We start from the raw sequence: 288358 nt of genomic DNA, 5'->3' as shown, positions 1-288358 counted from the left end.
TGCGGTCCAGAATGAATAGTGTGATGCGGTCCAGAATGAATGGAGTGAAGAGGCCCAGAATGAATAGAGTGATGCGGTTCAGAATGATTAGAGTGATGTGGCCCAGAATTAATATTGTGATGCGGCCCAGAATGAATTGGGCAATGCGGTCCTTCATGAATGGAGTGATGAGGACCAAAATGAGTAGAGTGATGACGTCCAAAATTAATAGAGTGATGAGATGCAGAATGAATAGAGTGATGCGGTCCAGAATGAATAGATTCATGCTGTCCACAATGAATAGAGTGTTGAGGCCCAAAATGAATAGAGTGATGAGGTCCAGAAAGAATAGAAAGATTCGGCCCAGAATGAATAGAGTGATGCTGTCCTTCATGAATGGAGTGATGAGGCCCAAAATGAAGAGTGATGAGGCCCAAAATAAAAAGAGTGATGAGGTCCAGAATGAATAGAGTGATGAGATGCAGAATTAATAGATTGATGAGGTCCAGAATGAATAGAGTGATGAGGTCCAGAATGAATAGATTAATGCAGTCCACAATGAATAGAGTGATGAGGCCCAAAATGAATAGAGTGATGAGGTCCAGAATGAATAGAATGATTGGGACCAGAATTAATTGAGTGATGAGGTCCAGAATGAATAGAGTGATGCGGTCCAGAATGATCAGAGTGATGAAGTCCAGAATGAATAGAGTGATGAGGTTCAGAATGAATAGCGTGATGCAGTCCAGAATGAATAGAGTGATGCAGTCTACAATGAACAGCGTGATGCGGTCCTTGAAGAATAGAGTGATGAGGCTCAAAATGAATAGTGGGATGAGGTCCAGAATAAATGGAGTGATGAGGTCAAAAATGAATAGAGTGATGAGGCCCAAAATGAAAAGAGTGATGAGGTCCAAAATGAATAGAGTGATGAGGTCCAACATGAATAGAGTGATGAGGCCCAAAATGAAAAGAGTGAAGAGATCCAGAATAATAGAATGATGCGGATCAGAATGAATAGAGTAATGCGGTTCTTGATTAATAGAGTGATGCGGTCCAGAATGAATAGAGTGATGCGGTCCAGAATGAATACAGTGATGCGGTCCTTGATGAATTGACTAATGCGGTACAGAATGAATAGCGTGATGCAGTCCTTTATGAATAGAGTGATGCAATCTAGAATGAATAGCGTGATGCGGTCCTTGAAGAATAGAGTGATGAGGTCCAAAATGAATAGAGTGATGAGGTCCAACATGAATAGAGTGATGAGGCCCAAAATGACTAGAGTGAAGAGTTCCAGAATAATAGAATGATGCGGTCCAGAATGAATAGATTGATGCGGTCCTTAATGAATAGAGTGATGCTGTCCAGAATGAATAATGTGATGCGGTCCAGAACGAATAGATTGATGCGGTCCTGGATGAATTTTGTGATGCGGTCCAGAATGAATAGTGTGATGCGGTCCTTGAAGAACGGAGTGATGTGGCCCAGAATGAATATAGTGTTGCGGTCCAGAATGAATAGTGTGATGCGGTCCAGAATGAATGGAGTGATGCGGCCCAGAATCAATAGAGTGATGAGGCCCAGAATGAATAGAGTTATGCGTTTCAGAAAGATTAGAGTAATGCGGCCCAGAATTAATATTGTGATGCGACCCAGAATGAATAGAGTGATGAGGTCCTTAAAGAACGGAGTGATGTGGTCCAGAAGGAATAGAGTGATGCGGCCCAGAATGAAAGTGTGATGCGGCCCAGAATGAAAAGAGTGCTGCAGCCCAGAATTGATGGAGTGATAACGTCACTGATGAATGGAGTGATGCAGTCCTTGATGAATGGAGTGATACGGTACAGAATGAATAGCGTGATGCGGTTGAGAATGAATAGAGTGATGAAGTCCTTGATGAATAGAGTGATGAGGTCTAAAATGAAAAGAGTGAGGAGTTCGAGAATGAATAGAGAGATGAGGTCCAGAATTAATAAAGTGATGAGGTCCAAAATGAATAGAGTAATGAGGCCCAGAATGAATAGAGTGACGCGATCCTTCATGAATAGAGTGATGAGGTCCTGAATTAATTTTGTGATGCGGTCCAGGATGAAAAGAGTTATGAGGTCCAGAATGAAAAGAGTGATGAAGTCCAGAATGAATATTGTGATGAGGTCCAGAATGAATGGAGTGATGAGGTCCAGAATGAATAGAGTGATGTGGTCCAGAATGAATAGAGTGATGCGGTCCAGATTGAATAGAGTGATGAGGTCCAGAAGGAATAGAGTGATGCGGTCCAGAATGAATAGAGTGATGCGGTCCAGATGGAAGAGAGTGATGAGATCCAGAATGAATAGTGTGATGCGGTCCAGAAGGAATAGAGTGATGAGGTCCTTGAAGAATGGAGTGATGCTGTCCAGAATGAATAGAGTGATGAAGTCCAGAATGAATAGAGTGATGAGGTCCAGAATGAATAGAGTGATGCGGTCCAGAATGAATAGAGTGACGCGGTTGTTGATGAATGGAGTGATGAGGTCCAGAATGAATAGTGTGATGCGGTCCAGAATTAATAGATTGATACGGTCCTGAATGAAAAGAGTTATGCTGTCCAGAATGAATAATGTGATGTGGTCCAGAATGAATAGAATGATGCGGTCCTTGATGATCAGAGTGATGCGGTCCAGAATGAATAGTGTGATGCGATCCAGAAAGAGTAGAGTGATGAGGTCCTTGAAGAACGGAGTGATGAGGACCAAGGTGAATAGAGTGATGAGGTCCAGAATGAATAGATTGATGAGGTCCAGAATGAATAGAGTGATGAGGTCCAGAATGAATAGAGTGATGCGGTCTTTCATGAATGGAGTGATAAGGCCCAAAATGAATAAAGTGATGAGGCCCAAAATGAATAGAGTGATGAGGTCCAGAATAAATAGAGTGATGAGGTCCTTGATGAATGGAGTAATGTGGTCCAGAATGAAAAGAGTGATTAGCTCCGGAATGAATAGAGTGATGCGGTCCAGAATTAATAGAGTGATGCGGTCCAGAAGGAATAGTGTGATGCAGTCCAGAAGGAATAGAGTGATGAGGTCCTTGAAGAATGGAGTGATGCTGTCCAGAATGAATAGAGTGATGAAGTCCAGAATGAATAGAGTGATGAGTTCCAGAATGAATGGAGTGATGAGGTCCAGAATGAATAGAGTGATGCGGTCCAGAATGAATAGAGTAAGCGGTTGTTGATGAATGCAGTGATGCGGTCCAGAATGAATAGTGTGATGCGGTCCAGAATGAATAGTGTGATGCGATCCAGAAGGGTAGAGTGATGAGGTCCTTGAAGAACGGAGTGATGAGGACCAAGGTGAATAGAGTGATGGGTCCAGAATGAATAGAGTGATGAGGTCCAGAATGAATAGAGTGATGCGGTCTTTCATGAATGGAGTGATAAGGCCCAAAATGAATAAAGTGATGAGGCCCAAAATGAATAGAGTGATGAGGTCCAGAATAAATAGAGTGATGAGGTCCTTGATGAATGGAGTGATGCGGTCCAGAATGAGTAGTGTAATGCGATCCTTCATGAATGGAGTAATGTGGTCCAGAATGAAAAGAGTGATGAGCTCCGGAATGAATAGAGTGATGCGGTCCAGAATGAATAGAGTGATGCGGTCCAGAAGGAATAGTGTGATGCGGTCCAGAAGGAATAGAGTGATGAGGTCCTTGAAGAATGGAGTGATGAGGCCCAGAATGAATAGAGTGATGAAGTCCAGAATGAATAGAGTGATGAGTTCCAGAATGAATAGAGTGATGCGGTCCAGATTGAATAGAGTGATGCGGTCCAGAAGGAATAGTGTGATGCGGTCCAGAAGGAATAGAGTGATTAGGTCCTTGAAGAATGGAGTGATGCTGTCCAGAATGAATAGAGTGATGAAGTCCAGAATGAATAGAGTGATGAGTTCCAGAATGAATAGAGTGATGCGGTCCAGATTGAATAGAGTGATGAGGTCCAGAATGAATAGTGTGGTGCGGTCCAGAATGAATGGAGTAAGCGGTTGTTGATGAATGCAGTGATGCGGTCCAGATTGAATAGAGAGATGCGGTCCAGAATTAATAGATTGATAGGGTCCTGAATGAAAAGAGTTATGCTGTCCAGAATGAATAGAATGATGCGGTCCTGAATTAATTTTGTGATGCGGTCCAGGATGAAAAGAGTTATGAGGTCCAGAATGAAAAGAGTGATGAAGTCCAGAATGAATATTGTGATGCGGTCCAGAATGAATAGAATGATGCGGTCCTTGATGATCAGAGTGATGCGGTCCAGAATGAATAGTGTGATGCGATCCAGAAAGAGTAGAGTGATGAGGTCCTTGTAGAACGGAGTGATGAGGACCAAGGTGAATAGAGTGATGAGGTCCAGAAGGAATAGATTGATGAGGTCCAGAATGAATAGAGTGATGAGGTCCAGAATGAATAGAGTGATGAGGTCCAGGATGAATAAATTGTTGCGGTCCTCAATGAATAGAGTGATGAGGCCCAAAATGAATAGAGTGATGAGGTCCAGAAGGAATAGATTGATGAGGTCCAGAATGAATAGAGTGATGAGGTCCAGAATGAATAGTGTGGTGCGGTCCAGAATGAATGGAGTAAGCGGTTGTTGATGAATGCAGTGATGCGGTCCAGATTGAATAGAGTGATGTGGTCCAGAATTAATAGATTGATAGGGTCCTGAATGAAAAGAGTTATGCTGTCCAGAATGAATAGTGTGATGCGGTCCAGAATGAATAGAATGATGCGGTCCTGAATTAATTTTGTGATGCGGTCCAGGATGAAAAGAGTTATGAGGTCCAGAATGAATATTGTGATGAGGTCCAGAATGAATGGAGTGATGAGGTCCAGAATGAATAGAGTGATGCGGTCCAGAATAAATAGAGTGATGCGGTCCAGATTGAATAGAGTGATGAGGTCCAGAAGGAATAGAGTGATGAGGTCCTTGAAGAATGGAGTGATGCTGTCCAGAATGAATAGAGTGATGAAGTCCAGAATGAATAGAGTGTTGAGGTCTAGAATGAATAGAGTGATGCGGTCCAGAATGAATAGAGTGACGCGGTTGTTGATGAATGGAGTGATGCGGTCCAGAATTAATAGATTGATACGGTCCTGAATGAAAAGAGTTATGCTGTCCAGAATGAATAATGTGATGCGGTCCAGAATGAATAGAGTGATGCGGTCTTTCATGAATGGATTGATAAGGCCCAAAATGAATAAAGTGATGAGGCCCAAAATGAATAGAGTGATGAGGTCCAGAATAAATAGAGTGATGAGGTCCTTGATGAATGGAGTGATGCGGTCCAAAATGAATAGAGTGAAGAGGTCCAGAATGAATTGAATAATGCGGCCCAGAATGAATAGAGTGACGCGGTCCTTCATGCATGGAGTGATGAGGTCCAAAATGAATAGAGTGATGAGGCCCAAAATGAAAAGAGTGATTTGGTCCAGAATGAATAGAGTGATGAGTTCCAGAATGAAAAGAGTGATGAGTTCCAGAATGAATAGAGTGATGCGGTCCAGAATGAACCGTGTGATGCGGTCCAGAATGAATGGAGTGATGCGGTCCAGAATTAATAGAGTGATGCGGTCCAGAATGAATAGAGTGATGAGGTCCAGAATGAATAGAGTGATGCGGTCCAGAATGAATGGAGTGATGAGGTCCAGAATGAATAGAGTGATTCAGTCCTTGATGAATGGAGCGATGCGGTCCTTGATGAATGGAGTTATGCGGTCCTTGATGAATGGAGTGATTCAGTCCAGAATTAATATAGTGATCCGGTCCTTGATGAATGGAGTGATTCAGTCCAGAATTAATATAGTGATGCGGTCCTTGATGAATGGAGTGATTCAGTCCAGAATTAATATAGTGATGCGGACCTTGATGAATGGAGTGATGCGGTCCTTGATGAATGGAGTGATGCGGTCCTTGATGAATGGAGTTATGCGGTCCTTGAGGAAGGGAGTGATGCGGTCCTTGATGAATGGAGTAATGCGGTCCAGAATTAATCGAGTGATGCGGTTCTTGATGAATGGATTGCTGAGGTCCTTGATGAATGGAATGATGATGTCCAGAATGAATATAGTGTACAGTCCAGAATAAATAGAGGGATATGGTCCTTGATGAATGAAGAGTGTGTACGGTCCAGAATGAAGAGTGTATACGGTCCAGAATGAGGAGTGTATACGGTCCAGAATGAGGAGTGTATACGGTCCAGAATGAGGAGTGTATACAGTCCAGAATGGAGAGTGTATACGGTCCAGAATGAAGAGTGTATACGGTCCAGAATGAAGAGTGTATACCAAGCGGTGTCAGAGGAAGGGCCTAAAAATTGTCTAAGAATCCAGCCACCCTAGTAATAATAGACTGTTCTCTCTGCTACCGCACAGCAAGCGGTTACCGGAGCGCCATGTCTAGGTCCAAGAGGCTTCTAAACAGCTTCTACCCCCAAGTCATAAGACTCCTGAACATCTAATCAAATGGCTTCCCATTTCACTGTAAGGTCAACACCTGTTGTATTCGGCGCCTTTGACAAATAAAATACAATTTTATCTGAACCATTGAAGTCAGTGGTTACGTATATGTCATTACTCTGAATCTCAATGATGGCTATTTTCTATAGAGTTGGCTATTTTCTATAGAGATGGTTATTTTCTATAGAGTTGGCTATATTCTATAGAGATGGTTATTTTCTATAGAGTTGGCTATATTCTATAGAGATGGCTTTTTTTATAAAGATGGTTATTTTCTATAGAGATGGTTATTTTCTATAGAGATGGCTATTTTCTATAGAGATGGTTATTTTCTATAGAGATGGTTGTTTTCTGTAGAGATGGTTATTTTCTATAGAGATGGTTGTTTTCTATAGAGATGGTTGTTTTCTGTAGAGATGGTTGTTTTCTGTAGAGATGGTTATTTTCTATAGAGATGGTTATTTTCTATAGAGATGGTTATTTTCTATAGAGATGGTTGTTTTCTGTAGAGATGGTTATTTTCTATAGAGATGGTTGTTTTCTATAGAGATGGCTATTTTCTATAGAGATGGTTATTTTTGTCTATTACAGTTGCAAAAATACAAAGATAGAAGCTTTGTGACACAGAGTCAGAGACCACATGAATAGGCCGAAGCAAATCAACCGGCCTGCTGTACATTCCATCTATAATGGTCCCATTCAAATGGAGGTAATGAAGACATGAAACATCATTGAAAGCGGATAATAAAAACTGGTGTTGGTCCTTGATGGGAGATGAAGAAGTATTCATTATTCTCTTCCCTTTCTCTTAGTCTCCTTTTATCCACATTATCGACCCAACCATATAAAAGGACATCTTTATATGTGTATTTATTAGGGTCCCCATTAGCTGCTGCCAAGGCTGGTCAGCATTAAGTTAAACACACTTAAATTGAAATATGTGCGTTTTCTTCTAATTGGAAACAGTTTTTCTCTCATCTCTGAGAGATATGGACCCAACCTCATGAAAGGAAATATTTATATTAGTCTGATGTTGATATCTTAAACATCCTTTTTTATTTCATTTTTTTACCTCCTTTTTCTCACCAATTTCATGATCTTGTCTCATTGCTGCAACTCCCCAGCAAACGCCTCTGAAACATGACCCGCCAAACCGCGCTTCTTAATATCCGGAAGCCAGTCGCACCAATGTTTCGGAGGAAACACCGTTCAACTGATGACCGCAGTCAGCCTGCAGGCGCCCAGCCCTCCACAAGGAGTCGCTTGAACGCAATGAGCCAAATAAAGCCCCCCCGGTCAAACCCTCCACTAACCTGGATGATTGTACTCCGCCCTATGGGACTCCTGGTCACAGCCAGTTGTGACACAGCCTGTGATTGAACCCCAGGCTGTAGTGACACTGCAACACTGCAGTGCAGTTCCTTAGACCGCTGCGCCACTTGAGAGGCCCAAGTTAAACATGCTTTATTGAAAAAACATTTATTTCTCATTGGAAACACTTTTCCTTTCTATTTTTCTACCCATTGTCTAATGAATGTCTACCTCTCTGTCCTTGCATTAAAACCAATCTGAGTTAACTAGTTTTAAAAAATGTCTCTATTTTAGTCCCAGCTCTCATTTATTCCACTACTGCCTTCTGTAGACTTCCTGGAGCAGACTGAGCCATGCAGGGGGGATCTGTACCACCACATTGGAATTCTGGGATGCCCGCTCTGCTCTGCTCAGTTGGCATCACACGGCACAGCTGCCTAATGCCGGGGAAGCCAAATGCTCCTCTAGCCAGAGGAGACCACAGAGACTGTGGCAGGCTCAGTACCCACAGGAGAAAGAGGGAGAGGGCGGTGATGAAGGAAGGAAGAGAGAAAAGAGAGTGAGTCAGCGAAGAGGAAGAAGAGATGTAACAGGGCCCCAGAGGAGGTGGAAGTAGTGTTGATAACTACTGTATATAGACCAGAAGAACAGCACTATGAGGATATGCATGCATGTTCTACAACAAGTTAAGTATGGTACACTGTAGTAGCACACCTGACCTATGAAAGGAAATGAGGGAAATGCATGGTGATTTGTATTTTTTCCAGAACCAATATTGGCAATACAAGTTAGAGTGGCATACATACAATATGCATTCCAGTATTTAACACAGCACCACATAACATAAAATATTCTGATTTGTTTAGGGAACAGCAACGTACAAACACATGTACAAACGGACCCGCCTGTTGGTTTACAGTACTTGACTTCATCTATAACGTGATGGCACAGCAGGAGCCATCCCACTAGGCATAGACGTCAATTCAACGTCTATTCCATGTTGGTTCAACATAATTTGAATGAAATGACGTGGAAACAACGTTGGCGGTGTTCGCTTTAGTAATCTCACTAGTATAAAGACCTCCATTCCTGCCATTATTGAAAGAGATTGTGATACTTCACATCTCAAAATTGGGTTACTTAATGTCAGATCCCTCACTTCCAAGGCAGTTATAGTCAATGAACTAATCACTGATCATAATCTTGATGTGATTGGCCTGACTGAAACATGGCTTAAGCCTGATGAATTTACTGTGTTAAATGAGGCCTCACCCCCTGGTTACACTAGTGACCATACCCCCCGTGCATCCGGCAAAGGCGGAGGTGTTGCTAACATTTACGAAAGCAAATTTCAATTTACAAAAAAAAAAACAATGACGTTTTCATCTTTTGAGCTTCTAGTCATGAAATCTATGCAGCCTACTCACTCACTTTTTATAGCTACTGTTTACAGGCCTCCTGGGTCATATGCAGTGTTCCTCACTGAGTTCCCTGAATTCCTATCGGTTCTTGTAGTCATAGCAGATAATATTCTAATTTTTGGTGACTTTAACATTCACATGGAAAAGTCCACAGACCCACTCCAAAAGGCTTTTGGAGCCATCATCGACTCAGTGGGTTTTGTCCAACATGTCTCTGGACCTACTCACTGCCACAGTCATACTCTGGACCTAGTTTTGTCTCATGGAATAAATGTTGTGGATCTTAATGTTTTTCCTCATAATCCTGGATTATCGGACCACCATTTTATTTAGTTTGCAATTGCAACAAATAATCTGCTCAGACCCCAACCAAGGAGCATTAAAAGTCGTGCTATAAATTTTCAGACAACCCAAAGATTCCTTGATGCCCTTCCAGACTCCCTCTGCCTACCCAAGGACGTCAGAGGACAAAAATCAGTTAACCACCTAACCGAGGAACTAAATTTAACCTTGCGCAATACCCTAGATGCAGTTGCACCCCTAAAAATTTAAAACATCTGTCATAAGAAACTAGCTCCCTGGTATACAGAAAATACACGAGCTCTGAAGCAAGCTTCCAGAAAATTGGAACGGAAATGGCGCCACACTAAACTGGAAGTCTTCCGACTAGCTTGGAAAGACAGTACCGTGCAGTATCGAAGAGCCCTCACTGCTGCTCGATCATCCTATTTTTCCAACTTAATTGAGGAAAATAAGAACAATCCGAAATTTATTTTTGATACTGTCGCAAAGCTAACTAAAAAGCAGCATTCGCAAATGGAGGATGGCTTTCACTTCAGCAGTAATAAATTCATGAACTTCTTTGAGGAAAAGATCATGATCATTAGAAAGCAAATTACGGACTCCTCTTTAAATCTGGGTATTCCTCCAAAGCTCCATTGTCCTGAGTCTGCACAACTCTGCCAGGACCTAGGATCAAGGGAGATAATAAAGTGTTTTAGTACTATATCTCTTGACACAATGATGAAAATAATCATGGCCTCCAAACCCTCAAGCTGCATACTGGACCCTATTCCAACTAAACTACTGAAAGAGCTGCTTCCTGTGCTTGGCCCTCCTATGTTGAACATAATAAACTGCTCTCTATCCACCGGATGTGTACCAAGCTCACTAAAAGTGGCAGTAATAAAGCCTCTCTTGAAAAAGCCGAATCTTGACCCAGAAATTATAAAAAACTATCGGCCTATATCGAATCTTCCATTCCTCTCAAAACATTTTGAAAAAGCTGTTGCACAGCAACTCACTGCCTTCCTGAAGACAAACAATGTATACGAAACGCTTCAGTCTGGTTTTAGACCCCATCATAGCACTGAGACTGCACTTGTGAAGGTGGTAAATTACCTTTTAATGACGTCAGACCGAGGCTCTGCATATGTCCTCGTGCTCCTAGATCTTAGTGCCGCTTTTGATACCATCGATCACCACATTCTTTTGGAGAGATTGGAAACGCAAATTGGTCGACATGGACAAGTTCTGGCCTGGTTTAGATCTTATCTGTCGGAAAGATATCAGTTTGTCTCTGTGAATGGTTTGTCCTCTGACAAATCAATTGTAAATTTCGGTGTTCGTCAAGGTTCCGTTTTAGGACCACTATTGTTTTCACTATATATTTTACCTCTTGGGGATGTCATTCGAAAACATAATGTTAAATTTCACTGCTATGCGGACGACACACAGCTGTACATTTCAATGAAACATGGTGAAGCCCCAAAATTGCCCTCGCTAGAAGCCTGTATTTCAGACATAAGGAAGTGGATGGCTGCAAACTTTCTACTTTTAAACTCGGACAAAAGAGAGATGCTTGTTCTAGGTCCCAAGAAACAAAGAGATCTTCTGTTGAATCTGACAATTAATCTGGATGGTTGTACAGTCGTCTCAAATAAAACTGTGAAGGACCTCGGCGTTACTCTGGACCCTGATCTCTCTTTTGAAGAACATATCAAGACTGTTTCAAGGACAGCTTTTTTCCATCTACGTAACATTGCAAAAATCTGAAACTTTCTGTCCAAAAATGACGCAGAAAAATGAATCCATGCTTTGTTACTTCTAGGCTGGACTACTGCAATGCTCTACTTTCTGGCTACCCGGATAAAGCACTAAACAAACTTCAGTTAGTGCTAAATACGGCTGCTAGAATCCTGACTAGAACCAAAAAATGTGATCATATTACTCCAGTGCTAGCCTCCCTACACTGGCTTCCTGTTAAGGCAAGGGCTGATTTCAAGGTTTTAATGCTAACCTACAAAGCATTACATGGGCTTGCTCCTACCTATCTTTCCGATTTGGTCCTGCCGTACATACCTACACGTACGCTACGGTCACAAGACACAGGCCTCCTAATTGTCCCTAGAATTTCTAAGCAAACGGCTGGAGGTAGGGCTTTCTCCTATAGAGCTCCATTTTTATGGAATGGTCTGCCTACCCATGTTAGAGACACAGACTCAGTCTCAACCTTTAAGTCTTTACTGAAGACTTATCTCTTCAGTAGGTCCTATGATTAAGTATAGTCTGGCCCAGGAGTGTGAAGGTGAACGGAAAGGCTGGAGCAACGAACCGCCCTTGCTGTCTCTGCCTTGCCGGTTCCCCTCTTTCCACTGGGATTATCTTCCTCTAACCCTATTACAGGGGCTGAGTCACTGGCTTACTGGTGTTCTTCCATGCCGTCCATGGGAGGGGTGCGTCACTTGAGTGGGTTGAGTCACTGACGTGGTCTTCCTGTCTGGGTTGGCGCCCCCCCTTGGGTTGTGCTATGGTGGAGATCTTTGTGGGCTATACTCGGCCTTGTCTTAGGACGGTAAGTTGGTGGTTGTAGACATCCCTCTAGTGGTGTGGGGGCTGTGCTTTGGCAAAGTGGGTGGGGTTACATCCTGCCTGTTTGGCCCTGTCCGGGGGTATCATCGGATGGGGCCACAGTGTCTTCTGATCCCTCCTGTCTCAGCCTCCAGTATTTATGCTGCAGTAGTTTATGTGTCGGGGGGCTAGGGTCAGTCTGTTACATCTGGAGTATTTCTCTTGTCTTATCCGGTGTCCTGTGTGAATTTATATATGCTCTCTCTAATTCTCTCTTTCTCTCTTTCTTTCTTTCTTTCTCTCGGAGGACCTGAGCCCTAGGACCATGCCTCAGGACTACCTGGCATGATGACTCCTTGCTGTCCCCAGTCCACCTGGCCATGCTGCTGCTCCAGTTTCAACTGTTCTGCCTGCGGCTATGGAACCCTGACCTGTTCATCGGACGTGCTTGTTGCACCCTTGACAACTACTATGATTATTATTATTTGACCATGCTGGTCATTTATGAACATTTAAACATCTTGACCATGTTCTGTTATAATATCCACCCAGCACAGCCAGAAGAGGACTGGCCACCCCTCATAGCCTGGTTCCTCTCTAGGTTTCTTCCTAGGTTTTTTGCCTTTCTAGGGAGTTTTTCCTAGGGAGTTTTTCCTAGCCACCGTGCTTCTTTCACATGCATTGCTTGCTGTTTGGGGTTTTAGGCTGGGTTTCTGTACAGCACTTTGAGATTTCAGCTGATGTACGAAGGGCTATATAAATAAATTTGATTTGATTTGATTTTGATTTGATTCAACCAGTGTGTGCCCAGTCGGATGGCAAACCCACTAGTTCCAGGTCCTCTACAAGACCCTGCTAGGTAAAGTTCGCCATTATCTCAGCTCGCTGGTCACCATAGCAGCACCCACCTGTAGCACGCGCTCCAGCAGGTATATCTCTCTGGTCACCCCCAAAGCCAATTCCTCCTTTGGCCGTCTCTCCTTCCAGTTCTCTGCTGCCAATGACTGGAACGAACTACAAAAATCTCTAAAACTTATCTCTCTCACTAGCTTTAAGCACCAGCTGTCAGAGCAGCTCACAGATCACTGCACCTGTACATAGCCCATCTATAATTTAGCCCAAACAACTACCGCTTCCCCTATTGTATTTATTTATTTATTTATTTAGTTCCTTTGCACCCCATTATTTCTATTTCTACTTTGCACTTTCTTCCACTGCAAATCTATCATTCCAGTGTTTTACTTGCTATATTGTATTTACTTCGCCACCATGGCCTTTTTTGCCTTTACCTCCCTTATCTCACCTCATTTGCTCACTTTCTATATAGACTTATGTTTCTACTATATTATTGACTGTATGTTTGTTTTACTCCACGTGTAACTCTGTGTTGTTGTATGCGTCAAACTGCTTGCTTTATTTTGGCCAGGTCGCAATTGTAAATGAGAACTTGTTCTCGACTTGCCTACCTGGTTAAATAAAGGTGAAATATATATATTTTTTAAACAGTGTTAAGCCAAGTTAAAGCTGCAGCTCCAGTGCTAGTTAGCCCAAACCCATTGTTCTGATATGTTCCCTGTCTAGTCACGCTGAACCCTCCACCAGTGCTGTTTAGAATAGATATCTACTTCTATTCTATTCTATAGTACATGTCGTTGTGTTGCTTTGAGCACCATGAAAAAGGCTTTGGTAGCACCACAGTCATCCTGGTGATAAAAAAAACACTGGAGTTGGCCAATCTGTCACAGTACTAACACATACATACACACACACACACACACACACACACACACACACACACACACACACACACACACACACACACACACACACACACACACACACACACACACACACACACACACACACGTACATGCACACACACACACACCTCTACATCTTGTCCAAACAGATTTTCTATCACCTTCTCATCCACTGCCTTAGCCCATTTCAAGGTGTGTGATTGTGTGACAATGTGTGGAACCAGACACCATTGGTCCAGTAGGTATATTGTGCATATTGGTGTGATAGGGTCCACAGAAGGCTCATAGCACCCCATGTAATCTCATGTTATGAAACCTGGCTCGGGCAAAGAGAAGGTGTCAATGACACCCACGCTAGCCTGGTCCCAGATCAGTTTGTGCTGTCTCGCCAACAGATTGACCAATACAGATGCAGGATCTCAATTTGACAAGTTTATCACAGCAGGAAAATAATCCTATAGCAACAGGACATGTGAATTATTGTGTAGATTATAATTAATGGAATTTCTTTTAGGTGGTGATACATTTTTTGTTAGGGCAAATAAAGTCTGAAATTTGTGGAAATTGCACAATTTAGAAAACTTTTAAAATCTTGAATAGACTACAAGTTTGCATTTCCTGATGTGCAGGACATTTCCTGCAACAACAGGATGATCAAATTAAGATCCTGCATCTGAAGGAGTTGGCAAGACAGCACGAACAAATCTGAGACCAGGCTACACCAAAGTCAAACAGTCAAATCCTAGTGAGATACGACAACACGGCTTGGCTACTGAGGGGACTGGAACCCGTTCTCCATGATGACGTGTCAGTTGGAGCCTGTTGTGAGTCTGGAGCTGGGCTACAGCCATTACATAACAGATTATCTAACTAGGCTTTATAAGGTTTCTTAAAGACTATTCAGTTAGTATGTCATGTTTGAGTTTCTGCTAGTGTCTCCTCCCTTTTTCTTTGAACCAGGTACAGTAATCAATAGGCTGGTGTACTAGTAGGGGCTGACTCATAGAGTGCTGCACCCCAGAACTACTCAGTGATGCTCAATGACGCTGTTCAGAAAACAGAATATATGTTTTTCAGAAAATATGGTGAGCCAGTATAAACAATTTATTATTAGCCTATCACGAATTGGGCAGGAAGTGTTTGAGTGTCTAACAAATCCATGCCTCAGGGTACTCACTCATAAAAAGAACAGAACAGTATGCATTGGTTTGGTATTTCAGGACTCTCTACTCAGCATAAAGGTTGAATACATTATTCTTCAGCCACATGGATAAAACTAGTTACGAATACCCCTGGACAGTTACACTTTTAAATTCATTAACTACCACAGCTGATTAAACAAATAACCTAATCAGAAATAACCTAATCAGGTGTGCTTGTTAAGGAATGATCCAAAAAGTGGAAATGGCCGGGGGTTCTCGAGCAGAGGTTTAGGATCCAGTGATCCAGTGACGATGACTGTAGTGACCATGCTCTTGGCTGAAGGAGTCTTAAAGGTCTGTGTCCAGTCTCCAGACATCCACAGCAGGGACCAGGCTCTCTATCAGTCACTCCTATCTGGGGCGCTTCTGGCCCAGCTGGCCGCTGTTGCAGCTGGGACTCTTGGCTCCGTCTCTGGGTCACTCTGGTCCTCTGTCTAGATTTCTATGGATTGTGGCCTGATTCTAATCAGAAGACCCAGAGTTGGCTCTCCTGAAAGAAGAGCATGTTATTATAAGACAGCAGGGTTGATGGAGTCTTGATGCCAGAAAGTGATTCGTGTTGTTTCTCAACACTCTGTTGAGGACTATTATTGCCTGTCTTTGTCTGAATGTGGATTGTGTTGGATGTGACCATGGGGAGTTAATTTCTTTATTTTTATTTAACCTTTATTTAACTAGGCAAGTCAGTTAAGAACAAATTCTTATTTACAATTACGGCGTACCGGGCAACAGTGGGTTAACTGCCTTTTTCAGGGGCAGAACGACAGATTTTTACATTGTCAGCTCGGGGATTCGATCCAGCAACCTTTCGGTTACTGGCCCAACGCTCTAACCACCTGCTGCCCCCACTAGGCTACCTGCCGTACTGCAGTAAAGATTCTGACAATGGACCACAGTCTTATTTCTCAATGCAGCTTTCTAAAAGCTTCCCTTAGGAGAGTCTATAGATACAGAAAGGTTGGATATAGCGTGGAGTGTACCCACATAATTGCAACAGTTCAACTCAGAGACTGAGAGGTACCCCACACTTTTCAGCTCCATCTGCATGTAACACGTGTTGTTCTCAGAGTTGCCACCCACATGCAACCTTTCTAAATTACCTTACCAGAAGCTCTCACTTCATTTGGGCATTTATCTTCTCCTGAATCAATTCTCGGCTATGAATAATTCTGACGCTACAAATCCAGCATCATCCCTCACTTATGGTAGGTTGCTTTTTGTTCTATGTTGCTCTGTCTGTATGCGACATCTTGCATGTCCTATGTTGCTCTGTTTGTATGCTATGTCTTGCTTGTCCTATGTTGCTCTGCGTGTGCTCACTACTCAATGATTGTCTATATTGTAATTGTTTTTAATAACCTGCCCAGGGACTGCGGTTGAAAATTAGCCGGCTGGCTAAAACTGGCACTTTTACTGAAACGTTGATTAATGTGCACTGTCCCTGAAAAAATAAAATAAACTCAAAACTCAAACTCAAATGCAATAAGATGCAGATTGAAATCTTTAAATGATGAAAAAACGGTAGGGAAACATATCAGGAAATAGACCTAACCAGCAGGGTGCTATGTGATTCTCCCACAAACAGGCCCTAATATTTTAATCAAGTGTGTTGACTGGGTTTAGTTTTGTAATGTCAAGGTTTTAAAGATATATTTGTATGCAAGTTCACATCTCAGGCGAGACTGAAACAGTCTCAAGGCTGTGTAGTTACCTGAAACAGTCTCAAGGCTGTGTAGTTACCTGAAACAGTCGCAAGGCTGTGTAGTTACCTGAAACAGTCTCAAGGCTGTGTAGTTACCTGAAACAGTCTCAAGGCTGTGTAGCTACCTGAAACAGTCTCAAGGCTGTGTAGTTACCTGAAACAGTCTCAAGGCTGTGTAGTTACCTGAAACAGTCTCAAGGTTGGGTAGTTACCTTTTTTTTTTACCCTTATTTTACCAGGTAAGTTGACTGAGAACACATCCTCATTTACAGCAACAACCTGGGGAATAGTTTCAGGGGAGAGGAGGGGGATGAATGATCCAATTGTAAGCTGGGGATGATTAGGTGGCCATGATGGTATGAGGGCCAGATTGGGAATTTAGCCAGGACACCAGGGTTAACACCCCTACTCTTACGATAAGTGCAATGGGATCTTTAATGACCTCAGAGAGTCAGGACACCCGTTTAACGTCCCATCCGAAAGACAGAAACAGGCTCAAGGCTGTGTAGCTACCTGAAACAGGCTCAATGCTGTGTATTTAACTGAAACAGGCTCAAGGCTGTGTACAGAAGTTACAGTGAAACAGGCTCAAGGCTGTGTAGTCACAGTGAGTCCAAGGTAACACCAAACAAACATATATGGAATGGAAAGTAGCTTTAACTTGAATGTTAAACTTACATAAGAATGCAACATTTCTCTACAATCAACCAGAGCTGTCAATGTTCAAGGCTCTGAAAATAATTAACCTCTCTACAAATGACAAACAGGCATCAATGGATAACCTCAACATTGTGCTTCCTGTACAATATTATTAATAGTATTATTGGGCCAGGGTCATGTTAAGTGTATCTGAGAACAAGGCCAAAGGAGATCTACAATTGTCACACATTTAACCACCCACCTACACACACACGTACATGGCAAGTTTGTTCACTCAGTGGCCAGTTTATAAGGTACAGCACTTTTACAGAAATAGTTTGCTCCTACAGACAGTAAGTCCCGTGGCCGTGTCTTGATATATAAAGCAGGCAGATAGGCATCGAGAAATGCAGTTACTGTTCGATGAATGTTAGAATGTCAAAACAAGTGACCTAAGTGACTTTGAGCGTGGAATGATCGTTGGTGCCAGGCGCGCCAGTTCCAGTATCTCAGAAACGGCTGGCCCTCTGGGCTTTTCACGCACAACAGTGTCTAGAGTTTACTGAGAATGGTGTGAGAAACAAAAAACATCCAGTCAGCAGCAGTCCTGTGGGCGAAAACAGCTCGTTGATGAGAGGGGTCAAAGGAAAATGCTAACAGGCGGGCCACAAACAGATAAAAAATATATATATTTTTATTTTATTTCACCTTTATTTAACCAGGCAGGCCAGTTGAGAACAAATTCTCATTTACAACTGCGACCTGGCCAAGATAAAGCAAAGCAGTGTGACACAAACAACAACACATGGAATAAACAAATGTGCAGTTAATAACACAATAGGAAAAAAATCTATATACAGTGTGTGCAAATGAGGTAAGATTAGGGAGGTAATGCAATAAATAGGCCGTAGTGGCGAAGTAATTACAATTTAGCAATTAAACACTGGAGTGATAGATGTGCAGAAGATGTGCAAGTAGAGATACTGGCGTGCAAAGGAGCAAAAAATAATAATAAATAACAATATGGGGATGAGGTAGTTGGATGGGCTATTTACAGATGGGTTATGTACAGGTGCAGTGATCTGTGAGCTGCTCTGACAGCTGATAGTAAAGTTAGTGAGGGAGATATGAGTCTCCAGCTTCAGTGTTTTTTGCAATTTGTTTCAGTCATTGGCAGCAGTGAACTGGAAGGAAAGGCGGCCAAATGAGGAATAGGCTTTGGGGGTGACCAGTGAAATATACCTGCTGGAGCGCGTGCTACGGGCGGGTGCTGCTATGGTAACCAGTGAGCTGAGATAAGGTGGGGCTTTACCTAGCAAAAACGTATAGATGACCTGGAGCCAGTGGGAATGGCGACGAATATGAAGCGAGGGCCAGCCAACGAGAGAATACAGGTCGCAGGGGTGAGTAGTATATGGGGCTTTGGTGACAAAACGGATGGCACTGTGATAGACTGCATCCAATTTGCTGAGTAGAGTGTTGGAGGCTATTTTATAAATGACATCGCCAAAGTCAAGGATCGGTAGGATAGTCAGTTTTACGAGGGTATGTTTGGCAGCATGAGTGAAGGATGTTTTGTTGCGAAATAGGAAGCCAATTCTAGATTTAATTTTGGTTTGGAGATGCTTAATGTGAGTCTGGAAGGAGAGTTTACAGTCTAACCAGACCAGAATTGTACACATATTCTAAGTCAGAACCGGGCGGGCGGGCGGGCAGAGCATGCATTTAGTTTTACTTGCATTTAAGAGCAGTTGGAGGCCACGGAAGGAGAGTTGTATGGCATTGAAGCTTGTCTGGAGGTTAGTTAACACAATGTCCAAAGAAGGGCCAGAAGTATACAGAATGATGTCGTCTGCGTAGAGGTGCATCAGAGAATCACAAGCAGCAAGAGCGACATCATTGATGTGTATACAGAGAAAAGAGTCAGCCCGAGAATTGAACCCTGTGGCACCCCCATAGAGACTGCCAGAGGTCCGGACAACAGGTGGGATTCGAAATGGTCGGTGATCTGTTTGTTAACTTGGCTTTCGATGACCTTAGAAAGGCAGGGTACGATAGATATAGGTCTATAACAGTTTGGGTCTAGAGTGTCTCCCCTTTGAAGAGGGGGATGACCGCGGCAGCTTTCCAATCTTTGGGGATCTCAGACGATACGAAAGAGAGGTTGAACAGGCTAGTAATAGCGGTTGCAACAATTGCGGCAGATCATTTTAGAAAGAGGGGGTCCAGATTGTCTAGCCCAGCTGATTTGTAGGGGTCCAGATTAATGGCACAGGATATAACGGCACAGTACATCAGTTGTGTGCAGAGCGGCATCTTGGAATGCACAACTCGTTGGTCCTTGTCACGGATGGGCTATTGCAGCAGACGACCATGCCGGGTTCCAATCCTATCAGCTAAAAACATGAAGAAGCGGCCCCAGTGGGCACTCAATCACCAACACTGCACAACAGAGGAGTGGAAAAACATTGCCTAGTCTGACAAATCCCGGTTCCTGTTGCGTCCTGCTGATGGCAGAGTCAGGATTTGGCGTAAGCAGCAGGAGTCGATGGCCTCATGCTGCCTGGTATAAACGGTACAGTATCCAAATCCATCAGACGTGGTGATCATAATATAGTAGCCATATCTAGGAAAACCAAAGTTCCAAAGGCTGGGTATGGTGGCAAAATTGCAAGATTAATACTTTTATTGCATCAAATGGTTGTTTCCAAGTATAGAGTATTCTTAACTATTGTGTGTGTGTTCTACTGAGGATGGGCCTCTGGGAGATAACACTGACAGAGGAGATTTACGATGTCTTTTGGGTGATAAAACCTAAAGAGCATTCCAGAGCATGAGTTAATGTTTCTGTTCTATACCGTACCAGGGAGAGATGGCCAGACACTGGTCTATACAATAAAAACTGTTGACACAGCAGATACTGTTTGTTATGTATTATACATTTACATTACATTTAAGTCATTTGGCAGACGCTCTTATCCAGAGCGACTTACAAATTGTATAGGTATCTTTCATACAAAGCTTAACCTTGTGACCGATTCTATATATCTGTTGTTCGTCATGTAGGTTGAAAGGGGTGTATGTTGGCTATTAAAGATCTTTGTACTTTAGTCTCGGCACTCTCAACGGATCATCAGAGACAGTGATTTGTCAACCAGCCATCGCTATTGCAAAGCTCTCACTATTAAAGATTAAGTTTAAGTATAACTCTGACTTGTGTGATAAGTTTGTCTCTCCTCATTTAATAATAAAGAAATGAACCACCACATTTGGCGACGAGGATGTGATGTGAATCTTCACTTGGTGACCGCTCCTGATGACCTGGGTATATCGTGCACAAGGGATCTCTCAAACTTGGGATCTCAGGGAGACCACAGTTTGGGAACGGAGCAGGTGGACCCACCTTTGATCTGAGAGGCAGTGAGCCGAGTGGGTACCACATCTCAAACTTAGTTTTTTTAAATAAAGAGGTGAGCGAAACACGCAAAGTCAAGTTTTTTAGAAAAGCCTCTGTTACGTAGGCTCTGAGTGTGTATTCCTGTGAGGGGGGCACCTTGGAGGCGTAAACAGGGCCGAGTCAGTGGAGGATGATCTGAGAGTTAGTCGACTCAAAGACACCTATCATTGGTCGGTTGCGGGCAACCTAGAGCCGTCCTGACACTGAATTGATCACAGTGGGGATTGGTGCGGTTTGTAGGGGTGAGGGACCAGGGTGACTGTGGGTTCTGTGTGAAGCACGGTACCTGGTGAAACCTTATTCGATGAAGGACCTCATTCTGAAAAGTGTCTGTGAGACCTTCTAAGTGATCCTCAGAAGTGGTGAATTCCAATTAATTTAAATGTGCCAGGTATGCCCTGGGTTTGGTAGTTTAGCGTTAAATATCTAGAAACTGTGTGAACTAGTTTTGGCCATTTAATATTAAAACATCTGTAATCTGTATGAGCTAGTTAAGACCATTTGTGATATAGTATAAGATAGTAAGGTGAACCTGTACTTGTTTTAAACCTGTAATTGTTTTAAACCTGTATCCCATTTTAGAAGTATTGAAAGATGCAAATGTATGAGTTGCATTATCCTAGGAACTAATCATATTCCTGCAGATTAAAATATTGTTGAAAAACAACTAATTGATTAGGTATGTTTGAGAATAGCATTGTGTGACTGTGATATGAGAGTTGTGTGAATATGGAAATTAGTCTTAATCTAAAGTTTGGATAGTAACATATAGAAATATGCTTAATCAGATGATTGAATTTGGACAATAAGCTTTGATATAACGTTATCTTGGGGTTCTGTTCCTTCACTGCCCATCATAGAAGATCACGGGGTGGTATTGAGAGCGGGATGATATTTTAGAAAGCAGCGGAATGTCTATAGTTCCTGAGAGGCTTGATTTTGCCGTGGTCTCTGGGAGATTAGAGAACCATTGAGGATCCCATGGTCATTGATACAAAAGTTTATTTTGTTTCTTCAGCTGGGAGTATGTTTGGAGAGCTGTTTCGTAGCTGTGGAGAGTCCTTGAAAAAGCAAATGGAATGGTTGTCATGAGTACTAAGAATTTCTTATGTTTTATATGGATTCTATGAATATATGAAAAAATGATAAATTGTATGTGTGTATAATCGACTACTAAAGATTTGATAAAGTAATACTGGGAATATAATTAGATACAATTTAAACTACCCATTCATAGACGTGCGTAGGTTTTGAGTTGGTATCTTTAATGGATAATTTGATAAAGATGAGGTTTAAGCATTATTAAACTGTCTACAAAGTCTGGGCAATTGTTTTAGAAGCTGAATGGAGTGTGTCCACTTTTGGTTAACTTACCCTAACGATGTAACTATAAAACGCTTATTGGATTTTATCCGTGTGGGTACTACATCTCAAATAAAACTGTCCTTAAGGCCTGAATTAATTTTTTCCCTGTGTGAGGGGAGTTGCTGGATTTATTGAATAAACATTTTTCCATAAAGTTAGAGCGAATGTAATTTATAACGTCGTACTAAATCTAGGGTATTCATCAAACTAATTATCATTGTGTGATTAATGTGATGTAGTAAAGTAATTGAAATACGTTGCATGAGAAAACATAATCTAGTTTTATTAAAAAGCGCAAAATCTGTTTCCTAGTCAATGAATGTCAATTTAACTCTTTGACTGCTAATCTATTCATCTGGCATGTGAGAATAATCGCAGGTGTCATGACGTTGGCCTGAGTGGGGGAGGTTTATGACCCCCATAAATACCTGTCCCCTTTTTCCTCTCTCTACTCTACCAATGTGACTATTGAAAATCCCTTGGTTAACATTGAGAGAGAGTCTGGTGACATCAAAAGATGGGAACGGAACCATATTTCGGTAATCCAACCAGCTGAAAATATGCGTTGGTACTAAATGAATATGATGCCAGATCAGTTGTTGTCTGAGACATTATTACTGATGATAGGACGACATAAACTGTATCTTGGAAAGTCTACGCATTCTAGTTATCAGATTCACATGGAATTGTTGTGCAATTTAAATGTTTAAATATGAAACTATTTGTGAAAAGATTAAATGTAATTTTAGCTTCCAAATGAGAGAATTGGGTTTTCATGAGTGAACTATGCTCAACTCAGTGGCCCTGCCCATGTGAACAGACATTGGTTATAAACTATGAAACACGCCCTTCTTTCCCCTCCTATATAAAGCCCTTGACGAAAATGTAACTTTCTGTTCCGAGGACGTTAGGGCGACATTCCTACGTTAAAAGGGCTCAGATAATGAGCTGTTCCAAGGATGTGTGGACTTGAGGTCCCACGTTGAAAGGAGAAAGACCACCTACAGAACTAAGCCAACCTCAGCAAAAATCTAACAAAATTAGCAAAGAATTTCAATGTGAAGGTGACGACCTACACGCCAGAAGGATGAATTTCAACTACACCAGCCAGAATATAGCATGAGCTTAAAGTATGGCAACTTGGTATGAACTTTGAACTCTTATTCACTAAAGAAGTGATACCTCCTAGCCGTCGCGTTAGCGCAGCAACTGTAGACGTAGGCTAGGAGAGGACGGACAGAGTATTTGTTCTACCACAAAACGACGGTACTACCAAGTATCTAGTCTACCACCAGAGATCCATGCTGGACAAACCGGTCTTCCATCGACGACCAATCTACTGAAGTGCAGCTCAGAGTAAATATTTATTGCATTCTCCTTTTTCAAATGGGCGGTAATTTAGAATGCATAAGATACTGTATTTACGATAGCATAGCTTCTCCCTTTGTTAGTCAGTCTTCCCGCTCTTTCACTCAAGCCCCCCTTTTCTTTGTGTAACCAGCCGCTATATCGGCTCCGTTCACCAGGTCCATCAATGTATGATTCATTCTGTGTATATGTAATTCTGTGTGATTAGTTAGGTATTTACTAAATAAATAATTAAACCAAATTTTGTATTGCTGATTCAACTTGTTAGCCAGGGTTCGTGAAGATAACCAAGAATTTACCACTTTCAGATGAGACTAAACAAGATGACGATTAAATATTGACTGCTATTGATGTAAAAGATTAGCAGGTCTTTAAGAGATTATTCGGAAGATAACAGCTCTATAAACATTCTTTCGTGGTGCCCCGACTTTCTAGTTAATTATTTACCTGATTAGCTTAATCAGGTAATATTAATTACAGAGAAATGATTTTATAGAAAAACATGTCATATCACTTAATCCGGCATAGCCAAAGACACGACACCGGAGAAACGCTTGCACCTTTAATTAAGGCTATTTTCTGGGAATTGTGTTTAGAAGTCATACAATAAATTTAGTAGTGATTACTATATTGATGACATAAAGAATATTATCTGGTCTGTGGTGTGTAATGAGGAGCAACCACCCACATTTGTGAAATTGCTTATTTCAGTTACTAATAAGCATGCACACATTAAGGAAATGACTGTAAAACCTGTTAAATCCCCTTTGATTGATGAGGAATTTAAAAATTGTATGTTTGAGAGGGATGAGGCAAAAGGAATGGCAAATAAGTCTGGATGCACAAACATTTGGTAAACACACTACAAATTTGAGAAATCATGTTAGGGGAGGGGAGGCTGTCATTGTAAAATAAGAATTTGTTCTTAATCAATTTGCCTAGTTAAATAAAGGTTAAATAAAAAATACAAAAATACGACTAATAAAACCTTGAACATGCACACGCACACACACACACACACCCCTCTGAGGCCATGCCAGGGCCTGATGGCTGGCCGGGTGGTGTGTGGGCTGCCATTATCCATACCACTCAGGAGCAGCATGGTATTATGTAATCACAAGCTGTGAAATATATTGTTTGTTTGCAATTACCAACTCATCAAGAGCTTCATATTGCAACAAATAAAATACAACTTTATTATCCATTGGTTGGAACGGAAATGTGTGTTCTGCCTTTCCCAACACACACACAAACACTGAAATGCACAGGGTCAGCAGCAGAGCAGTTCCCGGTCCGCCTCTCTAACCTCTATGCTATTGTTGCCCCATATTGGAAAATAAAGTGGACCCTGGATACTCAGTGTGCTGCATCTTGATAGAGAAAAGTAGGACATGGTTCAGCTGGGTGACTAGCTTACAGACAATACAATGTCTTCTTATCTTGCAATATGCAGAAAATACATTCTCTTCTTATCTTGCAATATGCCGAAAATACATTCTCTTCTCATCTTGCAATATGCAGAAAATACATTCTCTTCTTATCTTGCAATATGCCGAAAATACATTCTCTTCTTATCTTGCAATATGCAGAAAATACATTCTCTTCTCATCTTGCAATATGGCATTATGGCAATATGGCATCCACCATGGCATTTTTTTTGCCTTTACCTCCCTTATCTCACATCATTTGCTCACATTGTATATAATCTTATTTCTTTTTCTACTGTATTTTTGACTGTATGTTGTTTACTCCATGTGTAACTCTGTGTTGTTGTATGTTGTCGAACTGCTTTGCTTTATCTTGGCCAGGTCGCAATTGTAAATGAGAACTTGTTCTCAACTTGCCTACCTGGTTAAATAAAGGTGAAATTAAATGAAAAAATATGCAGAAAATACATTATCTTCTTATCTTGCAATATGCAGAAAATACATTCTCTTCTTATCTTGCAATATGCAGAAAATACATTCTCTTCTCATCTTGCAATATGCAGAAAATACATTCTCTTCTTATCTTGCAATATGCAGAAAATACATTCTCTTCTCATCTTGCAATATGCAGAAAACACATTCTCTTCTCATCTTGCAATATGCAGAAAACACATTATCTTCTTATCTTGCAATATGCAGAAAATACATGATCTTCTTATCTTGAAATATGCAGAAAATACAATGTGTTCTTGTCTTGCAATATGCAGAAAATACAATGTGTTCTTATCTTGCAATATGCAGAAAATACATTCTCTTCTTATCTTGCAATATGCAGAAAAAACATTCTCTTCTTATCTTGGAATATGCAGAAAATACAATGTGTTCTTATCTTGCAATATGCAGAAAATACATTCTCTTCTTATCTTGCAATATGCAGAAAAAACATTATCTTCTTATCTTGCAATGTACAGAAAATACAATATCTTCTTATCAAATCAAATCAAATGTATCTATAAAGCCCTTCTTACATCAGCTGATATCTCAAAGTGCTGTACAGAAACGCAGCCTAAGCACGGTGGCTAGGAAAAACTCCCTAGAAAGGCCAAAACCTAGGAAGAAACCTAGAGATGAACCAGGCTGTGAGGGGTGGCCAGTCCTCTTCTGGCTGTGCCGGGTGGAGATTATAACAGAACATGGCCAAGATGTTCAAATGTTCATAGATGACCAGCAGGGTCAAATAATAATAATCACAGTGAATGTCGAAGGTGCAACAGGTTAGCACCTTAGGAGTAAATGTCAGTTGGCTTTTCGTAGCCGATCACATTCAGAGTATCTCTACCGCTCCTGGTGTCTCTAGAGAGTTGAAAACAGCAGGTTTGGGACATGTAGCACGTCCGGTGAACAGGTCAGGGTTCCATAGCCGCAGGCAGAACAGTTGAAACTGGAGCAGCAGCATGGCAAGGTGGACTGGGGACAGCAAGGAGTCATCATGCCAGGTAGTCCTGAGGCTCACGTCCTCTGAGAGAGAGAAAGAAAGAAAGAAAGACAGAAAGAAAGAAAGAAAGAAAGAAAGAAAGAAAGAAAGAAAGAAAGAAAGAAAGAAAGAAAGAAAGAAAGAGAAAGAGAATTAGAGAAAGCCTACTTAAATTCACACAGGACACCGGATAAGACTGACCCTAGCCCCCCGATACATAAACTACTGCAGCACAAATACTGGAGGCTGAGACAGGAGGGGTCGGGAGACACTGTGGGTGGCCAGGCAGAGACAGCAAGGGCGGTTCATTGCTCCAGTGCCTTTCCGTTCACCTTCACACGCCTGGGCCAGACTACGCTCAATCATAGGACCTACTGAAGAGATGAGTCTTCAATAAAGACTTAAAGGTTGAGACCGAGTCCGCGTCTCTCACATGGGTAGGCAAACCATTCCATAAAAATGGAGCTCTATTGGAGAAAGCCCTGCCTCCAGCTGTTTGCTTAGAAATTCTAGGGACAGTTAGGAGGCCTGCGTCTTGTGACCGTAGCGTACGTGTAGGTATGTACGGCAGGACCAAATCGGAAAGATAGGTAGGAGCAAGCCCATGTAATGCTTTGTAGGTTAGCAGTAAAACCTTGAAATCAGCCCTTGCCTTCACAGGAAGCCAGTGTAGAGAGGCTAGCACTGGAGTAATATGATCACATTTTTTGGTTCATGTCAAGATTCTAGCAGCCGCTTTTAGCACTAACGTAAGTTTATTTAGTGCTTTATCCGGGTAGCCGGAAAGTGGAGCATTGCAGTAGTCTAACCAAGAAATGACAAAAGCATGGATACATTTTTCTGCATCATTTTTGGACAGAAAGTTTCTGATTTTTGCAATGTTACGTAGATGGAAAAAAGCTGTCCTTGAAACAGTCTTGATAGGTTCGTCAAAAGAGAGATCAGGGTCCAGAGTAACGCCGAGGTCCTTCACAGTTTTATTCTTAACAATGTCTGCCTACTCCTGACAGTTCATTTTTCAAATCATATGAGCAAAATATATTTTGCTTTATCTGGGATGCTAAACCAGACAAAATAAAACGTGCCTATCTATATATTGAATATGAATTGGGTGGGTTGAGATTATTAAATATAAAAGCACTAAACCTCTTTCTAAAAGCTTCACTTATTCAAAAGTTTTATTTGAACCCTAAATGGTTCTCAAGTTATTAAATTACTAAGAAAAGCTCATCCATTGTTTAAAAATGGCCTTTTTGCCTTTGTGCAGATTGCCATATCTAATTTTCAATTAATTGAAAATGATACTTTATTCAAATATCTCTCTTTTTCAAACAAGCATTGCAAAGCTGGCTACAATTTCAATTTCATCCCCCTGAAAAGATAGAACAAATATTACAGCAACTATTATGGCTGAGCTCAAATGTGCTGGTTGATAAAATACCTGTATTTATGGAAAAGATGTTTGAAAAGGGTATTTTGTAGTTAAATGATATTGTAAATTGGAACGGTAGAGTTATGTCTTTAATGGAGTTATCAGAATTGTATGGGAAGGTCTGCTCAATCAAAGAGTACAACCAATTGATTACAGCATTACCCCAAAAATGGAGGAGGCAGGTGGCAGCGGGAGGAGTCTGCCCAATATAAAGTCTGCCCAATACTGGTCTGTCTGCCCAATATAAAGGATCAAATCTGGCGGAGGAACAAAAATAGCATAAATAGGAAAGTATACCAGTTTCATTTGAGGACCAGGATGTTGACAACTGTGCCATACAGATTGCAAAATAGTTGGGAAGAGATTTTTGATGTACCGATTCCATGGTACAGGGTGTATGAGTTGATATATTTGAGGCGGCAGGTAGCCTAGTGGTTAGAGTGTTGGACTAGTAACCGAAAGGTTGCAAGATTGAATCCCCGAGCTGACAAGGTAAAAATCTGTTGTTCTACCCCTGAACAAGGCACTGTTCCTAGGCTGTCAATGAAAATAAGAATTTGTTCTTAACTGACTTGCCTAGTTAAATAAATGTCAAATTAAAAAAATATATATAAAACATTGCAAAATGTTGTGCTTTTCAACAAAAAGTGTTTTATTGAATTCTTGCAACCAACAAAATGTTGAATATTTGGGGCATAAAATCATCGAAGCTCTGCAGATTTTGTTGTGAGGATACAGAATCAATAGACTGTTTATTTTGGTATTGCCCAGGTAGCCTGTTTCTGTTTCAGATTCAGGAATGGCTGAAAATGCATAACATTGATGTAAAATTGACCCTAGAAATAGTACTGTTAGGAGATCTGGAGAGTAATTTGGTAATATACTAATACTCTTAGTAAAAGTATTTACCTTCAACTCGCAATCTGTGGATTCTATTCGATTAGGTAGATTGAAATTGTACATTAAACATCACAGCATAGTTGAAAGATATATGTTGCATAGAAATCCAAAGAGGGTGGCCAGCAGAGATAGGTGGGATGGGCTGAGGGAAGCTGAGGGTTGGGATGTGAAATTGGAGACAAGTGGGAGTGGAGTTGCTGGGCGGGAGATAGAATGAAGGTCAAAGATAAAAGTATAAAAAATAAAGTTGAAATAAAACAAAAAGTAAGTTGGAATGGCACTGAGGGGCAGTGTTTTTACAGTTAATGCTGGTTTGTCTGAGGCAGGTGTTTGTACACATGCATATACACACGCTCTCATTGAAATGCACACATACACGGACACACACACATGTAAATAGTGCCAGATATGCCCTCAAACATATACAGTTGGCCTTGCTGTTCTGATGTTCGTTGTACTTGATGTCCTTTGCTTTTTTGAATTGTTGTTGTCTGTTTTTCTTTGTCTTTTCTTTCTTCTTTAGTCAATTTTCTTGGTTGTTGGTGCATTGGGGGGGTTCTTGGGGGTGGGGAATGGAAGAATTATATGTATTTTTTTTTCTTGGGGGGGGACTGTGGGAGGGGTTTCGGATGGTTGAGGGGCCGCTATTGGGGAACTGTGGGGGGATCTTGGAGGGTTCGGGTCTCTGTCTTTGGCCTTGTGGGAGATCTGTCGACGTACCCTTGAGCAGGGCGTTGACCTTGGATGCTTCTGTGTGTCGCTCTGAATGGGAGTCTGTTGGATGACTGGTATGGTATAGTTGTTGAACGGCTTCACTGCAAGTATATTGTATGTTTTGGATATTCAATAAAAAAAAAACATTTTTTTAAATTAATAAAAAGGAGCCAGTTCAGATGGGAAAGCCGAGTGTGGTGGTGTCAGCTGATCTCATCAGCAGATATTGCACCAATTGGATTCCCATTTACGTGCTACTTACAGTACATGGGGTGTATTAAAGTTGCCCAGATTACACATGCTTCCTCCATGCCGGATGTCAAGCACACGCATGCGCTGGTGTCTCTTGCTGCCATTGCCATTGCTGCAATAACTAGCTGTTTGCTGTTTTCTGATATCCCACCACCACCCCAGCCCCCACCTGTCACGTCCTGACCAGTAAAATGGGTTATTTGTTATTGTAGTTTGGTCAGGGCATGGCAGGGGGTGTTTGGTTTGTGTGTTTCAGGGTTTTTGGGTTATGTTCTAGTTTTTCTATTTCTATGTTTCTATCTAGCTTTTCTATGTCTATGTTGGTTTTGGTAGGACCTCCAATTAGAGACAGCTGGTTGTCGTTGCCTCTAATTGGAGGCCATATTAAGTTGGGTTAGTTTTCTCTTGTGTTTTGTGGGTGGTTGTTTCCTTGTATAGACGGTGCACCTTACGGGACTGGTTTTCGTCGTTTGTTTTGTGTAAGTGTTTTTTTTCCTTCTAATAAAAAGAAGATGAGCTATATACCCGCTGCATATTGGTCCGATGATTTCTCCTCTTCAGACGACGAAGATTATGACACCACCTGTCTAGGTTCTGGGTTTCTTCCTTCAGGGGATTTGGTATAGCATGTCGTGCTCACTGCCATGACTGATGCACACGTGCTCAAGTAATTCCCAAACCCAGCGTGTTTGTGTCATCTGGTCCCCTCTGTAGTTTATGTAAAAGAGCAACTTGTGCTTTAATCTGTATTCGGTTAGTTTCCCACTTCTGGGCGGTGTGTAAGGAAGGTGTGTGTTCTGTCGTCTTGTTTCCACATTAATCCTGTTGTTTCTGAGAAAGTGAAAGCTTGACATCGAAGATAGATTATTCAATCACGTTGTTAGGTTCTAATTCTCAGAGTAAAAACTCAACAGACATTATGAAAGCTTAACAAGAGGATCAATACAGCTGTATTAGACAAAAACATTTTCACACAAGCACTGATATTTAACCGTTCATCATTGGCTGAGTCTCCTCCTACCCATCTGTACAAACATTGTTCTTTACTGCTAGGCAGGACACCAGTGATACGGGCCATAAACTTTTATTTCTCCCTTAAGGTGACCTGACCTGACCACAACCCTATCTGTTGGTCATTTGAGACACAAAAAAAGTGAAGTACAGTTTATCAGAATAGTTTTGAAACAAACTTACTTGAGGCATTTACATAGGCAAAATATGCATTACTGAATTATCAAAGTTCATGTGAAATCCATAGGGCTTTACAAAACAAATGAAAAATTAACTATTTATATCAAAGAGAGAAAAAACATCCAAATTGGGATTACATAATGAATGAATATGAAGCTTTCTGGGAAAGAGGTTTTACCGCCACCACTTAATATCAAGGAGCTACTTTAATCAGAGAGACCAAGTTGACATTGTCATCCCGTCTCTGTCTCGGTGGTCCATTCAGAATGTCCTCCAAGAGTTGCTGAACTTCCTCTCCACTTCACTTCACTTCACTTCCAGAAAGACAGAGAGTGAAAGAAAGATAGAGAGGGAGGGGGGGGGGGGCAGGTACAGAGAAAGAGAGACAGAGAGACAGACAGAGAGAGCAGGTAGAGGGAGAGAGAGAAAAAGACTGCAGAGAGAAGGTAGAGGGAGAGAGGGAAAGATAAAGAGGAAGAGAGAGAGCAGACAGTGTTCTTTACCTCATCTGGATAAGGTTGTCACAGAGTCACAGTGGCAGCCAGTCCCCTGCTGATCCTGTCGGTGTTGCCTATCCATCGTCTTACGTCAGATGACATCACTCCTACCCGAAGCTCATCCCTCAACTGATTGGTGGAAGCATTCAGCATTTTGTGTGCAGCACTAGGTAGTGTGATTGGCTCCGTGTGACTGGATCAGCTAGCAAGCTAATGTTGGACAAATTTAAGCTACCTTTCGTGCATATTGTCAAACTTCAGAAATACAGTGCCTTGATACACAAAACCCCTTAGCTAGATGTAAAACGGTGCGACTAAGACTTCCTCACCAAAAACACATCAACATTATTAACAGAAGAACTGCTCTAGTTTAGATGAACTCAGCCTGTTTTGAGGATGAGATGGGGTTCATTAAGGGATGTCACCTAGGTAATATTGTTGAGTATTAGAAAGCACATTGTAGCACAACTACTTTTGATCAATTCCATGAGTCTTGGCGAGATACGAGACAGATCCATGCAGGTGGAATTGTTGCGCTATCTGGCGTAAGACAATGTAGCCTGTCAGAGTTCTCCCTTTCACTCTTCTCTGCTCGTGAGCTCGCCAATCATGTTCAGCCTTGGAATGTCTAGAACTCTATTGGAGGGATGAGACACCATTCTTCTACGTGAAATTCCGTAATTTGATGTTTTGTTGATGGTGGTGGAAAATGCTGTCTCAGGCACTGCTCCAGAAACAGTTCAATTGGGTTGAGATCTGGTGACTGAGACAGGATGATGGGATGTTACTTGTTTAATTAACTCAGGAACCACACCTGTGTGGAAGAACCTGTTTTCAATCTACTTTGTATCCTTCATTTACTCCAAGTGTTTCCATTATTTTGGTAGTTACCTGCAGGATAGAGGTTGACTACAACCGAAACAGAGGTCACAGATTTTACTGACTCAAACTATAAGTTTGACTTTTCTTTTACTCAAATGTACACTCAAACTATACAGGATAAGTACAGCCTCTAGTTAAATTGCTCACAGACTGGCACGCATAGCTGCAGGAAGTAGTTTGGGGGTTTATTCATGTTTTCTTGTAAATGTGCTGTAGCCCCATCAGCACCCCTACTTCCAGGGACTATGCTGGTACCTGGCAGCTCTAACTACATGCTCCAGCAGAAAAATAGTGACATTTGACACGTTAGGTCTACATATAGCTAGCCCTCCTAGACTTATCATTACAACCTATAGCCTACTCACTGTCTGACCATGCCATTCAAGTGGGGGAAAGGAGTCTCCATGAGTACTGAACCTCAATTCTATTAAACATTCATATTCACTGCATTAGTACATCGTTATAAACAACATGTGTGCTGTAAGAGGCTATGGACTGACAAGAAACCTAATTTAATTTCCAAACCGAACTCACTGTTGACTACTTTAGGCTAGATAAAGGCTCTCACATTGCACTCACGATATTAGAGACCTCATCCAAAGACACTTTGGCATGCACGGGATGGTGTTCATTTCTGAAACGCGCATTCTTTTCACAAACAGATCGAACAGAACTCACAAGGCAAAGCATGACTCGTCTGTGCTGGGATCCGATGATGACGTGGTCCGAATCTCAGCGAGCCTGAACAGATGATGAGCGGGAGCGCCCGGCCCGCGCGCGCGCCCCATATTAATCTGTTGAAGCTAGGTCGCTGTCTTTTCAGCACCATGGACTGTGTGGAGAGAAACCTTTCCGAGCAGCAACAACCTGCAACAACTTCGTGACTAGAATCAATTCTACACCTTTTACCGGGATAGTAACTTTCTTTCGGTAAAATTAGAATTGCCTTGCTATTAATTTATTTAGGATTGGAGAGGGAACACGGATTGCTCTATGCCATTTGCGACTAGGGCATTTATCATTATGTTGTTGGATGGCTTATGACAGTATTTGATTGCAGCTCTCAGACAATGCATCTAAATGGTTTTGAAGTTCTGTCGACTTTAGTAAATGATCTCGTGTCAGTTCCGAAGTCCAGAACTATGTCTACCATCTGATTTATGTTATTGTGCGTTTTGGTGTTGAATACAAGAGTTTAGACTAGGCTATTTAACCTATCGATGTGATTCAACGAAGAACATTAATTTCGTGAGGAGGAGTTTTCCAAACAGACAAGGAATCTGTGCTCGTATCCGGCATGCTGGCTTTCTTAGTTGGACTTTTATACCTAGTGAGTGGACGCACGGTGCGCGCTCAGGATGAGACAGGTAGCCGCTTCTTCTGCTCCGCCATCCCGGCGGGCGCCGACCCTAGCTGCTCGTTCGAGCCCAATGGTAACCGCGTGCAGAGCACCAGCCCCATGGAGGACGAGCTACGGAACACCATCCTCCAACTCCGAGAGACCATCCTCCAGCAGAAGGAGACTATCGTGAGTCAGCAGGGCACAATCAAGGAGCTGAACTCCAAACTGGCCCGCTGCGAGGCGGCCGCGGAGGACTCTGCGGGCAGGTCCAGGGGCCAGAGCTCCAGGCGGAAGGACTACAGTAAGAACACAATGGGAGACCTTCCCAGGGACCCCACGGAAACTATAGACCAGCTGGGAAAGACCATGCAGGGGCTCAAGGGTCGGTTGGAGAATCTGGAGGTGAGATAAGGAGGCTGTAGTGGCTACAGTAAATTATATCATTCATGTCAAATGTCTTTTTTATTATTATACACTGTAGCATTTTTGTATGGAGGTTAATATATGAATATACCCCTATATGAATATGGATGTTTGTGGTTATAGCTACAGTAAATTAGAATGATCATGCTTTTCATATCGCTCTTACATTGTGTATGGAGGTTACTCAGCCCTTTTACCTTTTCACCACAAATGTGTAGCACCCACCACATCAGACATGTCTGTTACTGAATGTAGCCTACACGAAAAGACACTACCCACTTACTCTTTCTTAACACCAAAGGGTAATGTAGTGTAGTATGGCAGAAGCATGTTGCTTATCCTTGATGAATCAAAGCAGCTGATATGAATAGACAATCAGCACACATAAATTGGTGTCAAAAGTGTCAGGCACCATCCGTGGAGAAGTCGAGCAGAGATGTGTATTTTCAATAATTCATATTCATTTTTCCATGCGGCACCACACGCAGTCTTGTCATTTTTCCAACTGCTTGTGCAATTTATGTCACAAATCATACAAACATTTCCCCTGGCTTTGTATCCACTGTATCACGGAGGAGGTCCTATCTATGCAGCAAACAGACGAAGAAAAAAAGGCCTATTGTGGGTATGCCCACCATAGAAACAAATTCTAATTCTATGATGCCCACAGCTTGGTTAGTTAAGGTGATTAATCTCATGAATCTATTATATTGTCGTCACAATCAAAGTCATGTGGGAGTGGCAGCCCCTGGCATAATCACAATCACACAGATAGCAGTTTTTTCTGGTGCCAGTGAATGAGTGTGCTGGTCTCACGTGGCTTCATGATGATCATATCTCTGGCTGCATCCCAAATGGCACCCTGCTACCTTTATAGTGCACTACAAGGGAAAGGATGCTATTTGAGACGCAGGCCGTATCTCTCTGATAATATTGAGGTCATGTATGTTATTGTAACTGTGCAATCCGTTTGCGGCTGATGTAGCCTTTATCTATAAGCACCAATCCTTTATGTCGTTAGTAGATATAATACATGATTGCAGAGTATGGAATAAAACTGATAAAACAATTATATTAAAGTGCAATATATATACATATATATATATATATATATATATATATATATATAGATAGAGAGAGATTTTAATGCATTTTAATGTAATTGTTTTAACTACACAATTGAAGTCGGAAGTTTACATACACCTTAGCCAAGTACATTTAAACTCAGTTTTTCACAATTCATTGTGACATTTAATCCTAGTAAAAATGCCCTGTCTTAGGTCAGTTAGGATCACCACTTTATTTTAAGAATGCGAAATGTCAGAATAATAGTAGAGAATGATTTATTTCAGCTTTTATTTCTTTCATCACATTCCCAGTGGGTCAGAAGTTACACTCAATTAGTTTTTGGTAGCATTGCCTTTAAATTGTCTAACATGGGTCAAATGTTTTGGGTAGCCTTCCACAAGCTTCCCACAATAAGTTGGGTGAATTTTGGCCCATTCCTCCTGACAGAGCTGGTGTAACTGAATCAGGTTTGTAGGCCTTCTTGCTTGCACACACGTTTTCAGTTCTGCCCACAAATAATCTATAGTATTGAGGTCAGGGCTTTGTGATGGCCACTCCAATACCTTGACTTTGTTGTCCTTAAGCCATTTTGCCACAACTTTGGAAGTATGCTTGGGGTCATTGGCCATTTGGAAGACCCATTTGCAACCAAGCTTTAACTTCCTGACTCATGTCTTGAGATGTTGCTTCAATATATCCACATAATTTTCTTTCCTCATGATGCCATCTATTTTGTGAAGTGCACCAGTCCCTCCTGCAGCAAAGCACCCCCACAACAGGATGCTGCCCCCCCCGTGCTTCACGGTTGGGATGGTGTTCTTCGGCTTGCAAGCCTCCCCCTTTTTCCTCCAAATATAACAATGGTCATTATGGCCAAACAGTTCTATTTTTGTTTCATCAGACCAGACAACATTTCTCCAAAAAGTACAATCTTTGTCCCCATGTGCAGTTGCAAACCGTAGTCTGGATTTTTTTATGTTGGTTTTGGAGCAGTGGCTTCCTTGCTGAGCGGCCTTTCAGGTTATGTCGATATAGGCCTTGTTTTACTGTGTATATAGATACTTTTGTACCTGTTTCCTCCAGCATCTTCACAAGGTCCTTTGCTGTTGTTCTGGGATTGATTTGCACTTTTCGCACCAAAGTACATTCATCTCTAGGAGACAGAACGCGTCTCCTTCCTGAGCGGTATGAAGGCTGCGTGGTCCCATGGTGTTTATACTTGCGTACTATTGTTTGTACAGATGAACGTGGTACCTTCGGGCATTTGGAAATTGCTCCCAAGGATGAACCAGACTTGTAGAGGTCTACAATTTGTTTTCTGAGGTCTTGGCTGATTTCTTTTGATTTTCCCATGATGTCAAGCAAAGAGGCACTGAGTTTGAAGGTAGGCCTTGAAATACATCCACAGGTACACCTCCAATTGACTCAAATTATGTCAGTTAACCTATCAGAAGCTTCTAAAGCCATGACATAATTTTCTGTAATTTTCCAAGCTGTTTAAAGGCACAGTCAACGTAGTGTATGTTCAACTCTGACCCACTGGAATTGTGATACAGTGAATTATAACTGAAATAATCTGTCTGTAAACAATTGTTGGAAAAATGACTTGTGTCATGCACAAAGTAGATGTCCTAACCGACTTGCCAAAACTATAGTTTGTGAACAAGAAATTTGTGGAGTGGTTGAAAAACGAGTTTTAATGACTCCAACCTAAGTGGATGTAAACTTCCGACTTCAACTGTGTATATATATTTCTCTCTCTTTCCTTCTCGCTCTCTTCCTCTCTCTCTCCACATATATGCTTAATACATGACAAAAAAATCAGGTTATTCCATCAATTTTTTTATAACTCAAAATCTTATGCACCCATCTTAAGGCAAATTTCATCCTCTGGGGTTAGACCCCTCATAAATAAGCAGGACAAATTCAAATGAATGATTTTCAAAAGTGTGCTTGTGTTTGTTTGTTTTTGTGTTTGGGGTGATGCACTTAATTATTACTCCAACGGGTCCCTGAAAGGACCTCCCCAACATATATATTGTCCCTGTTCCTTGACCCTACCTCCACTCTGAACACAGCAGAACACAACCTGTGACTGAACGACAGAACGTCCGGATCGGGGATTAACTCTCTCTCTCCTCCCTCCACCACAGCAGCAGCAGTTGCGTGCCAACACGTCAGCAGCAGCAGGTGCGGGTGGGAATGCAGTGGGGCCCCTACCGGCGGAGCTGCGGGAGCTGCTGAAGCACCGTTTGGGGGCCCTAGAGGGCCAGCTTCTGAGGAAGGTGGCCGAGCTGGAGGAAGAGAAGAGCCAGCTGTACAACGAGACGGCTGCCCACCGTCAGCGTACCGAGAGCACCCTCACCTCACTGATGGAGAGGATCACAGAGCTGGAGAGAAGTAAGGGATATGTTCTCACTGACCCTCCCTCAATCTTACTATTTCTCATCCACACTCTTTCTCAGTCGCCATCTTTATTTACCCAGGCCAGAGGATCACAGAGCTGGAGAGATGTAAAGAGAGCTGTAGTTCTCGTTCTCACCCTCTTTTTTTCCTCATTTTATCTTGCTCTTTTACTCTTTCTCAGTCTCCATCTTTATTTACCCAGGCTAGAGGGGATCACAGAGCTGGAGAGTAGAGGGTTTATTCCCCCTCACTCCCCTCGTTCCCACCCTCACTCCCCTCGTTCCCACCCTCACTCCCCTCATTCTCACCCTCACTCCCCTCGTTCCCACCCTCACTCCCTTTCTCCCTCTATTTTAGCAGGTCCCCTAAACTCACCTCCCCCTGCATCCTCTCTCTGTGGCCTTCTCTTGCTGTTTCTCTTTCTTTGATTCTCATACCCATTCTCTCTCTCTCTCTCTCTCTCTCTCTCTCTCTCTCTCTCTCTCTCTCTCTCTCTCTCTCTCTCTCTCTCTCTCTCTCTCTCTGCCTCTCCTTGCTTATTTTCTCTCTCTGTTGGAGATCAGAAAATAGCTGGAGAGAAATTCAGGGACCTCATCATCCCTCTCGATCCTCCTTTGACTACAGACCCAACCACTCACATGCTGACTGTGACTGCCTCTTCCTCCTTATTTTGGATACTACAACACACATACATTATTTTGTTTATTCAGGATCCCCAATAGCTGTTACTATTGCAGCAGAGACTTATGCTGAGATTTGGGTGGGGAGGCAGAGACCGTCTGACCATCCGATGCCTGTCATTGATCAGGCTCTCTCCATGCACCCGAGTCTTCTCATTTTGATTCTGCCCCTCTCTCCCTCTAATTCATTATTTTCTTGCATTCTTCTCTGTGTTTCTCTCTCTTTTGCTCTCACTCTCATCTCACTGCTTCCAGAAAGACAGACTGTCTCTGATTCTCTCTCACTCTCACTGTAACAGATGTGTAAACAATATGCTGTCTTACTGACACCTCATCAATGTTTCAATTAAGACTGGAAACAATACAAGCTGTTATACTTCCACCAACCAGTGCCCATCCACATTTGTATTAATGCTCTATCATCATCATAATGTATGCCATTTAGCAGCAGCATTTGTCCAAAGCGACTTACGTCATGCGTGTATACATTTTATGTATGTGTGACACATTTTTTTTACCTAGGCTAATTCATTTCTTAAAAAATGAAGGAGGAGCGAGAGAGACAGAGAGAGAGAGAGAGAAAGAGAGAGCTATATTTCATCATTTTTTTATACTTGCAAATGCAGCTAGCTAGTTTAGCCTACTCAAACACCCGACTCAGAGGGATGCTACAGTATGTTAGCTAGCTGGGTATGACTATCCAACACTGGAACTCTTCCAAGTCAAGGTAAACTTTTGGTTTTACTAATTTATTGCCACCGGGGCCCACCAGTGTAACTGCTAACCTGCTTCCTAACTGTCCACTGTACTGCATGATTGTAGCAGGTTTACTAACGCGTTATTTACATTAGCTATATTGACTCTGACGTTACATTAGCTAATATGGTGACAACGAAGTAGGCTGTGTGTAGTGGTTATGATATGAATGTTTGGCTTGGAAAGATTTTTGGCCTGATCACAGACAGATGATGTGTTGTGCATTGAAGTCCACAAGCGAAGGGAAAAGGTGAGAGGAGGAGAGAGCATAGCTGTGAGAAGGAATACAACGAGATGTTTGTATATGGCTATGAAAGTTAACATTCCGCCAAATAAAGCAAACAGAACAAAACGGGGGTAAACATACCTGAATTTGTGCAATAGAAACTCTCGTTTGCAACTGTTAGACTAATGATTACACCCTAGATCAGCTAGATACAGGCAAGATTGTGCAAGGCTGTATTGAATGTGTCACTGTCTGTCCATGTGTCACTGTCTGTCACCTCAAATATTTCCTTCGACCTGTGTGCACCTACTGTATGTTGTAAACTTTAATTCATAGGCTAGGTTGTAGCAACCTCATGACGGGTACAGGGAACATTTGAGCATAATTTAGTAGCTTAAACCTATGGATGTTACATTGAACTGGGTGAATGGAATATGAATGACAGTCATCTAATATGCTTTAACATAAATAAGGCCAATTAAAAAAAAGAATTGTCCTCCCTCATCTTAAACGGTACCGACCGCCACTGTCATCATCACCATCACCATGACCATCACTAACATCGAACCCTTACAGCCAATTTACGACAGTCCAACATCGAACCCTTACAGCCAATTTACGACAGTCCAACATCGTCAAAGTCAGCGGCCCACTACCCATTCTTGTTCATTAGCTTTATAGAGGGCAGTGGTAGTAGACGGTGGTAGTAGACAGTTGTAGTAGACGGTGGTAGTAGACAGTGGTAGTAGGTGGTGGTAGTAGACAGTGGTAGTAGGTGGTGGTAGTAGACAGTTGTAGTAGACAGTGGTAGTAGACGATGGTAGTAGGCGGTGGTAGTAGACAGTGGTAGTAGACAGTGGTAGTAGACAGTAGTAGTAGGCAGTGGTAGTAGGTGGTTGTAGTAGACGGTGGTAGTAGACAGTGGTAGTAGGCAGTGGTAGTAGACAGTTGTAGTAGACAGTGGTAGTAGACAGTGGTAGTAGGCAGTGGTAGTAGGCAGTGGTAGTAGACGGTGGTAGTAGGCGGTGGTAGTAGGCAGTGGTAGTAGACGGTGGTAGTAGACGGTGGTAGTAGGCGGTGGTAGTTGGCAGTGGTAGTAGACGATGGTAGTAGACAGTGGTAGTAGACAGTGGTAGTAGACAGTGGTAGTAGACGGTGGTAGTAGACGGTGGTAGTAGACAGTGGTAGTAGACAGTGGTAGTAGGTGGTGGTAGTAGACAGTTGTAGTAGACAGTGGTAGTAGACGATGGTAGTAGGCGGTGGTAGTAGACAGTGGTAGTAGACAGTGGTAGTAGACAGTAGTAGTAGGCAGTGGTAGTAGGTGGTTGTAGTAGACGGTGGTAGTAGACAGTGGTAGTAGGCAGTGGTAGTAGACAGTTGTAGTAGACAGTGGTAGTAGGCAGTGGTAGTAGGCAGTGGTAGTAGACGGTGGTAGTAGGCGGTGGTAGTAGGCAGTGGTAGTAGACGGTGGTAGTAGACGGTGGTAGTAGGCGGTGGTAGTTGGCAGTGGTAGTAGACGATGGTAGTAGACAGTGGTAGTAGACAGTGGTAGTAGACGGTGGTAGTAGACGGTGGTAGTAGACGGTGGTAGTAGACGATGGTAGTAGACGGTGGTAGTAGACGGTGGTAGTAGACGGTGGTAGTAGGCAGTGGTAGTAGGCGGTGGTAGTAGACAGTAGTAGTAGGCAGTGGTAGTAGGCGGTTGTAGTAGACGGTGGTAGTAGACAGTGGTAGTAGGCAGTGGTAGTAGACAGTTGTAGTAGACAGTGGTAGTAGGCAGTGGTAGTAGGCAGTGGTAGTAGACGGTGGTAGTAGGCGGTGGTAGTAGGCAGTGGTAGTAGACGGTGGTAGTAGACGGTGGTAGTAGGCGGTGGTAGTTGGCAGTGGTAGTAGACGATGGTAGTAGACAGTGGTAGTAGACAGTGGTAGTAGACAGTTGTAGTAGACGGTGGTAGTAGACAGTGGTAGTAGACAGTGGTAGTAGGCAGTGGTAGTAGACAGTTGTAGTAGACAGTGGTAGTAGGCAGTGGTAGTAGGCAGTGGTAGTAGACGGTGGTAGTAGGCGGTGGTAGTAGGCAGTGGTAGTAGACAGTGGTAGTAGACAGTAGTAGTAGGCAGTGGTAGTAGGTGGTTGTAGTAGACGGTGGTAGTAGACAGTGGTAGTAGGCAGTGGTAGTAGACAGTTGTAGTAGACAGTGGTAGTAGGCAGTGGTAGTAGGCAGTGGTAGTAGACGGTGGTAGTAGGCGGTGGTAGTAGGCAGTGGTAGTAGACGGTGGTAGTAGACGGTGGTAGTAGGCGGTGGTAGTTGGCAGTGGTAGTAGACGATGGTAGTAGACAGTGGTAGTAGACAGTGGTAGTAGACAGTGGTAGTAGACGGTGGTAGTAGACGGTGGTAGTAGACAGTGGTAGTAGGTGGTGGTAGTAGACAGTTGTAGTAGACAGTGGTAGTAGACGATGGTAGTAGGCGGTGGTAGTAGACAGTGGTAGTAGACAGTGGTAGTAGACAGTAGTAGTAGGCAGTGGTAGTAGGTGGTTGTAGTAGACGGTGGTAGTAGACAGTGGTAGTAGGCAGTGGTAGTAGACAGTTGTAGTAGACAGTGGTAGTAGGCAGTGGTAGTAGGCAGTGGTAGTAGACGGTGGTAGTAGGCGGTGGTAGTAGGCAGTGGTAGTAGACGGTGGTAGTAGACGGTGGTAGTAGGCGGTGGTAGTTGGCAGTGGTAGTAGACGATGGTAGTAGACAGTGGTAGTAGACAGTGGTAGTAGACAGTGGTAGTAGACGGTGGTAGTAGACGGTGGTAGTAGACGGTGGTAGTAGACGATGGTAGTAGACGGTGGTAGTAGACGGTGGTAGTAGACGGTGGTAGTAGGCAGTGGTAGTAGGCGGTTGTAGTAGACGGTGGTAGTAGACGGTGGTAGTAGACGGTGGTAGTAGGCGGTGGTAGTAGGCAGTGGTAGTAGACGGTGGTAGTAGGCGGTGGTAGTAGGCAGTGGTAGTAGACGATGGTAGTAGACAGTGGTAGTAGACAGTGGTAGTAGACAGTGGTAGTAGGCAGTGGTAGTAGACAGTGGTAGTAGACAGTGATAGTAGACAGTGGTAGTAGACAGTCGTAGTAGACTGTACTAACAGTGGAAGGCTGTTTGTCTACTTTGGACGATGTACTGTTGGGTTACTACTATCATCGGCTTGCTTTCCATAGTAACCAATGGTTCAATAAGATTCCCCCTGTGTGGGCAGACTCAGACACGGTGGTGTTTGTGAACAGTGCAGGTCATGACCGATGAAAGTGATGGATACTACCTCTATTTAATCATTATCTAATCATTTTCACACCTCTGTTTGTCTTCAGGTAACAACGCATTTAAGTCACCCGAGGATTTCAAGGTGTCTCTCCCCCTGCGCACCAACTACCTGTACGGACGCATCAAGAAGAGTCTCCCTGAGATGTATGCCTTCACAGTGTGTATGTGGCTGAAGTCCAGCGCCAGCCCTGGTATAGGAACCCCCTTCTCCTACGGGGTGCCAGGACAGGCCAATGAAATCGTGCTCATCGAGTGGGGCAACAACCCCATAGAGCTGTTGGTCAACGACAAAGTAAGTCCTAGTCTTTTATTGATTGTCCATTACAAAAACAACTCCTGGGCTATGGCGACGGAAGACTAATTTACTCTAAAGAACTTGGTTACAGTTGAGCATGTATCATTGTGCATGTTCTATTACAAAAACAAACTGTGACGATTGAATAGACACAGAACGATCAAGCCAGCACAGAAAAGGAACTGAAATGGAGTCATGTTGTAGTCCTTCCAGTCTGTTTTCAGGGGTAGATCCAACAGTTTCTTGAACCTGGGTCCAGCGACTATCACCGCAACACCATGGCCGCTACACCAAGAGGCCGACACCTCTTGTCGAGGGTCCTAGGTTGGGTTAAGGTCGCTTCAATATTTACATTTAATACTGAAAATCAGACACTTTCCCCGCTTGTTAATTAATGCTTTTTGAAGGAAGACAATTTCCAATGTGCTCAAAAAGATGCTACAATTAATATTTAATCGGTTTCTGTCTTCAAAGGAATACAACCATGGCAATCGTGGTGTTTGAATAGACAACACTAATAGTTATTTGTTCTGTGCGTTACTGCTGGATAACTGAACCTAGGGGCTCCGAGGGAATTGAGTTTGGCTGAAGTGAAGTAGGGTGGGCTTTTTTCAGTTGTGGGGTTGGATTTGGGTTTGTGTTGGGCATCTGGTTTATTGACAGAGCCAGTTTTCCCCACAGTTCTGGTTTCACCATGCATTATACATGTGTGTATGTCAGACAAACACTAGAAATTAAGAGAGAGAGAGAAGGGAGGGGGGAACAGGAGCAGAGTGTACAGGAAGATAGAAGAGGGAACCAATACAGCACCAGAGAATAGAGGAACCAATACAGCACCAGAGAACAGAGGAACCAATACAGCACCAGAGATTAGAGGAACCAATACAGAACCAGAGATTAGAGGAACCAATACAGCACCAGAGAACAGAGGAACCAATACAGCACCAGAGAACAGAGCAACCAATACAGCACCAGAGAACAGAGGAACCAATACGGCACCAGAGAACAGAGGAACCAATACAGCACCAGAGAACAGAGGAACCAATACAGCACCAGAGAACAGAGGAACCAATACAGCACCAGAGATTAGAGGAACCAATACAGCACCAGAGAACAGAGCAACCAATACAGAACCACAGAATAGAGGAACCAATACAGCACCAGAGAACAGAGGAACCAATACAGCACCAGAGAACAGAGGAACCAATACAGCACCAGAGATTAGAGGAACCAATACAGAACCAGAGAACAGAGGAACCAATGAAAGTCTTAGTGAGTGTGAGAGAGGAGGAAAGAGAGGGTCAGAGACTGTATGTGTGAGAGAAGATAAAATCATGAATATAACACTAATTTTCGTATCAAAATGTTTTAAAACCTAACTAACACGACCCAGGTCTGCATGGTGATTCCTGGTAATATAGTCAACAGTTTAAGGTTAGAATGTTACACCATGTTCTTTTGTCAATGGTACACCATTCATCTAGTGCTCCAAAATGAGATTCCTTAAAGATAGAGAGAAAATCTGCCCTGGATCAAATCCATTCCACATTCCCGTTGTATCTCATTATTTTGGCTTCTGTAAAGAGTTAAAGGATTCGTTCACTATTATAGAACCGTATCTCTAGTTTGGATGTAAATGGCATGTTTTAGAAGGGCCCAGATACTGTAGCAATTTCACTTGGTTTTGAGAAACATACTTCTCTGTGTAGCACAGCTGGTAACGGAAACCGCTCGAGTTGCATAAAATGGAATAATTTTGTGGATAAAGTTTGAAAATGCGTAATTGAATGTGTACAACATCTAAAGACCTACATCACTATATTGAAAGGTTTGCCGTTTCTAAAAGGACTTACTTGGGTGTTTTTGGAGCCGTTGTTTTTCCGGAGCCCCCATACTGCAGAACGAGCAATGATAAAGTCTATTCCGGGTGCGCTATGTTTCTTAAAAACAAGTAAAATCACTAAGTAAAATCACCAAGTAAAATCACTAAGTAAAATCACCAAGTAAAATCACCAAGTAAAATCAGTAAATAAAATCAGTAAATAAAATCACCAAGTAAAATCACAGAGTAAAATCACTAGGTAAAATCACTAAGTAAAATCACTAGGTAAAATCACTAGGTAAAATCACTAAGTAAAATCACTAAGTAAAATCACCAAGTAAAATCACAGAGTAAAATCACAAAAAAAAGTGTCTGGACCCTTCTGTAAGATGACATTTACATCCAAAATACAGATTAGGTAAAATAATATTGAACCAGTCCTTTAAAGCTTTCCTAATGCCACAATATATCCACAGGGAACTTCTTTTATCAACACTTTCGCAGCAGTTGGCTGCCTATTGGACAAGAGTGTAGTTAAAACATCTTTTGATGTAGTGGTTGGTTTGGGTTTAGTCAATGCCCGGATGGGGTGGTTTTATTGAATTTCTTTCTGCACCTGACGGTGTCGGATCTAAAACGTGAAATGCCCTCACACCTTTAAGGATTGCATGCAGGTGCATTCTAGGAAATGTTGAATAATCGTTCATAGAAAATAAACTCCCTCAGGTGGTGAGGGTAGGTAACAACATCTGCACCCCACTGATCCTCATCACTGGGTCCCCACAAGGGTGCGTTCTTAGCCCTCTCCTGTACTCCCTGTTCACCCATGACTGCGTGGCCATGCACGCCTCCAACTCAATCATCAAGTTTGCAGACGACACTACAGTGGTAGGCTTGATTACCAACATCGACGAGACGGTCTACAGGGAGGAGGTGAGGGCCCTCGGAGTGTGGTGTAAGGAAAATAAACTCACACTCAATGTCAACAAAACAAAGGAGATGATCGTGGACTTCATGAAACAGCAGAGGGAGCACCCCCCTATCTACATTGACGGGACAGTAGTGGAGAGGGTGGAGAGTTTTAAGTTCCTCGGCATACACATCATGGACAAACTGAAATGGTCCACCCACACAGACAGCGTGGTGAAGAAGGCGCAGCAACGCCTCTTCAACCTCAGGAGGCTGAAGAAATTCGGCTTGTCAGCAAAAACACTCACAAACTTTTACAGATGCACAATCGAGAGCATCCTGTCAGGCTGTAACACAGCCTGGTACGGCAGCTGCTCCGCCCACAACTGTAAGGCTCTCCAGAGGGGGGTGAGGTCTGCACAACGCATCACCGGGTACAAACTACCTGCCCTCCAGGACACCCACACCACCCGATGTCACAGGAAGGCCAAAAAGATCATCAAGGACAACAACCACCCGAGCCACTGCCTGTTCACCCCACTATCATCCAGAAGGCGAGGTCAGTACAAGTGCATCAAAGCTGGAACGGAGAGACTGAAAAACAGCTTCTATCTCAAGGCCATCAGACTGTTAAACAGCCATCACTAACATTGAGTGGCTGCTGCCAACATACTGACTCAACTCCAGCCACTTTAATAATGGAAAAATTGATGTCATCAATTTATCACTAGCCACTTTATATAATGTTTTCATACCCTACATTACTCATCTCATATGTATATACTGTACTCTATACCATCTACTGCATCTTGCTATGCCGTTCGGCCATCACTCATTTATATATTTTTAAGTACATATTCGTATTCATTCCTTTACACTTGTGTGTATAAGGTAGTTGTTGTGGAATTGTTAGGTTATATTACTTGTTAGATATTACTGCATGGTCAGAACTAGAAGCACAAGCATTTCGCGACACTTGCATTAACATCTGCTAACCATGTGTATGTGACAAATACATTTGATTAGATTTTTTGCAAATGTTTGGGCCTCGCAGCCTTTGTCAGAGCTTTGATTAGAGAATGTTTATTGAAATATTGGTGTGGACTAAAAGACATTCTGCAACTGTTTAATCTGCCGGGCCGGGTCCTATGTAAACAACAGTTCCTGTGTTTGTTTCCAGGCCACACGGTCAGGGAGAACCTCCTGGCTCCGGGTATGATATCAGACCTAACATCCTCAGGTTGACTAAGGCTCAGGGATATTACTAGAGGGCAGTAATTAGGTCCACAGTATCAATGCTCTGGCTGATTGGCTTTAGTGTAAATGTGATATGCTGGAACACCTTTGGAGGTCAAGCGTCTAGTTTCTCATGGGAGGGATTAAGAGCAGACAGGAAATTGTTGGCAGTAGCCTCTGCATTTCATGGTCTCTATGGTCTCTATGGCTCATATAGAACCTCTGTATAAAGCTAATGACTTCCACTTCCATTCTCCCCTATGCTGAATCCTCTGTGGACCATGATGTCATTGTAAAGTCTGGGTAAAGCGCTGATGTTGTAACCTTTCGTAACCTGTGCTATTTCTTTCTGGTCTTGTTTTCGAAGTGCAATCCCATATGACTGCAATTTCTACAGTATATTGTCCCTATGTCACTTTACTCTTTATAAACTATTTGTAAAGTGCTGGTGTTGTCTTGCTCCATTTGGCCCTGTGTTGTGTGACTCAGTCAAAGCTTCATTGTGCCATCTGCCCCAGTGATATATAGCACTTGTGCTCTCTTGCTTCTTACGGCAGATTGTACGGTTCAACTTGAGCTCTATTGCCCTATCTGCCCTGGGATATTCTCCCTGATAGTAAAGTCTACAATAAGCTCTTAAGGGGAATCCTATCCTTCACCTGAGTGAATGTTTTTCTAAGTTTCCCATAGACATCCATGCATGACTAAGTGAAAATTGGACATAAGTGGAAATTAAGATTCACCACACAAAGACTAAAGGCTCAACAGAATAAACACAGGTATTCTCTTGCCCCTTTTGCACCAGTTAGTATAGCCCCTCTATCATGAATTACCCTCCTTGCCCCTCTTACCCTCTTTGCCCCTATAAGTATTCTACATTTACATTTGAGTCACTTAGCAGACACTCTTATCCAGAGCGGCTTACAATTCAAAGTGAATCCCATCTAACGTTGTACTGCCCATCTCACCCTTCTTACCCAGGTGGCCCAGTTGCCCCTGTCGGTGAGCGACGGCCGCTGGCACCACATTTGCATCACCTGGACGACGCGGGACGGCTTCTGGGAGGCGTACCAGGACGGGGAGAGACTGGGCACCGGGGAGAACCTGGCCCCCTGGCACCCAATTAAACCTGGAGGGGTGATCATCCTGGGACAGGAACAGGTGAGGCTCAGCCAGGCTCTGATGTACTCCCACCAGAGATGGAGAGGGAGAGGGGGAGGGTGTGTGTTCCCCCTGGAGAGGGAGAGATGAACAGGTGAGAAGGGGGAGGCAAGGCTCTTGTCACGCTATCAACACCCCTTTACCATTACCTCACCTCTCTGCCTGCCTTAACCAGTGACAGCGCACCATTGGGAGCATTATTAGTGTGACACTCCAACAGATATCTCCATGACAGTACCTTACTATCTCTACGGCGATGTAGTACAGAACACTGACGCTATTAAGATCGTTCCTATAGGGACCCATTAATGTAACACTACGTAGCTGTTGGGTCACATTGGTTGGACTACTTTGTTCAGCACGTGTGGTGCTAGTGTATGTGGAAAGCTACAGTGCATGTAGTGTGTCTTTCATGGATAAAATTGCAATTGCAGAGTGAAATGACGCACAGAGGAAACCAATAGCAGAGCAATAGATCTGTCTCATCTATCAGACGTACTATACAATTTACTTGAATTGTCGTTCTGTTCCGGCTTTGGCAAAATTGTTGATGTCTTTGAATTGTTGTTGAACGCAGAAACGATGAATCACCCAGGCTATGACGTACGTTTCTGTATACTGATGGGATTTTAAACACAGTCCCTCTCCCTCTACAGGACATGGTGGGGGGTCGTTTCGACGCCACCCAGGCCTTCGTTGGCGAGCTGAGCCAGTTCAACATGTGGGACCGGGTCCTCCGGCCTGTGGACATCATGGGAATGGCCAACTGCTCCTCCTACATGCCCGGGAACATTGTTCCCTGGATCGACACCAACGTAGAAGTCATGGGAGGAGCATCCAAGGCAGCATTGGAGATCTGCGAGGACCGTATGTTCGAACCGTAAAGGAGTTGGATGTGTAACGTTGTTATGACACTGGGTTCCGAAGGTTCCGGAGGCTTGAGAGGTGGTTCTGGTTCCGCGCTCTCTGTGCTGCTTCAGAAACACCCCTCAAGAAGGAAAAAGGGCTCAACGGGTATTGCCTTTGTTTACAGACCTAGATCTAGTAAATGGGTCAAAGTCTTGTTTTCCCAATGTGTTTTGGTGTGATTTTCCATGCTTAAGTGCATGGCTCACAAGTTCATGCCCATTCCAACGTGATTCTAACTAGAGGATTTTACAGAGAACCCACTTGAGACTGAGGACTCTATACTCTGTATTCTGTCTTTTACTCCTTTAGCTAAATATCCTTTTGACTGAGTCATGTTTGAACACAGCTCCTCTCTAAGGCATTTCAAACACTGATAATCGAGCACTGTACTGTATTCAGTGAATGTGAGCTAATATATAACCCATAGACGCTTTTATTGTGTTGTGTGGACAGCCATTTCTGAGTTGCATGGCAAAGTTCTACGGTACATTATTTGAGCTTGTGTTCCTTTGCAGTAGAAAGAACCCCCATGTTCCAGAGAGGGCTATTGATGAGTATAGAATATAAAGGCAACAGTGGAATAGACCATTGACTTCATTTGGAGTCATTTTAAACGTGTGCATGTGTTTTGACCTGTCACTGATAGTATGGAGTGCAAAAGTTAATGCAGGCATATTGTATGTGTGCGTGTGTGCGCATATGTACATGCACAGGTGGGTGTGTTTACAGTAATAGCAGTTTGTGTGTGTGTGGGTGTGTGCACGCTCTCGTTGTGTAAAAGGCCCTAGAGATTAGTGACGAGGACATTCACATTCTTGTAAATCTATTCTAATACCTCTCCTCCCCTTGAGCAGCTGCCATCCCAAGCAGCTTTGTGCAGCGGCCAGCCCAGGCAGGTTAAAAGCAAAGTCGGAAAGCTGCCGAGGACTGGCGGGAAGCCGGGAATTCAGCGCTCTGTGCTCCACACTGGGGGAGCGTGGGTTGGAATGGGATGGGACTGGATGGCCTTCAAGGAAGGATTTTATCCATAATCTGTGTGTCACGTTCGTCGTAATGAGCGGACCAAGGCGCAGCGTGAGTATAGTTCCACATATTTTTAATCTCCGTGAAACAAACAAAACAATAAAGAAACAACGAAACGTGAAGTCATGACGTGCACACAGTCAACCAAACACAAACAAGATCCCACAAACACAGGTGAGAAAAAATAACTACTTAAATATGATCCCCAATTAGAGATAACGATTACCAGCTGCCTCTAATTGGGAATCATACAAAACACCAACATATAAAAAGAAACTAGAACACAACATAGACATAGATATACTAGATCACCACCTAGTCCCGCCCTGACCTACTATACCATAGAGAACCAAGGGCTCTCTATGGTCAGGGCGTGACACTGTGTTAGTAAATATCATGGTTGTCAAGTGAATGAGAAGATTAATGTGAGCTATTTTACTATCCCGTTGCATTGTATAATATAGAGGCATTTTGCTATAAGCCAGAGAGACGCTATGAGAATGGAGACTGTGAAACTAAAGATGAGAAGAGATCTGAATGTTTCTGGTTGGAACAAGACAAAAAGCACTGGAACACCCTGCTATGTTTCTGTTTGTAGAAAATGTCTTTCATTTCCTTAGGGATAAGAAAAAAGAACCTTGTTCTGAATTAATGTTGTGCTTCATTCCAGTCCATTTAAACTACAGTGATTTGAAATGTGGTGCAGTAGATACATCAAGTTGTCAAGTTTGCTTTTTCAACGCTGTTCACACTTGTTTGCTGCAACACAATACCACAATGCCTGTCAATTCAACCCTTATCTGGTTATGGAGAGTGCAAAGGACTAACCTGTTGTTAGGAAACAAATGGACGTTTGTCTCTTCCTTTCCTTTGGGACATCTTGGAAAGATATATGTTTGTAAAAACAGAACAGCAGGATTCAGAACATTTCTGATGGCCTTTGAGAATGATATAATGCAGTAATGTTTTAAAGGGGTACACATTATAATTTTAGAACATTTAAAAGTTATTCTACATATGAATGTCCTTTTGTGTTATATAAATGTATCTGAAGGTTTTATTTCTGTAGAGAAGATTTAATTTCTTGTATTTTATTAGCATTTCTGCTCATGAGTTAATTTGTTTACCTGCACTGAATCACGATTTCATTCAGAATGTTAGTGGAAGAAGGACATCTTCTTTCAAAATCTTCAATGGCCTTTTTTATCAGCACCGAATGTGCTTTTTATTTGCGGATGATTCAACTCATAAAGTTGGAATCCTTTATGGTGAAACAGCCACGTCCGTTTGGGATATTACAACAACAGAGAAGTTACTGCAAACAACAAACCCTGTTTTTCACCTCGGACATCATTGCACTACCTTTTTTTTTTACAATGCCGTGTGACAAAACAATAACAACGGTGGTGGGATGTCCAGTAACGCTGCTTTCCCCTACTGTGGATTCCATCTTTCAGTTCAGCAAATATCATTTGTATTTTTTTCCTACAATGCAACCTTGGAATTGTGAAAAGATAAATGAGAAACAAGAAAGGATTCAGCTGTTGCTTTAACCTCATCTTCATCTACCATTTATGTTCTGTGTCTCCATGCAGTATGGTTGGATGTCCTCTTGCACCTAATAAAATATTCAAAATCCAAATATGAACAATTGCCTGAAAATCGTGACATCAGAAAGAGGCTTGTAAACTGCCAGAATGTTATTGTATACTTCGTAACACCGGTCTGACGACTACCGACATGTGTGTCAGGAGAGGTGTCATGTTGTGTGCAATGAGTCCGAACCCAGAGGATATGAATGGATGTTCTCTCTCTCTCTCTCTCTCTCTCTCTCTCTCTCTCTCCATCCGTGGAATGTTATCAACAGCGGAGAAATCCTCTGGCTGGCAGCCTTCCAGGTGGAAATGAAAAATCGGCCTCAGTGGATTATGGGAAGCAGCAGCGGTAATGTAGGGCACGTTGTGTTGTGTTCGAGAGCTCTCCTCGCTCCCTGTTCTCTGCTTGAGCTGTCACGGTTGGCACTAATGCTTAATTCATGTGTTGCCGCGGCACCCCAGGGGGTCACATTGTGAATGCATTGTAAATCAAGCCCAATTACTGACTGTAAACAAGAGGATGGAAATAGTGGTTCAGTAAACTGTAGCTTTTTGACAAGTGCTGTGGAGATGGAGGGAGAGCACACTCTGCTTCAGAATTAAGGGGGATAATTCTACTCTGGACTTAGATTTCCAATATGGTCTCATAAGAATGTGTCAAAATAATGACGTTTTACTATTGTAGGTAGCGATATGTCATATACGGTGACATATTACTTGTCTACTATATGACTGGCAGGCCAGTGGAGAAATCTCAAAACATTCTTTCCAGGTTTCTTCCTTCTTTCCCAACTGTTGCTAGAGGCATACCCTATTGGTGAGTTTAAAACTGGGTTTTGTGCAGCATTCTGTGACAAACGACAGCACTACCTAAACAAACCTACGCAAATGTAATTCAGATTGGCATGTAGCTAATATATCTCACTAGTGTAGAGGGAGATATATACATCTTTGTACCCAACAGTGAAATGATTCATCTGGATCTTTGAGAGAGTGGGGACGTGCTACTGCTATTATTGCGTTTAAACACTATGCATCAGCTACTGACTCTTTCCCGCATAGGAATAGACTTAGGGAGAATCAGCACAAGTCACGATAGTACAGAATTAAAGGAAGGAATTGCAAGGAATTTAATTAAATAAGTGCTAGCGTAGATGCAGATGTAATGATACCTACTTCAGGCTAAAAGTGCATCACTTGAAAGGGTTTAACTCAATGTTATTACCCAGTAGGCCAGTTGCCCCACTCCACTTCCCTAGCACAATGGATGGAGCGTAGGCTACGTATATTGCTCTGCGGATGACATTGGCACCCGAGGCTCACAATTATTTGGCAGATAGTTTATTAAAGCTTTGTATTCTGCTCCTACACATTCACATACAACACACACACACCCATGATGTTGGGTGTTCGCGCTATGCATTTTCAACGGAGCCCAAGGTTGTGTTGGAGTGTGTGAAGCTGGATGCATCCAAGTCTAAACCCTGTAATTAAAGCCAATCGGTGTCGGGCATATTTGATCATTGGTGGTAACGCATCCCATCACTGCTAAGTGAAGAATGGAGAATTAAAGGGCTCAATTAGAGAATTAAAGAGCTCTCAGACGGTCCTCTCAGGAGACGAAGAGAGTGCGGACTAGAAGAGACCCAGCGCTTTGCTTCGTGACCGGGAGATAAAACTTAATTTCAGACCACAGAGAAGTTCCTTTGGCCCTGGTGATTATTAGAGTCTGTAGGATAAAGGCATTGAACAGCAGCAGGATCTCTCCAAGGCATTGCATTGCAGACTATACAGCTGGGTTTGGGTGTGTGCTGCCGTCTTTTAGGCTACTTGGATCTCTCCGACTATTAGGCAGACCCACACACCCCCTTAGGCCTCAACAGCTCATGAAATGAGGATTCATAAAGAACTCTTCAGATTTTTGCCCTTGTCTTCTCTCCATCTGGCTGCCATTTTGTTTTTAAATGAGCCTATTTTCTAAGCCCCTCTTTTATCTGAGCTGTTCATATTTAGTTAGTTTGTGTGTTCAAAAGAAAAAAGTGAAGCAGAAGGCATGAAACCAGAAATACATCAATGTTACTCTTTAAAACACTCAAATGAATGTGCCTCAACAATGTAATTCAAAAGATAGTACTGTGTAATGATAGGTTTAACACATTGTTACAGTGACATACTGTATAAATAACATGTCAGCTTGGGTGACATATAAGCAACTACAACAGTTAAATGTCATAATTTTGAACATTTATAATGAGAACATGTTGGACACTTACTTTGATAAGTTTAGAGGCAATGCACATTCATCAACACTTCATAAATGTGTCAGCTGTAGCCCAAGCCAACAATACAGACACAGCCCAACAATTAACATATTGTGGCCTCATTGGAAGATGTTATTTGTATTTCAGCAATGTCAAAACGCTGCCATTTTAATCACTAACCATTGGTCCATATGATATCGGAAATAGTATTTATTGATATTTGATTGGATTTTGATACTGCACCACTTTGATCATAATTACCTGGAACAAAGACAGACAATATGAGGAGGATTTTAAAGCCAGGATGAGTGGTTTCTTACAGAGAAAGAGAAAAAGGTTGAAATGTTGTTTCCCATGAAGTGCACACAAATCTAATTCACATGTCATTTACATATTTCTGTAACATCTTGATAACATATTTTAGTGTCTGTGTGTCTTTTGTAGTGTATCTAGTTTGTATTTATATGTTTCTGTATTTGCTGGGGGAAACAAATGTCCCCTTTGGCGGGTAAATAAAGTACAATCTTATCTTAGATAGCACCTCTCAAAATGTCCCTGTGTTGTCTGACCACAACCACGCAACCAATATTATAGGCAATACTCAAATGTGTGACATTTATTTTTTACGCTGCCATTGCAACAAATATGAATACATGTTTTGTTGTATTATGATGTAATGTTGACAGCCAAGGATCACAGCACTGAGGCAATCAACTCAAAGGCAACAAACGTTAATCTGGAGATATAAGCCTATACAGTATAATACAGTACATGAGTGATGGAGAAGCGCGGTGTGATCCTCTAGCTCTCTGTGGAAACTATTGGATCTACAACACATCTGCCTTGGAGCCCGAGGATACTACATCTGCCTGGTAGGCTGAGGATACTACATCTGCCTGGTAGGCTGAGGATACTACATCTCCCTGGTAGGATGAGGATACTACATCTCCCTGGTAGGCTGAGGATACTAAATCTGCCTGGAAGGCTGAGGATACTACATCTGCCTAGTAGGCTGAGGATACTACATCTGCCTGGTAGGCTGAGGATCCTACATCTGCCTAGTAGGCCGAGGACACTACATCTGCCTGGTAGGCCGAGGATACTACATCCACCTGGGAGGCTGAGGATACTACATCCCCCTGGGAGGCTGAGGGTACTACATCCCCCTAGTAGGCTGAGGATGCTACATCCCCCTGGGAGGCTGAGGATACTACATCCCCCTGGTAGGCTGAGGATGCTACATTTGCCTGGTAGGCTGAGGATGCTACATCCCCCTTGGAGGCTGAGGATACTACATCTGCCTGGGAGGCTGAGGATACTACAACTGCCTGGTAGGCTGAGGATGCTACATCCCCCTGGAAGGCTGAGGATACTACATCCCCCTGGTAGGCTGAGGATGCTACATCCCCCTGGGAGGCTGCAGGTACTACATCCCCCTGGTAGGCTGAGGATGCTACATCCCCCTGGGAGGCTGAGGATACTACATCCGCCTGGTAGGCTGAGGATACTACATCCGCCTTGTAGTCTGAGGATGCTACATCCCCATGGGAGGCTGAGGATACTACATCCGTCTGGTAGGCTGCGGATACTACATCTGCCTGGTAGGCTGAGGATGATACATCCGCCTGGTAGGCTACGGATAAGGACATTAACTAGATCACTGGATCTATATCACTAAATACTGGACTGTTCTGTACACCCATTTTACTCACCCACCCACCGTGCTTATTGCCCAGAGCCTGGAGGAGATTACCAATACACTGACCTGGGGTCACCTTGGGATACACATTTTACACACACACACACACACACACACACACACACACACACACACACACACACACACACACACAGACACCCTCACACACACACACACACACACACACACACACACACACACACACACACACACACACACACACACACACACACACACACGCACACACACACACACACACACACACACACAAGGGCACACACAAGGGCATACACACACACACTTGCCGTAGGACGGTTAAGCCCTCTCTCTGCTGTGACATTTACAGATCATCTGACTTTCATCAGGAAACAGATCTGACCCCGACCGTGAAGCCATTTAAGTGTTTATTTATAGAGCCTGCTCAACTGTTTATGAATGTGAATTTCCTGATGCTCCCTGGTCGGTCAGAGCCCTGGACCCATCTCACTCAGTATCAAGCCATAAATTTGAGTTTTCCCCAAGCAAAAGACCAGAATGAAGCTTATAGAAGGGGTGGGGGATGGATAGACATGGTCATAGAGATTCTATAATATACAGTACCATTCGAAAGTTTGGACACACCTACTCATTTAAGGGTTTTTCTTTATTTTTACTATTTTCTACAATGTAGAATAATAGTGAAGACATGAAAACTATGAAATTACACATATGGAATCATTTAGTAACCAAAAAGGTGTTAAACAAATCTAAATATATTTGAGATTTTTCAAAGTAGCCACCTTTTGCCTTGATGACAGCTTTGCACACTCTTGGCATTCTCTTAACCACAATGTAGAAAATAGTAAAAAATAAAGAAAAACCCTGGAATGAGTAGATGTGTCTGAACTTTTGACTGGTACTGTATATACTGTATAATACAATGTTTTATTTAATATTTAATTTAATTTAATACTGTATAATACAATGTTTTATTTAATTCTGTAGGTGTGGTTAGTTTGGGTCAGAAAAATAATTACTCATGATGACCACATCATTTCTGGTTGGAAAGAAAGGCCTCAACTACTATTATAACCATATACATAAAACCCATGTATGATATCACTGGGGATACCTGGGAATAATACATGATAAAATACAGAGCATTTGATCCTTGTGACGTGACATCACTGCAGGTTTTCATCGCAGGTTGGCATTTATTGAGATTACTAATGTACTGGAGGCAGCTCATTAGAGTTAGCATACACTGCTAACCCTAATGCCTGATCCTAACCTTAAATTAAGACCAAAAAGCAAATTTTTGTTTTAATAATTCTTTACGAACCGCTCAGTCAGCTCTGCCTCCAGGACAAGATTCCATCCCAATAAATGTCAACTTGCGTTTTCATCAAGGTGAGATAAGATCATATTATTGCACGGTAGTGAGCGGATAGATGGCAGAGAGCCAGAGACACACAGGTACTGTGATTTACCCAAGATCAACCTACAGCTGCACCTCCTCTGTGGAGAGGAACTCTGGAGCTCTGTCAGAAGGACAACCATCTCTGCAGCACTCCACCAATCAGGCCTTTATGGTAGAGTGGCCAGACGGAAGCCACTCCTCGGTAAAAGGCACATGACAGCCTGCTTGGAGTTTGCCAAAGGCACCTAAATGACTATCACACCATGAGAAACAAGATTCCCTGGTTTGATGAAACCAAAATTGAACTCTTTGGCCTGAATGCCAAGCATCATGTCTGGAGGAAAGCTGGCACCATCCCTATGGGGAAGCATGTTCTTTGGCCTGGTTTGCTAACTACCTCTCTCAAAGAGTGCAGTGTATAAAGTCAGAAAATCTGCTGTCTCAGCCACTGCCTGTCACCAAGGGAGTACCCCAAGGCTCAATCCTACACCCCACGCTCTTCTCAATATACATCAACAGCATAGTTCAGGCAGCAGGAAGCTGTGTTAAATGCTCTACAACAAAGCTTTCTTATTGTCCAACAAGCTTTCTCTACCTTTAACCTTGTTCTGAACACCTCCAAAACAAAGGTAATGTGGTTTGGTAAGAATAATTCCCCTCTCCCCACAGGTGTGATTGCTACCTCTTGAGGGTTTAGAGCTTGAGGTAGTCATCTCATACAAGTACTTGGGAGCATGGCTAGACGGTAAATTGTCCTTCTCTCAGCACATATCAAAGCTGCAGGCTAAAGTTAAACCTAGACTTGGTTTCCTCTATCGTAATTGCTCCTCTTTCACCCCAGCTGCCAAACTAACCCTGATTCAGATGACCATCCTACCCATGCTAGATTACGGAGACATAATTTATAGATCGGCAGGTAATGGTGCTCTCGAGCAGCTAGATGTTCTTTACCATTCGGCCATCAAATTTGCCACCAATGCTCCTTATAGGACACAAAACCGCAAGACCCACTGATTGATGCTTATTTATAAAATCCTCTAAGGCCTCACTCCCCCCTAACTGAGATATCTACTGCAGCCCTCATCCTCCACATACAACACCTGTTCTGCCAGTAACATTCTGTTAAAAGTCCCCAAAGCACACACATCCCTGGGTCGTTCTTGTCATGATGTGTGTTTTGTCCTATATTTATATATAGATATATATTTTTTTAATTCAGCCCCCGTCTAACACAGGAGATCATTTGCCTTTTGGTAGGCCGTCATTGTAACTACGAATTTGTTCTTAACTGACTTGCCGAGTTAAATGAAGCTTAAATAAATACATTTTAAAAAATGTTGGTGGCAGCATCATGCTGTGGGGATGTTTGTCAGTGGCAGGGACTGGGAGACTAGTCAGGATCGAGGGAAAGATGAACAGAGCAAAGTACAGAGAGATCCTTGATGAAAACCTGCTCCAGAGTGCTCAGGACCTCAGACTGAGGCAAAGGTTCACCTTCCAACAGGACAACGACCCTAAGCACACAGCCAAGACAGCGCAGGAGTGGCTTCGGGACAAATCTCTGAATGTTCCTGAGTGGCCCAGCCAGATCCCTGACTTGAACCAAATCGAACATGTGGCGTCATACCCAAGAAAACTCAAGGCTGTAATTGCTGCCAAAGGTGCTTCAACAAATTAATGAGTAAAGCGTCTGAATACTTACGTAAATATGATATTGGGTATTGCTTTGTCATTGGGTATTGTGTATAGATTGATGAGGGAACATTTTTTATCAATTTTAAAATAAGGCTGTAACATAACAAAATGTGGAAAAAGTCAAGGGTTCGGAATACTTTCCGAATGCACTGTATATGGGTAAAACAGTCATACATGTGTGTAGGTAAATACATTGTCTACAGCTGTGTAAAGAACTATAGGTGCTTGTCACTGATGTAGAAGTAAGGAGTTACTATGCACCAGTGAACACTTTAAACAACACATTCTCACACAGTGAAATGCAAGTCAAAACAAGTGAGTGCCTGGTAATTGTAATTTTAGAATATATTTCAGTCAGGCTTTATGGAAAGTAAACATTGAGGCAGATGGCTGAAACATGGCACAGTAGGTACAAATGGAAGTGTGGACAGGCACAGATTGGAACAGCTGTGTTGATGCCCATCATCCAATCGCCATGATTGATGTGAGTGGGTAAGTCTGACTCAGTCAGGATGCCAAGGCTCCTCCAGGAGACTCAAGGGCAACTTGAAGTTGACGCTAACAGATTCTACATAATGAATAACTGGTAGGTTGTACTTTACTCTGGAAGTTGTTTTTCTCAAGGTAGTACATTATGTAGCTTGAGTGTTGGTTGGTTTTGTTCAGCACCAGCTGAAGAAAGGTTTCCAGCCCCTTGTGTGGTGTTACATCTCCCGTGTGGAATTGAAATGGAACCTACACAGCACTTTATATGAAATTAAATTTACACTTTTCACTGCCAGTAATAACAAATTCTCTTGCCAAGGTATGAGCCTCAAATTAGCACGATGACCTGAAGCTGGAGGCCATTACTATGTTGATCTTCTCCTCTCTCTACAATAGCCCCCATCTATGCTGTTGACGTCAACGGGCCAGGTATTGCGCAACGCAGCATGATCTATTTAAAGGTCTGCGAAAGAGCTTCGGGACTTAAAAGGCAACTCCACCACTTTTCAACCTCCTTTTCATTATCTCCAGCACAATACCAGTGTTGTGAAAACGGCAAATTGTTTAGTTTTGTAGACAAAAGTGAAAAAGTACTACCCAATGAAATCATTTCAAAACAGTGATTTTCAAACACTATGAGATTCACGGTGACGTGGGGAGCAAGAAAATGCCCTGCCTTGGGCTAGAAACTCGATGCAGGTTTTGAAAATAACCGTTTTTTACTTTTAATGCTACCCTGTGATGTCACAGACAGATATTTTTTTAGGACATTCTTATCTATTTAACCACAGATCATAACTCACTGTTTTCACATATCTAGACACTGCTTTGGTGCTGGAGATTATATGATGTTCAAAAGTGGCAGAATTTCATTTATTATTTCCGCTAGCTTTAGAGAGGCTGCCCAAAAGAGTGTTATGTGTAAACATGTCACCTGCACTTTTTCTTTCTCTCACACACACACACACACACACACACCCACACACACACACACACACACACACACACACACACACACACACACACACACACACACACACACACACACTCTCCTCTCCTACCCTAACACCCACACACCTTCAGTACTTCCTCACTTCCTCTATCTTCCTCTTAACAAACACCACAGAGTGTACTGCTCCCTGATTCCCCATTCACTATCTGTGATGACTCCTCTGATGACTATCTATGCACTTCCACAATGAGAAGGATCACACAGGCTGCTCTTGACATAATATCTCTGTGGAAGTGAGAGCGGCAGTGGGAGTATATCTATGTAGGGGGGCTACTTACATCTGGAGCACCGTGAACTATCTCATCTCTTATCTCTCTCATCTGTGTGTGAGTGAGGTCCTCAGCTCACTCCAGTACAAGTACTCAGCTCACCCCAGTACTCCATACACATGTCACATTAAAGAACAGTGTTCTATTGAAATTCTCTCGGTCACTCACAGAGAAAGAGATGCGCACACACACACACGCACACACTGTCAGACAGTCAAATGAAGAACGTGCATTGTTCACATAGAGAGCTTTGTCATGTGTTCCGCTCCTGCCGTCAAAACAACATTTGTGATCAAACGAAAGGGAGGTAAGACTTGAAACGCAACAACTGTCCCTTGTCTGTCACACGTCTGCTTTGAACATACTGTAGTAAGCTATCTCTATGGGTATTGGACCACAGCAATTAGGCTGAGCCTATGACAAAAAACAAGCTCTCAGAATTAGTAAGCGGTCGCCGTCTGCATGAATGGCGGAAAGGGAAGCGATTATAGTGTAAAGACCCTTTCATATTCATAAAACGTCACATAGGCTGATCTAGGATCAGGTCCCCCCTGTTAATTTAATCAAATTCATTATGGTCTAAAAGGCCAGACTGATCTTAGAACAGCATTACTGACACTTCATGAATACGGTCTCAGGACTCCTCAATGATCAATGAACTCTTTGTAGTCAGACAGACAGAGCTCCCTCTCAAGTTTGAAAACACTACTGAGGATCCGTTCGATGCAGCTAGCTGTCTGTGACTCTAGATTTGGTTGACACAATCAAAAAGACCAAATCCCAGGAGGATTTCCATGTAAAGTGCTGTAATTATCATATCTCTGTGGAGCAGACAAGACATCTAAACGGATTCACCTCCGTGTTTTCACATGTACATAGATTATGGTCTACGACAAGGCAGGCATTTAATGGCAATGAAGTCAGTGTAAGTACACTCTTATAAAAAAAGGTGCTACCTAGAACCTAAAAGGGTTATTCAGCTGTCCCCATAGGAGAACCCTTTTTGGTTCTAGGTAGAACCATTTATGGTTCCGGGAAGAGCTCTTTTGGTTTCCATGTAGAACCCTCTGTGGACATGGTTCTACATGGAAACAAAAAGGGTTCTACCTGAAACCAAAAAGCGTTCTTCAAAGGGTTCTCCTATGGGGACAGCCGAAGAACCCTTTTAGGTTCTATGTAGCACCTTTTTTTCTAAGAGTGTACAATGGAAGTGTGCTGTATGTCATGTTCTGACCAGTATGAGGGTTATTTTGTTAGTGTAGGCTGGTCAGGACGTGGCAGAGGGTATTTGGTTTATGTGGTTCGGGGTGTGTGTATTATGTAGAGGGTAGTTGATTTATGTATTCCGGGGTTTTTGGTCACCGCTCTGTTAGTCTATTTTCTTTCTAGTTAGTCTGTTTCTATGTTTAGTTAATTGGGTGTGGACTCTCAATTGAAGGCAGGTGTCTAGTTGCCTTTGATTGAGAGTCCTATATATTAGGGTGTGTTTGTATTTGTAATTTGTGGGAGGTTGTCACTTGAATTGCTGTTGTTCGCCTTCAAGTCTGTATTCGTCGTCCATCGTTTTGTTTGTACAAGTGTTTTCATTAAAAAGTTAATTATGGATTTTAATTGTTTGTTGAACCCCCTTATTGATAAGCTTCCCAGTGGTATAGCCTCACTCTCTCCTCAAGCTAAGTCACTTACAGCCATTTGTGATGATCTGGGGTATGCTGATGTTTGGAGAGCTTTTCATCCCTCCAACAGAGAGTTCACTTTTTTCTCTGCACCTCATGGATGTCAGACTAGAATAGATTACTTTTTTATGCCCAGGACGTCAATGCAGTCTGTTTTATCCGCTAGGATAGGAAGCATAGTCATATCTGATCATGCGGAGGTGATCCTGGACATAAAACTCAACGGGGCATTCAATCAGTCAAGACATTGGAGGTTGAATACAACCATTCTTAAAGACCATACATTCACATCATATTTTATTACAGAGTTTAAAGCATTTTTCTCTATTAACTCTCAATCAACAGATAACCCCTCACTCCTTTGGGAAACCTGTAAGGCGTACGCCAGGGGTCTGATTATGTCATACGCAGCCACTAAGAGGCGGAAAAAGCGTGAAAAGCAAAAAACACTAGAGGGTGAATTGGGAACTAAAGAGAAGGACTACATTAAAACTCCCACTCCTGCCCTATTAAAGGAAATAGCAGTCATTAGATCAATGCTGGACTCCCTCCTAACACAGGACGCTGAAAAGAAAATGAGATTTGTCAAGCAAAAGCTATATGAACATGGCGATAAGCCAGGAAAGTACTTGGCGAACCTAGCTAAAAAGAGAGCTGACTCACAGTCAATTGCGGCTATTACTGATTCTGATGGCAATCATATATATGAAAATAAATTGATAAATGACTCATTTAAGACATTTTATGCAAATCTTTACGCCTCAGAACTGCCAAATGACGCACCCAAGTTAATGGAGAACTTCTTTTCTAAGATTGAGCTCCCTACTATCTCCGAAGAACAGAAGTCTCTCCTTAATGCCCCTATTACTGAGGAAGAGATAATGTCCGCAATTAAGAATCTGCAAAATGGTAAGGCCCCAGGACCGGACGGGTTTTGTAGTGAGTTCTATAAAGAGTTCCATGGCCTGATCCTTGAGCCATTGCGTGATATGTTTAACCACTCATTTTCAAATGACCAGCTCCCCCAAACGCTGCGAGAAGCCAACATATCACTTATTCTCAAAAAGGGAAAATGTCCGGAGTCTTGTTCCTCGTACAGACCAATTTCCCTTCTGAATGTGGATAGAAAATTGCTTTCTAAAATTCTAGCCACAAGATTAGAGGACTCACTGCCACTGATTGTGAAAGGAGACCAAACCGGCTTCATTAAGGGATGTAGGTCATGTAACAATGTCAGACGGCTCCTTAATGTAATTGAAGTCTACCAACAAAGTGCTATGGATGGTCTTGTGCTCTCCCTAGATGCTGAGAAAGCATTTGATCGTGTGGAGTGGTCTTACCTATTCTTTGCTCTAAATAAATTTGGTCTGGGGGACAACTTTATAAAATGGGTGAAAGTTTTATATGATGATCCTCAGGCTGCTGTCCTTACTAATGGACTACGGTCAAATAGCTTCTCTATACACAGAGGTACCAGACAGGGCTGTCCTCTGTCCCCCCTCCTATTTGCACTTGTTATGGAACCACTGGCCGAGGCCATCAGGGTAACGCCTGCTATACAGGGGCTGCTCATTGGTGATGTTCACCATAAAATAAGCTTGTATGCTGATGATGTCCTGATATTTATTTCTAATCCCGAGACTTCAATCACATCTCTGATTAACACTATTGAGTTATTCAGCGAATTCTCAGGCTACAAGATTAACCTAACTAAATCAGAGGCTATGCCACTTGGTAACCTTCACTCTGTACCTAACACTTCTCCCCCCTTCCCTTTTAAATGGTCTCCCTCAGGTTTTACGTATCTGGGTATATTTGTAACTCCTAAATTCCAACAAATGTACAAAGCCAATTTTGTTCCCTTGTTTGACACAATAAGACAGGATCTGGAGCGCTGGAACTCGCTTCCGATTTCATGGTTGGGTAGAATATCCCTCTTGAAAATGAACATTTTACCTAGGCTACTTTACCCAATCCAAATGATCCCAGTATTACTCTCCAATAAGGTAATAAAGGATGTAAATGGATGGCTAAGTTCCTTTATATGGAGTAAACGCAAGCCAAGACTTAAGATGGCAATATTGCAGCTGCCAAATTCTATGGGTGGCTTGGATCTACCCAATATCAGGCTCTATCAGTGGTGTGCCCACCTATGTTATATCTCAGACTGGATCACAAACGATGACTCCTCTATTTGGTTAGACATTGAGACTTCTCTTTCAAAATACCCTTTACAGGACCTTTTGTTTCTCACAAGTTTCAAGTCTGTAAAAGATCGCTGTAACAACCCCATTACACTTAACACACTCAAAGTATGGAGGTCAGTTCAACGTTTCCTGGGAAGGTCCAAACTAACCTCTGCTCTTACCCCAATTCTTAACAACCCAGATTTTGTCCCAGGATTGCTGGATGCTGGCTTTAACGTTTGGCTTAATAAGGGCATACGCAGACTAAATGACTTATTTGCGGATAAGATTTTATTGTCATTTGAGCAGATGGTCGAGAAATATCAACTCCCAAAGCAGGACTTTTTCCGTTTCCTACAAGTAAGACACTATATTCTGAAGAGCACCACCTTAATTGGTAACCCTGATATGTCTGTCATTGAAAGAATGCTTTTTTCCCCACAAAGGAAAATGTCTGTAAGTCTGTTTTATGATGCTTTAAGGTCCTTTTCCGCTGTCGACACACAGAGAGTGAAACAAGTGTGGGAGAAAGAACTGTCTGTTACCATTGACGAAGAGATGTGGGAGGACATTTGGAAATATGCAAAAACAATATCTATATGTAATCGTACTAGAGCAATTCAATTAAGAATAATACACAGATTGCATATATCCCCAAATCGCAGACATGCATTTAGCCCCGCTTCCTCCTCTCCTCAGTGTCTCAAATGTAAAACTGATACAGGCACCCTAACACATTGTTTATGGTCATGTCCCAAAATACAAAGATATTGGTCTGGTGTTCTGCAAGAGATTGAAAAGATCCTAGGGGTCGATCTAGAATTGGACCCAGTTTCTCTACTGTTAGGTCTCCCTAGTAGGCATGTAACTTCTGTGGGTAAGAGGAGGCTTTACAACATCCTCACCTTCGCAGCGAGAAAAAACATACTTTTACAGTGGATTAGTGATAAGGTTCCCTCTATTAAAGATTGGCATAAGATACTATTTGAATGGGTCCCGCTGGAATATCTGACATGTACATTGCACTCTAAGACAGATCAGTTCTACAAAGTATGGGAACCTTACCTAAATTACCTAGAACCTGAAGTATCAGCTATTATGCTGCAAGGATTCTCTTAGAATGGTGATCTATGTATTCCAGAATTACACTGTACGGTCCGTGTGAGGAACTCAACTTCTTGGTTTAAACTGAGCATTTTAATTTATTTATTTATTATGTCTTTATTGTTATTTTTTTTCTGTTTATGTTTGTTTAAAATGTATGTATTGAGGGATGCAATGAGGGGGATGGGGTGAGAGAAGCGGGGAGAGGGAAACGGTGGGTGTGTGTGTACGTGCGTGCATACATACGGATATGTGTAAGCGAGTGCTGTTTTTTTTGCCTTGTCTTTGTTGTTGTATCTCTTAATATGGGTGAAAATTGTGAAACTCCAATAAAAAATACTGTTACAAAAAAAGTTAATTATGAGCACTCAACTCGCTGTGCCTTGGTCCATTCCTGACGACCGTCGTTACAGAGCCTCCCACCAAATCCGGACCAAGCAGCGAACGAAGGAGCAACAGGTGGACGTTGAGGAGAAAAGGGAATTTGAGTTGGACCAACGGGAGAAATGGACATGGGAACAGATTATGGCCGGAGAGGGCCCATGGAAAAAATGGAGCGAAGACCGGGAACGCTACAGGGGAACACGACTGGCTATTAAACCGGAGAGGCAGCCCCAATCATTTTTTTGGGGGGGGCAGACGGGTAGTTTGGCAGGGCCAGGTTTGAGCCGCAAGCCAAATCCCCGTGCTTATTGGGGACAGCCTAGTATTAGTCAGGTCCCGTGCGTTGGAGTGAGGTGCACGGCGTTGAGGCCTAGTATTCACAGGCCGGTGTGCGCAGTACCTGCGCCCCGCATTTGTCAGGGGAAAGCGGGCATCCAGCCAGAAAGGGTGGAGCCAGTACTGCGCTCGAGACCGCCAGTGCGCCTTCACGGTCCAATATATCCTGTTCCCGCTCCACGCACTAGCCCTAAGGTGTGTGTTTCCAGTCTGGCATATCCAGTACCAGCACCACGCATCAGGCTTCCAGTGCGTCAGCCCAGTCCAGTACGTCCTGTTCCCGCTCCACGCACTAGCCCTAAGGTGTGTGTTTCCAGTCTGGCATATCCAGTACCAGCACCACGCATCAGGCTTCCAGTGCGTCAGCCCAGTCCAGTACGTCCTGTTCCCGCTCCACGCACTAGCCCTAAGGTGCGTGTCTCCAGTATGGTACCTCTATTACCAGCACTACGCACCAGGCTTCAGTGCGTCAGCCCAGTCCAGCACGTCCTGTCCATGTTCCTCGTACTAGCCATGTGGTGCGTGTCCTTAGTCTGGCATGTCCTAAGCCAGCCCCACGCACCAGGCCTTCCGGCAACAGTGCCTCATCCAGAACTTCCGGCAACAGTGCCTCGTCCAGAGCTTCCGGCGACAGTGCCCCGGAGAGAGACGGCCCACTGTTCGGAACCAGGTGAGACGGCCCACTGTTCGGAGCCGAGTGAGTCTGGCTACAGTCCAGAACCAAGTGAGTCTGTCTACAGTCCAGAGCTCCTAGAGTCTTCCTACAGTCCAGAGCTCCTAGAGTCTTCCTACAGTCCAGAGCTCCTAGAGTCGTCCTACAGTACAGAGCTCCTAGAGTCACCCTACAGTCCGGGGTCGACAGAGAGGGACATCACTGTAGAGACAGTTTATGAGGGGAGTGAGCCAGGGGTGGAGTGGGGTCTGCGTCCGGCTCCTGAGCCACCTCCTGAGGGGGGAGTATTGGGGTTAGGAGGGGGGTGTTGCAGGAGCACCGTCGGTGACGGTGGCCACCCTCCCTTCCCTCCCATGTACTTTTGGGGATTTATTAGTGTCTTGGGGGTTATTTGTTGTTGGGTTTTTTTGTGTGTGAGGTGCATCCGGGGTCTGCACCTTTGGGGGGGCAGGGGGTAAATGTCACGTTCTGACCAGTATGAGGGTTATTTTGTTAGTGTAGGCTGGTCAGGACGTGGCAGAGGGTATTTGATTAGTAGTAGTAGGGTAGTTGATTTATGTATTCCAGGGTTTTTTGGTCACTGCTCTATGTTAGTCTATTTCTATGTTCTTTCTAGTTAGTCTGTTTCTATGTTTAGTTAATTGGGGTGTGGACTCTCAATTGAAGGCAGGTGTTGTCTAGTTGCCTTTGATTGAGAGTCCTATATATTAGGGTGTGTTTGTATTTGTGGGAGGTTGTCATTTGAATTGCTGTCGTTTGCCTTCAAGTCTGTATTCGTTGTCCATCGTTTTGTTTTGTTTGTATAAGTGTTTTCATTACAAAGTTAATTATGAGCACTCAACCCGCTGCGCCTTGGTCCATTCCTGACGACCGTCGTTACACTGTAGCCGTGCTTGACTCTATTTGACTCTAGAATCTGCACCCTACTGGTTTGAACCTGCAGTCCCAACGTGCTAAAAAGGACACTTTGGAAATTTGGCCCTCTATCTACTTCCCCATAGCAGATACCATAGACTTCTAGTCATTGTGCTAACGCTAGTTAGCATTGGCTCGCGAATCTATCTCACTGACGAAATCTCCTTTAAAGTTAAAGGGATACTTCGGGATTGTGGCAGTAAGGTAGTTTCGCGAGGCAACGCTAACTCTCGTTAGCGCAATGACTAGAAGTCTACGGTATAATTTAATTGTGTTAATCTAATTGTGTCATTATGAACATTATCCGCATTGTAATATTCCATTTTGTGCGACTCATGCCATTATTTCCGTGTGCGCATGCTCAGGCTACACAGAGAAATATCACAGATGATAGGGGAAAGCTCTTGAGTCGCACAAAATAGAATATAACGTTGCGGAAAAAGTTAATAATGACACAACTGCATGTGTACAACATCTAAAGACCTGCATCACTATACTGAGAGTGTTGCCATTTCTGAAAGGACATGTTTGTTGATGTTTTATCTAAGCCCTGACACTGCAGAACGAGCATGAGGAAGTAATAATGATATAATATGTGCCATTTAGTAGACGCTTTTATCCAAAGTGACTGACAGTCATGCTTGTTTACATTTTAAGTGTGTATCACTGGTTGGGGTAAGTTTCTCAAAAACAAGTGAAATTGCTAAAAAAAAGAATCTGGACTCTATAAAGTTAACTTCTCCTTTAAGGCATTTCCTTCTGGAGACTGATCTCTAGGGTCATTTTCAATTACTTGTTGGAATAATCACTGATCTGACATGACTGGATTGGTGTAACATGCTGTTATGGAACACCTGCTGTCAAATCAATGTTTATTGGTTATGTACACAGATTTGCAGATGCTATCGCAGGTGCAGCGAAATGCTTGTGTGTCTACAGTAGCTCCAACAGTGCAGTAATAACTAGCAATACACAACAATACACACAATCCACAAAGTAAAAAGAAAGAAATTAAGAAATATCAGAACGAACCTTCAGTCTCTACACTATATGACCAAATGTATGTGGACACCTGCTCGTCGAACATCTCATTCCAAAATCATGGGCACTAATATGGAATTGGTCCCTCTTTTGCTGCTATAACAGCCTCCACTCTTCTGGGAAGGCTTTCCACTAGATGTTGGAACATTTCTGCGGAGACCAAAAGAGCATTAGTGAGGTCGGGCACTGATGTTAGGCGATGAGGTCTGGCTCGCAGTCCCAAAGGTGTTCGGATGGGGTTGAGGTCAGGGCTCTGTGCAGGCCAGTCAATTTCTTCCACACCGATCTCGCCAAACCATTTCTGTATGGACTTCGCTTTGTGCTTAGGGTCACTGTCATGCTGAAACAGGAAAGGGCCTTCCCCAAACTGTTGCCACATATTTGGAAGCACAGAATCGTCTAGAATGTCACTGTATGCTATATTGTTAAGATTTCCCTTCACTGGAACTAAGGGTCCTAGCCTGAAACTATGAAAAACAGCCCCAGACCATTATTCCTCCTCCACCAAACTCTACAGTTGGCACGATGCATTGGGGTAGGTAGCGTTCTCCTGGCATCCGTCAAACCCAGATTCCTCCGTCTGACTGCCAGATGGAGAAGCGTGATTAATCAGTCCAGAGAACGCGTTTCCACTGCTCCAGTATCCACTAGTGGCGAGCTTTACACCACTCCAGCCGATGCTTGGCATTGTTCATGGTGAGCTTAGGCTTGTGTGCGGCTGCCCAGCCATGAAAACCCATTTCAGGAAGCTCCCGATGGAAAGTTATTGTCTTGATGTTGCTTCCAGAGGCAGTTTGGAATTCGGTATTGAGTGTTGCAACAGAGGACAGATGATTTATTTTTATACGATACGCGCGTCAGCACTCGGCGGTACCGTTCTGTGAGCTTGTATGGCCTACCACTTCGCGGCTGAGCCATTGTTGCTCCTAGACGATTCCACTTCACAATAACAGTGACCGGGGCAGCTCTAGCAGGGCAGACATTTTATGAACTGACTGGTTGGTAGTCACTGAGCTCTTCAGTAAGGCCATTCTACTGCCAATGTTCATCTATGGAGATTGCATGGGCTGTGTGCTAGATTCTATACACCTGTAAGCAATAGGTGTGGCTAGAAACTTGAAGCACCTTTGGCAGAGACTATAGCATCGAGTCATCTTATGTATGACGCTACAAGCTTGGTACACCTGTATTTGGGGACTTTCTCTCATTTTTCTCTGCAGATCCTCTCAAGCTCTGTCAGGCTGGATGGGGAGCGTTGCTGCACAGCTTTTTTCAAGTCTCTCTGGAGATGTTCGATTGGGTTCAAGTCCGGGCTCTGGCTGGGCCACTCAAGCACATTAAGAGACTTGTCCAGAAGCCACTCCTGCGTTGTCTTGGCTGTGTGCTTAGGATCGTTGCCCTATTGGAAGGTGAACCTTCACCCCAGTCTGAGGACCTGAGCCCTCCGGAGCAGGTTATATTCAAAGATCACGGTGTACTTTTCAACGTTCATCTTTCCCTCGATCCTGACTAGTTTCCCGGTCCCTGCCGCTGAAAAAAAATCCCCACAGCATGGTGCTGCCATGCTTCACCATAGGGATGATGCCAGGTTTCCTCCAGACGTGACGCTTGGCATTCAGGCCAAAGAGTTCAATCTTGGTTTCATCAGACCAGAGAATCTTGTTTCTCATGGTCTGAGAGTCCTTTAGGCGCCTTTTGGCAAACTCCAAGCAGGCTGTCATGTGCCTTTTACTGAGGAATGGCTTCCGTCTGGCCACTCTACCATAAAGGCCTGATTGGTGGAGTGCTGCAGAGATGGTTGTCCTTCTGGAAGGTTCTCCCATCTCCACAGAGAAACTCTGGAGCTCTGTCAGACTGACCATTGGGTTCTTGGTCACCTCCCTGACCTAGGCCCTTATCCCCGATTTCTCAGTTTGGCCAGGCGGCCAGCTCTAGGAACAGTCTGGTGGTTCCAAACTTCTTCCATTTAAGAATGATGGAAGCCACTGTGTTCTGCAGCATTGAAGATCCCCAATAAATGTTTTGGTACCCTTCCCCAGATCTGTGCTGTCTCAGAGCTCTCCGGGCAATCCGGACAATCCTGTCTCGGAGCTCTCCGGGCAATTCCATTGACGTCATGGCTTGGTTTTTGCTCTGACATGCACTGTCAACTGTGGGACCTTATTTTGACAGGTGTGTGCCTTTTCAAATCATGTCCAATCAATTGAATTTACCACAGGTGGACTACAATCAAGTTGTAGAAACATCTCAAGGATGATCAATGGAAACAGGATGCAGCTGAGCTCAATTTAGCGTCTAATAGCAAAGGGTCTGAAAAGGTATTTATGTTTTTATATTTTAATACATTTGCTAAATTTTCAAAAAACCTGTTTTCCTTGTCTTTATTGGGTATTGTTTTTTAATTTTAGAGTAAGGCTGTAATGTAACAAAATGTGGAAAAAGTCAAGGGGTCTGAATACTTTCCGAGGGCACTATATATATTGAGTAGTTACTGTACATAGGATGACCCATGACTAGAACACTGTATAAACACAGTTCAATGACTGTGTCACGTCCTGACCGGCAGAGGGAGTAGTTGTTTAGTATTGTGGTCAGGACGTGGCAGAAGTACTGGGTATGTGTTTGTCTAGTATTTCTGTTTCTATGTTGGTCTGTGTGGCTCCCGATCAGGGACAGCTGGTTATCGTTGTTCCTGATTGGGAGTCATATATTAGGAGTGTGTTTGTCACCTGGTTTTTGTGGGTTGTTTTATTTCGCACTGCTGTTTGTAAGTACATAGCCTGTGAAACTGTCTAGTCGGTCATGTTTATTGTTTTCCCGTGTATGCTTTATTCTAAAGTAATTAAAAGATGAGCATTCATATCCCGGCTGCGATTTGGACTATTCAACACGGCTACACCTGTGACAGACTGTTAGATCAGTGGTTACCTCAAAGAATGGAGGGATGGGAGGAAGTAAGTGAAGAAGGAATAGGGTTGAGGCTTTCCATACCCCCAAATGAATCTAACTAAACGAGCCCTACATCTGGCAGAGCTTACCTTTGTAGTGAGGTGGTGGTGTCTTGTGGAGAAAAATGACGACATGCTTTGTTAACTAAATGCATTTGAAAATACAGTTTTTGGTTTATTTTGTCTGTGGATGTTTCTATGAGAGCCTCAGACTCATCCACCAGAGTGGATCCCAGTGGACTTTCCCTCAGCGTTAGTTCACTCATGTTATGAAATGTTCACACTGCAAGGCTCTCACTACAATATTATCAAAGAAATCACAGAGGCTGGGGCTATATGCCCCCAATGGTCGGCTGGCTGTCTGTGTGCATTGGTGCAAGATGTATTAGCTTCTGAATATCACTACACATGCCATTTTTCTGTGAGAAAATATTGTTAATCGATAGGAATGAATCTCAGATTACTCAACGTGTTACAACATTGTGGCTTTGAAGTGGTCTACGTGGGAGAGGGCCAGTCTGTCTGGGTGAACATGGAAATTATGGAATGGATGTAGCATTGATGAATGTAGAAATAGTCTGGCACCCTGGCTAGCTTTGAAACAGTCTGGCACGGATAAATCAATGCTCAATAAATGAAATGGGGATTTGTTTGGTCCATAACTGCTCCAAATACATACATTCATACTGCGTTTAGGAAACAACAGAAGAAAAACAGCCACTGCTTTATAACACAGAAAAATACAAAATAGCTTCAGGGTCAACTTCTTCTCGAGAATATGTAAGGCACACAAGTTTGAAGGAGGCAAATACGTGACATTTGAAAATGTTTATACTAAAACAACAGCACCTTGAGCATCCGAGAGAGGTAAGTACACACCTTGAACCATAGAGACACAAAAGGCTAATTAAATATGATATTTACTTCAATGCTGTGCCTTGAAATTTTTATCCTCTAAGTGGTGGCTGTACTTCTGTATGTCCTTTCCATGACTGGCTGATGAACCTCAGAAGAACAGCTTCTCGTGTCTACAGGTGCACTCTAATCGAGTGGGCTATGCAATTTTGAGAAGATGGCTGCAGCACCAAGTGGTCTCAGAGCATAGATACAGTGCCTTAATGTATTCCCTGTCCAACAAAAATCTGTAATTTGCCGGTGGTCTAATAATTACTCAGACAACAGAAATAGATCCAAGCATAATGGGTTGCTGCTTGCTGCCTGTGTTCTGCTTGCAGCTCAGTTCATCTCATACTAACTAGATCTCACTGTTTTCATTGCTGGAGGTTCAGTACGATGTATCCTGATGCTTGGTGTTCCTCAAATTGGACTGGGTTGGGAACGGGTTGCAAGACTTGAATATTAGAACACTCAATTTAGAAAATTCCTTCATTTAGATCATCTTGAGGCAGTTTACAAATGGACCAAAAGGTGACAGTCTAAGACGGAGGTCTCCATACTCAGAGGGCTGCTGTGAGTGCAGGATATTGCCTCAACATAGCTGATCAAAATGAGCAACTTATAATGGCCTCAATCTGGATCACCTTTAGTTGAATCAGATGTGTTAGTGCTAGGCTGGAACAAACACCGGCACACACTCTGACCAACTAGGACTGGGATTGGGAGAGGTGTATGGGTAGGTGCATTGCGTAAATCACACAAGTATTTCAGGACTGGCTAATTCCAGTACTGACTGGATACTAGTTGTCACATGAACAATATGCAGTTTTGTCCTAGGTGTCGTTTCCTTCACTCTTTCCTTGCTGCTTTGTCAAACAGTTATGTGAAGAAAGGCAAGAAGAGCACGTCAATAGGAGCTAGGTGGCCTTGCTGAATTAACAATAGCGAGGCGCTCTTCTGAAAGCTGACTGCTTCCTGCACCATCAGCACCACTGTCAGTGTCTATTCACTCAGCACTGATGGAAACGTGTCCTTGAGTGAGACAGCAAGATGTGAACAATGAGAGAGGGAGAAGAAAATGAGGGTGTGGAGATCAGCTTGCTTGGACAAAACAGTGGAACCCTATTGTTCCTAAACTCATAAAACAGTATTGTGGAGTTGCAAATGGTTTTTACAGAAAAATACATCACTTCTGGTATGACAATACCGTTTTTGGCCACTTTATTAGGTACACCTATCTGGTACTGGGTAGGACTCCCTTTTGCCTCCACAACAGCCTGAATTATTCGTACGTTAAGAGATGCCATTCTGCACACCACTGTTTTAAACAGCTGTTATTTGAGCATTTGTGGCCTTTCTGTTAGCTTGAATGAGTCTGGAATTCTCCTCTGACCTCTCTTATTAACAAGGTGTTTTGCCCACAGAACTGCCGCTCACTAAATGTGTTTTGTTTATCGCACCATTCTCTGTAAACTCTAGACTGTAGTGATTAGAAATCCCAGGAAGGCAGCTGTTTCTGAGATGCTGGAATCACCATGTGTGGCATCAACAATCATACCACGGTCAAAGTTGCTTAGATTACGCATCTTGTCCGTTCTAATGTTTGGTCGAACAACATCTAAAGCTCTCTATTCTATATACTCTATATATTGAGTTGCAGGCAGCCACATGATTCGCTGTTCGAATGTAACCTTCCTTGATGAGCTAAATCAGGTCTGTAGAGCTGATGGCATGACCTATGACTTATGTCATTGTGTGGGATAATGTCAGGTTCCACCATGATCAAATGGTGTAAGCATGGTTTCCACAATTTACCACCCTGTACTTACCCCCATACTCTCCTTTCCTTAACCCGATTGAGGATATTTCCTCCACATGGAGGTGGAAGGTATATGATAGGCGCCCTCACGAACAAGCCACCCTTCTCCAGGCCATGGATGATGCATGCAATGACATCACGGCAGACCAGTGTCAGGCCTGGATTCGCCCGAAGATTCTTCCCAAGATGTTTGGCTAATGAAAACATCCATTGTGATGTGAATGAGAACCTGTGGCCAAATCAACAAGACAGGTTTAAGAGAAATATAGAAGTACAGTAATAAATCTTTTGTTTTGCTTTTTACAGTAAGCCAGGTGAAGAACACTACAGTTGACCTTTAACTGTTTTTTCTTTTTTGTAGATAATTATTTTAGCTTTGATTCAAAGAAACTTATGTTGTGATTTTATTGTATTTCATCAATACATTTCATATTTTGTTCAATGATTCCACTGTGTCTGAGTATTCTCTCTACTAGTCCTTTTACAGTGATGTATTAATGAAACATGTATCACATATTTTGTACTACAATATTTAATGATTGTACAAACAACTACACAGTGAAACTATTGGTATCTTGTGTGTGGGTGATCTACAGTTTTTCTCAGTCGCTTTGGTGCATTTTTCACATCATCCCTAACATGTGCAAAATAATAAGTGCATTTCTCAGAACAATTTGTACAAACTGCAATATACAATAGATGTGTTTCTAAAGCTAGTCAGTCACTAAAAATCCTTAGTACATCTCTCAAAAGTAAATATTCATGCCAATGATCATGTCAGTGTCATCAGAATGATAAGTCATTGAGTCATTGTTCACGAACAAGGTCGTCAAAATGTTTAGGCATGTTGTCAATGGAACTGTGTACTTTGACAGTATTACCTGATGTAAACTTAGGCTACAGTTTGGATGACAGTTACTGTATTGAAAATGCACAAGGCTGCACTTCTATGGCATATATCAATTTCAACAGTACTATTTACATATTACTGTATGTGGGTTATTGATTGCAAGAGACTGGACAACCCAAGGGGCACAAAGGAAAAAAAACTAAATTAGAAAGAAACACAGGAAACCCCCCCTAAGGCACAACTTTGCCCGCAGCGCTGTTCTAGTGCCGTCTCTACACATCCAGACGTTCCTGTCTGTCGGCCCACATATTCTCATCCACATCACACCGGATATTTTCCCTTCCAATGCAACGTGGAAAGAATCTTTTGGAAGGCCTTATCCATCCTCTGCAGGCGTCTACCGTGATGTCCTCACATGCTGCATCCATTGCAGCCAGCAGGGTCATCTGTGTGTGTGGCTGACGATCGTACACCTTCCACCTCCATGCTGAAAATAACTCCTCAATTGGGTTAAGGAATGGTGAGTAAGGTGGGAGGAATTCTATGAGCATCCTCGGGTGGGTCACAAACCATTGCCTTATGATGTTTGATCGATGGAAACTCACATTATCACAAATGACCACATACTTTGGCAAATCCTCTCTAAATAGACCCCTCTCATCATCAGGGATGAGAGCCCTGTAGAGAGTCTCTAAAAAGTTGAGTAGATGCTGGGTGTTGTATGGCCCTATAAGGGGGATATGGGTTAGGACACCATGCTCTGAAATAGCAGCACACATGGTGATATTTCCTCCCAGTTGGCCTGGCAAATCCACAGTAGCTCTGTGACCGATGATATTCCGACCCCGCCTTCTGCATTTGGTCAGGTTGAAGCCAGCCTCATCCACGTATACAAAGTTGTGAGAGGGTTCACTTGATTCCAACTCCATTATACGCTATATCCCAGAACACACAGTTGAATTTGATTTGGTAAGGAAGAGTGACATAAAATGTACATATATTGCATGTTCCTTCCACAGCAATGGAAATGTGTGCAGTTTATGCTTACTGTACTATGTATCACTATAAAATGTTGCTGTAAAGTAGTTACATAGATATATGTTTTACCTGTACATACTGGTACCGTAGCTCCTTAACTCTGTCCTCATTCCGTTGGAATGGTACACGGTACAGCTGTTTTATACTCATCTGGTTTCTATGCAGCACCCTGTCGATGGTTGAGATGCTAACCGTATGGATGTTTTCAAAGACATCGTTGTCTTCTATAATGGTCCTTTGTATTTCCCTGAGTCTCATGGCATTGTTTGCTCGGACCATGGTGCAAATAGCCTCCTCCTGTTGAGGTGTGAAAAGGCGTCCTCTGCCACCGGTTTGAGGTAATCTTGCAGTCCTATGTGGGGAAAAATGCAGTGATGCATCGCACACTTTCACATAGACAAAAACTATGTGAACACACATTTTACTGTAAAACATACAGGTGGGTGAATGTAAGGTGCAGTATGTATCTGTATAGAGTATATTTCTGTATGCTGTGAAATACAAGTGGACTACTGTAATATGAAGCATTGTATGAAGTATACAGTATACTGCTTATATACAGTAACTGTGCACTGTACATTGGTGGACATACCTATTCTCACTTCGAAACGTTTGAACTATTGAGGACACGGTTGATCTCCCAATATTCGGCTGCACCCTTCGACCCGCCTCAGCCATTGTAAGGCCATGATTGACGACATGGTCTACAATAGTGGCCCTTATGTCATCAGATATGCGCCTATGTCCTCTTCTGCCTCTTCCTCTGTTTTGCCTTCCACCACGCATCCTTGCTCCTCTTCTTCCTCCTCTTGGCTGTTGACCCTGTTCGTTTCCTGGTCCATCCATTATTGGAAAATTGCAACTCTGTGTTGTGGTCTGTCTATATATGCTTGCCAATTGATTCTTCATGAGATGCACATTTGAGCAATTTAGACAACTGGTTGATTGTTGGTTGAACTAACACTTTACATTCCTTCATGAGTGAGGGTCAATTTCACCTGCACCATTCATCAATTCACATTTCTGTACAAAAGGTCTAATAGAAATGTGAGAAACTATGCTTGACAGTTTATGACAAATAGTTCAACAATTTTGCATGTAATGGCTTATGCAAGGAACTAATGCCTAGATGTTTTGAGGGGTAAGAATATTCAACAGAGAACCATCTACTATATTTTGATCAACATGACATGAGCAATTGAAAATGTGGAAAAAAGCTGACACTTGTACATTATCAATTGCAATATGTACAAAAGCAATTGCAATTTGTTCAAAGGAATAAGACATTGCTTTAATGATGTGCACAAGTGACTAGATGATTTGGAATTTGTACAAGTAGTATCAAGAATGGCACTTTTGATCTAAGAAATGCACCAAAGCGACTGAGAAAAACTGTAAATGAATATTCCTATGGTATTTAATGATAAATGAGTTATTTGAACCAATGATTCTGCAAGTGCAAGGTTTCTTTAAATATATGAATGCACAATGCAATGTTTTGAACATTGGACAGCCTGTGTTACAAGTGATGACCGTTTTGAGTTTTGTGTCTAGAGTTTTGAAAAATGACCACAAGGTTCTGAAATTAGTGCCAAAGTGATTGTTAAAAACTGTAGTATAGAAGTTGACAATGAATAATAATTGACATTTGGCAATATGTGCTCATCCACTTCAATTCTAACAGTCCTAAACTGGTCTGTAACTTACTGTATGTAACTTATCATTGCGAATAATGAGCTATTTGTTAACTGAGAAAAGTACATATATTTTACCTCTCTGGTGTATGTGACAATCAAACGATATGTATGTAACTTATTCGCAATGATAAGTTACATACAGTAAGTTACAGACCAGTTTACATACCAGCTGTCATCAAGGCTAAGGGTGGCTACTTTGAAGAATCTCAAATATAAAATATATTTTCATTTGTTTAACACTTTTTTGGTTACTACATGATTTCATATGTGTTATTTCATAGTTTTGATGTCTTCACTATCAATCTATAATGTAGAAAATAGTACAAAATAATGAAAAACTCTTGAATGAGTAGGTATGTCCAAACTTTTGACTGGTACTGTATATACAGTATATTATCATATATCAGCCAAACTGTATGTGCAGTACTGCAGTATAATCATTTTGATCGTTAAGCTGTTACATCTGCACTGAGGCAACCCACTATTGATAATATCTATTCATAGGCCTATCACTTTCAAAAACATCAACAAAAATGTCAAGTCTTTCATGATGTCATGTTAACTGATTTACTCATTCTAGTGGTGCATTCCATACCAAATTGACAAAAACCTTGAGGTATTAGCGCCTCAAGGACTTTCCAGTAATTACACAAATGGAGAGAGAGAGAGAGACGTCGTTCCCATTCCAACTGAGTGTGTGTGAGATCAGAGAAAGTGTATTTGTTATTGTTTTCAAACGGAGGAGATGATCATCCTGCGTTGTGGTAAAAAAAATGTAGGCCTAGTACATAGTCAGCTGTTCTATGGCGCTTGAAATTATGTCTGAGGGGGGAAAGAACAGTGTTCGTTGTTTGAAGTAATGTCTTTGTTGTTGTAATATCGCAAATGGACATGGCAGTTTCACGGATTCCAACTTTAATATCGATTCAGGAAATAATAAAACATGACATTGTCATCTGAAGGCAAAATGGCGGTGTGGGAATACAATAGTCCAAATAGAACCAGAGGCCCTGGACTCATATCACATTCTATCCTATCTGCTCTGGGGCTCTCCCTGGGCACAAACTCCAGGCTTCGACTTGAACTGACATTTACAGGCAAAGGTTCTGTAAATTTGCTTTTAAAATCTATATGCATGGAATTTCTCTGCCTCTCATTGATTTGAGGGTAAGTGAACCAAATAGATTTGTTAGTGGTTGTCAAATCACAGGCCCAAAAGTGATGCAATGCATGCAATAGTTATAGCAAATCCATCATAGGGGAAAAATAATACATTTCTAGGCAAGTAACATCCAACGAGGGAAGGCCAGAAATGGCATTTATATCATGCCATGTAAAGGTTGAGTGTTCTAAAATTAGATTACTTTGTATTAAGCTTGTAATGTTCCCACACATGTTCCTACAATCATCAGGCACGGAATTGAACTGTGGCAGCGACTGCCATCTGTTGGATAGTGATGGAACTGTATGTTGTTGTGCTAATATCCCAGCCAGGGACAGCAGATACCTGTTGGACAGATATAGGGACAACATGCCCTTGGCCCTGCCCTAGTACTCTCCTGACTTTATTCATCGAGTGATTCTCCACTGCATGTCAGACGGACCATTACATCGCTGTCGAAGGCGAATTCCCTCCCGTTTTATTGCTTATCTCCGTTGTTGATTGTAGGCTAATCAGGAGAGGATGTCCTGAATCAGAGTTCGACATAGGCACTGCTGTAACACTTGTGTTATTATTATGGTGATTTATGTGGCTTGTTGTAGTTCTTAGTGATATCGATCTTCTCTTCACTTGTAAATATTATATTACCACTTCAAGGATACACTTTTTCTAGACTTTTGGCTCACTTCAAGTAAAAGAGCATCTGGCTAACAAACTTAGTTTTTTGAACCTTCATTCTCTGGTTCGAATCAGTTAAGAACAAATGTACAATGATGGCCTACCCCGGCAGACGCAGGGACTCCCAATCTCAGCCGGATGCGATACAGCCTGGATTTGAACCAGAGACTGTAGTGACGCCTCTTGCACTAATATGCAGTGCCTTAGACCGCTGCATATTTACCCTGAACAATGAAAGAAAATGCTAATTTCCAATGTACAGCCCAGAAGGTAGGCTACCATTATGTCAGATCATGAAATGCATGTTAAAATACATTTGTACCTGGCAAAATTAATAGATGGCCTGAAAAACTAAAACAAAAAATAGTACTAATATGCAAATCAGGTAGCCAAATGAACGGTTCTTTCATCCGATGCGATTCGGCTCCCGACGTTCACCAAAAATATCAGTTCAAAAAGAACCATTCGTTCGCGAACGACCCATCACTATATTATGTCAAATTGCAGCAACAGGTTTGAGCCTGATAAAGTTTTGTTTCTAAATTTATCGAGACTGCGGGCAGGGAATTAGGCTAGGCCTATGCCTACCTGTGAGTGGGAAAGAAAGGGAAGGGTATAGCCTAAATAAAATGTGTCTAGTGTTTTTCAATTATTTATCTTTGTATTGATAAATAGGATATGGATTGTAATTATTCCATAGATTCTACATATTCTGCCCACGTGGTTGGCCATTGGTCGCCTCCAGGGAGCGCCCTACACCTGCCAGTGTCCACTGTAGACTGTCACCTTTCATAGCACTAATGAATGACGTCGAACAATAACACCCTGCCCGCCTACCTTTCCTACCAACCGACTCACTGTTAATCGAAGCAGAAGTTTGACAGCTCAGCTTTAACACCAGGCCGTCCTTTGAGAACGTACCGTTGCCTTCGGAAGAAATTGTCTCTCCTTTTTCATGAACGACCACTGTAGTAGGGAACGCCAGGTAAATAGGATCTTTCTCTGCAGGCTATATGGAGCACGCGCTTGTTATGAGGAATTCGATTGATCGATAGTGTCACATATTTATTCTGTCTGGAGAGTTTATTCTGGACATTTGTATTGTTTTAAACGGGCGCTTAAAGGGATATAACCATGTCGAGGGACCCTGAAGAAGTGAACAAGCTCACCGAAAGTACATACAAGGTAAACGACCGTATGAGACCATGTGTTGCTTGAATCAATGTACCATAATTAACTGTGAATTAACCTTTATGAGATACCATAAATGGTCGGGCTTTCCCCGTGAAAACACCTCCCATATAAACACCTGAAATGTTGTTTTACTATGTAGGGTAATAACTTCCTCAGTTCTCAGAAGTTGCCAGAATTCCCGAAGGTGGTGTTGATAACAGGTTGCTCACTACTTGTGTCACCCAAATATTGTAGGCCTATAGCCAGAAAGACTAGATATACACTATATATACAAAAGTATGTGGACACCCCTTGAAATTAATGGATTCGACTATTTCAGCCACACCCGTTGCCGACAGTTGAGCTGCCCCAGTCAACTGTAAGTGCTGTTATTGTGAAGTGGAAACTTCTAGCGCAGCTGCGAAGTGGTAGGCCACAAAAGCTCACAGAACTGGGCTGCTGAAGCACGTAGCACATAAAAATCCTCTGTCCTCAGTTGCAACACTCACTACTGAGTTCCAAACTGCCTCTGGAAGCAACGTCAGCACAAGAGCTGTTCGATGTGAGCTTCATGAAATACTACCTGCCCAAATGCATAGTGCCAACTGTAAAGTTTGGTGGAGGAGGAATAATGGTCTGGGTATGTTTTTCATGCTTTGGGCTTGGCCCCTTAGTTCCAGCGAAGGGAACTCTTAACGCTACAGCATACAATGACATTCTAGACGATTCTGTGCTTCCAACTTTGTGGCAACAGTTTGTGGAAGGCCTTTTCCTGTTTCAGCATGTCAATGCCCCTGTGCACAAAGTCCATACAGAAATGGTTTGTCGAGATCGGTGTGGAAGAACTTAACTGGCCTGCACAGAACCCTGACCTCAACCCCATCGAACACCTTTGGGATGAATTGGAACGCCGACTGCGATCCAGGCCTAATTGCCCAATATCAGTGCCCGACCTCACTAATTCTCTTGTGGCTGAATGGAAGCAACTCCCCGCATTAATGTTCCAACATCTAGTGGAAAGCCTTACCAGAAGAGTGGAGGCTGTTCTAGCAGCGGGGGGCAACTCCATATTATAGAATGAGATGTTCGATGAGCAGGTGTCAACATACTTTTGGTCGTGTAGTGTACTATTGTACTATGCTATGCGTGTACAGTAGACACACATGCCATAGGCTACTAAGAACATTATGTAGAGGAGAGATGGGCAACTTTGAAGCAGGTGGGGGCCACAAAAAATGGGAACTCATCATGAGGGGCCGCAGTGGCTCGTGGGTCTGCGTACCCACACCCACACATGCAGTCAGAGCGGCCCTAGCCGAAGATCATTTAAAAAAAAGTTTGAGTTAATTTCCTGCAATTGTACACATTTTGCCATTGGGTGGGGACAAATGTTTGCAGTATTTAAGTATATTAGATGATCAATGGGTCCCCCGGTTGGTAATTCCACCATGCTTAGCCTACTACAAGTTTAGATAGCTTGCCGTTAGATTCATTTACCAATCTAAAAAATGTTAGCTGACATGGGCTAATCGAGTGACTGACATAACAAGCGATCTGGTACTGCACAACCAAATTTCTAAAATTCATCGGCAGGCCGCCTGTTGCCCATCCCTGATGTAGAGGCACAAAACATAATACTTCTGTCGTGAGAGGCCTCAGTTAGCCTACACCACTAAAGTAATCCTACCCCCCCCCCCCCCCCCCCAAAGATATAGATGTACTATTGTAAAGTGGTTGTTCCACTGGATATCATAAGGTGAATGCACCAATTTGTAAGTCGCTCTGGATAAGAGCGTCTGCTAAATGACGTAAATGTAAAATGTAAATGTGCCTAGCATCATTGAGCAGGCTTTCAAGTAGCCTACTGTCTACTTAAGACTGTAACCTATACAGTTAAGTTCACTGTGATAATGAATAAGGGTTGTCCTAACTATACCCTTCTCATAGTGTAGCCCAGCTGTGATGTATTGTCATGATTTCATCAGCTACACTTGCGTTAGGCAGGGTCTGGGTGGTTAGAGGGAATAGACAGAATAGAAAGCATAATAGCAGAGAAGTACTCCCCCTCATTGTTTTCTCCACCACATTTAATCCTTTTTTATCCCATCGTTAGTTCCCTAATGTCCATTGACCACGCACCAGCTGTGTCAGTTAATGGCCTCTCATTTTGACAGATGAGTAGGTGGTATAAAATCTATTGCTGGGAAAGCTGTCTTTTTGGGGGGGGAAACTGTTTCTATCAATCTCTGTTGTCTTGGGTCCCTTTTTTTCTACATTTGAGTATCACAAATGCTACTTACAGTGTTATATCAGAATGCCATTACCCTAAGTGTTACGTTATCCACATCAATGAATTAATTCGACACTTGTCAAAGCCATTGGAAAACCAGTTTTTAGTAGTCATACCCATTAATTAACCCCCTAGAGTCGATGTCCGCGCACCCGCATAATAACAAAATCCCCATCAAATCCGCCTGTTTAAGCCAGAGATATCTGGTGGCCGAGCTACAGCTGTGTTTGTCAGACCATGAGACATCCTGAAAATCGCTCTTCTCACAAAAACATCTGTAGTGTCCGAACGGTTTGGCCTACAGATGAGACTCCCACGAACACGATGGTGTTCTTCGTTTATCAAGCATGCTTACAAGACTCGTCTGAATGTAACCTCGTACCAGTTAAAACATTAATTGAAGTATATGGAATTATTTTAGTGCCCCAAAAAAAGGGGTTAAATATGGATAAATATAATATCAATTATTTCCTGATCTTTCTTATCTCTCAGATATAGGACAGACACTTTAAAACAAACTTCCTTTTGATTTATTTTTCCATGTATGAATCTGTTATTCAATGCATTTCGATGGGCTAATAGCAGTAAGGCCAAATTCAGTGTTTCATCAAATATATATATTTTTGATACCTATAGGTATCAAATCAAGCTTTATTTATATAGCAGATTTCAGACATGAATGCAACACAATGTGCTTCACAGGAAAAGACATAAGAAAATAAAAACAAAAAATGTTACTACACAACAAACATAAGAGGATAAAAACTAAAGAATAACAGTAGAAACTGAAAGACAAAAAAAGCACCCTAAGGAAAAGCAACAATAAGAGCAAAGCTAAAAAGATTCCAAATATAATAGCTAAATGATCCTTGGTATGACCATCTTAAAACAATTCCATATGTTCACTTAATAGAACCCCCCACCGGCTTAGACTCTTAAGGATTAATTAGCTATTACTGTGTAACTTGCTCTGCTTGGTGTCAAGTGTTGCACCCTCACAGTGCACACACTCCACAGGTTGTTGAGTGATAGGGTGTGCTCTCTCTCTTTCTCTCTGCAATATGAAAGAAAGAAAGAAGGAACAAGTGGATGCCTTGATGTGCCTCACTTGCATTGAAGTCCACCTCAGAGAGCAGTTAGACTGAGTTAGACTTTGGTCCCCTGAGACAGTCAGAACAGGAACAGAACAGCCCCCCTTTAGCTCCTCTCTCTCCTTGAGGTGATGATGAAACGGAGGGGAAACTGTCCACAGGTTTAATTATTTAGCTACAGGGTTTGACTGTGGTAAGATTAGACAGTCTCCCTCTCCTACTCCAACATCACCAGTTAGGTCTCAGTGGTAGGCAAGTCAACTGAGCCGCTCCTGACTGCTTCTCATGCTTATTAACATGGCCTTTATTCCTAATATGATGTGAGTACATGCAACAGAGGATCCATGAGGGTTGAAATGGTCCTATTTAAAATATTACCTGGGAGCCAAGCAGCATTATGCAGGTTTTTATTTCCTTCTGAATAATGGAGACCTGCTTGAGCATAGTAATGGCTGAATTATAACCTGCCTATGTATTATAACATACATATTTACTGTGCTCTCATAAATAAGAAGTTTACTGCCAAATCAGTTGACTCACAAGTGAATTGCATACTGTCTACTTTTCATTGTGTAGTCTACTGTTTACTGTGTGACTGCATAGCCATAACGTACTGCATTAGATTCTCCTCCTGCTTTGTTCATACCAAGACGGTACGGATATGCTACTATGGATTTATATATCATTTCCCGGGTTCCTGGCTGTAACTCACCCTTATCTTTCCAAACAGTAGGTAAACATGATATAACATGGCATGTCATTAATAAATAAGAAATCTGTCAAATAAGAGAAGTGTGTACAGGAAGAAAGACCCCTGAGACAATGATCATGATCCCACAGAGAATCAATTATATAGGATAACGGAGCTGACTTTACTGGTCCCCAAGGATCCATATCAGTCAAATCCATTGTCATTTTATTGAATGGAGGCTCCTGGGAAAATGAAGAAAATATGTCAGAGAGCCCTTGGGTTCCTGATTTATTGAAATCCATTGGAGCTGTCAATCAAAAAAGCCTCTTGATATTGGAAATGATCTCTAAACATGCATAATAACATGCATCACTCTCTCGCTTTTTTATTTTTTTTATTTCCTCTTCTTTCTCTCCATCTACTCCCATATTCTGTTTCCATTTTTGTCTCTTTCTCAGTCAGAGGAATGAGAGTGTTGCCATTGGAATGCAGATGAAAGCCAGAGTGTAGGCCACAGTCCTTTGTCAATCTCTGGTTAATCATTGGCTGCTTTGGTCATAGTTTGTAGAGCTAACTGTATTAGTTTAGTTTAGAGGTCATTAGTCACATGCACAGGTTAGCAGATGTAATTGCAGGGTACAGGGACATTCTTAAGCTCCAACAGTGCAGGTCAAGAGAAGTGAATGGGACAATAACACAAATTATAATATACACTTATTTACAACTGTAACAATGATAAATGTCCATTGGGGGGGGGGGGGGGAGCAAGTAGCTGACTAGTGGTGGCTATTCAGCAGCCTGATGGTCTGGGGGTAGAAGCTATTGGTCAGTGTGTCAGTTTTAGCCATGATGCTCTTATACAGGGTGATGTAAGTGGGGAGAACAGGCCATGCCTGAGATCCCTGAGGTACTTCTTGGTCTTCCTGTGTCTCCTGGTGTTGGAGGTGACCTGTAGGGCAGGCAGTGTGCACCCAATGGTGCGTTGGTCTGAGTCCCACCCTCTGTAGCCGTGTGAATGGTGTACCTACTCACTCACTGACTTCTTTTCCTCTCGCTCGTTTAATCAATCACTCTATACGTCACTCACTCACTCACTCACTCACTCACTCACTCACTCACTCACTCACTCACTCACTCACTCACTCACTCACTCACAAACACTAAAGAGAGAAAGTGAGAAAAGGCTGAGTCATGTTGATGTGACGGTGACCCCATTTAACCCAACTACCCATCTTCTCTCCTCTTCCCAGAATGTAATGGAACAGTTCAACCCTGGGCTCAGGAACCTGGTCAACCTGGGGAAGAGCTATGAGAAATCAGTGGCAGGTGAGCAGCCGTCTTATTACTGAACTGTCCTGTACTGTATTGTACTACACTGTACTCTATTCTATTACCATGGCAGGTTACTTGGTTACCAGAACATGTCTCTGACCAACATTTACCTTCAGTTATCTCATGCATTAGTCATAGATGGTTCATTGTTTAAAGCTGTGTTATATGTATAATAAACAATAGGTCTGATTTTATTATACATTTTGTAAAGCAATACTTATTTTTTTACAGCGATGAGCCTGGCTGGAAAGGTGTACTTTGATGCGGTCTCTAAGATCGGAGAGAATGCTGCGGTCTCTCCTGTCTCCAGGGAGTTGGGTAAGTCTTACCTCCCTGGCCATGTTACAGTCCATATCTGAACGTCTCACATTTAACTCCATTGAGACCCTTGGTGGACCTCTTTTGGATCTCTTATTGATCTTTGTAGATGCATCACCTATCCCCTTGGTGAGGGGGATGGTGCCAATAGTCCCTCCCATCCCAACGCCTCCATCAAACCCAGCTGTGGAGCTGAGCTTTGGCTGGACTGTACTGTATGTACATGAGTTCTACTCCAACGTGGTCACCAGCCAGACAATAGCTCCAGTAAAGTGGCACACATACACCTTAAATATACTACACCTCCAACTGCGATTAAATCCCATGGTGGAAAACTACACTGATTTGACTTGCTCTGCCCAGTGATCACAATAATACACTTTAGCACAGCAAGGATCCACATCTGTCCCCTGAATCTGGATGGTCATTTGCAGCCCAGTGTGTGTGTGTGTGTGTGTGTGTGTGTGTGTGTGTGTGTGTGTGTGTGTGTGTGTGTGTGTGGTACTGTCTGGGCTTCCCTGCTGCACTGGGACAAGCTGCTGATTAAATCCTGCTGCACAGTAAGACTGAGCTATACTTGTTTTCCTACATTATCAGGACCTCAATGTCCTATCAATTCACCTGAATTTGTTCAAATGCTATTTTAAGCTTGTTTTGGGGTTAGGGGTTTTGGGGTTAGGTGTTAGATTCAGGGTTTGGGAAAATATGATTTTTAATGGTCAAACATTTGTACACTCCAAAAAGTTAGTGGTTCTGCTGTCTCTGGTAAGCTATGCTGTTAGGGGTTCTGCTGTCTCTGGTAAGCTATGCTGTTAGTGGTTCTGCTGTCTCTGGTAAGCTATGCTGTTAGGGGTTCTGCTGTCTCTGGTAAGCTATGCTGTTTAGGGTTCTGCTGTCTCTGGTAAAGCTATGCTGTTAGGGGTTCTGCTGTCTCTGGTAAGCTATGCTGTTAAGGGTTCTGCTGTCTCTGGTAAGCTATGCTGGTAGGGGTTCTGCTGTCTCTGGTAAGCTATGCTGTTTAGGGTTCTGCTGTCTCTGGTAAAGCTATGCTGTTAGGGGTTCTGCTGTCTCTGGTAAGCTATGCTGTTAAGGGTTCTGCTGTCTCTGGTAAGCTATGCTGGTAGGGGTTCTGCTGTCTCTGGTAAGCTATGCTGTTAGGGGTTCTGCTGTCTCTGGTAAGCTATGCTGTTAAGGGTTCTGCTGTCTCTGGTAAGCTATGCTGTTAAGGGTTCTGCTGTCTCTGGTAAAGCTATGCTGTTAAGGGTTCTGCTGTCTCTGGTAAAGCTGTGCTCTTAGGCGTTCTGCTGTCCTCCATTGCAACTACCCTCCTCTGCTTTGCCTTTGTCCGCAGCAGTAACAGCAACCCAGTATGTGTGTTTCCATTGTCCAGTTCTTTTAATAGTGTACAATTTAATTCAATAGAACTTCCCCTAAGGGAAAATCTAAATAAAGGATTGCGGTAGAGAACCCAGTTAGAGGCAGTCAGTAGCATTTCTGGGTGTGTGTCTGTAGTTTCTATTCCTCCCGGTCCTGTAACTGATCCATGTGAAAGGGAACCACTTATAGGTGAGGCTTTGACCTCCACCCACTGACCGCTGGCCCTAATCCTCCCCCTGTGTCGGGGACAGTCAGGGAAAAGGTGCAGGGTGTGTAGAGTCCTCTGGTATGTGTCTAATATAGCCTAATGAAGGCTGTTAACCCAGAGCACTGACTGTGAATACAGCTGTTTATATACAGTTCATTCAGAAAATATTCAGACCCATTGACTTTTTCCACATTTTGTTACGTTACAGCCTTATTTTAAAATTGATTAAATGTATATATATATATATATATATATATATATATATATATATATATATATATATGTGTGTGTGTGTAAACAACACAGTATTCATACCCTTCACTCAGTACTTTGTTGAAGCTCCCTTGGCGGCGATTATAGCCTCGCGTCTTCTTGGGTATGACGCTACAAGCTTGGCACACCTATATTTCTTCTCTGCAGATCCTCTCAAGCTCTGTCAGGTTGGATGGGGAGCATCACTGCACAGCTATATTCAGGTCTCTCCAGAGATGTTCGATCTGGTTCATGTCCAGGCTCTGGCTGGGCCACTCAAGGACATTCAGAGACTTGTCCTGAAGCCACTCCTGCATTGTCTTGGCTGTGTGCTAAGGGTCGTTGTCCTGTTGGAAGGTGAACCTTCAAAGATGGAAGCCACTGTGTTCTTGGGGACCTTCAATGCTACAGACATTTTTTGGTACCCTTCCCTGGATGTATGCCTTGACACAATCCTGTCTCGGAGCTCTACGGATAATTCCTTCAACCTCACGGCTTGGTCTTTGCTCTGAAATGCACTGTCAACTGTGGGACCTGATATAGACAGGTGTGTGCCTTTTCAAATCATGTCCAATCAATTGAATTTGCCACAGATGGACTCCAATCAAGTTGTAGAAACATCTCAAGGATGATCAATGGAAACAGGATGCATCTGTGCTCAATTTTCGAGTCTCATAGCAAAGGGTCTGAATACTTATGTAAATAAGGTATTTCTTGTTTTGATTTTTGAAATAATTTGCAAACATTTCTGAAAACCTGTTTTCGCTTTGCCTTTGTGAGGTTTTGTGTGTACATTGATGAGGATTTTTTAAAACATTTAATTATTTTTAGAATAAGACCTTAAGGTAACAAAGTGGAAAAAGTGAAGGGGTCTGAGTACTTTCCTTAATGTACTGTATAGCAGACCGCTCTGTAATGCTTGACCAGTGACCACCACATGCAGCTGTCTCTGAGAACAATGTGGCTTTACTCTTCGCCAACTGGCTTGTCAGGACCAATGCGATCGATACAAAGAACTCTGATTTAATGTACAGTATGATCCAAAGTTGGGGTCTCTTTGAATTACAGTACATCGATTCAGGAATTGAACTGGGTATGTACTCTAACTTCAAGTGGAAATGATCTTTCACATCTTACGTTCCTGCATTGACTTCTATTGACTTGAGCACTGTCATATTGGGAAATGAATATGGCAGCAACTACTCCTTTCCAGGTCCTGTATGTAAAAAGTTCTGAGTGTCGGCCCATAACCACTAAGTCCTATTTCCTCAGCCTTTATCTTGGAACTTTAAAGTCGAAATTCATGGAAAAGCTGTAAGGACAAATGGTCTACCGGTCGATCAATGATATGGGTGCATGTTGCGAGAGCCTTCCTATCAGAGCCTGATAAACCCTGAGTTGCAGCAGTCTCTGCGTCAGTCAGGCCTCCCTCCGTGCCTCTGTAACCTGGGGAATATCTGGAGTCTACTGAGCTGCCACAGAGAAACCTGAGCTGATCAGCCTAGAAACCAGAGACTCTTGAGTCAGTGGATGATTGACACATACCTTCCTTCCCTCCCTCTCCTGCTTCCTCCCTCCACCTCCAGGGTTCAAATGTCAGTGTGAAGGACTGTCCTTTCATTCTTTCATCCAGGAAGCCAAACACCCAGACTCATGACCTTTTCTGGTTGACATTGCGAGCAGTCACTGTCAGTTGACCTAATGAAGATAGAGAAGATGGAGGTTTGAACAAGACACAGTAGTCCTTACTGTTCTTAATATCATTAAACCCTGTTCTGTCTCACTGTCTCTGAGATGTAACCCAACTCTCTGTTCTCTGTCTCACTGTCTCTGAGATGTAACCCAACTCTCTGTTCTCTGTCTCACTGTCTCTGAGATGTAACCCAACTCTCTGTTCTGTCTCACTGTCTCTGAGATGTAACCCAACTCTCTGTTCTCTGTCTCACTGTCTCTGAGATGTAACCCAACTCTCTGTTCTCTCTCACTGTCTCTGAGATGTAACCCAACTCTCTGTTCTCTGTCTCACTGTCTCTGAGATGTAACCCAACTCTCTGTTCTGTCTCACTGTCTCTGAGATGTAACCCAACTCTCTGTTCTCTGTCTCACTGTCTCTGAGATGTAACCCAACTCTCTGTTCTCTGTCTCACTGTCTCTGAGATGTAACCCAACTCTCTGTTCTCTGTCTCACTGTCTCTGAGATGTAACCCAACTCTCTGTTTTCTGTCTCACTGTCTCTGAGATGTAACCCAACTCTCTGTTCTCTGTCTCACTGTCTCTGAGATGTAACCCAACTCTCTGTTCTCTGTCTCACTGTCTCTGAGATGTAACCCAACTCTCTGTTCTGTCTCACTGTCTCTGAGATGTAACCCAACTCTCTGTTCTCTGTCTCACTGTCTCTGAGATGTAACCCAACTCTCTGTTCTCTGTCTCACTGTCTCTGAGATGTAACCCAACTCTCTGTTCTCTGTCTCACTGTCTCTGAGATGTAACCCAACTCTCTGTTTTCTGTCTCACTGTCTCTGAGATGTAACCCAACTCTCTGTTCTGTCTCACTGTCTCTGAGATGTAACCCAACTCTCTGTTCTGTCTCACTGTCTCTGAGATGTAACCCAACTCTCTGTTTTCTGTCTCTGAGATGTAACCCAACTCTCTGTTTTCTGTCTCACTGTCTCTGAGATGTAACCCAACTCTCTGTTTTCTGTCTCACTGTCTCTGAGATGTAACCCAACTCTCTGTTCTCTGTCTCACTGTCTCTGAGATGTAACCCAACTCTCTGTTCTCTGTCTCACTGTCTCTGAGATGTAACCCAACTCTCTGTTTTCTGTCTCACTGTCTCTGAGATGTAACCCAACTCTCTGTTCTCTGTCTCACTGTCTCTGAGATGTAACCCAACTCTCTGTTCTCTGTCTCACTGTCTCTGAGATGTAACCCAACTCTCTGTTCTCTGTCTCACTGTCTCTGAGATGTAACCCAACTCTCTGTTCTCTGTCTCACTGTTTCTGAGATGTAACCCAACACTCTGGATGGTTTGAAATCCGAGAAGTAAACAGAAATGCAGCAATGCACAGTGTCATCTCTCATGTGTCTGCCAGGCAGCTCCTTCTCAACCAGTGCTGTGAGGCAAGTTGTCAGTCTCACTGTGAAAAATTTAGTTTTGTTTTTGGACAAAATTGGGACAGCGTTCCTATTCTGTCCTGTCACCATGGATGGACAGGTTATCTGAAGGGCCGTCCGGATTGTGCCTTTGTCCACCCCAGTATTGTGAAGTAGGATGTTGTCTCGCTGGGACACCATTGGGAGAACGTTCCCACTGTCCCATCACACACACACTGTCGTCTGCTCCATTATTTTGAATGGCTTCCAACCCATTTAGATAACCCATGTTTTGTAGTGTCAGGTGGCACCTGCGGTTGATGCTAGGAATCTTTTGCCCGCAGTCAAAAACATCGGAGGGACTGTGGGACGATTTGCATGCAAGCATAGAGATGCTTTTTTCCCAAACAACTTGGAGTGAGTGTGTTTGTGTGTACATTCCAGATGTTATCAGATGTAAATTATATGATTATTTATCTATTGCATACTGCAGATTATAAACTGGGTGGTTCGAGCCCTGAATGCTGATTGGCTGACAGCCGTGGTATATCAGACTGTAAACCAACATGTATTTTTACTGCTCTAATTGCGTTGGTAACCAGTTTATAATATCAATAAGGCACCTCAGGGGTTTGTGGTATACGGCCAATATTCCATGGCTAAGGCCTGTATCCAGGCACTCTGCATTGCGTCGTGTATAAGAACAGCGCTTAGCTGTGGTATATTGGCCATATACCACACCCCCTCGGGCCTTATTGCTTAAATATACACTGAGTGTACAAAACATTAGGAACACCTTCCTAATATTGAGTTGCCTCAGATCAGCCTCAATTCATCGGAGGATGGACTCTACAAGGTGTCGAAAGCGTTCCACAGGGATGCTGCCCCATGTTGACTCCAATGCAGTTATGTCAAGTTGGCTGGATGTCCTTTGGGTGGTGGACCATTCTTGATACACATAGTAAACTGGTGTGTGAAAAACCCAGCTGCATTGCAGTTCTTGACACAAACCGTTGCACCTGACACCTACTACCATACCCCGTTCAAAGGCACTTAAATATTTTGTCTTGTCCATTCACCCTCTGAATGGCACACATACACAATCCATGTCTCACTTGTCTCAAGGCTTAAAAATCCTTCTTTAACCTGTCTCCTTCCCTTCATCTACACTGATTTGAAGTGGATTTAACAAGTGACATCAATAAGGGATCATAGCTTTCACCTGGATTCATCTGATCAGTCTGTCATGGAAAGATCAGGTGTCCTTAATGTTTTGTACACTCAGTGTATATAGTTGTCTAAGTTATGTTTGGGACAAAAACTATAACTTCAAAAATGTAACTTATTGGTATTCAACTTGCCTGGACACCAATCTGCTCAAACAAATGATACATTCATGTTGCTTTATTTTAGAAAGCCAGTGACTGTTTCAAGTCTCCCCATCCTAACCTGTAATGAGTATCACTGAGCACTGCAGTCATATTGATGTACAGTCATCTGTCTAATTTGCGTACGTTGTTTCCTGCAGCCATTACTGATCCAATCTCCTTATCACAGAATAGTCTCCTTATCCTGTAATAGTCCCACATAATCTTTCTCTTTATGGCTGCTACTGAAATTAGCCTATGTCCCTTTTATTAGATTTTTTTTAACCTTTTTATTTAACTAGGCATGTCAGTTAAGAACAAATTCATATTTACAATGACAGCCTAGGAACAGTGGGTTAACTGCCTTGTTCATGGGCAGAACGACAGATTTGTACCTTGTCAGCTCGGGGATTCGATCTAGCAACCTTTCGGTTACTGGCCCAACGCGCTAACCACTAGGCTACCTGATGCCCCCATAGGGCCCTATTCCCCAGAAAGTACACTACACATGGAATAGGGTACCATTTAGGGGTTCCTTAATGTTGTGAAAAATCCCTAAATGAAAGTGATGTTTTGTTCTTTCACCCACAAAATCACGGTGCTGTTATCACAAAACACATTATTTTCTGTGTTATAGACTAACTAGACAATAGGCAATAAAGGCCTAGGGGAAAGTTGTGTAATTGAAGTACAACAACTACTTTGGTGAATTTGTGAGGCATGCATGACAAGACATTGCAAGATGCAGATTACTAAGACATATGCGCCCCACGGTTCTTTCTGCCTGCCCTCTCCTCTCTCTCCCTCATGCTGGCTTGCCTGGGGCGTATTCATTACACTAATTCTGTTGCAAAACGTTTCTGAACGGAAGCAAACGGAACAAAACTGGGAGGGACCTACATGAATTTCTCCAATAGAAACTCTTTAGTTGCAAACTGTTTGGTCTAATGATTACACCCCTGCTCTTTGCGAGTGTGTGTTCAGTCTTCGGTCTGTTGCCTGTAGAATATCCTAGCCTATTCATTGATGATAGATAGGTCCTGCTTCACTGAAGTTGCAAGCCAAGAAATTGGGAGATACAGCATTCCAAATGTGTGATACAGTTGAAGTCGGAAGTTTACATACACCTTAGCCAAATACATTTAAACTCAGTTTTTCAAAATTCCCTTCTTAGGTCAGTTAGGATCACCACTTTATTTTAAGAATGTGAAATGTCAGAATAATAGTAGAGAGAATGATTTATTTCAGCTTTTATTTCTTTCATCACATTCCCAGTGGGTCAGAAGTTTACATACACTCAATTAGTATTTGGTAGCATTGCCTTTAAATTGTTTAACCCGGGTCAAACGTTTCGGGTAGCCTTCCACAAGCTTCCTACAATAAGTTGGGTGAATTTTGGCCCATTCCTCCTGACCGAGCTCGTGTAACTGAGTCAGGTTTGTAGTCCTCTGTGTTCGCACACACTTTTTTCAGTTCTGCCCACAAATTTTCTTTAGGATTGAGGTCAGGGCTTTGATTGCCTCTCCAATACCTTGACTTTGTTGTCCTTAAGACATTTTGCCACAACTTTAAAGTATGCTTGGGGTCATTGTCCATTTGGAAGACCCATTTGCGACCAAGCTTTAACTTCCTGACTGATGTCTTGAGATGTTCCTTCAATATATCCACATCATTTTCCTCCTCATGATGACATCTTTTTTGTGAAGTGCACCAGGCCCTCCAGCAGCAAGCACCCCCACAACATGATGCTGCCACCCCCGCGCTTCACGGTTGGGATGGTGTTCTTCGGCTTGCAAGCCTCCCCCTTTTTCCTCCAAACATAACGATGGTCATCAGACCAGAGGACATTTTTCCAAAAAGTATGATCTTTGTCCCCATGTGCAGTTGCAAACCGTAGTCTGACTTTTTTATGGCGGTTTTGGAGCAGTGGCTTCTTCCTTGCTGAGCGGCCTTTCAGGTTATGTTGATATTCTTTTGTACCTGTTTCCTCCAGCATCTTCACAAGGTCCTTTGCTGTTGTTCTGGGATTGATTTGCACTTTTCGCACCAAAGTACGTTCATCTCTAGGAGACAGAACGCGTCTCCTTCCTAAGCGGTATGACGGCTGCGTGGTCCCATGGTGTTTATACTGGCGTACTATTGTTTGTACAGATGAAGGTGGTACCTTCAGGCATTTGGAAATTGCTCCCAATGATGAACCAGACTTGTGGAGGTCTACAATTTTTTTTCTGAGGTCTTGGTTGATTTCTTTTGATTTTCCCATGATGTCAAGCAAAGAGGCACTGAGTTTGAAGGTAGGCCTTGAAATACATCCACAGGTACACCTCCAATTGACTCAAATGATGTCAATTAGCCTATCAGAAGCTTCTAAAGCCATGATATTTTCTGTAATTTTCCAAGTTGTTTAAAGGCACAGTAAACGTAGTGTATGTAAACTTCTGACCCACTGGAATTGTGATACAGTGAATCATAAGTGAAATAATCTGTCTGTAAACAATTGTTGGGAAAATTACTTTTGTCATGCACGAAGTAGATGTCCTAACCGACTTGCCAAAACTATAGTTTGTTAACAAGAAGTTTGTGGAGTGGTTGAAAAACTAGTTTTAATGACCAAAAATATTGGCACCCTTGAACTTTTTTCAAATAATGCAGCATTTCTTCCAGAAAACTATTGAAATGAAAACATATTTTGGTATGAAAATATGTATGTCTTCGGTGTGCAGTTGAACAAAACAAAAGAAATTGAATAATTTACTGAATCTTTGCTAATTCCACAAAGAAATTCTAAAATGGCCTGGACAATATTATTGGCACCTTCTAGATGTAGTTAGAAATTATTAGATTTCAAGCAGGTGATTCTCATTTACTTTGGAATTGAACTCACCTGTGCTGAGTTGAAGGTACCTGCAGTATAAAAATCACATATTAAACCAGTTTAAATAGAGAAAAGGACTCATTCTCCTGTTTTGTGTAACTGTATGTAACTGAATGAGCATGGACAAAAGAAAGAAAACCAGAGAAATATCTGAGGAGGTCAGACACAAGATTACAAGTCCATCTCCAGAGACCTTGATGTTCCTGCTTCCACCGTACATAATGTTATCAAGAAGTTTAAGTCCCATACCACTGTCGCCAACCTCCCTGGATGTGGCCGCAAGAGAGAACTTGATGAAATTGTGCAGCGAAGGATTGTTTGAATTGTGGAGAAATCACCTTGAGCAACTGCCACACAGATTCAAGCTGATCTTCAGACACAAAGTACGACAGTTTCAACTAGCACAATCCGCCACCAACTCAATGAAAGGGGGTTATATGGTAGGAGACCCAGAAGGATCCCATTGCTGAGAGAAAGACATAAAGCCCGGCTGCAATTTGACAAAATACACCTGAACATGCCAAAACCCTTCTGGGAAAATGTCCTGTGAACAGATGAGACCAAAATAGAGCTTTATGGTAAAGCACACAATCTCTATGTTTACAGAAAACAAAATGAAGCTTTCAAAGAAAAGAACACCTTCCCTAAAGTCAAACATGGAGGAGGTTCAGTGATGTTTTGGGGTTGCTTTGCTGCCTCTGGAACTGGGTGCCTTGAATGTGTACATGGCATTATGAAATTAGGAGAATACCAAGGTATTTTGGAGTGCAATGTCAGACCCAGTGTCGGAAAGCTGGGTCTCCGTCGAAGGTCATGGGTCTTCCAGCAGGACACACTTCAAAAAGCACCCAGGAATGGTTCAAGACAAAACGTTGGACTGTTCTGAAGTGGCCAGCAATGAGTCCAGATCTAAATCCCATTGAAAACCTATGGAGAAATCTGAAAACAGCAGTTGGGAGAAGGCACCCTATAAAATCTGGGAGAACTGGAGCAGTTTGCACAAGAGGAGTGGGCCAAACTACCAGTACAGAGGTGCAGGAAGCTCATTGATGGTTATAGGAAGCGCTTGATTGCAGTTATTTTGACCAAAGGCAGTGCTACCAAATATTAAGTCTAGGGTGTCAATAATTTTGTCATTGCCATTCCTGTTTATTTTCTGATTTAAATGGATATATTAAGTTCTTAATTCTAAAGCAAAGGTTCTGTAATATTAACAGTAAAATAAAGAATTGTGGAGACCAAATACTTTGTTCAATTTCAACTTATTTTTAGGAAAATTGTGAGTTACTTGAAAAACGTGCAAGGGTGCCAATATTTTTGGCCACAACTGTATGTTAACTTCCGACTTCAACTGTAGATAGGCCTAGTACACGGTTCTGACTCCGTCTCCCTGGTGGCCGACCTGGAAAAACTGTGCCCCTCCCCTTTCTCTCTCCGTCTCTTGCTAGCTCACAATGAAAGATGTGAGTGTTCGGAAATACGACAACTAATCAGTCTCCTGTGTTCCAAAAATACTGAATCTTAGGAGTCATTTCCTGGCGGAGTCTAATCTTGATACTCAACACCGGAAGGTTTAGGTTTGAGGTTTTATTTATTTGCACCAAAGAAAAGAAGTGCACTACTGGGTGATGTTGAAAAGTCGTAGTCAATCGATTAATAATATAATACTTTTAGGGGGAAAAAAGTCCTTAATTTACAATCTGTAGACACTATGAGAATAGAAGGGTTCAGAACTTTTGTGAACCATCACAGCACAGTTGAAAAATATATGGCAAATAGAAAATGGATGGTGTTCAGAGATAGATGGGAGGTGTTGAGTGGAGCTGAAGGGTGGGACTAAAAACCAAAGATAACTAATGTAAAATATACTGTCTGTAAAATGTATATAGGTTCAGAACTTTTGTGAAACAGCATAGTTAAAAACATATGGCAAATAGAAATCAAACTAGATGGTCTTCAGATATAGATGGGAGAGGTGGAGGGTAGCTGAAGGATGGGATTAAAAACAAACAAAAGATAACTATTGTAAAATACATTGTGTCCATAAAATGTATATAGTATGTATAAGCTGGAAGTAGAAGCCGAAGTGTTGTCTGTTGTCCATTAGTTTACTCCAATTAGGGAAGAGGTGGTAGGGATAGGGGAAAATAATAAAGGAAAATATATATATATAAAAAAATATATATGGGGGATTGGAAATGATGCAGATAATTACATTGACAGAACCCACAATCTATCTGCAGTATTAAAGCTGATCTACCCCCCCAAAAAAATAAAATAAATAAATAAATAAAAAAAGTGGTAGAGCGGCCAGACTGAAGCCACTCCTCAGTAAAAGGCACATGACAGGCCGCTTGAGGACTCCTAAAGGACTCTGACCATGATAATAAAAATTATCTGCTCTAATGAAACGAAGATGCCAAGCGTCACATCTGGAGGAAACCTGGCACCATCCCTACGATGAAGAAGGGTGGTGGCAGCATCATCCTGTGGGGATGTTTTTCAGTGGCAGGAACTGGGAGACTAGCCAGGATCGAGGGAAAGATGAATGGAGCAAAGTACCGATAGCTCCTTGATGAAAACCTGCTCCCGAGTGCTCAGGACCTCAGATTGGGGTAAAAGTAGACCTTCCAACAGGACAATGACCCTAAGCACACAGCCAAGACAACGCAGGAGTGGATCTGGACAAGTCTCAATGTCCTTGAGTGGCCCAGCCAGAACCCGGACTTGAACCCGATCGAACATCTCTGGAGAGACCTAAAAATAGCTGTGCAGCGACGCTCCCCATCCAACCTGACAGAGTTCGAAAGGATCTGCAGAGAAGAATGGGAGGAACTCCCCAAATACAGGTGCACCAAGCTTGTAGCGTCATACTCAAGGTTCTAATCACTGCCAAAGGTGCTTCAACGAAGTACTGAGTAAATGGTCTGAATACTTATGTAAACATGATATTTAAGTTTTTTTTAAAACCTGTTTTTTACTTTGTCATTATGGGGTATTGCATGTAGATTGAGGGGGGGGGAACGATTTAATCCATTTCAGAATAAGGCTGTAACATAACAATATGTGGACATAGTCAAAGGGTCTGAATACTTTTCCAATGTACTGTATAATCATGAAAACTGTAATGTAATTTAGAAAGCAATATTTCATCAACCATGTCAAACGATAAATCTAAAAAGATGCCAAGTGCGTATTCATTGTTGTTAAGGGCTGTTGAGAGCCATATCTGTGGAGTAGTTTTTCTGAAAACCGTATTGGTGCTCACATAGAATTGTGTTGATTCAACATTCTCTAAAACACCAATTTTTCTAGGATTTTAGAAAAACATGGTAGTAAAGATATTGGGTGATCATTTGTGAAATATGTTGGATCTCCAGATTTATAGAGGGGAATAACTTTGGCAATTTTCAAATGTTTAGGAACAATATTAGTTTGCATAGATTTGGTGAAGATATATGTTAGAGCCTCAGTAATTAAGGAAGACACTGGTGCCTCTTTGGAGAAATCAATCTCATCATGGCTTTCTGCTGATATCTTTACCATTTATAGTGGCTTGCGAAAGTATTCAACTTCCTTGGCATTTTTCCTATTTTGTTGCCTCACAACCTGGAATTAAAATATTTTTTTGGGGGGGGTATCATTTGATTTACACAACATGCCTACCACTTTGAAGAAGCAAAATATTTTTTATTGTGAAATAGGACAAAAAAACAGAACTTGAGCATGCATAACTATTCATCCCCCCCCTGCAGCAATTACAGCTGCAAGTCTCTTGGGGTATGTCTCTATAAGCTCCTTCAAGTTTGATGGGTTCCGCTGGTGTACAGCAATCTTTAAGTCATATCACAGATTCTCAATTGGATTGAGGTCTGGGCTTTGACTAGGCCATCCCAAGACATTTTAAATGTTTCCCCTTAAACCACTCGAGTGTTGCTTTAGCAGTATGCTTAGAGTTATTGTCCTGCTGGAAGGTGAACCTCTGTCCCAGTCTCAAATCTCTGGAAGACTGAAACAGGTTTCCATCAAAAATGTCCCTGTATTTAGCACCATCCATAATTCCTTTAATTCTGACCAGTTTCCCAGTCCCTGCCGATGGAAAAACATCCCCACAGCATGATGCTGCCACCACCATGCTTCACTGTGGGATGGGGTTCTCGGGGTGATGAGATGTGTTGGGTTTGCGCCAGACATAGTGTTTTCCTTGATGGCCAAAAAGCTCAATTTTAGTCTCATCTGACCAGAGTACCTTCTTCCATAAGCAAACGTGTTTGCTTATTTTGTTCTTTAAGAAATGGCTTTTTTCTGGCCACTCTTCCGTAAAGCCCAGCTCTGTGGAGTGTATGGCTTAAAGTGGTCCTATGGACAGATACGCCAATCTGCTCTGTGGAGCTTTGCAGCTCCTTCACAGTTATCTTTGATCTCTTTGTTGCCTGTCTGATTAATGCCCTCCTTGCCTGGTCTGTGAGTTTTGGTGGGCGGCCTTCTCTTGGCAGGTTTGTTCTGGTGCCATATTCTTTAATTTTTTTATAATGGATTTAATGGTGCTCCATGGGATGTTCAAAGTTTTGGATATTTTTTTATAACCCAACCCTGATTTGTAATTCTCCACAACTTTGTCCCTGACCTGTTTGGAGAGCTCCTTGGTCTTCATGGTGTCTCTTGCTTGGTGGTGCCCCTTGCTTAGTGGTGTTGCAGACTCTGGGACTTTTCAGAACAGGTGTGTATATATACTGAGATCATGTGACACTTAGATTGCACACAGGTGTACTTTATTTAACTAATTATGTGGCTTCTGAAGGTAATTGGATGCACCAGATCTTATTTAAGTTTTTCACAGCAAAGGCATATGCACGCACCACTTTTCCATTTTTTTTGTTTTTGAATATTTTGAAACAAGTAATTTTTTTCATTTCAACTCACCAATTTGGACTATTTTGTGTATGTCCATTACATGAAATCCAAATAAAAATCTATTTAAATTACAGGTTGTAATGCAACAAAATAGGAAAAACGCCAAGGGGGTGAATACTTTTGCAAGGCACTGTACCTCCATCACCTCTATTACATCAGGAGGATCAAACTGAAGCAGAGAAGGGAAATGTCCCTTAATGTAATCCAAGGGATTGCCATCAGTTTTCTCAAATTTCTTTGACTGAGAGGAACCCACATTCACAAAAAAGTTATTAAATTCACATGAAATAACATCAGGATCACTATAGGTCTGATTTCCAACAATAAATTGAGATGGGATGGTTGTAGATGCCTTTTTCTTATTCAACAGTCTGTTGATGACTTTCCATGTTGGCTTTATATAAGGATTCTTGGAATTTGTTAGTAAAAATAAATAAAAAATAGGATATCTGAAGTAGGTGAGTACATGTTTTTATACTTTTTGTAATTTGCAGAATTCAGGGGAGAGGTATTTGTGAGAAACTTTTTATACAACTTTTTTTAAGACCGGTTGCAAACCAAGGTTTCCAGAACCATTCTGCTGCTTTCCTACGTTGTTTAACTAAGGGAAAGCAGTTGGGAAATACAGAATTGAAAGATGAGAAAAGTCTGGTAAGTAGACTCCACATCGGCCTGATTATAAAAAAAATTCCATTAAATATCATCAATCAGCATCTTAAAGAGCTCACTATTACTTAAGTTAAATGTTCTACATTTGATGCTACTAATCATTTCCATCTGTTCATTTCCATCTGCCAAAGAGAAGTGGACAATTGGAAAGTGGTCAGAAATGTCAATATAAAATATACCTGTATAAGCCACATTATTCAAAGAAGTCGACGTGCAAGGAGTCGAGGAATCAATTATTTGGCAGTCTATTCTCCACCACCAGGTCGTCGCCATGCAGCTACAGCGGCCAAGTCCTGTATGGCAATACTTTGAGAAGTTAAATGATAAGGAAATGCCAACTTTGCGAGGTGGAATTGAGGTACAGTAATGGTAAAACATGTGCAATGCTTAAACATCTGAAAGGGACGCACCTTGAGACCCAAACCGTTGCTGGCAGCAGCGCAGCTGCACTGTGAATTCATGTGGGAAACTGATGAACGTTAACATTTTTCCATTTGTCACATCCCTAGTACCATTCATGATTTTCCTCATGGCTCATTTAATAGGTATTACTGAGCTCAAAGCACCAAGCCCCACCACATGTCTACCACCACGTCTACCACTGATAGACCATACTCATGAGTCAGTCAGTCAACCATTAACCCAACACCACATCTACCACAGACAGACCATACTCATGAGTCAGTCAGTCAACCATTAACCCAACACCACATCTACCACAGACAGACCATACTCATGGGTCAGTCAGAACCATTAACCCAACACCACATCTACCACAGACAGACCATACTCATGGGTCAGTCAGAACCATTAACCCAACACCACAACTACCACAGACAGACCATACTCATGGGTCAGTCAGAACCATTAACCCCAACACCACATCTACCACAGACAAAATGATTACTTTATCCTATCCTAGGTATTCCTTAAAGAGGTGGGGTTTCAGGTGTCTCCGGAAGGTGGTGATTGACTCCGCTGTCCTGGCGTCGTGAGGGAGCTTGTTCCACCATAGGGGTGCCAGAGCAGCGAACAGTTTTGACTGGGCTGAGCAGGAACTGTGCTTCCTCAGAGGTAGGGGGGGCAGCAGGCCAGAGGTGGATGAGCGCAGTGCCCTCGTTTGGGTATAGGGACTGATCAGAGCCTGAAGGTACGGAGGTGCCGTTCCCCTCACGGCTCCGTAGGCAAGCACCATGGTCTTGTAGCGGATGCGAGCTTCAACTGGAAGCCAGTGGAGAGAGCGGAGTAGCGGGGTGACGTGAGAGAACTTGGGAAGGTTGAACACCAGACGGGCTGCGGCGTTCTGGATGAGTTGTAGGGGTTTAATGGCACAGGCAGGGAGCCCAGCCAACAGCGAGTTGCAGTAATCCAGACGGGAGATGACAAGTGCCTGGATTAGGACCTGCGCCGCTTCCTGTGTGAGGCAGGGTCGAACTCTGCGAATGTTGTAGAGCATGAACCTACAGGATCGGGTCACCGCCTTGATGTTAGTGGAGAACGACAGGGTGTTGTCCAGGGTCACGCCAAGGTTCTTAGCACTCTGGGAGGAGGACACAATGGAGTTGTCAACCGTGATGGCGAGATCATGGAACGGGCAGTCCTTCCCCGGGAGGAAAAGCAGCTCCATCTTGCCGAGGTTCACCTTGAGGTGGTGATCCGTCATCCACACTGATATGTCTGCCAGACATGCAGAGATGCGATTCGCCACCTGGTTATCAGAAGGGGGAAAGGAGAAGATTAATTGTGTGTCGTCTGCATAGCAATGATATGAGAGACCATGTGAGGATATGACAGAGCCAAGTGACTTGGTGTATAGCGAGAATAGGAGAGGGCCTAGAACAGAGCCCTGGGGGACACCAGTGGTGAGAGCACGTGGTGCGGAGACAGATTCTCGCCACGCCACCTGGTAGGAGCGACCTGTTAGGTAGGACGCAATCCAAGCGTGGGCCGCGCCGGAGATGCCCAACTCGGAGAGGGTGGAGAGGAGGATCTGGTGGTTCACAGTATCAAAGGCAGCAGATAGGTCTAGAAGGATGAGAGCAGAGGAGAGAGTTAGCTTTAGCAGTGCGGAGAGCCTCCGTGACACAGAGAAGAGCAGTCTCAGTTGAATGACCAGTCTTGAAACCTGACTGATTTGGATCAAGAAGGACATTCTGAGAGAGATAGCAGAGAGCTGGCCAAGGACGGCACATCTACCACAGACAGACCATACTCATGGGTCAGTCAGAACCATTAACCCAACACCACATCTACCACAGACGGACCATACTCATGGGTCAGTCAGAACCATTAACCCAACACCACATCTACCACAGACGGACCATACTCATGGGTCAGTCAGAACCATTAACCCAACACCACATCTACCACAGACAGACCATACTCATGGGTCAGTCAGAACCATTAACCCAACACCACATCTACCACAGACAGACCATACTCATGGGTCAGTCAGAACCATTAACCCAACACCACATCTACCACAGACAGACCATACTCATGGGTCAGTCAGAACCATTAACCCAACACCACATCTACCACAGACAGACCATACTCATGGGTCAGTCAGAACCATTAACCCAACACCACATCTACCACAGACAGACCATACTCATGGGTCAGTCAGAACCATTAACCCAACACCACATCTACCACAGACAGACCATACTCATGGGTCAGTCAGAACCATTAACCCAACACCACATCTACCACAGACAGACCATACTCATGGGTCAGTCAGAACCATTAACCCAACACCACATCTACCACAGACAGACCATACTCATGGGTCAGTCAGAACCATTAACCCAACACCACATCTACCACAGACAGACCATACTCATGGGTCAGTCAGAACCATTAACCCCAACACCACATCTACCACAGACAGACCATACTCATGGGTCAGTCAGAACCATTAACCCCAACACCACATCTACCACAGACAGACCATACTCATGGGTCAGTCAGAACCATTAACCCAACACCACATCTACCACAGACAGACCATACTCATGGGTCAGTCAGGACCATTAACAACAATTGGTTATTTTAGTTTGATTGGGTTAAACCATTGGATAATACTGTCAGTATTTCTACTAGGCTATTGTCCATTTAGACAGGGTTGTGCTTCACACTGCGCTCAATTGACCATGCTTGTGTAAAGGACGTCACACTGCTTGCTTAGCGAGTACCACTTCCTTCCTTCAGCTCATATCTGGCGCAAACTCTGGACTTCTGCCTTGCTAGCCCACATGACCGTCCTCCCTTCAGCATCTTAGCCGATTGCGCCACCTCAAAGGCTAGGTAATGAGGCGACGCAAGCGGGACACTTAAGGCTGAGAAGTAAGTTTCAAACATCCCCATGTGCTTCACTTGTTGCTTGGCAACATTCTGTCCATACGCACTGCATATAAACACATTATTAGTTGGGTTGTTGTTAGTGCAAAATATATGCCTTCCAGTCTCCACTTAGTTTTAGGATCAGCATCAAAACATTCTCCTTCTTGAAACTTAGTTATACAAAAAGTCAACGTGGTAATCAGTAGGACATTGCGAGCTACATTTTCAAGGTATTGTAGCAGCAGTTAAGCTGAGATGAAGGAGCTGTGTTGTCAATGGATACTTTGCTACTTTTCTAACTGGTGAATTATTTTGTGGTGAGAGAGATCTGGATTTAAGTGACACTAACAATGGGATAAGTTGAATGGTAGGTCAGGGGTCTGAACATGGTGCCATGCACAGGCTTCTTTCACAGAGCTTTCTCTCTCCCTGCACAGGCCCCTCTCTCTATCTCTCCTTCCTTTTTCTCCTAGTGCCACCCCACTATCTGTTCCCGTCTCATCTACCCCACTCCCTCCCTCTCTCTCTCTCTCTCTCTCTCTCTCTCTCTCTCTCTCTCTCTCTCTCTCTCTCTCTCTCTCTCTCTCTCTCTCTCTCTCTCTTTCTCTCTCTCTCTCTCTCTCTCTTTCTCTCTTTCTCTCTTTCTCTCTTTCTCTCTTTCTCTCTCTCTTTCTCTCTTTCTCTCTTTCTTTCTCTCTCTTTCTCTCTCTTTCTCTCTCTCTTTCCCCCCCCCCCCATGTCCTGACAAAGGACACATTTACCAGGATGTTCTGGTGCCCTTTAGTCAGCGATGTTGTTTGAACTGTGGTGAGTATGCCAGCCACAGGGCAGGGTGGGGCTGGAGACTGGGAGACTCGGGAGAGGTAGAGTGGAGTGGCTTAGGACACACTCTGGGACAGGGAGTGGAAGTGTCTTAGGACACACAGTGGGACAGGGAGTGGAAGTGTCTTAGGACAGTGTTTAGCTATTGTAATCCAGGGGTTAATAAAGAGTGGCGCTGGGCCTGGCTCATATCACACAGTGTTTATTTGTATGTTCCACCATATCACAGCAGCTTATGTATTCATAACATGTGAATACAACATTCATGAAATGTATGTCTGTGTACAAATTGTTGGTACATTGAGACATTTAGTCACATGTATTATCTTGGACCGTGTAATGATTTTGAAGTTAAATGCATTTGACTGTTCATGTGATTATGACTAATCCAATATAACCATTGAAAAATACTAACCTTCATTATGCAATGTTCAACAGTAAGTGAACAAAGCTTGCTTCATGTCAAACCATCCAGAAACGCCTGGGTTGGGTTTGTTTGATCAATGATCAGTCACATACTGTCACAACAGCACTTTCCTCTCTGGGTATTTCTCTCAGAGCAGAGCCATCACTGCCTGCTGTAAACAAACACAGTTGAATAATATGGAAATACTAGATGAGTAGTGTATAGTTCACTAGTGTAGTTAATGTACTGAACCACTCGACCTCTGCCCTCTCTCCTCTCCCCTGCCATTGTGTCCCAGTATGGAACATTCTGTCTATTGTTTTGTATTATTAAACTACTCTCTTGTGGTGTTTGATCAGAGCTTTCTGACGTAGTCTCTCTGCTAGCTCTGTGCCACAGAAGAGGGACAGACAGCCTATAGCCTGGGGTGACATGGAATGGAACATCTCTCTCCAGACACAGTCAAAGCTTTCCTCAGATAAACATCATATAGCCTACTGTGTAGTCTGACATACAGAGTAGGAGGTGGCCTAATCAGAGGGAGGACCAGCTTGGCTCCTGCTCAAAAAGGAACCAAACTAAAGAAAACACACTGAAACAAGGAGGGACTATACTTGGACTTGTCCAATAAGAAATGCTCATTTTAGTTTTCCATCTGGAAACATTTTAAAACTAATGAACATGACCCAGGTTTACGTCATACTGTGTAGGCCTACAGTCCAGGAAGTGGTCTAGTCACAGGGCTCACACACACTCCTCCATGGGTTAGTAGCTACTCAGATATTGACATGATGGTTTCAGGAGATACATTACACAGGGGTGGGATTAACAAAGGAATCCCTTACTTCCTGCTGATTATATGCTTTGATTATATTCAGTTTTATGTACAGTACCAGTCAAAAGTTTGGACACACCTACTCATTCAAGGATTTTTCTTTATTTTTACTATTTTCTACATTTGTAGAATAATAGTGAAGACATCAGAACTATGAAATAACAAATATGGAATCATGTAGTAATGAAAATAGTGTTAAACAAATATATTTTTCTGTTCACCTACTCTGCATCTCACAAAGACACGGCGGTTGGAACCAAAAATCGCAAATTTGGACTCATCAGACCAAAGGACAGATTTCAGCCGGTCTTATGTCCATTGCTCATGTTTCTTGGCCCAAGCAAGTTTCTTCTTCTTATTGGTGTCCTTTAGTAGTGGTTTCTTTGCAGAAATCTGACCATGAAGGCCTGATTCACGCAGTCTCCTCTGAACAGTTGATGTTGAGATGTGTCTGTTACTTGAACTCTAAAGCATTTATTTGGGCTGTAATCTGAGGTGCAGTTAATTCTAATGAACTCATCCTCTGCAGCAGAGGTAACTCTGGGTCTTCCTTTCCTGTGGCGGTCCACATGAGAGCCAGTTTCATCATAGTGCTTGATGGTTTTTGCGACTGCACTTGAAGAAACTTTCAAAGTTCTTGAAATGTTCCAGATTGACTGACCTTCATGTCTTAACATAATATGGACTTGGTCTTTTACCAAATAGGGCTATTTTCTGTATACCACCCCTACCTTGTCACAACCTTGTCACAACTGATTGGCTCAAACGCATTAAGAAGGAAAGAAATTCCACAAATTAACTTTTAAGAAGGCACACCTGTTAATTGAAATGCTGATTGAGAGAATGCCAAGAGTGTGCAAAGCTGTGATCAAGGCAAAGGGTGGCTACTTTGAAGAATATCAAATATAAAATATATTTTGATTTGTTTAACACTTTTTTGGTTACTACATGATTCCATATAGATTATTTCACAGTTTTGATGTTTTCACTATTATTCTACAATGTAGAAAATAGTACAAAATAAAACAAAAACCCATGAATGAGTAGGTGTCCAAACTTTGACTGGTACTGTAGGTTTCTCTGTGTGAGACTGCTTAAGATGAGTCACCTGATTTAACGTGTTACGATAGAGGCATCAGTAAAACAATATACTTTCATCCATTTATTAGCAACACGTATTGTGATAATCACTCAGAAGTGCCATGTGGGTGGATCCTTATTAGTGAAAGGAAAGGGGGATGATACCTGGTCAGTTGTACAACTGAATACATTCAACTGAAATGTGTCTTCCGCATTTAACCCAACCCTTCTGAATCAGAGAGGTGCAGGGGGGCTGCCTTAATCAACATCCACGTCTTCGGTGCCTGGGGAACAGTGGGTTAACTGCCTTGCTCAGGGGCAGAACGACAGATTTTTACCTTGTCAGCTCGGGGATTTGATCCAGCAACCTTTCAGTTACTGGCCCAACACTCTAACCACTAGGCTACCTGCATGAATTGGGTGTTGCGATTTCCAGTTGCTTTATGGTGTTATTACGTTTTAATCCATTTTTGATTGGCTGTTGAGGAACATGCAAAGAGTGATATTGTTTTTGGTTCCCTGCAGTTAGAGCTGTTTTTGATTATCTAACTGCAGGTGGTAACGACACACTGTTTCCTCAACGTTAGCGAATATTAATAGGGTCAATTTTAGTTTACAACTGAATTAAAGCCATCCTGGGTTTTATTCAGTAGGGAGAAAACGTGTTGAAATGGACTGAACCGTAGGAGATACAAACTGAGCTTGTCCAATAACGACACAGATTTCCATTGGCAACACATTGCTTCGGTGTGCCCTACTGAACATGATAAATGAGTGTGACAGCATCTCACAAATAAATCACTGTTCTGTCGGCGTTGTCAACATTGTTTCCATTCCCCACCTTTTTGTCAGTTCAGCACATGTCAGAGGGATGTGTACTGTATGTCTTTTCTCTCATGAAGGAAAGCAACCATTTGAGACTATGTACATCGTATGGACTACCCTTTTGGGGGGTTCTGTTCAGATACCCCTTCACAAAGAAGTGTACACTCCCCCACATGCATTTTAAAACATTGGATTGGTGTAAACAAGTATCCACCATATTCCTTCCACCAGTCCATATCTAATAGTTCACACTTCAGGAGAAGGGTAGATCGTGTCTAATAGTTCACACTTCAGGAGAAGGGTAGATCGTGTCTAATAGTGCACACTTCAGGAGAAGGGTAGATAATGTCCAATAGTGCACACTTCAGGAGAAGGGTAGATAATGTCCAATAGTGCACACTTCAGGAGAAGGGTAGAGAATCTGACCGAAACCCTAATCTTGTTTTCCCCCACGAGCCAAGCAGCCAATCAGTGTATGTCTCTCTCTCGCCACAGGCGTTGTGCTGATGGAGATATCCGAGGTCCACAGGAAAGTTCACCTTGAGCTAGAGGAGAATGTGAGTACTGTGTGTGTGTGTGTGTGTGTGTGTGTGTGTGTGTGTGTTCTGCAAGATGTGTGTGTTCTGCAAGATGTGTCTGTGTGGGGGTTCTGCAAGGTGCGTGTGTGTACATGAGTGTTTGCGTCATCTATTGTTTAATTCCCTGCATGACTTGCCTCGCCCAGTGTGCCCTCTCTCTCTCTCCCTCTCTCTTTTTCTCTCTCTGCTGTGTAACACAATGTACCCTTTTTAATTCCTCTCAAACACAAATATCTCTTTCTCTTTCCCCCTCTTCAACTCCCTCCATTAGTAATCACAGGATGGTGTTTCTCTTTCTATGTAACATCAAGGGACAGAAAAAGCAAAGATGATGAGGAGAAAACAAACAAGCTAGAGGAAAAGTTGCACCTGTTTGGTTATTGTGTACAGCCTGTTTATAGGACGGGAGCAGGTCTGAACATGCCCTGTGACGGGGCCTCTGGGAACTGTTGTTGATGACAGTCACACTTGTCAAGGCCTGTAGTTATGGTTGGCATACAATAACTTATTCTACAAACTATTTAAAAAATATATCATAAGTATACAAGGTTAGGGAGACACTTATTCATGTAATCAGTTACTTGTAATCGGATTACAAAAAATACTGTAACTGTAATTAATTACATTACCAGCAAAAAATACTGTAGTCAGATTACAGATGCTTTTGAAAAACTAGATGATTACTTCTTTAGTCAAGGCCTCTGCTGACTGTATGTGTGAGTCACAATATGAATTCCTTCATTCCATTAAAGAGTTGGCGATTGGAGGAGGCGTTGTCATGCATGGTGTGTCTACGGAAAGCAGAGCAGTTTAACTAAAGGAGGGATCATTAACTAGATCCAGCCACGGGCAGATTTTTTACATAGTTACAAATCATTTGTGGACTGCAAATTGACCCAAGATGCCCAAACAGATATAATATTGGACTAAAACATAATAATTTCAAACCTTGCTTTCATTTGTATATGATCACGTGGCTCTCTATTATGCGAGGGAATACTTGGGAACAGATTTCCCAAATTAAAATCACTTGGAGCTGATTTATATTTAAAAATAAATATATAGATATGTTCTTTTTGCTCAGAAAACTTGGCGGGCCAAATAAAACCAACCGCGGGCCAAATTCGGCCCATGGGCCGCCAGTTGGGATTCCCTGCACTAAGGCACCTAGAGATTTGACGCAGCAGCTAACAGGGTTGTTGTTTGAGAGGACTGAGGAGACGTGGGTTGCAGGGACAGTCTCTAATTCTTCGTGAGAGGACGTGGGGTTTTCGTTGACCGAATGGCACCAGTGGGCGTCGGTTTGCCACCACAAGGCCACGGTGATGTAAGAGATGCCTGCGCTCCCCCTCATACTGATTAGAGTGGGAGAGAGAGGGATATAGGGAGAGAGAGAGAGAGAGGAGGGCATCCCTGCATTACGTTTCAGCTATGACTCACTCATATAGTCTTGAATCTTTTCTTCTCTTTCTTGCACACAGGCACACACACATACACAACCGTGCAAACACACACAAACACCTTTGCTAACACAACTCAAGGATGGCTCTCAAATCCCTCCAACATTCTTTTTACTGTTTTCCACTGACACATCTCCTTCACTCCATCATAACAGTCCCTTCTCTAATCAGTGTGCATCCCCCCTCCTTTCTCCCTTCACCGTCTCTCCCCCTCTCATCCCCCTTTCCCCTCACCTGCAGTTTAAGAGGTTTCACAGCGAGATAATAGCTGAATTGGAGAGGAAGACAGACATGGATGTAAAATACATGACAGTAAGTACTGTACTGTATGTATGTGTGCTTATGTGATTCTATGGAAACGGCCTTCCCTCCTGCTCATGGGAATATCACTGAGAACTGCCCCCCATGCCTCATCCCTGGAACTATGATCCTGTCTACTGCCTACCACATCAGTGACCACGTAATCCTGGCTACTGCCTACCTACACCACAGAATCCTGTCTACTGCCTACCTACATCACAGCGACCACATAATCTGTCTACTGCCTACCTACATCACAGTGACCACAGAATCCTGTCTACTGCCTACCTACATCACAGTGACCACAGAATCCTGTCTACTGCCTACCTACATCACAGTGACCACAGAATCCTGTCTACTGCCTACCTACATCACAGTGACCACAGAATCCTGTCTACTGCCTACCTACATCACAGTGACCACATAATCCTGTCTACTGCCTACCTACATCAGTGACCACAGAATCCTGTCTACATCAGTGACCACAGAATCCTGTCTACATCAGTGACCACAGAATCCTGTCTACATCAGTGACCACAGAATCCCGACCAACTGCCTACCTACATCAGTGACCACAGAATCATGTCTACTACCTACCTACATCAGTGACCACAGAATCCTGTCTACTGCCTACCTACATCAGTGACCACAGAATCCTGTCTACTGCCTACCTACATCACAGTGACCACAGAATCCTGTCTACTGCCTACCTACACCACAGTGACCACAGAATCCTGTCTACTGCCTACCTACACCACAGTGACCACAGAATCCTGTCTACTGCCTACCTACATCACAGTGAACACACTGTCTGCATCCCAAATGGCACCCTATTCCCTTTCTAGGGGACTACTGTTCACCAGGGCCCAAAAGTAGTAAGTTCACTATAAAGGGAATAGGATAAACATGCAACAATGACTTATGCCGTTCAGAGCCGTGGTTGAGTGGTAACGCTCACAGCATATGGCACATGTACATCTCTCCCCACCAGAGACTGGGGTTTAATCTCTGTGTCCACCCTTTCTACTAATGCCTATAATCAAACATAGCATTTAAGGCTAATTACCATTGAATCAATGAAACTAAAAACGAAGCACTTTAATACTTAGTGACATTACATTTAATGATATTACTGAAAAGTTTTTTTTTTCCAAAAAGGAAAATATACTTTTTAAAATCAACGCTACTTGTACTGTCTAGAGATGGTTCCAGGTGTTCACGGGTGCTTCCCCCCCACCTCCCCTCTCCCTCCCACCTCCCCTCTCCCCCCCACCTCCCCTCTCCCCCCCACCTCCCCTCTCCCTCCCACCCATCCAGGCCACCTTTAAGAGGTATCAGACAGAGCACAAGATGAAGCAGGACTCTCTGGAGAGGTCGCAGTCTGACCTGAAGAAACTCAGGAGGAAGAGCCAGGGCAAGAACACCAACAAGTACGAAAACAAGGAGAGTGAGGTGAGGACTGACCCACACATTTCAGTAATTTAACTGACACTCTTATCCAGAGCGACTTACAAGAACAGTTAGGGTTAAGTGCCTTGCTCAAGGGCACATCGGCAGATTTTTCACTTAGTCAGCTTGGGAATTTGAACCAGAGACTTTTCAGTTACTGGCCTAATGCTGTTAACCACTAGGCTACCTGCCACCCTCATACACACACCTGTACATACTCACACTCGCTCTCTCTCTCTCAATTTCACACACACACACACACCTTCGACATACGAGATAGTGTCGATCATACCCAATGTAACATTATCCAAGTTCCCAGACAATGCCCTCATGCATGAGTACACTGTGTGTGTTGTGTTGTTTGGTGTTCTGGATAGTTCCATTAATACACCTCTCTGTACTGTGCCTCCTCCCTCCCCCACCAACACACACGCATGTTGTTATACTGGAAGATCCAGTCGATGCCTCCTACACACATACTGTCACACACACACACACACACACACACACACACACACACACACACACACACACACATGCCGCTTCAGACTGAGACAAAGAAAGATAAACCTCTTTAGTCCAGTGGTGTGTATTCATGGATACCAAGGCTTCCCACAAAAATGTACCAAGAAATAACATTAAATAATGTATGTTTCGTCTTTCTGTGCTTTCCTAATTTTTGTTGCATCCGAGTAAGCGAAACAGCGCCCCTCTGCCACTATATGTGTAGCCATCTATCTGATGCTGTCTGGTCATAAAGAGTAAGATATTGTTGCCGCCCGTAGCATTGAATGTAAGGGAAGCCAGCGAGCATTTTGCCTCCCTTGATAAAATAAAAAAGTATTAAATAATAGCCAATCAGCATTGAGCTAAACTGAGTGAGCTCAACTGTGAATAGTCCTGGCACACAACAGAAAAATATTCAAGGGAAGCCAGTTTGGATTTGGCTTTACTCCTATCACAGAGAAATATGGAATCGATTAAAAACAACTTCAATTGTTGCACTTTGTTGTGCAGTTGTCCTCCGGTGGCTAGCGAGCTAGCTAAAATTGGCCCTTTCCTAAATTAGCCATGGATGGAGAAAAGGATTTGGACTTGTGGTTTTACTTAATTCTCCGTACTGGCCAATGCTTATAACTACAATTCTGATCCAACCATAAAATACATTGTGCCCCTGGACTGAGAGATGGACATTCAATATGTAGCTAGATGTAGAAGGCTAATGTTAACTAGCTAACGTTGCCCATGAATGGAAGTTAGTCTAGAGAGCAAGCATTTTAGCCAGGTAGCCTAGGACAACAAAAACTAAAACCGTGTACTGTATGACAGAGTCATAGACAATTTCGTGAACATGAAAGAGAGGAGGATGGCCAGCCAGCCAGCCTGGTCCTAGTCTCTCTCACCAGACTCTGGGGCGCTCCACACGCTATCCTGGTCCTAGTCTCTCTCACCAGACTCTGGGGCGCTCCACACGCTAGCCTGGTCCTAGTCTCTCTCACCAGACTCTGGGGCGCTCCACACGCTAGCCTGGTCCTAGTCTCTCACCAGACTCTGGGGCGCTCCACATGCTAGCCTGGTCCTAGTCTCTCTCACCAGACTCTGGGGCGCTCCACACGCTAGCCTGGTCCTAGTCTCTCTCACCAGACTCTGGGGCGCTCCACATGCTAGCCAGGTCCTAGTCTCTCTCACCAGACTCTGGGGCGCTCCACATGCTAGCCTGGTCCTAGTCTCTCTCAACAGACTCTGGGGCGCTCCACACGCTAGCCTGGTCCTAGTCTCTCTCACCAGACTCTGGGGCGCTCCACACGCTAGCCTGGTCCTAGTCTCTCGCCAGGCTCTGGGGCGCTCCACACGCTAGCCTGGTCCTAGTCTCTCACCAGACTCTGGGGCGCTCCACACGCTATCCTGGTCCTAGTCTCTCACCAGACTCTGGGGCGCTCCACACGCTATCCTGGTCCTAGTCTCTCACCAGACTCTGGGGCGCTCCACACGCTAGCCTGGTCCTAGTCTCTCTCACCAGACTCTGGGGCGCTCCACACGCTAGCCTGGTCCTAGTCTCTCTCACCAGACTCTGGGGCGCTCCACACGCTAGCCTGGTCCTAGTCTCTCACCAGACTCTGGGGCGCTCCACACGCTAGCCTGGTCCTAGTCTCTCACCAGACTCTGGGGCGCTCCACACGCTAGCCTGGTCCTAGTCTCTCTCACCAGACTCTGGGGCGCTCCACACGCTAGCCTGGTCCTAGTCTCTCACCAGACTCTGGGGCGCTCCACACGCTAGCCTGGTCCTAGTCTCTCGCCAGACTCTGGGGCGCTCCACACGCTATCCTGGTCCTAGTCTCTCTCACCAGACTCTGGGGCGCTCCACACGCTAGCCTGGTCCTAGTCTCTCGCCAGGCTCTGGGGCGCTCCACACGCTAGCCTGGTCCTAGTCTCTCACCAGACTCTGGGGCGCTCCACACGCTATCCTGGTCCTAGTCTCTCACCAGACTCTGGGGCGCTCCACACGCTAGCCTGGTCCTAGTCTCTCTCACCAGACTCTGGGGCGCTCCACACGCTAGCCTGGTCCTAGTCTCTCTCACCAGACTCTGGGGCGCTCCACACGCTAGCCTGGTCCTAGTCTCTCACCAGACTCTGGGGCGCTCCACACGCTAGCCTGGTCCTAGTCTCTCATCAGACTCTGGGGCGCTCCACACGCTAGCCTGGTCCTAGTCTCTCACCAGACTCTGGGGCGCTCCACACGCTAGCCTGGTCCTAGTCTCTCTCACCAGACTCTGGGGCGCTCCACACGCTATCCTGGTCCTAGTCTCTCACCAGACTCTGGGGCGCTCCACACGCTAGCCTGGTCCTAGTCTCTCACCAGACTCTGGGGCGCTCCACACACTATCCTGGTCCTAGTCTCTCATCAGACTCTGGGGGCGCTCCACACGCTAGCCTGGTCCTAGTCTCTCTCACCAGACTCTGGGGCGCTCAACACGCTAGCCTGGTCCTAGTCTCTCACCAGACTCTGGGGCGCTCCACACGCTATCCTGGTCCTAGTCTCTCACCAGACTCTGGGGCGCTCCACACGCTAGCCTGGTCCTAGTCTCTCTCACCAGACTCTGGGGCGCTCCACACGCTAGCCTGGTCCTAGTCTCTCTCACCAGACTCTGGGGCGCTCCACACGCTAGCCTGGTCCTAGTCTCTCTCACCAGACTCTGGGGCGCTCCACACGCTAGCCTGGTCCTAGTCTCTCTCACCAGACTCTGGGGCGCTCCACACGCTAGCCTGGTCCTAGTCTCTATCACCAGACTCTGGGGCGCTCCACACGCTAGCCTGGTCCTAGTCTCTCTCACCAGACTCTGGGGCGCTCCACACGCTAGCCTGGTCCTAGTCTCTCTCACCAGACTCTGGGGCGCTCCACACGCTAGCCTGGTCCTAGTCTCTCTCACCAGACTCTGGGGCGCTCCACACGCTAGCCTGGTCCTAGTCTCTATCACCAGACTCTGGGGCGCTCCACACGCTATCCTGGTCCTAGTCTCTCTCACCAGACTCTGGGGCGCTCCACACGCTAGCCTGGTCCTAGTCTCTCTCACCAGACTCTGGGGCGCTCCACACGCTATCCTGGTCCTAGTCTCTCATCAGACTGGGGGCGCTCCACACGCTAGCCTGGTCCTAGTCTCTCTCACCAGACTCTGGGGGCGCTCCACACGCTATCCTAATCCTAGTCTCTCATCAGACTGGGGGCGCTCCACACGCTAGCCTGGTCCTAGTCTCTCATCAGACTTGGGGCGTTCCACACGCTAGCCTGGTCCTAGTCTCTCACCAGACTCTGGGGCGCTCCACACGCTAGCCTGGTCCTAGTCTCTCTCACCAGACTCTGGGGCGCTCCACACGCTATCCTGGTCCTAGTCTCTCTCACCAGACTCTGGGGCGCTCCACACGCTAGCCTGGTCCTAGTCTCTCTCACCAGACTCTGGGGCGCTCCACACGCTAGCCTGGTCCTAGTCTCTCACCAGACTCTGGGGCGCTCCACACGCTAGCCTGGTCCTAGTCTCTCTCACCAGACTCTGGGGCGCTCCACACGCTAGCCTGGTCCTAGTCTCTCGCACCAGACTCTGGGGGCGCTCCACACGCTAGCCTGGTCCTAGTCTCTCATCAGACTCTGGGGGCGCTCCACACGCTAGCCTGGTCCTAGTCTCTCACCAGACTCTGGGGCGCTCCACACGCTAGCCTGGTCCTAGTCTCTCTCACCAGACTCTGGGGCGCTCCACACACTATCCTGGTCCTAGTCTCTCGCCAGACTCTGGGGCGCTCCACACGCTAGCCTGGTCCTTGTCTCTCGCCAGGCTCTGGGGCGCTCCACCCCAGCTGGGGCACAGCGGCTGTTAGAAGAAACTAGCTTTTTCCCGTATTCACAAAGAGCTCAGAGTAGGAGTGCTGATCTAGGATCAGGTCCCCCTGTCCATATATAATCAGATTCATTATGATTTAAGACCAAGATTAGACCCTAGAGTCCTACTATGAGATGCATTGTGAATATGGGCCCTGGTCTCAGGTATGTGCTTTAACCTACTGAGGCACGTGCAGTACAGATACATGAAGTTGAAACGTGATATGCATGATAACAATTTTCAGATGAGTTGTTTTACCTGCTGATCTGGGACCAGGCTACAGAAAGTCTGTGCAACAGTGACTTACAAATCTGTTATCTTAATTTGATCATTATGTTGTCACAGAGAATTTCCCTGCAAAGCAGGACATACAAATTGTAGTGTATTTAAGATTTAAAAAGTCTTCTAAAGTTTGTAATTTCCACTTTAACATTTCAGACTTCATTTGTACTAACAAAAAATGTGTCAACCCCTACAAAAATGTCCATCAATTATATTTCACATAATAATTCATATTACCTGTTGCTGCAGGACTATTCTCCTGCTGTGAGAAGCAGGGTCAAATTAAGATGGCGCATCTGTATAGATAAATATAGGTATTACAGATCTGGGACCAGGCTACAGTAGATCTAACATTGACCCTGAGAGTAGAACCCCAGAATCTGGTCCTGGACCAGCTCTAATATAACAGGACAACTGTCGTCAGAGTCAGATCCCTGGTTTGGTCACAAGACTATCAACAGACTGCACCCAGGCTCAGAGACTTACATACACACACAAACAAACACAGAGCAGAGCAGAGCTGTGTTACAGTCACAGGTGGAGGTTACAGGAAGCCACAGAGTAAACAGGAGCAGAATGAGACAGAGGACAATGGGCTAAATCACTGTATTAAGTCAGTGTTTAGGCCTATAGTTTATTTTCATATTGATTTGTTTTCTGTCACTAGATAGAATGAACTGCAGCTTCATATTAAATAGTCAGCACATCAGTGTTGATGGTTACATCCCGAAAGGCACCCTATTCCTTAGTGCACTACTTTTGACCGGAGTCCATAGCTGGAGTCCATTTTTATTGGGTGTATCTACCACGTCCTGTACCGGTCCGGAAAGATACATCCGTTGTTTTGTTATTTTCTGCCTGCAAACATGTTGGATGATTCAGTATCCATTGAAGAGCTTGAACAATACATTGACGAGAGATACTTACGAGCTCAAATAAACATGTCGCTGGTTTCGGAGGATTCAATCACCTGTTAAGGACAACAAACCCAATCAACAATACAAACCAAAGCCAAGTTGTCCAAGCGGTATCAACGATGTCATAAAACCATCCCCAAGCAAGAGTGCGCACGTGTGGAGAGGTTTACGGATATGGATGTTGACTTGTTGAAATCCATCAATGAAAGGCTTGTCAAACTTGATATCTTGGATATATTACGAGAGGACATCAATGCATTATGTGCTAGTCTAGAATTCAGCTAATGTCAGATTGATGATTTAAGGAAAGAGAACACGGCGCTGAAAGGTACTGTAGACTCTATTCATGGCAAGGTGGAGGTGGTGCGAAAGGAGAACCAACAACTTAAAGAAACCTTGCTTGATGTACAGTGTCGATCAATGCGGGACAACCTCATCTTTTCAGGGATACCGGAGAAAGACAACAGCAGAAGCTGTGAGGACACTGTCCGAGACTTTGTCAACTCAACTGAAACTGCCCACTGATGTTGTGCGTAATGTCACTTTCTCCAGAGTCCATAGAATAGGTAAGGCCTCTGGGAATGGGCCCCGGGCTATCATTGCATTTTTTTATAACATTTTAAGCAAATGGAAATGGGGAAGAACAGGGGCAGAGAACTCCGAAACATTGATTTTGGAATGAATGATCACTTGCCCACGGAGATCAATGAAAGGAGAAAAAAAACTGTATCCCATCATGAAGGAAAAGCGTTGCCTGAATCAACGAGTCTCCTTGGTGATGGGTAAACTTTACATCAACGGGCAACTGTATCAGGTCTCTAGAGTAACTCCCTGGCTATTTTAATCCAATGTTCAAATCTGAGTTTGTGTGTTGTAGTGTATCATGACAACTTCAACTATAACGAATACACTTGACAAGAAAAGGGTTGCATATAGCTCAGGTTAATGTATGTAGCCTTCCTAACAAAACACATCAGGATTTTAACTTGGTCAACATAAATAATATTCATATTTTAGCTTTGACGAAACGCATTTAGATGCATCTGTAAATGATGGGTAAATGAACATTCAAGGATATAATCTACATAGAAGGGACAGGAATAAGAATAGTGGGGGTGTAGCACTGTACATTCAGAATCATATCCCTTTTAAGAGGAGGGAAAACCTTAATGTATGTCAAATAGAGGCACCATGGGCTCAAGTACATCTGCCTCACCAGGCAGCCATATTGGTAGGATGTGTATAGACCTCCTAGCTCTAAGGTGTCATATCTGGATGACTTATGCACTGGGTTTGACCAGGCCACAGATGGTAACAGAGATGTATTTATCTCGGCTGATTTTAATATAAATGGAAGGATCATAATAATTCAAATACAACTAAATTGATGAGATATGCTGAGAACTGTGGTTTGAAACAAATGGTTAATGATACTACTAGATCATCAACTAAGTTGGGTCACCATTCAGACACGTGCATTGATCTGATCTTCTGTAATATACCATTGCAATGCTTAAAAGCCTGATCAATGCCAGTGGGCTGGACAGACCATAATATTGTGACCATAACCATGAACACCAAGGTCCCAAAGAAATCCCCAAGGACTGTGGTCAAGAGAAATGCTAAGACGTTTTATCATGAGCTATTTCAAAATGATTTGGCTGATGTACCCTGGGAGCTGATTTATCTAGAGGATGATTTAAATCACACTACAGATTGCAGCTCCACTGAAATACACATTTTATTGGTCACTGGAAAAGGGGACATTTGCACAATTTATACAGCAAGACAATCGGTTCAACAGGTACAGCAAACTCTACAAGTAGATCTGGGAAATATCATGGAGAGGGTTTGCCGGAACACCAAGAAAACCAAGGTTATATTGGTCTGTTCCACCTGGAAAAGGCCAACACAGCATGGGATACAATTAAGTATGGGTGAGTACAAATTGAGGAAGTGGCAGAAACCAAACTGCTAGGGGTGCAGCTAGACAGCCGCTTATCATGGTTGTCAAATAACTAATCTATGTAAAAATATATATATATTAAAAAAAAACAGCATGCATGCATGATCAGAAGGAAAGCTAAATATTTTCCCTGGAAACATTCTTAAGCTAACAACCCAAGCATTAATTGGGAGTCAGGTGAAGTCCTGTTCTGTGGTCTGGGGAAATGCATCAGCAAGTTAAATTAGGAGGCTGCAGATTGCACAGAACAAAACAGGATTGTTTTAAGGTGGAGATATGGTTATTCTGTTGTAGTCATGCTCAATGCTCTTGGTTGGTCATCAATCAACAAGATAATTGAAAAAAAACATGCTTATTTTATTTCACAATGTACACCATTTAAAGTGGCCAAACATTATTCACAACAGTATTCAGTTGGTAAGAGACAGACATTCAGTAAGTACTAGGAATAGATTGTCCACCATCTACAGGTGCAGTGGGAAGTTTACATACACCTTAGCCAAATACATTTAAACTCAGTTTTTCACAATTCCTGGCATTTAATCCTAGTAGAAATTCCCTGTCTTAGGTCAGTTAGGATCACCACTTTATTTTAAGAATATGAAATGTCAGAATAATAGTAGAGTGATTTATTTCTGCTTTTATTTCTTTCATCACATTCCCAGTGGTCAGAAGTTTACATACACTCAATTAGTATTTGGTAGCATTGCCTTTAAATTGTTTAACTTGGGTCAAACACTTCGGGTAGCCTTCCCCAAGCTTCCCACAATAAGTTGGGTGAATTTTGGCAAATTCCTCCTAACAGAGCTGGCGTAACTGAGTCAGGTTTGTAGGCCTCCTTGCTCGCACACGCTTTTTCAGTTCTGCCCACAAATTTTCTATAGGATTGAGGTCAGGGCTTTGTGATGGCCACTCCAATACCTTGACTTTGTTGTCCTTAAGCCATTTTGCCACAACTTTGGAAGTATGCTTGGGTTCATTGTCCATTTGGAAGACCCATTTGTGACCAAGCTTTAACTTCCTGACTGCTGTCTTGAGATTTTGCTTCAATATATCCACATCATTTTCCATCCTCATGATGCCGTATATTTTGTGAAGTGCACCAGTCCCTCCTGCAGCAAAGCACCCCCACAACATGATGCTGCCACCCCCGTGCTTCACGGTTGGGATGGTGTTCGGCTTGCAGCCTCCCCCCTTTTCCTTCAAACATAACGATGGTCATTATGGCCAAACTGTTATATTTTTGTTTCATCAGACCAGAGAACATTTCTCCAAAAAGTACGATCTTTGTCCCCATGTGCAGTTGCAAACCGTAGTCTGGCTTTTTTATGGCGGTTTCAGAGCAGTGGCTTCTTCCTTGCTGAGCGGTATTTATAGGACTCGTTTTACTGTGGATATAGATACTTTTGTACCTGTTTCCTCCAGCATCTTCCCAAGGTCCTTTTGCTGTTGTTCTGGGATTGATTTGCACTTTCTGCACCAAAGTACGTTCATCTCTAGGAGACGGAACACGTCTCCTTCCTGTGCGGTATGACGGCTGCGTGGTCCCATGGTGTTTAAACTTGCATACTATTGTTTGTACAGATGAACGCGGTACCTTCAGGCATTTGGAAATTGCTCCCAAGGATGAACCAGACTTGTGGAGGTCTACAATTTGTTTTCTGAGGTCTTGGCTGATTTCATTTGATTTTCCCATGATGTCAAGCAAAGAGGCACTGAGTTTGAAGGTAGGCCTTGAAATACATCCACAAATCTGTCTGTAAACAATTGTTGGACAAGAAATGTGTGGAGTGGTTGAAAAACGACTTTTAATGACTCCAACCTAAGTGTATGTAAACTTCCAACTTCAACTGTATGTGTTATCCAGACAGAGCAATAAAGAGAGCAATACAGAAATGTAATTATTAATCTGAGCAAACCAGAAACCTTTCAGTATATAAATTCAAACAATACTTTAGAACCATTTAAATATAATAAATTGGAAGGTTGTGCAGGACTTTGGTAGATGAATGAATCAATCTATCCTTTCAGACTGTTAAGAGTATTTATCTGGTCAATATGTTAGTGTATTATGTCTGTTTGTAACAGTGCGGTATACGTGAAAATGTAATTGTATTATAAATTGTATTTTAATATTTAAGGACTCTTGGAAGATTAGTCCAAATAAGGACTAAAATAGATAATAAAATGAAATTCCTCTCTCTCATATTTCTCTCTCGCATTCCTGTCGCTGTCTCTCTCTCTCTCTCTCTCTCATTCCTCTCTCTCTGTCGGCCTCTCTCTCATTCCTCTCTCTCTGTCAGTCTCTCGCTCTCATTCTCTCTGTCGGTCTCTCTCTCTCTCATTCCTCTCTATCGGTCTCTCTCTATCCATGTGGCCAATCTACCTGTTTTGCTGTCTGTTTAGGCTTCTGAGGGATCAGTGTTCTGAGTCAGACTCCCTAGTGATCTGAGTGTCGTTCTGTCTGTATGCCAGTCATTCTCTGGGGCAGACAGACAGATGGCCTGTCGTCTGGGCTGAGACACAGGGGCTTAGCTGTAGATGACTCACCAGTACAGCTAAACACTTCCTGGGTACTGTCTCTTCATTGACCAATAATTCCCAAGAATTACACTGGTAATTTACCTGACCCTCCCCACGCACTCTCTCGGTCTCTTGGCCCTCCCTCTCTCGCGCTCTCCCTTTCTCCCTCGCTCTCTCTCTCTTTCTCTCTCTCGCCTTGCTTTCTTACCTGTTTCCACAGAACTAAAGATATGTGTCCATAGCAACAGCCATTATTTAGCCTTGACAGATGTATTGTGTCAACCAAGATGGTTGCATTTATTACATTTCACACCCCTGTTTCACTCGCATATATATATATGAACACACACACAGGAATATTTGAATTATCCAGGTTGAGTTTCAGGTCCCTGGGCATGATACCTTATCTGTGGCTTTATCTCAGTACATGGAGGGACAATGATTGCAGTATTGCTCCGCACGCACGCGTCAGTGATAAGGAGGAGGAGGTGACGTTATGGCTCCCGTGATAAGGAGGAGGTGGTGACGTTATGGCTCCCGTGATAAGGAGGAGGAGGTGACGTAATGGCTCCCGTGATAAGGAGGAGGAGGTGACGTTATGGCTCCCGTGATAAGGAGGAGGAGGTGACGTTATGGCTCCCGTGATAAGGAGGAGGAGGTGACGTTATGGCTTCCGTGATAAGGAGGAGGAGGTGACGTTATGGCTCCCGTGATAAGGAGGAGGAGGTGACGTTATGGCTCCCGTGATAAGGAGGAGGAGGAGGTGACGTTATGGCTCCCGTGATAAGGAGGAGGAGGAGGTGACGTTATGGCTCCCGTGATAAGGAGGAGGAGGAGGTGACGTTATGGCTCCCGTGATAAGGAGGAGGTGACGTTATGGCTCCCGTGATAAGGAGGAGGAGGAGGTGACGTTATGGCTCCCGTGATAAGGAGGAGGAGGTGACGTTATGGGTCCCGTGATGAGGAGGAGGTGACGTTATGGCTCCCGTGATGAGGAGGTGGTGATGTTATGGCTCCCGTGATGAGGAGGAGGGGATGTTATGGCTCCCATGATAAGGAGGAGGTGGTGTTATGGGAAAGGCCAGCATTGAGGCCCACCCAAACAATGGTGGGCCTCTTTTCTTGTAGGAAGTCTAGGAGGTGGGCTCTGGGAAATTGTGAAGCAAATTGCAAAATGGCTTCTTTTTTTTAGAGAGATCCTGTGTGCATGTCACTGTGTTACTGTCCTCGTGTGTGACTGAGTGTGCATACACTTACATTTTTACATTTTAGTCATTTAGCAGACGCTCTTATCCAGAGCGACTTACAGTAGTGAATGCATACATTTTTTTTTTTTTTGTACTGGCCCCCCGTGGGAATCGAACCCACAACCCTGGCGTTGCACACACCATGCTGGCGTTGCAAACACCATGCTCTACCAACTGAGCCACAGGGAAGGCTGTTTGTCTGATATCAGCCTATTCCCTGTACAGTGCACAAGTTTTGACTAGAATGACACCTTAGTCCCTAAATAGTGCACTACTTTAACTAAATAAAATTGTATTGGTCGCATACATATTTTGCAGATGTGATCACAGGTGCAGCGAAATGCTTGTTTCTAGCTCCAACAGTGCAGTAATACCGAACAATACACAATAATACACACCAATCCAACAGTGCAGTAATACCGAACAATACACAATAATACACACCAATCCAACAGTGCACTCATACCGAACAATACACAATAATACACACCAATCCAACAGTGCAGTAATACCGAACAATACACAATAATACACACCAATCCAACAGTGCAGTAATACCGAACAATACACAATAATACACACCAATCCAACAGTGCAGTAATACCGAACAATACACAATAATACACACCAATCCAACAGTGCACTCATACCGAACAATACACAATAATACACACCAATCCAACAGTGCAGTAATACCGAACAATGCACAATAATACACACCAATCCAGAATGACCCCCTATTCCAGTTATAGTAAACTACTTTTGACCTGAAGGAAACCCTGAATTCATTATACAGACCAGTAACTGGATGGAGACCACAACAAATTACCATAGGAAGGCTTTTCCCATTTCCTCTATGACTCAAGAGCTCCAATAGGGACAGGAAGCTGGTGAAGGAGTGTGTGGAGGGTAGATTACATTGAATCGTGTGTTGTCACATGGTGTTGTTGTTATGGGTAATATACTGTGCTGTACGGCTGCAGGGTGATTTTGCAGTGTTGTGATGACGAGATGGGGATCTCACTCATGCAGCCCTAGTCTGTCCCTCACCTTTAACTGTGTGTGTGTGTGTGTGTGTGTGTGTGTGTGTGTGTGTGTGTGTGTGTGTGTGTGTGTGTGTGTGTTAGGTAAGTAGGTAAACAGCATATTGAAATGGGTTGACTTTACACAGGGTTCAAATCATATCAAATGTATTTATATAGCCCTTCTTACATCAGCTGATATCTCAAAGTGCTGTACAGATACCCAGCCTAAAACCCCAAACAGCAAGCAATGCAGGTGTAGAAGCACAGTGGCTAGGAAAAACTCCCTAGAAAGGCCAAAACCTAGGAAGAAACCTAGAGAGGAACCAGGCTATGAGGGGTGGCCAGTCAGCTTCTGCCTGTGCCGGGGGGAGATTATAACAGAACATGGCCAAGATGTTCAAATGTTCATAAATGACCAGCAGGGTCAAATAATAATAATCAGTGGTTGTCGAGGGTGCAACAGGTCAGCACCTCAGGAGTAAATGTCAGTTGGCTTTTCATAGCTGATCATTGAGAGTATCTCTACCGCTCCTGCTGTCTCTATAGAGAGTTGAAAGCATAAATACTGGAGGCTGAGACAGGAGGGATCAGGAGACACTGTGGCCCCATCCGATGATACCCCCGGACAGGGCCAAACAGGCAGGATATAACCCCACTCACTTTGCCAAAGCACAGCCCCCACACCACTAGAGGGATAACTTCAACCACCAACTTACCATCCTGAGACAAGGCCAAGTGTAGCCCACAAAGATCTCCGCCACGGCACAACCCAAGGGGGGGGCGCCAACCCAGACAGAAAGACCACGTCAGTGACTCAACCCACTCAAGTGACTCACCTCTCCTAGGGACGGCATGGAAGAGCACCAGTACGCCAGTGACTCAGCCCCTGTAATAGGGTTAGAGGCAGAGAATCCCAGTGGAGAGAGGGGAACCGGCTTGGCAGAGAGAGCAAGGGCGGTTCATTGCTTCAGTGCCTTTCCGTTTACCTTCACACTCCTGGGCCAGACTACACTCAATCATAGGACCTACTGAAGAGATGAGTCTTCAATAAAGACTTAAAGGTTGAGACCGAGTCTGCGCCTCTCACATGGGTAGGCAGACCATTCCATAAAAATTGAGCTCTATAGGAGAAAGCCCTGCCTCCAGCTGTTTGCTTAGAAATTCTAGGGACAATTAGGAGGCCTGCGTCTTGTGACCGTAGCGTACGTGTAGGTATGTACGGCAGGACCAAATCGGAAAGATGGGTAGGAGCAAGCCCATGTAATGCTTTGTAGGTTATCAGTAAAACCTTAAAACCAGCCCTTGCCCTAACAGGAAGCCAGTGTCTGAGGTTTGTCTGAGTTTAAAAGTATAAAGTTTGCAGCCATCCACTTCCTTATGTCTGAAACACAGGCTTCCAGCCAAGGCAATTTTGGGGCTTCACCATGTTTCATCAAAATGTACAGCTGTGTGTCATCCGCATAGCAGTGAAAGTTAACATTATGTTTTCGAATGAGGTAAAATATATAGTGAAAACAATAGTGGTCCTAAAACGGAACCTTGAGGAACACCGAAATTTACAGTTGATTTTTCAGAGGACAAACCATCCACAGAGACCAACTGATATATTTCTGACAGATAAGATCTAAACCAGGCTAGAACTTGTCCGACTAGACCAATTTGGGTTTCCAATCTCTCCAAAAGAATGTGGTGATCGATGGTATCAAAAGCAGCACTAAGGTCTAGGAGCACGAGGACTGATGCAGTGCCTCGGTCTGACGCCATTAAAAGGTCATTTACCACCTTCACAAGTGCAGTCTCAGTGCTATGATGGGGTCTAAAACCAGACTGAAACATTTCGTATACAGTGAGGGGAAAAAAGTATTTGATCTCCTGCTGATTTTGTACGTTTGCCCACTGACAAAGAAATGATCAGTCTATAATTTTAATGGTAGGTTTATTTTAACAGTGAGAGACAGAATAACAATAAAAAAATCCAGAAAAACGCATGTCAAAAATGTTATAAAATTATTTGCATTTTAATGAGGGAAATAAGTATTTGACCCCCTCTCAATCAGAAAGATTTCTGGATCCCAGGTGTCTTTTATACAGGTAATGAGCTGAGATTAGGAGCACACTCTTAATGGGAGTGCTCCTAATCTCAGTTTGTTACATGCATAAAAGACACCTGTCCACAGAAGCAATCAATCAATCAGATTCCAAACTCTCCACCATGGCCAAGACCAAATAGCTCTCCAAGGATGTCAGGGACAAGATTGTTGACCTACACAAGGCTGGAATGGTCTACAAGACCATCGCCAAGCAGCTTGGTGAGAAGGTGACAACAGTTGGTGCGATTATTCGCAAATGGAAGAAACACAAAATAACTGTCAATCTCCCTCGGCCTGGGGCTCCATGCAAGATCTCACCTTGTGGAGTTGCAATGATCATGAGAACGGTGAGGAATCAGCCCAGAACTACACGGGAGGATCTTGTCAATGATCTCAAGGCAGCTGGGACCATAGTCACCAAAAAAACAATAGGTAACACACTACGCCGTGAAGGACTGAAATCCTGCAGCTGCCCGCAAGGTCCCTGCTCAAGAAAGCACATATACATGCCCGTCTGAAGTTTGCCAGTGAACATCTGAATGATTCAGAGGACAACTGGGTGAAAGTCTTGTGGTCAGATGAGACCAAAATGGAGCTCTTTGTCATCAACTCAACTCTCCGTGTTTGGAGGAGGAATGATGCCTATGACCCAAGAACACCATCCCCACCGTCAAACAGGGAGGTGGAAACATTATGCTTTGGGGGTGTTTTTCTGCTAAGGGGACAGGACAACTTCACCGCATCAAAGGGACGATGGACAGGACCATGTACTGTCAAATCTTAGGTGAGAACCTCCTTCCCTCAGCCAGGGCATTGAAAATGGGTCGTGGATGGGTATTCCAGCATGACAATGACCCAAAACACACGGCCAAGGCAACATAGGAGTGGCTCAAGAAGAAGCACATTAAGGTCCTGGAGTGGCCTAGCCAGTCTCCAGACCTTAATCCCATAGAAAATCTGTGGAGGGAGCTGATGGTTTGAGTTGCCAAACGTCAGCCTCGAAACCTTAAAGACTTGGAGAAGATCTGCAAAGAGGAGTGGGACAAAATCCCTCCTGAGTTGTGTGCAAACCTGGTGGCCAACTACAAGAAACGTCTGACCTCTGTGATTGCCAACAAGGGTTTTGCCACCAAGTACTAAGTCATGTTTTGCAGAGGGGTCAAATACTTATTTCCCTCATTAAAATGCAAATCATTTCATAACATTTTTTACATGTGTTTTTTTATTTTTTTGTTGTTATTCTGTCTCTAACTGTTCAAATAAACCTACCATTAAAATTATAGACTGATCATTTCTTTGTCAGTGGGCAAACGTACAAAATCAGCAGGGGATCAAATACTTTTTTCCCTCACTGTACATTGTTTGTCTTCAGGAAGGCAGTGAGTTGCTGTGCAACAGCTTTTTTTTTTTTAATTGAGACGACTCAGGACAACTGAGCTTTGGAGGAATACGCAGATTTAAAGAGGAGTCTGTAATTTGCTTTCTAATGATCATGATCTTTTCCTCAAAGAAGTTCATGAATTTATTACTGCTGAAGTGAAAGCCATCCTCTTGGGGAATGCTGCTTAGAAGGATTACTTAATCCTATCCCAGGTATTCCTTAAAGAGGAATACCATTTTGTGAATTGAAATTTCCTATCGTAAATGTTAGCAACACCGCCGCCTTTGCGGGATGCGCGGGGGACATGGTCACTAGTGTGTGTAACCAGGAGGTGAGGCCTCATTTAACACAGTAAATTCATCAGGCTTAAGCCATGTTTCAGTCAGGCCAATCACATCAAGATTATGATCAGTGATTAGTTCATTGACTATTGACTATAACTGCCTTGGAAGTGAGGGATCTAACATTAAATAGCCCTATTTTGAGATGTGAGGTATCACAATCTCTTTCAATATTGGCAGGAATGGAGGAGGTATTTTATTCCAGTGAGATTGCTACGGCGAACACCGCCATGTTTAGTTTTGTCCAACCTAGGTCGAGGCACAGACACGGTCTCAATGGGGATAGCTGAGCTGACTACACTGACTGTGCTAGTGGCAGACTCCACTAAGCTGGCAGGCTGGCTAACAGCCTGCTGCCTGGCCTGCACACTATTTCATTGTGGAGCTAGGGGAGTTGAAGCCCTGTCTATGTTCGCAGATAAGATGAGAGCACCCCTCCAGCTAGGATGGAGTCCGTCACTCCTCAACAGGCCAGGCTTGGTCCTGTTTGTGGGTGAGTCCCAGAAGGAGGGCCAATTATCTACAAATTCTATCTTTTCAGAGGGGCAGAAAACAGTTTTCAACCAGCGATTGAGTTGTGAGACTCTGTTGTAGGATACTCGTACCCGCAACCCTTCGGTTGCCAGCTCCCTCCCCACCAGATTTTCCTTCAAATTCAGGATTTGCACCGACGACCCTCTGGCTCCTAGCCCACTGCTCTAACCTCTGCCGCTAGGGCTAAACCCAGTGAAACTGGACCCTGTCACTTGTGCAGGTCTGTTGTTATGCCAGGTGTTTCTGGGTGAATGAGTTCCCAAGACCCATACTGCACACTGGCTGCTATGTCACATGTATGCAACTGAGTCAAGCATTCACTGATGGAAGTCTTCAATGAATCAAAGCTCTTTTTGTCCGTGTTCTCCTTACAGATTCATGTACCTAGATTGATTTGAGCTGCAGGGACATTGTAGGATCATATGAAATGTAATCAAGATAAATAGGTCCATAAAGAGATATGGTTAAAGGACCCTATAGCATGCGTATGTCTTAGTTCTAATGAACTGCACACACATCATCTCAAAACTAATCTCAACAATACATCCAGTAATAATCTTTCCTCTGTATCTACAATAATGTCATATGTTTCAGTGCACACACTTTAAAGACATCTATTATACTTCAGTCTACAGTAGATTAACTACTTTGATAATTCAACACATAGTGGCATGCATTTTACATGTCTGTTGACTAGTCTTTGTTTTTGTCATTGTTGTACCAAGTATTTACAGGTTAGTGCTATACGGGATCATTGGGACATCCCGACCCTAAACCCTAACCTTAACCCTTACCATTTTACATGTCAACTTGAATGGGGTAGAGATGTACCAACGATCCCAGATAGCAAGGATCAATATTTACATCACAACTCACTGTGCTGTATGCTCATTGGTCTCCCATTCAGTTCCATTTCCAATCAAATCAATAGAACTGTATTGATTGTAAATATTGACAGTTGCCAGCCACAGAAACACAGTGAAAAGGAATAGAGAGATCATAAACTTAGCCATAGATGACAAAGTTATAAGAGCCATTCACACCCACATAGATCAGAGACTCTGACCCCTGACCTCCTGAGTGACCCATGTCTGTGATGGAAGATAAGACACAGAAAAGAAGGTTGTGTCATTGTCCACACACTCTTTGTTCACTCCCACAAGGCATTTTTAATTCAGCGTTCAGCGATACAAACTAAATGTTTCGACTGACCTTGTTCAGATCCTGTGCCAAGTTTTTAAATGTGCCTTCAGATAAGACTCCTAGGCTGCGTTTACACAGGCAGCCCAATTCTGATCTTTTTGACCAATCACATCAGATCATTGCACATCAGATCTTTTTCAGATCTGATCCGATTGGTCAAAAGACCAATTACTGCCAAAAAGGTCAGATTTGGGCCCCCTATGTAAACGCAGCAAAAGACACACTAAACAAACTCATACAAACTCAGCGTTTCGACTGACCTTGTCCAGCTCCCGTGCCTAGTTTGAATGTACTTTCAGTCTCCTAGACACACAGTATATCTTGCTGTTGCTCCTCCTTAACCCTCATCTATTCTTCTGTCAGCATGTCTGCTACTGTCACCTCCCTAGCCCTCATCTATTCTTCTTTGTCAGCCATGTTAGATAATAAAACCCATTCCATTCCCTTGTACAGTATCCCTACAATACCTCTCTGTATCTCTGTCTCTGCCTGCCACACAGAGATTAGAACGTCCAGCCAGCCTATATCTCTGCTCCTCTCGTCACAATGCCCTTTCACTTCCTGATACCTACGGTGCTAGGCAGCTCTGATTGGCTGAGCTATGTCTATGTGGCAAGACAAGACTGTGTGATTGGTCAGTGCAGCAAGATATTTCCGTATAATTGGTCGTTGCAGTTGAAATAACAGCATGTCATTGGCCTGTTGTGTTGTGCAGTGCCTGGAGACGCTGAGGTCAGGGCAGATGGACATGCAGAAGTTCATCGCCGATGGCTGCAAGGAGGCTCTGCTGGAGGAGAAGAGACGCTTCTGCTTCCTGGTGGACAAACACTGCACCTTCTCCTATCAGATCGCTGCCTTCCACGACAAGGTATTGGAACTATGCTACAGTGCCTCCTAGGTTCTCAGTCAGTAGAAAACCTGAACATGATTTCAATCCATTAAAATGATGGGGGTTTTAAGGGGATGTGGGCTAGAGGCTAGGGGTGGAATTGGAAGTGAATTTACCATAACCCCATCTGTGTACCACGTTTATTATACAAATGTCTAGCGGGGTACCACATCACAAACCCAAGGCTCCCATTCTACAGTAACTACTATGACTGCTGATGTTCCTTCTCTGACCCCAGGCCAGAGACATGCTTTTCGGGAAGCTGCCCACCTGGCAGGACAAGTGTGGCGACGCCACCAACGTGCCCGAGAGCGTGATGTCTATGATTGAGGGTCTTCGCACCCCAGTGTCCATCACCCCCCAGGCCTCCCCCGTCTCCCAGAGACACAGTAGGGTGAGAAGGCAGAATCACTCATTCATTAACCATTTAGAAAACTATTTATTAATTAGAATATCTATTTCTGATTCAATGTGAGAGAGCGAAAGAACACAACACAGATACCTTGTGATGACACTGGCTTCAGTGATTTCATCATAATAATGAAATGGTAAAAACCTGTAATACCTGTACTACTAATGTACCACTACCAGTGGCAGGTTAACTACTAGGCGGCAGGTAGCTTAATGGTTAGAGCGTTGGATTAGTAACTGAAAGGTTGCAAGATCGAATTCCCGAGCTGACAAGGTTAAAATGTGTCGTTCTGCCCCTGAACAAGGCAGTTAACCCACTGTTCCTAGGCTGTCATTGAAAATAAGAATTTGTCCTTAACTGACTTGCCTAGTTAAATAAAGGTAAAATAATAATAATGTACCACTACCAATGGCAGGTTAACTACTAATGTACCAATGGCAGGTTAACTACTAATGTACCAATGGCAGGTTAACTACTAATGTACCAATGGCAGGTTAACTACTAATGTACCAATGGCAGGTTAACTACTAATGTACCAATGGCAGGTTAACTACTAATGTACCAATGGCAGGTTAACTACTAATGTACCAATGGCAGGTTAACTACTAATGTACCAATGGCAGGTTAACTACTAACAACTGTACATTCTAGCACTCATACTATCCCCTTCCTGTGTTCCACTTCCTGTGGTTAGAGCAACTCCATATTCCGGGACACAGTTCCACCCCCTGCCCCGGCACTGAAGGCTCAGACCAGCCCATTGGCCAGTATGTTCACGCAGGACACACCCACAACAAACTCAGTCACCAGAGAGACTGAGAGTGTCACAGGTAGTGTGTGTGTGTGTGTGTGTGTGTGTGTGCGTGCGTGCGTGTGTGTGTGTGTTCTAATGCGTGTGTGTGTGTTCGCATGTCCTCCCCGCTGATCGCTGGTGTGTGTTTGTATGTGGGTGCATGCATGGACCTGTGTATATGTGTCTGTATATTAACCCTTCTCTCTCCCTCTCTCTCCAGACTACAGGGACAATGGAGGGGAGGAGAGTGGCGGTCTAGGTCCCAGGTCAGTGTCTGTGGCCACAGGACTCAACAACATTGTGAAGAGACCCAGGGTCCGCACCATCTTCCCCCACACCTCTGGGACCAACGCTACGCTGCTTAGCTTTGACGAGGGAGACATCATCACCCTGCTCATACCTGATGAGAGGGACGGATGGCTCTACGGAGAACTGGAGAAGACCAGGCAGTAAGTTAGAGACACACATACTTACATATGGTGATGCACACACACACACACACATTAGGGCTGGGCAATATGGCCAAAATATCATATCATATATGGTATTTTTCACATTTGACGGTATGACGGTATTTTATGTTTTTGATTAATAAAAGTTCTAAATTTGCTTTATGAGTAGTGCGTGACAACACATATATTCTAAATTATTTCAATGGGTCTTTCTCCATTTGGATTGTTTTATACTGTTCAATTTAACTTCAACCTAAAATAATTTTGTATTCTTTTCCATCAATTTCTGCATTCCCTGCACTCATTTGAGATCATTTCCACACTGCCACAATATGGGCAAAAATACTAGGCCTTATTTTTAACCAAATGTTGCAATTGCGATTTAGATCAAAACCCTTGGGTAAACTTTTGGAATCATGGAAATAGAATGTTTATTATAATTCTATAGTTAGAATATGAATAATAGTGGGCATAATAGTGTTGTTTGACATGACAACGAATGAAAATGCCATGGATGAGTTATTGTGACAGGGTAGGAACCAAAGTGATGTCCAGTGTTTCCTAGTGGACCATGTGATCTTTGGCTACATTAAAACTTTATTTATATAGCCATCATATTCATGCTTCGCCTATTCCTCTTTGATTTAGAAGATAATGTTGCACAAACAACATGCTGATTTAAGCCTCCAACAGTTAGCCAGCTAACTAGCGATTAGCATTAGTGGCTAACACGATTTAGCTTAACTTGCTAAGAAAATACAAACTAGCTGTTGGAGATGTAAGAAACACAAACTAATATTGTAATTATAGAACGCTTGTGGATTTATATTAAGATCAAAGTGGAAACAACATCGTTGTCATCAACATTGTTGCATGTGCTTCATTGACCATGCAGACTGAACGAAAGTGTCTTGTGGTCAAGCAACAACAAATGTGCTCCTTGAGTGACGGGGTGGGACTAGGTCTATGTGGCAAAGCGGCATGGAGAGAGAGGAAGGACTCAAGTAGCAGAGTAAACTATAAAAATTGACTTTACACACGGCATATCACATTTAACAAACCAAACATTCAAATACTGTTATAGAAGGTAAAGTAAAAACCCAAACCGTTCCGTGCATCAACACCTGTATATAGTAAAATATGGTATACCGCCCAGCCCTAAGGCACACACATGCATTTATACACACACCGCCAGCTGCTGTGTACATGTGGTAGTTCCGGTCCTGATTAGATGTTGATTTGATTGAGCTCCCCTTAACTGGACCACTCCAGGTGGGGCTGGCTGGGCGCTGTGCTCTGGGATCGCTAAGAGCTGCCTGGGAGCCGGCACACACTGGGGAATACAATCAGTGCACGGCTGGAGGCAGAAAAACACAGAGGAGACAGGAGGGGAGAGGAGAAGGAGAGGGGGAAAGAGGTAGAGAAAGGAGAGAATCACAGCCAAATGAATCTCTGATGTTTTTGCTGAATCAAGGCTCAAAATGAACTTTAAAAAGGTGTTGTATTCCTGACATGATGCTGTACATGTTCTATACAGATTCTAGAGATGATGGACTCTTATATATGTCAAAAGCTGTGCACTAAATGGGGTGGCTTTTGGGAATAGGGTGGCTTTTGGGATGTTACCTAGATATGTGCCATTGATACAGTGTAGGGTTCTTGTGGAGGTCCCTGCAGTGTGATGTCATTGAGTTGATGAGACACCTATCTGTCACACCTCAGCCAGAGTGATGGATCTGGGTCAGTCACCTAGCAACACACACTGATAACATCCACATGTATCCCTCCACCACCATAGTGTGATGAAGAGTGTCATGGACAGGAATGAAATACATTTAATTAATATCCTGTGAAAACATGAATAATTAATCATATATTCATTATGTTCACAAGGCTATATGACAAAAATCTGTCATCTATGATTATTTGATACCCTTTGAGACAGTAGACTGAGAGAATGAGAGACATGTGACTGTGAAATGTTGGCCTGGTTCCAGATCAGGTTAGTGAAATGTGATCACTACCTAAACCCTACAGCATGGTTCACTGTGGTGCTTTTAACAGGGAAGCTGTGAGTTGATACAGTACCCCAGCCTTTATGTATTCTAGTTAAACACTGGCCGCACCCTGCCGCCCATTCTGAAGCCCAGTGAACAAATATGAACATTTATCACTGTTCTAATCTAGTTAAACAGTGGCCACACCCAGCCGCCCATTCTGAAGCCCAGTGAACAAATGGACAAATATGAACATTTCTCACAGGGATTTGTATGGAGTCAATGATTTGTCCATTCAGAGGCCTATGATGATTATTCACCTTATTCTACCATAATGGCCTCACGTCTATCTCACCACCTGTTAGACAGCTATAGAGAGGTTGAAGATGCAGAATCCTGAAAAGGGGATTCTATTCAGCTACTGCATGATGGAGTGGTGTGTAGAGAAGCAGGTTCCAGGGGATTGTGTACTTCAGTGTGGATGTCAATGTATTAGGAGTGTCTGAGGGTATTCAGGGGCCTGTAGAAAAAAGCTGGGGAGATGGGAGTAGTATACAAGTGTAATCACCTCCCTCTCTCGCTCTCTCTCTCTCTCTCTCTCTCGCTCTCTCTTTCTCTTTCTGTCTGTGTTCCAGGAGGGGATGGTTTCCATCATCCTATTGCCGGGCATATTCAGAGCCAATAATGAATAACAACAGGTAAGGGGACCACTCAAGCAGGCACACACACACACACACACACACACACACACACACACACACACACACACACACACACACACACAGGTTTCATCCAGACTTGTTGTCTCATAGTGTTTCCTCTACTCTCCTAGTCTGATGACCTTTGCTGATCAGAACTCCCTCCCTCCTCTCTTCTCTCCCTCTTTCCTTCCCTCTCTCCCCTCTCTCTTTCCTTCCCTCTCTCCCCCTCTTTCTCCACAGTGTGGGGGCTCCTCCCATGCGCAGTAAGAGCGTGGTGAACCTGCTCCACCAGGACACAGAGACAGATGATTCCTCCATGGTCCTCCCCCCTCCCGACTACAGCGACTATCCCAAGAGGAGTGTCCTCCTGGGCAGCAAGCAGCACTCGCCCTCCCTCTCCACATCCTCCGGCTCTTCTGTACACACGGTCAGTCAGAGCCTGTCAGAGCTGATACTTAATACTATACAGTTACTAGCTACCTGACCAGAGCTGATACTTAGTACTATACAGTTACTAGCTACCTGACCAGAACTGATACTTAGTACTATACAGTTACTAGCTACCTGACCAGAGCTGATACTTAGTACTATACAGTTACTAGCTACCTGACCAGAGCTGATACTTAGTACTATACAGTTACTAGCTACCTGACCAGAGCTGATACTTAGTACTATACAGTTACTAGCTACCTGACCAGAGCTGATACTTAGTACTATACAGTTACTAGCTACCTGACCAGAGATAATAGTTAGTACTATACAGTTACTAGCTACCTGACCAGAGCTGATACTTAGTACTATACAGTTACTAGCTACCTGACCAGAGATAATAGTTAGTACTATACAGTTACTAGCTACCTGACCAGAGCTAATAGTTAGTACTATACAGTTACTAGTTACCTGACCAGAGCTAATAGTTAGTACTATACAGTTACTAGCTACCTGACCAGAGCTGATACTTAGTACTATACAGTTACTAGCTACCTGACCAGAGCTAATAGTTAGTACTATACAGTTACTAGCTACCTGACCAGAGCTGATACTTAGTACTATACAGTTACTAGCTACCTGACCAGAGATAATAGTTAGTACTATACAGTTACTAGCTACCTGACCAGAGCTGATACTTAGTACTATACAGTTACTAGCTACCTGACCAGAGATAATAGTTAGTACTATACAGTTACTAACTACCTGACCAGAGATAATAGTTAGTACTATACAGTTACTAGCTACCTGACCAGAGCTGATACTTAGTACTATACAGTTACTAGCTACCTGACCAGAGCTAATAGTTAGTACTATACAGTTACTAGCTACCTGACCAGAGCTGATACTTAGTACTATACAGTTACTAGCTACCTGACCAGAGATAATAGTTAGTACTATACAGTTACTAGCTACCTGACCAGAGATAATAGTTAGTACTATACAGTTACTAGCTACCTGACCAGAGATAATAGTTAGTACTATACAGTTACTAGCTACCTGACCAGAGCTAATAGTTAGTACTATACAGTTAGTAGCTACCTGACCAGAGCTGATACTTAGTACTATACAGTTACTAGCTACCTGACCAGAGCTGATACTTAGTACTATACAGTTACTAGCTACCTGACCAGAGCTGATACTTAGTACTATACAGTTACTAGCTACCTGACCAGAGCTGATACTTAGTACTATACAGTTACTAGCTACCTGACCAGAGATAATAGTTAGTACTATACAGTTACTAGCTACCTGACCAGAGCTAATAGCTAGTACTATACAGTTACTAGCTACCTGACCAGAGCTGATACTTAGTACTATACAGTTACTAGCTACCTGACCAGAGCTGATACTTAGTACTATACAGTTACTAGCTACCTGACCAGAGCTGATACTTAGTACTATACAGTTACTAGCTACCTGACCAGAGATAATAGTTAGTACTATACAGTTACTAGCTACCTGACCAGAGCTGATACTTAGTACTATACAGTTACTAGCTACCTGACCAGAGATAATAGTTAGTACTATACAGTTACTAGCTACCTGACCAGAGCTGATACTTAGTACTATACAGTTACTAGCTACCTGACCAGAGATAATAGTTAGTACTATACAGTTACTAGCTACCTGACCAGAGATAACAGTTAGTACTATACAGTTACTAGCTACTTGACCAGAGATAATAGTTAGTACTATACAGTTACTAGCTACCTGACCAGAGCTGATACTTAGTACTATACAGTTACTAGCTACCTGACCAGAGCTGATACTTAGTACTATACACTTACTAGCTACCTGACCAGAGCTAATAGTTAGTACTATACAGTTACTAGCTACCTGACCAGTGCTGATACTTAGTACTATACAGTTACTAGCTACCTGACCAGAGCTGATACTTAGTACTATACAGTTACTAGCTACCTGACCAGAGCTAATAGTTAGTACTATACAGTTACTAGCTACCTGACCAGAGCTAATAGTTAGTACTATACAGTTACTAGTTACCTGACCAGAGCTAATAGTTAGTACTATACAGTTACTAGCTACCTGACCAGAGCTGATACTTAGTACTATACAGTTACTAGCTACCTGACCAGAGCTAATAGTTAGTACTATACAGTTACTAGCTACCTGACCAGAGATAATACTTAGTACTATACAGTTACTTGCTACCTGACCAGAGCTGATAGCTAGTGACTGTATAGTACTAAGTACCTGACCTTATCTGAGGTTTTGGATAATTTCAGTCCTTCTCAATTGTCAGTTGTGTAAACAGGAGAGTTGGCTGACGTTTACATGTGCTGCCTGTCTGCGCATAAGATCTTTATTTTAATAACACCTATATAACACCTTAACAATGCTTAATAAGCACTTAATAACATCCCTTACTGATTACAAGCCACATTAAACCATTAGCACATCCTAATTCCCTAAAGGTTGTCTATACAGTATTTGATGCCTCCTCATATTTTTGAAACGTGTATTGGATAGGATAGGATAAGATGTTACTGTATGGTACAGTATAACAGATCATAGCATTGTATAAGACCATAGATATCAACTACATGACATCACTGGATTGTGGATAAGACACACCTGTAAAGAGGATTTCCCCTTGAGCCAGTATAGTAATACAGTATAGTTATATAGTATAGTAATACAGTATATTATAGTAATACAGTATAGTAATACAGTATAGTAGTATAGTATAGTAATACTGTATAATATAGTAGTATAATATAGGAGTATGGTATAGTAATATAGAATAGTAATACAGTATAGTAATACAGTGTAGTATAGTAATAGAGTATAGTAATACTGTATAATATAGTAGTATAGTAATACAGTATAGTAATATAGAATAGTATTACAGTGTAGTATAGTAAAACAGTATAGTAATACAGTATAGTAATACAGTATAGTAATACATTCCCGGACTGTTGGACACCCTTGCATCTGGGAGCCTCTGCCCCACTAAGGGGCTGCTGGACTGCGGTAGAGCAGGACAGGTCTGGGCCTAGCCTGGAGGTTGTTTAAGCTAAAATACAGTAGTTCTGAATGACAGAGAAGTGTTGGCGACACCTGCAGGTGTAAAGTAGTTACAATGCATTGTAAGACTCATCATGAGCCTAGCTATCTTAAGATGAATGCACTAACCAAAAGTCGCTCTGTAAAAGAGAGTCTGCTAAATGACTAAAATGTAATTGAGCCTGACAAGTATTATCCCTTTATAGTGGTCTATTATCATCTGTAATGATGTGGAGTAAATACCTGGCCCTCTCCTCATGTCTGACTCCTTGTGTGGGTCACGCCATGCGTGTCTAATGCTCATCCTACACTCTAGCAATGCTCTCAACTAACTCTTGCTTTTGCATGTATTCAAAGTCATCAGTCAAAGTTGTGGGTTTTCAAAGTGCAAAGGCCAATCCGAGGTTGTTTGTGCTTCCCGATCCTGGCTGAATGGAAATTCATGGTAAGAAGCCTAGCCACTAAACACCTGCTGGCGTTGGTTTGGCTGAAGGCATACAAACAGAGAGACTCAGTCTCCTGTTTAAACTTGTGCAAGCTATAACATGTACATATTGATGTGAGATGAGATGAGGATGAGAAGTGAAATAACTCTGGTCAAACATCTCCTGTTTTCCCTATGCAAAATGCCACATAGAACCAAGCAAGCAGTGAAAGTAGTGGAAAGTAGTCCCAGTTACTGTAAAGCTACGCAGGATCCCTCCATCCCATTTCACTAAAGCAGAAACAGCTATTGAAGCCAGACTCCTTAAACCCCCTAAAAGACATGGAGAAGCCCTGCATTGTGTTCAGTTGGTCCTGGGGCTGCCAGTTCCTCTTTGATGTGACGTGTGATTTAACCCTCGCTACCCTGGCTCTCCTTTTAGTGGAATGTCAGCACCCAGAATCACATCTCCCACTACTCCATGACGTCCGTCACAAGAGACTACTTTTAGTGTAATTAGCTGTACCTACAGTACAGGCTGGACATCCCGTTCATCACATACACACTAGAAATAGCGACAGGAGGAAACATAAGCTGCTAATGCCCTCGTGGCTGTACAGGTCAGTGGTGACCCAGAGAGGTCAGGTTGTGGTTTGTGATGTTTGGCTGACCTGTGTGATAGGTTGAATGGAGAAGTCTGGGAAAGACAATACACTTCTCAACTTCTCTTTTCTTTCACTGCGGTGAAATATTCATTAGGCTACACTCTGCTGTGTCCCGTGTGTCCCGTGTGTGTGTGCGTGCGTGTGCGTGCGTGTGCGTGCGTGCGTGCGGCCATTATAATGCCTGGCTGTCAGTGTACACTGAGTGTACAAAACATTGAGAACATCTTCCTAATGTTTTGCCCTCAGAACACCTCATTTCATCAGGGCATGAACTATACAAGGTGTTGAAAGCATTCCACAGGGATGCTGGTCCATGTTGACTCTGAAGCGTCCCACAGTTTTTTGTGTCAAGTTGGCTGGATGTCCTTTGGGTGGTTGACCATTCTTGATACACACGGGAAACTGTTGAGCGTGAAAAACCCAGCAGCGTTGTAGTTCTTGACATAAAACCATTGCGCCTGGCACCAACTATCATACCCGTTCAAAGGTACTTACATTTTTTGTCTTGTCCATTCACCCTCTGAATGACACATACACAATCCATGTCTCAATTGTCTCAAGGCTTAAAAATCCTTCTTTGACCTCTCCTCCCCTTCATCTACATTGATTGAAGTGGATTTAACAGGTGACATCAATGAGGGATCATGTCTTTCACCTGGTCAGTCTGTCATGGAAATGTTCATAATGTTTTGTACACTCAGTGTACATACATCCGGTGGCAAGGCTCCGGCATAGCCTTCCATTGGAATTCCACTCTGAGTGAACCTGACACCTGGAACCTGACACCCTCCTTCTCTTTCTCTCTCTTTCTTTCTCTTTGCTTCTCCCCTCTCTCTCCCTGTCTGACTTCCCTCTCTCTTTCAATGTCTCTCACTCTTTTTTTTCCTCATCAATTTTCTCTCTGTCTCTTTCTGTATCTTTCATTTTCTCTTTCCCCCACTCCATGCCCTACCTCCCTCTGTCTCTCTGCCCCGGCCCCCCATCTCTCTCCCTCTTTCTCTCTGCCCCGGCCCCCCATCTCTCTCCCTCCGTCTCTCTGCCCCGGCCCCCCATCTCTCTGCCCCGGCCCCCCATCTCTCTCCCTCTGTCTCTCTGCCCCGGCCCCCCATCTCTCTCCTTCTGTCTCTCTGCCCCGGCCCCCCATCTCTCTCCCTCCGTCTCTCTGCCCCGGCCCCCCATCTCTCTCCCTCCGTCTCTCTGCCCCGCCCCCCCCATCTCTCTCCCTCCGTCTCTCTGCCCCGGCCCCCCATCTCTCTCCCTCTGTCTCTCTGCCCCGGCCCCCATCTCTCCCTCTTTCTCTCTGCCCCGGCCCCCCATCTCTCTCCTTCTGTCTCTCTGCCCCGGCCCCCCATCTCTCTCCCTCCGTCTCTCTGCCCCCGCCCCCCCCATCTCTCTCCCTCCGTCTCTCTGCCCCGGCCCCCATCTCTCTCCCTCTTTCTCTCTGCCCCGGCCCCCCATCTCTCCCTCTTTCTCTCTGCCCCGGCCCCCCATCTCTCTCCCTCCGTCTCTCTGCCCCGGCCCCCCCATCTCTCTCCCTCCGTCTCTCTGCCCCGGCCCCCCATCTCTCTCCCTCTGTCTCTCTGCCCCGGCCCCCCCATCTCTCTCCCTCTGTCTCTCTGCCCCGGCCCCCCATCTCTCTCCCTCTGTCTCTCTGCCCCGGCCCCCCATCTCTCTCCCTCTGTCTCTCTGCCCCGGCCCCCCATCTCTCTCCCTCTGTCTCTCTGCCCCGGCCCCCCATCTCTCCCTCTTTCTCTCTGCCCCGGCCCCCCATCTCTCCCTCTTTCTCTCTGCCCCGGCCCCCATCTCTCTCCCTCTGTCTCTCTGCCCCGGCCCCCCATCTCTCTCCTTCTGTCTCTCTGCCCCGGCCCCCCATCTCTCCCTCTTTCTCTCTGCCCCGGCCCCCATCTCTTCCGTCTGTTCTCTCTGCCCCGGCCCCCCATCTCTCTCCCTCCGCTCTCTGTCTGCCCCGCCCACCCATCTCTCTCCCTCTCGTCTCTCTCTCTGCCCCGGCCCCATCTCTCTTCCCTCTTTCCTCTGCTGCCACCGGCCCACCCATCTCTCGCCCTCCGTCTCTCTGCCACCCCCCCCATCTCTCTCCCTCCGTCTCTCTGCCCCGGCTCCCCATCTCTCTCACCTCTGTCTCTCTGGCCCTCGCGGCCCCCATCTTCTCTCTCCCTCCGTCTCTCTGCCCCTGCCCCCCATCTCTCTCCCTCCGTCTCTCTGCCCCGGCCCCCCCCCCATCTCTCTCCCCGTCTCTCTGCCCCGGCCCCCCATCTCTCTCCCTCCGTCTCTCTGCCCCGGCCCCCATCTCTCTCCCTCTGTCTCTCTGCCCCGCCCCCCATTCTCTCTCCCTCTGTCTCTCTGCCCCGGCCCCCCATCTCTCTCCCTCTGTCTCTCTGCCCCGGCCCCCATCTCTCTCCCTCTGTCTCTCTGCCCCGGCCCCCCATCTCTCTCCCTCCGTCTCTCTGCCCCGGCCCCCCATCTCTCCCTCTGTCTCTCTGCCCCGGCCCCCCATCTCTCTCCCTCCGTCTCTCTGCCCCGGCCCCCCATCTCTCCCTCTGTCTCTCTGCCCCGGCCCCCCATCTCTCTCCCTCTGTCTCTCTGCCCCGGCCCCCATCTCTCTCCCTCTGTCTCTCTGCCCCGGCCCCCCATCTCTCTCCCAGTGTGTGATTCTGATTCTAGTAGGTACTTATCCTCCATTCAAGCTGTATGAGTCAGTCAGACAGACAATCAGTTCCGGAACATCGATAGTAACATGTTTTACCAATGAAACACATTGTATTTAACAGTGCTGGACTACACCAACTGTGCTGTGCTCCCATTCACCAAACAACACACAGAGATAGAGCAGGGGTTGAGGTGGTGGACACTGCTCTGGGATGCTCCCAAACGGCACCATATGCCCTACAGTGAGGGAAAAAGTATTTGATCCCCTGCTGATTTTGTACGTTTGCCCACTGACAAAGAAATTACCAGTCTATAATTTTAATGGTAGGTTTATTTGAACAGTGAGAGACAGAATAACAACAACAACAACAAAAAAATGTTGTTATTCTGTCTCTCACTGTTCAAATAAACCTACCATTAAAATTATAGACTGGTAATTTCTTTGTCAGTGGGCAAACGTACAAAATCAGCAGGGGATCAAATACTTTTTCCCTCACTGTATATAGTGCACTACATTTGACCAGGGCTCAGGTCATAGGGAATAGGGGGCCATTTAGGACACAGCCCCACTCTGGTGGGGTGTGTGTAGGTGAACACGGGGGGTGGGGTGTGTGTAGGTGAACACGGGGGGTGGGGTGTGTGCAGGTGAACACTGGGGGTGGGGTGTGTGCAGGTGAACACGGGGGGTGGGGTGTTTGTAGGTGAACACGGGGGGTGGGGTGTTTGTAGGTGAACACGGGGGGTGGGGTGTTTGTAGGTGAACACGGGGGGTGGGGTGAGTGTAGGTGAACACGGGGGGTGGGGAGAGTGTAGGTGAACACGGGGGGTGGGGTGTGTGTAGGTGAACACGGGGGGTGGGGTGTGTGTAGGTGAACACGGGGGGTGGGGTGTGTGTAGGTGAACACGGGGGGGTGGGGTGTGTGTAGGTGAACACGGGGGGTGGGGTGAGTGTAGGTGAACACGGGGGGTGGGGTGTGTGTAGGTGAACACGGGGGGGTGGGGTGTGTGTAGGTGAACACGGGGGGTGGGGTGTGTGTAGGTGAACACGGGGGGTGGGGTGTGTGTAGGTGAACACGGGGGGTGGGGTGAGTGTAGGTGAACACGGGGGTGGGGTGTGTGTAGGTGAACACGGGGGGTGGGGTGAGTGTAGGTGAACACGGGGGTGGGGTGTGTGTAGGTGAACACGGGGGGTGGGGTGAGTGTAGGTGAACACGGGGGGGTGGGGTAGTGTAGGTGAACACCGGGGGTGGGGTGAGTGTAGGTGAACACGGGGGGTGGGGTGAGTGTAGGTGAACACGGGGGGTGGGGTGTGTGTAGGTGAACACGGGGGGTGGGGTGTGTGTAGGTGAACACGGGGGGTGGAATGAGTGTAGGTGAACAAACCCCCCCGCTTGAAATATTTTCATAATTAATATCTCGAAATTCATAACATACCAAATGCCTCTGTAGAGCAAATTGTAGGCAAACTAGTTACAGTGCTTCCTGAAGACATTGTTGTATTGTTTTATTGAACCTTTATTTAACTAGGCAAGTTAGTTTAGAACAAGTTCTTATTTACAATGACGGCCTACCCCGGCCATACCCAGACGACGCTGGGCCAATTGTTCGCCGCCCTATGGCACTCCCAATCACGTCTGGATGTGAAGACTGGGGGTGGGGTGTGGGTAGGTGAAGACTGGGGGTGGGGTGTGGGTAGGTGAAGACTGGGGGTGGGGTGTGGGTAGGTGAGGGGTGGGGTGTGGGTAGGTGAAGACTGGGGGTGGGGTGTGGGTAGGTGTAGACTGGGGGTGGGGTGTGGGTAGGTGAGGGGTGGGGTGTGGGTAGGTGAAGACTGGGGGTGGGGTGTGGGTAGGTGTAGACTGGGGGTGGGGTGTGGGTAGGTGAGGGGTGGGGTGTGGGTAGGTGAAGACTGGGGGTGGGGTGTGGGTAGGTGTAGACTGGGGGTGGGGTGTGGGTAGGTGTAGACTGGGGGTGGGGTGTGGGTAGGTGAAGACTGGGGGTGGGGTGTGGGTAGGTGTAGACTGGGGGTGGGGTGTGGGTAGGTGTAGACTGGGGGTGGGGTGTGGGTAGGTGAAGACTGGGGGTGGGGTGTGGGTAGGTGAAGACTGGGGGTGGGGTGTGGGTAGGTGAAGACTGGGGGTGGGGTGTGGGTAGGTGAAGACTGGGGGTGGGGTGTGGGTAGGTGAAGACTGGGGGTGGGGTGTGGGTAGGTGAAGACTGGGGGTGGGGTGTGGGTAGGTGAACACGGGGGGTGGGGTGTGGGTAGGTGAACACGTGGGGTGGGGTGTGGGTAGGTAAAGACTGGGGGTGGGGTGTGGGTAGGTGAACACGGGGGGTGGGGTGTGGGTAGGTGAACACGGGGGGTGGGGTGTGGGTAGGTGAACACGGGGGGTGGGGTGTGAATGCGGGGGTGGGGTGTGGATAGGTAAACGCGGGGGGTGGGGTGTGAATGCGGGGGGCTGGGGTGTGAATGCGGGGGTGGGGTGTGGGTAGGTAAACGCGGGGGGTGGGGTGTGAATGCGGGGGTGGGGTGTGGGTAGGTAAACGCGGGGTGTGGATAGGTAAACGCGGGGGGTGGGGTGTGAATGCGGGGGGTGGGGTGTGAATGCGGGGGTGGGGTGTGAATGCGGGGGCTGGGGTGTGAATGCGGGGGTGGGGTTGGGTAGGTGAACCAAGGGGGTGTGTGTGTAGGTGAATAGCATGCTGTGAATGTTTTTCCGTACAATGAAAATAATAACTATCTGTGTAGGTGAGTCTGAACAACACTTCCTGTTTCTCTCTGTGTGTAGGTGAGAGCACGACAAGTGGAGTAACTGTGTATGTAGGTGTGTGTGTGTGTCGTGACTGGACTGTGTGTAGGTGTGTATGCGACAAGAGATTGTTGTGTGTATGCGACAAGAGATTGGTGTGTGTGTGTGTGTGTGTATATGACACGCACCTCCAGGGCTGTCTGAAGGAGGCAGGGATGGTATAGTGGTGAGTCATTCATTCTAGACTACCAGCCACGTATAGCTCTATCCTTGTGAATGGGATTATAGTTACTTCATAACTGCGATCACTCACTTCTCTTCATCTCCTTTGGGACACGACTAGGTCCGTTTGTCATGTTTAATACTGATAATGTGGTCATTTAACAGGAACAGGAATCAAACCCACAACTCTGCTGTTACAAACTCCAGGACCCAGGTCTTTATTGTGCTAGTATGACCACTGCCATAACGGAGAAGTCTTTTCCCCATTCAGCAGATTTGGCTGCAGGGAGGGAATTAGAAGGAGAGGAGGGTGGGATAGAGGGAGGGGTGGGGGTTACATAGGAATGCTCTGTCACCATGAGAAAAATTCTCCCTTGCTGGTTCTGCCCTTTGTGTAGAAAGTGAGGCAGATGAATACAGAGAAACCGATTAAAGACAGAAAGAGAAAAGAGACTGACGTAGCGAGAGCAGAGGTACTAAAGGAATGTAGAAGAAAGTATCAAGAGAGAAATTACGTGTGTGTGTGTGTGTGTGTGTGTGTGTGTGTGTGTGTGTGTGCGTGCGGACACCCTGCACTCAGTCTGATTAGGACTAGGATTAAAACTACACATCTGTCCAGGATGTCAAGAGGATGTTAGGACAGCAGTCACTAAGTTCAATGTGTGTCTGGCTACATCTGTCTGCCTGCCTACCCCTCTCTAGGGCTAATGCTGTTCTGTAGGCTCAATGCTGTCCTCTAGTGGTGGCATCCCAGCACTACAGCTGGGAGAGACTACCAGTGATGCGTGGGTAAGCAGTTTGTTCACCAGCACCCACCCGAAATTGCTAGTAACCCATCCGCAACCGCAAATATAGAAAATGCCAGGAACAATTTTTGGATTGGCCTTTTTGAATAGGCCTATGTTTCTGCTCATAATTTCTGACATTTTGGTATGCTATTTGTTAGTCAACTTGTCTATAATTAAATACATGCAGCTTCTCTTCTGTCAGTACTTGTTGCCCTAGAAGATTAAAAGCTGTTATAAATTAAAAGCTGTTATAAAGACACAACATATTATTTTTTTAAAGATTTCAGTTCAGCTTGGGTGCATATTTTATGTGGTTGAAATACTATCCGTTATTATGATGCTGAATAAAATAGCACCTTTACACACGGTCCCTAACCGCGCATTCGTTATCTCAAGATGCTGAAAGAAATCAATTATATTTCTTCACTCCTGTTCCCCAGTCAAAATGTACATTTGCTGTATCATTTCACTGCAAGAAATGCTTAATTCTATAGGAGTTAATATTAAAGCTATGTGAGAGGTTATAGACCTACACTCAGTGTCCAGATTTCAGTTATACTACTATTCCATTTAACCCATCTTGAACAGTACAGTTCCCTTGATGTGCAATTTTGAAGTCCCTGTGTTGTGACCTCACAATCATCACACATCTCTCCCAAACAGACTACTGTTCTGGCCTACTGTTCTGGCCTACTGTTCTGGCCTACTGTTCTGGCCTACTGTTCTGGCCTACTGTTCTGGTCTACTGTTCTGGCCCACTGTTCTGGCCCACTGTTCTGGCCTACTGTTCTGGCCCACTGTTCTGGCCCACTGTTCTGGCCCACTGTTCTGGCCTACTGTTCTGGCCTACTGTTCTGGCCTACTGTTCTGGCCCACTGTTCTGGCCCACTGTTCTGGCCCACTGTTCTGGCCTACTGTTCTGGCCTACTGTTCTGGTCTACTGTTCTGGCCTACTGTTCTGGCCTACTGTTCTGGCCTACTGTTCTGGCCTACTGTTCTGGTCTACTGTTCTGGCCCACTGTTCTGGCCCACTGTTCTGGCCTACTGTTCTGGCCTACTGTTCTGGCCTACTGTTCTGGTCTACTGTTCTGGCCTACTGTTCTGGTCTACTGTTCTGGCCTACTGTTCTGGCCTACTGTTCTGGTCTACTGTTCTGGCCTACTGTTCTGGTCTACTGTTCTGGCCTACTGTTCTGGCCTACTGTTCTTTCGCAGCATTTCTCTTATTGAATAAAACTCTGACATTGTCTTTTTGGTCTCAGAATTCTACAAGAATGATACATTAATGGATTTTTAATGCATTATTTTCTCTTTATTCAACCCACCCAATATTTAATGACCCTAAACCTGCAGGTTATGAGTCAACCCACGCATCTCTACACAGTACAGTAGGACAGTGTTTCCCCATCCTGGTCCTGGGGACCCAAAGGGGTGGACATTTTGTTTTTGCCCTAGCACTAACACACCTGATTTTAATCAAAGTTGTGATGATGAGTTGAATCAAGTGTTTTAGTGCTAGGGCAAAAACTCAAATGTGCATCCCTTTGGGAAACTGCATATAGGGTCAAATCATGATTTCACCAATTTCACTATTGATTCTAGTTTGTTTGTTTGATTGTTTGATTGTGATCGTAAGGTTCAATCTAAATGTAACAAGTTCAGGAAGATTGCTTCACCTCAACATGCCTTGACTTTTCACTGGCATAATGAGTGAGAGGTTTATATGGATTTTTCTTTCTGGAATGCACTGTCCCTTCCAGAAGAGCCATTTTCCCGTGTCAGTGTTCTGAGGTGATGAAGCATTCTCCTCAAAACCAGACCAGGGTTTAAATGCTATCTATTGAGAGGACCTGTTGCAATGGAACCAACAGAAAAGTCTCAAAAGTCTAGTTATACCATTTGTCACTCCAGGCAGACTCAAGCAATCACTCACAGTCACACTCACCTGTCTGAGGGGCAGTCTGTGGTGTGGTCTCCATGGGCAACAGATACAAACATACAAGTCCCAAAAATGTTGTACATTTTGGTATGGAAATGATATTTTTGCATGTAAATGAATCATTGTTGGATTCCATCATGGAGAGTGAATGGGTCTTGTGACTTACAGTATATGTGGTCTGATGATGTCTCTTGGGTTTGTTTACAGGGAACCCAACTGAATGGGTTTGGAAAGACGCCTCTTTTCCTCGGGTAAGTCATGCATCATGTCATATGGATTATGAAGATAGATGTGTTAACATTATCTTAAACTCACAATAACGTGTGGACACGCAATCTTTCATTCATATAGTCAGTTATATACTCTACCCACAGTGTAGTCCACATACAGAGCGCAAGGGTTCTATTTTGGGCTGGCGCTAAGGAGGCGCAAGTGTCAAATGCACGTTAGTTTGCAATTTCGTCATGTAAAAACAGGTACACTGGCATTTTCCAGCCCTAACGCCAAGTTCAGCAATTTACCTGTCTACCATCAGCTCCCTTGCACTGAAGTGGTAGGGGTTACAATTTAGAGGTGTGTCCTTAAAAACAAGTGCAAAAGTGACAATTTTCATGCAGCGCTAATGGAATGTTTTAAGACCCACAAAAAGCAGGTCTTAACAGTAACACAGATGATAATAGCAGGGATTTTGAGAGTGGAAGCACAGCCTATCCAACCATGACACACAGTGCCCATGGAAGGAGAGATGTGCCTTTTGTGCCGGTGAATCTCGTATTTAGAAACATAAAAAAGATTGCTTTAATTTGATTAAAAACCCAGCATAGCCTCCCCTCCCCTTAATCAACGCTGGTATACCAGCATCACATAGGTGTCTTTTTATCCTGCCAATTATCCAAAAGTAGCCTATGAATAAAGTGGTTTTAAATGGTCGACTGAGAGTGCTTTGACATTTTTTACCCTCATGCTTTTTCATAATTCACAATTCACATACCTGCATTTCGCTTGTTCAGAAGGCTATCCATCCAGAGTTTCAGAGCGCCCCATTGTCCGATTACCAAAGACACACTCCAAACTATTTAGTCGTCCTATAATGCCATATCAACAGCAGATCTTTTTTAAATCTGCCTCGCACATAGGCAACGATACGATTGACAGGAGCCTAGTATTTTGTATAGACGTGAGAATGTTATGCGTAAAGATATTTAGGCCTGCGTGTGCACACAGTGCCATTGGAACGAGAGAAGAGATTTTTGATATGTTTCTGACCCAACATTATTTAGAAATATTGTTTTTGGTTTAAAAAACAACTGTATAGTTTTTTGTTTAATTTGATTCTAAACCAAACATATTAAAAAGATTCACCAGGCTGTAATGTAATCAAAAATGTAATCTACGTAATCCCCAGAAGTAATTATCATGAGAGGGCCAGAAACAATAACTAGTAATGCTGCAGACTCTAAGAAAGGTTAAAATCTCCCCTTTCTGGTAAATATAGTTATAAATTGCTGAGGTGTAGTCACTTCTCAGGACACAAGCTCAAGTACACAGTACAAATATGAAAGATTTAATGTGATGTATTTCCTATTCAACAAAATGGTATAAATAAGGCTTGAAATGACTTATATGCTTTCTAAATATAGTATAATCAATTTATAAACGACTAGCTATAAGATTTCCTTATAACTGTAAAATACATATTTGTATATTTAATATTAGAGAAAATGTGCATATTTCCTAAAGGTCTCGCTTGATCAAAATGTCTGCCCCCATCGATGTGAACGTCTCACAGCACTCTAGCCTGGCTTCCTGAACTTGTTAGGACCTCGCCTTTCATCTAATATTAATAATGTCCATTTATGACGAACAAAGTGTAGTGTAGGGTTCAGCCAGGAGTTGATGGACAGTCGGAAGAGCGAATGAAATGGTAGGAGGGACCACCCAGCTTCAAGTGGTGTCAGATTTCACATCCTGCTTCACACAGGCAGAAGAGACATACCCCTGTGTCCATTAGAATCAGGGCTACCGCTCAATGCAAGCCATTTCAATCTATGGTGTCCACATATCCATTTATAAGATGTCGGTTGGAACCGGTACCAGAACCACTCAGGTCCCCAAAACAGGGGACTTTACATCTATTATAACAAGTTGTTTAATTGTATACACTGACTTTTTAGACCTTATCAATAGCCTGGTGAATTTAATCTTGCTTATTGTCTACGTTTGGTATGTCCATGTCCAGACTACAATTAACAGTAGGCCTAGCCCCTATATCAGTGTGAATGCTATAGCCTATGTTTAACAATGTTTTTCCATATTGAAGCAATGCAACTAGAACAATGTGGACTGCAAACATGTTCAATATATACTGCTCAAAAAAATAAAGGGAACACTTAAACAACACATCTTAGATCTGAATGAAATAAATAATCTTATAAATACTTTTTTCTTTACATAGTTGAATGTGCTGACAACAAAATCACACAAAAATAATCAATGGAAATCCAATTTATCAACCCATGGAGGTCTGGATTTGGAGTCACACTCAAAATTTAAGTGGAAAACCACACTACAGGCTGATCCAACTTTGATGTAATGTCCTTAAAACAAGTCAAAATGAGGCTCAGTAGTGTGTGTGGCCTCCACGTGCCTGTATGACCTCCCTACAACGCCTGGGCATGCTCCTGATGAGGTGGCGGATTGTCTCCTGAGGGATCTCCTCCCAGACCTGGACTAAAGCATCCGCCAACTCCTGGACAGTCTGTGGTGCAACGTGGCGTTGGTGGATGGAGCGAGACATGATGTCCCAGATGTGCTCAATTGGATTCAGGTCTGGGGAACGGGCGGGCCAGTCCATAGCATCAATGCCTTCCTCTTGCAGGAACTGCTGACACACTCCAGCCACATGAGGTCTAGCATTGTCTTGCATTAGGAGGAACCCAGGGCCAACCGCACCAGCATATGGTCTCACAAGGGGTCTGAGGATCTCATCTCGGTACCTAATGGCAGTCAGGCTACCTCTGGCGAGCACATGGAGGGCTGTGCGGCCCCCCAAAGAAATGCCACCCCACACCATGACTGACCCACCACCAAACCGGTCATGCTGGAGGATGTTGCAGGCAGCAGAACGTTCTCCACGGCGTCTCCAGACTCTGTCACGTCTGTCACGTGCTCAGTGTGAACCTGCTTTCATCTGTGAAGAGCACAGGGCGCCAGTGGCGAATTTGCCAATCTTGGTGTTCTCTGGCAAATGCCAAACGTCCTGCACGGTGTTGGGCTGTAAGCACAACCCCCACCTGTGGACGTTGGGCCCTCATGCCACCCTCATGGAGTCTGTTTCTGACCGTTTGAGCAGGCACATGCACATTTGTGGCGTGCTGGAGGTCATTTTGCCGGGCTCTGTCAGTGCTTCTCCTGCTCCACCTTGCACAAAGGCGGAGGTAGCGGTCCTGCTGCTGGGTTGTTGCCCTCCTACGGCCTCCTCCACGTCTCCTGATGTACTGGCCTGTCTCCTGGTAGCGTCTCCATGCTCTGGACACTACGCTGACAGACACAGCAAACCTTCTTGCCACAGCTCGCATTGATGTGCCATCCTGGATGAGCTGCACTACCTGAGCCACTTGTGTGGGTTGTAGACTCCGTCTCATGCTACCACTAGAGTGAAAGCACCGCCAGCATTCAAAAGTGACCAAAACATCAGCCAGGAAGCATAGGAACTGAGAAGTGGTCTGTGGGCCCCACCTGCAGAACCACTCCTTTATTGGGGGTGTCTTGCTAATTGCCTATAATTTCCACCTGTTGTCTATTCCATTTGCACAACAGCATGTGAAATTTATTGTCAATCAGTGTTGCTTCCTAAGTGGACAGTTTGATTTCACAGAAGTGTGATTGACTTGGAGTTACATTGTGTTGTTTAAGTGTTCCCTTTATTTTCATTCGAATTGGAGTTGATGACAACATAATACATAAAAGACCATAAATACACAACTTGAAGCAACACATATTTAGCCATGGAGCACGTTCTGATTGACCCAGCCTGTTCATGCCACTGCCACCTAATGCGCCCATAATTCCTGTTGTGAAAATAGCTAAAGTATTTTTGACACACCCCAAAGCTGTAACGCTACCGCCAGTGCTAAGATTTACCATTGTGTTAGGTTTGTTCAAATAGGGCCCAAGTGTCATAAAATCATCACACCTGTATTAACCAGTCTCTGTCTCCTTAGGGGAGGGAACCCATTCACTGCAGTCAAGCTACGTCCCACAGTCACCAATGACCGCTCAGGCCCAGTCATCTAAACCTCCAGACCCACCCTCCTGTCCACCTCTCACAGGAGCGGCACCTCCAGCTGGGCATCACCCCATGCTGTCCCCCCTCCTCCTCCAGGCGGATGGACACAGGGCCGGACACTAGTGGACAGGACAACTTGACACTGTGGGCTGCTGTGCTAAAGATCCAGTAATTTCACTACTACAGATGCCATTAGAAATGACATTGTCTAATACATAGTTGCCCTACTGCTGCAAACGCTCCCTGTGAAGGTGGGAGGATTTATTTATGTAAACAGATGCACATATATAGATTTTCTAGACCTATTTTTGTCGGCGATGATGAGTGGCGACATACTACATGCGTTCTCGCTGGGCGTGTGCAAAAAGGAGTCGAGGAAAGCCTGAGATTGGACCGTTGAAATATCAGAATGTATTTGACAATTTTTTTTTTTTTTTGCTTGTTCAACCACTCGTCAAAGATTTTTCGTTGCCATAGGGCAGTAGATAAATGAATGTATAAATACGGGACCTATGCATCACAATTTACGGAGGTCCTTATGGTAGTGTTGCTCTTGTTATTGTGTATCTCAAATATGATATGTAAAATTGCATTGTTGCTATCATTACTAAAGACCAACAGCTGGCGACTGTGGAATATAACTATACTCATTCAAGGGAAGCGCACACATCGTTTTTCCCCCTCAACTCCTTCCAAGAAGTGTACAACGAATTTGATTGGTTGTGTGTCATTGTCATCTTGCTGATTGGTTTTACAGTTAAGTGTTCATACAGTGCTGCTGTTACTAGTGGAAGATTTTAGACCTGTTTACCTTAACTCAACAAACCAACAGTAATCATTCTGTGAAACGTCTCTCACCTGTCTGTTATTCAGGTAGCCCGGGTCATGTTCATTAGGCACCAAACGGAAGAAAGCAGACTGAAACCTTTGAGGGAATGTTTCTTATTGTTTGATAAGAAACTTTCAACTGTTTTAAAATGTTTTCCATTACATTTCCTAATGAATATGACCCAGTAGTGCTGTGGACATACGTTGTTAAATGGAACTCATAACTTCCCATAGACCGTGCAGGCATTTTGCTTTTATCTTCATGCTTCATGGAAGGCATTTTCAACCTAGTGGCTAATTTTATTATTTTTCTTTGGTCTGCCCTGCCTACTCCCTGAGTTTGGAACATTGCTGTATGAAAATAAACAAATATACACTGAACAAAAATGTAAATGCAGCATGTAAAGTCTTGGTCCCATATTTCATGAGCTGAAATAAAAGATTCCAGAAATGTTCCATATGCATAAAAAAACGTACTTCTCTCAATTGTTGTGCACAAATGTATTTACATCCCTGTTAGTGAGCATTTCTCTTTTGCCAAAATAATCCATTCACCTGACAGGTGTGGCAAATAAAGAAACTGATTTAACAGCATGATCATTACACAGGTGCACCTTGTGCTGGGGTCAATAAAAGACCACTCTAAAATGTGCAGTTTTGTCACACAACACAATGCCACAGATGTCTCAAGTTTTGAGGGAGCGTGAAATTGTCATGCTGACTGCAGGAATGTCCACCAGAACTGTTGCCAGATAATCAAATGTTAATTTCTCTACCATAAGCCGCCTCCAACATCATTTTAGAGAATTTGTCAGTACGCCCAACCGGCCTCACAACCGCAGACCATGTGTAAGGCATCATGTAGGCGAGTGGTTTGCTGATGTCAATGTTGTGAAAAGAGTGCCCCATGGTGGCGGTGGGGTTATGGTATGGGCAGACATAAACTACGGACAACGAACACAATTACATTTTATCGATAGCAATTTTAATGCAGAGATAACGTGATGAAATCCCGAAGCCCATTGTCGTGCCATTCATTCGCCACCATCACCTCATGTTTCAGCATGATAATGCACAGCTCCATGTCGCAATGATCTGTACACAATTCCTGGAAGCTGAAATGTCCCAGTTCTTCCATGGTCTGCATACTCACCAGACATGTCACCAATTGAGCATGTTTGGGACGCGCTGGCTCGACGTACGACAATGTGTTCCAGTTCCCGCCAATATCCAGCCACTTCACACAGCCACTGAAGAGGAGTGGGACAACATTCCATAATCAACAGCCTGATCGACTCCATGCGAAGGAGATGTTTTGTGCTTCATGAGGCAAATGCTAGTCACACCAGATACTGACTGGTTTTCTGATCCACGCCCCTACTTTTAAGGCATCTGTGACCAACAGATGCATATCTGTATTCCCGGTCATGTGAAATCCATAGATTAGGGCTTAAGGAATGTATTTAAATTGACTGATTTCCTCATATGAACTGTAACTCAGTAAAATCTTAGAAATTGTTGCATGTTGCATTTATATTTTTGTTCAGTATATTTTGCTTCACTGCTTGTCTTCTCGTTATTTCAACTCTTTGTCGTGATAAATTGTTATTGGTGAATTATAAATGTTATGACCAATAATATATAACATAGTTTATAACTAGAAAGGCCGGGCTTCAATCCAAGGCACACTGTTAATAGACCTTTTAAAGGCAATTTCCCTGAAGTTTGCAGAGATCACATTCATGTTCAACTCTGGATGTCAGCTCTGATTCTAATCATTAACTGGTTGAAAAACTGAATCCGGTTCCTTACAACTGGGTCCAATTGAACAAGAACAGGGTTGTCTTCTACAAAGTGATTGGGCACTGATCTAGAATCAGTTGAGCTTTTTAGACCATAATTAATCTGATTATATGGAAAGAGGGACCTGATCCTAGATCAGCACTCCTACTTTGAGACGCTTTATGAATACGGGCCAGGAAAAGTTTTAAAAGATCAGTCAAGACATGTACCGCACTCGTGTTTATTTACAATAACTCTTATAAAAAATAACCTCAATCATGATAGCGTGTGTAGTGTTTCAAAGCAGATCCATGTAAAATACACCCCCCAATATATAACCCCATTTTATTACATGACATGGACAGTAACAATACACTACTGGTGTAGAGAGATATGGGTACTGAGACATTCTCGGTTGATTGTCTATTGTAGGGAGGATCGCAGACTGAGTTGTCACTGAGAAGAATACTAAGAAGGCTACACATGTCAACCTGCTTGTAGTATGCAAAAACATGCATGCTTTTCCTCCCTCCCTTGGCTGAGTCCGCTTGGTTGTAGGTCAAAGACGTGGTGTCCGACTTGACCTGGGTGAACTCTACAGAGCTGTGTAGGGCGCTTCAACCTATGTCCTAATATCCACACTACTTAGATTGCACATTTTTATTGGGCATGCATTCTAAGTGGTTATAGTAACATGAAAGGATATTGGAACAGAGACCCCTGTTCATTAGGCAGCAAACGGTAGAAAATGGACTGAAACAGGGAGGGACTACCTGGTCGTGTCCAATAAGAAACGCTGAGGTCTGCAGACCTATATAAAAGCAATCTATCATAATCATACCCTTGAAAATATGACATGGCCACAGAATAAAAAGAAACCAGAACAGACAACAGCTCAAAGACACATTTTCAATGTCTCAGTGTTACGTTTAAAACCCTCCCCCAGCCAGAGTCAAGCTGGGAAAAGATATTCTGTGACACTGGCCCAGACTGAGTAGGGGCAGCATTCTCAAAGGCTTCAAAACAGAGGTTCAAAAGGGTTGCTTAAAGCGGCTCTCGCTCGATGGGTCATTTCCTTATAGTCATATACCTGTACAGTGACAAACCATTTCCCAACATAATGAGTCTTCTTTAAAAAATACATAATTAATCCTAGAATGTGACTGCATGAAACAGAAGGCGCTTCAGGAGTGGCAGAACTGAACAATTCCCAGGTGCGGCGCAATTGGAATTTAACATTGAGCACAAATCAACTTGTGCCTCCGTTTGATTAAACATGACAAAATAAAGGAATTCTATCAAGTAAATGATTTGTTATTGATCCACGTCTTGAGCCACATAATGATCACAATCCCTTTCTGGGCCTATATCAAAGAGCCTCAGAGTAGGATTGCCCATCTAGGATCAGTTTGGCTTTTAAATCATAATGCACAAGGTATATATGGACAGGGAGGACCTGATCCTAGATCTCCTAGCACTCCTACTCAGATGCACTTTTTGAATATGCGCCCTGGGGCCGTATCCACAAAGAGTAAAACATTTGGTCGTAAGTGCTAAAAGACATTTTACTCCTACTCTTATGGGTAAAAATAAAAGCTATGCGGAAAGCTTTAGTCATAACAGTCCCCCACCTAGTCGAGAGATATTTAGGAAACCTCATGAGCTGTCCTAACCAGTTAAGTTACCAACAGGTGTCTTGGTAATAGAAAAAGGCAGTGGTTCCTGCACCATAGACAGGCAGTTGCTTTGGAGTTGAAAGAATGTTTGATATTTCTATTTGATCAACCCATAATAATGTACACCTTGTACCTTGGATAATGATTTCACAAGGCTTCGTTCACATGACAGCCTATGCCTAAATACTTACAACCACTAGGCTAATAAACAATCCCACAGTTCTCTTTCAATGATTTCATGACCCCTACATCATGTCATTTAAAGTTATCCCTTTGAGCGCAATATCACATTAAAAACAGATGCCTAAAAGTAGCCGTGCTTGTGGGTTGGGCAATGGAAAGCGTCTACAGCCTATATTAACTGATTGTGTTTGGTAAAATTAGACCTTTCCGATAATGTTACATAAAGCGTTTCAGAAAGTGACTCGATGCCTAGTGTGCCAAAGCTATTTAGATGTGTTGAACAGAAGTGTGCTGATATAACGGTCATATTTTAACTGTCAAACTGTATGATTCAGTGCAATATGCCCATCACATTATTCTAAACATATGCAAACCAACATATTAGGCTAAATTAAAAGTAGACAAAGTGATCGTGTCGGGCAGATGATATCAAACGTTGTACCACTGCAACATTCACCGTAGTTGTCTGAAGCGTGCTATACAGCTGGCAGGGCCTCGTCCTGATTGGTTATTCCTTCTCATTTGCAACAATGTCAATGAGCATCATCACTACCCTTCTTTTGCGCTACCTCAAACTGTCGTGATTACCAACGGAGAAACTTTTATGAGTTGATTTTTCTCCTGGCTCAGTTTGTCTGAGCAGTAACTTATCATAAAACCTACTCTGAGCTGGGAGATTTTTGTTGTTGTCTTAAAACGGGATCCTAGGATCTTTTCTGATACGCTTTGTGGAATATGGCCCCTGGCTGTTTTCTGCTCTATAGCGTAATAAAGGCACCAGCAGTAGATAGACAAAGATCAGGCTTCTTCACTAGATAATACTACCAAAGTATATTCTACCATGTGCAAATGTAGCTTTTCACATGCACCTCTATCATATTATCAGAATGAATGGCTGGCTATAAGTTCATTGTGGCGACTACTTAATCATTGTATAGAAAATCCATGGCATCCTCAGTGTGTAATAATTCTAAACAACACAGTTCTAAGACCCAGCTGGGCTGTGAGGATGAGCTAGCTACTGGTTGGTTCTTCTACCCGAAGGTGGCGCCACAGTTGGGACATCTCCTCTGGCGCAGTGCCAGGCAGAATAAGATCCCCAGGGGGAAGAAGAAGACGGCACACATGATCCCCAGACAGGTGAAGTCATCCTCCAGCACGCCCACTCTGAAAAAAGATAAACACACATTAAAGAGACAGAAAGTTGGTCTCTGGTGATGCTCTCCAGCAAAAAAGGGGCCACCTGAGCAAAAACATGTTTGCTTATAACTAAGGATTTGTGTGGTTTTATGAGATAAGAAGTTTAAAAATGATCATATATGTAACAACATTCAAGCAAAAAAAATGTAACTCATCAATTAGCAACTAAATTCCCATCCACCCCAGAAAGCATTTTTTAGGACTGAGAAAACTCATGTCAATGCATCCACCTCCCAAAAACCAAGCGCAGGAAAAGGAGCACCTATTGGTGTAGAGATTGAACCATTCTGTTGTTGTGTGTCAAGTCGCCACATGGCAAATAACTAATAATGAGAGAGAGAGAATAATAAGTAGCCTATACTTTCTAGCAGTCATTGTGACTCAGGGCTTTCTAGGTTTCCATGGTAATCCAGTGCTATTAGATGTATGAGCCGTGAACATAATCATCACACTGTGGTCTCACTGTGTGACCTGGAGAATCACATGGAGAGAGAGTTAACTGTGGCTTCCCCTGACCAGAGTGGCTTCCCCTGACCAGAGTGGCTTCCCCTGACCAGAGTGGCTTCCCCTGACCAGAGTGGCTACTAGAAGGAACAGAGCTGCAGGGGTTAACAGCTAGTCTTACGACTCCACATGTTGGCTGACTAGCATCATGTCCAATGCATCTGTCAACTCCCCTTAGAGGAAACCTACATTGTATAGACCCAAATATGTCTAGATGTTCAACTGTAGTGATTACACTATACACCTACATCACAATCACATCATGGTGTTAAAATCAGAAGTGCTTTTTGTGACATATTGAAACAGTGTTTATAAGCGTTGTGACTAGAAGGAGTGCAGCTACCAGAAGTTACTTTTTAGAGCAGGTTAGGAGAGCATTTTAGCTAGCCCTAACCCTTTTCCTAACCTAAGTCTCCTAACCTGCTACGAGAAAAGGTAACTTCCAGTTGAAGCTGTACTTCCTCTAGTTACAACCTTTTCTAAAAGTAACGGTGGACAGCAAAAATATGTGAGCAACAGGTGGAGCGCAAATGTAGTGTGGACTTTGACGTTTTGCCTGCTGTGTGTGTGTGTGTGTGTGTGTGTGTGTGTGCGTGCGTGTGTTGCCAGCCTGCACCTGCCCTGCTGTGTGCCATGTACATGTCATGGGTGTGTTTACACCGCCACTGCTTATCAGCTGAGTATCAGAGTGTGCCAAGGCCACAAACTGGACTAGAACCCTTTAGTGAACCTGGCAATGCAAATAGTGGTAACAATCTAGTGGTGACAAACTAAAACAGGCCGTCTCCCTCTACTCTCAATCTAGTGGTGACAAACTAAAACAGGCCGTCTCCCTCTACTCTCAATCTAGTGGTGACAAACTAAAACAGGCCGTCTCCCTCTACTCTCAATCTAGTGGTGACAAACTAAAACAGGCCGTCTCCCTCTACTCTCAATCTAGTGGTGACAAACTAAAACAGGCCGTCTCCCTCTACTCTCAATCTAGTGGTGACAAACTAAAACAGGCCGTCTCCCTCTACTCTCAATCTAGTGGTGACAAACTAAAACAGGCCGTCTCCCTCTACTCTCAATCTAGTGGTGACAAACTAAAACAGCCGTCTCCTCTACTCTACTAGTGGTGACAAACTAAAACAGGCCGTCTCCCTCTACTCTCAATCTAGTGGTGACAAACTAAAACAGGCCGTCTCCCTCTACTCTCAATCTAGTGGTGACAAACTAAAACAAGCCGTCTCCCTCTACTCTCAATCTAGTGGTGACAAACTAAAACAAGCCGTCTCCCTCTACTCTCAATCTAGTGGTGACAAACTAAAACAGGCCGTCTCCCTCTACTCTCAATCTAGTGGTGACAAACTAAAACAGGCCGTCTCCCTCTACTCTCAATCTAGTGGTGACAAACTAAACAAGGCCGTCTCCCTCTACTCTCAATCTAGTGGTGACAAACTAAAACAGGCCGTCTCCCTCTACTCTCAATCTAGTGGTGACAAACTAAAACAGGCCGTCTCCCTCTACTCTCAATCTAGTGGTGACAAACTAAAACAGGCCGTCTCCCTCTACTCTCAATCTAGTGGTGACAAACTAAAACAGGCCGTCTCCCTCTACTCTCAATCTAGTGGTGACAAACTAAAACAGGCCGTCTCCCTCTACTCTCAATCTAGTGGTGACAAACTAAAACAGGCCGTCTCCCTCTACTCTCAATCTAGTGGTGACAAACTAAAACAGGCCGTCTCCCTCTACTCTCAATCTAGTGGTGACAAACTAAAACAGGCCGTCTCCCTCTACTCTCAATCTAGTGGTGACAAACTAAAACAGGCCGTCTCCCTCTACTCTCAATCTAGTGGTGACAAACTAAAACAGGCCGTCTCCCTCTACTCTCAATCTAGTGGTGACAAACTAAAACAGGCCGTCTCCCTCTACTCTCAATCTAGTGGTGACAAACTAAAACAGGCCGTCTCCCTCTACTCTCAATCTAGTGGTGACAAACTAAAACAGGCCGTCTCCCTCTACTCTCAATCTAGTGGTGCCAAACTAAAACAGGCCGTCTCCCTCTACTCTCAATCTAGTGGTGACAAACTAAAACAGGCCGTCTCCCTCTACTCTCAATCTAGTGGTGACAAACTAAAACAAGCCGTCTCCCTCTACTCTCAATCTAGTGGTGACAAACTAAAACAGGCCGTCTCCCTCTACTCTCAATCTAGTGGTGACAAACTAAAACAGGCCGTCTCCCTCTACTCTCAATCTAGTGGTGACAAACTAAAACAGGCCGTCTCCCTCTACTCTCAATCTAGTGGTGCCAAACTAAAACAAGCCGTCTCCCTCTACTCTCAATCTAGTGGTGACAAACTAAAACAAGCCGTCTCCCTCTACTCTCAATCTAGTGGTGACAAACTAAAACAGGCCGTCTCCCTCTACTCTCAATCTAGTGGTGACAAACTAAAACAAGCCGTCTCCCTCTACTCTCAATCTAGTGGTGACAAACTAAAACAGGCCGTCTCCCTCTACTCTCAATCTAGTGGTGACAAACTAAAACAGGCCGTCTCCCTCTACTCTCAATCTAGTGGTGACAAACTAAAACAGGCCGTCTCCCTATACTCTCAATCTAGTGGTGACAAACTAAAACAGGCCGTCTCCCTCTACTCTCAATCTAGTGGTGACAAACTAAAACAAGCCGTCTCCCTCTACTCTCAATCTAGTGGTGACAAACTAAAACAGGCCGTCTCCCTCTACTCTCAATCTAGTGGTGACAAACTAAAACAGGCCGTCTCCCTCTACTCTCAATCTAGTGGTGACAAACTAAAACAGGCCGTCTCCCTCTACTCTCAATCTAGTGGTGACAAACTAAAACAGGCCGTCTCCCTCTACTCTCAATCTAGTGGTGACAAACTAAAACAGGCCGTCTCCCTCTACTCTCAATCTAGTGGTGACAAACTAAAACAAGCCGTCTCCCTCTACTCTCAATCTAGTGGTGACAAACTAAAACAGGCCGTCTCCCTCTACTCTCAATCTAGTGGTGACAAACTAAAACAGGCCGTCTCCCTCTACTCTCAATCTAGTGGTGACAAACTAAAACAGGAACAGGCCGTCTCCCTCTACTCTCAATCTAGTGGTGACAAACTAAAACAGGCCGTCTCCCTCTACTCTCAATCTAGTGGTGACAAACTAAAACAGGCCGTCTCCCTCTACTCTCAATCTAGTGGTGACAAACTAAAACAGGCCGTCTCCCTCTACTCTCAATCTAGTGGTGACAAACTAAAACAGGCCGTCTCCCTCTACTCTCAATCTAGTGGTGACAAACTAAAACAAGCCGTCTCCCTCTACTCTCAATCTAGTGGTGACAAACTAAAACAAGCCGTCTCCCTCTACTCTCAATCTAGTGGTGACAAACTAAAACAGGCCGTCTCCCTCTACTCTCAATCTAGTGGTGACAAACTAAAACAGGCCGTCTCCCTCTACTCTCAATCTAGTGGTGACAAACTAAAACAGGCCGTCTCCCTCTACTCTCAATCTAGTGGTGACAAACTAAAACAGGCCGTCTCCCTCTACTCTCAATCTAGTGGTGACAAACTAAAACAAGCCGTCTCCCTCTACTCTCAATCTAGTGGTGACAAACTAAAACAGGCCGTCTCCCTCTACTCTCAATCTAGTGGTGACAAACTAAAACAGGCCGTCTCCCTCTACTCTCAATCTAGTGGTGACAAACTAAAACAGGCCGTCTCCCTCTACTCTCAATCTAGTGGTGACAAACTAAAACAGGCCGTCTCCCTCTACTCTCAATCTAGTGGTGACAAACTAAAACAGGCCGTCTCCCTATACTCTCAATCTAGTGGTGACAAACTAAAACAAGCCGTCTCCCTCTACTCTCAATCTAGTGGTGCCAAACTAAAACAAGCCGTCTCCCTCTACTCTCAATCTAGTGGTGACAAACTAAAACAGGCCGTCTCCCTCTACTCTCAATCTAGTGGTGACAAACTAAAACAGGCCGTCTCCCTCTACTCTCAATCTAGTGGTGACAAACTAAAACAAGCCGTCTCCCTCTACTCTCAATCTAGTGGTGACAAACTAAAACAAGCCGTCTCCCTCTACTCTCAATCTAGTGGTGACAAACTAAAACAGGCCGTCTCCCTCTACTCTCAATCTAGTGGTGACAAACTAAAACAAGCCGTCTCCCTCTACTCTCAATCTAGTGGTGACAAACTAAAACAAGCCGTCTCCCTCTACTCTCAATCTAGTGGTGACAAACTAAAACAAGCCGTCTCCCTCTACTCTCAATCTAGTGGTGACAAACTAAAACAGGCCGTCTCCCTCTACTCTCAATCTAGTGGTGACAAACTAAAACAGGCCGTCTCCCTCTACTCTCAATCTAGTGGTGACAAACTAAAACAGGCCGTCTCCCTCTACTCTCAATCTAGTGGTGACAAACTAAAACAAGCCGTCTCCCTCTACTCTCAATCTAGTGGTGACAAACTAAAACAGGCCGTCTCCCTCTACTCTCAATCTAGTGGTGACAAACTAAAACAGGCCGTCTCCCTCTACTCTCAATCTAGTGGTGACAAACTAAAACAGGCCGTCTCCCTCTACTCTCAATCTAGTGGTGTCAAACTAAAACAGGCCGTCTCCCTCTACTCTCAATCTAGTGGTGACAAACTAAAACAAGCCGTCTCCCTCTACTCTCAATCTAGTGGTGACAAACTAAAACAGGCCGTCTCCCTCTACTCTCAATCTAGTGGTGACAAACTAAAACAGGCCGTCTCCCTCTACTCTCAATCTAGTGGTGACAAACTAAAACAGGCCGTCTCCCTCTACTCTCAATCTAGTGGTGACAAACTAAAACAGGCCGTCTCCCTCTACTCTCAATCTAGTGGTGACAAACTAAAACAGGCCGTCTCCCTCTACTCTCAATCTAGTGGTGACAAACTAAAACAGGCCGTCTCCCTCTACTCTCAATCTAGTGGTGACAAACTAAAACAGGCCGTCTCCCTCTACTCTCAATCTAACACTCCTAGAAACCAGGCTCTATTATTTGACTTGGTGGTCCAGGCCTCAGAAGTGAAAACAAAAAAAAGTCTGTATTTACACCAAACACTGATGTAAAGTCTCATTGGAAATGTGCCATTAGTGTAGTCTATCATCAATTAGACTATTATGTTCATTTTAAAAACACTAAATGTGATTTTTTTTCTTTTTACAAAATCAACACAAGACAGACACTACAGCTGCTGGGTCATGTTCATTAGGCACCAAACGGAATAAAACAGACAAACAGGAACCAGCTACCTTGACTTGTCTAATAAGAAACACTCCTTTTCTGTTGCAAAACATTTCAATGTTTATTAGGACAAACGTTTTCCGTTGTATGACCTAAAGAACACGACCCTGACCATTTTTCATACAAGACCACGTTGACGTTTGACCTTCAAAAGCATCATACAGTACAGTCAATCAACTTCCTCTCTCCTGTCACATGTCTGTGTTCTTAGCAGCTGACACTAAAAGGATGTGTCAGACAAATTGAAACCACTGCGGTCACTCTCGAAATGAAGCTTTCCCCTACAGCAGCAGCTTTGGCGTGTACTAGGCCGGCCTGCCCGCCCGCCTGCCTGCCTGCCCGCCCGCCCGCAGTGTGTGTGTGTGTAATACTGTTATCGTGATGCTCACATGTAGCTATGCTGTGGAACATCCTTTAGACACAGATGGAGCAGAAGACAATGGTCATTTGACACATGGAAACCACGTGTTCACCACAGGAACACTATTGATAGACACTGAAAAGGCTTTCCTTGACAGCAGATTAGCCTACTGACCTGTCTTGGTTTGGCAGACCCCTACACCTTCTCCCAAATCAGATCAAATTGTATTTGTCACATGCACCAAATACAAATCTGGTTCCCCCTTCAACTGCGGTTCATCTCAAGGTTTCAAACAATGCTCTTCTTTCTAAATCACCTTTGTTACACGCTTGTTATAGCATTACTCCACCCTGTGGCTTTCAGAGAGTTCAGCTCTGTGCGAATAACAGCTTAATGGAACATTTCAACACTTTCCAAACTCATTCATCATCTCCAGCATCACCCCAATGTCAACATAGGTGAAAACAGCAGGTTTCTGTTTCTCTCTCTGAAAAAGATAGACCATAACCTAACCAGGTGACATCATATGCGGTGCATCCTGTGATGTCAACCAACTCCTCCTAATATTTATATATTGCTTAATTCCATGATTTTACTTTGAGATGTGTGTATTGTTGTGAATTGTTAGCTACTACTACACTGTTGGAGCTAGGAACACAAGCATTTCACTACACCTGCAATAACATCTGTTAAATATATGTTTGTGACCAATAAAATTTGATTTGAACTGAGAAGTCAAAGGTTACTTTACTAAAATTTAATAAAACAATAAGACTGAATTGAAGGCGGCCAGAAATCCAAATAGTTCCCCCTCCATAGATACAATACTGTTGTATTGAATTCTGTGCCCCCTTCAAACATACAGTATGCTTCCCCACTATGAGTGTGTTGTTTGGGGCTGGTGTCTCACCTGCAGGCTGGGCAGCCCCCCACCACCACCACAGAGGGCTGGATGATCGTGTATGTACCAGGGTAGGGCTGCTGGGCTATGGCTGGGCCCATCTGAGCACTGGGGCCTCCTTGGAACCCTGTGGTAGGATAAGGGGAGGGGAGAGGAGTTTGAGGTTGAATTAGGCTAGATCTGAACTACAAGGGGAAGTCATGAGTGTTAGTTTCCGTTTCAGTCAGTCAAGAGAGGTAAAGGAATATATAGTATTTCACTAGTAAAATAACGAACCCAGTAGACTACTCTAATACACACTTGTACATGTGTGAAATGTGACAAATATAAGCAGCCACCCAAATTATTATTGGTATTACAGTCTACAATGTGTAGGCTACTCTATAAACCTAAAATAAAAAAAGTTACGTTATGGCGGTTCCAGCATTTGCACATCGGCGCGTAACGACGTCATACTCCAGGAGCGAGCTGTGGACGTTAGGTAACAACCCTACAATGTGATCTACTTGCCTGGGCCAGTGGGGTACTGATATGGCGGCGGCTGTTGAAAGCCCGGGGGCGCAGGGGTCGGGGCGGGGATAGCTCCATAATTGTGCTGCTGGCCATATTCATACGCCCCCGGGACGACGTTAGCATACGCGGGAGGACGGTCTTGGAGAAGAGGTTTGCTGTCCATATCTGTTGCGTCCTCAAGTTATCTTTCTCTTTCTTTGCCTTGGCTGGCCCTCTTCTTCCCACACAAATTGGATTTACTTAGTCGGTGTTGCCTTGAGTCATACGACTTTCACAGGCACGGATGGGTAAAAAAAAAAAAAAAAAGAAAACACGACGCGCAAAAATGTAAGTTATCGCCTCTCTCCATGTGCCAACTTTGTCCCTGACTGCACCACCCGAAACACTCGCTGACTGTTCAGTCTAAAGGAGGATGCTTATTTAAAAAAAGAGAGAAATGTCTAAAATATCGCCATCTTATCACCTCATTATGACATTTTTTTGTTAAAAAACCCCCTCTCCAAACACTCTAGAGCACACAAAAAAACTGTTGTAAGCTCAGAACTCGTTTTCCCTTTCCGTCTGGATTGTCACAAGACTCGAATCATGTGATGCGCTCCGGAACGCCTATGTGCGGAGAAAGGGGGCGCGTTCGAGCAGATCACATTAAATGTTTGTCAAGTCGGTGACCAAAGTCTGTTGCATTCTGGGTGTACAAATTGTCTGACTTGTGCCTATGAAGTTTTGACTGCAAGTTTTTGCAGTTGTTCTTCGCCAACTTCATCCTGCAACCATCGCCTGCATTGTCAACCAATCATTTGGATGTTGTTGTTTTTTTACCCATGCAAACGTGTTCAAAGACATGACTGAAACAGGAACCTATTTAACAAGTTGTGCGTACAGGTGATATACTATAAAACTTCAATTAATAGCCCGGGTGTTTATTTGCTGAAATTACTGAACACAACAGGTGCTTATTTGAGCTAGGCACACTGCTTTTGCATAGTTAATTGTTTAATTCCAGCATTCACGTCTTAATATCCTGCGCTAATGTGTTATAATTGACACACTGTGTCACGTTTTTTTTGTCTTAAAATGGCTCCATTTAAAAAATAATATAAAATAAAAATTCCTTGACTGAATAATTATTATCATCTTTGACTGTGCATTTTCGGCAGTTCTTACTTTCGCCACAAGAGGGCGATCGGCCGATTTCTGGGGGTCTGTATATCCGAAGTTGTTGACTTTTTTGTGCTTGTCAGCTGTTAGCAGCCAATGACTAACAGTTCCTTACTGTCTGTCGATAAAAGCAGATGATTGCCATCATTTTATAGAGTCCTTACTGATTTAGTTAATGTAACACATCAAACATTACACCTCAAACAATTCATGGTAAACTAGTAAACAATTAATTTAGACCTGGTATTTATTTGCTCTAATGTGTGAAGTTGCCCTGCTGGCTATTAAAAGGGACAGGTGACTATTTGAGGCTGTGTAATTTAAGTTTTACAACTTTACAAATAAATGTGATATTTGAGGTTCTCTCTCAGTAATTGACTGTACAATATACACACGCTATTATATTATGATTTCAGTTTATGATTGTGTGCTATGGGGGTTAGATACATGTTTATTACAACATTATAAAGAAAAACAATTTTAAATAATGGCAACACTGCCATGTTGATCTGAGCCTTGCTGTTGGAAAACCACATTAGTGTCCAACTTTCGGAGATGCACTTCCCAGACTTCACTCCTCGACTTTCGTCTACAGTCGGTTGCCTTAGCCCAGTGGTCACCAACCAGTCGATCTCCAAGGCATTTCTAGTCGATCACGGAACATTTCTGTTACAAACCCAACGAAAAAGCCTTGTGATCCTATTTTTTGTATTAGTCTCGGGCTGTTGGTGGTAGGTGCAGCCAATTCAGCTGCCCTGCGCGCCGGGTAGGCAAACTGTTGCCATTTCATGTGTCTGAAGGTACAAACTCTGCCTGGAGAGGAAATCAAGTGCACTATGCAACCGCTGGCCAATCAGATTGCTCAGATGATGGAGTCTGCACAGTAACTTAGGAGGCATTAAAGAAAGCTACAGCAAAATTGATACTGTGAGATTTCAAAACGTTTTAAACCATGACTATAGAGAGACTGTCAGCGAATACAGCAAAGAGCTGCTGTTTTTATAAGTGAGTGTAAGTTCTTACTCAGCACTGCCAACACTTTGTATTCAACACTTTTATAACCCATAAAATGCGCGTTTCCCCTGTTTCCACTCAGCGCTACAACAAGCAGTGCAGCAGTAATGAATGAGTAGGAAAGTGTATCTATAGGCTTTCGTTGTTGTTGTTATTATTAGCGGCTTGGGTCTTTTTTAATATCAAGGAATATTTCCCTTTCTCTGTTCATAGGAGTAACAACATGAATTTGTGCATGAGGCAGAAATATTGTGGTGCGACTCGAGTTTCGCCATCAGCTGGAAGACGGTGTCCCTTTTTGGTCAGTGTCAGTGGAGGAAAGGGATAGAGGAGGGATGTTGAGAGACGGACCATCAGTCTGCTGCTCTCTCCCTCCGCTGAGACTGACCATCAGATGCAGGCATCATCAGCCCAGTAAAATAAAAAGCTAATGATTTAAATGTATGCTCACTCAGCTGTGCCTCACAAGTAATACAACAATGGATCTATTACCGGTGTGATCATATACAGTACCTCACATTTTGAAATACATTTTTTTTTAAATGTCCGAACAACAATGCATTGGCAGGTAAATTCAAGCAAAGCCAGTAGGCGGTGATAATGTATTGGTCCTATAGCTTACTGCACAGCCTCATTGCTACAGTACTGTTTTTAATTGGTTAATGTTGCATAGGCGTACATTTTTTGAGTCATGTTAATAAAAAAATCAGAGCGGTAGATCTCGGCATGCATTTTGACTCAGAAAGTGATCTTGACTAAGAAAAGGTTGGTTACCACTGCCTTAGCCTTACCACTCAAACGCACCCAGCGCTTCTTAAAGTGGCAATCCATCAACATATAAACCTCCAGCGCTGTGCTGTAGCAAGAACTTCTCTCTGATTGTATTGGAAAATGTATGCATATTAGGCTATTATTTAAACTTTGTACTAAATTAGACCCACACAACCGTATTGGTTTATCTCACCTAAATCTACTTCTGCACAACAATTATTACATTCTGTATGACCAAATGTAACGTTAGGCATACAGCTCATATTATAATGCTTATGATATTTAGACATAATAGGCATGCCCTATTGAATTAATTGCATGCAGAATGGCAACACTAGGCCAATATCAAGGCTATATAGCCTTCAAACTCAACTCTGGACCTCGACGCCAGTTCCACTGCCTTTTTCTTGTGTTGTCACAATTCCTATTAAGATATTGATATAGCCTCCCAGTTTGATAAAGAGTGTAGCCTAAAACAAAAATAACTATCATGTCACTGTAGTAGATCACTAACAATAACAAATATTGCCCATGGTCTATTTAAAGGCATTAGGCATGCAAATATCGTGATTATGATAAATAATTATTGAGTCAACTAAAACCTACCTACTGTTTAATTATTTACACCTAACTTGTGCGGAATCAATAATTAATATACCGGTAGTAGGCTATATGTGCGCGTCTCTCCACTTCTCCGTCAAACAGCTGTAGCCGTCGGAAAAATATACAAGCCCACGCAGTTTGTCCAATCAAAAGACGAGATTCGGGACACCTGCAGAATGTCAGCCAATCCGAGTAACAGTTCCTCCATTTCCTGTTTGGATTCGGAACGAGACATTATACCTTCAGAATGGGAATAAAAGGCGGATAGAATAGGATAATCGGGTGGATGATTTGGCCCACTAAATGCAGCTAAACCTACAAGAACGGGGAAAGAGAGTAAGTATGGCTTTTGAACCTCTATATTGCTGTTGTAACGGAATATTGGATGATGTGTTCGGGGACAGGACGAAAGTGGAGTCTATCAAGTCAGTGACACTTTGCAGGACAGGACTAGATGCATTGAAGTTGTCATCACCTCAAACCACAGTCAGTGGCCGAAATATTCCTATTTCAATTTTCCTATTGATATTGAATTTCTTTCCAGGCTGGGGCGCCTCAACATGCATGGCAGGTGTCCGGTTTTAACGCACCTGGGTGTCTGATATCATGACGCGTCTTATCAGTGTCCATTGACAACCGTTGATCGGTTTTAGTTATTCAGGTGCAAGCCGCTCCTTACGCCGTTATTCCTCGGTGCATAGGCCATGAAATCCACATAACCGGGCTACTCTAAAATGTAAGCAGCCTGCCCACACCGTTAACAGCATATCATTGGGACCGATAACACATCCAATTTTCCCATTCCAGTATTTCTAGTGTTAGTGTTCCCACACGGCCGTGTTTACCGGAGATGAAGGCGACCACCTGTGGTAATTAGATGTGTGCTCCAAACACCTGTGTCCAGGCCCAACGGAAGAAGGCCGCGACAAACGTGTTATAACTGAAAAATACTGGAGGCTTCAACTGTGATAAAGCCGTTTAAAACAAGTGCACAGTAAGTGTAAATTTTGCATTTCTAAAATGTATTTTTGATATGAAAGTAAGTGGCTTTATGTTTCTAGAACCGTATCACAATTGAGTCAATTCACATGGCTGTTTTGGCTGCCAGAGCCAGTCTACCTCCTGAAACGGTAGGCTCGTCTACACTCCTTAAGAGCACATTCTTGGGCTAGTAGGTAGGCTACTGGAAAGAAAAAAACTGACTGTGTAGAAAACAAATCTGCTGACAGCTAAGCCAAAGATTTGTATAACTAACCCAAGATGGACCACAGACTGTCATTTCCAATGGGAACAAATTATTCATAGTGGGCAGAACCAAGCACGAGCTAGCGAGATCATATTGGCGTTTTCTAGCATGTATTTGCATCTTTCCGTTAGGGAACGCCTACTATGTGAAGCGCAAGTGTGCAATAACTCTTCAAAACTTAGTCCACTCTGTTCTTAACATATTTTAGTTTGTGTGAACAGAACTATTTTCTGATCAAATGTTTAATCAATGAAAAAGTTAGCAGAATGCCTGCCGAAATCCGTCTTCCTCCATCTTCTGCCACTGCCTTGGCTTCCTCACAACACCACATTTGGTGGTGAGTGGAAACACTGACCTCATGCTACAGATTTATACAACCGGTGAAACATCTGGCTCGTTATTCTAACTGTGGCTAATCTAATCCGTCCATTAAGTCTAGACAACGCTCAGCACAGAGCAATGTTGTGTTACGGTAATGGCCGGGCCAGTGTGGTGAGAGGATTATAAACTGCCCGTGTTTATCATCAGGCCCCATCATGTCCAGCTCGCTCCTATGGGCAGTGGACGTATACGGGAAGGTGTACAGCCTGTCCACCACCAGAGGGCGCTTGGAGCGTGACGAGGACACCCTCCTGGAGCTAAAGCGTGTTACCGCTGGACAGAGGTGCAGCTGGGGAATTGGCTGTGACCATCATGTTTACCTCAATATCGACCCTAGGGAGGTGCCAATTCACTATCGAGAGGAGACCTATGAGAACCAGGTATTGTGATAATGCCATTTCACCTCTGCCAATATTTACTTATTTAAAAATGTGTGTGCGCCTGCATATGCACATGCTTAGTGTCTGTGTGTTCAATTGTACCTTACAAAACTGTTTGTGGTTTCAGAGGTGGAACCCAGTGGATGGCTTCACTGACGTGCTGCTGCCCACTGACCGTTGGGCCTGGAGTGACCTCACAGGGGTGACGGCCCAGCCGCTGCACAGCTTCCTGTTGCCCTCAGACAGCTGGGAGTGGGAGGGGGACTGGTATGTTGACCAGGTCTGCGCTGGAGGAGACCCCACTGAAACTGGGGTGAGACACTGGAAGTTGGAACGCCAACTACTGCACAACAAGTCTGGGGTAGCAGGCTTTGAGGTGCTCAATAAAGCTATGGAGTCAAACGGTACCCTGTTCCCTAGTGCACTACTTTTGACCAGAGTCCTATAGGTCCTACTCAAAAGTAGTGCACTCTAAAGCCTTGGATTCATTAAAACACACTGCTGTTGATTGAGACGGGCCAACTGCTGACCTCTGAACTCTTTCACTTGTCAGCTTAATTGTGTGTGTGTGTGTGTGTGTGTGTGTGTGTGTGTGTGTGTGTGTGTGTGTGTGTGTGTGTGTGTGTGTGTGTGTGTGTGTGTGTGTGTGTGTGTGTGTGTGTGTGTGTGTGTGTGTGTGTGTGTGTGCTTCTGTGTGTTTAGGGCTGGGAGTATGCAGTGGACTTTCCTGCTAACTTCTCCAGAGAGAAGAAGTGGAACTCGTGTGTTTGTCGCAGGCGATGGATTAGAGACAGGATATACAAAGCCAGAGGCTCTTGGACCAAGGTACAGTATGGTGGCCCACAACATGACTTGATTTGCTCCTCTTCACCTAATTGTTAGCGTATGTCGTCCACCATTAGTTTCTGTGTGAGATCTTTTTCCGAGCCTGGTCTATTTGTCTTGCCAACTCGCGCGTGACAATGGCCATAGAATTTGGGAAGACAGCACAAACCGTTCTAGGACCAGGCTAGGAGATCCCCACTGAAGGCTACATGCACTCCTGTAGGTATTACAATACCTCCAGTGAATATACTCTCGTTTTAACAGTTCCTCTCCTGACTGAACCCCCTCAGATCCCCTTGGACCACCCCAAGCAGCCCCCTCTCCCCCTCAGTGACCTTAGCTGTGGAGGCTGGGAGATGAGCGACCAACCCGGGCGATATCACTTCCTGTGGGGTGTGTCCCAACAAGGACAGGTCAGTGTGGCTGATCCACCACAGGTTCTTCTGCTCTGTTTCCTGTGCCTTAATTCACCTGCATACAAACTGATTCTTCACACACATTAACAATACCTTTCAAATGTCATGTTGTTCACCTTCATGTTTTGTACGAACTCGCACACTCAGGCCTGCATATCTTAATGATGATAACCTAAAAACATAACATAGTCTCAAAGTGTTGGCAACTTGGTGCGGCGTCAAATACAGCACACTAGTACAGCACACTAGTGTGCAGTTCAAACATTTGGCCACTAGAGAGAAGCATTACTCCATCCATTGTCAATGCATTGCTTAACTTGGTCTTAGACTGTTCTTCCTCTTACATCCAGTCTTGATCTGCTATTCCAGGAATCTCTCAGCATACCATCCTCTGTAGGAATAATATGTGAACATATCTTCCATTTACACCACTGTAAATATAATGGACTGAGGTCAACAAATCTATCACTAGCCACTTTAAACAATGCCACTTTATATGTTTCATACTCTACATTAGTTATGTCATATGTATATACTGTACCCTTACCATGTACTGCATCTTGTCTATGCCGTTCAGCCATCACTCATTTATATATTTTTATGTAAATATTCGTATTCATTCCTTTACACGTGTGTGTGTACAAGGTAGTTGTTGTGAAATTGTTAGATATTACTGCATGGTCGGAACTAGAAGAACAAGCATTTCGCTACACTCGCATTAACATCTGCTAACCATGTGTATGTGACAAATAAAATTCGATTTGACTTACATCAGTGAATGTGAGACTTTCAAAGCAGCGGTTTTGTAAGTTTGTCATATGAGGTGCCTATATGCAAATGCTTTGCGTTCCTACCTTCACTAAATGTGTCATCTTTTAATTATCATCAAATTATAGTGAAAATCTGCACACACAGTAACTGAACTTAATTTGCATTTCAACCAGAATGTCTTAACTCTTGCAACCCTCAAGAGTTGCGTTAACATAAGTCTTGCGTGGGGATGTGGCCACACACTCACGATAGTGTGATAACAACTAAGGCCCAGGGAAAGCTGAGTTAAGAACAGTTGAGACTAACCGTGGCGGTGTTGCCTCCTCTCTCAGGTGTGGTTCAGGAGTGGCATCCTGCCACAGGTCCCCGAGGGCCAGTGCTGGGAGGAGGTGGAGGCCCCCAGGGAGGTGGCCCAGATCTCTGCCGGACCAGGGGACTTGCTCTGGGCTGTACTCTGGGACGGACAGCTACTGGTCCGCACAGGCATCTGCCTGGACAGCCCTACAGGTATGGGCTGATATTAGGTCCACACAACCATCTCCTAGTATACTGATGATATATTTGGCTATGTGTAAGGGATCATGTAGACACCGACTTGTATGATGTACCAGAGTTGGATGTGAAGCTAGGTAAAATTAGTGCTCTTTTGGCATATTTTACGCTTTGGTCCTATACGGCAGGTTTCCTCTAAAACCATTGGTAGTACTAGAGAGATTGGCAAACTTTGCTTCACAAGCTTTTGACTCGGAGTTAGAGAACCCTGTTAGGTCAACTTTCTTTTTGTTTGTCTTTTTATTGATTTTACTCAAACAATGACAGTACAAATAGTTTCTCTACTACCCTATCAGGTTCCTCATGGGTGGTGGTGGATTCTCCCCCAGTAAAGGAGGGTGGAACCATCCATGTTGCTGTGGGGGTCAGCGTGGTGTGGGCCATCACTAAGGACTACAAAGTGAGACAACATCCACCCCTTCCTGAACTTGTCTCCTAACCAGGAAGGATACTGGGCCCAGTTGTAGTCTGTAGAGCAGTACAGTAGCCTACCCTACAGAGCAGATCTATAAAGTGTGTGTGTGTGTGTCCAGGTGTGGTTTCGGCGGGGGGTGAACTCCCATAACCCCTGTGGCTCAGGATGGATCAGCATCGGAGGGGAGATGATGATGGTGGATGTGGGACTCAATGACCAGGTGAAACAACACAGGGGATTTATATATTATATTATTTTGAGATTACTGATGTTACTGTCCCCACTAAAACAAAATAATTAAATGCATGTAATTTTGTCCTTAACCTTTAACTGAAATACTGTAGAATTCCATTGCTTCCCATGGAGCACTGTTCCTACTGGGGAGTACCAATATGGCCGACCGGTGGCTTCAAAGTCTCTCAATGGCCAATACATAGCACCAGCAATCCAGGGTTTATATACATCATTGCACAACACACATCAGGACAATTTTTTTTTTCTGGTATATTTACATTTGTAATGATCAGTATCTTGTTGTCCTATTTTCTAAGACTTGCTGGTTCTCCTCTCTTAATGGAGAGTGCTGGTTAGAACCTTAGAAGATATGTGTTTGGCAGGGGGCTCTCATCCTCTCTGACAACCGAGTTCTGATTACAGTGCCATTCTCTCATGTCTGTTTGATGATTAAGCATAATTAGATCCTGCACACATACCATTCAAGTCCTCGTCTGCCCCTTCACCTCGTCCCCCTTCTTCCCTAGACCAGGTTCTGGCATTCCCAGCCTTGACCGATTCACATTTCCCTGGTGGTGTATTTCTGTACAGGGCTGGGCTGGAGTTGAATGGTGGAGGTTGAAGGGGCTGCTGGCCTTGTTTCCCTCTGCTGAGTCTGAGAGGAGTTGCTAGTACAGCAAACTCGCCCCTCTGCCCTCCAGTCTCCATTCTCTCCTCCCTGTCTCCACCCCCTCCTCCTCTCCTCTCCCAGGCTTGGGTGGTATCCAGCTTGTCATACCTTCATACTGACCTTGTCATACCTTTGTAATCCAAAGGTTAGCAATGCTAATAAGACAATTTAAAATCATGAGCGCATTGCGAACATTTTTATAGTCTCTGACCTAAAGTATTTGCAGGACAGACATCCCAGCTCAAAGTTATACAAGTAACAAAAAAATGCTACTCAGTTTGCTGTACGCTCAAAACAAATATTAGACAGCAAGGCTCTTGATCCAGCAGGGGATTCTCTGCTGTTACCAAGCAACGCTTGATTTTGGAAGAAGCTAACTAACTACTAAATTAGAAAAACAAATGCACAACTGCAGAGCATTTAGCACAGTGGTCACCAACCGGTTGATCACAATCGCCTGGTCGACCTCCAAAGCATTCCTAGTAGATCACCAAACATCTCTGTAAAAAACCCAATGATAAAACCTTGCTTTCCTATGTTTGTATTAGTTTCATGCTGTTGGCGGTAGATGCGCCTGATTCAGCAGCCCTAGTGCCAGGAAGGCAGCGTTCCCATTCTCAACCATTTAATGCGTCTGAAGGTAGAACTCCACCTACCTGGCAGTGTCAGAGGGCAAATAAAGTGCACCTGTTGGCCCACCTCTGGCCAATCAGATAGCACAGATGACCGTGTCTGCACAGTTTCCTCGCGCCAAAGACGGTTTAAAAGAAGCCTGGAACGCACAGCAAAGTTGCTACTGTCAGATTTTAAAACCATGACTAGCGAGAGTCAACGAATACAGCAAAGAACTGCTGTTTTTATGAGGAAGTTGTTGTTCAGCACTGTCAACATTTTGTTCAACACTTTTCTATAAGCCATAAAATGTGCATTCTCCCTACTTCCAGTCACGCTACAACCAGCACTGCAATGAATGAGTATCGCAAAGTTGCCATAAGCTTGCGTTATTATTAGCGTCTTGTCTCTTTTTAATATCAATAAATATTTCAATTTCTCTGGTCAGGAGTAACAAATTTGGTGCATGAAGCAGAAATAATGCAATGTGATTTAAGTTTCGCTATCAGCTGAAGACTGTCCCCTTTTCTCAGCGGAGGGAGGGGGAGAGAGGCGAGCGTGGAGGGAAATACCGCTGCCTCTCACCTGACTGACTGTCAAATGAAGGCCATCAGTCCAGTAAAAAAATCAAGCTAATTATTATACTCACTCAGCTGTACCTCACAAGTAATACAACAAATGATCTATTACCAGTGTGATCATATACAGTACCTAACATTTTGAAATGTTAGGTACTGTCTAATTTCAAAATGGTCCGAATTTATTCATTCAACTAGGCAAGTCAGTTAAGAACATTCTTATTTACAATGACGGCCAGGAACAGTGGGACAGATTTTTACCTTGTCAGCTCAGGGATTTGATCTAGCAACCTGGCTCCACTAGGCTACCTGCCGCCCCAATAACAACATTGGCAGGACAATTCAAGCATAGCCAATCAGCAGTGATGATGTATTGGGCCTATAGCTTATTGCACAAACCTCATTGCTACAGAACGGTTTTTAATTGGTTAATGTTGCAAAGGCTTACGTTAAGTCATGTTTTAAAAAATAAGGTGATCTTGACTCAAAGGTTGGTGACCACTGATTTAGCACAATTTAGATGGTTAACTGAATAGTTCTAAGATATCTAGCTGGCAAACTGTTAGTTGTGAATTTCATACATACTGTAACTAGATCACCTGGTTTGTGCTACACAGTAGTGAATAACTCAGGTATTTACTGAAAAATAGCTACAAATATTCAAATGTACTGGGGGGAAAAAAACCATCAAATAGTTATTGAAAAATAACTGTATTGAAAACCATCCCGGAGTATATACGGTATACTGCCAAAGCCTACCTTCTCCTGTCTTTCGTTTGTCTCCCCTCTCCTACCCCCCTCCACTCCTGTCTCCCCCCTCCTCTCTGAAACAGGAGCCTGTCTCCGCTACACTAACCAGGGGCCCCAGCCCAGCCTTATATATCCTTGGCCTATATTCTGGTGCCATATTGGACACAAGCTAATTTGAGTAGGGCAATACATCATAGCCCATATTTCAGTCCTGTCCCAGAGTTATGGATGCCACTTGTATTAATGGCACTAGGGTCAAATGGCCTTTTTAAAGTAGCACTTGACAGCAGGCCTTTGGGTCAGTCTATATTGGTTTTTACTGTATCCATATTGTATTTTTAATATATTATAATGTATTTTTTTACTGTAGCCATATTGTATTTTTACTGTATTTTGTTCAACTGTTCTCTGGCATATATCCAACTTGACACTCAACACCTTAGATTTATGCACCAACGCATCAATAGACTAAGTAACACAATAAAATAAAAGTCCCCATCAAAATCCGTCAGTTTATGCAAGAAATATCTGCATGGGCTGCGTCTCATTCCACCCGTCGTCCTTCCGCATCTGTGGCGGAAAGTGGTAGAGCTACAGCTGTGTTTGTCAGACCAGGAGACATGCTGAAAATCGGTCTTCTCGCCAAAACGTCTGTGGCATCCAAACGGTTTGGCCTATAAACTAATATGACCACTCTGTAGAAAGGGGAGACTCTCACGAACACGATGGTGTTCTTACAAGTGTCATGGGACTCAATGCTGATGTGACAACTTTTGTCTGTAGCGTCCAAACCGTTTGGGCTACAAACTACTATGACCCCACTGTAGAAAGGGGAGACTCTGATGAACATGGTGTCACGGGACTCATCTAAAGGTAACCCATAGAAATTAATGTAAGGATGGAGGTTGTTTTGTGCCAACAAAAATAGACTTCTAAGAATGAATAAGTAGTCCAGCCACAGTGGGGGGTGTGATGTTTACGATAACGCTTTATGTTTATGAATAAGCCACTGTAAATGCTTTATAATTTAAAGGTGTGGGGAGTTGGAGAGGACCGTGGGCTGTACTTCAGGAAGGGTGTCACCCCATCGGAGCCCAGTGGGAGGGGCTGGATACCTGTTTCTGCCCAATGGGGTCACAGCAAAGAGACGGTGCAACCCAGGTCAGTTACATACGGAGTACACACAGAGAATGCTCACTTCCCAGTGTTTTTGCATTGTATTAGATTTCATGTATTTTGTATGCTGACATCTCAAAATAAATATCCATGTAAATGGCCATATCATCTTGTAAATACCTGGACTCTCCTTCAGTTTCATAAACGGACATGCATTTCAAAGACGTGTACAGCGGTGCTGGCAAGACCAGCTAGATGGTCCATATTGGGTGGACCAGAATGTTTGGGTGGTAATTAGGTGTCCATGTGACACGTCTGGTAATTAGATTTAGCCACAGGCGTTGTATTTATTGCTCAGAACTTGGGGGGTGCCGGTTGGGGAATGCTGGTGTATATGTTCTTAAGACTACATTTATGCTTAACAATTACTGTACACAAGACGGAGATGCAGTTTTATTTGGATAGTTGTCTGTCATGTTACCAAATGATTTACTGAACTCTTTGGCTGTCAAAAACATACTGTATGTGTGTCTTTGTGAGTGGCGCATTTATACTCATGAGTGGTCCCCCCCCCCCCTTTCCGTCTCTGTTGTCCAGTGCTGGCTGTGAGTTCGGGGGACAGGTGACCAATGCTTCCCATGGCTCTGTTCTGACCTGCGAGGACTCAGGGGACACAGAGCTCCTCACCACCACCCCAAGGCCACAGGATACCCCCAAAGCCTTCATCCCCACCAGCGACAGCTTCATCTCCAGCCTGGTGGCTGACCGTGAGCCCCTGAGGACCCCCACACCCTCCCCCAAAAAGCCACCCCAGGGGAAGGACGGCGAGGCCACCCCAGCCCTGATGTGCAATGTGGACCTGGAGGCAGCTCAGAGCCCTCAGGGAGAGGCATCTTCTCTAGGCAGGGCAGGGGACATGGGACCCCCCACCTCAGTGGCCACCTACCCCCTGGGTCTGGAGCCCTCTCTGGGTTTAGGGGAGGAGGACGGGCCTGTATGGGCCTGGATCTCTGGCGGAGGCTGTGACGTGGACCATACAGCTCAGATGACCTGGCTCAGGCCTGCAGGTACGGAGGAACACTCACCAGCCTATCAGAATTTTCAGACCACTACCTAAAGTATGAAACGCACCGAGAATCTCACTGCTGATAGACTGCCGATAGGTACTTATCACAGTGGGAGGCCATTCCTTCTCTTGCTAGAACAAAAGCGGTACCTGCTGCGTGCTGACCCGGTAGTGAACCTACCAATTCTACTTTAGAATCACAATGCTCATCAGTAGTCAACAACTTGACTTTGAGCCAATCAGAGAGCACGAACCCTCATGTGGGAGAGCCAACAAAAAAACGTCCATGGATGAGCCGCTAGCTGACTAGTGGAGGCTGTTCAGCAGGATAAATGTCCCAAAAAAGTAAAACCTGCAATGTTTTGTAGGAGCTCGAGGTGAGACGCCATCCGTCGGCGCAATCTTAGCCTATGTTTAGCTAGCTAGTGAATATGCTAACGCTAGCTAGCTAAACATTTGGCTATGGGCTGGCAGTATGGGATTATGGAGAGTGAATTAAATAATTTATTCGTCATCTTGCTAGGTAGTGTTTGTGAACACTTAAAGAGATTGACTGCCGACACTGTTCAGAGGTGCTAAGTTCTGTCGGCAGGTAAACGTTTGACAATACTACCGGTGTCTGAGCTCTACCTAACTTTACTTAACTAATTAAATAGGGGATTTCTAGGAGTTTTTCCTGGTGAAGTCACATGGTTAAGGAAAAATCCTTGTCCTGATATCTCTCAAACTCTTAAATCACCTGTTTATTCTGTCTGTTATCTGTGTGCACCAGACCCATGCTCCACTGCCCTGTCCATCGCCCCTGTTGAACCAGAAGCCTCGACGGCCAGGAAGGCAGAGACCACCACCAGTAAGGAGCCAGCGGAGAGAAGTGCGGTAAGACTTCACGTTCTCAGGTTTAGTCTTGTGACCAACTGTTAATAGTTTAACATCACTGATCATTTTTTTAGGAGTCTGAGTCTGCTGAGGTGGTGCTAGAAGTAGGGACAGTGACTTTTAAATGGAGTTGTCTAATGAACACTGTGTACGGGTCAGTCTGTGTGGGTGAGGAAGGGCAGCATGCGCTGGTGGAGGGACTGGAAGCCCTATCGCTGGGTGGATGTGGGCGTGGCCCTGGAGCAGTCCACCAACGTCAATGGCAAGAGGGATGCCATCTTCTTCATCTACTTCACCCAGTATGACGAGAAGAAGGTGAGGGAGACTCAATGACACTCAAATTCCTTAAACATCCATCTCTTCATTGAAGTAATCACTGAATAGAAATGACTGGAGAGGTGAAAGCCATGTTGTGGAGCTTATGTCTTTCTCACCTACAGTATCTAAAGACTCAGAATATACCGCTATGCTACTGTACTGTTTTGAATTGTGCCATTTTCATTTCTAGATTGGTGGTCAGAATGTATCCTCTCTCCCTCCATTTCTCTATATTTCTCAGTACCTCCATGTGTTTATAAGTGATGTGACGGTGCTGGTTCCTGTGCTCAAGGAAAACTCCCATCATGCCTTTGCGGTGTACACGTCAGATAACACAAAACAAAGATGGCCGCTGATCCTGGCTACACAGACTGAGAAGGACATGGCTGACTGGGTAGGTCTGGAAAGGCCTCCATTCAGATATAAACAGCACACATAATGTTTAGAATAGAGACTGGATAGATATTCTAATGGCATTTTATTTGTTTACCTATGTTTTTTTTTATTTTTTAATTCAACACATTTTACAACAGCCTTCAAGTTAACTTTGCAATTGAAGTAGCCTTGCCAGAGATAAGAGATTAGGGTTGTGTCCCAAATGGCACTCTATGGGCCCTGGTCAGAAGTAGTGCACTACATAGGGAATAGGGTGCCATGTGGGGTACAGCCGCAGTACCTATCATAAGAGAGGATACCAGATACTCTAGAAAGTTTCACTGTTATCCACATGCAATGTAAAGCCTTTACCTAAAACCACTTAGTAAATGTAGTCCAGTAATATTACTATTATCCATCTGGACTGTAACATTGGCCATATCTCTGAAGGGGTGTCTTTGTCTTTCCTGTGCAGCTGTCCCTGTTGGCTGGGTGCTGCTGCGAGGCCAGAGGGATCAGGGGAACCCCCTCCCGACAGGCCCTGTGGTCAGTCACCTCCAAGGGGGACGTGATGGTCCACGAGCCCTCTCCCTGTCTGGAGGCCCCGGCACACACCTTGCCCTGTGACATGATGTGAGCTTTACCTCTACTGACACGCCACGCTCTGAGCTTTACCTCTACCGACACGCCACGCTCTGAGCTTTACCTCGACCGACACGCCACGCTCTGAGCTTTACCTCGACCGACACGCCACGCTCTGAGCTTTACCTCGACCGACACGCCACGCTCTGAGCTTTACCTCGACCGACACGCCACGCTCTGAGCTTTACCTCGACCGACACGCCACGCTCTGAGCTTTACCTCGACCGACACGCCACGCTCTGAGCTTTACCTCGACCGACATGCCACACACTTATGTTTCTGTGTCTCCTCATCACTCAGTTCTCTCTCCTTTTTTCATCCTTGCTCTTTTCATCAATGACATGTCAAGTGCTCTTTCTACCATGCTCCGCTCTAGCGCCCAGTGCAGAGCAGCCCCTTACACACGAACATGTTCCTCACTGCTTTGAAGCCAACCAACCATGTACCTCTGTTCTTGCACTCATATAGCTAACACTTGATGTCCACTGTTGTTTGGCTAACATAACTCACCTGATGTCGATCTATTAGCTACTACTAACCTGCTAAAACAATTATCTTCTCTCTGGTAATCTTAAGCATAGTTCTAATTTCTGTCTTATTGCAAACAATTGGTGCTAGTGTCTCTGTCTCTTTTGCTAGATGCTAACCACAGGTGAGTGGTGGCACCTTAATTGAGGATGACAGTCTCATACTAATGGCTGGAACGGAATAAGTGGAATGTTATCAAGCACATGGTTTCCATGTGTCTGACACCACTCCATTCCAGATATTACTATGAACCGTCCTCCCCTCGTCAGCCTCCTGTGATGCTAACGCTGTCTGGGCGCTAACCGCTAGCTGTACTGTCTGGTCCTGGTACAGGTTTTGGCTGCAGGTCCCTGGCCACCTGCGCTGTGTAGAGTCTAACAGTCTGGGTGTGGTGTGGGGGATCGGGTATGACGGCACCGCCTGGGTCTACTCTGGTTCGGGCAGCGCTGCTGAGGAAGAGCCCCCTCAGGGTAATAAATGACCCCACAACTCAGTCTTCCAGGCCACCACAGGCTTGGGTTGTGTTCATTAGGCACCAAACGGATGAACAGACTACCCAGACTTGTCCAATAAACACTTATTTTCAATTTACTTTGCAAAAAAAAACAATTTCCCCATAATGAACATGCCTGTGATGGTTTTCAATCACTTCTTCCATGTAGCTTAAGTCATTCATTAACCTTAATTAAAGATGAAATCCAGCAAACACTGAGTGTGGTTCTTGAGGACTCAAGTTGTTCACCCTGCCTTAGACCGTGCCTTTGCTAGTCCACCCTGCAGGCTTCTTTCATCTTTCCACTTTAAGCTTCTTTACCTTCAACCTACAGTAGGTTGACGTTAACAAAGATTACGACAAGTTTTGATTCCATATGGAAGCTTTTAGAAAATAAACAGTTATGGGATATTGGAGTCTTCTGTTTTAACCTTTGCCATCTTCAACCTGCTTCTACAGTCAAATTACAAAGTGTTATAGCTAATGTGTATTAAAATTAACTAACTCCAGGTATAAAGTACTGTATTAGTGAACCTTCCAGCTAGAGAACTAGATAGTCAATGGCCTTATTACTGATGAATAACTTACATTAGACTTATTATAGCAGAGTTGTGCGTTTCCTCTGTTTGTAGGAGACAGGGCTACCCTGCACACACAGACAGATGGAAGGACTGTGTACATCTATGAGAACCAGCGATGGAACCCCATGACCGGATACACAGACAAGTACTACGATCTGCCTCACGTGACTGTTGGCTGGGTTGTAATAATATGTCCTAGACACTTCCTACTGCTCCTCTACAGGTCAGTGTGTGTAATATACACTGTGCCACCCTTGCAGGCTTCTCCCCACAGACCGGTTCCCGTGGAGTGATGACAACGGCTTTACAGAGTGCACCAAGTCCACCACCCACCCACCCTCGCCTCAGTGGAGCTGGGTAGGTAGTCCCTGAACCCCCTACACCCTCAAACCTCTTATTAAAACTAACACACAGTTCAATGTTGTATTTAATGAAACTGTGTTGAGTTGTTAATGTTGTACTCTCCATCTCAACATGAAACATGCCTCTGCTTTGCCAGGTGACAGAGTGGGCCGTCGACTTCGCTTTCTCAGGAGGGACAGACAAAGAGGGGTGGCAGTATGCAGCAGACTTCCCTGTGTAAGATGCATATGTCCCTTCATATTTGATCAACCCTATATAATGGTGAACACTTATCTTAGAAAAAGTAAAGTGTGTTGATTGACTGTGTTCTGTGTCTCTGTCATGTAGGACGTTTCATGGCAACAAGAGCCTGAAGGACTTTGTCAGACGTAGGCGCTGGGTCAGGTATAGTCTCACTCACTCAAACATTTCATTAGGATGATGATGATGATGATTCTTGTTTCCACACAGGAAGTGTAAAATCACCCTGACTGCCCCGTGGCAGGAAGTCCCACCCATCCCCCTAAGTGACATCACAGTGTTGCCGTGCCTGGCTCAGAGCAGTATGGAGCAGGTCCCAGTCTGGGGCCTCAGTGACAAGGGGGACGTCCTGTGTCGCCTGGGGGTCACCCCCCAAAACCCTGCGGTGAGGAACACCCCCCAAAACCTACAACCTGGGACTTTAACCAAAGACAATCATTACTACATCACAGAATAACATCCTCTTTGCTTGAACAAACATGCTCAATGGTATTCTTCTATGTAAGAGTTCAGCACCCTCTTCAGTCTTTTTTTTACAATACATTCTGACCAAACCTCAGCATCCAGCTTTCTCACGTTCCCAATTGAATACGTTATGAGTCTAGGATGTAGACTACAAAAGTATATGGACACCTGCTCGTCCCCCTCATTCCAAAATCATGGGCATTAATATGGAGTTGGTTACACCCCCCCCCCTGCTGCTATAGCAGCCTCCACTCTTCTGGGAAGGCTTTCCACTAGATGTTGGAATATTGCTGCAGGGACTTGCTTCCATTCAGCCACGAGCATCAGTGACGTCGGGTGTCAGGCCTGGCTCGCAGTCTGCGTTTCAATTCATCCCAAGGTGTTTGATGGAGTTGCGCTCAGGGCTCTGTGCAGGCCAGTCAAGTTCTTCCACACCAATTTTTACGAACCATTTCTGAATGGACCTTGCTTTGTGCACTGGAACATTGACATGCTGAAACAGGAAAAGGCCTTCCACAAAGTTGGAAGCACAGAATTGTCTAGAATGTAATTGTATGCTGTAGCGTTAACATTTCCCATCACTGGAACAAAGGGACATAGCTCGACCCATGGAAAAACGGCCCCAGGCCATTATTCCTCCTCCACCAAACTTTATAGTTGGCACTATGCCTTTGGGCAGGCAATGTTCTCCTGGCATCTGCCAAACCCAGATTCATCCATCAGATTGCCAGATGGTGAAGCATGATTTGTCACTCCAGAGAACGTGTTTCCACTACTCCAGAGTAATGGCGGCGAACTTTACACCATTCCAGCTGATGCTTGGCATTGCGATCTTAGGCTTGTGTGTGGCTGCTCGGCCATGGAAACCCATTCCATGACGCTCCAGACGAACAGATCTTGTGCTGATGTTGCTTCCAGAGGCAGTTTGGAACTCGGTAGGGAGTGTTGCAACCGAGGACAGACGATTTTTACGTGCTTCAGCAGTCCCACTCTGTGAGCTTGTGTGGCCTACCACTTCGCGGCTGAGCCGTTGTTGCTCCTAGACGTTTCCACTTCACAATAATGGCACTTAAAGTTGACCGGGGCAGCTCTAGCAGGGCAGACATTTTATGAACTGACTTGTTGGAAAGGTGGCATCCTATAACAGTGCCACGTTGAAAGCCACTGAGCTCTTCAGTACGGGCCATTCTGTCTTTGTCTATGGAGATTGAGTACACAGCCATGCAATCTTATACACAGGTCAGCAACCAGTGTGGCTTAAATAGCTGAACCCACTAATTTAAATGCATGTCCACAACTTTTTGTTGCTAATACTGTAAATATGTTTTTATGTTCTATTACATTCTGTGGTGCTGTCCTGTTGATTGTTCATGCTCTCTGACCATACCATCCCAGGGTTCCTCGTGGCTCCACGTGGGTACTGACCAGCCCTTCAAGTCCATCTCCATCGGGGGAGGTCACCAGGTGTGGGCCATTGCCAGGGACAGAGCTGTGTTCTACAGGGGCTCAGTGTCCGCCAGCAACCCTGCAGGTGAGACCCAAATGCTGGAGAGGTCCTTCTGAGATGCTGTATAGATACAGATGGCCTATAGTGCTCTGACTGAAATACACAACTACTAATACATTTCTCTTTGAAAGCACATAATGGCCTGTTTCCTAGACACAGATCACTTAAAGGCTAGTACTGGACTAAAAAGCATACCACTCATTACACTCCATTCCAGGTGGTGTCAGAGGAAGGCCCTAAAAATTGCCAAACACTCCAGCCACCCTAGTCATAAACTGTTCTTTCTGCTACCGCACGGCAAGCGGTACTGGAGCTCTAGGTCCAAAAGGCTTCTTAACAGCTTCTACCCCCAAGCCATAAGACTGCTGAACAGGAACCAAATGCCCCCCCCCTTTTGTTTACACTGCTGCTGCTACTCGCTGTTTATTATTTATGCATAGTCACTTTACCCCTACCTACATGTACAAATGACCTCGACTAACCTGTACCCCCACACATTGACTCGGTACCGGTAACCCTGTATATAGCCTCGTTATTTTATTGCTGCATTGCTGGTTAAGGGCTTGTAAGACAGGTCTACACTTGTTGTATTTGGCACATGTGACAAAGAAAATGTGATTTGATTTTCAATTGAAAGTACGTTTAAGTCCAGGACTAGGTGTAATCTGTTTCCCATTTCCTGGTCCGTACTGAACCTAATTGTAGTTAGTCAACTAGTTTTAGTTGTTCTTTGTCATTGTCCTGCAGGAGAGTGTTGGTACCACATCCCTTCCCCACCCAAACAGAGCCTCAGACAGCTGGCTGTAGGGAGAACCTCGGTCTACACCGTGGACGAAAACAGTGAGTAGCCACAACCTGTGGGTCAGCTCTTTCAATGCTTGCTTTGCAGGAGAGCTGCTCTCTGGTAAGTCAATGAAGGAATGTATTTCATTGACGGGGACAGTGTAAATTAATCAACATCAATGTAAATGTGCCTGGATAAGGAAAACGTATATCTCCAACTGCACTTTCAGCCGTAATCCTTAGATGGATTAATCAACAAGCAGGATCAATGTTTCCTAACTAATGGAATATTTAGGAAACTCTCCTGACCGCTGCTCTCCCCTGCTGTGTGTGTGTGTGTGTAGGTAACCTGTGGTACAGACAGGGCCTGACTCCCAGCTACCCCCAGGGCTCAGCCTGGGAGCTCATCTCCAACAATGTGACCAAAGTCTCAGTAGGACCTCTAGATCAGGTCAGTACACTGCCTTTTTTTTTGTGCTAATTTTAGTGGCAAGTAATTTAACTTATTTTATACTTCAATACCTGGTCCTGTGGTGTTGTCCAGGTATGGGTGATAGCAGACTGGGTCCCAGGCTGCCCCAGTGAGCTGTCTGTCCCTGGAGCTGTCTGTCACAGGCTGGGGGTGGGACCTATGCAGCCCAAGGGCCAGTCCTGGGACTACGGCATCGGGGTGAGTCATTATTGGTAATGATTTGATGTCTGCGCCAAAGACATTGGCCGTGTCCCAAATGGCACCCTATTCCCTATTTAAATCACTACTTTTTATCAGAGGCCTATGGGCCAGTCATTGTACAGTATCTGAAATACCTCCGTTAGATGGTAATGGAAGAGATGAAGACATGTAATGCCACGTTTAATGTGAGGAACGCTGTCTTTCAGGGAGGATGGGAGCACATCAGTGTGAGAGGGAGCTCTACGTGCCACCCCGGCCCTTACTGGATCCACCCCCCGTAGCCCACTCCCTACTGACACCACCCCCCGTAGCCCACTCCTTACTGACACCACCCCCTGTAGCCCACTCCCTGCCAGGTTACCTTTGTCACAGGAGAATGGGAACTCTGTGGGTCTGTAGGGCCCCTACTAACCTGCCCCGTTCTGTCATCTCTACCCACAGCCCTGTGTGTCTGATTCCATTTCCAACCTTGGTTGCACATTTTTGCTACAACCCAGCACAAACATGGTACTGATGGTCTAAATGTAAAGACCATGAATTGGTTGGATATTTAAATCACTTAGTGCTAGGCTGAAACATGTTGGCCACCTTTGACCCACCACTGGAAGTAATAGTGCTTCTGTCAGTTTTCATCCAGTCCATTCATCCATTAGTGGCAGGTGCTAGGAGAAGTGGAACAGAGCCTGTCCCACACCAACACACCGACTGCCTACGCCACTCCCTTGGACCTCCGTGTAGTCTTGCATTCTATGATTTTGTTTTGGTTTTCTCATTTGCCTAGTTGACACACACTACCTTTTCATCAAGGTCTATGTATGCTTTGGAATTTATTTTTTGGGGGCTGTTTGGCCTGCAATAGCTTTTTCTTCAGAACTAAAAAGATCAATTCTAGTCAGCTCTGGGCTTCCATGACAAGGATTTTATCACTGTCAATTTACAACCAGATTTTTCCTAAAATGGTAACATCAAGGGTAGTAAATAATACGGACCTGAATGAATAGCATCTATTTGGTGTGTTATGCATAGGACCAGGAGTTCGTTCTGCTCAGGTCACATGATCTGCAGAAGCTCCAGGCTCCAGTATCCCTGGTGGATTACTTCAGTATTCCATGCGGATACTGAGGCCGGGATTCAAACAAATAGCACTGTGCCTGCACTACACTTGACTTAAGATCATTTACTGGATGTTTGGCGATTGCATTTTGTAGTGATGTCAGCACACTTCCTTTTGTTTGAATTCCTGTCTGAGTTTGCTGTGGCCTTGACTGTTTGAAGCTGTGAATGTCCTCTTACAAGGACAGAACTGAAATAAATTCCAAAACAGCTCTGCAACCTTGGGTGTTCTTTGTATGGGCCTGGAGTTTCACTACACTAAAGATGTATTAGTACACCTCTACAAACGTTATGTAAAGAACCTATAACATTTCTACCAAGATAGGATGGATGATTAACACATTGGCTACTTCTATAGCTTGTCTGATTGTGCTCAACAACTAGAATTAAATGTGCATTTATTTCCATATTAAACATTTCATTCAAATACACTAAGCATGATCATCAATATGAAGTAAAAATATTACAATTTGTAAAATGTACAAGTTAAGGACATCTGTTTGTCTTAAGGTGCTTCACAATAGGATTTTTGAGTCGTAATTTTAGGAAATGTCCGGCGCTAATAGTGGAATAGTATTACTTACCTGCCAGTGTTGATATTCTCATTGATTTCTCCCGCCGGAGTGGCAGCTTGTCAAAATGGGAAAGCTGTTCTGACACTTCAAAAACATCTTTTCAATAAGTTCACAGACTTTCTTTTTAAAGCTGGTGGACCAAAACCAAAAGTTTCTTTTGGTCCACGAAAATATTTCACAGCAATTTAGATGGTAAATTGAGAGAACAGTATAGAATTTTAGCAACCAGAATTAGCAATTCCCACTAGACGGTAGTCAGAACAGCTTTCCCATTTTGACAACCGATGCTGCTCTGGCGGGATACTTCAACAGCAATCAAACCGCTAGCGGGGTAGTCTCCGTTACCTGTCATTCCACTGTTACGACATTTTCTGAAATTACAACTCAATCTTGTGTAGCACCTTTAATTTAACCGTTCGTCACTTTACCGTGATATGTTACTCTTTTAAAGGACAAAATAACCTCATACCTAGGACTTGATTACATCATTCCCCATGTACAGACAAAATTAAACATTTTATATACATCAGTACAGTTCAACATTAAGTTAGCCTTCTCAAATGTGCAAGATTAAGCAAATGTATATACTGTAGAATAAAACATCAGGATTTCCTTAAATAAAATACATTTCAAGTTTAACTGAAAGAACACACAGGCTGCTGGTAGTAAAGAGGTTAACCTTGTCTAGAACACTGGAGGTGAGGAGAAAGGGTTTTTATCCACTATGTATCTGAAGACTAAATCATAGATGAAACCTTGACAAGCCACTAGAGCTGTAGAACCCATTGAGTCTGGAAGAACGGTTTGAACTACAGGAACAGAAAGACCATGAAAAGCTCCCCTTGCTGATCCAGCTGAAAAATTGTTTATATACATCATTGATCGTGGTGACACAGACCAACCCTGCTGCACACCAAAACAAATCATACGTGAGACAGTCCGTTGAGTGGCGCATGATAGCCGGGTTGCTATGGCAATGTCCACAATCCTTACCTTGGCTGTGTCACATGCAGTAGTTAGTGAGAATAACCCGTGCAGAAAATAAAACTCAGTATGAGTGTAGAATTGGTTTGACATAGTAAACCAAACAAAGAACAGGCATGTCTGTCTTGGTAGACAGTCCAATGACAACTAGGGGCTGAGTTAATGTAAGATCCCAGCACAGTACCAGAGAAATGATCTAAATCCCAAATGGCACCCTATTCCCTTTCTAGGGTGCCGTTTGGGACAGTGACACTGCCACATCCCTACTGGCTGCTCCCATTAAACTCAGACCCACAAAATGGATCAAAAGGTACTCATTGCACATTTTGTTTCACAAAACATCAACAATTCAAACCAACTTTTTACTCCTATGTCTCCTGATGCAAACTCAGTCACTAGGCTTGTGTGTCAGGACAAAATGTATTGACTTCTTAATCATGTGATTCCTGGAGTGAACGGGGAGAGGATATTTTTGTATACAGTGTAATCATTATGAAATAGGCACTACGATAAGACCCATTGATTGGTGGACAAACCTTGAAGTCCCATACTGTTAATTCAAACCATGGCTTGTGACAATGTTACCTTATCCAATACTTCTACTGATGCTGTTTAACTGAATGAACTGTAATGCTGTCAGACCTCTCCTGTTCCATAACACATTCTATGGTTCTCACTAGAACATTGACTGTTCCTATAGCAACCAAGCAGGGGCTCATTTCAATTATACAGATGGGATGAATGGACGGTGAGTCAATCACCAAAACTTGGTTCCTTAAATTCCTAATATACCTCTTCCAGTCTAACCATCTCCTGTTGAAGCATACACACTTCATGAGTAGACCTGACAATAAATACGTTTCCAAAAGGCAACTCCTGTAATAATCGCACAATGTAGCAAAGGTTCTAATGAGCAGTGTTACCCCCAAGGGCCTTGGTGTAGTCAGCTTGATCCAAAGAGCTCATTATTCCTATTTGATTGCAGACACAGGGGCTGTGGTTCAATCAGGGCTTCAAAATAAGTGTATTTTTGGGGTGAAACAGAATCCCCCCAGGAAAGGAGAACATTAACCAAACACTTGGAATGTGCTCAACAAGTCTTAAAGCAAACAGTTAGGTCAGTTTTCTGTTCTTCCTGCTGCATTGCACTGATGGGGGGGGAGAAGAGAACAAAGCTCAGAGGACTGACTGGGCCTCAACTGTTTATTATTTGCTAAGAGGCTTTTAGTGGAAGGAAGGGGATTTTGTTGTTGGCTATCGGAGCCTCTGGCTCAGTCTGTTTCTAGTTCTCTTCATGGCCACCTCCTGGGGGGGGGGGGGGGGGGGGGGGGGGAGACTGTTCTGCCTGGGAAGAGAAGCATCCATGGCCTTCATGACACCGTGTCATCATCCATCTGTCTTTAGCCTGCATGTTGAGCTCTCCTACATTCACCTGACGTTGTGCGAGGCTCTGGGTCCGTTCCCCTCAGTGGGAGGAAACAGTCCCTTCCACATGCACCTTAGTCTTTATCTCCTTCTTCACTGCTTCCTGAGGGAGGGGGGCACAAATACAGAGTTAGAGAGGGTAGATCATAGAGATCCTATGTATGAGATTGATAAAGCACATGCCGGTCTGTTTTCTGTAGTTTGTGTTGGTGCACTCCCACTTGCCTCCTTGTTCGGTGTCCGAGTCAGTGAGGTGTGTGAGGGAGAAGCTGGCGATGCTGGCCGGGGAGATGGAGAAGCGGGAGTAGTTAGAGCTGCTCCAGCTGGGCTCCGGGGTGCGGCCCCCGGGAGGGGAGAAGTAGTGCGAGGCTGTAGACGAAGGGGACATAGTCTTAGACACGGCCAGGTCCGTAGCTGCCTTGGAGAGGAACGCCGAGGGCTCCGGGGACGAGAAGTCGTCATCCCATTCGAACCCACCGCCTGAGGGGAGAGACCTGTTTAAAACCTTGATTTGGTACAATTAAAAAGAGGCAATATGGAACTTTTGCCACTGGAGGTACTCTTGAGCCAAAAGAGCCCCCCCCCCCCCTAAATTACCAAAATAAACAATTAGCAAATGGTCAAACTATAAACATCTGCATTTGTGGACAGCTCCCATAGTGTATTCATTTGGATTACATTGTCATGGAGCCCTTCAGGTTCTTCCTTGATAATGCTGATGGGCGTTGGCCGTATTGTGATGACTTACCTTCTTCATCTGTGGAGCTCTCTGTGGAGTTGGTGAACCTATTCAGGTAGCTGGCCGTGGGCACAGGGCTGCTGAACTCGGACACCTGGCTGTTGGAACCTGATGAATGGTCTCCCAACTCCTTGGTGGGGGTCTCCTACAGATGGGGAGACCAATAAGTGCAATGGTTAAAGTTCAGTCTCATAACAATATTTAGACTAGGTCTAGATTGTACAGAGAGAACCTGTGAATGCTACAAAAACTTGCAATATCACATGACATTCAAACCATTTCTAATGCATAGCCATAATATTTGTATCTTTGAGTTTTGATAAATGTTAGATACAAGTGAAACAATGTCTGTGTGCATGTAAAAGGTGACAAGTGGGTACTTTACCTGGTCGAAAAGGAAAACGGTGACATCGTCAAAGAACGACACAGCTCTACTGGCACTGTCTGCATCGCTGCCCCCTGATGGCATGGAGGGTTTGGCGCTGGGGGTGACATTCAGCGACGTGGGCTTCAGCAGGCTCTTGAGGTTCCGCGCTCTACTGTCATCCGAGACTACAACGGGAACCGGGTGCACCGTGTCGTCCTCGCTGTCCTCGCTGGAGCTGTGTAGCCGGTACGCCCGCATGTCATCATCTGAGTCATCGCTGTTATCGTCCTCTTCGTCCGCCTCCCCTCCGTCCTCCTGCCCATCCTCATCAGAGCCGTCCCGCCTGCCCAGGTGCCTCCCCTCCATGTCGGGGTCCTTCAACTTGGGGGTGATCTCGCTGGCATAGGTCCTGGTTAGCTTAGCGTGGATTGGTATGTTCTCAGGAAAAGGTTTTGCTGAGGTAGCAACAGCAGGCAATGGAGGCTTTTCCAGGTCCTCGGTGGAAGTTCCACTGGACTCGGAGTGACTGTGAGTCCTGAAGTCAGGGAAGAACTCCAGTGTCCCGGTTTCGTCCACACTGCCGTCGATGGACACAGGTGAAGTCTTCTCCCAGTCCTCCTCTGTGGTGAGGATCAGCACAGGGAGACTGGTCCCTTCCAGGGGCTGAGGCTTGGTCTTCTCCACTCCGATATCGACCAGAGCTTCTCGAGCAATGGGAGACTGTGACCCAGCATGCTCCTCCTCTGTGACTTCAGGAAGAACAGATGGACCTCCAGAAACATTGTCACTGATGTCCACAGTTGGCGAGTTGGCTTCTTCAGACTTCTTCTCGGGCTCGGACTCGTTGTCGGAGAAGTAAGCAGAGTCTCTGTAGTTGCCTCCCATGAAAGATTCCTCGCCAGGGGCGATGGGCTCTGCCTGCTGGTCCTCACCGTCCTGAGCATCCATCACACTCTCCACCTCTGAGACGATGATTTCGGGGGGAACCAGCATGGTAGCAGCTGCTGGCTCCTCTTCCTCGGCCAAACTCAGACCGTTTCCCTCTGAGAAGTGGTCTTTGATGATGGGCTGAGAGTTCCACTCTGGAGACTCCAGGTTCTCCGTCTCGTAGCCGCTGTCGGCTGTTTTGTACGGGGGCTGGAGCTTGTGAGGGGCTGCCGGGGTGTTTAGCTCTTCGACAGACCCCTCCAGCCTGTGGCTGTTGTCCAGGGAGTCTGGCGTCTCAGCTGAGTTCTCCACAGTGGGCAGAGTGGTGGAAACACTGTCCTCCAGTAGGCTGTCCTGGCTGATCTGGTCCATGGAAGGACCAGAGACCAGCAGAGAGGACATGTCGTGCTCGTTGTCATGTTCATGCTCAGAGAGGACGGTGTCCATTTCTGCCTCTGTATCATCTTCAACCAGGTCGCACAGCAGATCATCACTGGTAAAGCCTTCACTGGTCAGGCCATTGTCAACAGCAATCTCACTGACATAGACTGGGGGAGAGCCATGGCTTAGCAGGTCGTCTGTTGGCTCTTTGATTCCTATGGAATCAACACAGTCATCCTCTGGGGCTCCGAGGCGGTCTTCAAGGCTGGGGTTTTTGGCATCCATGCACAAGGGGTCTGTAGTGGCACTTTCAGAGAGGAGTGTGGGAGACTGGTGGATATTTGCTGAACTAATAACTGGGACCTCAGCCCTCTCAGAGGTAGAGTCAAAAGCAGAGTCCATCCTCATATTAGAGGACTGCTGCAGCAGTCCTCTAATTGGCAGCTGGTTGCTACAGATGTCCTCTGTTACCAGTGTATTTGAAGGCACCAGTGTTTTAGGGTCTGCTAGAGGTTGCAGGAAATCCACAAAACTGGGACTCATAAAGTCAAAAAGTTCCTCCTCTGCTGGGGACATGTTGTTCTCCACAGGTTTTATGGGGATCTCTGCTACGTTTATGCCATCTATGGTCTCATCATCATCATCCCAAGAGTTCATTCTGAAACTGTGCTCGGGGATGTGGGTCAGACCAGGTTGGAGGAAGTCCAGTTGTTGACTCCCACTACTTTTCCCTGATAAACCAGAGCCCTCCTTCATCAGGCTCTTCTCTTTGAGGAACATGAAGTTGTCCGCTAGTTTCTCAGTGTTCAGTAGCCTCATCACATCCGGTGTTCCCTCCTCCTCTAAAGAGTCCTGGAGGATGACCTCTGAATGGCGCTCCCCTAAAAAATAATTCCGAAAGCACTTTTCTGTTCCCTGGGCCTGCCCCTCTACAGATTCCACTCTCTGGAAGCGATTTCCGTTGAGTTCTGGAAGCTCCATGAAGCCCCTGTTCCAGGAATGGGAGTCCTGTCTGGAGTCTCCCTCGCTGAAGATGTTGGTGTGGTAGGGGCTGTCATGCTCACTGGACGACCAGATGTGGCTGTCCTGGAGGTACGAGTCTTTGGAGTCTATGCTGTGGTGGAAGAAGTCTGCATCGGTGCTGGACTCATCCAGGCGGACATCTTGGAGGGTGACAAATTTCTGCCTGTCTGAAACTGTGTCTACCTCCGGACCCCTGTTCTCCTTGGCCTCCACGGTGCTCTCCCCCTGCTCCTCCAACTGGATGTAGTACTCGTTTCCATTGGCTGGTTTGTGAGCGTCAAACACGGGAAGGATCCCAGGGATTGCCGAATGGGTGTCCCTGCTGTTGGAGCCCCCCGTCCTGGGGGCTGCGGGGTCTGGAAAGTGGGCCTGAATGTCCTCGCTGGGCACGGGGAAGAACATGCTATGGTAGTTGAGCGTGGTGTCCATGGCCGAGCGTCCATGGCCACTACTGCTGTCGTAATGGTCGTGCTTGGCCGCTTCCCACACGTACTCGAAGCTCAGACCACGGCTGGTCTCAGTGACGGTGAGCACCTCGTCCACCTCGGCCCGCAGGGCGTCATCTGCGAACTGCTCCAGAATGGGGTAGGAGGAGTGGCTGACGGTGGTCTGGCGCGTGACAGGGTTTGGCTTGAGGGTGTCCCAGCGCTGCTGGAAGTCGTCCTCCACATCCTTCTGGCCCTGCATACGCAGGTAGGTGAGCAGCCGGTGGATCTCCTCGGCTGTGGCCCGCTTGTCTGGAGTCAGCCAGCAGAACTGTAGCACCTCATACCTGCACAGGGGAGAGAGTTGAGGTATTACCCTTTATGGCATGAGCCGAGGCTTTTAAAATACAGTTTGACTTCATAGCAGAACATATCGTTTCAATGTCAAGTATGCAATTCATACACCTCTTTATGGTAAAGTGTTCAAGTTTTTTGACACTCCATAAATAACATGTCGTCCAGCTAGATTCAGTTGGTATCATGTGTAGTATGGTTGGAGAGAGCGGGACTGACCATCTGTCGGAGTAGGGCAGCTCCAGCTGTGGTTTCAACAGTTTGATCTGCTGTTCCCTGATGACGTGGTTCAGGACCTCGCGGTCAGACAGGTGAGGGTAGGGCTGGGCTGCGTTCTCAAACAGCTCCCACAGAGTCACCCCCAAGGCCCTGCAAACACAGGGATCAGAGAAACACTTATGACTGGTGGAGGGATAATTACAACTCACAACCTACTGTACCTGCGTGCATGGTGGCAACATGGGTCTGTGATTAAATACTCAATGAGATGGGGGGGGGGACTATTTTCATATTGCAGCGTAATAAACATATTCACATCACAATTAATAATGTTCTTAATCAAAACAGGTCCCAAAACACAAGATACACTGAGTTGCCCCCCACGTTTTATACTCAGAACAGCCTCAATTTGACAAGGTATCAAAAGCGTTCCACAGTAATGCTGGTCCATGTGGACTCCAATACAATAAGTTGGCTGCATGTCCTTTGGGTGGTAGACCATTCATTATACCCTGATGAAGACAGCTTGTCTGTCGAAAAGTTGGACATAAATATTTTTGCATCTGAGCTCCTAGAGTGTGCGGCTCTCCTTTATTTTTTTTGTAAGTGTTCCACTCTGCTAGCCAGCACCACGCCTAAATAGGTGTGCGTTTCTTTCGCCTCTAGACCATTCTTGATATACACAGGAAACTGTATGAAAAACCCAGCAGCATTGCAGTTCTTGAAACAAGCCGGTGCATCTCACCTACTACTATACCCTGTTCAAAGGCACTTAAATATTTTGCCTTGCCCATTCACCCTCTGAATGGCACACACAATGTCTAATTTGTCTCAAGACTTAAAAATCCTTCTTTGACCTGTCTTCTCCCCTTCATCTACACTGATTGAAGTGGATTTAACAGGTGACATCAATAAGGGATCATAGCTTTCACCTGGTCAGTCTCATGGAAAGAGCAGGTGATCTTAATGTTTTGTATAGTCAGTGTATTATGGGTCAATCCACGACTACAGTTCCTTTTGCATCTATTCAAAATTTTAATAGCATGTTATATTAAATGAAGTACCCTTTACTATAGACCACATGGAACATTCAATAAATAAAGACTTCCTTCTCATGTTTTTCCAACTTCTAAGAAGATTTTAACCTGAAAATGTCCAAGTTTTCACCATTTTAAAGCCCTAGTTACTTGTTTTCTGAGGATTAATATTTCAAGTGATTCATTTACGTTTCTCATTCATTTTAAGGTGAACCCTGTTATGTGAACTGAACTCTCATTTTAATATGGTGAATCTATTCCTTTAAAAAAAAATTCTAAACAAATAGTCAAATCATAGCGTAAAAGCAGGTGAGCTGGTGCTACTCTTTTTGGCCATTTATCTGGTGTTTAGTGGTGGAAAACTAAGCGGGTGGAACATAACGTCAACCATAGATAGGCTAGACATTTTTTTTACAATTTCAATGTTTTTGTGAAGCTTGCATTCAATTCCCACTCCGTTGCACACAAGCTTCCATTCCCCCTGTCACAAGGGGATTTATGGTCAATTAAATATCAAAAGGTCCACCCTGCTACTTAATTAGTCAATTACTATAATATTGTTTTTGTTTAACCTCTATAATAGGCCAGGCATTCACAGCTTCCATTTTTAAAATTTATTTTGTCCTATTTTCCTGTTAAATAAACATTGCATTGTTATGCATAGATGCAAATGTTTTTTTTTTCTCTCAGGTGGGCTTAATGAGTACAGTGGGAGAAGAATCACTCTCTATACAATGGCAATAATTACATATTGTTCAATATTAACTTTGCATAATATTGTAGTCTATAGTGTATATTTACACCCCAAAAGATCGGTTCCAGATATTTTAAGAGTAGATGTTGCTATTCTGTGGTTCCTATTAAGCCAGTTTGCATTGAAACACATGGGGATAGTGTGCTTACATTCCTAACACTCAATTAACATATGGTTTTTGTTAAGATTTAAGTTGATTAAAACACTCAAATTACAGCATCTAGCCATGGTGCCTTTATCAAGAATAGAAACAATTATAAACCTCTGTACTCTCTCCAAGACATTTGGAGTGGACAGGTAGTCATTGATGCAGAGAGAGAAGAAGATCAGGGTTGAGGGAAATCAGGCCTACAAGTGGTAGACAAAAAGGCCAACATAAGAGGGCCAAGATTCTGTATACTTCTGGCCCTTCTTTGGACACTGTGTTAACAACCCTCCAGACGAGCTTCAATGCCATTCAACTCTCCTTCCGTGGTCTCCAACTGCTCCTAAACACAAGTAAAACTAAATGCATGCTCTTCAACCGATCGCTGCCTGCACCTGCCCGCCCATCCAGCATAACTTCTCTGGACGGTTCTAACTTAGAATTTGTGGACAACTACAAATACCTAGGTGTCTGGTTAGACTGTAAACTCTCCTTCCAGACTCACATCAATCATCTCCAATCCAAAGTGAAATCTAGAATTGGCTTCCTATTTCGCAACAAAGCATCCTTCACTCATGCTGCCAAACATACCCTCGTAAAACTGACCATCCAACCAATCCTCGACTTCGGCGATGTCATTTACAAAATAGCCTCCAATACCCTACTCAACAAGCTGGATGCAGTCTATCACAGTGCCATCCGTTTTGTCACCAAAGCCCCATATACAACCCACCACTGCGACCTGTATGCTCTCGTTGGCTGGCCTTCACTTCATAATCGTCGCCAAACACATTGGCTCCAGGTCATCTACAAGACCCTGCTAGGTAAAGTCCCCCCTTATCTCCGCTCACTGGTCACCATAGCAGCACCCACCTGTAGCACGCGCTCCAGCAGGTATATCTCTCTGGTCACCCCTAAAGCCAACTCCTCCTTTGGTCGTCTCTCCTTCCAGTTCTCAGCTGCCAATGACTGGAACGAACTACAAAAATCTCTAAAACTGGAAACACTTATCTCCCTCACTAGCTTTAAGCACCAGCTGTCAGAGCAGCTCACAGATCTCTGCACCTGTACATAGCCCATCTTTAATTGAGCCCAAACTACTACCTTTTCCCCTACTGTATTTATTTATTTTATTTATTTTGCTCCTTTGCACCATATTATTTATATTTTAACTTTGAACTTTCTTCAAACTACAAATCTACCATTCCAGTGTTTTTCTTGCCATACTTTATTTACTTTGCCACCATGGCATTTTTTTGCCTTTACCTCCATTATCTCACATCATTTGCTCACATTGTATATAGTCTTATTTTTTTCTACTGCATCATTGATTGTATGTTGTTTTACTCCATGTGTAACTCTGTGTTTTTGTATGTTGTCGAACTGCTTTGCTTTATCTTGGCCAGGTCGCAATTGTAAATGAGAACTTGTTCTCAACTTGCCTACCTGGTTAAATAAAGGTGAAATAAAAATAAATAAATAAAAAAGATGATGACTATTGGGAGACTACACATGCACTTTTGGGTGGGGGCATTGTCATATTGTTGACCTTCATTCATCCAGGTGATTCCGTGTTTTGGTCCACCAGCTGTCCCTTTGTAATACAACAGTAGAGCGGTGGATTTGAAACCGTCTTCAGACAGACTTTGGGAAGACAAGTTGAACTAATTAACAAGAATAGCAGTACAGGAAATGTGAATCCGTTTCCAGATACTCCATTGCAAGTTGTGTGTGTTATGGTCTTTGTGCATGGATTCTTATCCACAGAGGACCAGTGTGTGTGTGTGTTATGGTCTTTGTGCATGGATTCTTATCCACAGAGGACCTGTGTGTGTGTGTTATGGTCTTTGTGCATGGATTCTTATCCACAGAGGACCAGTGTGTGTGTGTGTTATGGTCTTTGTGCATGGATTGTTATCCACAGAGGACCTGTGTGTGTGTGTGTTATGGTCTTTGTGTATGGATTCTTATCCACAGAGGACCAGTGTGTGTGCAGGTTTTTGTTCTAACAGAGTATTAACACCCGATTCAACTCTATGATTAGTTTATTAGTTGAATCAGCTGTGTACAGGTGGTTGGCAAGAACAAAAACTTAAGTCCACATTGAACTCTGTTGATACGATTGGACACCCCCTGATCAATAGTAATGATCTGTTTATTTTAATAACTTTAAGGGAGATTAATATAATACAATTTTACATAAATAATTAATTTCCAAATATTCAAAACTGACATTTAAGAGGTGGGCTTAAAATGGTACATTCAATAGCCTTTAAGCCCAGTCCAAACATAAAATATACATTTCTCATTAAGTTATCTCCACTTTTCCTACAAAGATTAGGGCAGTACATGTTAGAAATGTCTAAACTTAGATGTTGATGGGCTTAGTAGGTACACTTACTCTACACTACCCAAAATGCCCTCTATTGGTGGAATGACCCATATTCTGAGAACTAAACACATCCTTATTTAGGGGTAAATGTGGTGCTGCAACGAGAGCCTCTTTATGCAACGTTGTGATTTACAGCCGTGACACGGACTGGCACGGAGCCATGAGGTCATAAGGGAGGGGCCAGGAGGGATAGGTTCCAGTGTTGCTGTGCTGCCTGGTGGGAGTGCAGGGTCAGCGTCTTCTTCCCTTTAGAAGTCAGCTAGACTGAGTGCCTGCTAAGATTTACACTCTCAGAGAGAGAGAGGCTATCTGGACAGAAGAATCAGAGATGGTCTTCAAAGGAGACCCTGCCCAGCAACAGCCCACAGGTTGACTCACTGTTCACCGGACATGCTTGTTGCACCCTCGACAACTACAATGATTATTATTATTTGACCATGCTGGTCATTTATGAACATTTTAACATCTTGACCATGTTCTGTTATAATATCCACCCGGCACAGCCAGAAGAGGACTGGCCACCCCTCATAGCCTGGTTCCTCTCTAGGTTTCTTCCTAGGTTTTTGGCCTTTCTAGGGAGTTTTTCCTAGCCACCGTGCCTCTTTCACATGCATTGCTTGCTGTTTGGGGTTTTAGGCTGGGTTTCTGTACAGCACTTTGAGATTTCAGCTGATATACGAAGGGCTATATAAATAAATTTGATTTGATTACTATATTTTATTCAACAAGCACAATGCCCAGGAGGCTGGCTCATAATAATGTCTGGAATGGAATCAACTACACGGACACCATGTGTTTGAGGCCATTAAATGTATTCTGTTCCAGCCATTACTATCAGCCTGTCCTCCCCAATGAAGGTACCGCCTGTAAATTGCACAGTGACCAGGTGGAGGTACCTACCACACATTGCCAGGCTTGGTCTGGTCCAGGGTGATCACGCCCCCATGGCGCTCCCCCACCAGTTCCGGGGCCATCCAGCGCAGGGGCGCCGACTCGTCGTCCTCCGTGATGATGTAATCCTCCTGTGACATAAGAGGGACAGAGTCAAGCATGGAGCAGCCATGTAATTACATGCGGAACACATAAATGTGTAATTTAATAGGATGTCTATCTCAGAATAACAATTCTACAAACAACCAGTAGGCTCACATTCTCCTTTTTTTCCATTCAATTCAGTGATGTGTTTTGCCAAGGCTTCTAAGAAGCATTTGGATGTTTGGTAGCCTTTCCTTCAGTTCTAACCCACATTACTGTACTTTGAGTTGTTTTCCGAGTTCCTAGTAAGTACTTCATCAAGCTCATACATACAGCCAAAACACCTCTGGCCACACTTGTTGACCGTGCTAAATAGAGAGCTCAACATTTTGAGGAATGCAGCAGGCTGAGCTAGCCTTATCGACAGTCTGGCCAGGGACAAACGCAGTAGGGAGTTACACTTTTGTATAACAGAGTTCTGCCAGACTGGGGTCAAAGGCTAACAGCTGTATATAAACCCCCTACTGGAAAGCACTTATCCTCCCCTTAATAAACCACTTTTACACTATTGTGTTGACTATACAGACTAGGCCTATACTACTGTACAGTACTGGCTTTGACATCCTTTGAAACTTTGGTGGATGTGTAACCTCTCTGTTCAGCTGGGCTCAGCAGTGTGAAAAGGGTTATAGGTTAATGAACCTAAACTGAAACTATTGTAACAGCACACATACAGTGAGGGAAAAAAGTATTTGATTTTGTACGTTTGCCCACTTACAAAGAAATTAACAGTCTATAATTTTAATAGTAGGTTTATTTGAACAGTGAGAGACAGATTAACAACAAAAAAATCCAGAAAAACGCATGTCAAAAATGTTATAAAATGATTTGCATTTTAATGAGGGAAATAAGTATTTAACCCCTCTGCAAAACATGACTTAGTACTTGGTGGCAAAACCCTTGTTGGCAATCAGAGGTCAGACGTTTCTTGTAGTTGGCCACCAGGTTTGCACACATCTCAGGAGGGATTTTGTCCCACTCCTCTTTGCAGATCTTCTCCAAGTCATTAAGGTTTCGAGGCTGACGTTTGGCAACTCCAACCTTCAGCTCCCTCCACAGACTTTCTATGGGATTAAGGTCTGGAGACTGGCTAGGCCACTCCAGGACCTTAATGTGCTTCTTCTTGAGCCACTCCTTTGTTGCCTTGGCCGTGTGTTTTGGGTCATTGTCATGCTGGAATACCCATCCACGACCCATTTTCAATGCCCTGGCTGAGGGAAGGAGGTTCTCACCCAAGATTTGACAGTAGATGGCCCCGTCCATCGTCCCTTTGATGCAGTGAAGTTGTCCTGTCCCCTTAGCAGAAAAACACCCCCAAAGCATAATGTTTCCACCTCCATGTTTGACGGTGATGATGGTGTTCTTGGGGTTATAGGCAGCATTCCTCCGCCTCCAAACACGGCGAGTTGAGTTGATGTCAAAGAGCTCCATTTTGGTCTCATCTGACCACAACACTTTCACCCAGTTGTCCTCTGAATCATTCAGATGTTCATTGGCAAACTTCAGACGGGCATGTATATGTGCTTTCTTGAGCAGGGGGACCTTGCGGATGCTGCAGGATTTCAGTCCTTCACGGCGTAGTGTGTTACCAATTGTTTTCTTGGTGACTATGGTCCCAGCTGCCTTGATCATTGACAAGATCCTCCCGTGTAGTTCTGGGCTAATTCCTCACCATTCTCATGATCATTGCATCTCCACGGGGTGAGATCTTGCATGGAGCCCCAGGCCGAGGGATATTGACAGTTCTTTTGTGTTTCTTCCATTTGCGAATAATCGCACCAAATGTTGCCACCTTCTCACCAAGCTGCTTGGCGATGGTCTTGTAGCCCATTCCAGCCTTGTGTAGGTCTACAATCTTGTCCCTGACATCCTTGGAGAGCTCTTTGGTCTTGGCCATGGTGGAGAGTTTGGTATCTGATTGATTGATTGCTTCTGTGGACAGGTGTCTTTTTTACAGGTAACAAGCTGCGGTTAGGAGCACTCCCTTTAAGAGTGTGCTCCTAATCTCAGCTCGTTACCTGTATAAAAGACACCTGGGAGCCAGAAATCTTTCTGATTGAGAGGGGGTCAAATACTTATTTCCCTCATTAAAATGCAAATCAGTTTATAACATTTTTGACATGCGTTTTTCTGGATATTTTTGTTGTTATTCTGTCTCTCACTGTTCAAATAAACCTACCATTAAAATTATAGACTGATCATTTCTTTGTCAGTGGGCAAACGTACAAAATCAGCAGGGAATCAAATACTTTTTTCCCCCACTGTACAGATGCCACTTCCTTTTGTCACCTGGAACTAAAACAAAATCCCCCTGATTCCATTTGAAGGAGAACAGGTTGGAAAGTTTCCTGGTACCTTGTATCTGTAGGGGCCGATGCCATAGTCTCCCACTTTGACGGTCAGGTCTGCAGTCAGATAGCAGTTCCTCAGGGCTAAGTCACTGAGAAAAGAGAGGGAAACCGATTAAAGAAGATTAAAAAACATGAAGATTTACAGAGTTTATTGTGTGTTCAATATGGTCTGGCATGGTCATAGAACGGTTGAGTTTAATGTGTGTTCAATATGGTCTGGTGTGGTCATAGAACGGATCACAGGGCTGCAAATAATAGGCAGTTGGTCCAGTTGTTCTGGTGCCAACCCACAGGTCCGGTTGAGTCTACCAGCACTACATCCAACAAATAGCTCTCATTTGTTCTCTCTGAACTAGGGTTGGGCAATACTTGGGGAGACCTCTTCTACGACATGCTACACCAAATATCGTGATATATAATCGTTTTGCGCCGTTAATGACTAAAATCACTCCAAACTGTGCAATTTGTGCTTATTTACAATATTAGTCGCATTCTCATTAAATAATATTTGTGTGGTGTAAAAATAAGACTTAATTCATTTAGACTTTCTTTTCAACATATTGACACAGACTAACTGATAAAACTGCACAGTTTAGATTTGTAAAGTTAAAATTAAATATAGTCTTGCGCATCACAATATATCATCAATGTCAAATATCAGGATATTCAATGTAATCATATATCGGCCCAACCCTAGTTTGAACACAAGTTAGCGGTTTCAGATGAACAGTGCAGTACACATAACTGTAGTCTCTGAAGAGAAAACAATACTCTGAACCTTATCTTGTTCATCAATCATTTGGGAAGAAGATGGAACTCCGTGCTGCTGCAGGAGACGTTTAGATTGGCTCAGTGCTACTCTCATGTGGTCATGCAATGGAAATAAAATCATTGAAACGGTGGAATATACAGTCGGTTTATTAGGTACACCCATCTAGTACCGGGTCGGACCCCCCTGTAGCCATGAAGGGATGTACCTGGTCAGCAGCAATGTTGAGATGCGCTGTGGTATTCAAATGTTGCTCAATTGGTATTCAGGGACCTAACGTGTGTCAGGAAAACATTCCCCACACCATTACACCACCAGCCTGTGCCAGGATGGGGCCATGGACTCATGCTGCTTACGCCAAATCCAGGATTCGTCAGACCAGGCAATGTTTTTCCATTCCTCAATTGTCCAGTATTGGTGGTTTGGTGTTTACGAGCATCTTGTTGTTTTTAGCTGATAGGAGTGGAACTCGGTGTGGCCATCTGCTGCAATAGTCCATCCGTGACAAGGACTGACGAGTGGTGCGTTCCAAGATGCCGCTCTGCACATCACTGTTGTACTGTGCCGTTATTTGCCTGCACGACTCTTGCCATTCTCCTTCGACCCCTCTCATCAACTAGCTGTTTTCACCCACAGGACTGCATGTTTTTTTTGGTAACACCTTTCTCGGTAAACCGTAGACACTGTCGTGCGTGAAAAGCCCAGGAGGCCAGCTGTTTCTGAGGTACTGGAACCGACACGGCTGGCACCGACGATCTTACCACGCTCAAAGTCACTTAGAATGGGCGAAACTAGTGACCTAATATTTAATCGAACAGTAACTGAATGCCTTGATGCCGGTCTGTCTGCTTTATATAGCAAGCCACAGCCACTATTTTTGGGGTGGTGTACCTAATAAACAGTCCACAGTATATTTTCATGCCTATGACAGGATGACATAATATCCCAGTGACAAAAAATGTGAATAATTACATTTTCCTCACCCTAATATGATTAAATGCAATGTCTCAGGTGATTAAGGACCCCTTCAACCTGCCTCTAAATCCAACCAACCCCCACAGACCCAGGTCAGGGCAGGGCCAGACAAAGACTGGACTCGAGTGGCTTTAGACCCAAACACATTTGGACTTATAGCTTGCATCACTAGAGGAAACCTCATCCAGTTGCTTCTGTTCCACCCCTAGTAACAAAATCACTGATGCTGGAGCTTTTCCCCACTCACTCATACAGCACCAGGATATTGTTCCCAGGGAAGAACACTCACAGGTGGGCACAGAGTGGCAGTGAGGCGGGGTGGACAGGGGAGGACGATAAAGGGGGACTGGGCTGTCTGAGTGGACAGATGGTATCTCATTCAGACTGGGACCCTCATGGAGGGAGAGGCTCTGGTTTCCCCTTGGCCCAAGAAACATTTCACCACCAACCCATTCCAAGAGCGTCTCTTTTACCCCGTCTATCCGTGGACATCGCTGACACTAGTGGTCTGTGCTCGTACACCCTGGGAGCTACTGTCAGGCCCACTGAAACATTGGCAAGATAAATGGAGAGATATTTTAAACCTCTTCTGTCCTGGCTGTTCCCTGCTGTTGGCGAACGCAGTGCATTACAGTACTACTGGAGGATCAGGGAGAGAGAATCAGATTCAAAGTCTTATCCCTACAAGGCGAATGGCGTGGGGGTAGTTTGGTGCAGACAGTTCAGCAGATTCTTCACCTCTGACAGAAAATCAATATAGCTCAGAGACCTAGCGAGTTAAAAACAAAGACCTTACATCAACAAAAAGGAGATCAACTGATTCTGCTCATTTTTTTCAAGTCAAGTGAAACTATCAGATTCAGTAAAATTACCAAATTAATTCAAATACGTGCTGGAAGCTACAGTTGTCACACTGGTTGAAAAACTGGGGAACACAGTTCCCTCTCCTCTACTGCCCCATACGCTATTTCTCCCCAGGGTTGTTATGTAATGTCAGTCAGAGTGATTGTCCTGGACTGCCATGACAGCTCGCTATCTTATCGCTGTGGCCGCCCCATCACAATAACATGCTGGGCTCAGACCACAGTCCCTAAGCCTTGGCTATAGTTTCAGTTCACACCACTGCCACCGTCCCAGAAGGCTTTATGGCACCGTGCTAGCCACAGCCCCTTGCCGGGTACTTTGTGGGCGGGGCATCCAGTGAGGACACCTTGGTAGTAAATCAACTTCGCAACCCAACCAAAAGAAAAGCGGTGCACAATTTCTTTTTACGACTGTCATTACAACCCTGTTAACGGTGGAATTTCGTACTTGGGCTCCTTTTGAGTTTTAACACAGGATAATAAATGGCCTACATGAGGCTATCCATTTACACACAAACAGCAGAATCATCATATCCCTCTGACAGGCTGATAGTTGACACTGTGGCAATGCGTGGGAGCTGGGTAATTGGAGCCCTTTGGGTTTATTCTGAGCATGCAAAACAGAGCATGTGGATGTGCTGAGCGGAGCCTACATGTCCTGCACTGCCGGGTAAAAAGTTAAACAAAACAGGCCCTTGCAGCACTCTCCTTTTTGGAGAGGTCCAGTGTCCCTGTTTAGGATTGGCCCAGTGTCCCTGTTTTTAGGATTGGCCCAGTGTCCCTGTTTTTAGGATTGGCCCAGTGTCCCTGTTTTTAGGATTGGCCCAGTGTCCCTGTTTTTAGGATTGGCCCAGTGTCCCTGTTTTTAGGATTGGCCCAGTGTCCCTGTTTTTAGGATTGGCCCAGTGTCCCTGTTTTTAGGATTGGCCCAGTGTCCCTGTTTTTAGGATTGGCCCAGTGTCCCTGTTTTTAGGATTGGCCCAGTGTCCCTGTTTTTAGGATTGGCCCAGTGTCCCTGTTTTTAGGATTGGCCCAGTGTCCCTGTTTTTAGGATTGGCCCAGTGTCCCTGTTCAGGATTGGCCCAGTGTTGTCTTGGGAGTAGGAGTACGTATCCATAAGAGCAAGTTGCCATGAGGGAGGCCAAAACCACATATTTAATTTGATAGAGACAGACTTGTAATTGTGACACATTAATATCAGTTGTATCTGATACTATCGTAACTCAACATTTTTAAGTTGGAAGATGTAAAAACAGACAGTAGTACTTAAAATGTTTGATGAAGTCTTGATTCCTGAAACGTGACTGTCGTTTGACATCTGAAGGCTGTGCCCTTAGCTAAAGCCATGTCTAGTGACTGACTGGTGTAAACAGAGCCGGAACAGAAGTGCTACCTGTGCAGGAAGTTGTGTTTGTGGAGGTGGGTGACGCCAGCAGCGACTTCACAGGCCATCTTCTGCAGCTGCAGCAGCTCAGCATTTCGGAACACCCAATCCTGCTGAGACAGGTAGCTCCGGAGGTCCCCCTGAAATGGAGACACGCACAGGATAACATCTGTGTACTAGTTTCAATGCCAAAAACAGCGTTGACTTAGTCCTTATTTTGATATAAAATGTCACACAGAAACAACATCTTGAAGCTCCTGTAATATGGACTTGAGTAACTATCTGAAGGTGCATTGTAAACAGTCATCCACACAGGGGTAGTAGACTCCCTCTCACTGCATAGCTCTCTCCAGCCCAGCAGGGTTTACTGCTGATGGGGGAGTGGAACCAAATAAGGGCCCAGCTGTTTATTACACCTAGGTCTATATGCTGTGTCACGGCAATTTTAAAATACAAGAATCAGGCCAGTGGGGTGGATCGACTCGTGCCGGATGGCCAGGTCACGTTTCTGGGCACACAGTCAAAAGCTCCGTTTGGGAGAGGAGGTGAACGGGGTAGGCCAGGGGTGAGTGAGAACAACGAGTCCCACAGTCTGGGGAAATGGGTCGAGGGGGGCAAATTTAATTCCCACCCCTCAGATGTTGAGGAGTGCAGCTGAGGCTGATGCCAGAATGTAACCAACCACCAGAGACCTCTGTTTGTAGTGGTACAAACAGTCACTATGTGGGTTAGGCTGAGGTCCATAGACGGAGGTGGCATGAGTGCAAGGCAATCTGTCAGTTTAGATCAGTAACGTTGAGATAATATCCGGGATAATGAGTCTGAGTTGATGGATTCACTGACAAGGCTCCTCCTGAGGTAATAGGGGCTTGCCTCGTACTATTGTGTCAACAGTGGCTGTGGTTCACACCCTGCAGGCAGCTTACAAAGCTCTGAAACTGCCATGAATTCTCAACTACATCTCTCAACAAAGTGCAGCCTCCTTTTAAAGACAAAACCTTCACAACAAATTGGTAAGACCTTTACCATTAAAATAAAAAGTATTGTGAAAAACAAAATGACGGAAAGAACATTCTGAGCAAAGACCACAATAGACAATGCCACACCCGTATTTTGACGCTGCACCACTAATCCAGGATGGCATTTCACTGATGGGGGCATTATAATGTATCATGTCAAAGGACTTCAGCATCACGCACCCCCTCTGGTAATCTCTCTGCTACTTTGTCATGTATCCTACAAATATGAGGAACAGTAGAGGCCCCAATATGGAGCCCTGTGGAACACCAAATGATATCCCTCTAGCCCCCAGGCAGTCCTTCACCAGGATCCATTCTGATAGGTCCCTTAAACAAAGCCAGTCAGATCAACTGGGTCTTTGACAAGGATATGATCTACTCCAACGGGTCCTTCTATACACAGCCAGGCAGTGAAAAGGGCTGCAGGCCCAGGTAGGTATGGGGCCCAGGGGCATCAGGTCCACCACGGTGGGGGAGCTCTGGAGAAGGTGACCGCTATGTCACCAGGAGCTAAGAGGATTCCTGTGGAATGTGGTAGTGAAAACACAGCCACTCTGCGGGGTCATACAATATACAGGCAGCTTTCGGTAAAACTGTCAATCCACATGACTCAAGGTAATGGATCTGCCGTGTTTACTCAGAGCTCTCTGTGCCCTTACTGACTACAAGCAGCTTAGACCAGTCTGCTGACGGAACCACCATAACTCTTGTTTCTAACCGACCCGGTCAAGCTGTTTTTCCCTAACACCAGCTATAAAACAACCTGCTCCGAGAAAAGACTATTCATAGAAGAATAACTATATTGAATCATAAAATACCTATAATAAATCTATGGCTCATAGAAGACCTATATTAAATCTATGGCTCATAGAAGACCTATATTAAATCTATGGCTCATAGAAGACCTATATTAAATCTATTGCTCATAGAAGACCTATATTAAATCTATGGCTCATAGAAGACCTATATTAAACCTATGGCTCATAGAAGACCTATATTAAACCTATGGCTCATAGAAGACCTATATTAAACCTATGGCTCATAGAAGACCTATGGTAAGTGATATGTTCTGATCAGTGACGAGTATAGTAGTCTACTCAAGAGTTCCACTGTCCCAATTTTCTTGTAGAGTCTGGCACAATCACCTTAAAATAGTTGCTTGACCACTTACTGAAAGAGTAAGCGCTCGACCGAGTGAAAAATTCAATCAGAATTTGTCTCCGGTCAAGATACCTTGGACATCATAAAGTGTAATTGATGTTCTCACGTGCACACTAGAAGTAACATTTGTATGTTTCGTCTGTCATGAGACTAATAAAAAACATAAAAAGGAGATGCTATTGATGTGTAAACAACAATGCCAACAACCATTCTGACTGTCGTCTACTGAAAATGTACACACTTTACTGAGAAGGAAACTCTAACCGGAGGTGCTTTGACCACTGTCAATGTGAAAACAAACCACTGTATTGTCCTATAAATGGAAAGGCTGACTGTGTATGTTACCTTGGGAGTCTTGTTCTGCCTTCCTGACAAATGTCCTCCCGATTGTCCTGTCCTGATGGGTGGAAAGGACAGCCTGTGTCCTCTCCACACTCCTATTCTCAATGTAAAGAATCAAATGGAACAGTGTGTCCTCATATCACATTACATTTAGTTAACGACTTAATGAGTTATTAGTGCAGAGTGGAATTACTAACGAGACAAGTCATTGTAGTCAATATAACTTAATGAGAACAATTAAACAAATATGAATTACACCACAGCAAACTAATTAGGAAGAGAGGTTGTGAGTTAATCATTGTAAGAGTAAAAAGTGATTCCTGGTCAGGCCATGTGTTCCGGAAAAACTCTAGGCCCTGATCATGGTTAATGTCTGATGAGTGAGTCTTTGTATACACTGACAGACAGGTCTTCAACATAAAGCATGCTTCTCTCTGGGGCCCTTCGGCAAACATAGCCCTGTGGTCTGTTCAACGGCCACTAGAGGCCCACAACCACTGCTCCTAAACCCCAGTCCGGCTAGGGCAGGTGGCTGGACTATACTGAAGACCATAAGGGAGGCCCCTGCAGGAGAGACTGTCACTCACTCACGCAGCAACTGGCAATCTGTGGGGCACTGCTCCAGTTGCGCACCACGACAGAGTGATATTTGGGTGTCCGAAATGCAGTGAGTCTGGAGTCAGTAAGGGTTACGGCTGATCCAGGGCAGTTTACTGTTACATGTACAGAGGTGTGGGGCATTAACTGTGCCAATTGATGAGGGCTCATAAAAGTCCCTATGGGTTTTACTATAATATCGTATAGTAAATTAATGAATACCTTCCGTGCAAATGTCTTTCACGGAATTGTGAGAGCTTGTCAGTCATTTAGAATTTAATGAAGAAGTGCTTGTTTATAGCATCCATTGCATGAGATACAGTGAGGTATGAAATGATTGACACGCTTGATAAAGATGAGCCAAAATGACTAAAATTCTATATTGTTCGCTCCAAAACATTGGGAAATTATATTATTTTATGCTAATATAAATTGCTCCGAAAAATATATTTAGTTTAACAAGTAATTTTTCTCTCAAAAAGATAGGGGTGTCAATAAATTTTACCCGTTTTCAATACCTCACCTTGCGAGGAAAACGGCACTGGGCCTTTCTCTAAAATGTTTTAAGAGTTGGACAACACATTGGTAGGGATCTTAGACCATTCCTCCGAAGGCTGTGCTTGGGGGCAGTGTGTTGCTGGAAGATTCACTTGCGGACAAGTTTCAGCCTCATGGCAGAGGCAACCAGGGTTTTGGCAAAAATATCCTGGTACTGGGTAAAGTTCATGATGCCATTGGGTGTTGACCTTAACAAGGGCCCCCAGGACCAGTGGAAGCAAAATTGCCCCATAACATTAACGTCCACCATCATAATTTACAGTAGGCAGTGTTTCCGCTGCAACCATTTAGCTGCGGCACTGCAAAGTCATTGCCGCTACACTAAAAAAATATAGCATCTTTCTGCCAAGGCGCACTTTGAAGATGCTATAACAGTCCACACTTACTTTTCCTCTGCAAAAACAATGAGTAATGACTAGAAAAACCAGACAGCCCCACAGTAGAATATTTGATATATTTACTTAGTCCGTTTGTTGTTGTGTTTTTTGCGAGATAAATATTCCTTTCAGGGTGCATTCAAGTTGCCAGTGTTATAGGAAGGGACAAGCAGCCAATTCTTAATGCAAAACAGCAGTTTTAAAGGCATTTGTTAAAAAGAGCTTTCCATTCCTACTTTATTTGTTATCTCCAAAATGTGTGTGAACTGCAGCATTGTAAACCCAGAGTTTTAGCAGCGGCATGGTTAAGAACATTAGCACGCCACAAGTCACTGTGAGTGCATAGGGGAGTGTGGGGCAGAATGTAACACAAGTCAATTGTAGGGTAACTTGGGGTAAAACACCACCCTACCAGAATATTTTCTTTTTGTAGTGACTTAAATTCTGATGAGACCGATTACATTTTTTGCTGAGCAAGAGTAGTGGCCACCAGGGATAGCGTTGGGGGTTAAATGGTGACATGACGTGGTTTCTGTAAGAAGTGCAGGCAGGGGGTGTTTTATCCCATGTGGCGTATGACCTCAAGTTACCCTAACTGGTAGGCAGGCCTACATAATATTCAGTGTTTATGCACGTTTTTGGAACATCAAATTCATCAATATGATACTAACTAATTAAAAGATCACATTTGGGATCTAACTAATGATTACATCAATAGGATAAATGCAGATAAGCAACCCCAAGATTCAGACTATTTATAGCCACTATGCTGTTTTCAGTTGGCCTACAGGTGACGATGCTTATTGCTAATAGCGTTCCTAAAAATATGGACCATGCATAGGCTATATTCACAATGGTCCAATATGTTAAAAAAAATGTTAAACAAATAATTTTAACAGTATGTTATTAGGCTCATTATATTTTAGACAGCATGAGCATTATTTAATTTTTCATTCATTTGGAGTAGAAAGTCCCCAGAACTGAGCTCCTCAATCTTTCAATATAAAAATTCTCTGGGGGGACCCCCTCCGCAACTTTTCCCCCCAGAGCTCCCTTTTCATGTCATCCAATAAATGTAAACGCCTGGAGTTTGCTAAACGGCATTGGTACTTGGATTGTTTGGCGCTTTGGTCAGATGACATGAAAATAGAGCTCTTTGGCCACGCACACCAGTGGTGGGTTTGGCGTTGAAATGAGAATGTATGAGCAGAAAAGAACCCCATACCTACTGTAAAATATGGTGGTGGATCTTTGATGTAATGGGGTTATTTTGCTTCTACTGGGGCCCTTGTTAAGGTCAACGGCATCATGAACACTACCCAGTACCAGGATATTTTTGCCCAAAATCTGGTTGCCTCTGTCAGGAGGCTGAAACTTGGCTGCAAGTGGATCTCTCAGCAACACAATAACCCCAAGCACACATTAAAATACACAAAGAAATTGTTAATTGGCTACAAAATCGACATTTTGCAATGGCCATCTCAGTCTCCAGACTTGAAACTACTATAAAACCTATGGTTCGATAAAGGATATCAAGGATCTGGAAAGATTATGTAGGGAGGAATGGTCTAAGATCCCTGCCAATGTCTTCTCCAACTCATAAAACATTTTAGAACAATGCTCAGTGCCATTATGCTAGCAAGGTGAGGTATTGAAATGTGTGTAAATCATTTTGACCACAATCTTTGATATTTGAGTTTAATATTTTTTTTAACTTTACTTTTTCCATACAAATATCATGACACCTAAATAATTTAATAAAAAAGGTGCCAAACACCCCACCCATACCTTCCGGATGGTGAGTGACAAAATAAGAAGTCCTCAAAGCTCCTCCATAGACCAGATGCAACAACTGTTGCAGAGACATCAGAGCTGAGCTACCTCATCAAGTTAACACCTCCAGCCAAGATGACCCGCTCAGTTACAACGTCCACTCACACCCTCCTCTCCAGCCTGAAGTTGTTTAACGACCACAATAACATTAAGTCATTAGCCCAACCCCATCTCCGTCCTCTGGATGTCGATTAAGAAAGCCCCTTCCTACAACCAGTTAGAGGCCTCTGCTATAGTAGCGGCCAGTCAGTCACAAGGCACAGTACCAGGCAGAGAGAGGGCGCTCTGTCAGAGATATGGGGGGCATCCCTCCTCCCTTTATAGAGGCTAGATCTGGGTTAGGGTCTAATTTATAGAGGCTAGATCTGGGTTAGGGTCTAATTTATAGAGGCTAGATCTGGGTTAGGGTCTAATTTATAGAGGCTAGATCTGAGTTAGGGTCTAATTTATAGAGGCTAGATCTGGGTTAGGGTCTAATTTATAGAGGCTAGATCTGGGTTAGGGTCTAATTTATAGAGGCTAGATCTGGGTTAGGGTCTAATTTATAGAGGCTAGATCTGAGTTAGGGTCACTTGAGGGCTCCCACGTGTGCACACACACACACAAAGTCTGACACACACACACACACACACAAAGGCTGACACACACAAAGTAAAACCATCTATGCAAACAAACGCGAAGCCCAACAGTAAACACATTCAAGACAAACACACACACACACTATATCAAACACTATATCAAACACACACACACACACACACTATATCAAACACGCACACAGGCACCCTCCCACGCCTCACTTACACGCATATACATACTAAACCGAGGGCTGATGCCATTGCGGGTAACAGCATTTCAGATGCACTGAAAAATGAGCTCTGGCCGAACTGAATCAGAACATACCATCCACATGCCTGACTTACAGCCAGCATGTCATCCCGAAACACTAACCCCAAGAAGGGGAACGGAAACACAGAAATAAATACCTCAAACTCCCAGCTAATCCTTAAAGACAGGCAGGAACTAATCAACAGGGTAATGTTATATTCTACCAAGACTGAACTTTGACGCGCGCACACAGCACGAGTTCACAAAAAGCACTATTAGGACCAACATATTGCCGTGTGGAGAGAAAACACAAACACAGCAGGATGTGGGGTAAATGGAGCCTGTTTGCTGGTTGAGGGAGGGAATGTGAGCTGAGACAGGTCCCTGATGAAACCTGCTGCTATGCAGCTTTCTGGTCCTGGGCAGGCACAGGGGCAAGAAGGGCCCAGAATAGATCAAGAAAAACACTAGATAAATCAGGCCACGATGGACAGCATTGACGGAGTGCGGCTCCCCAATAACCCAAGACGGATAGGCAAGCTAATTTAAGATGCACGGCTAAACGAGGGGGGGCTTGTAAGGCCAGGTCATTGGGAGACTAAATGATGTCTACTTATTGGATGGCGTTGGAACTGGAGTCTAAGCTGCACACAAGCAGAGCTTACCACAGTCAGACCGACAGCATGGTCTAATTACTCCCTTCCACTCTGATCATGAGTTAGGAAAAATGCCCGGCATGTTGACATATCATTTGGTGGCAGCTGTGGGATCCATCCAAAACATGTTCTGATGTTTTGACTTTTAAAAGGGTTCCCTGATAAACTATAATAGGTACTGTATGTTGACTCATACGATCATAAATGATAGTAAACTCTGGGTTGCACAGTAAATGAGGACACTCACCAGCTCGCAGTACTCAAAGACCAGCAGGAAGGGGATAGCCTCCACACACTGGCCCAGACACTGCAGAATGTTAGGGTGCACCAGAACTCTATGAAGAGAAACACCGGTTAAGACAATCTACTGTAGTCTAGATCACTGATGTGAATACTGGAGGACTACAGCTCTTTTCCAGTCCCATTCTGTTACTAAAGACTAGTGAAATAAGAACACTCTGCAGTGTCCAAGTTAGAAGGCAGAGGGTGCTGCTCCACTAGGAGAAGTGAGGTGTAGCTGTCATTATAATACCTTAGTTACTTTATTCAAGTACTGAAAGATCTGTTACTCTGTTATTTAGATTCCTGCCATAATGCATTTTCTAAATTAATCTGGTGTGTTCCATTTAGCCTATTGTTGGAACTGGGTATTTGGAAAAAATTGTCCTGAAAACCTGAAAATGACCCTGATATTGCCATGACAATATAATAAATGGCCAAAATGCCCCTTTTCAGCCTCTCCCAGCACACATGCCAGTAGCTCACCTGTAAGGGTCTCCGTGCTGCAGGAAGTCATTCTGCTCCATGGCACTTGCGTTAGCCTTCAGCTCCTTGACCACCACCTTGGCCCCACCCGGGTCTGTGTAGATCTCACTGAGGAGGACCTGGACACACACACACACACACACACAGGTTAGAGTGCGAGGAAGGAAACGCACAGGAAGCATGGGTGATGTCTGTTATGGGTCGAGCCAAAACACTGGTAGTCTGTAGAAAGGCAGGGCAGGAAGCCAGCTCTTTCTGAAAACAAGGGCAGGATGGTGGGGATGTAGCTAGAAGATGAGGGGGGGGATGTAGCTAGAGGATGAGGGGGGGATGTAGCTAGAGGATGAGGGGGGGGGATGTAGCTAGAGGATGAGGGGGGGATGTAGCTAGAGGATGAGGGGGGGATGTAGCTAGAGGATGAGGGGGGGGGATGTAGCTAGAAGATGAGGGGGGGGATGTAGCTAGAGGATGAGGGGGGGATGTAGCTAGAGGATGAGGGGGGGGGATGTAGCTAGAGGATGAGGGGGGGATGTAGCTAGAGGATGAGGGGGGGATGTAGCTAGAGGATGAGGGGGGGATGTAGCTAGAGGATGAAGGGGGGATGTAGCTAGAGGATGAGGGGGGGGTGTAGCTAGAGGATGAGGGGGGGATGTAGCTAGAGGATGAGGGGGGGGATGTAGCTACGGGATTGGGGGGGTAGCTACGGGATTGGGGGGGTAGCTACGGGATTGGGGGGGTAGCTACGGGATTGGGGGGATAGCTACGGGATTGGGGGGTAAGCTACGGGATTGGGGGGTAAGCTACGGGATTGGGGGGTAGCTACGGGATTGGGGGGGTAGCTACGGGATTGGGGGGGTAGCTACGGGATTGGGGGGGGTAGCTACGGGATTGGGGGGGTAGCTACGGGATTGGGGGGGGTTGCTACGGGATTGGGGGGGTAGCTACGGGATTGGGGGGGTAGCTACGGGATTGGGGGGGTAGCTACGGGATTGGGGGGTAAACTACGGGATTGGGGGGTAAGCTACGGGATTGGGGGGTAAACTACGGGATTGGGGGGTAATCTACGGGATTGGGGGGTAAGCTACGGGATTGGGGGGTAGCTACGGGATTGGGGGGTAGCTACGGGATTGGGGGGGTAGCTACGGGATTGGGGGGTAGCTACGGGATTGGGGGGTAGCTACGGGATTGGGGGGTAGCTACGGGATTGGGGGGTAGCTACGGGATTGGGGGGGTAGCTACGGGATTGGGGGGGTAGCTACGGGATTGGGGGGGTAGCTACGGGATTGGGGGGGTAGCTACGGGATTGGGGGGGTAGCTACGGGATTGGGGGGGTAGCTACGGGATTGGGGGGGTAGCTACGGGATACGGGATTGGGGGGGTAGCTACGGGATTGGGGGGGTAGCTACGGGATTGGGGGGGTAGCTACGGGATTGGGGGGGTAGCTACGGGATTGGGGGGGTAGCTACGGGATTGGGGGGGTAGCTACGGGATTGGTCAAGGCCAGGGGAGCCATGGAGAGACAGCAGAGGAATCACAACATAGAACACTGCCAGGTGGTGAAGGACCAGAGGCTGAGAGGCTACTCTGCTCATATTTACCATGTTATATCATTAAGGATGAGCTTCAACTGTGACTAAGTGAGCAGTTGTCTGCTTTTGTTATTACGTACACCAAAATTCAACCCCCAGGTGAAATACTCGCTCCCTCTCAAACACACTGTACAGGCTACTGGAGACAACTGACTAAAGCATCTGGAGTACGGTTGGAATTTTGGGAAAGGTAACAGAATTTTGCGGCCTTGGTCAGGAAGAAAATTCTTACCTTGCCAAACCAGCCGTTCCCAATCTCCTGGATGTAGCTGAGACTGTGACGGACCACCTGAGAGCCAGTGGAACCCACTGCGGTGGCCAAAAAAAAAAAAAAACAGAGTTAGTGTGTGTGATCTGCAGGTATGTCGTAATACACAGCATTCTGGTCCCAGATCTGTTTGTTGTTTCTATTTTTATTTATTTAACTAGGCTGTTTCATGAAATCAAATGTTCATCTGTATGGTTTTTCCTCTCTGAAGAGATGCATCCAGGGCATGAGTTCAATCAATACAGAATACTGGAGCTACTGTGTTATCTAAACACAGTAGCAGGATTCTATTCAGATCAGATGCTCAGGCCAGGATATGCTCTAGCTGTATTTACTCATGGCAAAACAACAGCAGTGTTACACATTATGGATTCCCAGGAAAAAGGTACAGGAGTGTTTAAACAAAAGCTTCATACATAAAGATGTTAATCTAGTCCCTTCCCATATGAAGCCTGAGCATGTAAACTGTGGCTAACCTTTGACCTTACACAGGGCCCATATGGAACTAGTACAGAAGGAAATATCCAAGGGTCAGTATTTCTGTCACATGCCACTGAATCTACTTAGAAATGTCTTACAGTACATGAGGAAAACAGCCCGCAGATGTGGCTTCACTAAGCCAAGTTAGCCAACAGAAGTTATGCAGGGGTTGCCCACACAATCAGGTCAACAAACATTATTGAGGGGACTTAACATCAAAAGTATTCAGAGCTCTAAAGTAAAACTAATTCGGTCGCATATGCGAAAAACTATTTTTTGAGCGGCCAGAGATGTTATTTTGGGAGCACTGTGCGACTAGGAAAAGATCTCCCAGATAATAATTGTTGTAGCCTAACGATAAGGATTCGCTGTACCGTTGTTTCCGAGTGCCCTAGAGAAAACAATCTGATTTGATACCGTCATGGTTGCACCATTACTACAGCAAAAAACTGCTTGCTTGTAGCCCAACCAGGTCAAAAGATCTGACCGATATTACCGCCTAAACATTTCTATCTTCCTATAGCGGGGGACCACATTTCACATTCAAACCATGCCATTGTAAAACTATTAACTAACCATTTGTTTATACATGCCATTATAAAACTATTAACTAACCATTTGTTTATACTTTGTTCAGTCATGTCACCTCATTGGCTAGCTAGCTAACAACCTGGTAACTTTATTTAACTAGACAAGTCAGTTAAGAACAAATTCTTATTTACAATGACGGCCTACCCCGGCCAAACCCGAACGACGCTGGGCCAATTGTGCGCCACCCTATGGGACTCTCAATCACGGCCGGATGTGATACAGCCTGGATTCGAACCAGGGACTGTAGTGACGCCTCTTGCACTGCGATGCAGTGCCTTAGACCGCTGCGCCACTCGGGAGCCCTACCAGTATATCCAAACATTTTGGGGCACAGAAAGAAAGGAAAAGGGATAGCTTCTTCAGGAGATCAATGATCATACCAATGAATGAATGACAGATCTCTTGCATGTCATCACCGCAAATGGGACATTTTTAGAGATAGTGTACAATTTAATGTACTGGTTTTACACAACGTAGAAAAAACAAATATTCCACAAATGACTTTGTAATTTCAATGAGAGGTATTCATCAACATTTTAGCTTTTATAATAAACTCATGTCTTTACAGTGTAGGCTGTAAATATAAGCTGTATCTCAATCAAAAAAAAAATGTAAATCTTATTTTCTGGTGCTCCTAAATTTAATGTGGTGCTTCCTAACGTTTTTCAGTTGAGAGGACCACTGCTACCAATAAAAAAATGTTAATTTAGAGCCCCGAATGTATTACGGACAAGGAAGTAGAATATAAACTCTCGGCCTATATGCACCTCAGACAGATTTGGTCCTATCCTGTCTTCATATGAATCAGTGGGGGTACTCTTAGAGACAAAATAATCTGGCTAAGCATTTGAGTAAATCCTTTACAATAGTACATGATAAAATTACAAGGATTTGACCTACTCCCCAGACATAAACAGCATTTGTGCGATAATGCAGTCATGTTTTTGCATCAGTTGTGGACCTAATCTTGATCTTAGCGGGCTGAACATTTTCTTTTTCAAAGGGCCCCTATGATAATCAGCCTGGCACTCCTTTAAATGGAGTGATCACATCTAGCCATCAAATTAAGTCACAAATCCATAATAAGTACAAAGACATAAGCCCTGGCCCTATGCAATGAACCGAAAGCAAATTATTCGCTCACACAACATTGTGTGTGCCTGATACAACAGCATCCGGGAGTGTTTGGAGACTAGCACCTGTCCACTACCCAAGGGGGAGCTACTGAGAATGTAGCACAGCCCTGTTATGCAATGACTGACTGGCACAGCTCAAAGGCTATCACACTGCATACGAGAAACAGAGAAAAGACTCCTACTAAGAGAATTACATAAATACTGAACGGCTGATGGAGGCCATAACAAAGTTTAGCTTTTATGGCTACTTCAAAGGAGCATGTGACGACGTTTACAGACTATAAACCTACTATAATGTCACTGGCTGGAAGCAGGGCTGACATACTGCTTCAGTAGAACCAGAGGTCTTGGTCATGTGAAGAGAGAGTAGTAAACCCAGGGATATAGGCTGCCAGATAATTAGATGTGTTGTTGCCTCTAGGCAGTGCATGACAGTGTCCCAATTAAAGTATAAAAAAAGCAGGCAGGTTGGCATTTATTGAGATGACTCATGTACTCGAGGCAGCTCCGCAGGGTGGTCACTAGCTTGCACAGCCACAAAGTCATAAAATGCTATTAACCCTAACCACACAGCAAACCTTATGCCTAACCATAACCTTAAATTACAACCAAAAAGCACATTTTTGTTTTTATACATTTTTACTTTGCGTCTGGTTCATCTAGCGGAAACTGCTCTACTCTGCCTCAAGGACAAGACTCATCCCAATCAACCTGTAAAAAGCAGAGGAGAAAGTCCAAAGGGAATGATGAAGGTATCAACTCCAGCTGACTGATACAGTATGCCTGCTGGGTCACATTCATTCCGGCACGTGACAGAAAACATTTGAAGACGTTTCGCAACGGGAAATAAAAAGGTTGCATTTCTTATGTGCATTTCCAGGAAGTCCCTTCCTGTTTCAGTCGGTTCTGTGCCTAATAAACACAACCCTGGATACTGTATGCCAAGTTATGGCAAAGGGTCAGGATAAAAAAAATGTGGTCCTATGTGTAGTGTGCTGGTAGGACTATGCATCTAAGGAAAGTAAGGGTGTCTGATCCCTGACCTGAGATGCGGGGGGGTGTCTCCAGGTGGGGGGGTCCAGGCAGGGCCACAGGGGGCACTGCCAGGGTGTACACCTCAGCAGGGGACTGCATGGAGGGGGTGTCTTCAGCTGGAGGGGTGAAGTCAATCTCATCCTCAAAATTGTCCTCAAACTCCTGAAAAACACAATAGTACAACGGTGTTCACCAAACACAGGGATCCCACTTCTGACACCAGTGTACATTATAACTGTATGTGTGTTACATATGGATGAGGCAGAGCGAGATGAGTCAAATTAACATGTTTAATACTTGAACTTGACCAAAACAGAATGATCATATTAGCATTTATTTGCACATCATGTTCAAATCATCTAAGTGACCTTAACATTTATTTGAGATACTTTTGGATTACTTGGACATGTGAGAAACATGCTAATATCAGTCCCATGTCTTCAATGGGATTTGGATTTGTGCCAGTGCCAGGGAAACCAAAGCATGGATTTACTTTGTCATACTTTGACCATAGACTGCTTAGGAAACCAACGTCCTTTTTTAATTTGGGTGAACTATCCCTTTAACTCATTACATTAATCATAGCCAATATCTCAAAGCAAGGGTTCTAAAATCCTGGGTCATGGCAGGTAGCCTAGTGGTTAGAGCGTTGGACCAGTAACCGAAAGGTTGCTGGATCGAATCCCCGAGCTGACAAGGTAAAAATCTGTCGTTCTGAACCAAACAAGGCAGTTAACCCACTGTTCCCCGGTAAGCCATTATTTTAAATAAGAATTTGTTCTTAACTGACCTGCCTAGTTAAATAAAGGTTCAATTTAAAAAATAATAATAAATATTCAATGACCTACAAAGTACTGCAAGACAGGTCTGTGTAAATTAGGCCACCAAATAATACCATGACTTTATTTAGCTTCCCTTTGGAGCAAATTAGATATGCACAGAATGTCCCGACAGTGACTTAAGCCTACTATGTGTTGTTGTCAGGTGCCTGAGAATCTCACCTTGAAATTGACCTCCCGCTCCTTGCAGCAAGTCACACAGTTCACCAGCAGGGTTACCAGGGCCAGCAGGGCAGTCAGTGACACAACCACAGAGAGGTGTAGAGAGACAGACGGCTGGCCACCTGCAGTCTCCCCTGAAAACAGACAGGTCAAAGAATATTAGTTCTGCCATACAGCGTTGTGCTGAGCAGCTCAAAAGTTCAAGCTGTATCAAGAACAAGTATTGTACATGCCACTGGGACAGTGAACAGTGTTATGCAGCGCTGCAAGCACAGATATGCCTCTATTTGATAGTAATGGACATGAACAGTGATGGACATGTACATACCAGTAATGGACATGAACAAAAAAAGCTAAATATACATTCAATTGTGATGACTGGTATTCATATAGGCCTAGGTGTTTCCTTATGATGATCATATCCTGTTTCTGGTGTCACGTTCTACAACTCAGAGGCAAGAACAAACTGAGGCTTGAGAGGTCCATCTCTCTTTTACCATTTCATTGCCATCTCGAACCCTCCCCCACGCACACTCCTTCCCATTAGTACATCAACTGGCTGACAGGGTCCACACAGGGCAGTAAAACGTGTTGGATGCTGGAGATGCTGGGCCAGCAGTTCAGATGTCAAGTGTGCTGACAAGATCCTCTCTCCACCCCCTCACCATTCTGTCACCACAGCCCTATCAACAGAGGCTGGACTGACTGACCCCATCACCACCACCACCACCACCATCCTCCTCCTCCCAAAAATACATGTTTACACAGCAAACCACTCACAATCGACTACGCACACTCCAACTCATTCATCCCTGCTACACTTCATCTAGGCCTGATACAGATCTGCACTATCATATAAGAAGTGTTTACAATCTCAGTAACCAGTACCACACCAGCATGATAGTTAAAGGTTTAATTTAAAAAATGATTTAAATGTAAATGTTTTTAAATGTAACCTTTATTTAACTTGGCAAGTCAATTAAGAACAAATTCTTATTTACAATGGAGGGCCTACCCGGGACAAACCCGGACGACGCTGGGCCAATTGTGTGCTGCCCTATGGGACTTCCAATCACGGTGGGATGTGATACCGACTGGATTCGAACCAGGGACTGTAGTGACGCCTCTAGCACTGAGATGCAGTGCCATAGACAGCTGCGCCACTCGAGAGCCCAGATACAGGCCTAGATATAGGATAATGATCCAATGTCAGTAATCTGATTCTCCACACATTCTATCTGGAACACAGGCTACCCATTGACTGACTGACTGCTGCCCCAGCCCTCTGTCAGATACTCCTGTCTCACTGCATGTCAATATCCTGAAGTGTCTTCATCATCACCTACCTGTCATGATGATATAGCACTATATACACACAACAGGACAGGTGAAAGCAATATGGAGGATGCCTACTGGGTATTTTGCCTTCACCTCTCCGGTCCTTTTACATCAGTAGATTGAGGAAATTAGATGAGGAAGGGAACATAAGAGTCCACTTTTGACAATGGATAGCCTATGCACTTAGTTTAGGTAGGATGGTCATAGTTCTGTGTTTAACTACACACTACTATTTTAAATGAAGTGAGCCCGAGAGCTTTAATAAGCCAGAGGAAATAGCCTGGGAGAGCTGGCCAACAGAAACCCTAGTAGCATCACTGTGGTCAAACAACTGGTGCTGCCGTACACAGAGCACTCAATCAGGCCAGTCAGACTCATCAGTGCAGCGCCTTGGGGAGCATTAGATATGATTCAATGTGTCAGCCATAATTTTAGATTCACTTCACCGCGCTGTAACTGATACTCCAGTAGGCTTAGCTATAGGCTACCAGCACTAACAGCAGCCAGTCTCTGTGGAAACCAATACATATCATCTATTGGAATTACAACCAAATAAGACTAGCCTACTAAAATAAGTGATTTCCAAGATAGGCCTAACCCACATCTACTGAATGTCTTATGTTGGCAGAGAGTGTGGTTGTAGTAGTCGTAGCAGTAGAGCATTTCCACGTAAAGGACCCATGAGCACCAACATGTGAAGTTCTTAGGATAATGTCAAATTGGGTGTCAAATGAAAGCTAAGAGTCTATATTTCTGAGATATTAAGGCATATATAAATGTTTGAACCATTTTCCATCTCAAAAATTTGCAAAGGCTTTGATTTCTGGTCAAGCAGATTGAAAATGGGTCTTGGACAACATATACCAGAAGTCTTAAAAAGGTAATAGAAATACAACATAATCATTAAAGACCCCTGCCAACTAATATTAACACATATTTAGTTTTGGACAAATTAGTTTCCCTCTGTAAGTTTAAGAAACATTGCCTTGTAATTTTGTTACAAAAAAACCTACATATCTTTAAGATATTTTCTCATTTCTCTCTCTCTCATGAGGATAATGAAAGTTTGCAGAAGTAACAAGGTAAACCTACAAATTAGTTAGTGTTTTACTTATATCAAGTTTGTTTATTCATTATTAAGTTATTAAAATTCCTAATTCTGGTACCAAATCGGTAACGTAATTACCAAAATATCAGTAACGGAATTACTGCAATTGAATTGGCTACAATGGGAAATTTTAGTAGTCACAAACCACAGTTGGGTCACCTGCTACTGTCCTCCCTTCCACTGGTATACTGTTATGTTCAGCTCATAGGGTCACCTGCTACTGTCCTCCCTTCCACTGGTATACTGTTATGTTCAGCTCATAGGGTCACCTGCTACTGTCCTCCCTTCCACTGGTATACTGTTATGTTCAGCTCATAGCAGTTCTGAAAAGTCTGCACAACCCCTCCCTCTCATGCTCACTCTACCGCTCTCTCACAGCTTTTACTGACATCTACCACCTACCCAGTTTCCATTTACTGTAACAAGCATCCTCACCCACTGAGCACCGACCGACACCGGATGTCCATGGACGTTGAAAAGTAGTTGAAATTTGGCCAGTTCGCCCTGACCGGACCAAATCTGAACCAATCATAGATTTACATTTACATTTTAGTCATTTAGCAGACGCTCTTATCCAGAGCGACTTACAGTAGTGAATGCATACATTTCATACATTTTTTCCCCCCCATACTGGTCCCCCGTGGGAATTGAACCCACAACCCTGCCGTTGCAAACACCATGCTCTACCAACTGAGCCACATAGATGTCTGTGTTTTATAGGTTTGGACAGCACAGTAGAGAACAGTACTGAGCTAAAAACTCTACTGATCTCTACTGTGATGTCCAAACTTGTGAAACAGATGTCTGATTGGTTCAGATTTGGTCTGGATTAGAGGTCGACCGATTATGATTTTTCAACGCCAATACCAATTATTGGAGGACCAAAAAAAGCCGATACCGATTAAATCGGTCGATTTTATTTTTAATATAATACATCAATAAAATCAATTAAGCCTCAAATAAATAACGAAACATGTTCAATTTGGTTTAAATAATGCAAAAACAAAGTGTTGGAGAAGAAAGTAAAAGTGCAATATGTGCCATGTAAAAAAGCTAACATTTAAGTTCCTTGCTCAGAACATGGGAACATATGAAAGCTGGTGGTTCCTTTTAACATGAGTCTTCAATATTCCCAGGTAAGAAGTTTTAGGTTGTAGTTATTATAGGAATTATAGGACTATTTCTCTCTATACAATTTGTATTTCATATACCTTTGACTATTGGATGTTCTTATAGGCACTTTAGTATTGCCAGTGTAACAGTATAGCTTCCGTCCCTCTCCTCGCTCCTACCTGGGCTCGAACCATGAACACATCGACAACAGCCACCCTCGAAGCAGCGTTACCCATGCAGAGCAAGGGGAACAACCACTCCCAAGTCTCAGAGCGAGTGACGTTTGAAACGCTATTAGCGCGCTAACTAGCTAGCCATTTCACATCGGTTACACCAGCCTAATCTTGGGAGTTGACAGGCTTGAAGCCATAAACAGCGCAATGCATTGCGAAAGCTGCTGGCAAAACGCACGAAAGTGCTGTTTGAATGAATGCTTACGAGCCTGCTGGTGCCTACCACTGCTCAGTCAGACTGCTCTATCAAATCATAGACTTAATTATAATATAATAAACACAGAAATACGAGCCTTAGGTCATTAATATGGTCGAATCCGGAAACTATCATCTCGAAAACAAAACGTTTTTTATCTTTCAGTGAAATACGGAACCGGTCCGTATTTTATCTAACGGGTGGCATCCCTAAGTCTAAACTTTCCTGTTACATTGCACAACCTTCAATGGTATGTCATAATAACATAAAATTCTGGCAAATTAGTTCGCAACGAGCCAGGCAATGAACGCAAGAGCAGTGACACAATTTCATGTTAGCAGGCAATAGTAACTAAATATGCAGGTTTAAAAATATATACTTGTGTATTGATTTTAAAGAAAGGCATTGATGTTTATGGTTAGGTACATTGGTGCAACAACAGTGCTTTTTTCGCAAATGCGCTTGTTAAATCATCACCCGTTTGTCGAAGTAGGCTGTGATTCGATGAGAAATTAACAGGCACCGCATCGATTATATGCAATGCAGGACACGTTAGATAAACTAGTAATATCATCAACCATGTGTAGTTAACTAGTGATTATGTTAAGATTGATTGTTTTTTATAAGATAAATTTAATGCTAGCTAGCAACTTACCTTGGCTTCTTGCTGCCCTCGCGTAACAGGTAGTCAGCCTGCCATGCAGGCTCCTCGTGGAGTGCAATGTAAGGCAGGTGGTTAGAGCGTTGGACTAGTAACCAGAAGGTTGCAAAAACGAATCCCCCCTGAACAAGGCAGTTAACCCCCGTTCCTAGGCCGTCATTGAAAATAAGAATGTGTTCTTAAAATGCTGTAAAATAGTCATATGTTTGAGAAATTGAAGTAATAGCATTTCTAAGGTATTTGAATAACGCGCCACAGGATTCCACTGGCTGTTACGTAGGTGGGACGATTTCGTCCCGCCGGCCCTAGAGAGGTTAATCTGACTTGCCTAGTTAAATAAAGGTGTCAAAAAAGTTATATATATATATATCTTTTTTTATAAATCGGCAAATCAGTGGCCAAAAAAAACGAGTACCGATTGATATGAAAACTTGAAATCGGACCTAATTAATCGGCCATTCCGATTAATCGGTCGACCTCTAGTCTGGATCAACCAAATGGTGTTGTTTGGGGACGGAGCTCATTACAATAGCCAATGTGTAGAATAACACCCAAATACATATTTCTACCTTTGTGTACCTATTCAACCATGAAGAGAATGAAATCCATAATTATGCATTTCTGTATACTACAGATCAGGGGCCCATGATGTAATTCCTATACTGTAATTCAATTACCAGATGTAAACCGACTTCTTCAATAACCAATATGCATGTTTTCAAACTCAAGGTGTCATGTCATAGCTGACATCCCAGTCTTTCTGCAGACGTCTTTGAATCTAAATTCTGAACAGATATTTAACAGGGTTTTGGAAAACGTGGTCGCATAAAAAAAACTGGACGTTATACCGTAACTGTTACCAAACTTTGCTTTTGCAGTGTTTTTTGAAATGCTCATGTAAATTGCTCAAAGCAGTCCTTGTGCATAGAGTTGTATGGTTTGTTAAACTTTGAACTCAATGGTTTTTGTTTAAAGTGAAAAATCTGAGTCAAAGCATAATCCAGTTACCATGTAATTGCCCAGTAGGCCTACAGGCATGTGTTAAGGGCACCTTGTGCAAGTAGACTAAACCACAGGCAAAACAGAAACATGCAAACACTGGGCGTGAGTTCTACACAAATCAGTGTTTGTTTACTGTGTCTTTCCACTCTGAAGCGACTGTGTAAGCTTATTTGTCAAACAGTCAGGAAGTGAAGCATTTTATAATACAACATGTGGAGAGTTGGTCCCGTGTTTAATGAGCTGAAATAAGAGCCCAGAAATGTTTCAAGGGCACAAAAAGCTAATTTCTCAACTTTGTTTACATCCGTTAGTAAGCATTTATTCTTTGCCAAGGTAATCCACCCAACAGGTGTGGCATATCAAGAAACTGATTAAACAGCATGATCACTACAAAGGCGCACCTTGTGCAGGGGACGATAAAAGGCCACTAAAATTTGCAGTTGTCACAACACAATGACACAGATGACTCAAGTTGCGGGAGCTTGCAATTGGCATGCTGACTGCAAGAATGTCCACCAGAACTATTTCCCGAGAATTTTAATATGAATTTCTACCATAAGCCGCTTCCAATGTTGTTTTAGGAAATTTGGCAGTAAGTCCAACCTTTCTCACAACAGCAGGCCACATAAAACCCCACACCAGCACAGGACCTCCACATCCGGCTTCTTTAACTGTAGTATCATCTGAAACCAGCCACCCGGACTGCTGATGAAACTGAGTTTGCACAACCGAAGAACTTCTGCACAAATGGTCAGAAACCGTCTCAAGGAAGCTCATCTGCGTGCTCGTTGTCCTCACCATGGTGTTCACTTCACTGCAGTTCGGCGTCGTAAACAACTTCAGTGGGAAAATGCTCACCTTCGATGGCCACTGGCACACTGGAGAAGGGTGCTCTTCATGGATGAAACTCGGTTTCAGCTATACTGGGCAGATGGCAGACAGCATGTATGGTGTCATGTGGGCGAGTGGTTTGATGATATCAACGTTGTGAACAGAGTGCCCCATGGTGGGGTTATGTTATGGGCAGGCATAAGCTACAGACAATGAACACAATTGCATTTTATCGATGGCAATTTGAATGCACAGAGATCCCGTGACAAGATCCTGAGGCCCATTGCTGTGCTATTCATCCGCCACCATTACCTCATGTTTTAGCATGATAATGCACGACCCCATGTCGCAAGGACTGTACACAATTCCTGGGGCTGAAAATGTCCCAGTTCTTCCATGGCCTGCATAAATCAGACATGTCACCCATTGAGCATGTTCAGGATGCTCTGGTTCGACATGTATGACAGAGTGTTCCAGTTCCTGACAATATCCAGCAAATTTGCACAGCCATTGAAGAGGAGTGGCCCAACATTCCAAAGGCCACAATCAACAACCTGATCACACCAGATACTGACTGGTTTTCTGATACACACCCAATTTAAGGTTTTTGTGACCAACAGATGCCTATCTGTATTCCCAGTCATGTGAAATCCATAGATTAGGGCCTAATGAATTGATTTCAATTGACCGATTTCCTTAACTGAACTTTACCTCAGTAAAATCTTTGAAATTGTTGAATGTTGTCTTTATATTATTGTTCAGTATACAGTGCTAATAGAAATGACATAACTTCACTTCTAGAACATGTGTAATCTTGTTTACTACACTTTCATTTACAACTGAAAGCAAATGAAAAAGCAAAGGCATCTCAGTTACAAAGCCCTTGACAATAGATTGGTTTAAGCTTCAGATTCATCTTGTTGTGTTTTGCCGGCATGCCAGTTGGAGAACCACCGTAGTTGTGAATGACAGAGGCGGAGGCGGTCAGGTACCAATCCGATCTACAGATGCTGTCTTGAGTGGCTTCCTTTCCTTCTGCATGTGACAAGGACATTGAGTGAGCCACAGACTATTGACGCCACCTAGTCATAAACCTCCTGGGCAGGGTCTACGGTGAGGGAAAAAAGTATTTGATCCCCTGCTGATGTTGTACATTTGCCCACTGACAAAGAAATGATCAGTCTATCATTTTAATGGTTGGTTTATTTGAACAGTGAGAGACAGAATAACAACAAAAAATCCAGAGAAACGCATGTCAAAAATGTTATAAAATGATATGCATTTTAATGAGGGAAATAAGTATTTGACCCCTCTGCAAAACATGACTTAGTACTTGGTGGCAAAACCCTTCTTGGCAATCACAGAGGTCAGACGTTTCTTGTAGTTGGCCACCAGGTTTGCACACATCTCAGGAGGGATTTTGTCCCACTCCTCTTTGCAGATCCTCTCCAAGTCATTAAGGTTGAGGCTGACGTTTGGCAACTCGAACCTTCAGCTCCCTCCACAGATTTTCTGTGGGATTAAGGTCTGGAGACTGGCTAGGCCACTCCAGGACCTTAATGTGCTTCTTCTTGAGCCACTCCTATGTTGCCTTGGCCGTGTGTTTTGGGTCATTGTCATGCTGGAATACCCATCCACAACTCATTTTCAATGCCCTGGCTGAGGGAAGGAGGTTCTCACCCAAGATTTGACAGTACATGGCCCCATCCATCGTCCCTTTGATGCAGTGAAGTTGTCCTGTCCCCTTAGCAGAAAAACACCCCCAAAGCATAATGTTTCCACCTCCATGTTTGACGGTGGGGATGGTGTTCTTGGGGTCATAGGCAGCATTCCTCCTCCTACAAACACGGCGAGTTGATTTGACGCCAAAGAGCTCCATTTTGGTCTCATCTGACCACAACGCTTTCACCCAGTTGTCCTCTGAATCATTCAGATGTTCATTGGCAAACTTTAGACGGGCATGTACATGTGCTTTCTTGAGAAAGGGGAACTTGCGGGCGCTGCAGGATTTCAGTCCTTCACGGCGTAGTGTGTTACCAATTGTTTTCTTGGTGACTATGGTCCCAGCTGCCTTGAGATCATTGACAAGATCCTCCCGTGTAGTTCTGGGCTGATTCCACACCGTTCTCATGATCATTGCAACTCCACGAGGTGAGATCTTGCATGGAGCCCCAGGCCGAGGGAGATTGACAGTTCTTTTGACAGTTCTTTTGTGTTTCTTCCATTTGCGAATAATCGCACCAACTGTTGTCACCTTCTCACCAAGCTGCTTGGCGATGGTCTTGTAGCCCATTCCAACCTTGTGTAGGTCTACAATCTTGTCCCTGACATCCTTGGAGAGCTCTTTGGTCTTGGCCATGGTGGAGAGTTTGGAATCTGATTGATTGATTGCTTCTGTGGACAGGTGTCTTTTATACAGGTAACAAACTGAGATTAGGAGCACTCCCTTTAAGAGTGTGCTCCTAATCTCAGCTCGTTACCTGTGTAAAAGACACCTGGGAGCCAGAAATCTTTCTGATTAAGAGGGGGTTAAATACTTATTTCCCTAATTAAAATGCAAATCAAATAATAACATTTTTGACATTCGTTTTTCTGGATTTTTTTGCTGTTATTCTGTCTCTCACTGTTCAAATAAACCTACCATTAAAACGATAGACTGATCATTTCTTTGTCAGTGGGCAAACATACAAAATCAGCAGGGGATCAAATACTTTTGTGGTCCCACCGGAGTTGAGAGTCGTAGCGACATACAAAATAGCTTACAGAAGAACACCACTGTCGGTCAGTGACAGTGATTTTCCACACTGCACTAAACAATTGAATGTGTTTTATATAATCCAGAGAGAAAGAGACGTTTGTGGTACAGTGCTAAAAGACAGCCACGAGGAAGCAGTGAAACATTTATGAATGGTGAATAAAATATTCAGGGGCCTGCCATCCAAACAGTGGCCCTGGTGATGTTGCTCTACATCTACATACATCCTGAGTATAGGTCAACAACACAAGCGTTTCCCCCCACCTGACAAATACAGTTTGTAGGCTAGTCAGTGCAGTGAAGTGAGAGGAAAAGGTGTAGCCTAGCTGCCAGGGCTGGAGGAGAAGGGTGCTGGAGAAGAGAGGTTTGTACTGGGGAATCTGTAAAAGGCGATGCTGACCTTTTCTTAGCCTTGTCCCAGATCTGTTTGTGTTATGTCAACTCCAGTGGCATGATAGCACAAACAGATCTGGGACCAGGCTACGCATTGCGTGCGCAAAATCAGTGACTAGAATTGATGAATGAATAGTGAGAAAGTTCAGCTTTGTTTGGTTGATCTAGCTTTTAGACTGTTTCTTGCTATTTAATTTGAGTCATTGACCTTTGTCTTTGGAAACACCAGAATTTGGCTGCCTCACTCAAGAACGTCATCAAGTTTCTCTGACAGTAACCATAGTCCGTTTTCTAGCCTGATGGAAGCCACTCCTCACTAAAAGGCACATGAGAGCCCGCTTGGAGTTTGCTAAAAGGCACCTAAAGGACTCTCAGACCATAAAAATAAGATTATCTGGTCTGATGAAACCAAGATTGAACTCTTTGGCTCGAATGACAAGCGTCACATCTGGAGGACACCTGGAACCATCCCTACGGTGAAGCATGGGGGTGGCAGCATCATGCTGTAGGGATGTTTTCAGCGGCAGGGACTGAAAAGATGTACAAAGCAAAGTACAGAGATCCTTGATGAAAACCTGCTCCAGAGCGCTCAGGACCTCAGACTAGGCGAAGGTTCACCTAACAGGACAAGGAACCTTAGTACATTGCCAAGACAATGCAGGTGTGGCTTCAGGAAAATCTCTGAATGTCCTTGAGTGGCCCAGCCAAAGCCCGGTCTTGAACCCAATCTAACATCTCTGGAGAGACCTGAAAATATCTGAGCAGTGACCATCCCCATCCAACCTGACAGAGCTTGAGAGGATCTGCAGAGAGTAAATGGGAGAAACTCCACAAATACAGGTGTGCCACGCTTGTAGCATCACACCCAAGACGACTTGAGGCTGTAATCACTGCCAAAGGTGCTTCAACAAAGTAAAGGATCTGAATACTTAGGTGTGTGATTACACACATCCACACATATACACACAGTGGGCTCCAGAATTACTGGCACCCCTGACTGGCAATGCACAAACAATACTTTAAAAATATAAACAATATAATTATAGAGAGAGACTCAAAATACCAATATGTGAGAAATACTGTACTTTATTAATGTTTCAATGGAACCCACCACAATCATACAATTATTTAATACAAAATACATTTCACCAAAATCAAGGTTTCCTAATTATTGGCACTCCTCATTTAGTACTTAGTGCCACCAACTCTGGCAAGGATAACAGCATGGTCTTTTCCTGTAATGTTTGACAAGGTTAAGGAACACATTTGGAGGGATTTTGGACCATTTCTCTATGCAGATCCTTTCAAGATCCTTCACATTCTTGGGTTTGCGCTCATCAACTGCCCACTTCAACTCAGCCCACAGGTTTGAGATTGGATTGAGGTCGGGCGACTGAGATGGCCATGGCATAACATTGATTTTGTTGTCACAGAACCATTTCTGTGTGGATCTTGAGGTATGTTTTGGGTCATTGTCTTGTTGGAAAGTCCACATATGGCCAAGTTCCAGCCTTCCGGCAGAGGCAACCAGATTGTCAGTCAAATTTGCCTGATACTTGGAGGAATTCATTATGCCATCAATCTTAACCAGTGCCTCTGGACCTCTGGAATTAAAACAGCCCCAAAACATCACTGACCAACCACCATATTTCACCGTGGGTATGAGGTGCCTCTCCTTGTATGCATCTCTGTTTCAACGCCAAACATGCCGATGCTGTATCTGAACAAAACTTTCAATTTTGGTCTCATCTGACCAGAGCGCCTTCTTCCAATCATAATTTAAATGACGTTTGGCAAACTCCAAGTGCTTGCGTCTGTGTCTTGGAGTCATTAAGGGCTTTCTTCTGGCAACCCTTCCAAAGAGCCTGTGGTTGTGGAGGTGGCGTCTGATGGTGCTTTTTTAAACCTGGTGACCCCTGGTGCCACCAAGCCCTGCAATTCTTTCACAGTGATTGTTGGGGATTTTGTTGCTTCTCTCACGATCCTCCTCCCTATCCTGGGGGGCATAATGCATTTGCGTCCTCTACCCATGAGGTTTTCAACTGTTCCATATCTTTTGAATTCTTTAATAATTGCCCTGACAGTGCTCAGTCATATATTCAATCGTTTGTGGATCTTCTTGTAGCTATTACCAGATTTATGAAGGTCTACATACATCTGTCCCTTTTGAACTGCCAGTTCTTTTGTTTTCTTCATGGTGTTGGATGACAAAGGGATATTGCATGCGTGTTACCTAATTTATATACCCTAGTGAAAAAGGAAGTGATGTAATGGCTCAATATAGTTCCTTAACACTTAGATAAACTTAAATAAGTGGAACATAATTCCTGGTTTAATTTTGGTAGATGTTATTTACAATAATATTTAAGGGTGCCATTAATTGTGAAACCTTGATTTGGAGGACATTGATTTTTAATTAAATCAATAAATTATTTTGGTGGGTTCCATTGAAACATTAATAAAGTACAGTATTTGTCACATGTTGGTATTGAGTTTGTCTCTATAATTATATTGTTTATATTTTATTTAAGTATTGTTTGTGCATTGCCAGTCAGGGGTGCCAGTAATTTTGGAGCCCACTGTATATATGCCAACATTTCTAAAAATGTTGGCCAACTACGGTGGTTAGCCAACTACGGTGGTTCTCCAATTATGGGGTATTGTGTGTAGATTTTTTTTTTTGGGGGGGGGGGACAATTTAATCAACTTTAGAATAAGGCTGTAACATTTAAAAAATGTGGAGAAAGTCAAGGGTCTGAATTCGTTCCGAATGCACTGTACATTTCCCCTTTAAAACACCACGTTGGCTAATGATAAACCAGAACAAAAACAGTTATTTAATATGTCAAGGAATGTTTCAAACTCTTTTCTCCTTCCTGGTTTACAGTCTAACCAATCAGAGTCAGGGGCCTACACCTTGACTTAAGGTTCAAAGTGTGATTACGTTATTGGAAGCCCAAGTACGGCTTGTTTACTATTAGCCCATAAAATGTCTTCCCCCATGTCTAATCCACTATCGCAAAATCCTTATGGCGAACATGTTTGGTGTGGTGTGTCACCCACAAACTACAGTCAGTGTGCAGTCAGTGCAACCACCCACCAACCACGTACGCTTTAGGGGGTTCCAGACCGTGTATGTCTCCCTGGCCTGCTGTACGCGTGCGATGACAGAGAAGCAGAGAGAGAGCCCAGGCAGTGCTACACTGGCGGCAGTGTAGGGATCAGCTCTCCTTCCGTTAGCCTTAGAGTCATGGGTTTATATTATGACTTGGCAGCGCCACCAAATTATTCAACTGCTTCTCAGTAGGGCCCGTAGTCCCATACGCAGGGAGCTGCCAGATCTTATTTCGGTTCCCTGCATATTTTAGTGATCTTTGTTCACACAGAGGGGCTGACCCATTTTCACAAGGGGTATATCTCTCCAATGCACTCAGTCCCTACAGCTGATGACGCAACAGGATTTGGGTTCCTGCACTAAAGAGGATGGTTTTGTCTGCTTTAGGCCTACATCGCAGTCTATGGTGAAGTAGCCCAACCCAACTATTGTCATGTGACGTACTGCACTACAAGGCAATGCATCAAACCACTTACTTGGTTAGTGTGACCACCAGACCATGCATGATGTTAACCTAGGTCATTTCCCATTTAGACCAGATTTGCGTCACAACAAATGACATCTCCCTTGATGACAGGTCCCCTGCTCTCCCGATGTCATCATGGTACAAGTATGATCATTTGTTTGGAAGGAGTGCACCACATCCTAATAACCTCCATTATAACATCAAGACTAAATAGGACCATACATTATGCACATTCATGTTTTAGGCTCAATCTATTTGCCTGTATGCGTACTATTTGTACTGCATAGACAATATGGAAAGGCTATACCTAAATAATTACAAAAGACTAGTGAAACGAAGACTGACACCTGTTGCCATATATCATTTTAAGGCTGGGCGGTGTACCGTATTTTACTATATACCAGTATTGCTACACAGACCGGTTTGGGTTTGTCCTTTATCTTCTATTTAAGTGTTTCAATGTTTGGTTTGTTAAATGTGATACACTACTCTCCCTTGTGTAACGTCTACTTGAGTCGTCTCTCTCCGCTCCCCATCTCCCTCTCTCCCTCTCTCTCTACATGCCGCTTTCTACAGAGACCTAGCCCCGCCCCGTCACTCAAGGAGCACAGTTGTTGCTTGACCACGAGACCACTTGCGTTCAGTCTGCATGGTCAATGCAGCACATGCAACAAGATGTTCATGACAACGATGCTGTTTCCACTTTGCTTCTTAATATAAATCCACAAGTGTTACACAATTATACTACTAGTTTGATTTTATTGGCTGCAAACATCTAGTTTGTCTTTTCTTAGCAAGTTGCAGCTAAATCTTGTTAGCTGTAATGCTAATCATTAGTTAGCTAATAAATGTACAGAGCAAACATAGCTAATACAGACTGATACCAGTGATGGTGTAGGCCTACTAAATCAATTTAGAATTGGCGAAGCATGAATATGTTAGCTACATGTAGCCAAAGGTTATAGGGTCCTTTAGGAAACACTAACCAACACTTTGGTTCCTGCCCTGTCATAACTCTTCCCTGGCTTTTTCATTAGTTGTCATGTCAAACAATGCTTTATTCAAAGTGCCCACTATTATATTCTAACTACAGAATTAGATTAATCATTCTATTTCCAACATTTAAGCCAAATATTTTGATCTAAATTCTAAGTCAAATCGCAACTGCAACATTTGGTTACAAATTTGGCCTAGATTTGTTGCCCATATCGTGCAGCCCTATATAGCAATGTGGAAATGATCGCAAATGAGTGCAGGAAATGCAGAAATGTATGAAAAATATTTGGTGTTGAAGTTTCATTGAACAGTATAAAATAATCAGAATGGAGAAAGCCTCATTGAAATCACTTAGAATGTATGTGTTGTCACCCTTGGGTCTCACTACTCAAAGCAAATGTAGGACTTTTATTTTTCAAAAACAATAAAATACTGTCAAATACAATCATAAAATTGATATCGCCCAACCCTACTGGCCATCAATGAGAGACCGATGTGTTGCACAGAGAGATTGGTGGGGTGGTCCTCTCCCAACTAGATACACAGAAGCATGACTCAGTGCCGGTGGGGCTTCTCTATGTACAATTTCACTGGTGCAAAACAGGCCTAGCCAACTCCCATTAAAGAAAAAAAAACATTTGCCATCTCTGTGTGGTACTCTGCTCTGGCACATTTTTTTTTTTTTTTTTTTTTTTTAAATCGGCAATGGCATCATGCCAAAGAAACATGCATGTAACATGTAGGTTATGGCATGACAACGATTGCAATCACATGGTTGGCTACAGCACATAACCTGCCTGCCAAGCTGAAAACATTGACATTGACACAATAACAATCTAACACAAATGAATACACCACTTTAAAACTTGTAGCTTTGTAAAGCTGTTCAGTGTTGTGCAGGGACCATAACTTAAATGTAGCCTACTCTGGTCACCCCATGTAATAGGTTGTAAACTGAAGTGAAATTTAAGCATCTCTTGATTTTAAATGCCTGTGACATAGTAGCAGTTGAGCAAAGCCTGACTAAAACCGCAGGCGTAGCCCCAGAAACATTGGTGAGTAGAGGATAATTGTAAAGGCAGCTGTAGGATCCCCCTAGCACCCCAGGTTATCTATGGGCAGTAAAGCAGTGCTCAGTCGGGTGGAAGGCCATGGCCAGCACGGCCACAGGCCTACAGGGAGACCATTTCTGATTGTGATAGAGCAAGGACGGGCAAAAGGCAGCCCGTGGGAAGCCCACCCACCCCAAAAAAGTCTCACACACACACAGACACACACCCACCCACCCCCCTGTTCAAAAGTTTGGGGTCACTTGGAAATGTCCTTGATTTTTAAAGAAAAGCTCATTTTTTGTCCATTAAAATAACATAGTTGATCAGAAATACAGTGTAGACATTGTTAATGTTGTAAATGACTATTGTAGCTGGAAACGGCTGATTTTTTTATGGAATATCTACATGGGCATACAGAGGCCCATTATCAGCAACCATCACTCCTGTGTTCCAATGGCAAGTTGTGTTAGCTAATCCAATTTTATAATTTTAAAAGGCTAATTGACCATTAGAAAACCCTTTTGCAATTATGTTAGCACAGCTGAAAACTGTTGTCCTGATAAAAGAAGCAATAAAACTGGCCTTCTTTAGACTAGTTGAGTATCTGGAGCATCAGCATTTGTGGGTTCGATTACAGGCTCAAAATGGCCAGAAACAAATAACTTTCTTCTGAAACTCATCAGTCTATTCTTGTTCTCAGAAATGAAGGCTATTCCATGCAAAAAAATTGCCAAGAAACTGAAACGTTAGTTTCTCTCTCTGCTGTCAAGAGGGAGGCAGTTGAAATGTTTTGCTCGCGATTGTTGTCTTAGGTCTCTATGTAGTGTTGTATCTCTTGTTGTGATGCGTGTTTTGTCCTATATATTTTAATTTTTAATCCCAGCCCCTGTCCACGCAGGAGGCCTTTTGTTGAATTTGTTCTTAACTGCCTTAACTAAATTTAAAAAGGGGGGGGGTTCAGATTCTGTGTGGCCCCCACCCTCATCCCTGTGATAGAGGAACTGTTCAGATGCTGAATGTGGCATGGTGTGCTGGGTACTCCGGACTGTTGAATAGCCATGAACGGTATAGGCTTGGGCGATATACCCTTTAAAGCGTATACCGGGATATTTTGAAATAACAACGGATATGACTTTCAATACTGCTTCGGGTGGGATGCGGGGGTCCGTGCTATGCCACCGCTTATAACTAAGGTAAGTATAACTATAATAAACCAAAGATGTGTCAAATAAATTATATCCAGCTCAGGGTAGAGATCTTCACGGATCCACCTGTACCCGAATTATCTCGCTTCCATCCTTTCTGCTTCACTCCCTCACAGTACGGCCACTCCCCCGCCTGCTAGAGCGGTACCTCTCTCTCTCCCCCCCTCGCACGTTATCAACTCCAGTTAATAGAGCAGCTTAAAAAATAATAATATATATATATATATTTTTTAAATGGCTTTTCTGCTGCGTCCCTCACTCAGAACTGATCGAACCGGGTCTGGATCTGACCAGGTTTATAAGAAACAGATCTAGTTGTCCTTGGGTTTATTCGGAACGGGTCTTTATATTTAAAATATATTTATGCATATCAGGTCCGGGTGGGAACGCCCCAGGTCCATTTCGGAATGGATCCAACTTTTTGGAGCGGTGAAGACCTCTAGCTCAGGGCTCCAGCTATGCATTTGGTTTGCTAATTGGCTAGCTAAGTGTCTAGATCAAGCTTCTTGGTTACAGCAGACACATTCAACACCCTCCTGGAACAAGATCTCGGTTGGGGCTAGGGGGCAGTATTTTCACGGCCGGATGAAAAACGTACCCAATTTAAACAGGTTACTACTCTGGCCCAGAAACTAGAATATGCATATTATTAGTAGATTTGGATAGAAAACACTCTGGAGTTTCTAAAACTGTTTGAATGGTGTCTGTGAGTATAACAGAACTCATATGGCAGGCAAAAAACCTGAGAAAAATTAAGTCAGGAAGTGGGAGAAATTCGAAATGTATTTTTCTTTTGAATCCCTTGAAAAACTACAATGACATAGGATTTACGTTGCACCTCCTGACTCTTCCATTGGCTGTCAACAATCTTAAGGAACTGCTTTCATCCGTCATCTGTAACCGGGCAGAAAATTCTGGCTCGTTCAATCCCTGGCCAGTCTGAGAACAGGTGTCTTATGACGCACATCCACGTGACTTAGCTGTTGTTTTATTTTTCTTGTATGACGAATACCAATAGCCCGGTTGTAAAATTATCGCAATTTTACAAAAAAAAATACCCTAAAGGATTGATTGTAAACATCGTTTGACATGTTTCTACAAATGGTAATGGAACTTTTGGCCATTTCGTCTACGGATTTGCGTCCACGCCACATGGCATTGTAAAGTGTTCTGGATGGGTCAACAAAACGGACGTATTTGGAAATAAATTATGGGCTTTGCAGAACAAATGAACATTTCTTGTGGAAGTGGGTGCCCATCCGAGTGCATTCTGCCGAAGATCAGCTAAGGTAAGTCAATATTTCGAACATATTTTTAGAGATTTGTCGACGTCGGGGTTGTAGGCTAACTGTATAGCTTAGCATTGAAGGCTAAGTTCTGTACTCAGAATATTGAACAATGTGCTTTTTCCGTAAAGTGATTTTGAAATCTGACAAAGTGGCCCCTTAATAACCTCTTACATCTAGATGTTCCGATGGGCGTGGCGCGAAATACAAACTCCTCTAAAATCCGAAAACTTCCATTTTTCAAACATTTGACTATTTTACAGCTATTTAAAGACAAGACTCTCGTTAATCTAACCACACTGTCCAATTTCAAAAAGGCTTTACAGCGAAAGCAAAACATTAGATTATGTCAGCAGAGTACCCAGCCAGAAATAATCAGACACCCATTTTTCAAGCTAGCATATAATGTCACAAAAAACAAAACCACAGCTAAATGCAGCACTAACCTTTGATTATCTTCATCAGATGACACACCTAGGACATTATGTTATACAATACATGCATGTCTGTTCAATCAAGTTCATATTTATATCAAAAACCAGCTTTTTACATTAGCATGTGACGTTCAGAACTAGCATTCCCACTGAACACTTCCGGTGAATTTACTAAATTACTCACGATAAACGTTCACAAAAAGCATAATTATTTTAAGAATTATAGATACAGAACTCCTCTATGCACTCGATATGTCCGATTTTAAAATAGCTTTTCGGATGAAGCACATTTTGCAATATTCTAAGTACATAGCCCGGCATCACAGGGCTAGCTATTTAGACACCCAACCAGTTTAGCCTTCACCAAAATCCCATTTCCTATAAGAAAAATGGTCTTACCTTTCCTGTTCTTCGTCAGAATGCACTCCCAGGACTTCTACTTCAATAACAAATGTTGGTTTGGTCCCAAATAATCCATCGTTATGTTCCATCAACAACGTTTTGTTCGTGTGTTCTAGACACTATCCCAATGGTAAATCACGGTCGTGCGCATGGCGCAGAACGTGACAAAAAAATTCTAAATATTCCATTACCGTACTTCGAAGCATGTCAATCGCTGTTTAAAACCAATTTTTATGCAATTTATCTCGTAGAAAAGCGATAATATTCCGACCGGGAATCTGCATGTCTGTAAACTGAGGGAAAAACCGAAAGACGGGGGCGGGGCAGGTCACGAGCCTAAGCATTTCTCCACTAATAGAGCACTTAGCTTTTGCTCTCGTGTGTTTCAGCCAGGGCTTTGAATTACGTCATTCCTGTTTTTCCCGGGCTCTGAGAGCCCATTGGAGACGTGGGAAGTGTCACGTAACAGCAGAGATCCCTTGTAATAGATAGAGAGAATCAACAAGGGCAAGAAATGTTCAGACAGGGTACTTCCTGAACAGAACCTTCTCAGGTTTTTGCCTGCCATAGGAGTTCTGTTATACTCACAGACACCATTCAAACAGTTTTAGAAACTTTGGAGTGTTTTCTATCCAAAGGTAATAATTATATGCATATTCTAGTTTCTGGGCAGGACTAATAATCAGATTAAATCGGGTACGTTTTTTATCCAGCCGTGAAAATACTGCCCCCTAGCCATAAGAGGTTAAAGGAGTAGATTATCTCCAATTCTTTAAATAATTGTTATAATTTTTTTTCAACGTTATGAGTTCTTCCGTAAATTAAATGTGCCTTTTCACCGGTAGTTATCGGGGGAGAACATTTTCTGAACGTAACGCATCAATGTAAAAATTGGGTTTTTGGATATAAATATAAACTTGATCGAACAAAAAATGCATGTATTGTCTAACATGATGTCCTAGGAGTGTCATCTGATGAAGATTGTCAAAGGTTAGTGCTTAATTTTAGCTGTATATCTGGTTTTGTGATGGCTATCGTGCTTCTTTTCTTTTTTTGGTGATGTGCTATGCGAAAATAATCTAATGTTTTGCTTTCACCATAAAGCCTTTTTGAAATCGGACAATGTGATTGGATTAACGAGTAGAGTATCTTTAAAATGCCGTATAATACTTGAATTTTAATTGAGATTATTTTGTTTTGAATTTCACGCCATGTTCTCTCACTGGTTGTTGCCCAACCAATCCCGTATCACCAAAGTTAAATCTAGAATTGGCTTCCTATTTCGCAACAAAGAATCCTTCACTCATACTGCCAAACATACCCTCGTAAAACTGACCATCCTACCAATCCTCGACTTCGGCGATGTCATTTACAAAATAGCCTCCAATACCCTACTCAACAAGCTGGATGCAGTCTATCACAGTGCCATCCGTTTTGTCACCAAAGCCCCATATACTACCCACCACTGCGACCTGTACGCTCTCGTTGGCTGGCCTTCGCTTCATAATCGTCGCCAAACACATTGGCTCCAGGTCATCTACAAGACCCTGCTAGGTAAAGTCCCTCCTTATCTCCGCTCACTGGTCACCATAGCAGCACCCACCTGTAGCACGCGCTCCAGCAGGTATATCTCTCTGGTCACCCCTAAAGCCAACTCCTCCTTTGGTCGTCTCTCCTTCCAGTTCTCTGCTGCCAATGACTGGAACGAACTACAAAAATCTATGAAACTGGAAACACTTATCTCCCTCACTAGCTTTAAGCACCAGCTGTCAGAGCAGCTCACAGATCACTGCACCTGTACATAGCCCATCTATAATTTAGCCCAAACTACTACCTCTTCCCCTACTGTATTTATTTATTTTATTTATTTTGCTCCTTTGCACCATATTATTTATATTTTAACTTTGAACTTTCTTCAAACTACAAATCTACCATTCCAGTGTTTTTCTTGCCATACTTTATTTACTTTGCCACCATGGCATTTTTTGCCTTTACCTCCCTTATCTCACATCATTTGCTCACATTGTATATAGTCTTATTTTTTTTCTACTGCATCGTTGATTGTATGTTGTTTTATTCCATGTGTAACTCTGTGTTGTTGTATGTTGTCGAACTGCTTTGCTTTATCTTGGCCAGGTCGCAATTGTAAATGAGAACTTGTTCTCAACTTGCCTACCTGGTTAAATAAAGGTGAAATAAATAAATAAATAAAAAAACAGGTTAAATTGTTTTCTGCAAACCATAGGAGTTCATTTTAGCAGTTTCCATGTCTCCATCAGTAAAACCAATGCTGCGCCCAATATTGCTCCACATCTTACTGTACGTTGTGTGGTGAACTGTAATAAAACAACACCAAGGTAAATTATTCACCTGTGCTGATATTGGAATGTTTGAGGTTACATATTAGCCTACATGGGCATCACTAGAATGGAATGCACACACCATTCACCTTTTCCCATATTGCTACTCATAGCCTAGTCATTGTCAGTGAGTCCAGTCCTCTAAGAAAGCACAATGCAAGATTTAAAAAGGGAGGCTATTCTTCTGCTCTCCCCTGTGTGGTTGTTTATCACGTCCATACCACTCTCACTCAGTTATGTCATAAATGCGCAAGCAGTGCTAATGCATATTGTGCTGCTACTTAGCAAGCACTGTACTGTTGAATTCTTACATCACCAAGTGAATTGTGTGAATTCTTTACAGCAATGGAAATTACCAATATGTCATCACAACACAAGTGATCAATCATTTGTTACTACATTGTGAGGCCTAATGGTTGTTGAAATGACAATAGTTTAGCCTATTTATTATGGCTGCACGCTTTGGACAAAATCTCTAATTGTGATTTTTGTTGGACAAATTTTGCATTTATGAATCATAACTTTCAATTGCTTTGGTGAAAACTTGGTAATTTCACCAGGCATGGTTAAAACAAGTGTCAAGGAAGAAGACATCACTTCTAAAATGAGGTCATATGAAACAATGAATACATACTGTGCTAACTGAATACTAGAGGTCGACCGATTATGATTTTTCAACGCTGATACCGATTATTGGAGGACCAAGAAAAACCGATAACGATTAATCGGCCGATTACTTTATATTTATTTGTGATAATGACAATTACAACAATACTGAATTAACACTTATTTGAACTTAATATAATACATCAATAAAATCAATTTAGCCTCAAATAAATAATGAAATATGCTCAATTTGGTTTAAATAATGCAAAAACAAAGTGTTGGAGAAGAAAGTAAAAGTGCAATATTTGCCATGTAAGAAAGCTAACGTTAAAGTTCCTTGCTCAGAACATGAGAACATATGAAAGCTGGTGGTTCCTTTTAACATGAGTCTTCAATATTCCAAGGTAAGAAGTTTTAGGTTGTAGTTATTATAGGAATTATAGGACTATTTCTCTCTATATGATTTGTATTTTATATACCTTTGACTATTGGATGTTCTTATTGCCACTTTAGTATTGCCAGTGTAACAGTATAGCTTTCGTCCCTCTCCTTGCTCCTACCTGGACTCGAACCAGGAACACATCGACAACAGCCACCCTCGAAGCAGCGTTACCACTGCAGAGCAAGGGGAACAACTACTCCAAGTCTCAGAGCGAGTGACGTTTGAAACGCTATTAGCGCGCACCCCGCTAACTAGCTAGCCATTTCACATCGGTTACACCAGCCTAATCTCGGGAGTTGATAGGCTTGAAGTCATAAACAGCGCAATGCTTGAAGCATTGCGAAGAGCTGCTGGCAAAACGCACGAAAGTGCTGTTTGAATGAATGCTTACGAGCCTGCTGGTGCCTACCACCGCTCAGACTGCTCTATCAAATATCAAATCAGACTTAATTATAATATAATAAACACACAGAAATACGAGCCTTAGGTCATTAATATGGTCGAATCCGGAAACTATCATCTCGAAATCAAAACGTTTATTCTTTCAGTGAAATACGGAACCGTTCCATATTTTATTTAACGGTGGCATCCCTAAGTCTAAATATTCCTGTTACATTGCACAACCTTCAATGTTATGTCATAATTACGTAAGATTCTGGCAAATAAGTTCGCAACGAGCCAGGCGGACCAAACTGTTGCATATACCCTGACTCTGCATGCAATGAACGCAAGAGAAGTGACACAATTTTACCTGGTTAATATTGCCTGCTAACCTGGATCTCTTTCAGCTAAATATGCAGGTTTAAAAATATATACTTCTGTGTATTGATTTTAAGAAAGGCATTGGTGTTTATGGTTAGGTACAGTCGTGCAACGATTGTGCTTTTTTCCGCAAATGCGCTTTTGTTAAATCATCCCCCGTTTGGCGAAGTTGGCCATCTTTGTTAGGAAGAAATAGTCTTCACACAGTTCGCAACGAGCCAGGTGGCCCAAACTGCTGCATATACCCTGACTCTGTTGCAAAAGGTGACACATTTTCCCTAGTTAAAAGAAATTCATGTTAGCAGGCAATATTAACTAAATATGCAGGTTTAAAAATATATACTTGTGTATTGATTTTAAGAAAGACATTGATGTTTATGGTTAGGTACACGTTGGAGCAACGACAGTCCTTTTTCGCGAATGCGCACCGCATCGATTATAGGACAGGCTAGATAAACTAGTAATATCAGCAACCATGTGTAGTTAACTAGTGATTATGATTGATTGATTTTTATAAGATAAGTTTAATGCTAGCTAGTAACTTACCTTGGCTTCTCACTGCATTCGCGTAACAGGCAGGCTCCTCATGGAGTGCAATGTAAAGCAGGTGGTTAGAGCGTTGGACTAGTTAACCGTAAGGTTGCAAGATTGAATCCCCGAGCTGACAAGGTAAAAATCTGTCGTTCTGCCCCTGAACAAGGCAGTTAACCCCGTTCCTAGGCTGTCATTGAAAATAAGAATGTGTTCTTAATCTGACTTGCCTAGTTAAATAAAGGTGTAAAAAAAAAAAAAAAAAAAAAATTTATAATAAAATTTTTTGGCAAATCGCTGTCCAAAAATACCGATTACAGATTATAAAAACTTGAAATCGGCCCTAATTAAATCGGCCATTCCGATTAAATCGGTCGACCTCTACTGAATACAAAACCAAATGAAACAAATCTCCAACATAGGGCTGGGCAATGAATCAATATCAATAATTAGAGGTAATTACTTCCCTCAATAACGATAATGTCAATATAGAATAATTAGGTACAGCAGTCCATTTCACCTCTGTGATGCAGCAGGAACGTGCGGAGAAGTGACAATATGCACGTGGAGAGGTATACGCCCACTAAAAACCACTTAGCACCTCGAGTGATGGAGTAGCCACTATTAACCACGAAAAATGTGTGATGTAGGCAAAAACAGTGGCAGTGATAGCCATGGAGAAGAAGCAGCTTCCAACAAAGAAATCATTGATAAAAAGGGTTAAACTGTTTGAGTAATTTGGAAGTGGTTTGGCTTCTTGAAGTCCGACAAAGAGCAGAGCAATGTTCGGTGCAAATTGTGCCATAGACAGGTGGCTACGAAGTCTGGTAATACGACAAACCTTTTTCAACATCTGAAGCAAAATCACTCTTTGGAACATGCAGGAAGTTTGAGTTTGCACCACGGTATTGATAAACGCCCCTCAAGCACCAGCCAATGTTTGCCCGAAGCAGTCAACACTGACATATGCCCTACAAGCAAACATTGAAAAGACAAAGACATCACAAATGCTATTACGCCATTGCATTGCTAAGGACATTAGCACAGTCGAAAAGCAAGGTTTCAAGAGGCTTATCAATTTAATTGACCCCAGGTACGTGCTCCCTGGCCGCAAACATGGAACAATTTTCCTTCAAGTATTATTTATGTTAGCTACATATAAAATTAAGGTTACTTTTTTTTTTATTCACTAGGCAAGTCAGTTAAGAACAACTTCTAATTTACAATGACAGCCTATCGGGGAACAGTGGGTTAACTGCCTTGTTAAAGGTTAGAAAGACAGATTTTTACCTTGTCAGCTCGGGGATTCGATCCAGCAACCTTTCGGATACTAGCCCAAAGCTCTAACCACGGTTTGTTAAGGCATTCTTGAGTTTGAAGCAGATATGCACCTTTTAAACATTATTTGATTAATATAACGATAATTATCACTATCGAATGAAAAAAATATATAGATAGTGATAATTTATTTGCCATATTACCCAGCCCTACTCCAACATTATATAGGATTATTACACCTACATATTAACATACATTTTTAACATGATCATCAACATGTAGTGCGCTATAAGCGCATCACTTATGCATTAATTCAAGAATAACATTATGAGTTCTTAAATAACCTAAGTGAATTATTTATTCAGGCAGCCATAGGCTGCAAATGGAATAGGAAGCGTATGATAAGTAGGCTCAATCGTTATTCTAATTTAAATTCTAAGTCAAAGTGCCTTAAAAACATGTAACACATAGCCTACCGATTGCAAGGTGCAGCCTGTGTCCAAATCATTGGAGTCTGGTCCAGTAATTCAACTCAACATGTTTCAACTTCTCCCGTAATTTTGTTATAGAGTGTTGGTTGGGATGGCAACTTGTGAGAAATATATGTGAGATGGAATCTTGTATCTCCTGTCCAGCTTGTTTATCATCTTCTTGAAGCCATCTTTGCTGACTGTGTAAATAGGAACCATGTCTTTGGCTATGTGATAGGTGTTAGCTTCTGATTTCTGTGTCTGCGGTGGTTGTTCTTTCGTAGGGAGTTACATTTGAAAACACATCAGCAATCAATGCCGGTTTAATGTAGGTGGCTGCTTGTGGCAGAGGAGCTTTGCTGCTGTCGGGCGCTTTCAAAAATATATGGCTATTCTTCAAATTATTTAATAAATGTGTCGTTTTGCCTCTGTCGCCACAACTCTGAGACACTTTGTGCACAACACTAGCATTTGGTTGACATCGGTTTGCCTGTAGCTGAAATACTGCAATACCACTGAAAATGCGCCTTTCTTTGGCACCAAATCGACATTCTCGTTAGCACTAGCAGCACCCATGTTTCCACCACACATGCTGAGGTAAAGCCACAGAGTTTCTAAACCTCATACTGTACTGTCTTTGGTAAAGCCCTTTCTCTCCTCACCAGAACCTAACTGTGTGCTTTAAACGGGGAAGCTTATGATTGGCCAACGTGCATGCCATGCAGAGAGTGAGAAAGCCTGCTTGTGATTGGTCAGCATCCTCTGTGCATGTAGCGAGTGAAAGAGTCTGGCGCATCTCATTGAAGGAGGTATTGTAGTCTAGTTGGTGTGATAATGGAGTGTCAAAGGAGAACATCTCAGCCTCTTGTGATATGGATACTGAACATGTCAATGACAATTTCGATCTGAATTCGATTAATCGTGCAGCCCTACTATTTATTGTAAAGTATTGCTTTCTTCCATTGTCAGGGACAGTCAAACCAAATCAAAGCATACAGTCTAAACGGTGCTTGCATGACAGAGCAGAGGATATGTGTTTAGTTAAAACATGATACTAAGCATATCCCTACGGAAAACTGTGCAGAGGCACATCAATGGCCAATGTAGCCAATGTAACCTACTCAATAAAAGCAATTAAAGACTCCCTGTGCCAAATTATCACCTGTCACAGAGATCACCCATGACAATAGGCACTACAATATTGGGTGGCTAAAGGCCAGGTGAAAACCCAAGCCATGGGTAAACACAGTCTTGTCTGGTGATCGGTTAAACGTATATCCTGCTTTAGATAAAACAACAAAACAAGGAACCTCTATCAATATTAAAGCCTATTTTCAGTTAGGCCTAGTCAATGAAAACGTGGATAGATAGAGAGCATAGTGATTCCTATCAAAGCCTCACCTACTGAAACCTGTGTTTGGGGTGTAGAGGCTTTTGGGAGTGTATGTGTGAATGATAAAGGCTTGTCTCTCAGATGGTAATGACCAGTGCTTGACTTGGACTGAAATAGGTGCCGGTACTCATTTTGGGTGCAGGTACTGTTTACATAAGTATAGGAGCTCCACCATACTTTTGAGCTAATATTCTATAAGACGGACAGGAGCTCAAGAAGTATTACAGTTGAAGTCAGAAGTTTACATACACTTAGGTTGGAGTCATTAAAACTCGTTTTCCAACCAGTCCAGAAATTTCTTGTTAACAAACTATAGTTTTGGCAAGTCAGTTAGGACATCTACTTTGTGAATGACGCAAGTAATTTTTCCAACAATTGTTTAGACAGATTATTTCACTTATAATTCACTGTATCACAATTCCAGTGGGTCAGAAGTTCACTGTGCCTTTAAACAGCTTGGAAAATTCCAGAAAATGTCATGGCTTTAGAAGCTCCTCTTCTGATAGGCTAACTGACATAATTTGTGTCAATTGGAAGTATACCTGTGGATGTATTTCAATGCCTACCTTCAAACTCTGTGCTTGACATCTTGGTAAAATCAAAAGAAAATCAGCCAAGACCTCAGAAAAAACATTGTAGACCTCCACAAGTCTGGTTCATCCTTGTGAGAAATTTCCAAATGCCTGAAGGTACCACGTTCATCTGTACTAACAATAATATGCTATTATAAACACCATGGGACCACGCAGCCGTTATACTGCTCAGGAAAGAGACGCCTTCTGTCTCCTAAAGATGAATGTACTGTGGTGTGAAAAGTGCAAATCAATCCCAGAACAACAGCAAAGGACCTTGTGAAGATGCTGGAGGAAACAGGAACAAAAGTATCTATATACACACAGTAAAACTAGTCCTATATCGACATAACCTGAAAGGCCGCTCAGCAAGGAAAAAGTCACTGCTCCAAAACCATAAAAAAGCCAGACTACGGTTTGCAACTACACATGGGGAAAAAGATCGTACTTTTTGGAGAAATGTCCTCTGGTCTGATGAAACAAAAATAGAACTGTTTGGCCATAATGACCATTGTTATGTTTGGAGGAAAAAGGGGGAGGCTTGCAAGCCGAAGAACACCATCCCAACCGTGAAGCACGGGGGTGGCAGCATCATGTTGTGTGGGTGCTCTGCTGCAGGAGGGACTGGTGCACTTCACAAAATAGATGGCATCATGAGGCAGGAAAATTATGTGGATATATTGAAGCAAAATCTCAAGATATCAGTCAGGAAGTTAACCTGTCTGGGCTAGGGGGCAGTATTTTCACGGCCGGATGAAAAACGTACCCAATTTAAACAGGTTACTACTCTGGCCCAGAAACTAGAATATGCATATTATTAGTAGATTTGGATAGAAAACACTGAAGTTTCTAAAACTGTTTGAATGTTGTCTGTGAGTATAACAGAACTCATATGGCAGGCAAAAACCTGAGAAAATCTAAGCAGGAAGTGGAAAGTCTGAGAATTGTAGTTCTTTTGATTCTCTATCGAAGCTACAGTGCGCCCCTCCTTTTTCTTCTTGAATGAATACGCTATTGTCCAGTTGGAATATTATCGCAATTTTACGTTAAAAATAACATAAAGATTGATTTTAAACAGCGTTTGACATGCTTCTAAGTACGGTAATGGAACATTTTGACTTTGTCTTTCGTTCCGCGCTCGCGCGTTATGCCTTTGGATAAGTGATCTGTACGCACGAACAAAACGGAGGTATTTGTACATAAATATGGATTATTTCGAACAAAAACAACATTTCTTGTGGAAGTTTCTTGAGTTTAGGTTTCCCCAAACTTGGCGGGTGTCTGAATAGCTTACCGTGATGGCTGAGCTATGTACTCAGAATATTGAAAAATGTGCTTTCTCCGTAAAGCTATTTAAAATCTGACACAGCGGTTGCATCCAGGGGTAGTCTATCTATAATTCTTAAAATAATTGTTATATATTTTGTCAACATTTATGATGAGTATTTTTGTAAATTGATGTGCACATTCACCGGAGGTTTTTGTGAGAATACATTATCTGAACATCACGCGCCAACGTAAAATGCTGTTTTTGGATATAAATATGAACTTTATCGAACAAAACATACATGTATTGTGTAACAATGTCCTAGGAGTGTCATCTGATGAAGATCGTCAAAGGTTAGTGCTTCATTTAGCTGTGTTTTATTGACATGTCATTGCTTAGAAAATAGCTGTGTGATTATTTTTGTCTATGTACTCTCCTAACATAATCTAATGTTTTGCTTTCGCTGTAAAGCCTTTCTGAAATCGGACAATGTGGTTAGATTAACGAGAAGTTTATCTTTCAAATGGTGTAAAATAGTTGTATGTTTGAGAAAGTTGAATTATGACATTGTTGTTTTTCTGATATTTCACTGGCTGTGTCCCGCAGGTACCTAGCCCATAGAAGTTAAAGCTTGGTCGAAAATGGGTCTTCCAAATGGACAATGACCCCAAGAATACTTCCAAAGTGGCTTAAGGACAACAAAGTCAAGGTATTGGAGTGGCCATCACAAAGCCCTGACCTCAATGCCATAGAAAATTTGTGGGCAGAACTGAAAAAGTGTGTGCGAGGTAGGAGACCTACAAACCGGACTCAGTTACACCAGCTCAGTCAGGAGTGTCATGACGTTGGCCTGTGGGTAAGGTTTATGACCCCCCCCCCTCATAAATACCTTTCTCCCTTCCCCTCTCTGACCCTACTGAAGGACTTGAATAGCCTGTGTTAAATATAGAGAGTCTGGGAACATCAAACAAATGGGGAAAAGGAACCATATTTTGGTAATAAAACCAGTTGGAAATATGCTTGGGAACGTAATGAGTATGTATGTCAGTTCGGTTGTCATCTGAGACATTATGACTGATGACAGGACGACATAAACTGTACCTGGGAAAGTATACACCCTCTAGTTATCAGAGTCACATGGAATTGTTATGCAATTGAAATGTTTGATATTGAAATTGTTTGTTAGGAGATTAAATGTAATTTTAGCTTCCAAATGAGAGAATTGGGTTTTCATAAGGAAAGTGCCCTGCTTGATCAGTGGCCCACCCCTGTGAAGAGACAGGGGTTATAAACGATGAAACACATCCTTCCCCCTCTCCACTATATAAGCCTTTGACGAAAAGATAACCACGTTGTTCCAGTACGTGAGGTCTGCAGCCTCTACGTTAGAAGGACACACATGTCAAGTACAGAACTAAGCCAACCTCGGCGTGAGCTTTGGTGGCGAATGGTATGAACTTTGAGCTTATTCACTACAGAAGTGATACTTCCTAGCCATTGAGTTAGCAGCGGCCGCTGTAGACATGGGCTAGGAAAGGACGGACGACGGATCCAGTCTAACAAACAGACGAAGATACCACCACGTATCCAATTTACCACCAGAGACATTCTTCCGAGTACGTACAGGAAGATCTGTTGGCCAACCCGGCCAGCAACTACGACCAATCTACCGAAGCGCAGCTCAGAGTAAATATTTATTGCATTTTCCTTTTCCAAATGGGCGGTAATTTAGAATCCATAAGATAATGTATTTACGATAGCATAGCTGCTGTTTCTTTGTTCCTAAATCTTCCCGCTCTTTCATTCAAGCCCAACCCCCTTTCCTTTGTGTAACCAGCCATCATGTATGACATCATTTGTATTCGGTGTATTTGTAATTCTGTGTGATTAGTTTAGGTATTTAGGAAATAAATAATTAAACCCAATTTTGTATTGCTGATTCAACTTGTTAGCCAGGGTTCGTGAAGATAGCCAAGAATTTACAACTTTCATTATGAGACTGAAAATAAGATAAGGGTTAATATTGACTGCTATCGATGTAAAATATTACTAAGTATTTGAAGAGTTTATTCGGAAGATAACAGCTCTATAAACGTTCTTCCGTGGTGCCCCGACTTTCTAGTTAATTACATTTACATGATTAGCTTAATCAGGTAATATTAATTACAGAGAAAGAATTGTATAGGTTAGCATGTCATATCACTTAATCCGGCATAGCCAAAGACACGACAGGAGGAATGGGCCAAAATTCACCCAACTTATTGTGGCTTGTGGAAGGCTACCCGAAACGTTTGACCCAAATTAAACAATTTAAAGGCAATGCTACCAAATACTAATTGAGTGTATGTAAACTTCTGACCCACTGGGAATGTGATGAAAGAAATAAAAGCTGAAAGAACTCATGCTCTCTCATATTATTCTGACATTTCACATTCTTAAAATAAAGCGGTGATCCTAACTGACCTAAGATAGGGAATTTTTACGAGGATTAAATGTCAGGAATTGTGAAAAACTGAGTTTAAATCTATTTTGCTAAGGTGTATGTAAACTTCCGATTTCAACTGTACATTTGAGGTGCTGGTACTATGCTTCCCTGAGCTCCTGCCCAAGTCAAACACTGGTAATGACACGGTCTCTGCTCGTTCATCAGTCAATAGATCGCATAACAATGACCCCAGCCTTTACAGTGCATTCGGAAAGTATTCAGACACCTTGAGTTTTCCCACATTTTGTTACGTTACAGCCTTATTCTGAAATTAATTAAATTGATTTAAGGAAAGAAACTATCTACACACAATAACCCCTAATGACAAAGCAAAAACAGGTTTATAGAAATGCTTGCAAATCCATTAAAAAAAAACTTTAATATCACATTTACATACTCAGTACTTTGTCGAAGCACCTTTGGCAGCGATAACAGCCTTGAGTCTTGGTTATGACACTACAAGCTTGGCACACCTGTATTATATACTGATTCGACGCCGGAGCAGATTGCTGATGTTTTACGTAACCAATTGCGATTACTCACCACGAACTGGCAGAAGCTTTTTTTTCCCCCATTAAAGAGTCCGACGTGAAGGACATACTGCTTTCCCGGGAACAGGCCCAAATCATCCCCGTCATTTGCGTGAAGAGATGATGGAGAAAAATCGGGCTGCCTTCTGAGAATTCGTAGGCGATCTAATAAACTTCCCCTGCCATCCATTCCACTAGCTAACGCGCAATCATTGGAAAATAAAAATCGACCGACCTACATGGAAGATTAAACTACCAAATGGACATTAAAAACGAATATCTTATTCTTCACGGAGTCATGGCTAAACAACAACATTATCAACATACAGCTAGCTGGTTATACACTGTATTGGCAGGATAGAACAGCGGTGTCTGGTGAGACGGGCGGGGGGGGTGACCATACATATTTGTAAACAAAAGCTGGTGCACGATATCTAAGGAAGTCTCAAGGTTTTGCTCGCCTGAGGTAGAATATCTCATAAGCTGTAGACTACACTACTTACCTTACCTAGAGAGTTTCATCTGTATTTTTCGTAGCTGTCTACATACCACCACAGACCGATGCGGACACTAACACCGCACTCAATGAGCTGTATTCCGCCAAAAGCAAACAGGAAAACACTCATCCAGAGACGCCACTCCTAGTGGCCGGGGAATTTAATGCAGGGAAAGTTAAATCCGTTTTACAAAATTTCTATCAGCATGTTAAATGTGCAACCGGGGGGGGGACTCTAGACCACCTTTACTCCACACACAGAGACATGTACAAAGGTCTCCATCGCCCTCTATTTAGCAAATGTGACCATAATTATATCCTCCCGATTCCTGCTTACAAGCAAAAATGTTATCAGGAAGCACCAGTGACTCGGTCAATAAAAAAAAAAACCGATCAGATGAAGCAGATGCTAAGCTACAGGACTGTTTTGCTAGCACAGACTGGAATATGTTCTGGGATTCCTCCGATGACATTGAGGAGTACACCACAGCAGTCACTGGCTTAATAAGTGCATCGATGACGTCGTCCCCACAGTGACCGCACGTACATACCCCAACCAGAAGCCATGAATTACAGGCAACATCAGCACTGAGCTAAAGGGTAGAGCTGCCGCTTTCAAGAAGCAGGACTCTAACCCGGACGATTATAAGAAATCCCACTATCACCTCAGACGAACCATCAAACGGGCAAAGTATCAATACATGACTAAGATCGAATCACACTACACCAGCGCCGAAGGTTCATCGGATGTGACAAGGCTTGCAAACCATTACAGACTACAAAAGGGAAGCACAGCCGAGAGCTGCCCAGTGACACGAGCATACCAGACAAGCTAAACTGGTGTGATCACAATCTGCACAGCCAATGTGAGTAAGACCTTTAAACAGGTTAACATTCACAAGGCCGCAGGGCCAGACGGATTATCAGGATGTGTACTGCGAGCATGCAGTGACCAATTAGCAAGTGTCTTCACTGATATTTTCAACCTGTCCCTGTCCGAGTCTGTAATACCAACATGTTTTAAGCAGGCCACCATAGTTCCTGTGCCCAAAAACACTAAGGTAACCTACCTAAATGACTACTGACCCGTAGCACTCATGTCAGTAGCCATGAAGTACTTTGAAAGGTGGTCATGGCTCACAACACCATTATCCCAGAAACCCTAGACCCACTCCAATTTCCATACCGCCCTAACAGATCCACAGATGACGCAATCTCTGTTGCACTCCACACAGCGCTCGCCCACCTGGACAAAAGGAACACCTATGTGAGAATTCTATTCATTGACTACAGCTCAGCGTTCAACACCATAGTGCCCTCAAAGCTCATCAATAAGTTAAGGACAAAACACCTCCCTCTGCAACTGGATCCTGGACTTCCTGACGGGCCACCCCCAGGTGGTAAGGGTAGGTAACAACGTCCGCCACGCTGATCCTTAACACAGGTACCCCTAAAGGGGTGCATGCTCAGTCCCCTCCTGTACTCCCTGTTCACTCATGACTGCACGGCCAGGCACGACTCCAACACCATCGTTAAGTTTGCCGCTGAGCGGTAGGCCTGATCACCGACAATAGGGAGGAGATCAGAGACCTGGCCATGTGGTGCCAGGACAACAACCTCTCCTTCAAAGTGTACTCAGTGCATGTGACTAACCAAATTTAATTTGGGGAGTTCCTCCCATTCTTCGCTGCAGATCCTCTCAAGCTCTGTCAGCTTGGATGGGGAGCGTCGCTGCACAGCTATTTTCTGGTCTCTCCAGAGATATCGGGTTCAAGTCCGGGCTCTGGCTGGGCCACTCAAGCAGATTCAGAGACTTGTCCCGAATCCACTCCTGCGTTGTCTTTGCTGTGTGCTTAGGGTCGTTGTCCTGTTGGAAGGTGAACGTTCGCCCCAGTCTGAGGTCCTGAGCGCTCTGGAGCAGGTTTTCATCAAGGATCTCTGTACTTTTCTCCGTTCATCTTTGCCTCGATCCTGACTCCCAGTCCCTTCCACTGAAAAACATCCCCACACTATGATGTTGCCATCACCATGCTTCACCGTAGGGATGGTGCCAGGTTTCCTCCAGACGTGATGCTTGGCATTCAGGCCAAAGAGTTCAATCTTTATTTCATCAGACCAGAGAATCTTGTTTCTCATGGTCTGAAAGTTCTTCAGGTGCCTTTTGGCAAAGTCCAAGTGTGATGTTTTGTGCCTTTTACTGTGGCTTCCGTCTGGCCACTCTACTATAATGGCCTGATTGGTGGTGCTGCAGAGATAGGATAACCTTCCAGAAGGACAACCATCTCCACAGAGGAACTCTGGAGCTCTTTCAGAGTGACCATAGGGTTCTTGGTCAACTCCCTGAGCAAGGCCCTTCTCCCCCAATTGCTCAGTTTGGCCAGGCAGCCAGCTCTAGGAAGAGTCTTGATGGTTCCAAACTTTTTCCATTTAAGAATGGAGACCACTGTTCTTGGGGACCTTCAATGCTGCAGACATTTTTTGGTACCATTACCCAGATCTGTGCCTCAACACAATCCTGTCGCGGAGCTCTATGGACAATTTCTTCAACCTCATGGCTTGGTTTTTGCTGACATGCACTGTCAACTGTGGGACCTTATAGACAGGTGTGTGCCTTTCAAAATCATGTCCAATCAATTGGATTTACCACAGATGGACTCCAATCAAGCTGTAGAAACAACTCATGAATGATCAATGGAAAAAGGATGCATCGGAGTTCAATTTTGAGTCTCATAGTAAAGGCTCTGAATACTTATGTAAATAAGGTACTTGTTTTGAATGTTTTATAAATTTGCAACCATTCCTAAAAAACGTTTTTTGCTTTGTCATTATGGGGTATTGTGTGTAGATTGTTGTGGAAAAACATTTAATACATTAGAATACGGCTGTAATGTAACAACATATGGAATAAGTCAAGGGGTCTGAATACTTTCCCGAATGCACTGTATTTCTTTGATGAGGCTAGTTTGGTTCATCAGACATAACTTTAAATGTTGTTCCAGTTAAACTTCAGATGTTATGGTTGTCAACACACATTGACATTACGTGAATCACTTCATCAGAACCAGTGTTACTGTTGTCAAATTATCAAAGCAAGGAGTGAACTGTTGAAGGCAAATAGTGTTATGAACTGATACTACTACTAAGCACAACTGCACTGGATAAAACTAACTTGTAAATGGACTGGCTAGGTGTATGGTGAGTACTGAGTTTACTACCCTTAAAATCTAGCAAGTCAGTTAAAATAGCTCATCTACATTGCATTGACATACTAACGTTAGCTCAACGCGTCTCAAATCTATAACAAGCAACAAAATACACCCTTCGTGTCACCTCTTCCCTCAGCGGTTGCTGTCTGACTGTGTTGAATGCTAGTTAGCATTGGCAAGCTAACTAGCTAGTTATCTAAATAGCTGCCTATCTTCCTGGCGCTAGCTTGTTGAGCGTGTCGCTAGCGCGATATGGCTTACTAGTTAACTAGCTTGTTATACTATTCCTCTTACTAATTAACTAACTAGCATAATGGCATTGGCCTGAAACTAATTGGAAATAACTGGTGATAACAGTTCATTCAGTGACATGGTAAACAAAATATATTTAGAGTCATCTTACCTGTTGTGTCAGAATACGGAAGCGGAGCACCTTCGGCCAGAAATAACGCCGACAGAAAAATCCCAGTCGCCGGCAACACAAATCCATGACGGTTCCCCATCCTTTTTAGCTTAGCTAGCTAACTAGCTAATGAGAATTCAAAATCGTCAAATTGTAACTAAATACTAAATAAAATGTACATTTCATTGATAAGTAAAATATATAGCTATATCTACAGGCTACATGAAAATGCCCGCACCGCAAACATTGTATTATGACTAAACGCGTCAGCTAGCGTCAATAGCAACGACAAGCTAACATGAGCTATCAATGCCTCAAACAATGCCGTTTCATTATCCATGAAAAATAGAAACGGTCTATTACCTTTCTAGAACAATAATATTTAGATAAATACGCTTTGCCGGCAGTGTTCTACATTTAGTCACACGCAATATTTTATCAATAGTCCAAACTGTCAGGCACCACCTCTCCTCAGAGGCGCCATGTTACTACAACGTCATAGCATGGGGGCGTGCATATTGAGACATTTACAACAGCGAATCACAACCCATTCATCTGTATTAATGTTTTAATGAATTCTCTGTCCACATCCATTGCTTTGTGTCAAACGTAAAGCTAGATGCGTTTTTAGTCCAGTCACTTGACATGTGAGGTATGCAAGCAATGTTCCAGTGCTTTATGAAAGATGAACTACTCTACCTGCCTGATTTAATGGACTTGTAGGCTATACATCCAGTGTTTCCCCTATAAATGTTTTTTCTTAGGGGGGTGCAAAGGTCTTGGAAAGGTATGCCTATCATATCAAATTTTATTGGTCACATGCGCCGAATACAACAGGTGTAGACTTTAGATTGAAATGCTTACTTATGAGCCTATACAGATTTAAATGCAGATTTAAAAAGTAAGAACAACATTTGCTAAATAAAAAAGTAGATCGTAACACAATAAAAACAATAACGAGGGTATATACAAGGAGTGCCTCTACCGAGTCAATGTGCAGGGGTACAAGATAATTGAGGTAACACAGTATGTACTGGTTGGTAGCTAGTGATAAAAGTGACTAGGCAATCAGGATATATAACAGCATAGCAGCAGTGTGTGTGAAAGTGTGCCTATGTGTGAGTGCATGTCATCATTATGCATGTGTGTGTTGGAGTGTCAGTGTAGTATGTGTGAGAGTGTGGGTGGAGTCAATTGAGTGTGCATAGAACCAGTGCAAATAAACTGCAATAATTAATAAAGGGGGTCAATACCAACAATTTTAACTGAAACCAGTTGACATGAGATAAGATGGTACATAAGCCACGATATAGCTAAGTAGACCTATAGGCCTACATTATGTTTTCACATCAATTTGTTTTGCATCTATGTCAAATATGGCAGGGGGAGCCAGGTAAGGAGTTGGACACATCCTTCATACCCAAGCAAAGGGATAACATTGATTACTTTTGACTGAACCTTAGAAACTCTGCTTCTATAGCCTATAGTAAGAGGGTGTGATGGGAGTTTTAAACCCTGTTATTAATGACACATCCTGTGTTGACAGTATTCAGTGTACACATTGGTTTATAGACTGTACACATTAAGTAAGTATTTGAAGACCCTAATTGTACTGCTGTGTTTTCATTCCATGTCATGTTTGTTACTTTACGCTCACTCAGATGTATCATTTGTGGTTATTAATAATCCATACAAAATGCATAACATGGAGTAGATGTTGACTCTGAAGAGGACTGTACTCTGCAGAGTCACCCAGGTTCTGTCCATTCACATCTATAGAAAATGTGAAATTCTGACTGGGACTTTTATCTCCCCAAAGAGCCAAATATATCCTAGCATCTTTGCTCATCATTGTGGATCATAGTCAACCCTTAATATTTCTACATGGAAAACCCCCATTATGCAATAATGGACTATGGGATAGTTTGGCATTGTTTATTCCTATCGAGCCAATTAACAGGCTGGGTTGTAAGCTCTACCCCCTGCAAGTTAGTTGACAATAGTTGTGAAAAATGTTCTGCTCTGATTAGCTAATGAAGGGGGAGGAGGAGTTCCAATTGCGATGTTATCTCCTAGGGTTTGAGGACAGAGAAACGTCATGTTTGCTTTCTGGATCACAAAGCTGCAGGAGGAGAGTGGTGTTGGGTAATAGACAAAAATCAAGAGAGGCAGAGATCTGCACATCACTGACTTACAGAGCGGACACCACCTCACCCAGATAACGGTTAGTACCAGCCAGGCTTTAGAGATATATTATGCCTTGATATTTCCTTTTTTTTGCAGTTCTGTAGGGATTGATGTATCTTTCTGTGTATTCATGAGTGTTTTTGTGCATCTCAGGGTTTTTAAAGGTGATCAAATGTAATTTGGTCTAATGCAACAAAAAATAGGACATGTGCAGACGCAGACCTCTCAAGGTCTCGCTTGGAGACAAAAAATGTCCCTTAAAGTTGCATCGTCAAGACTTTGGACAAATTTGTAATTGGTTTGCAAAATGTATTTAGTGTTTTATTCATAGAGCCACAGCTTGAAAAGTCAAGCAATTGTCATTGAATAAATTCCATAGAAACAGTAGCTATATAGTACCTCGAAGCTAAAGGAGGATAGGCTGATGAGGGATTTGTTTGATGCTTTAAAAAAAAACACACCCTGACTGTTTGTGTCAGGAAAACACACTGTGCCACTTTCATTTATTTTGATGTGTTTCCCTCTTGTAAGCACGTATCCCTCAGGCACAGAGAACCATGGCGTTTACAGGGTTGCTGAGAGAGGAGGACATCAGGGCTGCCGTCAAGGCTTGTCAAGGTGAGTCAAACACGTGAACACACCATTACACACACACACACGCCCAAGAGTCCCACTCCCAAGGGCGGTCCTATATTGGGGCAAGGTTGGAGGGTGGATCCAGGTAACCAGGCAGCCAGGGGGCTGGGGAGCAGCAGAGCAGTTACCACCCAGATACCAGTGTTTATGCTGAGCATTGAAGAGAAGGCTAAATCAAGCCAGTCAAGCAGGCTTCATTTGCAGCCCACCAGCATTTAATTATTTAGCTACACATTACATCTGCTTCAGAGGGCAGACTAAAGCACACCATCCAGAATACATCCACATGTAAATGCTTGTATACTCACGTTTCAGTATATCTTCAGCATAACTGTTTGTGGTGTATAATATATTATTCAAAACAGACTTGATCCATCATTCTCTTTCTCTGTTCTTTATGAGTCATTTGGTTTTCATAATGACCTGAGTGACCCTCTGTAACTGCATAAACTGTGAATAAAAATGTCTTGATTTAAACATTTGATCTGTAGCATAATGTCACACATTCACATTAGAATGGGTTCACTGAGGTGTTCTGTAAATCTGTGTGTTTAGATTGTATAATAATGTCCTTAACTAGGGAATTATTGTCAGGGCTCAGTGGCATTAAAATGCTAGAGGGTTTGTGTTTGTGATTGTGAATGTCTGTAGTAGTCAAATGAAAGTAATTTGAGCGCATGAGAGAATGTTACATCTCTCTATTCATCCCCCTCTCCATTCTCTCTCCTTGTCATGCTGTCGGATCTCTCTTTCCTCACACTCTTTCACTTCCTCTCGACATCTCTCCACATTTCTCTTGATCGCTTCTCCCATCTCTCCATTAGCTCCAAGCACATTCAACTTCAAGTTGTTCTTTGCACAAGTGGGACTGACCGGCAAGCCAGAGGCAGAGGGCCAACGAGTGTTCAGAGTCCTGGACCAAGATCAGAGTGGATACATAGAGGAGGAGGAGCTGAAGTATGATATGAGTTGGGGAGGGTGGCTGTGTGTGGAGGGAGGGAGGTAGGGAGGGAGGGTGTGTGTGTGGAAGGGGGGGGGGGGTGCACGTGAAGGGGTTGGTCCCAGAAATGTTCCATACGCACAAAAAGCTTATTTAGCTCAAATTATGTGCACCCATTTCTTTACATCCCGGTCAGTGAGCATTTCTTCTTTGCCAAAATAATCCATCCACCTGACAGGTGTGGCATATCAAGATGCTGATTAAACAGCATTATCATTAGACAGTTGCATCTTGTGCTGGGGACAATAAAAGACCACTCTAAAATGTGCAGTTTTTCCACACAACACAATGCCACAGATGTCTCAGGTTTTGAGGGAGATTGCAATTGGCCTGGTGACTGCAGGAATGTCCACAAGAGTTGTTGCCAGATAATTGAATGTTCCTTTATCTACCATAAGCCACTTCCAACGTTGTTTTAGAACATTTGGCAGTATGTCCAACCGGCTTCACAACAGCAGACCACGTGTAACCACGCCAGCCCAGGACCTCCACATCCAGCTTCTTCACCTGCGGGATTGTCTGAGAACAACCACCTAGACAGCTGATGAAACTGTGGGTTTGTCTGAGACCAGCCACTTGGACAGCTGATGAAACTGTGGGTTTGAACAACTGAAGAATTTCTGCAAAACCTGTCAGAAACCGTCTCAGGGAGGCTCATGACTGCAGGTTGTCATCAAAACCGACTTCAGTGGGCAAATGCTCATCTTCTATGGCCACTGGCACGCTGGAGAAGTGTGCTCTTCACAGATGAATCCCGGTTTTAATTGTGCCGGGCAGATGGTAGACAGCAAGCGGTTTGCTGATGATAACACAATTGCATTTTATCGATGGCAATTTGAATGCACAGAGATACTGTGACGAGATCCTGAGGCCCATTGTCATGCCATTAATCCGCCGCCATCACGTCATGTTTCAGCATGATAATGCATTGCCCCATGTCGCAAGGATCTGTACAAAATTCCTGGAAGCTGAAAATGTCCCAGTTCTTCAATGGCCTACATACTCACCAGATATGTCACCCATTGAGCATGTTTGGGATGCTTTGGATCGACATGTACGACATTGTATTCCAGTTCTCGCCAATATCCAGCAACTTCGCACAGCCATTGAAAAGAAGTGGGACAATATTTCACAGGCCACAATCAACAGCCTGATCAACTCTATGTGAAGGAGATGTGTCGCGCTGCATGAGGCAAATGGTGGTCACACCAGATACTGACTGATTTTCTGATCCACACCCCTACCTTTATTTTTTAAGATATCTGTAACTAACAGATGCATATCTGTATTCCCAGTCATGTGAAATACATAGTTTAGGGCTTAATGAATTAATTTCAGTTTACTGATTTCCTTATATGAACTGTAACTCAGTAAGATTTTTGAAATTGTTGCATGTAGCGTTTATATTTTTGTTCAGTGTAGTTGTGTGTGTTTGTCATGCTCATAGAAAGAGCCTGATGCATTCAAGCTGAAATAAACTATACATTACATATCAATACAATGAAGCAGCATTGACACATGAGATGTACATGTAGTTCTTCCCTTCTCTCTCCTCTCTTTGTTTGTCTATCCCCAGATTATTCCTACAGAACTTCTCCTCAGGGGCCAGGGAGCTGACTGATGCTGAGACCAGAACTCTCCTAGCGGCAGGAGACAGAGATGGGGATGGCAAGATAGGGATGGAAGGTACAGGTACACTCACATAAGCAGTACACACGCCTGACATTAGAGCAACAGAGGGACTGTCCAATGCTGACACAAAATAGCATCTTGATAATAGTTTCATCTTCATCAGTTTTATATCATTATATTTGATATTATTCCAGATGATAGGGGATATTGAATCTGAAGGAAGGAAGGAATGCTGCAAAGGCATAGTGGAAGAAACAGTAAATAAATGAAAGCTTTTTCAACATATGTAATATTCACTGTGGTCACACGTCAAGTGATCACTATATCTCATTGTCATCGCTCTGTTTCTCTGTTCTCTTGCAGAGTTCTGCGCTTTGCTGAAATGAAACGTTTACTCCTTAGCAGGGCTGTCTCTTTTTTTTCTTTCTTTTGGTACTTTTTACAACGTCTGGAACCCAAAACGCCCAGCTTCAGCAAGTCTGGAGGGAAATTCCCACCTCAGCGACTCGATTTACATGCCTGCTGGTCCTCTCCCCGGTTGATGGTGCATCTTGGCACATACGTTCATGGCCGTGGATATTAGGTGTATAAGTCAGTGTCAGTCTATCCATTGGGTAACTGGTATGGTTTAATAAAGGATTTAAAACGTAGATATGATGTCCGTGTGTCTTACTACAGTCCCGAAGGTTATGTTGGCGTTTCAGTGCGTATTTGGTTCTAAGCTATTTGCCTGATTACCCCAGTGCATTTTAATTGTGTGTTTTGCATGGACCAACAAGAGACAACGCAGCTCTAAATGTGATGATATAAGCAAAGTGCCCACGGCCTGTGCAGGCTGCATTTCCGACGCAGTATAGAGCAAGCGAGAGGCTGCGTGCCTACAGTTCAGCACGCAACCATGGACAAGACCCGGAGCCCGGACGATGCCAACTACAGTACATCACAAAGTGACGGTAACCTCTTGAGTAGATGACGACGAGAGAGATCATTCATCAAGACAATGAAATGAGTAGCCTATTGTAAGCATCAATTAAATCCATATTAATTTACTTGTACTGTACTGACAGCGATACATCAGTCTGCAATGAGGCCAGACATGTTAAATATGGTTAGATGTTTAAATATGGTTAGATGTGGGCAAAACAAAATATAACGGAAAATTGATAACTCATTCAGTGTTGTGTTTGTTTCCCTTAAGGCGTGTCCATATCAGGACTAACACCGCCTTCTGCTGGAGATCATTCAAATTAATTATTTTCAGACCTAAACATACCTATTTCGATAGATGGGTTAACGTCTGCCTTTGCCCATGAAGAATCATGTGAATAAAATATAACATTGTATTATCTATTTTAAACGAAAAACCCGAGAGCATTCATTTTGATATATGCATACAATTATGCGTAATGTTTGGGTAGGCTACAGGCTACACTTATAGTCTACATAAAGTCATTTGAGTATGCTGTAGCCTATAGCAGTGTTCCCCAACTGGCATCCCGCGGGCCGAAATCTGTTCCAAAGTATTCCCACACATAATAGAGAGATATACAGTAACAGTCAAAAGTTTGGACACACCTACTCATTCAAGGGTTTTTCTTTATTTTTGGTATTTTCTACATCGTAGAATAATAGTGAAGACATCAAAACTATGAAATAACACATATGGAATCATGTAGTAACCAAAAAAGTGTTAAACAAATCAAAATATATTTTAGATTTTAGATTTGTCAAAGTAGCCACCCTTTGCCTTGATCTATGCTTTGCACACTCTTGGCATTCTCTCAACCAGCTTCACCTGGAATTATTTTCCAACAATCTTGAAGGAGTTCCCACATATGCTGGGCACTTGTTGGCTGCTTTTCCTTCACTCTGCAGTCCAACTCATCCCAAACCATCTCAATTGGTTTGAGGTTGGGTGATTGTGGAGGCCAGGTCATCTGATACAGCACTCCATCATTCTCCTTCTTGGTAAAATAGCCCTTACACAGCCTGGAGGTGTGTTGTGTCATTGTCCTGTTGAAAAACAACTGATAGTCCCACTAAGCCAAAACCAGATGGGATGGCGTATCACTGCAGAATGCTGTGGTAGCCTGCTGGTTAAGTATGCCTTCAATTCTAAATAAATCACCATCAGTGTCATCAGCAAAGCACCCCCACACCATCACACCTCCTCCTCCATGTTTCACAGTTGGAACCACACATGTGGAGATAATCCGTTCACCTCCTCTGTGTCTCACAAAGACATGGCGGTTGGAACCAAAAATCTCAAATTTGGACTCATCAGACCAAAGAACAGATTTCCACGTTAGTTGACAACTCAATCAAATGTAAATCAAAACTAGCCGTTTAACTGATGTCTGTGTCCTGTGGGATGGCTCTGCGTGGCATCCCAGTTTCGTAAATAGTTGATCGAAGGCTTTTCTTTCCCAGGTGGTAAAAGGTGATGGAGGACACTCAGGTCGAATTCCATTCATACCCTCTCCATCCGTCTTCGCCTCCCAACTGACTGACTGACGGATACTCTATATCCAACACCACACAGGTGACATGCTATTCCCGTTAGTGCAGTGTTGCATTGAGAAAGGAAGGCGTTCTTTCTACCATTCCATCCAGGTGTAAACACAATGTCATGGTGAAGTTGTTTGAGAGCTAATAAACTGCCCGGAGTGGCTATATAGCTGGTGTTGGAGCATAGCTTTCAACCTTTGTAGCCAAGCCTAGTTCACACACATGGGCGTAAATTATTTAAACTCATTGCCGATAAAGAAGAAGGATCAGGTGGTAAGAGTCTTCATTTTAAAAACGTATTTACTGAAACTGTGGACAGTTAACCCGCATGGAATTGTTAAGGGTCCTCTATGCAGGGGTGTCGCAGAAGGGTCAGAATGCGTATTACAGTGACTATATCAAAATATGTTGTGCGTAATATGTATAGCTGTGTTTGTGTCTATTAATAAATCAATTAGCTCAATCACGAAAATGCATGAAGTCATGAAGAGCTGAAGTGTTCCTTTCCACCATGGGTCTACGCTTAGCAACATTTCTTAATAGGCTATCATGATATTGACATTCTACCCTGGAAACAGAAACCTAATATTTTGTGACTTTATGAGCTTAAAATATTTTTACATCGTATCAATAGGGTTGGCCTGAGACTGAGAATTGATATCCCCAAACAACTGATTTTCTTTTATCTGCCCAGATGCGTGAATAGTTGGTCAATGAAGTCACTCCCTAGCCTACTTTGGTTTCACGGTGGCTATGACCTTGCCACGTCTTTAGGCCCTCACACACATGGCCCTAACTCAGAGCCCCTGAACAACCTCATTTGTTACGTTAAAAATTGCATTTCTTTTGCAAAACCGATGCTGATATAGTAACTGGGACTCAAACTCCTATACGTGGTGTGGGTCACCGCAGTAGGATGTGCGCTCTCCGTCGATCTTCAGTGCGCAAAGGGATCTCAGATGGGGGCATTGAATTGGAATACTTCAGAATAGTGAATATGGAACCAAAATCTTACATGGAGCAACGGACCTCTCAGTAAAAATGGATTAAAAACATTTTAGGGACAATTTTCAGCAGATGCAAACTTGATAATTTATGGACAGCAGTTGTGAAGGTGGATAACAATTTGAGCTTCTTACCAACCGTTATAATCATTAGTCACTGATTTGTTCTCTTTATTTTATTTATTTGCAAAACAATAAGATTATGATAATTAGAAGACAAAAGAAAAGTTCATGTGCAGCGTGTATGGAGAGGTAAAAAAACTCAACGGGGCTTGTAAAGCACCTCCTTTCAAATAGAGAAAAATAAAGAGGAATGGAATGGAATAACTAATAGTTTTATTTTTCAAAATGCCAGAAGTTATGCAAAAGAGAATCACCAAAAGCTATGTCTCGAAAAGTTGGGTTTCCTGAGATGGAGGTCATTGTCTAGCTGCCTCTGATAGGCGTGAAAGAGAGGGTGATTCTGCTACAGATGCAATGAATGTCATTCAATTTACTGAATCATATCATACACTCGTATTACAAACATACCCCAAAAAATTGTAATCTATATTTAACACATAAACAGTATGCCTAAAATGATTTCAAATGGTCTATTTAACCTTTTACACTCGTGGAAATTGGCTTGTATGGATAGGGATAAATTGAAATGTTTCTTGCAGAATAAATATGAAAACTATATGCATAACAATGGTAGCAATTGAAAGGGAACAGTTTGGAAAGTATGGGTAAATTATTAGACACAACGGTTCACCTGACACAAGACTGAATCCAAACATTACGTTGTTGATATGTGCATTTTACATGTACTGTACTTCTCGCGGCATTTGTTGATAACGAAATTTGAAAATACTATGGATACATTCAGTAACATGACACGAAAATTCCTGGAAAATGCGGGTTAGGTGCAAAATAAGACAAATAAATGACAAGGTTTGAGTGAGAGGAGTAACAGGTGTCTCCAAGAGCCCACACCTCTCCAAATTGTGCACAGTTCCTAAGTCATTTTAATTCACTTTTATGACTCAAAGAAGAGTCTTCAACTATAAGGTGCTTTTTTTTTTAGCTCTTCTAGAGCAAGTACACTTATAGTTATTTTGTGAGGAACACAATCCTGCATCCCTGCCATCACAAAATTACTGTTGTTGTTTACGCAATCCAGAAACAGTCCAGTATAAAGTGCAATCTGGGTCAGGTGGGCATGATTTAAAAGCATGTTCTGTTGCCAACACGATGTTACAGTTTTAGGCTTTCACAATGCAATTCAGGAAAACAGATCACAATTTTGGTGCGCTTTGAAAGGAGTCATTAGTGCATTCTGGTGCATGTTCCGCAGCTCATTTTCTTCCCAAAAGACAAACATAGGCTCATTATGTTCAGAACAACCCTGGGTAAGACGACATCTCATATTCTAACTGTACATCAAACAAAGTGATCATAAATGCAGACACTGTTTATGACATGGGTTTTAGGATATGGAAATGTGAAGTGCACATTTGGACTCCCGGGTGTTTGGCTGCTTGCATGACATCAAAGTGGTATTTATTATAATCTTCAATGTCTCATCTTTCAAAAATACATAGAGTCTTCTTAATTTACAGCATTTTCCTCACTCAGACAACAAAGCATTTGCAAAAGTTGCCCAATTAGCGGGAGTGATGGGGCCAGGCTGCAACTGTCCTATGAGGTGCTCAAGTTCCAACACAAGTTCAGAACAGCTGTCAGTAAAAATAAAATAAAAACATAGTGCTGTGAAGCGCAGAGCCAGAGCTCTGACGTCATGTATAGCATGTTACTGTACATGAGTTTATCAGTGCCCAAATTTGCCATTTTCAATCCATATAGGTGTGAATGTAAAGGGCTACAATGTAATGTAGCCTTAAAAACATTATTTCCTCACATGTCACTAATTCGGCAAAGTGATGATGAAAAAAAAGATTACATTATAAATGCTTCTACACGCTGAAAACATAGAGAAATTGGTAATTAGTCAAACCAAATCTGTGGTCGAACCGACTATGAAGCCTGTTTAACTAGCACTGCATGGTTTGCGCCAAGTTGGAGTTGTGCGCATGACGCACACGTTTGGATCGATTTACAGAGTTGGCATCTGTTTCACTCTTGAAAACAACGTCTAAATATGATCCCAATAGTGTTGACAGTGTTAATAGTTAAATATAAGAACATTAGGTTTTTCTAACGACTGCCTCGCCTGGTTCACCAACTACTTTGCAGACAGAGTTCAGTGTGTCAAATCGGAGGGCATGTTGTCCGGACCTCTGGCAGTCTCTATGGGGGTACCACAGGGTTCAATTCTCGGGCCGACTCTTTTCTCTATATATATCAATGATGTAGCTCTTGCTGCGGGCGATTCCCTGATCCACCTCTACGCAGATGACACCATTCTGTATACTTCTGGCCCTTCCTTGGACACTGTGCTAACTAACCTCCAAACGAGCTTCAATGCCATACAACACTCCTTCCGTGGCCTCCAACTGCACTTAAACACTAGTAAAACCAAATGCATGCTTTTCAACCGTTCGCTGCCCGCACCCGCCCGCCCGACTAGCATCACCACCCTGGACGGTTCCGACCTAGAATATATGGACCACTACAAATACCTAGGTGTCTGGCTAGACTGTAAACTCTCCTTCCAGACTCATATTAAACATCTCCAATCCAAAATCAAATCTAGAATCGGCTTTCTATTTCGCAACAAAGCCTCCTTCACTCACACCGCCAAACTTACCCTAGTAAAACTGACTATCCTACCGATCCTCGACTTCGGCGATGTCATCTACAAAATAGCCTCCAATACTCTACTCAGCAAACTGGATGCAGTATATCACAGTGCCATCCGTTTTGTTACCAAATCACCTTATACCACCCACCACTGCGACCTGTATGCTCTAGTCGGCTGGCCCTCGCTACATATTTGTCGCCAGACCCACTGGCTCCAGGTCATCTATAAGTCTATGCTAGGTAAAGCTCCCCCTTATCTCAGTTCACTGGTCACGATAACAACACCCACCCGTAGCACACGTTCCAGCAGGTATATCTCACTGATCATCCCCAAAGCCAACACCTCATTTGGCTGCCTTTCATTCCAGTTCTCTGCTGCCAGTGACTGGAACGAATTGCAAAAATCGCTGAAGTTGGAGACTTTTATTTCCCTCACCAACTTTAAATATCAGCTATCTGAGCAGCTAACCGATCGCTGCAGCTGTACATAGCCCATCTGTACATTGCCCACCCTATCTACCTACCTCATCCCCTTACTGTATTTATTTTATTTACTTTTCTGCTCTTTTGCACACCAGTATCTCTACATGCACATCTTCATATGCTAATTTATCACTCCAATGTTAATCTGCTAAATTGTAATTATTTGCTCCTATGGCCTATTTATTGCCTACCTCCTCATGCCTTTTGCACACACTGTATATAGACTTTCTTTTTTCTACTGTATCATTGACTTGTTTATTGTGTTATTGGCTTGTTTGTTTACTCCATGTGTAACTCTGTGTTGTTGTCTGTGTCACACTGCTTTGCTTTATCTTGGCCAGGTTGCAGTTGTAAATGAGAACTTATTCTCAATTTACCTACCTGGTTAAATAAAGGTGAAATAAAAAAAATCAAATTATAATTTTCCAGACAAAGCAAGATCTCTCTTGTCAACAGAAATCAGCAGGTCCAATTTTTCTTCACTTCAACCCTACTATGTCTGATTGTGTTTCACTTGTGTGTTTAACAAAGTACTCGTTGTATAGTATACTTTCTACAGTGCATAATAGAGCCAGAAAAGATGTGCAACATATCACCAGCATAGGCAGATAACACCATAGTGCCCACGAAGCTCATCACTAAGCTAAGGGCCCTGGGACTAACTAAACACCTCCCTCTGCAACTGGATCCTGGACTTTCTGACGGGCGCCCCCAGGGGGTAAGGGTAGGCAACAACACGTCTGCCACGCTGATCCCCAACGCTTGGGCCCCTCAGGGGTGTGTACTTAGTCCCCTCCTGTACTCCCTGTTCACCAACGACTGCGTGGCCAAGCACGACTCCAACACCATCATTAAGTTTGCTGACGACACAACAGTGGTAGGTCTGATCACCAAGAACGATGAGACAGCCTATAGGGAGGCCTGATGATTGTCAGTGCGGTGCCAGGACAGCAACCTCTTCCTCAATGTGAGCAAGACAAAGGAGCTGATCGTGGACTACAGGAAAAGGAGGGCCGAACAGCCCCCATTAACATCGATGGGGCTGTAGTGTAGTGGAGCGGGTCGAGAGTTTCAAGTTCCTTGTCTACATCACCAACGAACTATCATGATCCAAACACACCAAGACAATCATGAAGAGGGTACGACAAAACCTTTCCCCCTCAGGAGACTGAAAACATTTGGCATGGGTCCCCAGATCCTCAAAAAGTTCTACAGCTGCACCATTGAGAGCATCCTGACCGGTTGCATCACTGCCTGGTATGACAACTGCTCTGCATCTGACCGTAAGGCGCTACAGAGGGTAGTGCGTACGGCCCAGTACATCCCTGGGGCCAAGCTTCCTGCCATCCAGGACCTCTATACCAGGCGGTGTCAGAGAAAGGCCCTAAAAATTGTCAAAGACTCCAGCCACCCTAGTCATAGACTGTTCTCTCTGATACCGCACGGCAAGCGGTACCGGACCACTAAGTCTAGGACCAAAATGCTCCTTAACAGCTTCTAGCCCCAAGCCATAAGACTGCTGAACAATTCATCAAATGGCCACCGGACTATTTACATTGTCCAATAACACATTTGTATATTTGGTACACATTTGAGGCGTTATAGTTGGTTAATTCAGCATCGTACCGTACACTTGATATACAAGGAGTCCACAGCGAATGAAATGCTGACCTGCATGTTCACCTCTCAACACTGCAGCAAACATAGCAGAAAGTAAATGGCTAAAGAAACAGTAGATGTCCTGTATGGGTGGGAGTATGGTACCTGTGATGTACTGGGCCGTCTTCAACACCTGCTGGAGGGCATTGCAGTCGAGAGCGGAGCAGTTTCCATACCAGACCTTCCAGGATCCAGTTGCAGAGGGTGGTTTCCAGACCCAGGGCCCTGAGTTTGGTGATGAGCTTGGAGGGAACAATTGTGTTGAATGCTGAATTGTAGTCAATGACCAGCATTCTCACATACTGTAGGTGTTCCTTTTGTCCAGGTGGGAGAGGGCCATATGGATAGCAATGGCATCTTCCGTGGATCTGTTGGATCAGTAGGCAAATTGGAGTGGGTCCAGTGGGCCTGGCCTGCTGGCCTTTGTGTGGGTCATGACCAACCTCTTGATGCACTTCATCATGATGGGGTGAGTGCAACAGGACGGTAGTCATTTAGGCATGTCACCTTGGTTTTCTTGGGGACTGGAATGATAGTGGTTGACTTGAAGCATGTGGTGACTACAGCCTGGGACAGAGACATGTTGAAGATGTCTGTGAAGATGCCTGCCAGCTGGTAAGAGCATGCTCTGAGGATGTGGCCGGGGATGATGTCTAGTCCTGCAGCTTTTTGAGTATTCCCTCTCTGGAGAGTTTTCCTCATGTCAGCCTCTGAGAGCATAAGCACCTGGTCGTCCTCAAACAAAAACCATGCCCCCAAGACTTTTAAAATCAAAATCATAATAAACCAGTCTGTCACTGACTTAAAAATAAAAAAAGTGATCAGCTGTGAACCAGCAGGGGCCGCCCTCTTGGATGGCTCAGTGTTGGTGGCCTCAAAGCGAGCATAGTATTTGTTGCGCTCATCGGGGAGAGAAGCATTAGTGGGAATCACACAGCTGGCTTTGCCTTTGTCGTCTGTAATAGCCTGTAGTCCTTGCCACTTGCGTTGTCTGTCACATTGTAATTCCTGTTTGTGTTTTCAAAACACTCCTGGAGTATTGAGTCTGCTCCGTCCATCCTTTGTCTCACCATTCTCTCTGTTGGTGGCTTCTTCTTCAGTAGGTTTTTGTATGCAGGGAGTAGAATCAGGGAGACATGATCTGATTGGGTGAAGTGGGGGTGGGGAATGACTCTGTACGCGTCCCAGATGTTTGGATACGTTTCACCTTTTTCTCCATGAAGTAATTCAACAATGTGTGTGCCGCCATCTTGTCTATTTCAAATCTTCTCATTGATCAAGACAGGTGAGTGTCATTCAACGCAACGCTTGATTTCCGAGTTGCGATTATGACATGCGGCACCTGAGAGAACGTTTGAAAAAGGTGGCGTCTTACACATTGTTGGATTACTTTATGGAGCAAAAAAAGGATTTAGTTTTATAATGGAGCATTTTCTAAATTCAAACGAACCACCTGCAACTAGACATGGAAGTTTAAAAGACGTGTTGTCTTCATGGTCGGGGATTGAGGAAGTATCACTAAGAAAATGTTGGTTGAAAATTCTCTGTGCAATGCATTACAGTAAGTAACAATCAGCCAGCTGGAACAGTAATAATGGTCTGACTAGCCAAAGTTTTATAAGCTACACTAAACCAACATCCCTCCCTCCCTCCATCATCTCTCTCTCTCTCAGGCTGTTCCTGTAGAACTTCTCTGCCGGCGCCAGAGTATTCACAGACAAAGAGACCAAGGTTTTCCTGGTAGCTGGGGACGAGGATGGTGATGGCAAGATTGGAGTTGACGGTAAGAGAACTTTAACCCAGCTCATCATGGTTGAGGGACACTGCAGGGATGATATGTTGGTGTACTGGTAACAAATAAATTGGACATGTAGCTGAGACCCAGAGTCTTTCCTGACCACATGACATTAACAAGGAAAAACAACACTAGAGGAGATTTGCTACATTGTGTTTATAAGAGCAAGAGGTTTTCATCTTTTTTTCAGTGCTACTACAACAGGTGGACACTGATTTTCTGATTTGTTGACTGCATAGTATTATTCAAACATGAACAATAAGGTCAATATTCTTGGTTGAGCATATTTTGCACAATACTAATGATAATTTTACTCTATCCACTTTTCACAGCGTTTCTTGCCCTTGTAAAGGCATAATTGTCCATTGACCAAGATCAACCGCTTTTCACAGAACCAGAACTCCTAGCAAGAATCACTAACTTTCAGCTGAATTCATATTTTTATTTATCAACTGCCTGCGGACTATATTTCTCAACATGGAGCACAATGTCCTTATAGTGTATTGTTAATGTTATTTGGATGTGTTATAATGATCTGAAAATGGCTTGTGCAAATTGTACAATCATATCTACACTTTCGAAAAAATAGTGAAAACCCAGTAATAAATACTATTTTGGTGTAAACATTGTCTTTTCAGCTTAGACTCTCGATGCTTTGGAAACCAATGTGGGGAGAAATAAGGCTGAGTTCCAGATCTATACTGTATGTGCTGTCTTGTGAACTCCTATGTCACTATCACACTAAGACAGCACAAACAGATCTGGGACTCAGGCTATAGGGGAACATTTGAGGAGATTTCAAATGTATCCTGTGTGTTTATCTATGAGGTCATTGCTAGTGTGAGGGGTTATGAGGGGAGAAAGAGAGAGAGAGAGAGAGAGAGAGACGTGCACCTGTTTTAATAATGCCCAGATCGGAGAGTGGAGTCCTGTAGGATTTGGACCAGGTCCTGGCATGCTTCTAGTGTGGGGGAAGTCCTTGGGCATCACTGGTATACTTCCTAAGGGATTTGCAGAGGATATATTTCACATTACTCTAATAGAGCCTTGCAGGTCTGCCAGCCTGCTGCCCCCTAATGGATTCTCCCTCTCTGGATGGCACTTCCACTTTGGTGAACAGGACAAAGTGCTGGAGAAAACTGACACTGCAACAGAATGGCCAAGAATAGCCTTGTGGCATTATGTTGAATCAAGGGGACATTTTAAATACATGTTAAATACAGTGTAACCAGTGTGTGGGGTTCCCTTATAAATACTTAAGGAGATGGTGGTATTTTCAGTCATGTCAGACTGTGTTTATCTGCATAATTTGTGAAAATGTGTGGCACATCTTGCAATTTATTTGTATGTTGTTTATTTTACATATACTTAAAAGTTACTTACAATAAATAATTTACAGTAGCTAACTTACAATTGTCCTATTATAGCTTATCTGAGAGAATGAATTCCATATCCTCTCATTTAACAGTCAAAACATGTACACAGACTGTGTTGAGCCAATCCGTGTATCACTGACCCCATTGGTGCAACATATTAACTACCCAACTAAGAAATGTATCCGTAATTCAACACGCAACACTTTTGCGACATAAGCGTGCCGCAATCAATTCATTTTCCAGACAGAAAAATAGGTGTCGTGATAGTTTATCCCCGCCCCCACCTCCAGTCAGAGATAGGACAGTGATGCCACCTGCAGAAAAAAAATATAATGTTCGCTATAAACTTTAACATACATTTGCTGTAAAATTGCGTAATGAACAGTTAAACATTATGGTGGAATGGTGCATTGTTTTCTATCCAATAGCCAATCCATGTGAAAGTAATAAACAGTATCTCGACGTTTGTTTTGGGTCATATTTTGCTTTATTTTCCAAGTACTCTGAGCGATATAAAGGGTAACAAAAAGATACAAATGCAAAGGACTTGAGCGTGCAGTATAGGCTAGACATGAAGTATAGTACAATTTACTGTAGGCTACGCCACATGATCGCATTACCTTTGTAGGTTTACAGAAGCGGCAGACACTTTTTGGCTATGCAGATTTAGTCCGGGATACACCAATGAATGTGCAAGATTATTGGGATCATGCGTAAATTTGCTTTCACGAGACATTGCGTGATACAATATTAGGCAATCTTAATAATATTGCAAGTAAATTGCTCTCATGTAAAATATTAAAAGTTTAGTGTAGCCTCATATCTTATAATATGAAAATATTAAATCATAAAAGCATATTTTCTCTAAACCAACACGGTTTACGCACATCCAATACTTCACCTTAATGCAATGAATGACTGGAAACTCTTTCAAAGACATTCAGAGTATCACAAAATCGTTTTAAACAGACCTCTCAAGTCCAGCATATTACATGAAGACCTCACCAATGACCGCGTTGATAGCATATCCATAGGCTACACGAACCTCTCAATATAAACGGTCGGAATCTTTTTAGCAACCGTCGATTCCATCCCTATCACTCAGCAGAACATATTCTTAGCAATGGGGGATATTATGGACTTTTTTCAAACGCACCTTTTAAGCATCTTCATTTATGAAACTTAAAATAGATCGGATCTCTTGCCAGTGGACAATCCCCCCACCCCCTCCGGTGTCGGTTACATTATGCCTCCAATTTCGGTTGAGTGAAAGTATATAAGGTCAGAAGTATCGATGGGAACATCACTCGCCGCAGTCGCCTGAAGTCTTCTCTATCAACCGTTCACCAAAGACGTCAGAGGTGAGTTTCAGTGCGGTGCGAAGGAAGTACAGGAACCCAGGATCCAGAAAATTGCAGCAGTATCCAGGCTTTTTCTGTACATTTTATCATATGCGCACTTTACAATTTACGTGGGACTGCAGGCCGTTGTGTCATCCAAAACACCCAAAGGCTGAGATTTTGTTTCCGTATTTTTGGGCTTTATTTGGACGCACCCCGGAGCGGGACGGATTTGGACAATTGCAAATGAGTTTCTCAGATGGAACGTTTGGAATGCAACAGCAACATCGTTATCAAATACCCACATGTGCAGTGGGCTGCCTTAACTATCAGGGCTTTCCTTTTGGGAACCACTAAACATGGTTCAATTGGATTTGATATGAATTCCCAAATTACAGCCAGTGGTTGAGACTGACACATTTGAGGGCAGCTTGACACATTTGATTTGATCTCATTGCGTTATAATCACACGGATGGTGAAAGGGGCTCTGCTATTATCAAAAGACCACCAGCCAAATGCTGGTAAACAGTGGCTGGTCGGTTTGAAATATTTGTTTGACATCCTGCGTAATGAAGTGGATGATCTATTTTAAATGAAATAAGATGCGTTGAGTCGTGCTGAAAGTTTGTTTGGTAGAAAGTCTGAGTTTTTGGTGATTTGTTCATATTTTGTATAATTATTTTTGTGCACTGGTATTGCACAATATAATAATAGTTACCTGGTAATAACCTCTCAAAACATGTTGTAGATTAAATGCAATGCTAAATACCGAACGTTGACATGCTAAATCAAAGTTGTATTAAAGTAACAATTTCTCCCTTTTTTCAACATTCAGCTCAAAATGGCCTGTGCCCATCTGTGCAAGGAGGCTGACATCAAAACCGCATTGGAAGCGTGCAAAGGTAGGCCCTAGTTTGTTTACTTCCCCCTCCACCTAAAAAGCCATTTCAACCCAATTATGTTGTATGATAAATGTGAAATTAGCAATATGAACACACGATTACCTCTCTAGGCTGTAGTTGCATTGTGTGTTACTTGCAGGTTACACAGTAGACATATATCCTTCATATTTGCGTTACAGCCGCCGACAGCTTCAACTTCAAGACCTTCTTCCACACGATTGGCTTTGCCTCGAAGTCCGCCGACGACGTCAAGAAGGCTTTCAAGGTCATTGACCAGGATGCAAGTGGCTTTATTGAGGTGGAGGAGCTGAAGTAAGAGCCATTCACCATTACAGTACAACTAACAGACAATTGATGAAATCAATGCAGGAGTCTGTCCACTTTATTCAATTGTATCGGTGCGCATGCGTTCTAAAAGTCAGTGTGCATCGGTGCATTGGCCTGCATACATTCAAATGAAACTAAACTAATATTTGTGTCTCTTTCTCCAGGCTGTTCCTTCAGAACTTTTGCCCCAAGGCCAGGGAACTTACCGATGCAGAGACAAAGGCTTTCCTCAAGGCTGGTGATGCCGATGGTGATGGCATGATTGGAATTGATGGTACGAAACGTAGCATACATGGTTAATCAATGCGTTAACCAATGTCACTTGCATACAGTGGTGTAAAGTACATAAGTAAAACTACTTTAAAGTACTACTTAAGTCGTTTTTTGGGGTTATCTGTACTTTACTATTTATATTTTAGACTACTTTCTCTTTTACTTCACTACATTCCTAAAGACAATAATGTACTTTTTACTCCATATATTTTCCTTAATACCCAAAAGTACTCGTTACATGTTGAGTGCTTAGCAGGACAGGAAAATTGTCCAATTGATGCACTTATCAAGAGAACACATGGTCATCCCTACTGCCTCTGATCTGGCAGACTCACTAAACACAAATTCATCTTTTGTGAAATTGATGTCTGAGTGTTGGAGTGTACCCCTGGCTATCTGTACATTTTAAATACAAGAAAATGGTACCATCTGCTTTGCTTAATATAAGGAATTTTAAATGATTTATACTTTTACTTTTGATACTTAAGTATATTTAGAACCAAATACTTTTAGACTTTTACTCAAGTAGTATTTTACTGGATAACTTTCACTTTTACTTGAGTAACTTTCTATTAAGGTATCTTTACTTTTACTCAAGTATGACAATTGGGTACTTTTTCCACCACTGCTTGAATATTAATAACGATGTTTATGATCTGGTGTCAATCTATATTAAGGCCTAAGATAAGAAAGTAAATGAATGTTATAAGACACTGGAAAGGGTTAATGTTTGTATTTTTCTTTTGCAGAGTTCGCTGTATTGGTTAAGCAATAAAGAGCAACTGACCAAGAACTCACCTGAAGGAACAATATTGCCCAAGACCTCCCCATTTCATCTGAATATAAATACTTTTTATACATTTACTTGCAAGAAGTTTCCTCCTGTGCGGCACACTGTCCAAAATGATGATTGTGAATGTAGCGCGGATGTGTTCATGTCTGATATGAATTTTGCTTACTGTAAAATCTATGATGCACTTTTCAGGAAAGGACGATAGATAAAAAATAATCAATATTCTTTTGGAATAAAAGGTCTTTGTATTATTTCCTATTTAATTAATCAAATGTGTTTATCTGAGTTCAGATGCCATTAGTTTAACTTCACACCCATAAAAGGAACCGGTTTATATGAACCGTAATTGAGAAAACGCCTGCCATTTTATTCGCTATAAATTATACATAATAATTCATGACACATAGTCTATTTGTCATGTTTTGCTGATTAAAAAAAAACAAGATGATCATTGTGCAAGTACAAGTTTACTCACAAAGGCGCACAGGCACACACAAACCGAGGTGTGTGTGAGAGAGAGAGAGAGAGAAAGAGAGAGAGAGAGAGCGAGAGAAAGACAGAGAGAGAGAGAGCGAGAGAGAAGGACAATAAAAGTAAATAAAATAAATATCAGCATGGCCAAGCACCAATTTAGTTTTTCCGCCCTCATATGAAAATAGGTAACATAAATGTTCTACTTAAACAATAGATTCATCCATAATTTACATCCTATCCTAGACTAGAGACAAGGATTGGGGGTTTAAGTGATTCCAATTATGTTTGATACAGTACCGTGGAGCAGTGGTTCCCAACCAGGGGTACTAGGACCCCTGGGGTACTAGGGCCCCTGGGGGTACTTGGCCTATCTACAGGGGGTACTTGAGAAGACTCATGAGACCATAGGCCTACTGGAAAAATGCACATGAGGGGGTACTCCAGGGGTTCTACGGGCAGAGCTAAATTCAGTTGGTGGTACATTAACCGAAAAAGGTTAGGAACCACTGCCTTAGAGTCTGCATACATACAGTATATATGGACAAAACACATACTTCAATATGTTTTCTAATGTTTTTAGTCAATCAAATGTATGTATAAAGCCCTCATCAAATGCGTCTCTATGGCTTGATGTGCGGTATTACAGTTGACCTACTGGCATTACTTAGCAGCCCCACATGGGAGTTTAGTCCATGCGTCGGCGTTATGAGTCCACTAGATGGTGGCAAACCCAAAGACAGTGAGTAATCTTCCCAAGGCAGCGTTTCGCCTAAATAGAGCCAGAGGTGCGTACTGAGGTGTATTCAGGGTAGTGAAATATAATATAATGAATATAATAATCATGAAAGCTGATAGGATTCCCTCGATAGGTTCCATTTCTATCTGAACGTTAACTGTAACGTTACACTCTCCTGAACAGGTACTGTGATTCTGATGGTTTGTCGGGACTGATGATTCATTGACAACTGTAACGTTTTAGCCAAACCTAACCCAACTACGGAAAGAAGTGACTTCGCGTAGCAGGTTAGGAGAACTAACGCAGCAGGTTAAGTTAATTAATGCATCAGGTTAGGAGAATTAACGTCATTAAAGGGTATGGGTTAGGTTTAGCTAAAATGCTACTTGTCAACAACTGTGATCCCCGACGCTACAACTAGATGAAGCTGTACTCCATCTAGCCACACAGAGCCACAACCGTAGAAACCATCAGTCCCGACAAACCATCAGTAGGCATATTATATAACACCGGCCCATGACTTATGTTTGAAGAGTCACATTAAAACGGAGAACGAACCATGAAACAACATCTCGTGCAGCTTTTTAAACCCATACACCCACAAAACGGGAACACTTAACTGATTTAGGCTACTATAACCATGTCAGGCAGAGCTGTCTGATTTAATAATTGTCTTTTGGTATTGGACATTTGGCGATATAGTTACACTGTCACGAGGAAAAAGCCAGTGCAAACAAACATAAAATAGCGCTAATAACATAGAAATATAATTTAGCACCACGGACAGCGGCTATCGGAAGTTGCGATCAGAAGTTTCAGGACCATGTTCAAAATGTAATGTAGTCATAATACACTGAAGTCAGAGAATTAATGCAGTTAGCCTATTATCTGGAACTGCGTATGATATGTCTACACAATTTGCTATATGATTAAACCTAACAAGCAACACACAACCGTTTCTTCCGTGGCAACGGAGCATCTCTAATCCGTTTCTGTTCGACACCGGATTAGCCTAGACAAATTACGACTATCCCGCCCTGGGACAATGAGAAGGCTTGCCCCTGCAGCCAACCCATGTCCGCACGTAAACTTGTAAGGAAAATTAGCAAATGTAAATTAATAAATTACCGGCCAGTAACCGTATAGGCGATGAGGTATCAGAATGGCGCATGACATCACCGCCTGTCGGTAAAGCGCACCGCTCGATCCGGTGTCCTCCTCAGTCTCTCTTTCACATACGACCATGGATAGGGAGAGCCTATTGAGTTTCCCCTGATGCATCTGCCGCTGGAGCCCCAAATCATAGAAAGAGGTTTCGGACATTGGACATGGAGACATTAGACGCGCGATTTCTCGTTTGTGCGCCCAGTCAGAAAATCTGATTTGAAAGGTCAGGCTGTGACTGAGCGACCTGCAGGAGTAGTTTTAATGATTTTAATTAAAAAACCTTGAATCAGTTAACTACATTTATATTAAAATGACCATAAAGTTGCCCAAAGGGAAATGTTTTCTCCTCATGCATACATGTTTGGAGAGTTAGTGGAAACGCAGAATATAGCCTACACACTATCCACACCAACTCTCCCACCAAATATACACCAGAATAAAACAGCAATATTAAACAGTGAAAATACAAGCCTAATACGTCCTAAAGGATCAGTGATCTAGCCTACTACTACTACTACTACTACTCTTTAAGCGCCCACTCGATCATTTCAGCAGTCATGCAATTAATTTATGCACAAAAAGTACAATACATGCAAATGTTTTAACCGTGGGGCTAGAACACTCAGTCTAAAGTTTCATTTTACTTGGAATATTCAGCCTACATATGCATGGTACGTTTAAATAAGGTTCACTTGACCTGTCCTTAAGCGACCTTTACCCATCTACTTTGCACAACACACTAACGCTTGCGGTCTGGGTAGGGCTCGCGCGGACGCTAGCTGATGCGCTCGACTGCTGCCTGCTTCCGCTGCTGAAGCTGTGGTCGGCAGGTGTCAAGTACTGTAGTCTATAAATCCCCACGCGCGCGCCGCGGTTATTCGCTGAATTGAACTGCTTGCAAGCTGGTGCTGGTCTATGATTGTTGTCTGCCTCCGGCTATAGGGGATATTTAGCGATATCCCTACCTCAAAGGGTGTCATATTTCTGGTTGAGCGGTGACACTTGTCATTAAACACGCCGAGAGAATTGTCAAAGCTAAATGTCAGACTTTTTTTTCCAAAACGTTAATGATGAGAATCATAACAGGATATGAATTTGATAAATAATTCGATTTATGCAGATATTGTATTTAAAAGGACACAAATCAGATGCCATCTGTATCATGGACTACATCCTATGCAGTGCACTCTCTCCCTAACACTAACACATGCACACCTTTACAGTGAGAAGTGAGCCCACATGTAGGTTGCACACCTTCAACTTTCCCCTTGTCCAATGATGAGTAATAGCTCTTCTCCACAGTCCAGAAGTAGGGTATCCTCCCAGGGATAGGGTTAATGCACTCTCTGCAGACCTCTCCGTTTACTTCCACATACACTGACATTGTTTAAGGGTTGTCCTCTGGAGGTATAGGCATTCTGCCAACGGTCACATTTTACAGGCTGCCCAAATGCAGGATTTCATTTCACTGCTTCAATAACACTGTGAAGAATTGCAAAGATAAGCATTGTTCTGAATGGATCACTCTGTTAGATCTCCTATCGCTATGGGTCGCCAGCAGCTACAGTGATGATACTGAAGTGTGACCATTTATATCTGAGGGATGGCCTGGGTGACCTCTCTCTCTCTCCATTCCCCAAAACTCTATTCCAACACAGATGCCTTAGGCAAATGTGTGCTTATGTGTGTTTATGTGTGCGTGCATGTGTGTATGGACCCTAATTGACATTAAAACATCATGCAGAATCAAGTGGGACATCGAAAAACAGGGTGACCTTGTGTCTTTTAATCAGAACGCTGGACAGTTCCATGATAGTTCAATATTTACTCCTGTCCGGCCTATAGTGTGAGAGAAGGTTAAATAAATCGTCATGATGACATTCCGTGATAGACAACCCCTGATGTGTGTGTATCTGTTGACTTTAGTATTAATAGATTTGGAGGGGATAATCTAACCCCATCTGGTGGGTCCAACAGAGTAGCAGGGAATGAAAAATGTGGTCTGTTTAAATCCAAATGAGGGCACATTTTTTGACAGATTTGCAGGGGATTTGGACCAGAGGGTTCATTCTCAGGGGGCTGTGGGCTACTATACCACACAATGACCACACTGTATCCCTCCACAACGATTTCAACATCCAATACCCACATACCCACTTATACACTTTATAATTTAATCTGGTTTATTGGAGCTTGACTTCTCCCTGAATGCAGTTTGCTTTCTCACTGAATGACCCTTTTCACTGAGGACAATATACTGTATGTGTGACACAAATACCAGCTCTGGGACTGCTTGTAGAGGGAGAGAGAGAGGATAGATGGAGAGGGGGGGAGACCGACAAACAGCGATTAGCCTTGATTACACCTTGCGCTAACATGTGGGTTTCATGATCTGATCAATATGATCCAATAACTATCTGATCAAAGTTTGTCGCGTCTACACATTTTAATAAAGGACTCTTATTCCTTCTTCCTTACCCAGCTTTCCCTCCACTGGGATCGCACTGTGAACAGACTAGCTGGTGCCTCCCTGTATGCAAATTATTTGACAGATATTCTTTCAAAATAATATGGATTTATTTACTGATGCAATAAGTCAATGGTGCTACCTGTCAATGATTTTAGAGGCCAGTACAATGCTGATTTCAGCTATTTTACCATGCAGATCTGTTTATACTTGATTGATTTCCAGACATAATGTGTGCCTGTCTTTTAATCATCCTGTGTAAAAATGTGGGCAAAATCGGAATGCGGACTTGATCAGGATAAAGGGTGCATGTTAGCACCAGGTATAAACAGGGCTAGAGAGACTGCACATTTTTGTACCATAGTACTGTATTATAATTCGAGAAGGGAAGGAGAGTGGGAGGAGGAGTGGGTTAGGTGTGGGTGGGAGGAGGGGATATAGAATAATGCACTGATGACTTAATTTGCCATTTACAAGGGCGTCACTGATGTCCACAGTAGTCAGTCTCCTGCTCATGGGCGTTATAAAGGGTAAAGGTTAATTAGTTAGGGAAGACATTTGATCAGGGGCGGGTAGTTACAATTTGATACCCAGACAGGTAATTCAAGCATTCCCTATTGTCACCTCAATCAGACCTATATAAATCGTCTCTGACGGACACCAGTCACCACATAGCCTTACTCCTCTCTTTTGGATCAACGACCGGGCAAGAACCTCAACGCGGTAAGTTGACTTTGCGCTCTGAACTGAACTCAGCGGAGTCATTCTCTGCCACTTTGAGGGATATAGACTGTTGTCTTTTTTTATCATTCGCTTCGTTTGTGTTTATAATTAGAAGTTTACTTGGCTTTAATGTTTAGACAAAGGATTCGGTAACAACATATTAGACAAAGTTGTGCCATATTTTCTTTAAAGGAAGTATCTAATTCATTCTTTGCTATCCGTTTTAGCAAATACTTTTTACAGGGTTTCAGTATATTGATTCCGACCAAGATGAGTCTAATGGCAGACTAAAGATAATTTACCAGTAGTGGTATTTGGAGTAGGCCTACCTAGCTCAGATCAAGCAATAGGCTCAGGGGAATTACTGAGAAATTATGTCAACACTACTGTTATGTGCATGAGCTGAATCAATAGACCTTAGGCTATATGCGTGTCACAATTATTGGCTATGTTTTATAGGCCTCTGAAACTGTGCTTAAAATATGCTATCCAAATAATTATAATATTCTGCACCAGTCAAACCAACTCCTTGTCTTCAAAGAAGAAGCACGCATTGCTGTTTAGCCTACCTGACTAAATGTGTTAATAATTCACCACTTTTGTTCATTCGACAGGATTAAAATGTCGCTCTCATCTATCCTTTCCGCTGATGCAATAGACGCTGCTATGAAGGACTGCCAAGGTATCATCTTCCACTCATATCATTATTGCTTTCTTCATTAGATTCCTTCACCGCATTAGTGGTAGCCTAGGCTATGGGCAGATTCACTACACTAAATAAAGTAAAATAAGGTAGTGCATTGTTGATGTCAAACAAAAAACAGAAGTATAGGCCTACTTAGGTGGATCAAAATGAGGCCTATTTTACAGGAAACACATTTAGGCTACGGAAACGGACAGGAAACCCTCCAGAAGCATTTAGGACAGAATAGACAGCCGTTGTCTCTGTCAGGTTTTTAGTCCCTAAATGTATCAGGATGAATTATAATGCAAACAATTGTCTTAATTTAAATGGAGTTTTTGAATAAATCAAAATGTGATGTGCCTATGAGTGAACTAGACTAGATTTAACAGATTAGTAGGTTATTTGAATCAGCTGCAACCTGGTCTCAGAGCATTTCATATTATTATTACGTTTCGTATTGTATGCATTCATTTGTGGATGTCCATCAACTATTTCATATGATATGTTACTAATTGCAATTCGTGTTATATGTTACAAACTTGCAAAATGTACAATATGTTACAAACTTGCAAAATGTACAATATGTTAAGAATTCGCAAAACATATGATATGTAATGAATTCTAGATAAGTGGAGAGGTGGCTAAAAGGTTAAAGGTTTGGGTTAGTGTCCGCGTTCTTCCACAAGCCCTACCTCCACTTCCTACCCTCACTTCCTCGTTAACGACCTGTACCAGAGCTAAGGCCGAACACGGCTGTTCATTTTTTCTCATGTCATCCTTACCCCATCAGCACCGGACTCCTTTAACTGCAAGAAGTTCTTCCAGCAGTGTGGCTTGACCAAAAAGAGTCCCGCGGAGGTGAAGAAAGTCTTCGGGATCCTGGACAACGACGCCAGCGGCTTCATTGAGGAGGAGGAACTCAAGTGAGTCGGCTACAATTGTTGGACTTTTAGTTAGTGATAAACTACAATCTTTGTGTTTTTTCTACTACAATATTTAGGCCTAAAGAAAATAGCCTATATATTCTTCTTGATGCCGCATAGGCCTATATCAAAATGTATCCTCTGTAGGCCCTAAACGTGTTAGGCTACCTGTCATTTTGCACAGGTTAGTGTTTTTTGTCAAGAATCTTGTTCTGGAGACAGCTCTGCAGTGGTCACTAGCTTGCACAGCCACAAAGTCATAAAATCTGATTTTAAACCTAACTCTAACCTTTACCCTACCACACTGCTAACCCTAATGCCTAACCCTAACCTTAAATCAAGACAAAAAGCTAATTTTTTTTTTTTTTTTTTTTTACCCCTTTTTCTCCCGAATTTCGTCATATTCAATTGGTAGTTAAAGTCTTGTCCGATCACTGCAACTCCCGTACGGACTCGGGAGAGGCAAAGGTCCAGAGCTGTGCATCCTCCGAAACACAACCCCGCAAGCCGCACTGTTTCTTGACACACTGCTCGCTTAACCCGGAAGCCAGCCGCACCAATGTGTCGGAGGAAACATCGTACACCTGGCGACCATATCAGCGTGCATGCACCCGGCCTGCCACAGGAGTCGCTAGAGCGAGATGGGACAAGGACATCCCGGCCGGCCAAACCTTCCCCTAACCCGGACGACGCTGGGCCAATTGTGCGTCACCCTCATGGGTCTCCCGGTTGCGACCGGCTGCGACACAGCCCGGTATCGATTCAGGATCTGTAGTAATGCAGCTAGCACTGCGATGCAGTGCCTTAGACCACTGCGCCACTCGGGAGGCCCTAAAAGCAAATATTTGTTTTTATGCATTTTTACAATATAGACAATTTTGACTTTGCAGCTGGCCCATCTAGAGGAAATTGCTCAGTTCTGCCTCATGCTACTTCTTGAAGATAGACTTTGTAAACTAGCACATCTTTACTAGTGCGCCCCCATCAAGAGATGGTCAATTGTCATTATTTTGTTCATTCATGAGTCCTGGGGGGTCATAGGTCATAGCCTTTTGCACTGTAATGATGGCATATTAAGCCTGCTTTCAGTAAGCATGTCCTCTACAACTCCTAAAGTTGTTTTATTTGTTATTTTTTCCAGATCCTGAGGTTAAAATCGTCTTTTAAAAGGGTGACCACCATAGTTTGTCTAAGATATATGGATAAAACAATATCCATTCGTCCATTCATCATTAATGTCTGATTGGTTTTTCTTTGTAACCCAGACAATACTACTTCCTGAATATCTGAAGGGTTCTGCTGCAGAGTGGTGAATTGTCGGTCATGGCAACTGTGTAGAATAGCCCTGTCAAAGTAAGCACGGTATGTTAGTGGTCTCGGTGTGTGTGTGTGTGTGTGCGTCTCAGATTCTTCCTCCAGCGGTTCAACCCCGGGGCCCGTGTCCTGACTGAAAAAGAGACCAAGGCCTTCATGTCTGCTGCTGATGATGACAGCGACGGCATGATTGGAGCAGATGGTGTGTATCTTACACTAGTTTGGTGATGATGATGATGAAAATGATAACGATGATGTTGTTGTTGATGATGATGGCGATGAAGAGGTGGATGAGAGTGATGTTTGATTATGTTGATGGAAGTTTGAAGGAGTGATCTCATTCGATACCAAATCAGTTGAGATTGTGTAGTTCTGAATCTGGTTGCATTATGATAGTAAGCAGATTACAGAATGGTAATTGCCAATGGGTAATATAAATACTTTTTACAGTTCTACATTGAACCTCCTCTGTCAATTGCAGTCTCAATTACAATATATAGTGTAGTATCTTGGTAAACTATTCCCAAATGTGCATTCTTGCAATGATTCCTTGGGTTGGTTGAGATGTCACTATGTCCCAAATTCATTCATTGAGTTAGTTGAGATGCCACTATGTCCCAAATTCATTCATTGAGTTCGTTGAGATGTCACTATGTCCCAAATTCATTCATTGAGTTAGTTGAGATGTCACTATGTCCCAAATACATTAATTGAGTTCGTTGAGATGTCACTATGTCCCAAATTCATTCATTGAGTTAGTTGAGATGTCACCATGTCCCAAATTCATTCATTGAGTTAGTTGAGATGTCACTATGTCCCAAATACATTAATTGAGTTCGTTGAGATGTCACTATGTCCCAAATTCATTCATTGAGTTAGTTGAGATGTCACTATGTCCCAAATACATTAATTGAGTTCGTTGAGATGTCACTATGTCCCAAATTCATTCATTGAGTTAGTTGAGATGTCACCATGTCCCAAATTCATTCATTGAGTTAGTTGAGATGTCACTATGTCCCAAATACATTAATTGAGTTCGTTGAGATGTCACTATGTCCCAAATTCATTCATTGAGTTAGTTGAGATGTCACTATGTCCCAAATACATTCATTGAGTTAGTTGAGATGTCACTATGTCCCAAACCACAGAGCCAAATCTAACGTGTCTTTTCTCTCTCATGTTCTGGCTAATTATTTATCTTCCTGTCTTTCCTTTCTCCCCACAGAGTTCCAGGCCATGGTCCTATCCTGAATACCTGTACAACACCCTCCATAACTCTTTCTCCTCGCCCCACTGCAGCGCTAGGATTTATAACTTTAGTTTTACATCTGTCAATCTATTTGGAAACATTTCTTCTTTTTTTGCAAGCCTCCGGTTCAGACTATCTACAACTCACCGATTTTTATTTTTGCTTTTTACATACGTTTTAGACAGGTCATTATATTATTGCCCAAAATGTATCACTTACCAAATTACTGAGAAAATAAAATAATAAAATGCATTCTAAAATCTCCTCCTTGGTTATTGACTTTTTACTCAAATATGAATTGTCCTGAAATAATGCCACACAGTGTTGCTATAATATGCCATACAATGTGATAACCCTATTGGACAGTGTGCACGGTATTGTACAGTACAGTGTCCATATTAGGACAGTCTCGCCAGGAGTTGTTTCAGTCTCAGTGGCTCTTGTTTTGTACAGACGTAATGAAATGCCTTGAGACTGTGAACTTATATAAAATATAATTAATATTAAATATTTTAAGTTCACAGTCTCAAAGCATTTCATTATATCTATACAAAACATAATTCCTGCATAACAGAAGCTCTTGAAAGATAAGATTGAATTGGGTCTCAAGAAGAAAGTGTAACAATAGCCAGTGACAGTATAATCCCAGGTGGAATTATGGTAGCC

General features: G+C 43.4%; 9 protein-coding genes across 18 annotated transcripts; 7 read left to right on the top strand and 2 right to left on the bottom strand.

Annotated features, from left to right (window-relative positions):
- Nucleotides 1-33027: 33027 nt before the first annotated feature.
- nptx2a (neuronal pentraxin 2a) lies at nt 33028-51505 on the top strand. 2 transcript variants are annotated; one of them, XM_029728748.1, is made up of 5 exons: nt 33028-34059; nt 37305-37548; nt 42565-42809; nt 47761-47940; nt 48597-51505. In XM_029728748.1, exons 1-5 carry the CDS (start codon nt 33613-33615, stop codon nt 48822-48824), a joined length of 1344 nt encoding a protein of 447 aa, XP_029584608.1. In that variant the 5' UTR covers nt 33028-33612; the 3' UTR covers nt 48825-51505. The 2 variants fall into 2 exon arrangements, with proteins under 2 accessions (XP_029584608.1, XP_029584607.1); XM_029728747.1 differs by having other exon boundaries at nt 37302-37548.
- Nucleotides 51506-80506: 29001 nt separating this feature from the next.
- LOC115171696 (brain-specific angiogenesis inhibitor 1-associated protein 2-like protein 1) lies at nt 80507-154051 on the top strand. 3 transcript variants are annotated; one of them, XM_029728744.1, is made up of 15 exons: nt 80514-80677; nt 80817-80877; nt 86188-86263; nt 86501-86587; nt 109148-109209; nt 110931-111002; nt 112308-112442; nt 131034-131186; nt 131446-131601; nt 132314-132449; nt 132633-132861; nt 135497-135559; nt 135803-135989; nt 148743-148786; nt 152759-154051. In XM_029728744.1, exons 2-15 carry the CDS (start codon nt 80827-80829, stop codon nt 152829-152831), a joined length of 1524 nt encoding a protein of 507 aa, XP_029584604.1. In that variant the 5' UTR covers nt 80514-80677; nt 80817-80826; the 3' UTR covers nt 152832-154051. The 3 variants fall into 3 exon arrangements, with proteins under 3 accessions (XP_029584605.1, XP_029584604.1, XP_029584603.1); XM_029728743.1 differs by having other exon boundaries at nt 80514-80877; XM_029728745.1 differs by lacking the exon at nt 110931-111002 and having other exon boundaries at nt 80507-80877.
- LOC115171698 (uncharacterized) lies at nt 100751-104870 on the top strand. The gene is made up of 2 exons (XM_029728746.1): nt 100751-101994; nt 103533-104870. Exons 1-2 carry the CDS (start codon nt 101815-101817, stop codon nt 104319-104321), a joined length of 969 nt encoding a protein of 322 aa, XP_029584606.1. The 5' UTR covers nt 100751-101814; the 3' UTR covers nt 104322-104870.
- A 1607-nt stretch (nt 154052-155658) lies between the features above and the next one.
- bri3 (brain protein I3) lies at nt 155659-166215 on the bottom strand. The gene is made up of 3 exons (XM_029728739.1): nt 166032-166215; nt 165531-165648; nt 155659-158459 (listed from the first exon to the last, which is right to left on the bottom strand). The coding sequence occupies exons 1-3, from the start codon at nt 166195-166197 to the stop codon at nt 158327-158329; spliced, it is 417 nt and encodes a 138-aa protein (XP_029584599.1). The 5' UTR covers nt 166198-166215; the 3' UTR covers nt 155659-158326.
- A 64-nt stretch (nt 166216-166279) lies between these two features.
- On the top strand, nt 166280-188768 carry LOC115171692 (tectonin beta-propeller repeat-containing protein 1). 6 transcript variants are annotated; one of them, XM_029728737.1, is made up of 26 exons: nt 168855-169916; nt 170485-170574; nt 171355-171587; nt 171715-171900; nt 172290-172412; nt 172703-172825; nt 173932-174106; nt 174448-174551; nt 174685-174786; nt 178444-178571; nt 179124-179593; nt 180365-180468; nt 180628-180783; nt 181028-181180; nt 181637-181794; nt 182665-182801; nt 183457-183550; nt 183666-183762; nt 183905-183984; nt 184096-184152; nt 184219-184393; nt 185869-186004; nt 186728-186820; nt 187108-187214; nt 187308-187433; nt 187643-188768. In XM_029728737.1, the coding sequence occupies exons 3-26, from the start codon at nt 171363-171365 to the stop codon at nt 187715-187717; spliced, it is 3384 nt and encodes a 1127-aa protein (XP_029584597.1). In that variant the 5' UTR covers nt 168855-169916; nt 170485-170574; nt 171355-171362; the 3' UTR covers nt 187718-188768. The 6 variants fall into 6 exon arrangements, with proteins under 6 accessions (XP_029584598.1, XP_029584597.1, XP_029584593.1 ...); XM_029728733.1 differs by having other exon boundaries at nt 170397-170574; XM_029728734.1 differs by having other exon boundaries at nt 170388-170574.
- A 162-nt stretch (nt 188769-188930) lies between these two features.
- Nucleotides 188931-257780, bottom strand: LOC115171691 (serine/threonine-protein kinase LMTK2). Its single transcript, XM_029728732.1, has 14 exons — nt 257297-257780; nt 221910-222043; nt 220917-221070; nt 217631-217707; nt 215810-215928; nt 215292-215379; nt 207683-207813; nt 203687-203771; nt 201197-201318; nt 195969-196118; nt 192658-195742; nt 192282-192417; nt 191759-192013; nt 188931-191636 (listed from the first exon to the last, which is right to left on the bottom strand). Exons 1-14 carry the CDS (start codon nt 257394-257396, stop codon nt 191608-191610), a joined length of 4665 nt encoding a protein of 1554 aa, XP_029584592.1. The 5' UTR covers nt 257397-257780; the 3' UTR covers nt 188931-191607.
- Nucleotides 257781-259202: 1422 nt separating this feature from the next.
- Nucleotides 259203-263401, top strand: LOC115171695 (parvalbumin beta). Of its 2 annotated transcripts, none has more exons than XM_029728742.1 (5): nt 259203-259520; nt 260029-260101; nt 260944-261076; nt 262696-262805; nt 263115-263401. In XM_029728742.1, exons 2-5 carry the CDS (start codon nt 260041-260043, stop codon nt 263135-263137), a joined length of 327 nt encoding a protein of 108 aa, XP_029584602.1. In that variant the 5' UTR covers nt 259203-259520; nt 260029-260040; the 3' UTR covers nt 263138-263401. The 2 variants fall into 2 exon arrangements, with proteins under 2 accessions (XP_029584602.1, XP_029584601.1); XM_029728741.1 differs by having other exon boundaries at nt 259204-259520; nt 260015-260101.
- Nucleotides 263402-275556: 12155 nt separating this feature from the next.
- LOC115171694 (parvalbumin beta 1) lies at nt 275557-278221 on the top strand. Its single transcript, XM_029728740.1, has 5 exons — nt 275557-275679; nt 276495-276561; nt 276741-276873; nt 277053-277162; nt 277911-278221. Exons 2-5 carry the CDS (start codon nt 276501-276503, stop codon nt 277934-277936), a joined length of 330 nt encoding a protein of 109 aa, XP_029584600.1. The 5' UTR covers nt 275557-275679; nt 276495-276500; the 3' UTR covers nt 277937-278221.
- Nucleotides 278222-283238: 5017 nt separating this feature from the next.
- Nucleotides 283239-287956, top strand: LOC115171690 (parvalbumin, thymic CPV3). Its single transcript, XM_029728731.1, has 5 exons — nt 283239-283521; nt 284136-284203; nt 284997-285129; nt 286536-286645; nt 287669-287956. Exons 2-5 carry the CDS (start codon nt 284143-284145, stop codon nt 287692-287694), a joined length of 330 nt encoding a protein of 109 aa, XP_029584591.1. The 5' UTR covers nt 283239-283521; nt 284136-284142; the 3' UTR covers nt 287695-287956.
- Nucleotides 287957-288358: the final 402 nt, after the last annotated feature.

Source organism: Salmo trutta, chromosome 32 (genome assembly GCF_901001165.1).
Source record: "Salmo trutta chromosome 32, fSalTru1.1, whole genome shotgun sequence".
NCBI classification, from domain to species: Eukaryota; Metazoa; Chordata; class Actinopteri; order Salmoniformes; family Salmonidae; genus Salmo; species Salmo trutta.
This window is presented reverse-complemented; position numbering and strand designations above follow the sequence as displayed.

Excerpts from the sequence above, each read along its gene's own strand:
- nptx2a (XM_029728747.1), top strand. The coding sequence starts at position 33,613 with ATGCTGGCTTTCTTAGTTGGACTTTTATACCTAGTGAGTGGACGCACG. Across the intron at positions 37,549-42,564 it reads GATCACAGAGCTGGAGAGAA|GTAACAACGCATTTAAGTCA; the intron begins GTAAGGGATATG and ends GTTTGTCTTCAG. Across the intron at positions 47,941-48,596 it reads TCATCCTGGGACAGGAACAG|GACATGGTGGGGGGTCGTTT; the intron begins GTGAGGCTCAGC and ends CTCCCTCTACAG.
- LOC115171696 (XM_029728744.1), top strand. The coding sequence starts at position 80,827 with ATGTCGAGGGACCCTGAAGAAGTGAACAAGCTCACCGAAAGTACATAC. Across the intron at positions 112,443-131,033 it reads ACGAAAACAAGGAGAGTGAG|TGCCTGGAGACGCTGAGGTC; the intron begins GTGAGGACTGAC and ends TGTGTTGTGCAG. Across the intron at positions 132,450-132,632 it reads AGAGACTGAGAGTGTCACAG|ACTACAGGGACAATGGAGGG; the intron begins GTAGTGTGTGTG and ends CTCTCTCTCCAG.
- LOC115171698 (XM_029728746.1), top strand. The coding sequence starts at position 101,815 with ATGAACGTTAACATTTTTCCATTTGTCACATCCCTAGTACCATTCATG. Across the intron at positions 101,995-103,532 it reads AACCATTAACCCAACACCAC|ATCTACCACAGACAGACCAT; the intron begins ATCTACCACAGA and ends CAAGGACGGCAC.
- bri3 (XM_029728739.1), bottom strand. The coding sequence starts at position 166,197 with ATGGACAGCAAACCTCTTCTCCAAGACCGTCCTCCCGCGTATGCTAAC. Across the intron at positions 165,649-166,031 it reads TCAGTACCCCACTGGCCCAG|GGTTCCAAGGAGGCCCCAGT; the intron begins GCAAGTAGATCA and ends ATCCTACCACAG. Across the intron at positions 158,460-165,530 it reads GGGGGCTGCCCAGCCTGCAG|AGTGGGCGTGCTGGAGGATG; the intron begins GTGAGACACCAG and ends ATCTTTTTTCAG.
- LOC115171692 (XM_029728738.1), top strand. The coding sequence starts at position 171,363 with ATGTCCAGCTCGCTCCTATGGGCAGTGGACGTATACGGGAAGGTGTAC. Across the intron at positions 171,588-171,714 it reads AGGAGACCTATGAGAACCAG|AGGTGGAACCCAGTGGATGG; the intron begins GTATTGTGATAA and ends TTGTGGTTTCAG. Across the intron at positions 174,552-174,684 it reads CCATCACTAAGGACTACAAA|GTGTGGTTTCGGCGGGGGGT; the intron begins GTGAGACAACAT and ends GTGTGTGTCCAG.
- LOC115171691 (XM_029728732.1), bottom strand. The coding sequence starts at position 257,396 with ATGGGGAACCGTCATGGATTTGTGTTGCCGGCGACTGGGATTTTTCTG. Across the intron at positions 195,743-195,968 it reads CTGCCCTACTCCGACAGATG|GTATGAGGTGCTACAGTTCT; the intron begins GTCAGTCCCGCT and ends TCCCCTGTGCAG. Across the intron at positions 192,014-192,281 it reads GAGCTCCACAGATGAAGAAG|GCGGTGGGTTCGAATGGGAT; the intron begins GTAAGTCATCAC and ends CTCTCCCCTCAG.
- LOC115171695 (XM_029728742.1), top strand. The coding sequence starts at position 260,041 with ATGGCGTTTACAGGGTTGCTGAGAGAGGAGGACATCAGGGCTGCCGTC. Across the intron at positions 261,077-262,695 it reads ATAGAGGAGGAGGAGCTGAA|ATTATTCCTACAGAACTTCT; the intron begins GTATGATATGAG and ends GTCTATCCCCAG. Across the intron at positions 262,806-263,114 it reads TGGCAAGATAGGGATGGAAG|AGTTCTGCGCTTTGCTGAAA; the intron begins GTACAGGTACAC and ends GTTCTCTTGCAG.
- LOC115171694 (XM_029728740.1), top strand. The coding sequence starts at position 276,501 with ATGGCCTGTGCCCATCTGTGCAAGGAGGCTGACATCAAAACCGCATTG. Across the intron at positions 276,874-277,052 it reads ATTGAGGTGGAGGAGCTGAA|GCTGTTCCTTCAGAACTTTT; the intron begins GTAAGAGCCATT and ends CTCTTTCTCCAG. Across the intron at positions 277,163-277,910 it reads TGGCATGATTGGAATTGATG|AGTTCGCTGTATTGGTTAAG; the intron begins GTACGAAACGTA and ends TTTCTTTTGCAG.
- LOC115171690 (XM_029728731.1), top strand. The coding sequence starts at position 284,143 with ATGTCGCTCTCATCTATCCTTTCCGCTGATGCAATAGACGCTGCTATG. Across the intron at positions 284,204-284,996 it reads TGCTATGAAGGACTGCCAAG|CACCGGACTCCTTTAACTGC; the intron begins GTATCATCTTCC and ends TTACCCCATCAG. Across the intron at positions 285,130-286,535 it reads ATTGAGGAGGAGGAACTCAA|ATTCTTCCTCCAGCGGTTCA; the intron begins GTGAGTCGGCTA and ends TGTGCGTCTCAG.